Source organism: Mustela nivalis (assembly GCF_964662115.1).
Source record: "Mustela nivalis genome assembly, chromosome: 6".
NCBI classification, from domain to species: Eukaryota; Metazoa; Chordata; class Mammalia; order Carnivora; family Mustelidae; genus Mustela; species Mustela nivalis.
Genome location: NC_139025.1, coordinates 85,556,876 through 85,830,303, shown reverse-complemented (window position 1 = coordinate 85,830,303; position 273,428 = coordinate 85,556,876). Strand labels below are relative to the sequence as shown.

Genomic DNA, 273,428 nt, shown 5'->3' with positions numbered 1-273,428 from the left:
CCTTCTGAGCCTGTGAGGCTCTACCCCAGGACCCTCAGCCTAACTGAGTCACCCAGCTCTCCACTACTTCATTCCTTTTTATGGCAAAATAATACTCCATATGGGTATACCACATTTGTATATCCATCAGTTGATGGACATTTGGGTTGTTTCCACCTTTTGGCTATTGTGAGTAGTGCTGTTATGAACATTCATGTATAAGTTTGTGTTTGAATAGATGTTTTTAGTTCTTTGAGTATATACTAAGGAATGGAACTGCTAGATCATATGGTAATTCTATTTTTAATATTTTGAAGAATCACCAAACTGTTTTTCCACAGTGGCTGAGCCATTTTACATTCACAAGGATTTCAATTACTCTATCCTCACCAAGACTTGTTAATTTTCATTGTTTTGATTATAACCAGCCTAGTGGGAGTGAAGTGTTCTTGCATTGTGGTTTTGATTTTCATTTCCCTGTTTAGCATCATTGCATGTGCTTCCTGGCTATTTTTATATCTTTGGAGAAATATCTGTTCAAATCTTTTGTCCATTTTTTTTTTTTAAGATTTTATTTATTTATTTGACAGAGAGAGAGATCACAAGTAGGCAGAGAGGCAGGCAGAGAGAGGAGGAAGCAGGCTCCCCGCAGAGCAGAGAGCCCGATGCGGGGCTCGATCCCAGTACCCTGGGATCATGACCTGAGCTGAAGGCAGAGGCTTTAACCCACTAAGCCACCCAGGCACTCATGCGGTAAGAACACTTAACATGAGATCTACCCCTTAACAAATTTCTGTGTGTACAGTATTGCATAGTTAACTATAGGCACAATGTTTTATAGCAGATCTCTAGAACTTAATCATCTCACGTAACTAAAACTTTATGCCCATTTAATAACAGTTTCCTATTTCCCCCTACCCCCAACTCTCTGCTTCTATGTATTTGCCTGTTTTAGATACCTGAGAAAAAAAATTGTTTTCCTTTACTTACTATTCACAGAATACTCTGTACTTCAAACATGTGGAGAGTTTCCCCGAACCATGCAATTCTCCCAACACCAGCTGGGTGCCTACAATTTAACAATTCTGACACTATCTACCTGGAGATAACATCAGATCCCACAGGTTAAGGGCCCAGTCCCACAAGACTGCTCCACATCAGATGCCAGTTGCAGACCCAGGTTGTCACCTGTGCTTCTGACCAACCAGAAATCAGAGATTCCAACAACCCCCTCCTTGGGTTCAGTTATTTACTAGAATGGCTCACAGAACTTAGGAACAGTTTACTTACTAGATTATTGGTTTATTACAAAGAATATTAAAGGGATGGGGTGCCTGGATGGCTGAGTTGGTTAAGTGTCTGCCTTTGGCTCAGGTGGTCCTAGGATTGAGCCCCCCATCAGGCATCCACTTGGTGGGGAACCTGCCTCTCCCTCTCTCTCTGCTTCTTGCCCCACTTGTGCTCTCTCGCTCTCTCTCAAATGGATAAATAAAATCTTTTTAAAAAAGAAAAGAATATTGAGGAATATGACTGAACTGCCAGATGAGGAGACACACAAGGCAAAGTCTTAAAAGGTCCTGAGGCGGGGTGCCTGGGTGGCTCAGTGGGTTAAGCCACTGCCTTCAGCTCAGGTCATGATCTCAGGGTCCTGGAGATCGGGCTCTGTGCTTGGCGGGGAGCCTCCTTCCCTCTCTCTCTCTCTGCCTGCCTCTCTGCCTACTTGTGATCTCTGTGTCAAATAAATAAATAAAATCTTAAAAAAAAAAAAAAAGAAAAAGGGTCCTGAGGCATAGAAGCCTCTGACCCTGAAGTGTTGGGGGTTTGCAATCCCCTGGCATGTGAACACCTTCTTGTTCACCAACCCAGAAGCTCTTTGAACTTCGAAAGTCAGTTAGGATTTTTATGGGTGGTTCATTACTTAGGAAATGATTGATTAACCATCATTGGTCACTGGTTATTAAGTCAATCTTCAGTTGCCTACCCACAAGCCCCCCAAGTTGGTAAGTGGGCTAAAAGTTCCAACCCTCTTATCAATAGAGTTGGTTCCCCTGGTCAATCAACCCCCATCCTTAAGTGCTTTTCAAAAGTCACCGCATTAAACTCAACTGTGGTTGAAAGGGATGTGTTATAAGTAACAAAAAATACCTTGATCATTCCTGTCACTTAGGAAATCCCTAGGGTCTTAGGAGCTCTGCCAGGAACATGAATGAAGACCAAATACATATTATAAATCACAGTATCACGACACTACAAGTGGAATCATCCAGTATTTGTCTTTTTGTGATTGGCTCATTTCACTTAGCTTAATGTCCTCAAGGTTTGTCCATATTGTAGCTTGTGATGGGATCTCTTCCTTTTAAAAGTTGAATAATATACCACATTTTGCTTATCTATTCATCTGCTTTTGGATACTTGGACTGCTTCTACCTCTTGGCTATCATGAATAGTGCTGCTATGAACATAGGAGTACAAATATCTTTTAAGACTCTACATTCAATTCTTTTGGGTATATAGCCAGAAATAGGATTGCTGGATGATATGGTATTTCCATTTTTATTTTTTTAAAGATTTATTTAGTTAGTTATTTGAGAAAGACACATGCACATGAGCAGGGAAGGGCCAGAGGGAGAGAGAGAAGCAGGCTCTCCACTGAGCAGGGAGCCCGAGGCGGGTCTGGATTCCAGGACCCTGGGATCATGACCTGAGCCAAAGGCAGATGCCCTGCTATTTTTAATTTTTTTAAACATTTATCTACTTAGAGAAAGCAAGAGAGTGTATGAGCAGGGAGAGGGGCAGAAGGAGAGAGAAGCAGACTCCCTGCTGAGCGCAGAGCCCAACATGGGGCTCAATCCCAGACCCTGAGATCATGACCTGAGCTGAAACCAAGAGTTAGACAGACACTCAACCGACTGAGCCAATGAGGCACCGCTCTATTTTTAATTTTTTGAGGAAACACCATTTTACAATCCTGTTAATAATGTAAAAGGGTGAGGGGCGTCTGGGTGGCTCAGTCGTTAAGCATTTGCCTTCCGCTTAGGTCATGATCCCGGGGTGCTGGGATGGAGCCCCACATTAGGCTCTTTGCTCAGCAGGGAGCCCGCTTTCCCTCTCTCGCTGTGTCTCTCTCTGTCAAATAAATAAAATCTTAAAAAAGAAAATAATGCAAAAGTGTTCCAATTTCTCTACATCCTTGCTAACACTTGTAATTTTTCGTTTTTTGTTTTCTTATATTTATAAGTATGAGGAATTATTTCATTGTAGTTTTGGTTTGCATTTCCCCGATGATTAATGACAATGAACATGTTTTTCATTTTCCTTTTGGCCTTTGTATGTCATTTAGACAAATGTCTGTTCAAGTCCTTTATACATTTTTCAATCAGGTTTGATTTTTTTGTTGAATTGTAGTTCTTTACATATTCTGGATGTTAACCCCTTATCAGATAAATGATTTGCAAAGATTTTCTCCCATTCCATAGGTTGCCTTTTGTTCTATAGATTATGTCATTTGATCCACCAAAGTTTCTAAGTTTAATTTGGTCCCTTTGTCTCTTTATTTATTTTTTTTTTTTTTAATTTTTTTTTTTTATTTATTTATTTGACAGACAGAGATCACAAGTAGGCAGAGAGGCAGGCAGAGAGAGAGAGGAGGAAGCAGGCTCCCTGCCGAGCAGAGAGCCTGATGCGGGGCTCGATCCCAGGACCCTGGGATCATGACCTGAGCCGAAGGCAGAGGCTTTAACCCACTGAGCCACCCAGGCGCCCCTCTTTATTTATTTTTTTTAAAGATTTTATTTATTTATTTGACAGACAGAGATCACAAGTAGGCAGAGAGGCAGGCAGAGAGAGAGGAGGAAGCAGAGAGCCCGATGCGGGCCCAGCTGGGATCATGACCTGAGCCGAAGGCAGAGGCTTTAACCCACTGAGCCACCCAGGCACCCCCGCTTTGTCTCTTTATACTTTTGTTGCCTATGAGGCTGATAGAGATATGATAGGGATCACAGTGAATCTATAAATTATTTTTGGTATTATCATCTTAATATTATTAAGTCTTGGGGCGCCGGGGTGGCTCAGTGGGTTAAAGCCTCTGCCTTCGGCTCAGGTCATGATCCTGATGTGCTGGAATAGAGCCCCGCGTCAGACTCTCTGCTCTGCGGGGAGCCTGCTTCCTCCCCTCTCTCTCTCTGCCTGACTCTCTGCCTACTTGTGATCTCTCTCTCTCTCAAATAAATAAAATCTTTTATATATATATTAATATTATATATATATATATATATATATATATATATATATATATATATATATATATATATATATATATATAAATTAAGTCTTCCAATCCATGAAAATGGGATGTCTTTCCGTTTTGGTTTTTTTTTTTGGAACTTTAATTTCTTCCAGCAATGTCTTGTCATTTCTAGTGTACAAATCTTATACCTCTTTGGTTAAATTTATTACCATATATCTTATTCTTTTTTATACTATTTAAAATGCCCCCCAAATAATAAAATAGTTTTCTTAATTTCATATTTGGATTGTTCATTGATAGTGTATAGAATTCCTGATTTTTGTGTTGATTTTTTAATCCTGCAACTTTGCTGAATTGATCAGCTTAATTTTTGTGTGTGTGGATTCTTAAAACATATATGGGTGTGTGTATTTTTTTTTTTCATGTCATCTGAGACAAGAGATGATTTTACTTCTTTCTTTTCCAATTGGGTGCCTTTTATTTCTTTTCTGTCCAGTTGCTCTGATTCCACTACAATGTTGAGTAGAAGCAGCAGAGTGAAAGTAGGCATCTTTGTCTTGTTATGGTTTAGGGAGAAAGTTTTCAGTCTTTCACAATTGTATGATCTTAGCTGTGGGCTTTTCATAACTTCCCTTTACCATATTGAGGATGTTCTTACTGCTTGTTTCTTGCCATGCATTTCTGCCTGGTCTACCTTTTGACTTCTGCTCAGGTGGAAGCTTTCTCCTTTCAGTTCCTTTTGTTACATATCTGTCATGTATTTCCTGTTTCTTTGGAGTACCTATAAAGAGAACCCTGACTTTTTGTTTTCAGGCATCTTTAGGGTGAATGAGAGAGACTCATTAACACCTAATCTGTAGACTTTGATCAGCACACAGTAAGCAGTGGTGGTGTGGGTGGGGAAAACCAATTGAATATATATTCTTTTAGTGGTCCATAGTGGTTGTTAGCCCCCTATTACATGTCAAACATTATTTAATGCTGGGATACAAAAATAATAACTAGGCCCTGCCACATTAGAGCACACATGATGAAATGTGCAAAACAGAAAGGGAAACAGTAGAAATATGCCATAATTCTGTCTGGAAGTACTAGCACAGGTTTCCCAGAGGAAGAGGCATTTAAGAATGAGTTAGAATTGGCCCAGTAGAGGGGCACCTGGTTGGCTCAGATGTCTGTTTTCGGCTCAGGCCATGATCCTGGGGTCCTGGGATCAAATCCTGCATCAGGCTCCATCCTCAGTGGGGAGCCTGCTTCTCCCTCTGACCGACTGACTCTCTCTCCCTCTCATGAATAAATAAATAAATAAATATTTAAAGAAAAAAAAAAAAGAATTGGCCCAGTAGAGATGTAAGAGAAGAATTATAGGTAGAGGGGCAATGTGAGAGAAGGCAGGCAAATTCCAGAGGTAGAGAAATAGAACAGTAGACATTCAAGGAGAAAGCCTTTGAGGACATTTGTGTCTGGCTCCTTGTCACTGAGTACTGAAGTCTTTGCATGGTTTGTATATTAGCAAAGGACTCCAACAACAAGGGATGGGAACAACCTGGGGGAAAAAAGATTTTCATGGATCTGAGTTTCTGCTCAGCTTGTGAAAACCCTATCTCCGTTGATAAGGCCAATTCCTCTTATCATTGAGACCCTCCTTAACTCAGGAGCTCTTGTTTCCCAGAACAGGCAAGAATCAGATACCTGGTAAAGTTCATTTAGCAGACATTTCAGTACCAACTGTGTGCTGGGTTTATACTGGACTCTTTGTATATAATGGTGAATAAGTGAATAAGATAATGTGGTCCCTGCTCTTAGGGAGTATTTAGTCTGCCGTGTAGAGCCCACTGTGGGGAAGACAAGTAAACAGTTAACATACAGTGAGTAAATGTTCTCTGTGGTGGGAGGACGAAGGAGGCAGAGGCTCACTCCATACCTTCTCTCTTGCCTTCTGGGGTTCTGAAAGAAGGATTTTCCATCTCAGCTCTTTAGTTCTGTATTCTTTCTCTAGTCCTGTTTATCTTATTCTCATTTTTTAAAATCAGCCTCAAAGGTTTTTGATGTAAGGACACATGGATGGGCTTGAGAGGGTCCCTGGATCTCTTCAAATGGTATGCAAAATTTTGTTTATGTGTATATTTTTCATATATTTCAACAGATCCTTCAAGTCTTCCTTGTCTAATACTAGCCACATGTGCTATTTAAATTTACCTTATTTAAATAAAATGTAATATGCAGTTATCGCATTGAACTAGCCACAGATCCAATATTCAAAGCTATTTGGTCCAGTGGCTACCATATTGGACAGCACAAATAGAGAATGTTTCCATCATTGCCAAGGCTCTCTTAAACAGCATTGCTTCAAGGAGCCTTCATAATAAACAAGAGCTCCTGAATCCAATGATTCAACTAATCTGCAGACACTTAAGAAACAAAGGTTGTTCGTGTGTCTATGTCTGTGCACATACATGTGCTCTTCCATCTCGCACATACTAGTCAAGTAATTGGTATCTGCATCAAATGCTGGGCTAGGTGCTAGAATGTTCCAACAGGACTTTTGAAAAACATATTGCCCTAAAGAAGCTCAGGCTGAATCTAGTTGATCTTTTCTATAGCTTTTTCCCTTGTAAAATGATATCCTTTTTAGAAATTTAATTCTTTTTTTAAAACATACAATATATTATTAGCCCCAGGGGTACAGGTCTGCGAACCGTCAGGCTTACACACTTCACAGCACTCACCATACCACATACCCTCCCCAATGTCCATAACCCAACCACCCTCTCCCTAAACCCCTCCCCCCAGCAACCCTCAGTTTGTTTTGTGAGATTAAGAGTCTCTTATGGTTTATTTCCCTCCCGATCCCATCTTGTTTCATTTTTTTCCTTCCCTACCCCCCAAAGCCCCCCCAACTCTGCCTCTCAGATTCCTCATATCAGAGAGATCATATGATAATTGTCTTTCTCTGATTGACTTATTTTGCTAAGCATAAACCCTCTAGTTCCATTCACATAGTTGCAAATGGCAAGATTCATTTCTTTTGATGGCTGTATAGTATTCCATGGTGTATATATACACCACCTCTTCTTTATCCATTCATGTGTTGATGGACATCTAGGTTCTTTCCATAGTTTGGCTATTGTGGACATTGCTGCTATAAACATTCAGGTGCACGTGCCCCATCGGATCACTACATTTGTATCTTTAAGGTAAATACCCAGTAGTGCAATGGCTGGGTCATAGGGTAGCTCTATTTTCAACTTTTTGAGGAACCTCCATGCTGTTTTCCAGAGTGTCTGCACCAGCTTGCATTCCCACCAACAGTATTCCCAAAGGGGAACAGAGGATTCCCCTTTCTCTGCATCTCACCAGCATCTGTCATTTCCTGACTTGTTCATTTTAGCCATTCTGACTGGTGTGAGGTGGTATCTCATTGTGGTTTTGATTTGTATTTACCTGATTCCGAGTGATGCAGAGCACTTTTTCATGTGTCTGTTGGACATTTGGATGTCTTCTTTGCAGAAATGTCTGTTCATGTCTTCTGCCCACTTCTTGATTGGATTATTTGTTCTTTGGGTGTTGAGTTTGATAAGTTCTTTATAGATTTTGGATACTAGCTCTTTATCTGATAATGTCCTTTGCAAATATCTTCTCCCATTCTGTCAGCATCTTTCGGTTTTGTTGACTGTTTCCTTTGCTGTGCAAAAGCTTTTGATCTTGATTAAGTCCCAATAGTTCATTTTTGCCCATGCTTCCTGTGCCTTTGACGATGTTTCTAGGAAGAAGTTGCGTGGCTGAGGTCGAAGAGGTGTTCTCCTGTGTTCTCCTCAAGGATTTTGATGGATTCCTTTCTCACATTGAGGTCTTTCATACATTTTGAGTCTATTTTTGTGTGTGGTGTAAGGATATGGTCCAGTTTCATTTTCCTGCATGTGGCTGTCCAATTTTTCCAACACCATTTGTTGAAGAGACTGTCTTTTTTCCTTTGGACATTCTTTCCTGCTTTGTCAAAGATTAGTTGACCATTGAGTTGAGGGTCTATAGAAATTTAATTCTTATTATAGCCCTCCTCTCCTTACTCCTACTCAGGAGGTAAACACTATTAATAAAGTGGTTTTCTTCATGACTGTTTTCTATTCATAGATGCATAAATGTTTATGTATTTTTTTTTAAATAAAAATGGGATCGGGGGTGCCTGGGTGACTCAGTGGGTTAAAACCTCTGCCTTCAGCTCAGGTCATGATCCCAGGGTCCTGGAACCAAGACCTTCATCAGTCTCTCTGCTCAGCAGGGAGCTTGCTTCCCTCTCTCTCTCTCTCTGCCTGCCTCTCTGTCAAATAAATAAATAAAAGCTTAAAACAAAATGGGATCATGCCATAAAATTATTCTGCAACATGCTTTTCTGTACAACACTTTTTTTTTTTAAGATTTTACTTATTTGCCACAGAGAGAGCACAAGCAGGGGAAGCTTCAGGCAGATGGAGAAATAAGTCCTCACTGAGCAAGGAGCCTGATGCAGGATTCAATCCCAGGACCCTGAGTTCATGACCTGAGCCAAAGGCAGATGCTTAACTGACTGAACCACCCAGGTAGGTATTCTTGTAGGACTTTTTTTTTTTTTTAACAACTTCATTGTGTCACATTGTGTGACTGCACTATAATTTAATACATACCCTATTGGTGGAATTTTAGGTGTTTACAGTTTTTCATTACTACAAACTGTAGTGAACACCCTTAGATCTGTTTGCACCCATATCGGTGTTTCTATAGAACAAATTTTGAGTGTAATTCTGAGGTTGATAGCTTTAAACATTTGTTGATATGTAATACCACACTGCCCTCCAAAAAGATTACACCAATTTAAATTCCTTCCAGTAAGTAGTGTGAGAGGCAGAAGCAGGTGAATGCAGTGACTAAAACAGCTGGTCAGGCAGCTGCATTTTCAAGGTTGGCTTTAGTTCCAACTGTGGATTGGAACCATGGGTTTCCTAGAATGTCTGCATCTCTCAGTGGATAACCTATATTTGCCTGATTCATTCTTCTCCCAAAGAGAAAATGGGCTTATTTCACAGTCTCTTTGGTCTTGGGATCACTGGTACTCAGGACTGAGGAACCTGGCTGGTTTAGTCAGAGAAGCATGCAACGCTTGGTCTTTGGATCACTGGTACTCAGGACTGAGGATAAAGGATGACTAAAAACCAAAGATGGAAGCAGAACAGCCTAAGGAATATGACCAGGTTTTAGATGGATAAGTTTACTGCACCAGGTGCCCTGTAAAAACTGCAACTTTTTTTATCAGCCATTAACCACTTAAAACTGTTAAGGACTGGGGCGCCTGGGTGGCTCAGTGGGTTAAGCCGCTGCCTTCGGCTCGGGTCATGATCTCAGAGTCCTGGGATCGAGTCCCGCATTGGCTCATCTGCTGAGCAGAGAGCCTGCTTCCCTCTCTCTCTCTCTGCCTGCCTCTCCATCTACTTGTGATTTCTCTCTGTCAAATAAATAAATAAAATCTTTAAAAAAAAAAACTGTTAAGGACTGCCTATTAAAGTTGAACATACATGTAATCAATGATTCCACTCTATCCAATTAATGATAGCTAGAAGACAACTAGAGAAATACTTGTATACGTACCCCCGGAGACATGTAGGGGAACATCTAAAGTAGCATCTTTGTGATAGCAAAAAACAAGAAACAACCAAAATATCCATCCATAACAGAATGGATATCCAACTGTATATTCAGACAACTGTATTTTAAGCAGCAGTGAAAATGAATGAATTACATGGATAAAATAGTGTTGAATGAAAGAAATCACAGATGAATAAGTATAATATGATTCCATTTATATGAGATTCAAAAACGGATAAGACTAAACATTTTTAGGGGTATATATATATACATGCATATTCGGTTAAGAAAAGCAAGAGGACAGGAGTGCCTGCCTGGTTTGGTTGAAGGAACATGCAATGCTTGATCTTGGGGTCATGAGTTCAGGCCCCACATGGGGTGCAGAGAGTACTTAAATTAAAAAAAAAAACAACTTTAAAATAAAAAAAGAAAAGCAAGAGGATGATTAACACCAAATTCAGTAGTTACCTCTGTTGGGAGGATAGCAGCAGGGAGGGGCACATGGGAAGCTTCAAAGGTACCATCAATGTTCTATTTTTTAAGCTGGGTCATGTTTACATGGCATTGGTTTTATTAGTGTTCCTTTAAATTGTACACACTTTATATTACATATATATGTATTGTATCATTGTATAATATCTTTCAAGATAAAAAATTTAAATAAAAACTGTTAGAAGACTTCTCTCCCTTTGTCTAACCTTTGGTAATCTCTGAAATAGTAAATCTCCTCTTTTAGTCACCCACCATATAATGCCTAAGGTCTATCTGACCTCTGTGTAGCTGGTGGTACCACTCTCAAGTGCTTAGGCCACAGATCACTTTCACCAGGGATAGAGAGCACCATACCATTTGTCTGGTATTTGGGGGAATATAATGATAAGCAATATATAATAATAATTTCTGAAAGTGGCCACTTTAATATACCTTAGCAAATCTAAACACTGCTCTTCATCATAAAAAAAAAAAAAAAAACAGGGATCTAAAAGCAGTTTATGGCTTTGGTGTTCTAGATCTGGCATGCTTTCAGACATAGAGAGCTCTGTGCCTTGCATTTCCTAACACTTTATCATGGCATCCAGACATAGATTTTTTTTTTAAGATTTTATTTATTTATTTGACAGCGAGAGAGAAACAACATGAGCTGGAGAGGAAGAGAAAGAATCTCAAGAGACTCCACGCTGAGCATGGAGCTGGACACAGGGCTCAGTATGGGGCTTGACCCCAAGACTCTGAGATCATGACATGAGCCAAAACCAAGAGTTGGATGCTTAACTGACTGAGCCATCCAGGCACCCCAGACAGATTTTTAAAAATACTTAAGTAATTCAAGTAAATAATAAATTACACTTTTTTGGGGTTCTTTTTCCTGTAAACTTTATAACATTGTAAATGTTGAAGGTAATTTAAGAATTTTTAAAGAGTAGCTTTATATCCTATCCTAAATGCTCAATTTCCCAGAATTAAAATTGAGGCAAAATTGTGAGGATTAACCTACAGCAAACTACCAGAATCTCGCAAAATGTCATGGAACAGATTCACCCTGTTGACACCTTAACCTCAGACTTCTAGTCTACAGAACTGCGTGACAATTCTGTAATTTAGTCCATGATGCTAAAATAAAGGCTGCCTCTGTTACTTGCTAGGTTATACCAAATATGATTGCTGACAGTTGTCGAAAGGAGAGTTTATTGGCAGTGATCTTTTCAATGAGTATACAGAAACCATTGCCCAGGACCTATTTCAACTTTTCTTTTTTAAAAGATTTTTTTTTAAGATTTTATTTATTTATTTGACAGAGGGAGATCACAAGTAGGCAGAGAGGCAGGCAGAGAGAGAGAGGGAAGCAGGCTCCCTGCTGAGCAGAGAGCCCAATGCAGGACTCCATCCCAGGACCCTGAGATCATGACCTGAGCCAAAGGCAGTGGCTTAACCCATTGAGCCAACCAGGCGTCCTCTTTCTTAAAAGATTTTTATCTTTAAGTAATCTCTACACGCAAACTGGTGTTCAAACCCACAATCCGAAGATGAGTCACATGTTTCATTAACTGAGCCCAGGTACCCCTCAAACTTTTTTAAAGTTTTATTTATTTATTTATTTATTTGAGAGAGAGAGAGAGATTGAGAGAATGCTGGATAGGAGGGCAGAGTGAGAGCAAGAATCTCAAGCTGACTCCCTGGTGAGTGCAGAGCCAATGTGGAGCTTGATCTCATGACCCTAGATCATGACCTAAGCCAATCTAGAGTCAGATGCTCAACCAAGGCATCTAGGCCCCCTACCACTCAACTTTTTAAAAGCTAGGGAAAAAAAAATTTTTTTTCACATGTTAAGTTCTGTGTCATTCAAGAATTTAAAAATCAGAATCTAAATCCATAGCTAAATTAGTTATCAACAGAAAGTTGATAATTGAGATGACTGGGTCTCTCGTAATAGTCCATTTTAGTCACTCATATGCTGTCATAATTCAGAACAAATGCAGCCTTTGTTTGTCCATCAGTAACACTTCTAAAGTGTTCATTTACTAAAAGAATCGGTAAACATAAATCAAAACATTTAATTTAATAAGAATTTCAAGAAAATCAAGATCTTTGAGAAATCTAGAGGAGGAAAAGGTTCTCAGAGTCAATGACCCAAAGAGAAATATAAAATGCTTACTGCCCTATAGTATCACAATAAAAAAAACACAATTACTTCTGTTTCTAATTCCATGGAATCATTGGTCACATCCTCAGGTCTTGCCTTCATCCATTGATTTCACCCTTTTGGAGTTGGATTTGATCCAGTTTTATTACTTTCTGGAAGATTTCAAATGGAAATTTTAGAATTTAGAAATCTGGGGCATTGCTCCTCCTCAATGTGATGAGAAGTTAAGGTGTAACTGGTTGTTTGCTAACTATCCAGAACTACCTCAGCAGAAGACACAAGGCGAGGGGATATAGTAGGTGTTACTCTCCAGTTCCCTGAATCTATTGTCATTTATTCATGTTGTCTTTCAGTTACTATAAACTGGATTTCAGTTTTTCCTCTATTGATCTTTTTTTTTTTTTAAGATTTTTTTTATATATCAGAGAGAGAAAGAGCACAAGCAGGGGGAACAGTAGGCAGGGGAAGAAGCAGGCTCCCTGCTGAGCAAGGATCCTGATGAGGGATTTGATTCTGGGACCCTGGGATCATGACCTGAGCCAAAGGCAGACACTTGACTGAGTGAATCACCCAGGTGTCCCTGTTCTATAGTTTTTTTGTTTTGTTTTTTAAGATTTTATTTATTTGACACAGAAAGAGATAGCGAGAGAAAGGAGGAGAGGGGCGTAGAGGGAGAAGCAGCCTCCCCAGTGAGCAGGAAGCCGGATGTGGGGCTCCATCCCAGGACCCTGGGATCATGACCTGAGCTGAAGACAGACACTTAACCAACTGAGCCACCCAGGCACCCCTCTATAGATCTTTAATATGAAAACATTTCATTTTCAACTGAGTAGGCATTCCCAGAGGCTGTTACAACAAAGGGCATGCTTTCATGTGACAGAATGCAGCTCGGAATGATATGAGCAAAGAAAAATGTTTTTAGTTGGTGTCTCAATCACAAAGAATACCTTGATTCACCCTTGAACTTCTTCAGGCCTTGTCATGACTGTTTTCCCAGAAATGGTTTTCCAGTGAGACCATACTTCCTAAAGGTAGGAACAGACTGTACTCACTTCTGTCATTGCCTGCTCTCTAAAACAAGCTTTGCAGCACAAGGTCTGGGTTTTTCCTGCAGGAATTAAGAAACAAACTGGAGGTGCACCAAAACAAAACAAAAACCCCAAAAGGAAAACCAAATTCTTTGGATTTCAATTCTTCCTTCAAAGCTATGTCCTAGAAGGGCTGCTGTCCATCACTGGTCAGCAACACTCAACAGTTCTTCCCAGAGCACCTCATTCTCTGAACACAGTGGGTCTTCCTGAAGCTGGACTTGGAGAATGAAGGCCTACTCCCTGGCCCTGAAGAAGTAAAGAAGCTGGTATACCTTGGTAGCGTCTTTGATTATGTCATGATTTTTCTCTTGTGGTCTTCCAGAGGGTGAGAAACCCTGCAGTAGTTCAGGATAGGCCTTGTGAAGAAGAACCCTGGTGTTGATGGAGAATGGTTTCCCTGATCCAAGGTTTGTTGACAAATTTGGGCAAGTAATCTAGATCTTTCCAAAGGTAGCAGCCATTTCTCTAGAAGTATCTTGCCAAGTCTTGTAGTTGCAGCTGCGCCAGTAGGTGGCGCCTCTAACTTTTTTACTGCCTTACTACAAATGTATCTTTCCATTATTAATCCAAGGTCCCCCTCAGCCCTTTTTTTTTTTTTTTTAGAAAAAGCTAAAAGTAAGCACAATTCTTACAGGTGAAGAGATTATAGAAATGCAAAACACTGAACTGTCATTGCAAGTATCACTGCAATTTCATATGGAAGAAACCACAAATGATCTAAGCATGAATACAGGTGAAGAACTGAAGAACAGAAAAGTGAACTTCCACTCACAAGTTTTTTTTTTTTTCCTCTAGACACTTCCAGTGCTTCATATTTTCAGAATTTCTACAGCTGAAGATGTTCCTTTGGGAAAGCAATCCACTCACTTTTTATTTGTACAGACTGGACACATTGATAGATCTTATCAGTTTTCCATAGGAAGCCGTAGCCACAGGAAACAGACAAAACTCAGAGAAATGATGCAGTCTTGCCAGTCTTTAGAGAGGTTGCAGTCCTAATAGTCCATTTAAATATTGTCTGGCAACTGCTGGGGTAGTAACCAGGAGGTAGGAGGAGAGCAGCCCAGGAGTATCCGGGAGGACTGCAAAGACCCAGAGCAAGAGAGAGTACATGGACTAATTGCAGAGAATCTAACACGGAGCTGAGGGTTGCAGGGCAAAGGGAGACTTGTTGATGGGGATGATGTCTAAGCCAAGATTTGAAGGAGAAGCAGGAGCCAGGCAGGCAGTGGTGAATGGGAAGGAGGTGCAGGGGAGCAAAAACATGTTCCAGGGAGAGGAGTAGGAATAGCATAGGTCTTAGGTATAGAGAGCTAAGCCTAGTTCAGAACAAGTGAATATTGGTATATTCAGGACACTTTAGAAAAGTGTCAGAGGTTCTTAACTTTTTTGGTGACATAGACCTCTTGGGCAGTCTGGTGAAGTCATTTGGTTGCTTCTCAGAATGCTGTTTTTTTTTTGTCGTTTTTTTTTTAAGATTTTATTTATTTATTTGACAGAGAGATCACAGTAGGAGAGAGGAAGGGAAGAGATCACAGAGAGAGGGGAAGGGAAGCAGGCCCCCTGCTGAGCGGAGAGCCGGATGTGGGACTCGATTCCAGGACCCTGAGATCATGACCTGAGCCAAAGGCAGCGGCTTAACCCACTGAGCCACTCAGGTGCCCCCAGAATGCTGTTTTTAAATACATAAAATTAAGTTTGTTGGAATACAAAGGAAACAATTATGTTGGAATACAGTTACTGAAATATTTTTAAAATCTGTGATATAATACTGTATGTACTTAGGAATGCATAACTTTACAAGATAATGGCAGATCTAATAACTATTATTTTGAAGTAGTGATGAGCAGGTAATGGAATATAAATGTATCTGTGATTTCTCTTGGTAACAAAATTACAGGTAAGGTTAATATTACTATAGTTCATTGCTTACTTTTATTGAGGGCAGTGCTTTCAATGATAGATTAGTGAAAATAAAGATGCACTTTTTCCCTCCAACTGAATAACCAATTGAATATCCATGAACTCTTTATGAGTGTGTGGAACTGGGATAGTAACACTTCCTAATAGCAGGGTGGCAAATGGATTGGAGAGCACAGCTGAAGACAGGTGTTGGAGCAACCCAAAGCCCTCAACACAGAGCGGCATCAACATCTCTAAGGGATTTGGATTTAAGTGAGGGATGAACCACTGGCACCAGTGGAGCAGGGGCTTTTGCCTTTTCTCAGGGCTGCAAAGCTTGCAGAAACACCAGCCAGGTGCCAGGTTCTACGACACTCTGCAGTGTGCATGGCCACGTGGGAGAGAGGACATGTAAATCATTTCTGCAAGGGACAAATGAGCACTAAATGCTAATCTCCAGCACCATATTGGATGGTGGTTAAGACCCAGCAGAGCTCGACAGACTTGGATTACATACACTGCCCTTTCTTATACAGTTATAGAAACTGTATAACCTAGGACAAGTTTATCTTCCAGTGTCCTCATCTGTAAAAAGGAGTAATAAAAATGTCTATCATGATCATAGGGTTATGATGAGTTAAAGTGATGCATTTCATTGTGGTGTTGTAGATAATACTGGATAAATACTGGATAAATAAATAAATAAGTAAATACTGGATAAATACTGGTTAAATATGAGTTGAATGAATCTGCCTGATTACCTTTGAAGAGGAGAACCCCTCTATTCTATTTCTGTCCCCTGTGCCTCCCTCTCTGTTTAAATAAAAGAACAGGCTTAACACTTTTCTTCCGTGGTTAAGGTAGCCATTTTTCGGGTTCTCAGTCTCTGGCTTCTAGATACTGCTAAGTTTCTGCATGTCGTCAACATCTTTTTAATATTTCCCAGTGTATACTTTTTTTGAGCACGTGTAACCTGCTGGGGACTGGAAGGGAATCTTGAACACTGTTTTATAGTAGCTTTTGCAGTGAAAACCTGGTATGTCATAACGAGGACAGGTATTAAAAACCACGGGGTAAGGGTTTATGATAACTCAAGTTCCTCACTCAGTAGCTAGGTTAATTAACATGGAATTCTAAGCACTGTTGTTTACTTCATATAAAAAGATACTAAATCAAGCACACACATCTGGGATGTTTCTTTCTCTCGTGTTTATCTGCGACGTTAGAATGCTCCAAAAGCTACCTTCCAAACACCTCAAACCAGATATTGACCCTGCCAGAGTAAATCCACTAGTAAACAGTAACTGGAATAACCAAGTATTTTCAAATAAATTTACGTCCTTTTGAAGCAAAAATTACGTTCGACGAGGATGGGATTCGAACCCACGCGTGCAGAGCACAATGGATTAGCAGTCCATCGCCTTAACCACTCGGCCACCTCGTCCCAGATACTTACTGCTTCCTGGTAGCTATAGGGAGTAATACTGGGGGGATGTGACGCAACGTTATGGAGGCCGCCATTTTGTACGGAAACAAATATCTGATCATTTTTACAGCAAGTAATCAAAAGAAGATGGCTGCTGCCATGATGTGAGGGCTCTACAATGGGGTGGGACAAAGAAAAATTCGGTGGAAAATGAGATAGGCTTTAAGGAAATAAAATTTATATACAGAGCAGGAGGAAGGCAGTTTGCTTAAAAGAATCAGGAAGAGGATTGCTCGGGAGTCTAAGGGGCGGAGCCGCCGCGTAGAGCGGTTTTGCGCATGTGCAACAGCTAGGCGGTTAGATTTGAATGCTTCCCTGAAATAGTCTGGGCGTAGCGAGGTTTGTCGGTGGGCGGCAGCTGACTTGCTCTCTGAGGAGCGCGCGGACCCCAAACAAGTCTGAGCAGCCTTTGTAAAGAAGCTGGACTGCGGTGGGTAAAGAGAATGACCCTTTCGTTCCAGGCTCCCGGGTGGGGGGGGTGGGGGGTGATGGAGGTGGGCATTAGTTTTTTTCTGGGCGCTCTGAAGGCTCGGTGGTGGGACGTGGAGACGCTCCCTCCGCCTGGCGGCCTCCGAAAGCTCTGGGCCCAGAGTAGAAGTTTTTGCCGGGTTGTGGGGCTCTTTGCCTACCCAGGCCTGCACTTTGTGCTCCTTCCTCTTCTCTAGCACTTTTCCCTCCACACCTGAGCCCCTCCGGCCTGCTCGGATTGCGGGTCGGCTGCGCCCCGCCCCGCCATCTTCTGTCAGGGCTCCCGCACGGTGCCTCGCACCTCTTCCCTAGGGGACTCCCGGCGGTTTGTATTTCCGACTCGGTCGTTTCTTAGCTGTAAATGAAGTGACAGCGTTGAGTGGTTTTAAGCGCTCGTCAGGTCGTAGTTTGTTTACTGGCAGCACTGAACAGACATTCGGTTTCCAGCAGTTACAGTAACATTAACAAATAAAGCCAGTATTAACCACAGACGAGTTTTTGAAAATATCTCCTTGTGGCCACTATAGCTCGGAGCTTATTAAAGCCTCTTTTTCTTGCTGCTTATCTCAATATTGAGTTTAAGAAAAAAAATTCTCAAACATTGCCGATTGGAATTTTAGAGATAAATTTGTCGATATGACGGAGAAAACCAGAGCAGAGCTTACCCCAGATATTAAGATTGAAGTTTGTACTTCATTTGAATTGGATCAATCGAATTCCTCAGGTATTTATTGGGTTCCTTGTCTTGTGCTAGGGCCGGGAGCGAATGACTCAGAGACCCTAATCTGGAGGAATTTTCAGTCCAGAAGAGAAAATGATTAACATTCACAAATAGCCATGATGCAAAACAATGTAAAGGATTATAGGACATTGTAAGGTGGTATGGGAGCACATAAAAGGGAGCACTTATTTGATGCTTTTGGCCCTGGAAACTAAAGTAGGCTTTGTAGAGAAAGGGGCATTTGAGGTGGAACTTGAAGGATACATGATGGCGATGAGTCCATTTAAGATGTTGCTAAGTAAAGACTGGGTTCAATTCTTCACTATGTGAATGGCTGGAAATGTTTACAAGATGACAAATAGATACAAAAATGTATGGAGTGGTAGTATCAGTGACATGCCTGATACTGAATAAGAGAGCATAGTAGAAGATAATCTAGATATTGTTAGTGCTGTCTAATAAAACTTTCAGTGAAAATGGTAATGGTTTATATTTGCACTGTCCAGCATGGTTCCCCACTAGTCAAATGACAACGTGAAATGTGGCTAATTGTGCCTAAACAACTGAATTTTAAGTTTTATTTCATTTAAATTAAATTTGAGTTGCTACTGTATCAGATAGCACAGGTCTAGAGACTGTTATCAGTGGGCACAATGGAATACATTAACCTTAGAAATTGATAGTGTAAATGCAGGAGTAGCCAAAGAGCCAGATATAAATATTTCAGGTTTTGCAGTCTACGTGGTCACCAGCATGGTCTCTGTTGCATGTTCTTCTTTGTTTTTTTTGTTTTGTTTTCTGTAACCCATTCAAAATGTAAAACAAAACAAACGAAACAAAAAACCCTCTTAAGGACTCTGGCCCAGTATCTGTAGTTTGAAGTGTTTTGGATTATTTAGACTGTAATTCCCAAACTTTTTTGGCTCGTTGGTGCCCTTGGATCAAAAGAAATAACTAACAATTCCATTTATTAAGTCGGTACGTCCAAATAATTTAAAAAGTTATTAAGTTGAAATAAATTTATGTCCTAATGTTTAGTAACCCTTTGAAAAAAGTATGCATAATTGAAAGAAAAAAACAATATTTTTATTTTATGCTTAAATCATCACAGTTATTTACTAATTGGCTATGTGTGCCTCTTGACACTACACAACTTCTCAAATCTTGTTGTCATATAGGACATTGCCACCCTCATTTCCAGTACCACACTGATAAAAAGTACTTGCTTCATATCATAACAACTGCCAAAAATCCAGCTTTGCAATAATATATTATCAAAATGAATGTAATACAAAGAGGTACTATTTTGAGCTAGTAGTTCACACTGCATGACAGATGTCAAAAATTGCTGTTTCTCTCAAAAATTTAAAATATCCCAAGATACTTCTATGAGTATGCCATAGAACCCCTGGTGCCAGGTGCACAGTTTTAGAACCAATCAGTAATTTGTTAATGTGGCAGTGACCAAGAGTTCAACAATAAAAGCATTTTACAAATAGCTTTGCGCAGTGGCAGTATCGTAGCCAATGAGGTTTATCCGAGGCGCGATTATTGCTAATTGAAACAAATGAAGTTTAACATGGTGATCTGGGGTACCCTATTTCTTTTGATGGTGGAACTTACAGTTATATAATAAATAGAATTTTTTTAAAGATTTTATTTATTTATTTGACAGACAGAGATCACAAGTAGGCAGAGAGGCAGGCAGAGAGAGAGGAGGAAGCAGGCTCCCCGCTGAGCAGAGACCCCGATTCGGGGCACGATCCCAGGACCCTGGGATCATGACCTGAGCCGAAGGCAGCGGCTTTAACCCACTGGGCCACCCAGGCACCCCAAGATTTTTTTTTTTTAAGATTTTATTTATTTATTTGTCAGAGAGAGAGGAGCGAGAGTGAGCACAGGCAGACAGAGTGGCAGGTAGAGGCAGAGGGAGAAGCAGGCTCCCTGCCAAGCAAGGAGCCCGATGTGGGACTCGATCCCAGAACGGGACTCCATCCCAGAACGCTGGGATTATGACCCTAGCTGAAGGCAGCTGCTTAACCAGCTGAGCCACCCAGGTGTCCCAAGAATTTTTTTTTTTTAAAGGAGGATTTCAATAAGCTTTGAATCTCATCACTTAATTAAATATCAACTGGTTTACAGGTTAGACAGGAATGATGTTCAATGACTATTTCAAACAGTGAAGATGTCCAAGTGATCCTGATTTGATAGCATTTAATATTTTTATCTGTGAATTTTGAATATGTCACTGAATTTGAAAATATTCCCCAAAGGAGAAAAACTATGCATATTAGTAATTGTAAAAGTAATTTGAAATAATTGTTTCTTGTTTCTTAATTACTCATTTAGCAAATATTTATTGAACTCCTATTATTTACAAAGCATGTGCTAGTTTCTCAGAATGTAACGGTGAACATAATTCTAGCCTTATTCTAATTGAATTTACTGTTGGGGCACAGGTGGTTTGGGGAAATACCAGGAATAATTGATTTACATAACAGACTTTGAGATTGCAGTTTTGGTAATGTTACAGAAGAGACATACATAGTGCTACAAAAAGTGTTTTTCTTGGCTTTTTTTTTTTTTTTTTTTTTTTTTTTGCCAAGAGAGAATAGCAAATATAAATTCAGTGGCTCAGTAAAGAGCTTTGTGTGTACAGGAACAAGTGTGTACAGGAATATTCAGTGTGGCTAGAATAGTAAGGAAGACAGTGGCATGAGATTAATGTGAAGTCTGAAAGGCAAGTAGAGGCCAGATCTTAGAGAGCTTTATAAATCCTGGTGAAGAGTTCATTCTCATTACCATGGAAAGCCATTGGAAGCCATTAAATGGTTTTAAGTAAGGAGTCTCTTAAACGTGACTTATGTTTAAGAAGGTAACTGTCTATGTAGAGAAGGGCCTATGGAAGATAAGAGTAAAAGTAGGGAGACCATTGAGGTGAATATTGCAGTAGTTTACATGAGAGATAATGATAGCTTGAAACTATGATGAAGGCACTGAAGATAGCAGTGAATGCATTTGGGCTATATATTGGAAATAGAACACTAAGATTTGGTGATGAACAGAATTGGGAATAGGTGTCATACTTGTTTGATCTCAGAGGAAAATCATCAAAGTCACCATTAAGTTGATGTTTGCTATTGGTTTAAAAATTTTTTTTCCTAAATTTTAATTTTTTTAAATTTTATTTTATTTAAATTCAATTAACATATAGTATGTTACTAGTTTCAGAGTAGAGTTCAGTGATTCATCAGTTGTATATAATACCCAGTGCTCATTGTATCACATGCTCTCCTTAATGCCTTCACACAGTTATCCTATCCCACCTGCCCATAGCAACCCTCAGGTTTTATCCTATGGTTAAGAGTCTCTTATGGTTTTCTCCCTCTCTGATTTCATCTTCTTTTATTTTTGCCTCTGTTTGCCTATGCCCCTTTGTTTTGTTTCTTAAATTCCACATGGGTGAAATCATATGATAATGGTCTTTGTCCAGTTGACATATTTCGCTTAACATAATACCCTCTAGTTCTATCTACATCATTCCAAATGGCAAGATTTTATTTTTTTGATGGCTGAGTAGTATTTCAGTGTGTGTGTGTGTGTACCACATCTTCTTTATCCATTCATCTGTTGGTGGACGTCTGGGCTCTTTCCATAGTTTGGCTATTGTGGACACTACTGCTATAAACATCGGGATGCAGTTGCCCTTTCCGATCACTACACTTGTTATCTTTGGGGTAGATAACTACTAGTGCAATTGCTGGGTCATAGAGTAGCTCTATTTTCAACTTTTCAAGGAATCTCCATTCTGTTTTCCAGAGTGGCTGTACCAGCTTGCATTCCCACCAACAGTGTAAAGGGTTCCCCTTTCTCCACATCCTCGCCCACATTTGTTGTTTCCTGACTTGTTAATTTTAGCCATTCAGACTGGTGTGAAGTGGTATCTCATTGTGGTTTTGATTTGTATTTCCCTGATATCAAGTGATGTTGAGCATCTTTTCATGTGTCTGTTGGCCATTGTATGTCTTCCGTGGAGAAATGTCTGTTCATATCTTCTGCCCATTTCTTGAAGGCATTTTTTCTTTTTTGGTGTTGTTTTGGTGTTGAGTTTGATGAGTTCTTTATAGATTTTGGACAGTAACCCTTTATCTGATAAGACATTTGCAAATACCTTCTCCCATTCTGTTGGTTGCCTTTTGGTTTTGACAACTGTTTCCTTTGCTGTGCAAAAGCTTTTTATCTTTTTTTTTTTTTTTTTTAAAGATTTTATTTATTTATTTGACAGACAGAGATCACAAGTAGGCAGAGAGGCAGGCAGAGAGAGAAGAGGAAGCAGGCTCCCCGCTGAGCAGAGAGCCCGATGTGGGGCTCGATCCCAGGACCCTGGGATCATGACCTGAGCCGAAAGCAGAGGCTTTAACCCACTGAGCCACCCAGGCGCCCCCAAAAGCTTTTTATCTTGATGAAGTTCCAATAGTTCATTTTTGCCTTTGTTTCACTTGCCTTTGGAGATGTGTCTGTCAAGAAGTTGCTGCGGCCAAGGTCAAAGAAGTTGCTGCCTGTGTTCTCCTCTAGGATTTTGATGGATTCCTGTCTCGCATTTAGGTCTGTCATCCATTTTGAGTCTGTTTTTGTGTGTGGTGTAAGGAAATGATCCAGTTTCATTCTTCATGTGGTTGTCCAGTTTTCCCAACATCATTTGTTGAAGAGAGACTGTCTTTTTTCCTTTCGATATTCTTTCCTGCTTTGTTGAACATTAGTTGACTGTAGGGTTGAGGGTCCATTTCTGGGTTCTCTATTCTGTTCCATTGATCTGTGTGTCTGTTTTTAGGCCAGTACCATACTGTCTTGATGATTACAGATTTGTAATAGAGCTTGAAGGCTGGAGTTGTGTTGTCTCCAGCTTTGGTTTTCTTTTTCAACATCGCTTTGGCTATATGGGGGTCTTTTCTGATTCCATATAAATTTTAGGATGATTTGTTCCAGCTCTGTGAAAAATGTTGATAACAGGGGTTGCACTGAATGTATAGATTGGTCTGGGTAGCATAGACTTAATATTTTTTCTTCTAATCTAATCCATGAGCATGGAACATTTTTCCATTTCTTTGTGTGTTCCTCAATTTCTTTCATGAGTGTTCTGTAGTTTTCAGAATACAGATTCTTTGCTTCTCTGGTTAGGTTTATTCCTAGGTATTTTATGGGTTTTGGTGCCATTGTAAATGGGATCAATTCCTTAATTTCTCTTTCTTCTGTCTCATTCTTAGTGTATACAAATGCAACTGATTTCTGTGCTTTGATTTTATATTCTGCCTCTTTGCTGAATTGCTGTATAAGTTCTAGCAATTTGGGGGTGGGATATTTTGGGTTTTCCACAGAGAATCATGTCATCTACAAAGAGTAAGAGTTTGACTTCTTTTTTTTTTTTTTTTTTTTAAACATTTTATTTATTTATTTGACAGACAGAGATCACAAGTAGGCAGAGAGGCAGGCAGAGAGAGAGGAGGAAGCAGGCTCCCTGCTGAGCAGAGAGCCCGATGCGGGGCTCGATCTCAGGACCCTGAGATCATGACCTGAGCCGAAGGCAGAGGCCTTAACCCTCTGAGCCACCCAGGCGCCCCAAGAGTTTGACTTCTTTGCTGCTTCGGATGCCTTTTGTTTGTGTTGTCTGATTGCAGAGAGTAGGACTTCTAGTACCATGTTGAACAACAGTGGTGAGGGTGGACCATCCCTGTCATGTTCCTGACCTTAAGAGAAAAGTTCTCAGTTTTTCACTGTTGAGAATGATATTTGCTGTGGGTTTTTCATATATGGTTTTTATGATATTGAGGTATGTTCCTTCTATTCTTACACTGTGAAGAGTTTAATCAAGAATGGATGCTGTACTTTTTTTTTTTTTAAGATTTTATTTATTTATTTGACAGAGAGAAACAGCCAGAGAGGGAACACAAGAGGGGGAGTTGGAGAGGGAAAAGCAGGCTTCCCAATGAGCAGGGAGCCCCATGTGGGGCCCGATCCCAGCACCCTGGGACCATGACCCGAGCCAAAGGTAGATGCCCAACGGCTGAGCCACCCGGACGCCCCATGGATGCTGTACTTTGTCAAATGCTTTTTCTGCATCTATTGAGAGGATCATATGGTTCTTGTCTTTCATTAATGTGTATGTCACATTGATTAATTTGCAGATGTCGAACCAACCTTGTAGCCCAGGAATAAATCCCACTAGGTCATGGTGAATAATACTTTTAATATACTGTTGGATCCTACTGGCTAGTATCTTGGTGGGAATTTTGGCATCCATGCTCATCAGAGATATTGGTTTATAATTCTCCCTTTTGGTGGGGTCTTTGTCTGGTTTGGGGATGAAGGTAATGCTGACCTCGTAGAAAGAGTTTGGGCATTTTCCTTTCATTTCTGTTTTTTGAAGCAGCATCAGAAGAATAGGTATTAATTTTCTTTAAGTGTTTGGTAGAATTCTCCTGGGAAGCCATCTAGCCCTGAGCTCTTTGTTGAGAGATTTTTGATTACTGATTCAATTTCCTTACTGGTTTTTCTATTTCTTCCTGTTTCAGTTTTGGTAGTTTATACTTCTCTAGGAATGCATCCATTTCTTCCTAGTTTGTATTTTTTTGGTGTTGGTTGTGATCTCTCCTCTTTCATTCACGATTTTATTTATTTGGGTCCTTTCTCTTTTTAATTAGTCTGGCCAAGGGTTTATCAATCTTATTAATTCCTTTAAAGAACCAGCTCCTAATTTCATAGATCTTTTCTACTGTTCTTATAGTTTTTATTTCATTGATTTCTGCTCTAATCTTTATTATTTCTTTTCTCCTGGGTTTCAGTTTTATTGTTGTTCTTTCTCCAGCTCCTTTAAGTATAGGGTTACATTGTGTATTTGAGACTTTTCTTGTTTCTTGAGAAAAGCTTGTAGTGCTGAATACTTACCTCTTAGGACCACCTTTGCTGGATCCCAAAGATTTTGAACAGTTGTGTTTTCATTTTCATTTGTTTCCATAAATCTTTAAAAAAATTCTTATTTAATTTCTTGGTTGATCCATTCATTCTTTAGTAGGATACTCTTTAGCCTCTGTGTATGTGATGATCCCAATCTTTTGGTACTGGTTGAGACCCTGATTTGTGACTCAGGATGTGATCTATTCTGGAGAATGTTCCATGTGCACTCAAGAAGAATGTGTATTCTGTTGCTTTGGGATGGAATGTTCTGAATATATCAGTGAAGTCCATCCACTTATTTCCTTGTTGATCTTCTGTTTAGATGATCTGTCCATTTCAGTGATGGGGGTGTTAAACTCCGCTAATATTAATGTGTTTTTATTGTTGTTTCTTTGATTTTGTTATTAATTGGGTTATATAATTGGCTGCCCCCATGTTAGGGGCATAAATACTTATAATTATTAGATCTTATTGGATATACCCTTTAATTATGATATAGTATCCTTCCTCATCTCTTATCACAGACTTTGATTAAAAATCGAATTTGTCTAATGATTACCTCCCAGCTTTCTTTTAATGTCCATTAGCATGATAAACTATTTTCTACCTTCTCACTTTCTTTTTTTTTTTTTTTTTTTAAGGCCCAAAGTTTTATTGTTTTGAATACATTCTCCAGCAGCCCCCCAACTTCCTTCCCCCCCATCCCCAATACAGAATAAGGCTTGACCACAGACCCCCACCCCAGGGGCCCCAGCTAGGAGGCAGAGGGGGCTTCCAGTTTGGTTTCAGGGCACCCCCTTCCCACCCCCCACCCGCCTGCCTATGGGCTAGTCCTAGGAGCAGCTGGGGGTGAAGGGGTTGGACCAGTGCTGGGGTAGGGAGTGGGAGAGGGATAGCAGGCACTTGTAGAGATTTGTGGCCTATGGGCGACACCCCTCCCCTTCCTCTGCCCCCCACCCCCCGCCTTCTCACTTTCAATCTGGAAGAATTTTTGGGTCTAAAATGAGTCTCTTGCAGACAACATATCAGTGGGTCTTGCTTTTTTTTTTTTTTTTTTAATCTAATTTGATACCCTATGTCTTTTGATTGGGGCATTTAGCCTATTTACCTTCAGGGTAACTATTGAAAGATAGGAATTTAGTGCCATTGTATTGCCTGTAAGGTGACTGTTACTCTATACTGTCTTTGTTCCTTTCTTGTCTATGTTACTTTTGGTTCTCTCTTTGCTTAGAGGACACCTTTCAGTACTTCTTATAGGGCTGGTTTGGTGATTACAAGTTCTTTTAGTTTCTGTTTGTCCTGGAAGCTTTTTATCACTCCTTCTATTTTGAATGGTAGCTTAGCTGGATAAAGTATTCTTGGCTGCATATTTTTCTCATTTGGTACCCTCAATATATCATGCCAGTCCTTTCTGGCCTGCCATGTCTCCATGGATAGGTCTGCTGCCAATATTTTTTTTTTTAAGATTTTATTTATTTACTCGACAGAGATCACAAGTAGGCAGAGAGGCAGGCAGAGAGAGAGGAGGAAGCAGGCTCCCTGCTGAGCAGAGAGCCTGATGCGGGGCTCGATCCCAGGACCCTGGGATCATGACCTGAGCCGAGGCAGAGGCTTTAACCCACTGAGCCACCCAGGTGCCCCGGTTTGCTGCCAATTTAATGTTTCTACCGTTACAGGTTACAAACCTCTTGGTCCGAGCTGCTTTCAGGATTTTCTCTTTGTCTCTGAAGTTTGCAAGCTTCACTATTATATGTCCAGGGGTTGCTATATTTTTATTGATTTTGATTGGGGTTCATTGTGCCTCTTGGACTTGAATGCCTGTTTCCTTCCCTGATTAGGGAAGTTCTCAGCTATGATTTGCTTCAATATACCTTCTGCCCCACTCTCTCTTTCCTATTCTGGGATCCCAGTTACTCTAATACTGTTTTGCTATATGGTATCATTTATCTCTCAAATTCTCCCCTTCTATTCCAGTAGCTGTTTATCCTTTTTTCCTCAGCTTTGTTACTCTCCATTGTTTGGTCTTCTATATCACTTACTCTCTCTTCTGCCTCATTTATCCTGGCCATTAGAGCCTCCATTTTTTATTGCTTCTCAGTAATAACATTTTTTTAAATTTCAACTTGGTTAGATTTTAATTCTTTTATTTCTCCTGAAAGGGATTCTCTAGTGCTTTCAGTGCTTTTTTTCAAGCACAGCTAGTATCTTTATAATTGTTATTCTGAACTCTAGTTCTGATATCTTAACTAATGTTCATATCAGTTAGATCCCTGGCAGTCAGTACTGCCTCTTGGTCTCTTTTATTTTTTTTTTTGAGGTGAGTTTTCCATCTTCTCATTTTGTCCAGAGAACAAAATACTAATAATGGCAACAACAATCCTAGAGACGCGTACCCTAAACAAATCAGAAGAGACCTGAAACTAGGAAAAAAGGGGGGGGGCATATAATCGGACAGGTAAGCAGGATAGAGCAAAACACTGGATTCTGTGTGTACTTTGTTTTTTTTTTTTTGTTTTTGTTTTTTAGAAAATTAGATCCAAAAATTGCAAAGAAAGATAAAATTATATATGTACAAAAATAAAATACAATGAAAGGATAGAATATAACTGTAAAAATGGACATTAAAAAGAAAAAACAAAAGCGTTGAAAAACAATTACAAGAAGGAAGGGATATAAACAGGTAAACAGAACAGAGCAATACACTAGCTCCTGAGTTTATTTTGGTAGGTTTGTTAGAGGAAGCTACATCTCAAAATTGTAAAGAAAGCTTACATATATAAAAATAAAATGAAATACATTGAAAGAATAGAATGTAACTGTAAAGATGGAAATTTAAAAAGACTTTTTAACAAAAGAAGAAGAAAAAAGAGGGATATGATTAAATAGGTGATTAGAACAGAGCCATACAATAGGTTTTCAGTGTATTTTTGTCTGTTAGAAGAAATTGCATCTCAAAATTTTAAAGAAAGAAAACTAGTACACGTGTGTGTGTGTGTGTGTGTGTGTGTGTGTATGATGAAATACAGTGAAGGAATAGCATGTGACTATAAAAATGAAAATTAAAAAAGATTTTAAAAAGAAGTTGATTTAAAAATTGGTTGAAAAAAGAAGAAAAATTTGTAAAAAAGAAAAAAGATTTAAAAAATTAAAGTTGAAAAACTAAAGAATCATGGGGAAAAGGCATGACTTCTGTGTGCTGTATTCCCCTAGCACTGGTATTTTGCAGTTCTCATTGATCAGTAAACTTGGTCTTGGCTGGATGTTCTTACTGATCTTTTGGGAGAGGGGCTTGTTGCATTGATTCTCAAGTGTCTTTGCCCAGGTGGAATTGTACTGCCCTTGGCAGGGACCAGGCTAAGTAATCTGCTCCATTTTGCTCTCTCTGGCTTTTGTTCCCTAAAGGCTTTCTGTGCAGCTTTAGAGGATGGAAATGAAAAGGGCAACCTCCTAATCTCCAGCCCAAGAGCCAAAGACTTGGGCTCCACTCTTCAGTAAGCCCTCAGAGAAAACCAGTTAATCACTCCTGTCTCCTTGGTCTCTAGCCACACTCCATGCTCACCCAGCCTGTGACTGAGTGTTTCTGTCTCAGGCAGTAGGCCCCATTTGCAGTCTTTAAACCATCGGATTCTTGCAACACACTCCCACGCTGTTCCTCCCATGGGGTGGGTGGGTCTCCCCAGTTCTAATGCTTGTTGGGGCCCTACTTGAAGAACAGTGGCCTGACTGGATTCTGGTTCATGGCAACCTTGAGCTGAGAGCCCACTCCTTGACTCACTGTTTGCAGCCAGCTTCCCTGCTTTGAATCATGGGAGCTCTGCCACACTCAGGCACCTTGGGTCTTCCTGTGACCCTGAGGATCCTGAGACCACACTGCCCCAGCTAGGGTTCCATCCCCGCTTAGCAGCCTAAGTGACGTCCCTCACTGGAACAGACTTCTAAAAGTTCTGATTTTGTGCTTTGCTGCTATATCACTTGCTAGTAGCCGGCTGACTGAGGCTCACTCCTGCTCCGGCCTTGGTCTATCCTCTCATATATTGCCTTGGATTCATGTCTCTGCACCTCCTACCTTGCAGAAAGTGGTTGCCTTTCTATTCATAGAGTTGTTGCTATTCTTTTCTTCGATCTCTGGTTGAGTTTGCTGGTGTTCAGAATGATTTGATTGTTATCTAGCTGAATTCCTGGAACCAGAGGAAATTAAGGTCTCCTACTCCTTCACTATCTTGGACTCTCACATTCAGCTACAGTTTTTTTAATGTTACTTTTTAATGTCTTAAAGTTTTTTTGCTGAGTACTTATAGTTGAATTTTCATAACATAAATATGTATATTATGCACATCCAGTGTATTTTGATCACTAATTGATTTCAACTTGGGGTTAAATTATTATATAATCCATAAATTCTTATAAACTAGGCCAAATTTTCATTTGAACCATTAGAGCCATTGTCATCTGAATCAGTTAGTCACTGATTTTATCTTGAATATGAGAATTTTCCAGAAGTATTAATTATAATGGAGTATTTTAAACTCAAAATTTCTTATGTATTATAGCCCCGTAGTGTAGCTTTTTATTCCCCTTTTTCAGTCTTCCCCCAAAAAGTAATCCTGAAGTTACAACTTTGCTATTAATGTCTTCATAGTTTTTAATTTCTTTTCTTTCTCTCTCATCTTTTCTAATATTGTGTATTTGTTACAGAAAAAGGTTTTCTTCAAAAATGGATGGGATGTCTTCAGAGGCTAATGAAGAAAAGTAAGTTCATGTAGGATAGCTAAAAATGTTAAACTTTTTATCAGCGAAAGATACTTTTCCTTTTAGAAACACCTATTGATAACTTCTGAAATTTTTTCCCATTCTGTTCTATGGAAAAGAAGTAAGTGTCACAAAGTCATAGCTCTCTTTGCCATATCTTTGTGTTTATATATCTAGAGTCAGAACTAAGAAGGACTTTAGAGACCACCTCCCATCCCTTCAATTTAAGGATGGGAAAATTAAGGCCCAAGGAAATGAAATGAAAGGTCTAAAATTGGCATTACAAACTGGTGGTCTGTATATAGTCTACAGACTTCCCCCGCCACTGCCAAACAGTGTTTTTAAATTATTTAATTAGCTGCTAAAATTTTCTCTTGAAAAATTGAGTGTAGGGGCACGTAGGTGGCTCAGTTGGCTGAGCATCCAACTCTTGATTTTTGGCTCAGGGCATGATATCTGGGTCACGAGATTGAGCCCCACATGAGGCTCCATGCTAAGTGCAGAGTCTGTTGAGATTCTCTCTCTATCCCTCTGCTCCGTCCCCTGCTTGTGCAAGCTCTCTCTCTACTTCTCTCTAAAATAAATAAATAAAATCTTAAAGAAAAAGAAGAAGAAAGAAAAAGAAAAATTAAGTGTGGTGACACTGGGCTCATATTCTTGTGGCAACAGCTAACCTGATCAGAGTAATGACTATGACCATTAGACCAACCCTGAAGTGTCCATTATCATCTCAACACCACATATTTTTCTTGCATCTTCTGTTTGGCCTCCATAAGTACTTGAATTTTCAAAACCTGATTTCAAACTCACACAGTAGTAAAACCAGAGTTAGAGTCTCTTGATTTATGATCCACTTATTTTAAAATTGTACCTCTGTAAATATAGTACATTATATTATGCTGATTGTTTTACAAGAGATATTCTTAGAGTATACAATATATATTTTATATCACTGACCTTCTAAATACCAACTTTTATGTCTTATAAATTTTGCTAAGAAACAGTGATGCCATGTGTTAAGTGAAAGCGATAGCCAATTTAAAAGCATGTAAAAGAGGGACGCCTGGGTGGCTCAGTTGGTTAAGCAGCTGCCTTCCGCTCAGGTCATGATCCCAGTGTCCTGGGATCGAGTCCCACATCGGGCTCCTTGCTCAGCGGGGAGCCTGCTTCTCCCTCTGCCTCTGCCTGCCATTCTGTCTGCCTGTGCTCGCTCTCTCCCCTTCTCTCTCTCTGATAAATAAATAAAATCTTTAAAAAAAAAAAAAAAAAAAAGCATGTAAAAGATGCTGCGATGATGGCTTTTGAAAATTCAGTCTTTTACTAATGTGTCTATAAATTTGCAGTGACAATATGGACAGACTTGTTAGAAGACGACATTCTTCGGTAAGAAACACTTGAGTTCATAATTATTACTTTTTATTGAATGATGAATGTATGTAGCAGGAATTTTTACTGTAACATCACCATCCTACTCCCATTGGCTTCTGTTGATCTCTGGATACTCAAATATTTACCTGGTTACACAATTCTATAAATATACTAAAATTTGTATTTTTTGAGTTTCATGGTAACTTTATGAATTATATGCCATGTAAATGATACTTTAATAAAGTTTAAGAATATATTTAAATAGTGGAGCAAGACACAAAAAGTCCAACTCAAACTGATTTAAGCACAAAATTTACTGGATTTTGAAATTGAAAAATCCAAAGATAGGGATGACTTTTGGCACAACGTAACTGACCATGGGTTCCAATAATATCACAAGGTTAGGATTTTCTCTCACTTTTCTACTCTGACTGGTTCCTCTGGGTAATCTCCATTTTTGTACAAGCCTCTCCCCTGATTACTACAGTACCTCTAGCTCTCCCAAGTTCCAGTTTCAACTCCTAAATGAAAAAGTGTCTATTTCCTCAAGATAAAACAAAAACAAAGGACTTAGGATTGAATTATATTTCTTATTATGGGTCAAGTCCTCCTTCCTGAACCACTCACTATTGATGAGAGAATATCATGTGCACATTATTCTAGACCAGGGCTACATGTTGTGCCCTAGGGTTGGGGTGGAGCTTCACCCAGAACACATGGGATGAGAGTGATAATCAGGAAGGTGGGCAGGGAGAAGGGAATAGATGCCAGATATTTAAACCAACCACAAAGTATAACACTGAACAATATGAATTTGAGGAGTTTTAAAGGTTTTCACAGAAATTTTAACATCTTTACCTTTCTCCTATGGTGCAATTTGAATTGATTATTAATATTAATCCCATATTTTCTTGAATTCTAATTTTTCTAGATCTTGAAGCCCCCAAGGAGTCCTCTTCAGGACCTTAGAGGTGGGAATGAAACAGTTCAGGTAAGTCTCTAGTGCAAATGCTTTATGGATGACTATTTTCGATGATAGTTTTAATAGGAACTTTTTTACCTATATGAAGAGAGAACATCATAAATGATTTCTAGTTGAATGTGTACAAGTAAGTATTCAGTGGCTATCAGATTAAAATCCTAACTTTTGAGTAAGCTGGAATTCTTGATTTTTAAGCCCAGTTTACTTTTCTAGCCTTTCTTGCCACTGAGCCATCCAGGCATCCCACTTACCTTTTTTTTTTTTTTTTTAAAGAAATATATTAGTCTCTATTAGTTTCAGTATGTACTAGGATGGTATTATTATCTATATTAAGCTCAAGTCCACTTGTTTTGCCTGCTAAGGTGTTAATAGAGAGGATGAACATTCCTGATTTTTATAGTAAGACATACACAGTTATTAAGAATTTACATGGTAAAAGTCTATGTGGATTTTGTTTGTTTCTCTGTCATTTGCTTTTTGTATTTGGTATTTATGTGAGTATAAAGGTTTGCTCTTGTTAAAGAAGATGAGGGAAATAAAAACATCATTTTATACTCAAGAGATTCTCAGACTCACTAATCATTAGAAGACTGCAAGTCAAAACCACAGTGAGATATCACCTCATACCTACTACAGTGGCTATTGTAAAACAAACAAACAAACAAACAAACCAGAAAATAACAAGTGCTGGCTAAGATGTGGAATAATTGGAACTCTGGTACACTGTTATAGAAGTAAAATGTTGTAGCCACATGGAAAACAGTATGGTCGTTCCTCAAAAAATTAAAATAGAATTACCGTATGATCCAGCAATTTCACTTGTGGGTATATACCCAAAAGAATTGAAAGCAGGGTCTGGAAGAGACTTATACCCCTGTCATAGCAGCATTATTTACAGTAGGCAAAAGGTAGAAGGAAAACAATGTCCATTGACAGATGAATGGATAAACAAAATGTGGTATCAGTGGTATATTATTTGGCCTTAAAAAGAAGGAAGTTCTGACACACAGTACAGCAAAGATGAATCTTAAGGACATTATGCTAGGTGAAATAAACCAATCACAGAAAGACAAATATAGAGCTCCCCTGATTATTACAGTACCTATAACACCTGGGTGGTTCTGTTGGTTAAGTGTTTGACTCTTGGTTTCAGCTCTGGTTACACTGTCAGGGTCATGAGATTGAGCCCTGCATCAGGCTTCATGCTCAGCGTGGAATATGCTTTAGATTCTCTCTCTTCTGGGCACCTGGGTGGCTCAGCTGCTTAAGCAACTGCCTTTGGCTGAGGTTGTGATACTGGAGTACCAGGATCGAGTCCCACATCGGGCTCCCTGCTTGGCGGGGACTCTGTTTCTCCCTCTGACCTGTCCCCTCTCATGATCTCTCTCTCTCTCTCATCCTCCCCTCCCCCAAATAAATAAATAAATACAAATCTTTAAAAAAAAAAAAAAGATTCTCTCTCCCTCTCTTCCTTTGCCCTTCCCCCTGCTCTCTATCTCTCTGTCAAAAAAAAAAAAAAAGGCAAATACTTTATGATTCCATTTACAAATTACCTAATCAAATTCATAGAGGCCAAAAGCTAGGAGATTGGACTTGTTTAATGGATATGGACTTGCAGTTTTGCAGGATGAAAAGAATTCCAGAAATTGGTTTTACAACAGTGTATACCTACTTAACATTACTGAACTGTATCTTTAAAAATGGTTAAGATGTATTATAGTAAATAAATTAGCTAGTCACAGAAGGACAAATACTGCATGATACCACTTATATGAGCTTATATGAGGTATCTGAAATGGTCAAACTCATAGAAGCAGAGAGCACAACATTGATTGCTAGGGCTATAGAGAAGGGCAAAATGGGGGTTGCTAACAACAGGTATGAAGTTTCAGTTATACAAAGTAAGTTCTAGAAATCTATACAGCTTTGTGCCTATAATTAACAGTATTGTATTATACACTTAAAAATTTGTTGAGAGAATAGACCTAAAGAGTTCTGACCACTTTTAAATAAAAATTAAATTTGTTAAAGATTTATTTGTTTGAGAGCAGAGGGAAAGGGCAGAGGGAGAAGAGAGAGAATCTCAAGCAGACTCCATGCTGAGCTCTACAGAGCCCAATGCAGGGCTCAGTCTCATGACCCTGAGATCATGACCTGACCTGAAACTAAGAGTTGGATGTTGTATCAACTGAGCCACTCAAGCATCCCATAAAATTTAATTTAAAAACTGGTTAAGATGCTAAATTTTGTTATATGTGTTTTACCATCGTTAAATTTTTTTCTTAAATTGTAAAAATATAGTATAGTAAGTTTACCATAACAGTCTGCATATCACTTGCTCTGTCCCCAGTCTTTGTTCCTCTGCCCCCGCCCCAAGGTTTTATTTATTTATTTATTTGAGAGAAAGAGAAAGAGAGAATGAGCAGGGAGAGGGACAGAGGAAGAAGGACAAGCAGACTCCCTGAGCAGGGAGGCTGAAATGGGGCTCGATCCCAGGATCCTGGGAACATAACCTGAGGTGACCAAGACTCTTAACCTACTTAGCTGCCCAGGTGCCCCATTCTTATTCTTAATAGCAAAACAATCGTTCATTTATTTTTTTTTTTTTTTTTTAAGGATATATATATATTTTTAAAAGATTTTATTTATTTATCAGAGGGGGGGGGAGAGAGCAAGCACAGGCAGACAGAATGGCAGGCAGAGGGAGAAGCAGGCTCCCCGCTGAGCAAGGAGTCCCATGTGGGACTCGATCCCAGGATGCTGGGATCATGACCTGAGCCAAAGGCAGCTGCTCAACCAACTGAGCCACCCAGACGTCCCAACTGTCGTTCATTTAAAAGGAGAGAGAAAAAGTAAGGGACAGTAATCAACTTCCTTAAATATATGTTGTTTGTGTTGGTATGGAAAATCATATTCATGCTTTTTAAGTGTATTGAGATATTTCAGAGAAATAAATGATTACCAAAATTAATAATACCACATTAACTCAGAATAAGACTTGGTCTCTGTCAGTAGTACTTTGGAGACCTAATTTACAGTAGTTTCAGTAAGAATCATACCATATAAGGAAACAATAAACAAAACTGAAAAGCAACCTGTGGAATGGGAGAAGATATTTGCAAATGACATATCAGATAGAGGGCTAGTACCCCAAATCTATAAAGAACATGTCAAACTTAACACCCAAAAAAGAAAAAATCCCATCAAGAAATGGGCAAAAGATATGAATAGACATTTCTCCAAAGAAAACATACAAATGGCCAACAGAAACATGAAAAAATGCTCAGTAACACTCATCATCAGGGAAATACAAATAAAAACCACAATGGGATACCACCTCACACCAGTCAGAATGGCTAAAATTAACAACTCAGGAAACAACAGATATTGGGGAGGAGGTAGAGAAAGGGGAACCCTTTACACTGTTGGTGGGAATGCAAACTGGTGCAGCTACACTGGAAAGCAGTATGAAGGTTCCTCAAAAATTTAAAATTAGAACTACTCTGTGACCCAGAAATTACACTATGACGTATTTATCCAAAGAATACAAAGAGAGTGATTCAAAGGGGCACATGCACCCCAATGTTTATAGCAACAATGTCCACAATTATGAAGATACGGAAAGAAAATACAGATGTCTATTGACAGTTGAATGGATAAAGAAGATGTGGTGTACACACACACACTGGAATATTACTCAGCCATCGAAAAGAATGAAATCTTGCCATTTGCAATGATGTGGATAGAACTAGAGGGTATTATGCTAAGCAAAATAAGTCAGAGAAAGACAAATACCATGTGATTTCATTCATGTGGAATTTAAGAAACAAAACATGAACATAGGGGAAGGAAAAGAAAAAATAAGATAACAGTAAGAGGCAAACCATAGGAGTCTCTTAACTATAGGGAACAAACTGAGGGGAGGTATTGGGGGGAATGCAGTGATTGGGTGAGAGGCAATAAGGAGCACTTGATGTAATAAGCACTAGGTGTTATATGCTACTGATAATCACTAAACTCTACCCTGAAACTAACAATGCACTCTATGTTAACTGACTTGAATTAAAAAAGAAAATTATACCATATACTCTCTGCCCTTAGGAATCTAATGCTTTGAGAAATAAGAAAAGTTCTCGTCGAGTCAGCTTTGCAGATACTATAAAGTAAGTTGGAAGGAGGAATGATTAAAATGTTAAAGGTAATGATTTTTTGTGCATAAAACCAGGTATGTTAGTAATAACTGACTTGGGTAATCTGGGTTTTAATTACATATGCATTAGAGAATTATTATTTAAATTGTTTTTATATTATGCTTGAGAAACATTAAAAGCATCACCTCTAATAAATCAGAAACAAAACAGCTGTATCTTACCACTGTTAATTTAACTTTGTACTAAATGTGCTAATAAAAATAGAGGAAGTGGAGGGGCACCTGGGTGGCTCAGTGGGTTAAGCCTCTGCCTTCAGCTCAGGTCATGATCTCAGGATCCTGGGATTGAGCCCCTTATCGGGCTCTCTGCTCAGCAGGGAGCCTGCTTCCCCCATTCTCTCTGCCTGCCTCTCTGCCTATTTGTGATCTCTGTCTGTCAAATAAATAAGTAAAAATCTTTAAAAAAAAAAAAAAAAGGAAGTGGAGTTCTGAAAATTGGAAAGTGGGGATAAATGATAAATCTGTTACCTTTTGTAGATTAAATGCTTGTATATTAGGAAAATATAAGAATATCAATGGAAATACCTGTACAGATAAGTAGCAAGATACAAAATTATTATATGAAAATTAATATATTTCCTATTTATTTATTTATTTTTATAAAGATTTTTATTTATTTGTTAGAGAGAGAGAGAGATACAGAGCGCAAGCACAGGCAGACAGAGTGGCAGGCTAGGGGCAGAGGGAGAAGCAGGCTCCCTGCCAAGCAAGGAGCCCAATGTGGGACTCCATCCCAGGACGCTGGGATCATGACCTGAGCCGAAGGCAGCCGCTTAACCAACTGAGCCACCCAGGCGTCCCAATATATTTCCTATTTATATAAATAATAACCAGATAGAAGATAAGTGTGTGTTTTCCCCATTGTGTTATATTTTCTTGCTATGTATTTAATAATAAAAGCATAAAAGGATAAACCATTACTGAAGAGTACTAAAAAATTGTGCAAATGAAGTTTATAACAAGTTCCTGAATAAAAAGATTCAACATCACTGGGGTGCCCGGATGGCTCAGTCTCAAGCATCTGCCTTCAGCTGGGGTCATGATCTCAGGGTCATGGGGATCGAGTCCCACTTTGGGCTTCCTGCTCAGTAGGAAGCCTACTCCTCTCTCTCCCTCTGCTCCCCTGCTCCTGCTTTGTCTCATTCTCTATCTCAAATAAATGAATAAAATCTTTAAGAAGAGGGGGGAAAAAAAGAATTGTACTTTCTAGCATTATGAATTCTCATCTTGGGCTTTTGTTTATTGCTTTTTGATCCAAATTCTACCTAGACTAATAATAAGATTTTTGCCTTTTCTGTGTTTTGATTTCATTTGCCTGGTATACCTTTGTATATAGTTTCACCATGTCTGAGCAATGAATGGTATTCTGTATGTGACATCTTTTGGTTGCTGGGAAGTTCCAAACCATAGATACATAACATCTTTTTTGTTGTTGGTTGATAGTAATTTTAATTGTTTCATAACTTTTTTCTATTAATCTATTATCCATAAATTAGTCAATGTCTTCCCAGATATACATGAGTTGTCAATATTTCATATATGTTGAATTTTGAAAAAAGAAAAATCATGGTAAGATTTGGTATAATCAAAGACTAGCTGTTTCCTGCCAGTAAAATTCCCTAGGTGGTGTATTCCTTAGTAAAATTCCTTGCTACTGAGTTCTTGGGTCTTGGCCTTGGCTTTGCAGACTCCATATTTTTTGTTTTTACCAAAAATGGGTCATCTTATAGAGATGGGCTTATACTTAACAGATTCACTAGAAATTCGTGTATAAATAGAATGCTACTACTAAAAACATCATGAGAAACAAATGAATCTGAGTACTGAGTAGTTAGTACTTTCCTTAGAAACATTCTACCTAAAAAAAATAAATTATAATATAATGTAAATATGGCTTATTGATTATGAAATCTGTGCTATTACTTATTTGGAATATTCTGAATGTTTAATGGCACCAGGCCCTGAAATGTAATTTATCCATCTCCATAAGAGCTACATACACATCTATTGCAAAGCCTTGGATGCTTCTGTCTGTTTACTCTTTGAATAGGTATGGCCAAGATTTGATTTAATAAATCATTTTCTCCTGTTTCAGACTGACTTTTCTTTTACATGTTTTCTTTAGGTGTTTTCTGGTAATGTAAAATTAGCCAGATTTAATTTTCTGTTGGGCATTGATTATTCCCTGTGTTTGTTAGATTATTTTGTATAAATTACCTTTTTCTTTTCTTTTCTTTTCTTTTTTTAAAGATCGTATTTATTTGTCAGAGAGAGAGCAGGAGCACAAGCAGGAGTACAGAGGGAGAAGGAGGCTCCCTGCCGAGCAAGGAGCCTGATGAGGGCTCGATACCAGGACCCTGTGATCACAACCTGACTTGAAGGCAGATACCCAACCATCTGAGCCACCCAGGCGCCTCTGAATTAAAAATTTTTAAAGATTTATTTATTTATTTTAGAGAGAGAGAACACAGGGGCTGGTGTGGACAGAGGGAGAGGGAGAATCCCGAGCAGACTTCCCCACTGAGCACAGAGCCCTGCACTGGGCTTAATCTCAGGACCTGGAAATCATAACCCAAGCCAAAATCAAGTCTGATTGTTTACCAACTGAGCCTTGAATTAAGGGGTGCTTGGGTAGCTCAGTCAGTTGAGCATGCTACTCCTGATCTTGGGGTCTTGAGTTTCAGACCCACATTGGGTGTAGAAATTACTTAAAAAAGAAAAAAACCACAAACTTAAAAAAAAGAGAAAAAACTTTGTAACCACATACATACACATACACAAAAAGAGACAAAAATTTCACATTTCATATTTAAAACATTTTTTTTTAATTTAGTCAGTAACCATTCTTAATTAAAGTAGTTAAGCCAAATTACATTTGTTAAATTTAGTACACCCATTCTTCCTTTATTGTTGGGTAAATTTAACTGTATTGTAGATTTTTGTTTTGTTTTAATCAAAGATGGGTGTAGGGTTTTATTAAATGGTTGTAGAGCATCTATTAAAATAGCTATAGAATTTTTCACACTTTAATATGATAAAAAACTTTTTGGATGTTGGATTATCTCTGTATTCCTGGGATAAATCCCCAATGTATTATTAAATACTGTTTTAAAACATTACTAGATTCAAGGCACCTATATAAGGGAAGTGGGGGTATAAAAAGAGAGGTCATTGGAAAGTTTAACAAAAAAAGACTTCCAATTTTCCCCCCTTTTTTCTCCATTTTATGATTGAAAATCTATAACATACACAAAAGTAGGGAAAGTACTATGAAAACTCAGGCCATTTAGCAATTACAGTAGTTGTCAATTGTGGCCACTTTTGTTATACTATCCCCCCCGCCCATTTACTTCTCTTTCCACCTCCCACTGAATTATTTTCATGTGAATCCCAGATATTTCACTAGTTATATCTTTAAAAGATATAGAATATATTTTTTTTAAAGGTTTTATTTATTTGATAGAGACCACAAGTAGGCAGAGAGGCAGGCAGAGAGAGAGAGAGGAAGAAGCAGGCTCCCTGCTGAGCAGAGAGCCCGATGCGGGACTCGATCCCAGGACCCTGAGATCATGACCCGAGCCAAAGGCAGCGGCTTAACCCACTGAGCCACCCAGGCGCCCCAAGATATAGAATATTTTTAAAAAGTATGTTCACAATACTATTTTCAAATCTTTTAAATGCTTGCAGTAATTCCATGGTATCATCAAATATCTTGCCACTGTTCACATTTTTTCTGAGATATTTGGTATGATTCAGTATCCAAACAAAGTTAACATATTCCATTTAGTTCGTAAGTGTCTTAAATCTTCTAATCTCTTGGTTCCCTCTTCCTTTTTTTCTTATAATTTATTCTTTTTCTTTTTAAGATTTCATTTATTTGACAAAGCAAGAGACCACAAGTAGGGGAACAGCAGAGGGAGAGGGAGAAGCCGACTTCCCACTGAGCAGAGAGACTAACAAAGGGCTCCATATCAGGACCCTGGGATCCTGACCTGAGTTGAAGGCAGACGCTTAACTGAATGAGCCACCCATGCACCCCCTTATAATTTTTCTTTTAAAATCATTCTGGATTTTACTGATTATACCCACATGGAATAATATTGTGTAATATATTACTCAGATTGCTGCCAATTGGGTACTCTATCTGGAATGCTTGACTTGCCTTAAACCAAATGTTTTCCACAAGAATTCTTCCTGTGCTTTCATCGGACAGCACTTGATTATCAGTTATCTTTTTTTTTTTTTAAGTTTTTTTTTTTTTTTTTTTTTTAAGATTTTATTTATTTGTCGGAGAGAGAGCGCGAGCGAAAGTGAGCACAGGCAGACAGAGTGGAAGGCAGAGTCAGAGGGAGAAGCAGGCTCCCTGCGGAGCAAGGAGCCCGATGTGGGACTCCATCCCAGGACGCTGGGATCATGACCTGAGCCGAAGGCAGCTGCTTAACCAACTGAGCCACCCAGGCGTCCCTCAGTTATCTTTTTTGTGATGTTAACAGCCATTGATGATCATTGCCTAGATCCATTATTTCTTTAGAGTTTGCTAATTGATAATAATCTCATTCTGTTTCTGCATTATGGTTCATATGGGAAAGTCATGTTAAATTTTGGGGGAGGGGTGTCTTTATTTACTAGTTTCAGTATAATATGTTTGCTTCCTAGTATCCTTTAAAGTTGACTAATAAGGACTTTTTTCCAAATATCTTTACTTAAAGATATTTACTTTATCTAAATCGTGAACTTAAAACATATTTAATGTGTTTAATCTGTTATAGTTAGTATTTTGATACTCAAATTATTCTATCTTTGATGAGTGAAATCTCTTCAGATTAGTTTCTGATCTTTTGACATAACTCCAGTAATCTTTGATAGTGTCTTTGCTTTACAGTATACCAAGATATTCATGTTCATTTTACGTATTATCTGACTCAGACCTAGATGCAATAGGTTCTTTTCACTAATGAATTAATCATTGTTTCTAGGCCGTTCTGTTACCAAATCTATCAATTTACCTATTTACCACAGCTGTTAACTCAGGAGACAAATGGGTGAACCCTGGCTCACTGTGGCAGCCAACTCCTTCACCCTAGGGAAGCCAGAGAGGGCTGGACAAATTTAAAGCATAGCTCCTGGCTGGGTTTGTCAACAAACTTGGATAAATTCATCACAAGAGAAGCCAATAACTCAAGAGGCAGAGGTTTGAAAAAGAGAAAGGGAGAAATTTATTTGGAGTGCTGGCAGCTGGGGAAGGTGGCAGGCTTAAATCTTAACAATTGACCTCTCCACCTACAAGATGGACACCTAGAGTTTTTTAATGAGGAGAGATTCAGGAGTGTGTGTACAAGACAGCAGGCAACATGTCATCATAGGTGGAGGTCAGTATGTGTTCATGGTCATGGGCAGGGAAGGGGACACATGGAATGTCATCTTCTAGGTATTCTGTTGCTATCAGGGTTTTTCTGATCTGGCATCTTTGGATTTTCAGGTCATTGCAAAGCACCTTCATCAATGCCTCAAGAGAGTACAATAAAAAATAAATACAGTGGGGGCGCCTGGGTGGCTCATTGGGTTAAACATCCAGTTCTTGATTTCAGCTCAGGTTATCATCTCAAAGGTCATGAGATCCAGCAGCATGTTGGGCTCTGTGCTGAGAATTTTTTTTTTTTTTTTAAAGATTTTATTTATTTATTTGACAGACAGAGATCACAAGTAGGCAGAGAGGCAGGCAGAGAGTGAGAGAGAGGGGAAGCAGGCTCTCTGCGGAGCAGAGAGCCCTACTCGGGGCTCGATCCCAGGACCCTGGGATCATGACCTGAGCCGAAGGCAGAGGCTTTAACCCACTGAGCCACCCAGGTGCCCCTGTGCTGAGAATATTTTTAAAAATATTCTCTCCTTCCTAGAAGCAACTTCTAAGGGATTTTATTTTCCTTTTAGATTTAAAAAAAAAATTTTTTTTTAAGATTTTATTTATTTATTTGAGAGAGAGAGTACAAGAGTGAGAGAGAGAGCAGGAGCTGGGGGAGGGAGGGTTGAGCAGAGAGCCTGATATGGGACCTGGGTCCCAGGACCCCAAAATCATAATTTGAGCTAAAGGCAGATGTTTTACCAACTGAGTCACACAGGCACGCCTTCTGCTTAGATTTTGAAAACTTGGTGATCTTGAGGATCTTGAATGTGCCTTTCTTTTGAATTATTTTTCCAGTAAAATTATGTCATTTCAATAATCACATTTTTTTAGTGTATTTATTTTTAAGTAATGTCTTTACCCAATGTGGGGTTTGAACTCATGACCCTGAGATCAAGAATCACATGTTTCCAGTTGAGCCAAGGAGGTGCCCCTGAAATTATCATATTGGAATGATCATTTTACTGTAAGATCACCTGTGTCAAATCATTGAAAGTGGGTTTATATATGTCAAAATTTGATTTTTTATTAATAGCTAATATTATTGAATATTTACAGTGTTAGGTATGCTACTATATGCATTCATTGCTCATTGAATCCTAACAGTCATATCTCATTTTATGAATGAGGAAACTGAGGCTTAGTTTAAATAGTTTGTTCAAGTTCCCATACTTTTTAAGAGGTAGGGCTCAGACTTTGGACTATTTCTCATCAGACTATTCTTAATCCTTATATTCTTGTATTTTTCACATTGTTGGTATTTTTCCTCTCATTACCCTTATTATTTGTAGGATTAGACTGTATTTTCTAGGTCTGTCTGATTTTTCCTTTTTTAAGATTTTATTTATTTATTTGACAGACAGAGATCACAAGCAGGCAGAGAGGCAGGCAGAGAGAGAGGAGGAAGCAGGCTCCCTGCTGAGCAGAGAGCCCGATGTGGGGCTCAATCTCAGGACCCTAGGATCATGACCTGAGCCGAAGGCACAGGCTTTAACCCACTGAGCCACCGAGGCGCCCCTGATTGTTATTTATTTTTAAAGATTTTATTTATTTATTTGAGAGAGAGAGAGTGAGAGAGAACATGAAATGGGAGAAGGTCAGAGGGAGAAGTAGACGACCTCCGCCAAGCTGGGAGCCCAATGCGGGACTCGATCCCAGGATTCCAGGACCATGACCTGAGCTGAAGGCAGTGGCCTAACCAACTGAGCCACCCAAGTGCCCTGTCTGATTGTTATTATAATGCTTCTCTTCCTGTTTCCCTTTTTTTTTTTTTTTTTAAGATTTGCTGTTTATTCTGTTTATTTGGCTTGTTTTATAATGAGCTTGGTTAATAAATATTTCTGGAAGTCAACAGGGAACTTTGGAAACCAAAAGAGTAACTAGCATAGAATTCTTATCCTGTTTATCCATATTATATATATACATATATGAGTAAATAGCATTTTCTACTCAAATTTGTGTTTTTGATGATGGAATGTTATAATGAGAAGTACCCTGGGGTGCTTGGCTGGCTCAGTTGGTAGAGTATGCGACTTTATCTTGATCTCAGGGTCATAAGTTCAAGCTCCATGTTGGGGGTAGAGTTTACTTAAAAATAATAACAATAAATTATGGGACACCTGGGTGGCTCAATCGGTTAAGCATGTGACTTCGGCGAAGGTCATGATCTTGCAGTCCTGGGATCCAGCCCTGTGTGAGCCTGCTGTAGGCTCCATGCTCAGCTGGGAGTCTTCTTGTCCCTCTGCATCCTTCCCCCACTAACCCCCACTCATTTTCACTCTCCGATCAACAAGTAAATTCTTTAAAAATAATAATAATAAGGATAAATTTAAAAAATAAATAAGTAGGATCACCTGTGTGGCTCAATTGGTTAAGTATCTGACTCTTGATCTTGGCTCATGTCTTGATCTCAGTCTTTTATTGTGAGTTCAAGCCCCATATTGGGCTCCATGCCTGGAGCTTACTAAATAAGTAAGTATAGTCCAGACTGTATGTTTTAGTGAGAAAGTTAAAGCCAGGGACATGATATGACTTTCCCAAGGTAATGTAAGTAGTGACAGAACCACAATTGTAAAATAGGTCTCCTGACTCCTAGTCTACTGGTTTTTCCACTTCTTCTGATAAACTTTCCCAAAGACTACTAAACTTAGTCCACCCTTTTCTTTCCTTGGATATAATCTATTCATTATACTTACTTTGCTTTAAAATGGCTCCAGGGTGTTGAAAGGAATTTCAGGTTCAAAACAAAAAAAACTGGAACAATTCTAACTTAATACTAAATAGTCCCTAGTTCAAGTCATTTAACAGAGCATCAATTTCCTCCTTTTTTTAGGATGGAAATAATAGTCCTTACATATCTCATAGTGTTACTGCATGGCCAAAATAAGACAGTATATATTATCACAAATAGTGTCAATCTAACACTATTATATTTAACACTATTGTATTCTATTTAACACTATGATATTATCACAAATAGTGTCATTAAACAATGAGTAGTGTTTCAAAAGATTATCTTTGTTAAATAGATTAATTGAAAAAGAACTGTAGGATTCTAGATGTAGAAACAAGCATCATAAAACTCTCTTAATAATTCCCAGCTCACTGAATTGTTAGAATTAACCTATATTTTCCATTACCCTTGTAAAATATACTGATATCTATAGCACAAAGAATGCTCTTTCCTATCCATAAACTTCAGATCCTGAGAATCGATTGATAGGCTTACCAAGAAGTATTTGTCTTGTTTATCTAGTTGAAGTTGTTGTAATTGCATAATTTAACTTAATATTAGATAAACTGATGAAAATTAGTTCAAAGACAAAGTTATTTCTGTGAACATTGTAAGGAACAGCTAGGGAAAGCGTGATAAATGTGAGTTTATTTTTAAAAATTCTTTCAAATTTGGTATGGCTGAGACAACCACAGGGAAATCTTTCATGAAAACCTAGAAGGATTCTTTGTTCATATTACTTGAAAGTTTCTTTGTTGGGGGGGCGCCTGGGTGGCTCGGTGGGTTAAAGCCTCTGCCTTCTGCTCAGGTCAGATCCCAGGGTCCTGGGATCCAGCCCCGCGTTGAGCTCTCTGCTCCACAGGGAGCCTACTTCCTCCCCTCTCTCTCTGCCTGCCTCTCTGCCTACTTGTGATCTCTCTCTCTCTGTGTCAAATAAATAAAATCTTTAAAAAAAAGAAAAAGTTTCTTTGTTGGGACTCCTGTGTGGCTCAGTTGGTTAAGCATCTGCCTCCAGTTAAGGTCGTGATACCGGGTCCTGGTATCCAGCCCTACGTCAGGCTCCTTGCTTCCTCTGCCTGCCACTCCCCTCGCTTGTGCTCTTTCTCTTTCTCTCTCTCTCTCTCTCTGTGTCAAATAATAAAATCTTTTTAAAAAGTTTCTTTGTTTATTCCATCTTATAAATACACTAAAATTGTATCAGTAGATCCTCTCAAAAGTAAAGACTTCAGATTGACATTCAGAAATTTGCAAATTAAAAATAAATTGCAAATTAAAATCCACTATGTGTTTTAATTTTTTTAAATATTTAAATTTTGTTGGGTTCAGATAAGATTCTTCATTTTAAGTTTTTTTTTTATTAAAGGACCAACTACTGATACTGCTCATATTGAATAAAAAGCTTTCTGTTCTATTGTAAATCATTTGAAGAAAAGTTGTTTCAAGTATTGGTTTGTAGTTATAAACTCAGGTTTTGAAATCAGACAGATTTGGGTTTGCATTTTGGCTTTGCCACTTGTTGGGTATATGACCCTGGGAGTTACTTAACCTTTACGACCTTCAATATCTACACCTGCAAAATAACATGATAATTGTTATAATCATTTTTTTTTTAAAGATTTTATTTATTTGGGCCGCCTGGGTGGCTCAGTGGGTTGGGCCTCTGCCTTTGGCTCGGGTCATGGTCTCAGGGTCCTGGGATCGAGCCCCGCATCGGGTTCTCTGCTCAGCAGTGAGCCTGCTTCCCCCTCTCTGCCTGCCTCTCTGCCTACTTGTGATCTCTCTCGCTCTCTGTCAAATGGATAAATAAAAAATCTTAAAAAAAAAAAAGATTTTATTTATTTGACAGACAGAGATCACAAGCAGGCAGAGAGAGGAGGAAGCAGACTCTATGTGGAGATGGATCCCAGAACCGTGCATTATGACCTGAGCCAAAGGCAGATGCTTAACTGACTGAGCCATGCAGGCACCCTTGTAATTGAACAAAAATTTCTTTCTTATTAAGAATAGCTTCTCGGGGGCACCTGGGTGGCTCAGTGGGTTAATCCTCTGCCTTCGGCTCAGGTCATGATCTCAGAGTCCTGGGATCGAGCCCTGCATCAGGCTTTCTGCTCAGCAGGGAGCCTGCTTCCCCCTCTCTCTGCCTGCCTCTCTGCCTACTTGTGATTTCTCTCTGTGTGTGTCAAATAAATAAATAAAATTTAAAAAAAAATAGCTTCTCGGGGCACCTGGGTGGCTTAGTGGGTTAATAAAGCCTCTGCCTTCACCTTGGGTCATGGTCCCAGGGTCCTGGGATCAAGCCCCACATCAGACTCTCTGCCTGGCGGGGAGCCTGCTTTCCCCTCTCTCTCTGCCTGCCTCTCTGCCTACTTGTGATCTCTCTCTCTCTCTGTCAAATAAATAAATAAAATATTTTTTAAAAATAGCTTCTTAATAATGAATGATACTTCATATTAGAACAAAAATGAATTAGCCAGATTTTTCAAGGCAGATATCAAATGCTGCTTCCCCAAAAGCTTAATCATCCCAATCATCCCTTTCCTCTGGACTCTGTGCCACCTTATCTGAACTGTTAATAACTAAAGTCAGTGAAATAATGTTTATAATTATTATTTCAGCTCTCTACATACAGTGAAAACTCATTGAGATCAAGGATCATGTATCAGACTCTAGTATATAGCATCATGTGTGTAATGAGTGTTTAAGAAATGTTTTGTTGAACAGAGTGAATATTTTAGGTTTTTGAAAGGGATAAAATGATTTTTGTCAGAGTTCATAAAAAACAGGTTTTAATGTAAATGAATTTTGGCATTTGAAATATTAATAGTACATGATGTAGCAAAGAGGAAGCTGAAATCAGTTATCTTTATCTCAGAACACACTATAAATTAACACCATAGGGTTCTAATTAAAAATCGCAGATTTTCAGGGGCATCTGGATGGCTCAGTTGGTTAAGTGTCAGATTCTTGGTTTCGGCTCAGGTTGTGATCTCAGAGCCTGAGATTGAGCCCAGCCTCAAGCCATATTGGGCTCCATGCTCAGCAGAGAATCTGCTTGTCCCTCTCCCTCTCCTCTTCCCCCCAGCTACCAGCCCTGCCATTGCTTGTGCCCCCATCCCAAATAAATAAATAAATAAAATCTTTTTTTTTATTGCAGATTTTCAGTAATTTTTATTTTCTTTTCTAGAGTATTCCAGACAGAATCTCATATGAAAATAGCAAGAAAGTCAGAAATTGCAGGTAAATATGTTATTGCTATCCCTGCTAAATCTGTTTTCTGTTAAATTTTACTGTAACTATTTAACCAGGTAACAGGTAAAACTGTCTTATTGCATAAAAAGTATCCCTTGAGCTATGGGGGCAGGAAATAAAGTGGATAGTTAGTACTTTTCTTTTTTTTAAATGTTGTTAATTTTTTTTGTTGTTGTTAATGTTCTTATGCAATTTTTCTAATGCCTTATCAGTATATCCTTGAACAAATTTACTTTTTATTTTATTTTTAGAAACAGAAGTGGGAGAAAATGTTTTGTTTATACAGTAAGTAAAGAAAATGTGATTCGAATTATATTTTAAAAGTTCTTTATTCCTATCAAATGCAGTGTTTTTGTTGTTGTTTTTTAAAGATTTTATTTGTGGGTTTTTTTTTTAAAGATTTTATTTATTTATTTGATAGAGAGAGATTACAAGTAGACAGAGAGGCAGGCAGAGAGAGAGAGAGAGAGGGAAGCAGGCTCCCTGCTGAGCAGAGAGCCCTATGCAGGACTCAATTCCAGGACCCTGAGATCATGACCTGAGCCGAAGGCAGCGGCCTAACCCACTGAGCCACCCACCCAGGCGCCCCACATTTTTTTTATTTTTTATTTTTTTATTTTAAAAGATTTTATTTATTTGTCAGAGACAGAGGGAGAGAGAGCGAGCGAGCACAGGCAGACAGAGAGGCAGGCAGAGGCAGAGGGAGAAGCAGGCTCTCTGCCGAGCAAGGAGCCCGATGTGGGACTCGATCCCAGGACCCTGGGATCATGACCTGAGCCGAAGGCAGCTGCTTAACCAACTGAGCCACCCAGGCGTCCCAAGGCGCCCCACTTTTATTTGTTTTTTGACAGACAGAGATCACAAGTAGTCAGATAGGCAGGCAGAGAGAGAGGGGGAAGCAGGCTCCCCGCCAAGCAGAGAGCCCAATGTGGGGCTTGATCCGAGGACCCTGAGATCATGACACGAGCCGAAGGCAGAGGCCCAACCCACCGAGCCACCCAGGCGCTCCAAATGCAGTGTTTGTTTTTTTAAAATTTATTTTAAAAAAATTTTATTTATTCATTTGAGAGAGAAAGAGAGAGCATAAGCATAGGTTGCGGCGGGAGAGGAGGGGCGGGGAGTAGGCTCCCCACACTGAGCAGGGAGCCCAACACTGGGCTCAGTCCCAGGACCCTGAAATCATGACCTGAGCTGATGGCAGATGCTTAACAGACTAAGCCACCCAGGCACCCCAAATGCAATGTTTTCTAACTTAATAGTCTTTTTAAAAAATTTCTGTGACCTTTTGTGGAATACTTAGGATTAATTTAGAAAACAGATTCTTCACAGAATTTAATATGCAGCTATCTCTGATTAAGTGTGTGCATTTTATACTTATCCTTTTAACAGAATGATGAAACACTCTACTTTCACAAGAAACTCCTTAAATACAAGTTAGTATAAACAATAAAACCAAGTTTTCAGTTTTTTCATTAGTTTTTCTTATTATATTAATATATAGAAAAATAAATACCAATTGCTCTTAAACAAATGGAAAGATGCTTATTTCATTCTTCATAAGAGAAATACAAAGTTAGGTTATTATTGAGATATAGTTTTTCATCTAATCAATTAAGAATATAGGTAAGGGACACCTGGGTGGTTCAATCCATTAAGCCTCTGACTTAAGGTCAAGTCATGATCACAGGGTCCAGGGATCCAGCTCCATAGTCAGCTCTCAGCAGGGTGTCTGCTTCTCCCTCTCCTTCTGCCCCTCCCCCCATTTGTACACTCCCTCTCTTTCTCAAATAAATAACTAGAACTTAAAAAAAAAAAGAATATAGGTAAAAAGTCACTCATTGCTAGTGGATATAAATTGAAGAAGGCTGTTGGCAGTATCACTCAAAATTTCAAATACACATGCCCTTTGATCAGTAATTTCACATCCAGGAATTTATTTCAAGATACTTGTAAATGTTTAAAATGATGAACATATAAAGTTATTCACTGCAGTGTTAATTGTAATAGCAAAGGAGTGGCTCAGTTGGTTAAGGGTCTGCCTTTGACTCTCAGGTCATTGATCCCAGGGTCCTGGAATTGAGTCCCACTTAGGGCTCCCTGCTCAGGAGGGAGCCTGCTTCTCCCTATGCCTGCTGCTTTGCCTGCTTGTGCTCCTCTCTCTCTCTGTCAAATAAATAAAATCTTTTAAAAAATAGCAAATGATGTAAAAGATCCTAAGGATCTATCAATAAGGGACTGGTTAAATAAATTATAAGTTTTCCATGTAATGGACTACTGTTGAGCTGGAAAAAAATATTCTTTTTATATACTGATTCAGAAAATTCTGAATTCTTTTTATATACTGATACAGAAAATTCTATGAGGAGCTTAGGCTCCCCACAGTTAACCACTACTGAATATAGAGCCCAGCATGGGGCTTAAACTCAACAACCTTGAGATCAAGACCTGAGCTGAGATCGAGTCGGATGCTTAACCGATTAAGCCATTCAGTGGCCCTGATAATTTTAGATGTCTTTGCAGAAACTTAAATATATATCCAAGTGCATATTTATCTTTAGTTTTTGTTCTTAACAAGACAAAAATGAGAACACTTAATGTCTTATAGCACTTTCTATGTTGTTACATATAGATATACTTAAGTCTTTCGTAACTTGTTATATGTTTGCATCAACATTCAGTCAGCTCCTTGATGATGGATATTTGGGTTGTTTTCTTTTATTTGCTTTTTTTAAAGGCTAAACCTCTAGAAAATGAATTGTTTTGTAGGTTGTTCTTTAAAAAAAAAAACAACCTATTTTAATAGTACTTTGAAATTGACAAAACCTTAAGACCAGTCTGAAAAGGGTCCTTTAACTGCCTTGTAATTTTTTCTGCCAGAGTTAGAGGAGCCTTTTTACAGATGTCATATTTTTCTGCCAGTTACTGTATGAAAACCTTTCACCTTCCCTACTCTTTCAAATGTTGTGATTCTTGGTAATTCTTTGGGGTATAGATTTTTTAATTTTTAATTTTTAGGAGTAAGAATCCAGAAGATAACTACTGTGAGATTACTGGTGAGTATGACCAGAATACTTTTCTTACCACATAACTCTCTCTTCAGACAAATTTCATACAAAGTAATGTGTAAAAGAACTATGGGGAAAAATGTAAATAGCTCTGTTCCTTATCCAAAATCTTCAGTATGAAATTTCACAAACTTACTATTATTTCTGCCAAACCTTCTGTTCTACTTGTTTTATTTATTTATTTATTAAATATTTTATTTATTTATTTGACACACAGAGAGAGATAGAGATCACAAGTAGGTAGAGAGGCAGGCAGAGAGAGAGGGGGAAGCTGGCTCCCCACTGAGCAGAGAGCCCGATGGAGGGCTCGATCCCAGGAACCTGAGATCATGACCTGAGCCGAAGGCAGAAGCTTAACCCACTGAGCCACCCAGGCGCCCCTGTTTTCTTTATTTTGGATTCCCAGTCATTCATTCACTCAAGTCAGAAATAAAGTCATTTTTGAACTTTTTCCTCATTCCCCATATCCATTTGTCTTTACTCTCTATTCTTTGTCTTAAATATCTTGCAAATCTTTTACCTCCTTTCCATTCCTTCTGCCACTGTTTAAGTTCAAATCTTTATTATTCATTATTCTTTCATGGGCTATTATATTTAGTTTCTTATCCCTATAATCCATTCTACATATTTCTAAATCTGATATTACCTCCCAACTTAAAATTGTTCAATGACACTTTTTTCCTTACAGGGTAAAACCCACATTCTTTGGCATAGATTTTGAAAGCTCTTTAAAAATTTGACTTGACTTCTCCCACCTTATCTCTTGTCCTTTATCGATAACTTATTCTATCCCATGAAGAAGTATTTATAGATGCCCATGTCGACTTTTTTTGTGTATCCATTTGTAAATGCTGTTTTTTCTCTCTGAAGTGCCCTTTCTACTCCACGTTGCCTATCAATCCTCTCATTTTTCACCTAACCTAGTTTTTCATGTGCTTAACCTCAGTGCTATTCAGTGTAGCCAGTCCAAGGTGCCTGGAGCTGTCGGTGGAGCATGCAACTCTTGATCTCAGGGTTGTGAGTTTGAGCCCCACATTGGGTGTAGAAATTACTTAAAAATAGAATCTTAACAAAATAAAAAACAAAAACAAAGTAGCTAGTCCACAAACTGTTATAATCCATGACAGAAAAGGAGCTTACACAGAATATGAATCAACTATGGCAGTAAGCTACTGTTTAGTTATCTGACATTTTTTTCATAGCAAAGCTTTCTTGATGAAGGAAATAGCACATAACTTACATTGGCTATAGTCTCCTTATTTCTTCATGTATTTCTTCACAGACTGGCACCACAAATCATCAAGTTGTACTGGCTTAAATGGAGCCTTTTCTGACAAAACCAAGGAGTCACTCTGTCCTGTAATGTTATAATACCCCTTTTATTTCTTAGTCTTTTGTAGAATTTATCACATTGTGTTTACTTCTGGCTCTTTAATTGAACTAGGAACTCTGAGTCCAGAAATTTTGTCTGTTCTTTGTGGCGTAGTAGGGAGTTGAGTTTTGGGACACATAATAGGTACTGAGTAAGTATTTGTTGAATAAGTGAATGAAAGCTTATTATATAAGTAAGATTTTTAACAAAAGAACTATAATTACTTCATCATATTCAGTCAAGATTGTCATAAACTCTTTAAAATGTTCCGAAGATTTTTGTGCTAAGCACTGGGTGTTATATGGAAGTGTTGAAAAATGTTTTAGAGATTTGCCTTTAAGCTTAAGTATTATAAAATGTATTTCCTGTTTTATTGCAGCATCTTCAGTCCCTTCTTTATTTCCAAAGTCCATCCGTTACCCAAATCTTTAGATTTCAGTTCTAAAGTATCCTGAGTCTAATCCTTTATTTTCTTTCTCCTTTTCTTTTTCCCAAACAGAAATTTTCTTCCCGTTTGTATCTGCACTATTCCAGCAGTTCCTCATTGGTTCATCTTCTCTTAAATCTACTTTTTTCCTCCTTCTCTGGAGTTATTTTTATAAAATGCACATCTCATCACGGTAACGTCTGGATTCTTTAACATAGAATAAGAGATGCTTCAAAATCTTACTTTAACATTTCAGTCTCATGAATTGGTACTCTTTACCATGTACCTATACTATCCCGGAATAAAAATAAAGAAGTAAAGGGGTAAAAAAGTAGTCCAAACTTTCCACCTTTAAAATTCCCCCTTTAAAATCACCACATCCTAAAAATATTTCAGTCACATAGGGAATACAGTAATCACAGATCTCTCTGTCCCTAAAATGGGACAATTATAAGTTGTTGTTGTTGTTTAAGATTTATTTAGGGGCACCTGGGTGGCTCACTTTGTAAAATGTCTGACTTTGGCTTAGGTTATGATCTCAGGATCTGTGATCAAGCCCCATATCAGCCTCCATGCTCAGAAGGGACTGCTTCTCTTCCTCTGCCCCTCCCCTTGCTTGTGCGCGCGCTCTCTCTTTCTCTCTCTCAAATAAAGTCTTTTTTTAAAAAAATAAAATATTTAAGAGAGAGAGAGGACACGGGATAAAAGGGAGAGGGAGAGAAGCAGACTCCCCACAGTATGTGGAGTCCAGTGCAGGGCTTGATCACAAGACCCTGAGATTAGGACCTGAGCCAAAATCAAGAGTTGGTGATTTAACCATCTGAGCCACCCAGGTACCCCCAGGGTCAATCAGAAGTCTTAATGAAATTTAATACTTAAGTCCTTATGAAGGGGAGTCCTGGGATCAAGTCCCACATCGGGCTCCCTGCTTAGCAGGTAATCTGCTTCTCCCACTGAGTCTCTCCTCTCATGCTCTCTCTCTCTCTCATTCTGTCTTTCTCTCTCAAGTAAATAAAATCTTTAAAAAAAGATATTATTAAAATAAACTTCATAAATACTCATAAATGATGAACAATATAAGGAAAGAAAAATCAGGCTCTTGGTGATATATATTTTTTTGTTATTGACTGTAGTTTTTTCCTCTTTTTCAATAGGGATGAACACATTGCTTTGTGCTCCCATTCAGACCCAGATGCAACAGAGAGAGGTATGAGTTCAAGCACATGCCTTTTATTTTATTCTCCCTTATAGTTAACACACAAAAAATTAATAGCTGTGGCATGATTTAGGGATTACTTACTCAAGTAGACCAGCATAGATTGGAAAACTTCCTACCTTTTCAGTTAAACTAAGGACAGTTCAATCATTGCCAGTTTAAATAATAGGGAAATATATTAATTATATCCGAACTTGTCAAACTTTAATGAGCATATGCAGGATTTTCTTAAAATACGGTTTCTTTTTCAGTATATCTAGGGCAGGCCCTGAGATTCTGTACTTCTAACAATTTCCTGTTGATACTAGTGCACTAGGTCACAGACCATACTTTGAGTAGCAAGGAGTTAGACTGTCTCCTTACAAATAAAGCCACTGCATTAAGATTCAAAGAGAACCCAACTCCCAAGAGTAGAGTGTACTATAAATTAGCCTTCATGCTCTTAGCCCTTTCTAAGTCTATTTTACTTAGAATGAGAATGACCTATCTAATATAGTAATTAGAATTTTCATTATAGTTACATTTGATATTGTCAGTCTTTTTCATTTTTAGTCATTCTAGTTGGTGTATAATTGACCTTTTATTTGTTTTTTATTTGATCTTTTATTTGTTGAAAAAAACTGAAAGCATTTACAAACTTTGAAAAAAAATGTAATAACAAATTACATGCTACATACCACACCACTGTTTCAAACAAACCAGTGTATAATGAAGCCATCATTGAGGATTATTTATATAGTACTATATACAGTACATATTATAAAATACTTTTCTAAAAGGTTGCATTTGATCTGATCTCCTATATTTTGTTTTCATTATAGATTTCAATTACAGAACACAACCATGAAAGGAAACATGCAAATGACCAAACAGTCATCTTTTCGGAAGAAAACCAGATGGACCTAACAACAAGTCACACCGTAATGATTAACAAAGGCCTTTTAGATTGTACTAAAAGTGAAAAGTCCACTAAGATAGATACTACATCATTTCTGGCTAACTTAAAGCTCCATACTAAGGATTCAAGAATGAAAAAAGAATTAAATTTTTCCATGGATCAAAGCACTTCTTCAGAAAAGAAAATAAATTTTAATGACTTCATAAAAAGATTGAAAACAGGAAAATCTAATGCTTTTCCTACAGGACCTGATAAAGAAAATTTTGAGATATCTGTTCATCCCAAACAATCAAATAGGGCCTCTTCTGTACATCAAATGCATGTGTCTCTTAAGGTAGATGAAAATAGTAATAATATGACTAGAATCTTTAGAGAACAAGATGATGGGATGAATTTCACCCAGTGTCATACGGCCAATATTCAGACTTTAGTTCCCACATCCACGGAGGCCAGCTTAAGGGAATTTAAAGGTGATGATATTACAATTTATGGCAATGATTTTATGGACTTGACAACTAATTACACTATACAGAATTTACCCTCAGCAGATAATTTATCTAATATAGAAAACCAAACTCAAAATGTCATGATGGAAGTTATGACAGATTATGGAACTGAAGATCCAGGAAGGAAGACAGTCTTTAAGAATAAACCAAATGCTGCTTTTCAAGACCCTTCTTTAAACCCTAATGGTGAAATACATATTACCAAAAGTCATATTACAGGGACAGAAACTCACATAGCCACACAGACTTCTAACCAAGATGCCAGCACTTTGGCCATAATCCCAGGATCTATATGTTCCAGCTCAGCTACTCAAGATTATAAGACATTTTTCTGTCCTAGTAGTAATGATGCCATGGAACTGACCAAGTGTCTCTCAGGTATGAGAGAAGTGAAGAATTTGCTGAAGAATGATAGTAATTATTCTAAAACTTATCCCAATCCAGATGCTATCTCTCTTCTCACAGAGAAAACTATTTATTCAGGAATGGATAACATGGACTTTACCAGGAGTCATACAGTTGTGATAGATAATCAGATTTTTAAAGAAGATCACACAAATACACAGAGAACAGATACACCAATATCTGAAAAAGAAATGATGCTCCAAAATCTCATAAGCAGGTCAGAGGATGGGGAAATGAATATAAATTGTAGCTCAGTTCCTCATGTATCTAAGGAAAGATTACAGCAGAGCCTGGCAAATTCTTTGTCTATTTCATTGACTGACAAAAAGACTGAAATTTTCACAGGTGAAGATATGGATTTGACTAAAAATCACACAGCTAACTTGGGAAGTCAATCTCCTCTTATATCTTGCAATCTAATATCTGAGAATACTGGTAAATTTCACTCTCACAGCAAAAGCCCTTCAGATGAATGGAAAGAAATGAACAAAAGTCATACTGAACCATCCCAACAGCCAGACATAATATCTATAAACATTCCAACTGACACCTGGAGTAAAGAAAAAGATCAAGCTTTAAAGACTGCACCCTATCTTGGTAAAGATTCTCCTCAGTCAGATGATATTAATCAAGACATAGCAACAGGCCACAGAAATCTTGAGAAACAAATAGAACTGGGAAATAATAGAAATACAGTTTCATGTGAGGCATCTTTTTTTCCTACCACAGAGCCACTATTTTCATTAGAAGGACAGTCTACCATGAAAAATCATAATATTGCTGTTAACAGTTACACAGTGAAATCTGTATCAGGCCAGAATTCTAAACTGCCTGAGCCACTGAGGAAAAGAGTAGGCAATCCCACACCTGACTGTTCCCATAACAAGACAATTATTTGTTCAGAGGAGGAACAAAATATGGATCTAACCAAGAGTCACACTATTGTCATTGGATTTGGTCCTTCTGAATTACAAGAATTGGGTAAGACTAATTTAGAAAATACTAACTGCCAGCTGACAGCAGTAGACAGAAAGATAGCTGTAAATATTGAAAAATGTAATAAAAGTCCTACAGAAAAAACTGGAGTATTTGTTTCTAATGATAATATAGACATTTTAGAAGACAAAAGCATTAGAAAACTTGGATTTCAGAATGAAAATCAAGATGTCAAAATTTATGGAAGAAAAAGTGTTGGCAGGCAAAAAGTTAATAAGACTATTGTATTTTCAGAAGGTGATGAGAATGATATGGATATCACCAAGAGTTATACAGTGGAAATAAGTCATAAAGCTTTATTATATGAACAAGATTCCCATTTGACAGAAACTTCTAAAACTGTTTTGTATACATGTGGGCAAGATGACATGGAAGTCACTAAAAGTCACACAACTGCCTTGGAATGTAAAACTGTCTCACCAGATAAAATAACCACTAGGCCTATAGAAAAAACTGTAATGTTTATAGATAATTACAATGAACTGGAAATGACAAAGTCCCACACTGTTTTCATTGACTACCAAGCAAAGGAGAGGACTATGTTTACAGACAGACTTGACTTTGAAGTATCCAAAAGGAATAGCCTAGAAAAGCCAAAAGTGTCACCTGCTTCTACTGAGGAGAATGTTTCCTTTCCAGAGAATGGTAAAAGTGACCAATCAGCAGCAAAAGTCAATGAGCTAACACTAGCAAGGGGATGGTCTAACAATGGTCCTATAGAGAAAGCTGTAGGATTTATAGCTGGTGATAATATGGAAGTATCTAAATCAAGCTTTTGGGAAAATAATGAAGATGTACAGAAGCCCGAATTTCTGAATGAAACTATATCAGGCAAAAGCCAGAGAAGGACGAGCCTTAGACTAAAAAATAACAAGACTGCTGCATTTTCCAAAAATGATAAAAATGATATGGATATCACCCAGAGCTATACAGTAGAAATAAACAAAACTGCCCTGGAAGATAGAGAGGATTCCCATTTGGTGCATTTGGCAGGAGATTCTAAAACTGTTTTGTATACATGTGGGCAGGATGACATGGAGATGACTAGAAGTCACACAACTGCCTTAGAATGTAAAACTGTCCTACCAGTTAAAATAACTACCAGGCCGATAGAAAAAACTGTACTGTTTGTAGATAATCACAGTGATCTGGATGTCACCAAGTCCCATACTGTTTTCATTGATTGTCAAGACACAGAGAAAATTCTTCAAGAATACCCTAAATTTGGAATAACTAATGGAAAAATCTTGGATATTTCTTCTCATAATGATGGTAGCTCTGTTCAAGAAAACATTGAAAAACAAGCACTGGCGGTAGAAAACAAAATTGTTCTTTACACTAAGCAAAAGCATCATGTGATACCTTCTGTTCCTACTAATACATTGTCTGGGGGTCAAAGTGAGTTAGAAATTATCAAATTCAAAAGCACTGTGGATGAAGAGGTCATGGGGAGTGTTGTAGACCAGGCCTGCACACTGGAAAAAGCCAAAATTGAAAGCTGTCAGTTAAATAGTACAGATAGAAGAAATATGGATTTTACAAATAGTCATGCAACTGCTATGTGTGGATCCAGTGATAATTATTCCCATTTACAAAATGCTATTTCCTGTTTTGATAATTTGGAGGGGAATGCTATGTCCTTAGGTGATAAAGATGAGAAAACCAGTAATTGTCCAGTACAAAATGATCTTACTTATGTAAACAATTTAGCCAATGAATATTACTTGAAATCTAAGGGACTGCCTCTCTCGGCTTCTTGTTCTTTGTTAGAAAAGGAAAAAGTGACTGGAACCAATATCAAAGGACAGCCAGACTCTGTTAAAACAGTGCTCAAAGATCAAGATCTGAATAAGAAGCCCCCAAATTTAAGAGCTAATCAAACTTTACTACCTAGTCAAGATCTGGGGGAGATAACTAAACCTAATTCAAAACGAGTATCTTTTAAACTCCCAGAAGATCAAATGGAGGGCTTTGTTGATATGCCAGAACATAATTTAAAGATGACCTTTGTTGATGATGTTTGTGTTACTTCTCAGCCTCATCTCTCAAGCCGGCTACCTCCATTACCTCAACAAGGACAGATAATTGTGAATAAAGATGAAATGATATCAACTCATGCTGGAAATAAGAATTTAAATATTGTCATAGAAAATTCCTCTGTACCTACATGTGAAAATGAGTCCAAAATGCTCAATAATGACAAACAGTTTACTATAGCCTGTAAAAAAGAGCCGAGGAAGAATATTCAGACAGCTGAATGTAATACAGATTTTCACAGTAATTCAGACTTGCCTAAGCAAGTTATTCAAATTCATGCTAATTCTAGAGAAGCATTGGATCCTGCAATTGCATCTAATACTGCAAGTTTTAGTAGTGTCACATCTAATCTGAATAATTTTAATGGAAAACCTGAAGAATTTTTAAATTTCCAAGCTCCTCATGTACCACCTTCCCCAGAACAATTACTTGGATTAACAAATAAGGCACACAATCACATGAGTATTGTGCAAGCTACAGAAATACATAGTATTAACACAATGCCCAGCAATGTTGAAGATGATAGAGATGAAGAAAGTAAAATTTCTCATGACGGAGCTGAAACTAACTCTGTACCACTCACGACAGTTGTAAGAGATAAAGTGAGGCGATGTTCCCTGGGAATATTTTTGCCCAGACTGCCAAACAAGAGAAATTGTAGTGTCACTGGTATTAATGACCTGAAGCAGTTTCAAGCAGACACAACTGATTTAAGTCACTTAGAAGCTCAAGCAGTCTTAAGTAAGGAGTCAAGCATTGAATTTGGTGCAGCTAAACTGACCTTAAGTCCATCTCAATATATAAATGAGGAAAACCTTCCTATATATCCTGGTGAGATTAATTCCTCAGATTCTATTACCATAGAAACTGAGGAAAAGTCTTTGATTGAGACATATCAAAAAGAGGTCTTGCCATCTGAAAATAAAACAAGAGAAACCTGCAATAGCCAAAAAAGAACCTGGATACAAGAAGAGGATGATATGCAGAATGAGAAAAAAATCAGGAAAAGTGAGATTAGGTTTAGTGATACTGCGCAAGATCAGGAGGTAAGCTCTGTCTTGAACTAAGGAATGTGTTTTTAAGTTATGAATGTTGAATTTTAATTTTAGTCTTGAATGAGCAGGAATTGATTATTTCCAATTATAGAGCTAGGGAAATATCCCTGTTTAGAATGTTAAGGTATTTGACTAACAGCTAGACTTAAAAACAAATCACAAAAAATGAAATGGGAAGTAGTACAAAAATTAATGTAATTGTGCAATCTGTCATTGTGATTTTGCATTTGGAGAATCTCTCAGCAGGGTATATGTAGTTTGAAAAATTAAATTCAGTCTAAATATCTGAAGGGTAAAAAAAATCTTTTTGTTAGACAAACTGCATGAAGAAAAGCTCACCTGAATTTTCTTGGTTTATGAGGATATGTAAAAGCTGAGAGTTCATTTCTTTAGTGGTTGAGAGAATGCCTAGGTCAAACCCAGTATCTCAAGATGAAGAAGTGAGAATTTGAATTTATGAGAAGAGGTTATAGATTGTTTCAGAGTTTGAGGGAACATTCATTTAGATAACTTAGAATAAAACCTGTCATTCGAACTCAGTTTTATAGATGGAGAAATGAAGATTAGAAAGTATCAGAAGGCGGCACCTGGGTGGCTCAGTTAAGTGGCTGCCTTCAGCTCAGGTCATGATCCCAGGATCAAGCCCCATGTCAAGGCTCCCTGCTGAGCAGGAAGTCTGCTTCTCCCTCTCCCTCTGCCTCTCCCTACTGCTTATACCCTCTCTCTCAAAAATAAATAAATAATTTTTTTTTAAAGTGTCAGAAGTTCATAGAAAACAAAATTTAATATTTGAGTAAGCTTAGAAAAATATTTCATTAGTTCTGTTTAATGAGGTCCTGAGGAAATGGTTCCTCTGTGAAGCTTTGAGAATGTAGTATCAGTGATAGAAAATTTATAACTGAATGGATTATATGAAAATTAGTATTATTTTGTTCAGTAGATATTGAGTATCTCCTGTGTCCTAAGTACTGTTTAGGTGCTTGGACTACATCAGCAGGAATTTAGAGGAAAAAAATCTGTTTTCATGGAGATTACATTCTAACATTTAGACAAAGGTTATATTGTCCTCAAAAACATATGTAAGTAGGTAGATGAAAATGGCATTTAAGGCTGTAAAGTCAAATGGTTAAAATGATAAAAGCAGGACCACATCACTTATTTGACATCAGCCAAAAGAGTCTTAGTCACCTGGGGAAAAAGTCTAAAACCTGGAAATAAGTTTCTTTGTTGCTGTAGCCAGAGTCACTATGAATAGCCAATATTCTATGCTGGTTTATTTCAATGTGGTAGTCCTGACTCTAGTGACCAGTAGTTGAATAATGGAATAGGTCAACGTTTGGCAACTCATAGGATCTGGCTTTAACTTAGACACATCTGAGAAACAATTTGCTTATACAGTATAATGTACAAGCTGATTTCTATATATTTCTATAGATTCTTTTTTTAATTAATTAATTATTTATTTATTTTATTTTTTATTTGACAGAGAGAGATCACAAATAGGCAGAGAGGCAGGCAGAAAGAGAGAGAGAGAGGAGGAAGCAGGCTCCCCGCTGAGCAGAGAGCCCGATACTGGACTTGATCCCAGGACCCTGAGATCATGACCTGAGCCGAAGGCAGAGGCTTAACCCATTGAGCTACCCAGGCACCCTATTTCTATAGATTCTTAAATAAAATTACTTTGAACTCTAGGGGCACCTTTTAGCTCAGTCAGAGGAGTATGTGACTCTTGATCTCAGGGTTGTGAATTTGAGCCCCATGTTAGGTGTAGAGATTACTAAGAAAAATAAACTTTAAAAAAATTAAAATAAAATTACTTTGAACTCTAAAAGCCTGATAAATTGCTTATTACTTATTACAATTTGTTACTAATATATTTCATATGATTGTAGATAAATTTTATGAAGTAGTCCTTGTTAGTGTTCAACAAACAATTATTATGTATTATAAGTGTATTATAAGTCATAACTTCGGGCTGATGATGTTCCTTAACTGATAATTTCAGGTTTTTGATCACCATTCTGAAGGGGATATAGATAAAAATGCTAACAGTGTTTTGATAAAAAGCCTGAACAGGACACCATCTAGTTGCAGCAGTTCTCTTGATTCAATCAAGGCCGATGGGACCTCTCTCGACTTCAGCAGTAAGATCTTCATGAAGACTAAATAATAGAAGTCATCTGCTTACTTGACAATAATAAATGTATTTCAGTTCAGAAGATATTTGAAATTTATTTAAGCTTTTTGGGAGTTATACATAGTTGATGAGTAAAATAATTTTAGTTTATATTTAATGTTTAATTATTTTAATAAGTTGAGAAGTGATAGACCACGAAGGGTAATTGTCTTAAGAAGTTTATAATTAGGGGTGCGTGGGTGGCTCAGTTGGTGAAGCATCTGCCTTCAGCTCGGGTCATGATGCTGGGATCCTGGGATTGAGTCCTGCATTGGTCTCCCTGCTTGGCTGAGAGCCTACTTCTCCCTCTGCCTGCCACTTCTGCTTGTACTCTTTCTCTCTCACTCTCTGTCAAATAAATAAACAAAATCTTTTTTTTTTTTTTTAAGATTTTATTTATTTATTTGACAGAGAGAGATCACAAGTAGATGGAAAGGCAGGCAGAGAGAGAGAGAGAGAGAGAGAGAGAAGCAGGCCCCCTGCCAAGCAGAGAGCCCGATACGGGACTCGATCCCAGGACCCTGAGATCATGACCTGAGCCGAAGGCAGCGGCTTAACCCACTGAGCCACCCAGGCGCCCCTAAACAAAATCTTTTTAAACAAGCTTATAATTAGTGGAAAAATATTGGATGGGATCTTAAAACAATAGTATACTCGCCCTATAAATGACTCTTCCCAAAAAGATCCTAGTCGATAACTTTAAGAGCATGAACCACACATAAATCTGAATGATAATTAAAATTAAGCTTACACTTTAATTTTAATTTTGACTTATTACCTGAATTTGCTTTACTTCTAGCACAGCACAATAGTCAAATGGAATCACAGTTTCTCAGAGACACTATTTGTGAAGAGAGCTTGAAGGAGGTATGTTAAACTATTTCTCATTTCTAATGCAACTATAGTCCCTGTTTTGTTTTCCAATTTTTTGTTGTTTGTTTGTTTTCAATTTTTAAATTTTTTTTAAATTATGAAATATTTGGGGCGCCTGGGTGGCTCAGTGGGTTGAGCCTCTGCCTTTAGCTTGGGTCATGATCTCAGGGTCCTGGGATCGAGCCCTGCATCGGGCTCTCTGCTCAGTGGGGAGCCTGCTTACCCCCTCTGTCTCTGACTGCCTCTGCGAGTACTTGTGATCTCTGTCTGTCAAATAAATAAATAAAATCTTTTTTAAAAATTTAAAAAATTAAGAAATATTCAACTATACAGAAAATTAGCTTTTTTGTTAAGGACCCAGCATGGTGATTGATTATAGGGAGTAGAAATCATAATTAGAAGACCTGTGTTTTGTTGTTTGTTCCCAATTCTGTTGTCACTGAGTACCTTAAGAAATAATACTAAATAAAATCTGTTCATGTATAGCTTAGAAATATTTGGATATTTCCACTAACGTATGCAAAATACTATACACTAGAAGCAAAATGGGCTGGTTATAATCAAAATGACCTCACCTTGACTATTGTGCAAACTTTTTTTCTTTCCTCAGAAACTGAAAGATGGAAAAATTACACTAAAGGAGTTCTTTATACTTCTTCAGGTCCACATTTTGATACAGAAACCTCGACAGAGCAATCTCCCAGCCAAAGTAAGCGCAGTTTCTTGGCAAAATAGTTATCTCAGTTAAGATGTATTATACTTGTTTATTAAAGTACATCAAAACAAGTGTTTATTAAAAAAATAGAAAAATTATCTAAGGAAGCATATTTTCTTGCAGGAAGTTTTTCTATAGTAAGTGCATTGTGGTTAGCATAAAAATTGTTTTTGGGGGGAACACCTGGATGGTTCATTCAACTCTAACACCTGACTCTTGATCTCAGCTCAGGTCTTAATCTCAGGGTTATGAGTTCAAGCCTTGTGTTGGGAATCCAGCATAGAGCTTTCTTAAAAACAAAGAAATTAGAGGTTTTTTTGCTAATATAGAATTTTATAAGGTAAAATTTTATTTTTTTTCTCATTCCTTGCCATGTATTTTGTCTTTGATACTTTCTCCTGAACATATGCTTTTTCCCCACTATATAAAAATCCAAATACAGCAGAAGGTTTTAATAAACATTTTTCAAAATCAAAACTATGTGAGGCTATATAATATTTGAATTGTACAATCAACAAATTCATTTAAAAGATTAGTAGAAAAATTTGTGTCAGTTAATAGGGATTATGTTTTTCTCTTAAGTCTGTCAAACATTTACAAAAATTAATTATGCCCTTGACCACAAAGAAAACATTAACAAGTAGAAAAAAATGGAAATTTTAAGGACAACATCATCTGATCTTAATCCAATAAAATTAGAATGAATAAAAGGACTATAACATTCTTAACTTATTGGAATTTAAGAAATACACTTATAGATAACTCTGAGATCAGAGACGAAATCAAGACTGTTAAATCAAAGTAAAGGAGAATATTTAATACCAAACATATGGGACACACAGCAAAAATTATACTTAGCAGGAAATTTAAAACCTTAGATAACGTTGTTATTATAGAAGAGAATATAAAAATAAAGGAGTTTTTAATACTCACTTTAAGAAATTAGAAAAATGAATAATAAAATAAAACCCATTAAAAAAGCAAGAAGGCAGGGGGCACCTGGGTGGCTCAGTGGGTTAAGCCTCTGCCTTCAGTTTCAGGTCATGGTCTCAGGGTCCTGAGATCAAACCCCACATGGGGGAGGGGTGGTCTCTGCTCAGGAGGGAGCCTGCTTCCCCCCTTCTCTCTGCCTGCCTGTTTGCCTACTTGTGATCTCTCTCCCTCTGTTAAATAAATAAATAAAATCTTTAAAAAAAAAAAAAAAAAGAAGGCAGAATTAATACAAATAAATGGTAAAGCTAATGAAACAGGAAACAAAATTAGTAGAAAGAACAGCAAATTCCAAAAGCTGGTACTTTGAAAAGACAATAAAATAAGAAAACCCTTAAAGAGCATAATTAAGAAAACAGAGAAGGCTAAAATATAGATGGTTAGGAAAGAAGACATGTCCACAGAGTAAAAGAATTTTTTTAATTCATCAACTCTGACAACAAATTTTAAGACCTAGATGATTTTTTAGCAAAATATAAATTACCAAAGTTAACCTAAAAACTGGAAAACTTTTATTATCATTGAAAATTTTATTTTATAATTTACCTTAAAATAATCACTAGATCCAAATGAGTTCTAGCTAACTTTTATTTTTTTAATTTTTTATTTTTTTAAACTTTTATTTATTTATTTGACACAGAGAGATCACAAGTAGGCAGAGAGGCAGGCAGAGAGAGGGGAAGGGAAGCAGGCCCCCTGCTGAGCAGAGAGCCCAATGTGGGACTCGATCCCAGGACCCTGAGATCATGACCTGAGCCGAAGGCAGCGGCTTAACCCACTGAGCCACCCACGAGCCCCTCTAGCTAACTTTTAAAGAATGGACCTATACAACAGCACCTGGCTGGTTCAGTCAGTAGAGCACGTGACTCTCGGTCTCAGGGTTGTGAGTTTAAGCCCCACATGAGGCATAGAGCTTATTATAAAAAAAAAGTTAAAGGAAATAAAAAGGGGGAGGGAAGAGGGAGAAAATAAACAAGGAAGAAAGGAAGGATGGATGGACCCACACAAATATGGGCATTTGGTTTATGATAAAGATGCCACCGCAGAAAGTGGTCTTTTCTGTAAATGGTGTTGCATCAGTTGGTTATCCATAGGAAAAAATGAGCTTTGTCCCGTAGTTCACACTATACACAAAAATTAAGTCTATGTAACACCAAAAACACAAGTGACAAAAATTGGTGTTCATCAAAGAAACTTCTGTGTTACACGGGGGTACCTGAGTGGATCAGTAAGTTGGGCTTCTGACTCTTGACTTCATGATCTTTCAGGGTTATGAGATCAAGCCTCATGTCAGGCTTGCACTGGGCATGGAGGCTGCTTAAGTTTCTCTACCCATCTCCTCCATTTGCTCCTGCTGTCTCTCTCTCTCTCTAAAGAAAAATAAACAAAATACTTCTGTGGTACAAATGATACCATCAAGAGAGTGAAAAGACAACCAACAGAATGGGAAGAAGCATTGGCAAATTGTACCCAGAATATATCAAGAACCTTTCAACTCAGTAATAAAAAGACAACTCAATTTAAAAAATAGTCAAAGGATGTGAATGAACATTTCTCTGAAGAACACATACAAATGACAATAAGTGTGGAAAAAAAACGTTTTCAGCATCCTTAGTCATTAAGGAAATGCAAGTTAAAACGACAATGAGGGGTTCCTGGGAGGCTCAGTCAGTTGAGCATCTGACTCTTGGTTTTGGTTCAGGTCATAAACTCAGGATCCTGAGATTAAGCCCTAGGTGGAGCTCCAAATCAGGCTCCATGCTCAGCAGGGAGTCTGCTTGAGATTCTTTCATAGTGCCTCTCCCTTTGCCCCTCTCCTGCTCACATGCACTCTCTCTGTTTCTCTCACTCTAAAATAAATAAACAAATCTTTCAAAATAAATATATAAATAAAACTATAATGAGTTACTACTGTACACCCACTATACCCACTATAATGGCTATAATCCAAAAGAAAATAAAAAGTGTTGGCAAGTATATAGAGAAATTAGAATTTTCATACATTGCTGGTGGCAGTGGCACAGCTACTTTGGAAAACAGTTTGGCAAAAAGTTAGACATAGGGGTGCCTTGGTGGCTCAGTGGGTTAAAGCCTCTGCCTTTGACTCAGGTCATAATCCCAGGGTCCTGGGATCCAGCCCCGCATCAGGCTCTCTGCTCAGCAGGGACCCTGCTTCCCTTCCTCTCTCTGCCTGTCTCTCTGCCTACTTGTGATCTCCATCTGTCAAATAAATAAATAAAATCTTAAAAAAAAAAAAGTTAGACATAGAACTATTATAAGATTCAGCAAATTCTTCTTCTAAATATATTCCCAAGAGAACTGAATATATGCATCCACACAAAAGTTGTACATGACTACTATTCATAATAGCCCAAAAGTGAACTCTGGTTAGTGGTTACTTGGGGCCAGGATAAGGGTGGAAGAGAAGGGAGAGTGACAGTTAATGGGTACAGGCTTTTTTTTTTTTTTAAGATTTTGTTTCTTTACTTGACAGACAGAAATCACAAGTAGGCAGAGAGGCAGGCAGAGTTGAGTGGGGAGGCAGACTCCCTGCTGAGCAGAGAGCCCAATGTGGAGCTGGGCCTGGGATCATGATCTGAGGACCCTGGGATCATGATCTGAGACTAAGGCAGAGGCTTAACCCACTGAGCCACCCAGGTGCCACAGGTACAGACTTTTTTATAGGGGGATGAAAATGCTCTAAATTATATTTTGATGGTTGCATAACCCTGTGAATATAACTTTAAAAATTATCTAATTATATACTTAAGTGGATGAATTATGATGTGTGAATTAAATTTTAATAAAGCTATTAGAGCCTGGGTGACTCAGTTGTTAAGTGCCTGCCTTTGGCTCGGGTCATAATCCCAGGGTCCTGTGATCTAGCCCCGCATGGGGCTTCCTGCTCAGCAGGAATCCTGCTTCTCCCTCTCCCACTCCCCCTGCTTATATTCCCTCTCTTGCTGTTTCTCTCTGTCAAATAAATAAATAAAATCTTCAAAAAAAAATTAAAACTATTTAGAGGTGCCTGGGTGGCTCAGTCAATTAAGCACGTGATTTCGGCTCAGGTCATGATTCTGGGGTCCTGGGGTCTAGCTCTGCATTGGGCTTCCTGCTCAACAGTCTGCTTCTCCCTCTCCCACACCTCTGTTCGTGCATTCCTCTCTCTTTCTTTCTCATAAATAAATAAATAAATAAAACTTTTAAGAGACAGCTATGTAGAAATAAATCAATTCCAGTATTGTATATCTAAATGTGAAGTATAAGGTCACGTGGGTGGCTCAGTAGGTTAAAGCTTCGGCCGTCAGCTCAGGTTATGATCCCGGGGTCGTGGGATTGAGCCCCATATCAGGCTCTCTGCTCAGCGGGGAGCCTGCTTTACCCTCTCTCTCTGCCTGCCTCTCTGCCTACTTGTGATCTCTGTCAAATAAATGAATAAAATCTTAAAAAAAAAATAAATGTGAAGTATAGGGGTGCCTAGATGAGTGAGTTGGTTAAGCATCTGATTTCTGCTTAGGTCATGATCTTAGGATCTGAAGATTGAGCTCTGTGTCATGCTCCCCACTCAGCGGGGAGTCTGCTTGTCCCTCTCCATCTGCTTTTCCCCCTGCTTGTGCTTAATTTCTTCCTCTCTCTCTCAAATAAATAAAATAATTTAAATAAATACATAAATATGTAAATACATAAATAAAAACAAATAAATATGAAGTATAAATCAAAGATGGAAACGGAAAAATGAACACACATCTTTTGGGTCCCCAACCTCATTCTACCCTTCTCATTAGCATCATCTTGCTTTAGCTGTAGATAGAAAGTAGAAATCTGTCTAGGTATGGATCCAGAGGCTGCATCCTTAGAAAAGCAGAAAAACCCAGGGGACTGGGAGAAAACAGAGGGGAAAGATAAGAGCAAAGAGGATGGTGACAGGGTAAAGAGGGAGAGAATACCTCAGGAGCTAACTGAATCTTCCTGTTTCCTCTCAGGCCTTGCAGAGGTCAGGAAGGTTAAGGAAATAGATCTGGGAACAAACCCATCAAGATAGAGAATTTATGCTATCCCAGAAAAGAAATTTTAAAATCTTAAAGTAGGGAAAGGACAAAGAGATAGACTATATATGAACCATGGAAAATGAAGTTTATAACTAGGGGCATCTGATACAGGACTTAGGTAACTGTGAGTCTCTTAGGAACTGGGGAGAATGTTCTTTTTATTCTTTTTTAAAGTAAGCTCTATACCCTGTGTGGGGCTTGACCTTGTGATCCTGAGATCAAGAGTCATATGCCTATGGTGCCTGGCTGCCTAGTTGGTAGAACATCCAACCCTGAATCTTGGGGTCATGACTTCGAGCCTGATGTTGGGTGTAGAGATTACATTAAAAAAAAAAAAGTCTCGGGGCGCCTGGGTGGCTCAGTGGGTTAAGCCGCTGCCTTCGGCTCAGGTCATGATCTCAGGGTCCTGGGATCGAGTCCCACATCGGGCTCTCTGCTCAGCAGGGAGCCTGCTTCCCTCTCTCTCTCTCTGCCTGCCTCTCCATCTACTTGTGATTTCTCTCTGTCAAATAAATAAATAAATGAAATCTTTAAAAAAAAAAAAAAAAGTCTCATGCTTTACCAGCTGAGCCAACCAGGTACTCCTGGGGAGAGTATTCTTGAGGCAAATGGGGAATTATGTGCTACCCCTTATAGACACATGTACAGCACTCATATGTGTTTGCAGTTACAGAAACTCAGCAGGTATCACCAGCAAATAGTGCTATTGTAGTGCCCCACAACCCTCAGCATGCCCATGGAGTGCCTCAGGCAGAAGTACCAAAATAACACCCTTTCCCTTCTCAGTGAGGTTGAAGAACTGCAGGTAATCCTTCCAGGCCTGAAATACCAGGGGTTGATTGTGCATAAATTGGGTACATAATCAAAATAGATAAATGAAGGGAGGAGGGTGGCTTGTGTACATGATCCTGGGCTCAAGATGCAGCAAATTAACCTAGCTATTGCATACAGCATAGGTGAATACAGCCAATATGTACCCACAGTGCATTAGCCTGATATCCATTGACACTTGAATTCCTGATGAATCTCTGGGAGTGTGGTCCTGTGTTTCACTGGTGGTTATGGAGGTCCAAGAGGAAACCTACCCTTTTTCAACTCAAAAATTATCAGCTGTTGTTTTATCTCTACATATCCCTACTCCCCACCTGTTGTTTTAAAACAAATTCCAGGTATCATCAATTTAACATATTTCAGTATGTATTCCTGAAAAGATGAGGACTCATTTAAAAAATAAATACACATATAATAATCATACCTTAAAAGGACTATTCAGTCAGTATTTATATTTCCCTGATTGTTTTTTCGTTTTATTTTTAAAGAGAGAGTGTGTGAGCAGGGATGGGGGGTTGAAGGGGAAAGTGAAGCAGGCTCCAAGCAGAGCCTAATGCAGGCCCCAACTCATGACCCTGAGTTCACAATCTGAGCCGCGACCTGAGCCGAAACCAACTGTCGGATGCTTACCTGTCTGCACCACCCAGGCACCCCAAGGGAGACAGAGTATCTTAAGCAGGCTCCACGGCCAGCACAAAGTTTCACTTGGGGCTTGATCTCACAACCCCGAGATCATTACCTAAGCTGAAATTAAGAGTTGGACACTGACTGAGCCATCCAGGTACCCTCTCCCTGGTTTTCTTAAGCATTATTTTCCCGTTTACTACATTGAGTTTACTAAATGAGGTTGAAATATTATAATTAGTAGGTATCTCTAAATAATCTTCTAAATAGGGACGCCTGGGTGGCTCAGTTGGTTAAGCAGCTGCCTTCGGCTCAGGTCATGATCCCAGTGTCCTGGGATCGAGTCCCACATCGGGCTCCTTGCTTGGCAGGGAGCCTGCTTCTCCCTCTGCTTCTGCCTCTGCCTGCCTCTCTGTCTGCCTATGCTCGCTCGCTCTCTCTCCCTCTATCCCTGACAAATAAATAAATAAAATCTTAAAAAACTTTAAAAAAAAATAATAATCTTCTAAATAGTATTGTCCCCTTTCATTTCTCTCTCCTTTTTTTTCTTTTTGATGAAGAAACCAGGTTTTTTCGTGGGGTATACCAGAGTGTGTATTTTACCAATTATGCACACTCAAGTGTTTTTTTAACCTGTTCTCTGTCTCCTGTATTTGTAAGTTGGCAGAGGCTTTATCAGATTCACTTTTTTCCCCCTCCAAGTTCACCTTATAGTCGTACTTCCATCAGGAAATAATGTCTGGTTATGATGCATAGGCAGCCATTAAATCATTATCTAGATCTAGTAATTCATTAGGAGTTGTAAAGTAGTAGTTGTAAACTAATGCTACCATTTATTGTCCAGATACTTCTATAAAAAGAAATGTTTCTTTGTCAATCATCTGGCTCCTATATGAAAGCATTTAGCCATTTTCCCAAGGATGCCTGATTTCTTTGAGTAAGAAAACTGTGTTTAAAAAGCAGTCTGGGGTGCCTGGGTGGCTCAGTGGGTTAAGCCGCTGCCTTCGGCTCAGGTCATGATCTCAGCGTCCTGGGATCGAGTCCCGCATGGGGCTCGCTGCTCAGCAGGGAGCCTGCTTCCTCCTCTCTTTCTGTCTGCCTCTCTGCCTACTTGTGATCTCTCTCTATCAAATAAATAAATAAAATCTTTAAAAAAAAAAAAAATAAAAAATAAAAAGCACAGTCTGGTGCTCGCTTCGGCAGCACATATACTAAAATTGGAACGATACAGAGAAGATTAGCATGGCCCCTGCGCAAGGATGACACGCAAATTCGTAAAAAGCACAGTCTGGGTTCTAGTGTTGCCTTTTCTTTTTGAGCCAGTGCATAGAGCTTTGATTTTTATTTATAAGTCTAGCCTTAAAAATGCCTTTAAGAAAGAGAGTCAACTTCAGTTATAATTACTTTTAGCACTTTTTTATACTTTCTTAGCACATCTTCTAGAAGATGTGTTAGGAATAGAGGAAGGAGATTAAAACCTCATTCAGTTACATCCTTTTAATTTATCAAATAAAAGTAGAGAGTGAGAAAAAACTAACATTTGTTAGATTATTTTATGAGGCCCTGGCTTGAGTAACCTTTAAAAACAAACAAAACCTTTTACTATACTCTTAGGAGATGGATCAATATTGTGCCCAATTTATAAATGAAGAGACCAAATCTTAAAGTGGTAGAATTACTTATTCTGTACCATACTGCCTATGAATAATGGGCAGTTGTGGGATTTTGTTTGTTTTGGCTTTTTATATGTAATATGATGTAAAGAATTGACTTGGATTTCTAGTACTGCATAAAGGACATCAAAAAGTCATTGGATTATAACATATCAGATAAAGGGCCAATATCCAAAATCTATAAAGAACTTATCAAACTCAACACCCAAAAAAGAAAAAATACCATCAAGAAATGGGCAGGGGACACCTAGGTGACTCATTGGCTTAAAGCCTCTGCCTTTGGCTCAGGTCATGATCCCAGGGTCCTGGGATCAAGCCCCACATCATCTGGCTCTCTGCTCAGCGGGGAGCCTGCTTCCTCCTCTCTCTCTGCCTGCCTCTCTGCCTACTTGTGATCTCTGTCAAATAAATAAATAAAATCTTAAAAAAAAAAAATAAATGGGCAGAAGACATAAACAGACATTTCTGCAAAGAAGATATCCAAATGGCCAACAGACACATGAAAAAGTGCTCAACACCACTCAGCAACAGGGAAATACAAATCAAAACCACAGTGAGATACCACCTCACATCAGTCAGAATGGCTAAAATTAACAAGTCAGGAAACAACAGATGTTGGTGAGGGTGCAGAGGAAGGGGAACCCTCCTACACTATACTGAGGAAACAGTATAGACTTTCCTCAAAAAGTTGAAAATAGAGCTACCCTATGACCCAGCGACTACACTATTGGGGTACTTAACTCCAAAGATACAAATGTAGTGATCCGGGGCGCCTGGGTGGCTCAGTGGGTTAAAGCCGCTGCATTCAGCTCAGGTCATGATCCTGTGGTCCTGGGATCGAGCCCCGCATCAGGCTCTCTGCTCAGCAGGGAGCCTGCTTCCTCCTCTCTCTCTCTCTGCCTGCCTCTCTGCCTACTTGTGATCTCTGTCAAATAAATAAATAAATAAATAAAATCTTAAAAAAAAAAAAAAAAAAATGTAGTGATCCAAAGAGGCACGTGCACCCCATTGTTTATAGCAGCAATGTCCACAATAGCCAATCTATGGAAAGAGCCTAGATATCCAACGGCAGATGAATGGATGAAGAAAATGTGGTGTGCATATATATATATATATATAACGGAATATTATGTACCCATCAGAAATTGAAATCTTGCCATTTGCAATGATGTGGCTAGAACTAGAGGGTATTATGCTAAGCCAAATAAGTCAGTCAGAGAAAGATAATTATCATATGATCTTGCCGATATGTGGAATTTGAGAACAAGGCTGAGGATCATGGGAGAAGAGAGGAAAGAAGGAAATAGGATAAAGCCAGAGAGGGAGACAAACCATGTAAGACTGGTGATTCACAGACATGTACCCCTGAAACAAATAATATATTATATGTTAATTTAAAAAAATAAGTTATGTTATGTTAACATATAAAAATATGTTAATTTTAAAAAGTCATTGGATTTGGGGCACCTGGCTGGCTCATTCAGAAGAGCATGTGACTTGATCTTGGGGTTATAAGTTTGAACCCCATGTTGGGTGTAGAGATTACTTAAATTATTTTTTTAAAAATCATTGGATTAGATCTATAAAACATTTTTTAAAATAACCAAATTTTGGGCGCCTGGGTGGCTCAGTGGGTTAAAGCCTCTGCCTTCAGCTCAGGTCATGATCTCAGGGTCCTGGGATCGAGTCCCGCATCGGGCTCTCTGCTCAGCAGGGAGCCTGCTTCCTCCTCTCTCTCTCTGCCTGCATCTCTGCCTATTGCGATCTCTGTCTGTCAAATAAATAAATAAAATCTTTAAAAATATATAAAATAAAAAATAAAATAACCAAAATTTTACTACCTTATTTTACATATGCCAGAATAATTGGAATTCAATGATAGAAGATAAGATAGAAGTAAAGATCAGGACTAGAGAATGAGAGTAGAAAAGAATAATCTAGGAAACTGGTATCTTTTTTCAGTCTTTTAATGAAAGGGTTCCTGATAAGTGTGAATTTTTAGGTATTGATTTTCTTAAAACCACACAAGCCATTTTCAAATCACTATTCAAACACATGTGAGGGGAACATCCATTAAACATCTGTAGGAAATAGACTTTGATGTCAGAGACTTGTATTCACATTCCAACTAATAGGTTACTGGGTGTATCAATTTCATAGGGTAATCAAATTTTTCTTCATAGAACTTTAAAATAAGCCCACTGAAACTTGAAACAGTTCTTAAATATGGTTTTGTCTCCAAACTACCAGTTTTGAGGGACTGATTTTCTTTTTTTTTCCAGTTTACTGTAAACACACCACCTACTCCAGAAGACCTGATGTTAAGTCAGTATGTTTACCGACCCAAGATACAGATTTATAGAGAAGATTGTGAGGCTCTTCAGCAGAAGATTGAAGAGTATGAAAGTTTTTGTGTGTGTGTTTTGTTGGATGGGTGGATAATCTGTGTGGTAAGGTTTTAATTAGGCATTGATATAGGAAAAAGTTCATAGCATTAACTGGCAGTGTCATACGGAATGTGGAAAAGAATTAGGCTCGTAGGCAGACAGATTGAAGCTCAATCCTGTTTACAGTACTTGCTATGTAACTTTATGTAAGATATTTAACCCTTCATTTCAACATCCATAAATTAGGAATAATAATACCTACTCAGTAGGTAGAAATGAGCAGTAGCATTAGTGTATATAAAATATTTTCACACCATTTGTAGCAGAAAGTGTGTCCTCAGTAAATAGTTAAAAGGTTATGATATCATGAATTAGTTGCAAAAGAACATCGTCAAAAGTAGATAATAGGAATTTATAAATTTTAGATAATAGGAATTTATAAATTGTGTCTGAAATCAAGATTATCTTCGGGTTTATAGTTTTATCACAATTTGTCCTTGATTTGCAGGTCAGAAAGTACATGATATTACACAGATTATTGCTCAGTGCTTTGGTATATGTAGATCCAGCATACTAATTTACAGATTAGGTATATCTAAATTCCCTCAGGTAAATTAGACTTGCAACCCAAAATATATTTTATATCATGCTTATCTAGAACTATTCAACTAAATTTAAACCAGCCTAACAAACAGAAAAGAAATAAAATAATTTTTAAAGAACTATTTAGTTTTTAAACTAAAAACTTAAGATGCTATTAAATTATAATACTGCAGATTTGCCTGATTCTGATTCATTCAACAACTATATATTGAACACCCACTCTGTGCTAGGCACTATACTAAGTACTAGGGTTCATCACTGAATAGGACAGTAAAATTTTTTTTCTTCATGTTGTTTGAAAGAGTTAAGTGTCTAAAAATTTGTCTTAGAATGTTTCATTTTGAATAAAATAAGATCTTACACACAATGCACAGTCTGTTTAGATGTGGTCTGCTGTTTGATTTTATATTTATGTTCTTGTATATAATATATTCCAACACTGATAGAAATTTATTTCTCATTAATAAGAGACTAATATATAATTTTGCTATGTTTACAAATGCTATTGTATAAAGGTGAGATAAGACTGGGAACTGACTTGGGAACTTTTACTTAAAGTAATAGCTACAAGTTCACAATTATCCATTGATAGGCCCTAAGGATTCTTTAAAAGCAACATGTTTTCATATTGGAACAAGTTGACTGAGATTGTAAGGGAAGTTTTTCTGATTTATAACATTCATGAACTGTTCTACAAGTGTTGAAATAATCAGGCTGACCACTGTTCTTGAGTTAATTTCCCCCTTTTTTAATATAGAAAAGGACTAGGAAGGATTAAGTTAAGTATGCCTGTAAATCTGAGTTGATTCATTCAAGTTGACTTCTGATCCCTGTGCTAATTATTAACTTTTCTATATTTTAGATTAAAGCTTTCTGCATTGAACCAGGATAAACTGTTGACTGATGTAAATAGGAACCTGTGGGAAAAAATGAGACACTGCTCTGATGAGGAGGTATTTTTAACTCATTTTCTGAATAGGAATCAGTATAGACATTTTGATCCTGTTCATTGTGAAAGAAGTAACTGTTACTTGATAATTAGTGACAAGTTCTTTAACTTTTCAGGTATGATATGTTAGTGAGGTTTTTATTTAATTACATGAGTAATTTTTAAAATACATAATCTTTTTTCAAACCAAAATGTCCAATTAAATATATGAAATATGTTTAAAGTTCATTTAGAATTTCCTCCTACTTGTATCACCTAGATTTAGATGAGGAAAAGATTTACTTTAAGTGGTTAAATAGGACCTCATTTATATTGCTCTAATATATTAAGAGTTTTATTAATTTAGGGCTTGACATTTTCTAATTTGTACTATGAAAAGTGATTTAAAAACAAGAATTAAAATTAAAATCTTTGGGTTTGTTTTTAAATTACTAAATGTTATTAAGTTTGCAAATGAGATGTGCCCTGTCTTAGGAATCTGTCTAGGATAGGCAGAATAGCCCACAGCAGCTGAACCAGCCTTCCCAGACCAATTGTCTTTCTTAACTCATTTGTTTTAGTACACCTTAACCTTTGATTTTCCCTTGCAGCTGAAAGCCTTTGGAATTTACCTGAACAAAATAAAATCACGTTTTACCAAGATGACTAAAGTCTTCACTCATCAAGGAAAAGTGACTCTCTACAGCAAGCTGGTACAGTCAGTTCAGGTAACTTGAAACAGTTAACAGCATAGAAAGACAGACGTATTAAAGTTACTTTATAGTGATTGTAGAATACGAAGAATGTTTCCTAAGGAACATGGTTCATAAAGACGTAGGTTTCAATTTATCAAAAGTGGGAAATCTGGCATCTTGAGTAATTCTAGAATATATTTACTAATATGGACCTGTGTCTCGTCTCAAATTTGCTATCTATTATACATGTTGAAATAAAACAGTATAGGATTCTGCTCTTCCATTGCTAAGGACTATACTGTAGTATTATCTACCTCATAGTCCAGACCCAACTGTGCATGTTTATTTTTATTTATTTATGTTTTTAAGTAATCTTTACACACAATGTGGGGCTCAAACAACCCCAAGATCAAGAGTCACACGCTCTACCAACTAAGGCAGCCAAGTGACCCTTTGTGTGCATGTTTAAAGTCGCATTTCCCAAAATGAGTGTATTCTGCATTAAAAAAAACTCTCTTTCCATTGGCAAATAATTCTGAGAAACATTATCTGCCATATTCTCCTTTGGAGAATTGTAATAGGTAGCATAATAAAGTCTAAAGTCAGAAATTGGGCGCCTGGGTGGCTCAGTGGGTTAAAGCCTCTGCCTTCAGCTCGGGTCATGATCCCAAAGTCCTGGGATCGAGCCTCACATTGGGCTCTCTGCTCGCCGGGAGCCTACTTCCTCCTTTCTCTCCACCTGCCTCTCCGCCTACTTGAGATCACTCTCTCTGTCAAATAAATAAATAAAATCTTTAAAAAATAAATAAAGTCAGAAATACTTTTTTTAAGTCTAAAAGGAACAAAACATGCTATAATTCTATTTAGTTATTTGACCATAGAACATTTTTTTAGGAATTCTTTTTTCAGCGGCACATGGGTGGCTCATTCGGTTAAATGTCTGCTTTCAGCTCAGGTTCTAATCCCGAGGTTCTAGGTTTAAGCACCTGTCAGGCTCCCTGCTCAGCAGGGAACCTCCTTCTCCCTCTCCTTCTGCCACACTCTATCTCTCAAACAAATAAATATGATTTTTAAAAAAGAATTCTTTTGGGGGAGCACCTGGGTGGCTCAGTTGGTTAAGTGTCTGACTCTTGATTTTGGTTCATGTAGTTATCTCAGGGTTGTGAAATTAAACCACAAGTCATACTCCACACTGGGTGTGGATTAAAGTTCTGTTTCTCCCTCTCCCTCTATTACTCTCCTCCCCCATCTAAAAAATTTTTTTAAATAAAAATAAAAAATAATTCCTTTTGGGGGAGAGCATCTGGCTGGCTCAGTCAGTGGAGTGTGAGACTTTTGATCTCAGAGTTATAGATTTGAGCCCCATATTGAGTATAGAGATTACTTAAAAATAAAATCTTTGAAAACAAAAATATTGTTTTAAGTAATATGTATTTAGCATCTTATATTACATGGAAATACTGTAATAAGGGAAAGTACAAAAATAAGCTTATATTAATCTGTTATGTATGCTTTTTAAATACATTTTAAGTCCAGACTTGAAGCTTCGACCTTCATTTTAAGATTTTCCTGTTCATGATATAGCAGTATGTGGAGAGTTTAACCATTTATAATGTTTAAATATTTTGTTTAGAGGTTTAACTTGACAATATAATATTGTGTGTTTAGAATGAGAGGGAGAAACTTCACATAAGGATGGATGAGATGGAAAACGTACTTAAGAAGATTGAAAACTGTCTCACTGAGGTTGAAATAGGTAATGTGTTTTGAATACTTTTCCAAAAGAAAATTTAATTTTGTCTAAATGCTTCCCTACAGTATGGATTGCTGGTATCACTTACGTCAAGCCTTGTATTAGCAACTTGAGACATTAAATTAGAGCAAAATAAAATTCCTTTCCTGTGGTCATCTGCAACAATCAACAAGAGATGCTCAAGATAATAAATCTCTTGGGACGCCTCGGTGGCTCAGTCGGTTAAGCTGCTGCCTTCAGCTTGGGTCATGATCCCAGGATCCTGGGATCGAGTCCCATGTGGAGGGTTCCTTGCTCAGCAGGGAGCCTGCTTCTCTCTCTGCCTCTGCCTGCTTGTGCTTTCTCTCTCTCTCTCTCTCCCTGACAAATAAATAAATACATTAAAAAATCTTAAAAAAAAAAAAAGATAATAAATCTCTTTAGAAAGCTCTTCATAATCTAGACCATAATCTTATTTTTTAAAATAGATGAACTTACTATCTTTGAAAATGATCTCTCCTTTCAGTTTGATCTCTCATATTTCCGCAATGTTAGTGTTATTGTCCTGAAACTGCTTTCTCAAAGATCACAAAATTCCTCGTAATCATCAAATTTGGAAGCTCTTGGCCCTTAACCATCTTGACCTCTCAGCATTTGATACTGCTGATTATTTTCTTTCTGAACCTTTCATCTCCCTAAGCCTCTGTGATATTGTACTACCCCGACTATTTGCTTTCTTCCTGAGTATTTCTTTTAGTCCTTCTGTTTGTCTCTCTAATCTCCTGTGTAGGCATTTAGATTTTATCATCTACTTATTTCTATGGTCTCTCCCTTACTGCTTTCATCTGCTTTAACATTTGTATTTATATAAATGATTCCCAAATTCAGTTAAATTCACCTGATACTGTGCTTAGCAGCAGAAAAAAAGATATTGTAAACACAGATTTTGACTTTCAATAGCTTATAATTATTCTGAGCTAAGGCATCGTTAGCCTCTCTCGAGTTCCAAACTTAATCTTTCTAGCTTCCTGCTGAACCTCTATGCAAAAATATCTTTAGGTACCTTAAACTCTGTGTGAATAAAAGGGAATTTATTGTCTTCTCCCATTTCTAAAATAAAGTCTGAAAACTTGCTCTCATATGATGTTTCTTATCTATATTGAAGGCATTGCTATTGTTATAAACTGAACTGTAAAAAGCTAAAAACTTGCATTGTCTTTGAGTTTCTCTTATCAAGTCCTGACATACCTACTTCTTCAGCATCCCTTGTAATCTTTCCCTTTCCCATTAAGGCTGTCATTAATTCTGATGTGCTTTTTCAAGTTTTCTAACTAATCTATCTACACTCTGACTTCATTCTGTCTCTTTCCAGTCCAACCTGTGCATTGTTGCCAGATTAAATAATTATGAAGAACAGTTTTCATTATTTCATTGAAAAACTTATCTCTGGGACGCCTGGGTGGCTCAGTTGGTTAAGCAGCTGCCTTCGGCTCAGGTCATGATCCCAGCGTCCTGGGATCGAGTCCCACATCGGGCTCCTTGCTCCGCAGGGAGCCTGCTTCTCCCTCTGACTCTGCCTGCCACTCTGCCTGTGCTCGCTCTTGCTCTCTCTCTCTCTCTCTGACAAATAAATAAATAAAATCTTAAAAAAAAAAAAAGAAAAACTTATCTTTCCATTTATAACAAAGTCCAAACACCAGACCTTGACATTTAACATTCTCCATTTTTTTTCTCCAGCCCTTTATAGATCTTCCTTCTTACACGATTTACTTTTAGTTTTTATTATGCATCCCAAATTCCAACCAAATCTTGTCATCTTTATGCAGTAGTGCCACTTTGTCTTTGCTAGTACATTCTTCTGTTTTCTACCAAAGGAGGTAGTCATCATCTCCCTTGAGTTCCTATACCTATTTTGTTAGTCCTTCTTATAGTAGCCATACATCTACTTGTAATTATAGTTTCTTTTGTGTAGTTTATCTCCCTAACTAAATCGTAAGCTCCATGGAAGAATCAGCTTTATTTTTGTCCATATCCCTCAGAATTCTTAACACTATGCTTTGTTTCTAGTATAACTGCATTGCATTGATAATACGAATTCCATAATCTTGACTGCCCTATGCCTTTGTTCATTACCTTTCTCTCTACTTCACAGACAAAAAATAGAAGGTATTAGGCTACAACTTCTTTACTTCCTATTGCTAAACAAACTTTTATATATCTATATTCATTCTTTCATCCATCCTTCTTTTCCCTGAGAACAATCTCTCCACCTAAACTTTGAGTTCCATCCCCTCTTCTTAGGAATTTCATATCACTGATTTTTCCTTATCTCTTGTGTAGTCCCTGCCTCCTCTCTAAACGATATATTCACCTCTCTTTTATCTTTAAAATACCAAAAACCACACTTCCCTCTCTAACACCTACTAACAAATAGCTCTCTATTTCTTTCTCATTTCTTCATTATTCCTGTGCAAATACACTGAGTACCTACTCTGTGCCATGTATAGTGCTCAGTGCTAAGAATACTATGGTGTTAAAAAAACAAAAACTTAGGAGTGCCTGGGTGGTACAGTTGGTTAAGCAATCTACTCTTGGTTTAGGGTCAGGGCATGATCTCAGTGTTGTGAGATCAAGCACCACCCACAATGGGCTCCAGCTCAGAGTGTAGTCTGCTTAGATTTCTTTCTCTTCCCCCATCTCCTGCTTACGCACATGCTCACTCACTTGCACTCTCTCTCTAATAAATAAATAAATATTTTTTTAAAAAACACAAAAATTTTTATGGCCTTGTGGAGCTTCTCATCTAGAAAAGAATATAAGAATTAAACACATAGGGGGTGCCTGGGTGGCTCTGTTCATTAAGCATCTGCCTTCAGCTCAAGTCATGATCTGGTCCCGTCCTGGGATGGAGACCCACCTCAGGCTCCCTGCTCAGCAGGAAGTCTCCTTCTCCCTCTGCCTCTCTCCCAACCCCCACTTATGCTTTCTCTCTCTCTTGAAAATATATCTTTAAAAAAAAAAAAAAAAAAGAATTGAATAGTTTTATGGTAAGTGGTTACAAAAGAGGGGTTCCATGGTACTTATAAGGTCCTGAAATAGAAATCTAACCTAGTCAGGTCAAGACCAGCTCCCCTCTGAGGAGGTGGCAATTAAGCTAAGAGCTGAAGACTAAGGAAGAGTTAAGGTGAGGAGGGAAGAGTAGACTATTGAATATGAATACACATGCAGAAGCTCTTATGGGAAAGAATATACCAAGTACAAGGTCTGAAATAAGGCCAATGTGGCTAGAATAGAAAGAGCATGAGAGAGAACATGATCTGAGCTAAAGCTGGAGATGTTAGCTTTAAGGGTCTGGCCATGGAGGGTCTCTTAAGGAGTTTTCACTTATAAAATAAATTTATATAAAGAACTAAAGAGAAAACATAAAATATTTTTAAGAATTAAAAAGAACAGGGATGCCTGGGTGGCTCAGTTGGTTAAGCATCTGCCTTCAGTTCAGGTCGTGATCCCGAGGTCATGGGACTGAGTCCCACATCAGCCTCCTTGCTCAGTGGGGGCCTGCTTCCCCTCTACCTGCTGCTCCCCTGCTTGTGTTCTTTCTCTCTCTGTCTCTGACAAATAAAGAAATAAAATCTTTATTTTATTTTATTTTATTTTATTTTATTTTATTTTATTTTATTTTATTTCTTTGTCAGAGAGGCAGATGCACAATGACTGAGCCATCCAGGCACCCCAATAAATAAAATCTTAAAAAAAAAAGGAAGAATTAAAAAGAACAGGAGTGCCTGGGTGGCTCATTCAGTTAAGTGGCTGCCTTTAACTCAGATCATGATCCCAGGGTCCTGGGATCGAGCCCCACATTGGGTTCCTGCTTCTCCCTCTCCCTCTGCTGCTCCCCCTGCTTGTGCACACACATACACTCTCGGTCAAATAAATTTAAAAAATCTTTAAAAAGAAGTTTTGTTTTTGATATAAAAATCTAAACTCCATTTGGATCTGGGAAGGGAAAAGGATTTTAAGGATGAGGTTTTAAGGTTTCAAAAGCAACTTAAAATTTTAAAATGTGCATGCATGCATTTGTATATGTGTATCTGTTCCTGCTTCTTGTCCATGGGATTGCCTAACAATAACTTTGATGTATGCAAATTATATTTAAATGATTTCCACCTCAAAGTGGCCCCTGAGAAGTTGCTGTTGGAGATCATTGCTGTACAGCTTAAAGTTCACTTGCCTGCCACTAGAAGCAAGTCTTTGTATGAAATTATAATTATAGCTCAGTGCTTTATTGGTGAGGAAGATGAGGAATGATGAGTGCTTGTAAAATATTGTTAACTCTTCATTTTGGGACCATCTTTTTTTCTCATCTCTGGTTGTTTTTGACTGAGATATTCTAATGCACATTGCCTACTTAGAAACTAAGAATTTGGAGGATGGAGAGAAAGACAGTCCTATGGAAGAATGGGATTCTGAAATGAGAGCTGCAGAGAAAGGTAACTGACGGGGTGCCTGGGTAGCTCAGTTGTTTGAGCACCCAATTCCTGATTTTGGCTCGTCTTAATCTCGCGGTCATAAGATCAAGCCCTCCATCAGGCTCTGCACTCAGTGTGGAGTTTGCTTGACCCTCTCCCTCTGCTCCTCCTCTTTCTTTCTTTCTCTTTCTCAGATAAATACATAAAATCTTTAAAAAAGAAAAGAAAGGTAACTGAATTAATTAAGGAAGTAAAGGGGGAAAAAACAATCTCTTCTTTATTTAGGTGAGATTAAATGATACAGAATTCGCAGTAGAACAGATGATTTTTGTAGCAACATTTTAATGTGTCCATTCTGATAAATGTGTTTTGTTTTCTTTCTAAAGAACTGGAACAGCTGAAAACTGAAGAAGAAGAGCTTCAAAGGTCAGCCTTCATTTAGAATGTTAGAAAATAAGCTAAACTTTACATGACTGAATGACTTCTACCTCCAAAAAACTGAGGAGATGAGGCACATGAGTATTGACTTAAGATTGACTCAGGGCTTCTGCTTCACCTTGAACTTGATCCATCTTAGTTGACAACATTTTCTAAGCCCTTACTGTTTATAGGGTGTTAATCCAACGTAGTACTTCTCAAGCTTGAATAATATCAGGATCCTTTCAAAGAAAATTAACCTAGCATTAAGCTGTTTTTATATTTTACTTTTATAAGTATAAAATGAGGTATATTTTTCTTATTGTTATGGATCTCATTTAACTATAAGACTAAAATGAACCAAATATAAATAATGACAAACTAATAAAATTCCAACTGACAACATTAATTTGACAGTTGATAATGCTTGGCTAAAATTAATACTAGCAAAATGACTAACAAGGTATAGGTTCTATTTAGCTCTAATAAACTAAAAAAGCCAAACACGGACATCAAAATTATGGCATGTCTCAGTTTTAAGATGGGCATTCTTATGACCTACATTGTGGTTATATTTTATCATCAAAACAAAGAGTAAATTTTAATAATCTTAAAGAATATGCAAACCTTCAAGGATGCCTTCATGAATCCTAATTTTGAGAACCATTGATTTAAGCCTTTCCTAATTAGACCCACATTTCTAGATTAATGCTTATCAAAGAAAGAAAGAGGAAGGAAGGAAGGACAAAAGAAGCCTAAGAAAACAAAAATGGACGCCATTCACTTCAATGGGGAGCTGTCTAGCATGTGACTTTTTGACTTTTTGACTAAAATAAACCTTTATTTTAATGGGGTCCAAATTGTGACAATAGCCTTAACTCATTCTGAATACCTATTTTGATTTGCAGAAATCTTTTAGAACTGGAAGCACAGAAAGAACAGACCCTTGCTCAAATAGACTTTGTACAAAAACAAACAGATAGAACTGAAAAGCTACTGGATCAGTTGAGGTAAGGAAAAGTAGGTGTCATTTGTTTGTGTTTTATCCTATGCCTTTGTAGTTGTCTAAATCTATTACAGCAATTGACATGTGTTTGTGATATGTATTGCTGTTTTAACTTATAATACTATACACTCTAAAAAAGAGTCATGTACCCAACATCAAGTATAGTGACTCAGTGGGTTAAGCCTCTGCCTTCGGCTCAGGTCATGATCCCAGGGTGCTAGGATGGAGCCCCACATCAGGCTCCCTGCTCAGCAGGAAGCCTGTTTCTCCCTCTCTCACTCCCCCTGCTTGTATTCCCTCTCTCACCGTGTCTCTGACAAATACATGAATAAAATCTCCCAAGCCAGTAGAATACACGAATACATGAATACATGAATAAAATCTCCCCAGTCAGTAGAAAAACTTCAGCAACTATTTCTGCTACGGTTAGCATGGTATCAGAAGTTAACTCTCTTCTTCTACCTCAGAAAAAAATTCTTTGTCTCTCTTTCTTTCTCTCCAGCTTGTCTGAGTGGGAAGTCATTGAGTGGAGTGATGATCAAGCTGTATTCACCTTCCTTTATGACACAATAGAACTTACCATCACCTTTGGAGAGACAGTAGGTGAGCAAAAGTAAGATAATTCCTCTGCATGAAAATGTATGGCAAACTCACTAAAGAGTCCAATCTTTATTTTAATACCATAATAACTATTGACATAATGAAAGTGCTGCTGAAAATCCTAGAAAAGGTGATTACTTTGTAATTTCTGATAATAGAATTTTGTTAGATAAGGAATAAAATAAAAATTCAGCTAGTGAAAGTTGACCTTCGTTAGATTACATTAGATGATAGAAATTTTACATATCCAAATAATGGGTCAACATGCTATTTGCGTCTGTTTTTCTGAGTTCCTTTTCTCCTCTGTGCTTTGTGATAGTGGATTTACTCTAATGGCTGGTGACTCTTAACTTTTTTTTGTACTTAAGTTAACCTAAAAAGTTAATTGGAAGTTCTGTGTTTGGCAGGCTTATCAAAATAGGTAGAATCACTTTATGGTGCCTGGAGAGAGTTCTAGCTATTTTGTTGAGAGTCTCCTATCAGTGTCTTTTTGTCTTTTCTCTGAAACAGTTTCAGCACGGCCAACCAAACTTCACAGTCTCCCAGCCTGCACACATGGTGTTCCTTAAAATTTCCTTTTCTCAAAGAATACCATTGACGCACTTGGGTAGCTCAGTTGGTTGAGCATCCGACTCTTGGTTTCAGCTCCCGTCATGATCTTAGGGTCCTGGAATCAGGCTCTGTGTTCCACACAGAGTCGGCATGTCCCTCTCACTCTGCTCCTTCCCTACTCATGCTCTCTCTCTCCCAAGTATATAAATCTATAAAATCTTTCAAAATACTATATAATAAAAATTTTAAAATAATAAACTACTGCTACTACTACTACTACTACTACTAAAATCTTAATAATAATACGATCAACTTCAGTCCAGGTCCAAAATTAAAGTTAGGAATTAGAGGTATCTGACTGACTCAGTCAGTAGAGCATGCAACTTTTGATCTCAGGGTCATGAGTTCAAGCCCAACATTGTATGTGAAGCCTAATTTTAAAATAAATAAATAAATAAATAAATGATAGAATCGGAATCACTCTATATCTCTTTATCCCTTATCAGACATATCTAATCATCAGTAAGACTTAGTGATTTTAATTTCTTAATACTGACCCACATTTCTTTGTTTCCTGTCAATAGTCATCTCTAACAAAATGGCTACAATAACATTCCAGCTGGCCTTTCTGAATCCTCTCCTTGTCCTCTCCAATTCATCTTCCTTCTTGTAGCTTTGGTGATTATGGTGATTGCTGATCATGCACCTAATATTCTTAGACTAATGATCAAAATATTTGTTATGGCCTATAATGTCTTACATGAATTAAATTTTTCTTCCTTTTTCTGCCTCATTAAACAATTCTCTGCACTTTAGCACATCGATTTCTTTCATTTCCTTTTTATTTCCTTTTTTTTTTCTAAGTAGACTCTATACCCAATGTGGGGCCTTAACTTATGACCCTGAGGTTAAGAATCATGCTCGTTCTACTGAGCCAGCCAGGTGCTCCTCTTTCATTTCTTTATAAGATCCTGATCTCTTCATGCTCAGCCATGTTCCATCCTACCTCAGGACCTTCATGATGATGTTTTTTATGCCTGGATGCCCTTTCACTTACTTATCTTTGTCTACTTGAACTGCTATAACAAAAATGCCATCAATTGGGTAGTTATTGAACAACTGAAATTTATTTCTTATATTTCTGGAAGCTGGAAGTCCAAGATCAGGGTGTCAGCATGGTCAGGTGAGAGTCCTCTTCCAGGTTGCAGACTTCTCATTCTATCCTTACATACTGGAAGACCAAGCTGTTTAGAGTCTCAGTTATTACTGCATTAATCTCATTCATGAGGGCTCTGCCCTCATGACCTAATAAATGCCTTCCAAATGTCCATCTCCTAATACTATCACAGGGAGAATTAAGATTTCAATATATAAAATACAATGGGGGACACAAACATTCAGACCATAGTACTCCCTTTTCACTAAATAAATTTCTGTTAATAATCCTTAAGAGCTCAACTCAGTTACCACTTCTGCAGGAAAGTTTTCCTTGACTCTCCTTTTACCCACTCCCTCTACTATTTGCCCTCTTATTATATATATTCTCATTGCTTCCTGCTGTTTTCCTTAATAGTGCTTATCACTGATTGTAGTTTTTGGTGTTTATTAGTGTAATTATCTGTGTATCCTCCTGAGACATAAGCTTTTTGAGAATATAAATTGATTGTCTCTTTGTCTCATTATCATATCCTCAGTGCCTAACACATAGAAGATATTCAACAAAGTCAAAAGAATCCAAATTTGAGAGACAGGAGATAACTCTAGAATTTGGAGGAGGAAAGCTCTCCTGGCTCTCATTACCCTAATGCTAAAAGCATAAATCATTTTCACTGTATTTAAAAAGATAGTATGAAGAGATCATAGTCATTTTTTTATATGGTGCCTGAAAATAGTGTCTTTGCACAAAAGTTAGGAGTCAAGGAGGAGGCCTTGCTAAATTTACAATAAATGTACTACACCTTAAATTTCCTTCAAAGACTTGCCAGTAAATGTAGTTCAGCAATCTCAGGGGAGCCTTTACCATTATTCTTACCAAAGAATAATATGATTCAAGAATACACCTTTAGGAGAACCTGGGTAGCCTAGTTGGTTAGGCATCTGCCTTTGGCTCAGGTCCTGGTCTCAGGATCTTAGGATTGAGCCTTACGTCAGGCTCCCTACTCATGCACGCACACGCTCTCATTCTTAAATAAAATCTTAAAAAAAAAAAAGACACCTCTTTAATTGCCTATATAAAAATAAAAAAATAAAAAAAACCCTGCTACCCAGAAATAGTAGGATTCTAAAGTACTGAGTTGTATGTGGCTTAAAATCAGAAAATAAAAAGAAATAATGGGGTGTCTGGGTGGCTCAGTCAGTTAAGCATCCCATTCGATTTCAGCTCAGGTCATGAGATACAGCCCTGTGTGGGGCTCTGCACTCAGCATGGCCTCTACATGTCCCTCCCTCCCTCTACTCCTCCTTCTCCCCTACCCTTGCCTGGCTTGTATAGGTGTATACTCTCTCTCTCAAATAAGTAAATTAGTAAACAAACAAACAAACAGTGCTACTCTTATTCTGGTTCTTTCTAGTTGGTCTCCCTTTCCTGGACAAGGCTTATAGGAAGATTGTTGACCTGAATTTTCAATCTCTGTTGGATGGTAAGTTCAAACACTTATCCACTAAAAATGTGTTGAATATTTACAAGTATAATTTGCTCCTTGAGACCACTTTTATATACAAAGTAAATATAAACAATAATAATAATAATAATTTGTCCTTAGAAATGTGTACTAGACATAAAATTTCTTGGATAATGTTCTAAATGTTGGGTAGGATTTTAAAGAAACTATTTTTTAAAATATTACTAGATTTTAAGCAATGATTAATGATAACTATTTCCATAATTCAAAAATTACCATTCTGAGTACTTATTCTATATCAAGCAGTTGTATTACTTATATCAACACTTTGAAGTAAGTATTTCTTGTTTTATAAATGGGCAACTATAGCTCAAAAGAAGTAAGAGTGTTTAGGATCCCTCAGGTTGTAAGGGGAGTCAGGATTTAAACTCATTTGTGTTATATTAAACTTATGGTTTTAAGCAAGCTCTATTCCATATATGATAAAGGCTTGAGGTTTTTGTTTTTTTTGTTTTTTTTGTTTTTTTGTTTTTTAAGGCTTGAGTTTTTATAAGAATGTCTGTGGGGCACCTGGGTGGCTCAGCTGGTTAAGCATCTGCCTTTGGCTCAGGTCATGATCCCAGGGTTCTGGGCCTGAGTCCTGCATCAGGCTCCTTGCTCAGTGGAGAGCCTGCTTCTCCTTCTCCCAATCCCCTGCTTGTGCTCTCTCTGTCAAATAAATAAAATCTTTAAAAAAAAGTCTATGTGCACTATATACACATTGATATATGTGCTTGAAAATAAAATGGAGAGGATACTTAAATACCTAGTAGTTTGAAGTTATTTCTAGCTTATGTGTATATTTGAAAATAAGTAATACCCTGTTTTGATTTGTTTTTTCCCTTCCTCAGAGGATCAAGCTCCTCCTTCTTCCCATTTAGTTCATAAGCTTATTTTCCAGTACATTGAGGAACAAGAATCCTGGAAGAAAAAATGTACAACACAGCATCAAGTACCTAAGGTAAATCTGATTGAAATATTTTAAAGGAAAATTATGTTATCTGTCCCAAAAAACAGAACTGAAATGTTAAGTATATAACATTAGATCCTGAAACTATAAAAATATTGTTTAACTTCAAGAGATTCTTTATAAAAGAGCCACTAAAGGAAGTGGTAACGTGGCCGAGTGGTCTAAAAAAGCCATTAAAGGGGCGCCTGGGTGGCTCAGTGGGTTGGGCCTCTGCCTTCGGCTCGGGTCATGATCTCAGGGTCCTGGGATCAAGCCCCGCATCCAGCTCTCTGCTCGGCCGGGAGCCTGCTTCCCCCCCACCACCTCTGCCTGCCTATGATCGATCTCTCTCTCTCTCTTTCCGTGTCAAATAAATAAATAAATCTTTAAAAATAAAAAAATTAAAAAGCCATTAAAAATTGAAATGTTTGGGGCACCTGGGTGGCTCAGTGGGTTAAAGCCTCTCTTTTAGGCTCAGGTCATGATCCCAGGGTGCTGGGATGGAGCCCCGCACCTGGCTATCTGCTCCGCAGGGAGCCTGCTTCCTCTTCTCTCTCTCTCTCTGCCTACCTGCGATCTCCCTCTGTCAAATAAATAAATAAAATCTTTAAAAAAAAAATATTGAAATGTTTTCATAATTTTTCTCCCAATTTTTTCTAGATGCTTCAAGAAGTCTCACTGGTAGTGAGCCGTTGTAGACTCCTTGGAGAGGAAATTGAGTTTTTAAAGAGATGGGGACCAAATTATAACCTAATGAACATAGATGTGACTAATACTGAGTAAGTATATTAGTTCCCCAGGGCTGCCATAACAAAGTACTACAAACTGAGTGGCTTAAACAACCACAGTTTATTGTTCACAGTTCTGGAGGCTAGAAGTCTGAGATCAAGAATTAGCAGGGTTGCTTCTTTCCGAGGAGCTGTGCGGGAGAGTCTATTCCATGACTGTCTCCTATGTTCTAGTGATTTGCTGGCATACCTTGGCTTTAAATACATAATCCTAGTATCTGCTTTCATCTTCACATGATGTGCTTCCTGTGTGCATGTTTGTGTCCGAATGTCCCCTTTTTATAAGGACACCAATCATTTTGGGTTAGGACACCATCTCACTCCAGTAAGACCTCATCTTAACTAATTAAATCTTCAGTTACCTTATTTTCAAAATAAGGTCACATTCTGAGATACTGGAGGTGAGGGTTTCAACATGGATGGCAGGAGGGGACATAGGTCAACCTGTAACAGTAAATAATGAGTAAAAAATGTATTAAAGGGACGCCTGGGTGGCTCAGTGGGTTAAGCCTTTGCCTTCGGCTCAGGTCGTGATCTCGGTCCTGGGATCAAGCCCCACGTGGGGCTCTCTGCTCAGCGGGGAGCCTGTTTCCTCCCTCTCTCTCTGCCTGCCTCTGCCTACTTGTGATCTCTCTCTCTCTCTGTCAAATAAATAAATAAAATATATTTTTTAATGTATTAAAAATGATTTAATGAGTTTTATGGCCAACAATGAAAATGATACTAGTAATAATAATCTTTGTTCCAGATTTTTTTTTTTTAAGATTTTATTTATTTATTTGACAGAGAGAGATCACAAGTAGGCAGAGAGGCAGGCAGAGAGAGAGAGAGAGGAGGAAGCAGGCTCCCTGCTGAGCAGAGAGCCCGATGCGGGGCTCGATACCAGGACCCTGAGATCATGACCTGAGCCGAAGACAGAGGTTCCATCTCACTGAGCCACCCAGGCGCCCCAGTTCCAGATTTTTTTTTAAAGATTTTATTTATTTATTTGACAGAGATCACAAGTAGGCAGAGAAGCAGGCAGAGAGAGAGGAAAGGAAGCAGGTTACCCACTGAGCAGAAAGCCTGATGTGGGGCTCGATCCCAGGACCCTGGGATCATGACCTGAGCCGAAGGCAGAGACCTTAACCCACTGAGCCACCCAGGCGACTCTGTTCCAGATTTTTTACGCACTGTCCATTTAATAAGGACAAGTAAATAATGTACCATCTAAGTTTCACATATGAGTATAAAAGGAAAATGTATTTGTTTCACTCTGTTTTTTGTTTTGTATTTTTAATTGAGGATCTTGTCTTTTATAGATTGAGACTTTTTTTTTCTTTTTTTAGATTGAGACTTTTATTCTCCAGCTCTACAGCATTTGCAAAATTTGAGATAACTTTGCCTCTCTCGGTCCATTTTCCAACTGTCCCATTACCTTTCTCCATTCAAAATCACCTTGGAAACATTGGGTAAGTAAAGAGCCAGCAGGATAGGGCTCCTGAGTACTTTTTTACCTATGTTATATCATTTGAAGGAACTCTCAAAGTGGTCAGAAATAATATATACCATTATTGGATATACCACTAATGGATAATCCATAGTGAGTGCCAGTTGTCACTTCTGACTTCATTTTGAAAAATTTGTTCTCTTAAAGTCAGTGGCCTTCATTTCTAGTTCCAGTGGATGCTGGAGATAATTGGTCTATTCTTTTATACTTGCTCTACTTTTTGAATACTCTTAACCTAAAACAGGAATGAAGAAGGGAAAAAAATGGGCATAAGCTTATCCCAGATCATATATAAATAACTTCTATGGACTGAAAAACAGAATAATCATGTAATCACTTAATAATCACTTAAAAAGTTGTGTAATCATAATGCTTTTGTAACCAGATATAATAATATTTCATTCCGACTATATATTTTGTGAATTTTTAGACACACTGCTGACAGTTTTTAAGATAGTAGAGTTTACAATACACTCACCTCAAATCCATCGCCCAACAGTTGTTATTTTTAGCTAAGTCAAGATACCTCATAGTTCATAAAGGATTGCTCTTAGGCCTTGTTTTTGGAATCTCAGTTCCTGTTGGACAGGCTTTTTCTAGAAATACCTATCTGTGCTTTCTAAGAGACTCAGAGACCATACCCAAAAACATGAATTCCAATGAAATGGAGGTAAGTTTACAGAAAAATTAATGAAACTTTTGTTCTTTCCAGCCAAGATGAAATCACTGCAATTCTATCTAAAGTGCCATTGGATGACAACTACCTAAAGAATGTAGTCAAGCAAATTTACCAAGATCTGCTTCAGGACTGCCATTTCTACCACCAGACGCATGGACTATAGCTAGAAGACCAAGCACAGTGTACTTCATAATGATATTATGTCAGCTTATCTATCTCAGCTTAATTTTTGTCTTTAGGTCCTAGAAAGAAGCCTAGTAAAATTCCTTCTGATGATGTTACAGTTAATTTGTATGCTTGGTTTTTAAATCTCTGCAGTCAGGAATGATGGATCGCCTCAAACTGCATATTATCAAACTGCCAATCTTTTTACAAGAGGTTTAAATAGTAGAACACTTAGGGAAAATTTCTTCTAATTAAAGTTGTGCCCTCTGCTATAGAACAAGCCCTGAGAAGTAACTTAAGTATAAGAAGAGCTGTCACCAGTAACAAAATCATTAACCATTTCCTCATATACAGAACTATGATTTTTAAGTTGCCTGGCTTCTGTCTACCAGATATTTCTGGAATAGAGATATATCTGTCTACAAACTATTCATCCTTTTTTTTCTCCATTCCAGAAATGTTAAGAAAAAACAATAGCCCTCAGCTATTCAAATGGTTGCCATCTTTTCTTGAGGACGTTGCCTTCTTTTATTATATAATGTCTATCAATGTTTTCTTATGTATAGTTTTGTAGAGAAAGTTAATTCATTGTGGCTCAGTACATATATGTAAAATTTTTTTTTTGTATATTTTTGATGTGGCAAGGAGATATATATAGAAATATGTAGCACTGTATAGAGAGATACTCTTCTGTCTGGGCAGTTTCCATCTTTCTGAAGGATGCTTTACACCAAGATTCTCAGTCTCTTTCTATTAAATAATGGTAGTTCAAACAATATCACATTTGAAACTACCAGTTTTGTCAATTTCTGGCAGTAGTAATGAATTTAATGTGAATATTTGTTTCTCAAACCATACACAAATATAAGCATATTCATTGATACTGAATGATCAGTATTATCTTTGAGATAGATAAATATGAGAAAACTTCAACCCAAACTTTATTCAAATCCTAATCATGATAAATTTTGTTTCTTTTATATCTAATTCTAAAGTATATATGTATTTTTAAACTAATTCATCTTAACATTTTGCTTTATACTTTAAGATCAGGTTAAAGTCCTATAGGTCCCATGAATATTATCTTCGCTCTTGCTTTTACTCATGAGCCTTTGGTCAAGAAGATCACATGGTCCTTTAAGCTTCAAAAGTCAACATAAAATTTATTTTCTATAAAAATCAAGATGATGTTCTTTATTTCCATGAACTTCTTGAAAAACTTTTAAAGTCACCAATATTGTCTGTTTTCCATGAAATTTAAATTACTTTTCTTAATGGAGTTGTTTCATTTCTTTTCTGTAAACCTGGAAAGTAGAAGTTTTGTTTTGCATTTTGGTAACCTGGTATGGACCAACTCCAGGAATGATTTGGCTTATAATTATGGTCTCTGCTTCCTGAGTTTGCCTACATAATTGTAATATTTACTTAATTGTTTGCATTTGTATTTGTTCATAGGATTGGCTGTTTTTATATAATTTTTTGGAAATTGTTCCTTCACTGTTTAGAAGCAGGTTGGTTTTTGCACTATTAAAATAAGTTTATTATAGGAAATCTTTTAAGCAGTGTCTCTTTATGAAGTGAAGAGGTTTTTGTTCTTTGTTTTTTTACCATATATTCAATAAACATTTGAAGATAAACCAAAGAAAGCTCCTTCTAGAATCACCCACTTATTTGAAAACTGAGATAAGATTAAAATATGTCAGGACCTGAGTATAAGAACCAGATACAAACCACAGTTATTTCTTTTTTTTTTTTTTTCTTAAGATTTTATTTATTTATTTGACCGACAGAGATCACAAGTAGGCAGAAAGGCAGGCAGAGAGAGAGGGGAAGAAACAGGCTCCCTGCAGAGCAGAGAGCCCGATGCAGGCTCGATCCCAGGACCCCAGGACCATGACCTGAGCTGAAGGCAGAGGCTTTAACCCACTGAGCCACCCAGGTGCCCCTACAAACTGCAGTTATTTCTATGTCTAGGTCTCTGAAAGACAGTAAAAGAAAACTATTTGAAGTTTCTCAGGAAAACTATCATTTCTTTTTTTTTTTTTTAATTTTTTAACGTTTTAAATTTCTTTTTAGTGTATCAGAATTCATTGTTTATGCACCACACTGTGCTCTATATAATACGTGCCCTCCATAATACCCACCACCAGGCTCATCCAACCTCCCACCCCCCAACTTCAAAACCCTCAGATTGTTTTTCAGAGTCCATAGTCTCTCATGGTTCATTTCCCTGAAACTATCATTTCTATGAGCTAATGGAGTGGTTCTCAAAGCCTAGTCCCTAGGCTAGTAGTGTCCGCTTCACCCCAAACCTGCTGAATCAGAAACACTAAGGGTGGGGACCAGTATTCTGTATTGTGATTTTTTTCCTTTTCTTTTCTTTTTTTTTTTTTTTTAAGATTTCCTTCATTTGACAGAGAGATAGGGAGAGAGGACAAGTAAGCAGAGTGGCAGCAGAGGGAGAGAGAGAAGCAGGCTCTCTGCTAAGCAAGGGAGCCCAATGTGGGGCTCAATTCCAGGACCCTGAAATCATAACCTGAGCTGCTTAACCAACTGAGTCACCCAGTCTCGGGTTTTTTTCTTTATTTTTTTTAAAACAACTTCACCGAGGGGCACCTGGGTGACTCATCTATTAGGGCTCTGCCTTCGTGATCTCAGGGTCTTAGGGTCAAGTGCCATTTTGGACTCATTGCTCCATGGGGAGCCTGCTCCTCCCTCACCCTCTGCTGCCACTCTCCCCGCTTGTGCTCTCTCTCTCTCTGTGTCAAATAAATAAATAAAATCTTAAAAAAAAAAAAAAAACTTCACCTAAATATAATTGACATCATACAATTCACCTATTAAAGTACACAGCTTGGGGAATGCCTGGGTGGCTCAGTCGGTTGGGCATCTGCCTTCGGCTCAGGGCATGATCACATGCCCTGGGATTGAGTCCCACATCAGGCTCCTCACTCATTGGGAAGCCTGCTTGTCCCTCTGCCTTCTGCTACCCCTGCTTGTGCTCACTTGCTCTCTCTCTATCTGACAAAATCTTTAAAGTGCATGGTTGGGATTCCGGGGTGACTCAGTTAAGCAACTGCCTTTGGCTCAGGTCATGAGCCTGGGATCAAGCCCTAAGCTGGGCTCCTTGCTCAGTGGGGAGCCTGCTTCTCTCTCTCCTGCCAACTGCTCCCGCTGCTTATGCACGCACGCTTGTGCTCTCTCTTGTTATCTCTCTCACTGTCAAATAAAATCTTACAAAAAATAAAATATTTAAAAAGTGGTATATATACACAAAGGAATACTACTCAAAAAAAAGAAATACTACTCAAAAAAAAGAAACCTTACCATTTGCAATGACATGAATGGAACTAGAGGGTATTATGCTAAGCGAAATAATCGGAGAAAGACAATTATATGATCTCATTTGTGGAATTTAAGAAACAAAACAGGATCATAAGGGAAGAGAGGAAAAGTTAAAACAAGAAATCAGAGAGTGAGACAAACTGTGAGACTCTTAATTATAGGAAACAAAGTGGAGGGTTTCTAGGGGGAAGGGGGATAGTGGGATAGGTAACTGGGTGATAGACATTAAAGAAGGCTCATGAGGGGTGCCTGGGTTGGTCAGTGGGTTAAAGCCTGTGCCTTCAGCTCAGGTCATGATCTCAGGGTCCTGCGATCAAGCCCTGCATCGGGCTTTCTGCTCAGCAGGGAGCCTGCTTCCCTCTCTCTCTGCCTGCCTCTCTGCCTACTTGTGATCTCTGTCTGTCAAAGAAATAAAGTACTGAAAAAAAAAAAAAAGGGCACGATGTAATGAGCAATGGGTCTTAGACTGATGAATCACTAACCTCTACCTCTAAAACCAATAGTATGTTATATGTTATTTGAACTTAGATTTTTAAAAAATGAAACTGTGATAGTTGTTTGCCAAATTTCCTCCTAACTTACCGTTTTATTTGACTTCATTATAGGTTTTGCCATTTAGAGTTTTAAAGATAAGTAGTCAAATGTATCAATATTTTCTTTTATGACTTATGAGTTTGTGTTATATTTAGATTCTCCCTACTGTAAAATCGATGATTTCTCTTAGAACTTTTATGGTTTAATACTTTACATTTATGTCTTTAAGTCGATTGGGAATTTATCCTAACAAAGGTTAAGGATCCAAATTATTTTTTTTTCTAGATGGCTATGTGGCTATCCCAGCACCATTTAATAAATAGGCTATTTTCCCCACTGATTTGGAATGCTTTTTTTATCATATACTAGATTTCTCTACCTATTCATATCTGAGTGCGGTAGGCAAAGTAGTAGACACCACCCCACCCTGCCACACCCAGATGTCCACATCCCAAAACCTGTGAATGTCACTTTACATGGCGGTAGGAACTCTGCAGAGCTTTTGAAGGATCTTGCATGGGGAGACTATCTTGGATTAGCTGGGTAGGCCCAATGTAATCACAAGGTTTTTTAATAAGAGGAAGTCAGGATGTCAGAGTCGGAGAAGGAGATGTGATCATGGAAATAGATCAGAGTGTTGACTTTGATGAGGGAGGAAAGGACCTTGAGCCAAAGAATTTGGACCTCTAGAGACTGGAAAAGGCAAGGAACAGATTTTCTCCTAGGATCTCCTGAAGGGACACAATTCTGTCAACACCTTGCTTTTAACCCATTAGGAATTCTGATCTCCAGAATTATAAGATGATACATTTTTTTTAAGCCATATATTTGTGGTAATTTGTTACAGCAGCAACAGGAAACTAAGACACTGATTAAATTGTTCTGTTCTATTGACCTATGTTATTGTAAAAGTCCTTTGTAATTTTTATAGTTTTTTGTTTGTTTGTTTGTTTTTTGAGGAGAGAGTTGGGGAGGGGCGCGGGAAAGAGAGAGAGAATCTTAAGCAGGCTCCACACTTAGCACAGAGTCCAACACAGGACTCCATCTCATGGCCCTGAGATTATGACCTGAGCCAAGATCAAGAGTGAGATGCTTAACCTACTGAGCCACCCAGGTGGCCCTGTAATTATTACAGTTTCATAATATGTTTTAACATCTGGTCATTTCAGGCCCTTAGGTTTTCCTAGCTCTTCTTGTTTTTTTATTTTATCATATAAAGGTAAGAACTAGCTTGTTTTCTTCCCCAAAAACTCTTAATGTAATTTGTACTGAAATCACGTTATATTAAATTTAATGAACAGCTCATCAACAATTGATATCTTTAAGATATGAGTCTTCCACCAGTAAATTCAAACCGACAGTGCAAATAATATGCAAAAAATTACAGATGAAGGCAAAGTCATCCAAAATATCACTAGTGAACATCCTTCCACATACTAGGTTTTCTTAGCCATAAAGGGCAATGGCTATTGGGTAGGCAACTAATGATGATTGCTATGAAGTGCATTGGGATTTCTGTTGTGAATTCATTGATGTTGATGAATTTTCAACTTTATAATTTTGAGCCTTCTCTGGAAGGATGGTTTTAGAGATTTTTCCATAAAGATCCTGAACATTTTTTTTTTTAAGATTATTTATTTATTTGGGGCACCTGGGTGGCTCAGTGGGTTAAAGCCTCTGCCTTTGGCTCAGGTCATGGTCCCAGGGTCCTGGGATCGAGCCCCACATCGGGTTCTCTGCTCAGCGGGGAGCCTGCTTCCTCCTCTCTCTCTGCCTGCCTCTCTGCCTACTTGTGATATCTGTCAAATAAATAAATAAAATCTAAAAAAAAAAAAAAAAAAGATTATTTATTTATTTATTTGACAGACAAAGATCACAAGTAGGCAGGCTCCCTGGTGAGCAGAGAGCCTGATGTGGGGCTCAATCCCAAGACCCTGGGTTCATGTCAGGAGCCGAAGACAGAGGCTTTAACCAATGAGCCATCCAGGCGCCCCCTGAACATTTTTTTTTAAAAGATGATCCTGAACATTTCTAAAAGCATATTCCTAGACACTTATGGTTTTTGTTACAACTGTGAGTAGGATCATTTTGCATTATATTGTCTAATTAGTTATTAAGACTTAATAAAGTGCTGATCTTTTTATATTTTCATAATTGGTTACACTAATGTACTTTCTTATTGTCCCTTAAACTATCCAGGTATATAATCATATCTGTAAATCTTTCTGAACACTTACATCTTTTTTTATTATCTTGAATTATTACACCCTGTGACATTTCCTAAACAATAGTAAATAATAGTGGCAATAGACAATTTTGTTTCTTTTTTACATAAGTAATCTCTATACACACAACGTGGAGCTCAAACTCACAGCCTACAGCCCCGAAATTACGTCATGTGCTCCTCATACTGAGCCAACCAGGAGCCCCAGTTCTTGGTTTTAATGAAAGTATTTCTAACATTTCACAAGTAAACAAACAAAAGCAGCTTGTTTGGAGTATCTGCTTTTTTCTTGATCATGCTAAGGAAGCATCCAATTCCTTTCTCCCATTTTCCCCATTAATGAGGAATTAATGTCAAATTTTATTGCTTTTTCAAAGTGAGATTAACCATATGGGCTTCTCCTTACCTGTTAAAGTGCTCAATTATAATAGATTTCCCCATACTGGATCATCCTTGCACTACTCAATTGGATTACTTGGACAAGACAGTGGGTTTCCCTTCCGGATTTCCCTTACTATGCTCCAGGTTGACTGTGTCAGGAAATTATTATCCTTGAGACAAAAGGTTAGGTTTCTCATGATTAAGTTTTTTTTTTTTTAAAGATTTTATTTATTTGACACAGAGAGAGAGAGATCACAAGTAGGCAGAGAGGCAGGCAGAGAGAGAGGAGGAAGCAGGCTCCCTGCTGAGCAGAGCGCCCGATGCGGGGCTCGTTCCCAGGACCCTGAGATCATGACCTGAACCGAAGACAGAGGCTCCATCCCACTGAGCCACCCAGGCACCCCTAAGTTTTTTTTTTTTTTACTAGAGGTTACCTCTTTGAGATTTCAAATAGGTCACTGGACGTAATCTAGGATATATTCAAAACTTTTCCACTATGCACTTAAACATATTCATATGGATTGCTAACTTAACTGTTAGCAAGAACACTAGTTTGTCTTATTTCCAAATGTTTAGTGTGTTGTCTTGGAAGAAAAGAACGGAAAACTACTCAAACTGGTTTAAGCAGAAGAAATGGAAGGGAGATTTATTGGCCTTTAGGAATATTTCATAGATCTCCAGAATAGTAAGCACTGTTGGGCTCCTGAGAAATCGGAAAGATTTGGAAAACAGATTTTAAAATTGTTCCTTTCTGTCTCGTTCTCTCTCACTTTCTTGGTCTCTTAATTTCTTAGTCTTCCTATAAAAGGGGTTTCTCTGGTTTGACAACCAGTCACAGGAATTTGATTTTAATGAAAGGTCAAAGTCACATGTGATTTCATTCAACCAAGAGGGATTTGCAGATGCTCTTAAGGAAAGGGTGTGAAGGGGAGGTAAATGTGGGTATATTTGGGGGCGCCTGGGTGGCTCAGTGGGTTAAGCCTCTGCCTTCCGCTGAGGCCATGATCTCAGGGTTCTAGGATCGATGCCCCGCCCCCCCCAAGTGAGGCTCTCTGCTCAGCAGGGAGCCTGGTTCCCCCTTTCTCTGACTGTCTTTCTGCCTACTTCTGATTTCTCTCTGTCAAATAAAATCTTTTTTTTAAGTGGGTATATTTGGTATGGCAGTTAATATTATCCCCAGATACTATTTATATAATTACTGTTAGGTTGAGTCTGCCTCCAGAAGGCTTCCTGAATCTGTTCTGTCATTGATCAAACTCAAGGAAGCCTTCATCCCTTGTCCAAAATATTGCAAGAGCTTCCTGACAGTTTTTGCTATCTTTACTCTTTTCTGAAATCTGTCATTGTCACAAGACAACGGTGGGAGGATTGAATAAAAACTTCATGAACTTTAAAACATCTCACAAAGATAAAGTAGTGGTGGGGGAAAAAAACAGATCATAGGAGTCTTCTGCTTAAAAATTTTCAATGATTTCCCCATTACCTAAAGAATAAAGATTAAAGCTCCACACATGGTCATAACTTTCTTCATAATTTGAACTAAATATTAACTTCACAGAATCCGCGCCTCCAGGACTCTTTTCCTCCCTCATTAGACAATTCTATGGCTTGACCACGTCGTTAAATTCCATGCCCATACTGTTCTATACGGTTATGTCCTCCATCTCCTCTTCTTTGCCCAGGAAACCCCATTCACCCTTTAAAACCAGAATATAGGTCAAACTTTCCAGAAAACTATGAGAAGGTAATCATGTCTTCTTCCTCTTGCAAATCTCTAGCAAATTACCAAGACATGACTAGTATTTCAGGCATTTTCTCCCCTTCACTAGCTCTGTTTTCCAGTTTCATCTGTCTACTCGAGCATCCTCGGCTCTACCACATCCAAAGACCTGAAAAACGTCAGGCTGCAGGAATTTGACATGACGAAGTCGGAAGCTCAGAGCAGACACAGGCTTAGATACTTTGGAAGCAAATCGAGAACACCTCTGTAAAGCCAGGCTTTTCCGCAGAGCGGCTGAGGCGCTAAAAACGCCAGGCGCCCGCGGTGCATACTGGGAGTTGGAGTCTCCGGCCGACCCCACTACCTCTTGGAAGTTGTAGTCCTTGGTCAAGTGAAAGAGAAGACTTTGGCGACTTCCAAACTGTGAATTAGTTCTTAGGGGTAAACGGAAAAGAGAACTCCTTGACATCATGCAACATCAAGATCCTTGGGCCCACCTCCCGCTCGCGAGCAGCGGCAGGGCGGGCTAGACTGTGGCACCGAGGTGGGCGGGGAGACGTTACGTTGACGCTGGCGTGACCCTTCCGGTGCATTTGGCGGGATCTCCGAAAGCTGCCGGGCGGGGAGAGTTGTGCGGCCACTCTTCGTCTGAGGAGAGCTAACGCTCCCTGGGGGGCGTAGTTGGGACCTAAAACTTGCGTGGGTTGTGTGCAGGAGGCCGGCCCAAGGGAGTAGAGAAGTTAGCAGCAAGGAGGGCGTCTGGAATCCGTCCGGGGTCGGTCGCGGACCAGACCAGCGGACATAAGTCGGAGCGTGCAGCCGGCCCGAGTGAGAAGCGCTGCGGACCGAGGTGAGTGTGAGGTGTAGACCTGGTCCCTTTCTACGTCGGGGTACGTCCCCGCATTAACCCGACCGGGCCTGTGGTCTGGCCGCCGGCTTATGCGCCCCTCTGCGCCGCATGAGAAAGCGGAGTTGGCGCGGCGGAGCAGGGGCATGCCTGGGCCCAGCCCGCCGTCAGAGCTGGTTGTGGCGAAAACTGAAGCGGTCCCCAGGCTCCAGAGCTGGGAGGGAACCTAGAACCCTTCATTTCCAACACCCATTTTATGGGCGGGGCGAGAAAGCCGAGATCCAGAGGGGTGTACCAATTTAATGTCACAGCTGTTTATGTCAGAGCCAGGGTTTCCGGATTTTTGATCAGTCCACTTTCCATTACTCCGTGCTTTGCTTACCAAGTACCCGCCTCCAGTTTCCTCAAAGGTGTTTTCATTACCTAATGCGGAAGACTGTTCACGTGATCCCTAGGGACTCCTCTCCAGTGAGGTTTCGTTGTTTTTTTTTAACTTCTAAAGTGTAGTGTAATATGCATATAGAAGATGCACAGATCAGAAGTGTATAGAGCTCTGAATTATTTCAGAGAATATACCTATGTAATGACTACTCAGGTCAATAAATAGAATGTTGTCGGCATCCCAGAAACTTCCCTTGTTCCCACTCTAGTATGAACCTTTTTCTACCCAGAGGTAACCGCTCTATTGACTTCTAACATCACTGACTAAGTTTGCCTTTGTTTGAATTTTGTATGAGTGATACTGATTATATTTTTGTGTCTGGTTTTGCTCAACATTCTGTCTGTAGATTCATACATATCTTTGTATATAGTAATAGTTCTTTTTTGTTGCCATATTGGATCCCTTCTTCTTTCTGCCTATGGTGGACATATGGTTGGTTTCTAGTTTCTGACTTTTTTTTTTTTTAATATTTTATTTATTTATTTGACAGAGCGAGAGAGAGATCACAAATAGGCAGAGAGACAGGGGGAAGCAGACTCCCCGTGGAGCAGAGAGCCGGATGCAGGTCTCAATCCCAGGACCCTGAGATCATGACCCAAGTGGAAGACAGAGACTTAACCCACTGAGCCACCCAGGCGCCCCTAGTTTCTGACTTTTAAAAGGAGAAAGGCTGCTGAGAACATTCCTATATATATTTTGGTGCACATGTGTCTGCTTTTCAGTTGGTTAGTAATAGTGTTGAAATTCCTGGGTGGTAGCATTTGTTTATATTCAACTTCCACGTTTGTTTATTTACTTTTGTTAAACATTTGATTTATTTGTCAGAGAGCATAAGCAGGGGGTGCAGCAGAGTGGGGGTGAGAAGCAGGCTCTCAGCTGAGCAAGGACATTGTATCCCAGGGCCCTGGGATCACAACAAGCAGAAGGCAGGTGCTTACCCAACTGAGCCACCCAGTTTACATTTAATGCCAGTTTTCTAAAGTATAAATTTACATTCAGACCAGCAGTGTATGAATGCTTAGTTGTTACATTCAGACCATCAGTGTATGAATGTTTAGTTCAATACATTCATATTGTATGTATGAATGTACATACATTCATGCGGTGCAGAGGGGCGCATAAGCCGGCGGCCAGACCACAGGCCCGGTCGGGTTAATGCCGGGACGTACCCCGACGTAGAAAGGGACCAGGTCTACACCTCACACAAGCATGCTTGCCAACACTTGATGTTGTTGATCTTTTTAATTTTATCTATTTTGGTGACATATAGAAATACCTCATGGTTTTAATTTTCCTGATAATCATGTTGAGCTTTGTTGGTTCATATGTTTATTGTTCATGTTTGTTTGGCTTTTTTTTCTTTTTAAGATTTTATTTATTTATTTGACAGACAGAGACCACAAGTAGGCAGAGAGGCAGGCAGAGAGGGGGAAGCAGGCTCCCTGATGAGCAGAGAGCCAGATGTGGGGCTTGATCCCAGGACCCTGGGATCATGACCTGAGCCAAAGGCAGAGGCTTAATCCACTGAGCCACCTAGACACCCCTGTTGGTTCATATGTTTACTAGATATCTTCTATCCTAAAGTGCTTTCTCAGATCTGCTTTTCTATTGAGTTGTTCTTTCTTGCTGATTTGAAGTTATATATATATATATATATATATATATATATATATACACACACACACAAATTTTTTTTAAGAATTTATTTATTTAGGGGCTCCTGGATGGGTTAAGCCGCTGCCTTCGGCTCAGGTCCATGATCTCAGGGTCCTGAGATCGAGTCCCACATCGGGCTCTCTGCTCAGCAGGGAGCCTGCTTCCCTCTCTCTCTCTCTGCCTGCCTCTCTACTTGTGCTCTCTCTCTCTCTGTCAAATAAATAAATAAAATCTTTTTTAAAAAAAGATTTTTTTTTTATTTATTTGACAGAGAGAGAGAGAGCACAAGTAGACAGAGTGGCAGGCAGAGGGAAAGGGAGAAGCAGGCTCTCTGCTGAGCAAGGAGCCCGACGTGGGGCCCCATCCCAGGATCTTGGGATCCTGACCTGAGCTGAAGGCAGACACTTAACTGACTGAGCCATCCAGGTGCCCCTGAAGTTTTTTATATATTTTAATTATCAGCCTTGTTTGTATATGTGGTAAATATACTGTAGTTTGACTTTTTGTTTTCTTAGTAGTGTCTTTTGATAGAAGTTCTAAGTTTAAATGTAGTCCAATTTTTCAGTCTTTTCTTTTTTCATTATTGCTTTATGTATCCAGTTCAAAAAATCTTTGTCATAAAGTCATGAAGATACTCACTTATATTCCAAAAGTTTTGTTTTAAGTCTTACATTTAGGTCTGTAATTGAATTGGAAATGGATGGTTCTTCTGTATGTGGGGTGAGGGGGTGGTTTATTCTGTAAGGCTCTCCCATCAACCCAGCACTGTTTATTCAAAAGACAGTCCTTTCTCCATTACTCTGCAGGTCTGTCTTTTTCATAGATTATGAAGGGAGATACGGGTTTTTTTGGTAATTTTTAATTAAATATTTTATTTATTTATTTGACAGAGGGGTAGGGAGCACAACTAGGCAGAGTGGCAGACAGAGGGAGAGGAAGAAGTAGGCTCTCTACTGAGCAGGGAGCCTGATTCCGGGCTTGAACCCAGGACCCTGAGATCATGACCCGAGCCCTTCAGGTTCCCTTATGAAGGGAGATATTTAAATTTAAGTTCCATTCAGATGATCCTGATATTTAGCACTATCATAGACACACATTATGTTAAATCAGCTATCTAAGACATGTGCATCAACAACAAATGATCATTTCTTAAGAAGACACAGATGGCAAACAGACACATGAAAAGGTACTCAACATCACTAATCAGGGAACTGCAAACCAGAACCACAATGAGGTATCACCTCCCTTCTGTCACAATGGCTAAAATGAAAAAGGTAAGAAATAAGGGATCCTGACTGGTGAGAATGTGGTTATAAAGGAACCCTATGAACTGTTGGTGCACTAATTTACATTTAGTGCAGCTTCTATGGAAAACAGTATGGAGGTTCCTCAAAAAATTAAAAATAGAGGGGCACCTGGGTGGCTCAGTGGGTTAAAGCCTCTGCCTTCAGCTCAGGTCATGATCTCAGGGTCATGGGATCGAGCCCCACATCGGGCTCTCTGCTCAGCAGGGAGCCTGCTTCCTCTCTCTCTCTCTCCTGCCTCTCTGCCTACTTGTGATCTCTCTCTGTCAAATAAATAAATAAAATCTTTAAAAAAAAAAATTAAAAATAGAAATACCATGTGATCCAAAATTTCCACTACAGGGTATTTACTCAAAGAAAATGAAAATGTTAACTTGAAAAAAATAAAAGCTCCCCAATGATTACTGCAGCATTATTTACAATAGCCAAGATATGAAAGCAACCCAAGTGTTCATCCATACATGAATGGATAAAGGAGATATGGTAGGTATGTATTATGTATGTATAATACCTACAGTGGAATATTACTCAGCCTATAAAATGAATGAGATCTTCCCATTTGCAACAATATGGAGGGACCTAGAGGGTAGTATACTAAGTGAAATAAGTCATACAGAGAAAGACAAATACCATATGATTTCATTTGCATGTGGAGTGTAAAAATACAAAAATAAATGAAAGCAGGAACAGACCCATAAATACAGAGAGAACTGATAACTCCCAGAGGGGAGGAACAGGAACGGGCAAAATGGGTGAAAGTGAGTGAGAGGCACAGACTTCCAGTAACAGAACAAAGGAGTAAAAGTGAAAGTAAAAAAAAAAAAAAAAACACACCAAAAAACAAAGGAGTAAAAGGTACAGCATAGGGAATATAGTCAGTGGTCTTGTGTTGTATGGTGACAGATGGTCGCTACACTTGTGGTGAGCATAGCGTAACATACAGAGTTATCAGAGCACTATGCTGTACACCTAAAATTAATGTGACATTGTGAATCAACTATACTTTTTTAAAAGGAAAAAATGGACCTCTTTTGTCAAGTCTTGAAGAATGGAGATTTCATGTGTTATCTTTAAGTTAAATTTATCCAGATTGTTAAATTGTTCAGATTGTTTTGGTGTGATTTTAATTCATTTATTCTTGTGAACATTAAGACTTGTTCACTTTTGGGGCGCCTGGGTGGCTCAGTGGGTTGGGCCACTGCCTTCGGCTCAGGTCATGATCTCGGGGTCCTGGGATCGAGTCCCACATAGGGCTCTCTGCTGAGCAGGGAGCCTGCTTCCTCCTCTCTCTCTCTGCCTGCCTCTCTGCTTAGTTGTGATCTCTCTCTGTCAAATAAATAAATAAAATCTTTAAAAAAAAAAAAAAAAGACTTGTTCACTTTTGGGGTGCTAGGATAGTCCAGTTGGGTAAGCCTCTGACTCTTGGGTTTGGCTGAGGTTATGGTCTCAGAATCATGAGATCCAGCCCTTTTGAGCGCCACACTAGGCAAAGAGCCTGCTTAAGATTCTCCCTCTTCCTCTGCCACTACCCCTCACCCCTGCCCTGCATTCTCTCTCTCCCCATCCCCAAAAAGTTTTGCTCACTTTTACTAACATCTTTGAAGGTAATTAAAATTTTTTGTTCTCCATTACTTTCAAACTGAGCAATCTTAACTATCATAATAACCTGACTAGGTGTAGGCCTAATGCTCTATGGATTTCAGACTGAGCAGGGTTCTTGAATGTTATTCATTTGTGCATTTTTTTAAAAGATTTTATTTATTTATTTGACAGACAGAGATCACAGGTAGGCAGAGAGGCAGGTAGAGTAGGGCCCAGTGCAGTGCTTGATCCCAGGACCCTGAGATTATGACCTGAGCCAAAGGCAGAGGCTTAACCCACTGAGCCACCCAGGCACCCCTCATTTGTGTATTCAGTGGTGTCTGAAATTGATTAAAATGGTAATGTTTAAATTCCAGACATCACCCCCCCCCGCTTTTTTTTTTTTTTTTTAAGATTATTTATTTATTTGAGAGAGAGAGAGCACACATGCCTGCATGAGCCAGGGGAAGGGCAGAGAGGTAGACTCCCCATTGAGCAGGGATCCTGATGTGGGACTTGATCCTATGACTCTGGAATCATGATCTGAGCTGAAGGCAGGCGCTTAACCAGCTGAGCCACTCAGGCACCCTAAATTTCACACATTCCTATTGGAAGCAGAATATGTGACTACAAGCTATCATCCTTGGCTGAGATGAGAAGTACTTTCATCTCAGTCTACTGCCTTATCAGGAGTAGAGGCTTATGGGCAGTCATTCAGTACTTTCATTTCACTCCTCTCCCACCACCCCCAAACCCTACTTGTTTGAAGGGAACAATAAAATTGAAACAGTTTAATGAACTTTCACCAGTTTTATTTTTTGTTTTTTTGTTTTTTGTTTTTCAAATTTTAAGTAGAGTCTTGCAAAGTCCACTTTGGTTTACCAAATACTTGCCAAACACCTAACATTTCATGTATCATGGGGTGTACCCAAATTGTACACAAATAAATAACTTGGCCCCTACCCTCAAGGAATGTGAAGCAGGAATGTGAACTGGGGACATAGTTGGTCTAGTTAAGCTGTGCATCTTTAAGAAGCACACTAGTCCTGGCTCTTCCTAAACTATATCTGATAGAAGTAGCTAGGTGGAGGGACACCTGGGTGGCTCAGTTGGTTAAGCCGATACCTTTGGCTCAGGTCCTGATCCCAGAGTCCTGGGATCGAGTCCCATAGCGGGCTCCTTGCTCAACGGGGAGCCTGCTTCTCTCTCTGCCTCTGCCTGCCACTATGCCTGCTTGTGTTCTCTCTCTCTCTCTCTCTAACAAATAAATAAATAAATAAATAAATAAATAAATAAAGTCTTTAAAAACAAAACAAAACTGTCTAGTGGAAGGGAAAGCTGGTGAGATATGTTATTTTTTCCTGCCATGGGTAGGTCAGTGATTAGACCAAAAGACTAACAAGTAATTCTTCAGAGATTTATTTCAAAACGAACTTTGCAACTCTTAACTTTTTCTGGCCATCTGTATTTTTCAGTATTGAATGCTGAGTAATGGCTATGCAAATGCAGCTTGAAGCAAATGCAGATACTTCAGTGGAAGAAGAAAGCTTTGGCCCACAGCCTATTTCACGGTTAGAGGTATGTGCTTAGTTGTTAATTTTAGAATTATAATGCTAGATTACAGTCTCCTACCTGTTGGGAGAACTTAGAACCTTTTCATAACCATTGATTTATTACCTAAGGTCAAGACCTAAATTAGATTTTTCAAAAGTGTTATCAAGAATCCTGCTGCTAGGGACGCCTGGGTGGCTCAGTTGGTTGGACGACTGCCTTCGGCTCAGGTCATGATCCCGGAGTTCCAGGATCGAGTCCCGCATCAGGCTTCCAGCTCCACGGGGAGTCTGCTTCTCCCTCTGACCTTCTCCTCGCTCATGCTCTCTCTCACTGTCTCTCTCTTAAATAAATAAAATCTTAAAAAAAAAAAAAAAATTAAAAAAAAAAAAAAAAAAGAATCCTGCCGCTAAACATGTCTGGCCATATCTCTTTTGTTAAGAATTCTCCTCCTACTTTATCATTTTTCTTTCTTAGAATTGGACTGTCAAAAACTAAAAGCCCTAGGATCTCATGGTGGAGTCTTGGTGGAGTCTTTATACTGTTTATGAAAATTACAATCCAGAGAATTAGAGTGGCCTAGGACAGCTATGCAGGAAGGGAGAGGAGCATTGTCTCTCCATTGACCCATATCTGTGCTGAAGTTACTAGCAAGACAGCTGTTGTGGTCAGGGAGAAGGGCTTGTAGCTATTAAGGTGTAAGTGTCAAGCTCCAATTCAGGACTCTGCACAGGAACATCAAGCATTGGACCTGGGACCTTGCACTATTTCTTCCCATTGTACAGAGGCCCCACATTGTGAGTGCTGCAGACATAGGCTAAGAGAAGTAGGAGGGAAAGCAGAGAAAGCCTTTATTCTTCCCTTTACACATATTCCTCCCACCTCAGCTAAACTTCAAGACTCTAGCAGAAGTTAATATAAACGATGTTTGTGATAAATATTACAGAGTTCAGCATCATAACTTCTGGTATTATGAGCATCCTTATACCCACACATGCATTTTGCTTATTGCTTAAATATCAATAGGAGAGCTTATTTCTGTGGGCAGACCCTCCCCTCTCAAAAACCCTTCCTAACCCGCAAAAACATACACGTTCCACCACTAATATTGTCCCAGCAGTCATAGTTTTGATGGCTAATAAAATCAAAGCTGAATTTGTGGGATGCCTGGGTAGCTCAGTTGGTTAAGCAGCTGCCTTCGGCTCCGGTCATGATCCCAGTGTCCAGGGATCGAGTCCCACATCAGGCTCCTTGCTCGGCAGGGAGCCTGCTTCTCCCTCTGCCTCTGCCTGCCATTCTATCTGTCTGTGCTCACTCTCTCTCCCTCTCTCTGACAAATAAATAAAATCTTAAAAAAAAAAAAAAAACTGAATTTGTAATATAGGTAGGAAGAGGTGCATTTGGTTGGTTTATTTTGAGAACTGGTATATGAGTCCTTAACCAAAACTAGTTTTTCCCCATTTTCTTTTTTTTGAATTTTATTTATTTGAGAGAAAGAGAGCATGAGCACAGAGAGGGAGAAGCAGACTCTTCATTGAGCACGGAGCCTGGGATCATGACCTGAGCTGAAGGCAGATGCTTAACCAACTGAGTTACCCAGGCGCCCCAGTTTTCCCGCATTTTTAATGTCACTTGTTAGAGTGATCCAGTCATTTTGCTACCCTCAGCTCTGGGGCAGGCTTCTCTGTTTATTCCAGCTTAGAGTCAAACAAACAAACAAAAAACATTTTTTTATTTGTGCTTGATGTAGAAAAACATTAGAAACAGTGGTTTAAGGTGACTTTTTAGGGCCCAGTGTCTCACGTTTTTGACAGAGGAAGAGAGAGCACAAGTAGGGGAGAGTGCCAGAGGGAGATAGAGAAGCAGACTCCCTGCTGAGCAGGGAGCCTGAGGTGGGGCTCATTCCTGGGACCCTAGAATCATGACTTTAGCCAAAGGCAGACACCTAACCAACTGAGCCCCCCACGCACCCCTCAAAGTTCATTTGGAGTCCTAGTTGTAAAAGATTAAGAGTTACTAATTTAAACTGTTCCAAAAAATAGAAATGGAAGGAAAACTTCCAAACTCTTTTTATGAGGCCAGCATCACCTTGATCCCAAAACCAGATAAGGATCCCATCAAAAAAGAGAGCTGACCAATATCCTTGATGAACACAGATGCGAAAATTCTCACCAAAATACTAGCCAATAGGATTCAACAGTACATTAAAAGGATTATTCACCACGACCAAGTAGGATTTATTCCAGGGCTGCAAGGTTGGTTCAACATCCGCAAATTAGTTAATGTGTGTGGGGTTATGGACATTGGGGAGGGTATGTGCTTTGGTGAGTGCTGTGAAGTCTGTAAACCTGGCGATTCACAGACCTGTACCCCTGGGGATAAAAATATATGTTTATAAAAAATAAAAAATTTAAAAAAAAGAGTTACTAGTTTATTCCCAGTGCCTGTGAATTAGTGGTTTAGTCCCAACTCCTGATGAGAATACGTACATGGGACTACTAGTTTAGAAGTATTGGTTTTCAAAATGAAAGGGTTGGTAATTTGTTTTTAAACACTTCATGTGTATAGAATACTTTTCAGAGCTTTGGCATATAATATCACAGTTCTTCAAAACAGCTCTGAATTGGGTAGGGCAAATATCTACATTGGCTGAGAGAGCTGAAGCTTACTTACACTTATCCATGGTTTTCTTCACTTGCAGCAATGTGGCATAAATGCCAATGATGTGAAGAAATTGGAAGAGGCTGGATTCCATACTGTGGAGGCTGTTGCCTATGCACCAAAGAAGGAATTGATAAATATTAAAGGGATTAGTGAAGCCAAAGCTGACAAAATTCTGGTAAGTACTGCTTATGTGATATAGGGGGAGGCATTAGTGGGAATAGCATGTACAGTGAAGGTGGCAGTGTTCCTTCTTCATCTCCCATTGTGTCATTGTGTTCCCCTTTCCAGAGGTGACTACACTAGTTAATTATGTTTATATGTGCCTCCTTGCATAAATTGGGATTTTCTCTCAAGGAAATTAGTTTCATGGGGTATGAGCCAAATTGACAAGTTTGCATTTCCGCCAGCAGTGCATGCTGATGTACCTTATCTTTCTAGAAATTATGATCTCATGCCTTCGAAATATATTCATTAGTATGTAGCCACTAAAAAGAATTTCAAAGAATATTCATTGATATAGGAGAATGTTTCTGATATAAGAAACATAAGGATTCCTAATATCAGGAATGTTCCTGATATAAGAAAGCAGGGTAATAAGACACAAATACACACATACACACACACACGGTTGATTTTTTTTTGTTTTTAAAAATGTGTGTATAGCACATACACAGGATAAATACACTAAAATATTTGTGGTGTTATTTCTGAATGGTAAGAATGTGAGTGATTTTTACTTTTGCCTCAATTTTCTGAAGTTTCTTCATTTTGTATAATCAAGTTTTACTTTCATATAGAAAAGCTGTTTTTATTTCTTATTAGCTAACTAATCATAGGCAAGATTCTTTAATAATGACAAGAGAATGTGATTTCAAATCATATGCTTAGTTTTTTTAACCTTAAAAACATAAAAGTGAGGGGTGCCTGGGTGGCTCAGTGGGTTAAGCCGCTGCCTTCAGCTCAGGTCATGATCTCAGGGTCCTGGGATTGAGTCCCGCATCGGGCTCTCTGCTCAGCAAAGGCCTGCTTTCTCCTCTCGCTCTGCCTGCCTCTCTGCCTACTTGTGATCTCTCTCTGTCAAATAAATAAATAAAATCTTAAAAAAACACACACACACATAAAAGTGATTTTACTGATTTGATTTCTATAATATACATTAATATATGCACAACCTGATGAATTCTGTTTTATTGGGTATCATACTGAGAGCTTTGAATTTTTAAGCACTGGTAGGGATTTTACTTCATTTATTTAGACCACTTTGTAATAGTAACTCAGGGCTGAGAAGTCATAATTCTTTTTTTTTTTTTTTTTTTTTTAAGATTTATTTATTATTCTGAACACTGACCCTGATGCAGAGCTCAGTCTCACAACCTTGAGATTACAGCCTGAGCTTAAACCAAGATTTGGGTGCCTAACCAACTGTGCCACCCAGGCTCCTCTGAAGTTTTCATTTATTGTATTATTCAAATATGTTGTTGAAGTGATGACTTAATTGGAAATGACAGTTCTGAGCCCCTAATACCTCATCAAAAGAGTATGTATGATACTAAGCCAGTAGGTGTCCCTAAAATCTATTGGTTTTCTTTCTGGGCATTAATATTTGTGTCAGAACAAATCCTGACAGGATCCTTGCTTATGCCTTGTCAGACCTTAGTTTTAGAAATCAAATCCGTATCTTGCTTTCATGAAAACACAAATAAAAACCTTTAATAAAGCAAAATGAGATGTGCAAAATGATACGGAGCTAGGTCTATTTTTCTGTCCTCTATGCTTTCAGACATTTTTGTATTGTGACTTTCTAGTGGATAAAGGTGGATGATGGGAAGCCTGGGTGGCTCATTTGGTTAAGCAGCTGCCTTCGGCTCAGGTCATGATCCCAGCGTCCTGGGATCGAGTCCCACATCGGGCTCCTTGCTCCGCAGGGAGCCTGCTTCTCCCTCTGACTCTGCCTTCCACTCTGTCTGCCTGTGCTCGCTCTCACTCTCTCTCTCTCACAAATAAATAAATAAAATCTTTAAAAAAAAAAAAAAAAGGTGGATGATGTTATTTGCTTTTGAAGGTTAAAGAAGATTTCTTCAGTCACTGGCTATTCCTTCAATTCCCCAAAGTCTTTGAAATTGAGGGGTTTTTTTTGTTTTTTTTTTTTAAGATTTGTTTATTTTAGGGGCACCTGGGTGGCTCAGTGGGTTAAGCCTCTGCCTTCAGCTCAGGTCATAATCTCAGGGTCCTTGGATCGAGCCCCACATAGGGCTCTCTGCTCAGTGGAGAGCCTGCTTCCCCCTCTCTCTCTGCCTGCCTCTCTGCCTACTTGTGATTTCTCTCTCTGTCAAATAAGTAAATAAATAAATAAAATCTTCTTTAAAAAATTTTAAGAAAAGATTTATTTTAGAAAGCGTGAATGGGAAGGGCAAAGGGAGAGAGAGAGAGAATCTGGAACAGACTCCATGCTGAGCATGGAGCCCCACGTGGGGTTTGATCTCATGACCCTGAGATCATAACCTGAGCCCAAACCAAGAGTTGCACACTCAACCAACCACACTACCCAGATGCTACTGAAATTGAGATTTTTCAACAAGAATATCCACTGTTACAGTGGAGAAAGGAAAATAAAGAAAATCATTTGTAGTAAGTACATCAAGGTGGTAGAAAAAGAAAGATTATATGGACAAATTTGTTCAGAAGGTGACGTATTTATGTGATCTTCTCCACATTTTCAAAGTTTAATTGTAATTGGCTATTGTTGAACCGTGTTCTCTTCGTGTACTCTAAGCACTGACAGATTCAGCACAGTTATTTTTTGTAATATTTTCCATTTTTTAAGATTTATTAGAGGGCATGTGTGCATACGTGTGTGTAGTGGGGAGAGGGGCATAGGGAGAAAGAATCCTAAGCAGACTCCATGCTGAGTGCAGAGCCCCAAACAGGCTCAATCTCATGACCCTGAGATCATAACCTGAGCCAAAATCGAGAGCTGGTTGCTTAACCTACTGAGCCACCCAGGTGCCCCATGATATTTTCCTTCTATTCACCATTTTTGTCTTCTGTCCAAGGTTTGGTAGTTCTTGGCTATTGAAAACTATACATTTAAGACTTCAATTAGCAGAAATGAAAGTAACTCATTATGTAAGTGTGCAAATAGAAGTAAAGTTCTCCCAGATTAGGCAGTTGCATGGTTTTTACTTCACATTTCACTTTAGTTATAATATTTTGTTTCTGTAAGGGCTCATAGTCTAGAATTTAGGAGTTAAAATGACAAAAAGGGAAAGCAACTGCTATGTTTTTTTCTTAGCTTTTTGTTGCTAAAATTTTTTAACTTACTGTAATGTTGAATTTTACAGCGAAAACTTATATACCCATTACCTAGACTCTACCATTAAATTTTAATATATTTGACTTACCACCTGTCTGTTGATGTCTCTATCCAGCAATCAGTCCATCTTGGATTTTTTTAATACTTTTCAACGAAACTTGTAGATGTCAGTATATTCCCCCTAAATATTTTAGCACACATTAATTAAGGTTCAGTATTGGTTTATACTCTATTTTATCTTCTGGTTTTCATTAATCTTCATTTTTCCTGTAGATTAGTAGAAGTTACGGGACGAGAGATCATAGAAAAAAGAAGGGAAGAAATTCTCTAAGACATAATAACAGAAAATTTGGCAGAGCTAAGGGGAAATCTCACATAGTAAGAATTCATGGAGTATCAGAGACCCACACTTAGACACATAAGTGTGAAATTTCAGTATACCAGTCATAAAGAGAAGATTCTTAAAGAATTCAGAGGGAAAAAAGCAATTCTAAAGGAATAAAAAATCAGAAAGGGGTACCTGGGTGGCTCAGTGGGTTGGAGCCTCTGCCTTTGGCTCAGATCACGACCATGCCTTCGGCTCCATCAGGCTCTCTGCTCATCAGGGAGCCTGCTTCCCTTCCTCTCTCTCTCTGCCTGCCTCTCTGCCTACTTGTGATCTCTGCCTGTCAAATAAATAAATAAATCTTTTTTTAAAAAAGGAAAAGAAAAGTAACAAATCAGAAAGACTACTTTTTTTTTTCTTTTTTTTTTTTTTAAGTAATCTCTGCACCCACTGTTGGGCTTGAACTCACAACCCTAAGATCAAGAGTTCTTTGCTCCACCAACTAAACCAGCCAGGTGCCTGGAAAGACCACATTTCTTAACAGAAATCTGACTGGTAGAGGCTAGTAGAACAACACCTTCAAAGTTATGAGGGAAAATAATTTTATTATTTTTTTAAGATTTTATTTATTTAAGATTTTATAACACCTTCAAAGTTGTGAGGGAAAATAATTTTATTATTTAAGAGTATATGAGCAAGTGGAGGTGCAGAGGGACAAGAAGACTCCCCACCAAATGTGGAGCCCAACAGGGGCCCACTGAGCCACAAAGGTGCCCCTATATATATATATATATATTTTTTTTTTTTTTTAAGATTTTATTTATGTTTTTGACAGAGAGAGATCACAAGTAGGCAAAGAGGCATGCAGGGGGTGGGGGAAGCAGGCTCCCTGCTGAGCAGAGAGCCCGATGCAGGGCTCCATTCTGCTTAGTCTGTATAGTATGCTTTTTTCTAGTATCTTTTATTTATTTATTTAAGAGAGAGCCTGTGAGCATGAGGCGCAGAGGAAGAGGGAGAGAGAATCTCAGGCAGACTCCATCTTAGTACCCTGAGATCATGACCTGAGCTGAAACCAAGGGTTGCATGCTTAACCAACTGTGCCACCCAGGCACCCCTAAATGCATTTATTTTAAATTTTGGAATTAATTGATAGACTCATTATTGAAGACTTATCAGTGACTACAAAATAATATATAAGTGTTTTCGACCTTGACAGTGTAAAAGAAAAGGTACAGCTGACAGAGATAGGGACAGTAGATATGGAAGGACAAGAGATTGAAGGACAGATGTCTTCATTTAACAAAGGAGAAAGAAGGGGCACCTGGGTGGCTCAGTGGGTTAAGCCTCTGCCTTCAGCTCAGGTCATGATCTCAGGGTTGTGGGATCAAGCCCCATGGCTGGCTCTCTGCTCTGCAGGGAGTCTGCTTCTCCCTCTCTCTCTGCCCTTCCCAGCTCATGCTCTCTCAATCTCTCTCTCTCTCTCTCTCTCAAATAAATAAAATGTTTAAAAAACAAATAGTTTCTCAGGGTGCCTGGGTGGCTCAGTAGGTTAAAGCCTCTGCCTTCAGCTCAGGACATGATCCCAGGGTCCTGGGATCGAGCCCCACATCGGGCTCTCTGCTCTGCAGGGAGCCTGCTTTCTCCTCTCTCTCTGCCTGCTTGTGATCTCTGTCTGTCAAATAAATAAAATAAAATCTTTTAAAAAAAAGGTTTCTCTCCTTTTGCCCCTGTCGCCATTCCCCCTCCAAAAATAAAAAAAAGTAGAAAAGTTAAGAGATCTAGTCTGTGGTTGATGGAACAGGAAATGATAATTTATATATTTTGTTAGACTTCATGCTGTATGTCACATTTGTCATAAGTCGGGCAAAGTACACATGTGTGGGTCTATAATAGTTATTTTTTTTTACTATGTGGATGTATTAGTTGAATTAACAATTAAAAAATTAATTTTCATGGAATCTCTGAATTTGCTTATTTTATCCTTTAGTTGCCAGAGAGATAAAATAATCCTAGAACTATTGGTATTTTGATGACTTTTTATTTATCATTATTTTTTAAAAAAATTTTATTTGTCAGAGATTACAAGCAGGGGGAGTGGCAGGCAGAGAGAGAAGCAGGTTCCCTGCTAAGCAAGGAGCCCGGTGTGGAGCTTGATTCCAGGACCCTGGGATCATGACCTGAGTTGAAGGCAGACCCTTAACTGACTAAATTACCCAGGCATTCCTTTTGATGACTTTTTAAAGAGAAAACACTCTGGAAATTTTGTTAGAATTTATCTTTTCCCACAGTGTGCCTGATTCTTGTTTTACTAATAATCATATTTTGTTGATTTGACATTTCTTATTTTTCCGAGACTGAGGCAGCTAAATTAGTTCCAATGGGTTTCACTACTGCAACTGAGTTCCACCAAAGGCGGTCAGAGATCATACAGATTACTACTGGCTCAAAAGAACTTGACAAACTACTTCAAGGTATAGTGATCCCTTATCCTTTGCTGTGAACTGCAGTTAGTAAAGTTCCAGGTCAGAGAACAAAACTAAAGTATTTGGGTAGAATTTGTGTGTTAGATATCATTAAGAGATAAGAGAGGGAGCCTGCTTCCCCCTCTCTATCTGCCTGCCTCTCTGCCTACTTGTGATCTCTGTCTGTCAAATTAAAAAAAAGAGAGAGAGAGATAAGAGAACTATCCACATTGAAGTAAGACTGCTAGAGGGTGGGGCCTGACTTATACTAAAATTATCTGCCAATGAAATAATGGAATTTCCATTTAATACTGCATTCAGAGAGTAAGCTTCCTCTGCTTATTTTAACGCAGGGTTGAAAATCTTGTAACTAAAACACTCCATGTTTGAATACTGTGTTAGAGTATCAGTGCATGGTAGTGCACACTAAACTATTGGACTTTTATGGAAACATGTAAAGCTTTTGAACTTTTGAAAACATTGCTGTCCTAAATTACTGTGAGGTTAGATTTTTTTGTTGTTGCTTCCCCAAATATTTAATCATTCAAGTTTTCTTTTAGGGTGCAAAATAGTATGCATTCAGGAATAGTATGCAAATTACTATATATTCAGGAATATGTGCAAATTACTTAATATCGCTATACCTCAGTTTTATTATCTTTATGGTGAGGATAAAAAGAGTTCCTACATTATAGGTTATTGGAATTAAATGAAATGGTACATACATATGCATAGCACAATGCCAGGTACACAAGAAACGTTTAGTAAATTTTAGAGGATATCTCTATAATTTTTACATTTACTGCTTATTGACTTGTCGTGGTATAGTTCTTTATCTTGATTGTGGTGGTAGTTACATGAAGCTACAGATGCAGTAAAATTGCATAAAACTGTATACATATACACAAATGAAATGAATGCATTTTTTGAAGATTTTATTTCTTTGACAGATAGAACACAAGTAGGCAGAGAGACAGGTGGGGTTGGGGGGAAGCTGGCTCCCCACTGAGAATAGAGCCCCATGCGGGGCTCGCTCCCAGGACCCTGGGATCATGACCCAAGCCAAAGGCAGAGGTTTAACCCAATGAGCCACCCAGGCTCCCCTATATTTTTTCTTTTAAGATTTTATTGATTTATTTGACAGAGAGATCACGAGTAGGCAGAGAGGCAGGCAGAGAGAGAGAGGAGGAAGCAGGCTCCCTGCCAAGCAGAGCGCCCGACGCGGGGCTCAATATAAGGACCCTGAGATGATGACCTGAGCCGTAGGCAGAGGCTTAACCCACTGAGACACCCGGGTGCCCCAAAATGAATGCATTTATAACTAGAGAAATCTGAACGAACTCTGGGGGCTGTATCACTGACAGTTTTCTAATACTGATACTGTACTATGGTTATGTAAAATTGTGTTAACACTGGGGGAGCCTGAGTGATGAATTCTTGGGACCAGGGCGCCTGCGTGGCTCATTCATTAATCGTCTGCCTTTGGCTCAGGTCATGATCCTGGGGTGCTGGGATTGAGTCTTATACCAGGCTCCCTACTCCGTGGGGATTCTGCTTCCCACTCGCCCACGACGAGCTGCTTCCCTTGCTTGTGCTTGTTCTCTCTTTCTCTCTGTCAAATAAATAAAATCTTTTTTTTTTTTAAGATTTAATTTATTTATGTCCCAGACAGAGAGGGAGGAGAGCAAGCACAAGCGCGGGGAGCGGCAGGCAAAGGGAGAAGGCTCCCCACTGAGCAAGGAACCTGACTTGGGACTTGATACCAGAGTCCTGGGATCAAGCACCACATGGGGCTCCCACTTAGCGGGAAGCCTCCTTCTCCCTCTCCTACTCCCCCTGCTTGTGTTCCCTCTCTCACTGTGTCTCTCTCTGTCAAATAATTAAAATCTTAAAAAAAAATTTCATGGAACTTTCCTGTACCTTTCTTTGTGATTTTCTGTAAATCTAGAATTATTTCAAAATAAAAATATTGCTGTTGAAAATTGAATTTATAAATTATTTATACATCTTTCTGATGAGTTCCAAGGACACTTCTACAGTTATTCTTTCTAAACATTTGTATTGTGCTAAGAGGTGTTTCCTATTGCTCTTTTAGGAGGAATTGAAACCGGATCCATCACAGAGATGTTTGGAGAATTCCGAACTGGGAAGACTCAAATCTGTCATACGTTGGCTGTAACATGCCAGGTGAGATTTTGGGCTCTAACCAAATCTGCAAAAGAAATTAGTTGATTGCTATTTGCAAGCATCTTTTGGGATGGACATTAAAAGGGCACTTTAGGGCGCCTGGGTGGCTCAGTGGGTTAAGCCGCTGCCTTCGGCTCAGGTCATGATCTCAGGGTCCTGGGATCAAGTCCCACATCAGGCTCTCTGCTCAGCGGGGAGCCTGCTTCCTCCTCTCTCTCTGCCTGCCTCTCTGCCTACTTGTGATCTCTGTCTGTCAAATAAATAAATTTTTAAAAGTCTTTAAAAAAGGCGGGGGGGCACTTTATCCCTAAGACCCATAGACCCCTACTATACAATTCTTTCATGTTCTAGACACTTTCACATCATTGTTTTCAGATGATTTCATCATTGTTTCAGATGTTTTCTTATCCTCCACTATGCCTCCCCTGGCTTTACCTGCCCTCTTCACTACTCTAGATCTTATGATTCACCATTAAAGTCATTCCTCAGATATATATTCCCCACCTAAAGAGATGTCAGTCTTAGATGGACCCTTCTTAGAATCTTCTTTGAGAACTTTTTTTTTTTTTTTTAAGATTTTATTTATTTATTTGAGAGAGAGAAAAAGGAAGCAAAAGAGAGCATGTGTGGAGGGGAGAAGCAGAATCCCTTCTGAGCATGGAGGCTAATGCCAGACTGGATCCAGGGACTCCGGGATCATGACCTGAGCTGAAGGCAGACACTTAACCAATTGAGCTTCCCAGGTGCCCCATGAGAACTGTCTTCTTAGACCCTGTTCCTTAATAACTGAATCATACTGGAGAAAAATCATACTATAAAGCTGATTATCTTCACTTTAAATTCAAAATGACAGACATTAACATTCATACTGCTTAGAAGACCTACTAAATTTGTTTAGGCATTCTTTTTCCCATTCAGTAAGAATTCTCATGCTTTGTTCTTTCCTCTCAAACCTTCATGTTCCTCTTCAACCCTCACTCAGCCAGTGACCAACCTATTCACATCAGATTTATGAATCCACCTACATTTATACCCATTTTTTCATATCTTGGGCTATAACAGAAAAGTGTCTCTTTTCAAAACCCCATCCTATCAGTGTGATCTGGTTACCATCTTTGGCCACCTTCTCAGGGACTCTACTCCTCCTCTATTTTATGCTTTACCTCTGTATTAAGTATCTCTTCCAAAACTTTTTTTTATTTGTAGTCTCATTCATGGGAGGATTTGGAAATAGACACAGTGAATTAATTCCTAAAATCATGTTTTATTGAAATAATAGATATAGGGGATGCCTGGGTGGCTCAGTTGGTTAAGCTTCCAACTCTTGATTTCAGTTCAGATTATGATGTCAGGGTCATGAGATCAAGCCCCGTGCTGGACATGGAGCCTGCTTGAGACTCACTCTCTCTCCCTCTATTCCCCACCACCACCAAAAGAAAAAAGAGAAGAAGCACCTGGGTGATTCAGATGGTTAAGCGCCTGCCTTTGACTCAGGTCATGATATCCAGGTCCTGGGATTGGGTCCCAAGAGTCTCATATCAGGCTCCCAGCTCAGTGGGGAGTCTGCTCCTCCCTTTCCCTACCTCTCCCCCTGCTTATGTTTTCTCTGCCTCTCTCAGTCTCAAATGAATAAATAAAATCTTTTTAAAGAGAGAGAGGATGCTAATTCATTAATAACAGAAAGGATTACATTTCACCAGCCTAAGAGCTAGAACTAGAAGTGTAGAAAGGATGTTAGATTACTGCTTAAATCTAAACATAATCTGCTGTCATTTATTCAGATTTTCTTAATGAAGTGAAACTCTATTACATTAGATCTCTGTCTAATAAGTTACATAAAGTTGAGAGCCACAGTTAGACCACAGAAACGAACAGGCTGTGTTTCTTTAAAGTACTAGACTAATTTTAAAATTCTGAGAAGACATTTTATCATAAATTCCAGTTTTAAATGCATATACCCTTTGACAAAATGTGGCTTACACAATTGTTCACAGATAGTCAAGGATAAATGTCCAAAGAATTTACACAATGGCATTATAAAATGGTAAAGGTTCAAAACAATGTACATCATTGTAAAATAGGAAGAAGAGTTAAATTATGGTACTAAGCAGTTATTAAAAATAGTTAACTTGGGGCACCTGGGTGGCTCAGTATGTTGAACCTCTGCCTTCGGCTCGGTTCATGATCCCAGGGTCCTGGGATTGAACCCCCCATCAGGCTCTCTGCTCGGCGGGGAGCCTGCTTCCCCCACTCTCTCTGCCTGTCTCTCTGCCTACTCGTGATCTCTGTCTGCCAAACAAATAAATACAAAATCTTTTTTAAAAATAAATAAATAAATAAAAACTAACTTGGTTGTGGTGTTCCAGTCCAGTAATATGAGTTGACTGCAGTGGCACTAGAGGGCAAGATGGAGGAGACACAATGGGCAGAGTATGCAGTCCACCACCTTGAAGTTGGCTCAATAACACACTGGGACCTTGTCCACTTTTCTGTCAGTCTTCGTACCTATACCCAGTCACCTATGGTCTCCCTTCACCCATAGAGGTCTTTGTAGCTGGAAAAGAGCCTGCTTCCTTCTCTCTCTGCCTGCCTCTCTGCCTACTTGTCATCTCTGTCTGTCAAAGAAATAAATAAATCTTTAAAAAAGAAAGAAAGAAAATTTGATGTTTCTTGGCCCTTCGTATAAAATGTCCTTAAGGATTTTCCTCAGAATTTAAAGGTGAATTATGACTCCAAAGTAGATTGCTAGGGTGGAAACTACCCTTTGGCATCATTCACATAAAATTTGTAGAACTTAAAGTTGTCTGACATGGGATAGGTAGCCTAAAAACCAAGATTTCCCTAACTAGCTCATAAGATAATTTTGATGGCATTCCTCCCTTTTTCTTTTTTTTTTTTTAAACTATATTTTCCTTTTCCTCCTTTTGTTTAATTTTAACATCTGTAGGTACTATTGGAATAAACACCCTTATTTTTTCTTCTCTCTCAGCCATACTTTAAACTTACCTAGAATGTCCCTGGGGCATGGCCAAACCTCGTTAGGAACCTGCAGAAGCAAATCTGCTTAATAAAGTGAAGTGTAAATGTGGCTTGAATGTGACAAAATTAATTGAGTATTGGATCACTGTCTCTAACTTATTAAAGCTAAGATAGTAAATGAACTTTCAAATATCTATACTCTTGAAAGAATTGTTCAATCTTGTGTTGATATGCAGTCATAGAATTTTATCACTGAGTTTGGATTGTATTTCCAAGTAGTCCAACTCTGGTAAGAGTCTGGAATTGCATGCTGTGGAACACCAGGAGTTTCGTATCTACTGCTAGCTCTATTTCTATCAGAAGGGAGCGCCTCCTGGGGCACCTGGGAGGCTCAGGGTTAGGCCTCTGCCTTCAGCTCAGATCATGATCTCAGGGTTCTGGGATCGAGCCCCACATCAGGCTCTCTGCTCAGCGGGGAGCTTGCTTCCCCCGCTCCCCCTACCTGCTTCTCTCTCTTCTTGTGATCTCTCTCTCTCTCTCTCTCTCTTTGTCAGATTAAAAAAAAATCTTAATGATGAAGGGAATGCCTCCTATCTACTCCTGATTGACTCTTTAAATTTTTTTTTCCCTTTGCTTTATTGGGGGTGGGTGGTGAAGTTGATCAGTTATATTAGAAGTACAGTGTTCATTTGTACACTGTTCTTTTTGTTCTGTCCAGCTTCCCATTGACCGAGGTGGAGGAGAAGGAAAGGCCATGTACATTGACACTGAGGGTACCTTCAGGCCAGAACGGCTGCTAGCAGTGGCTGAGAGGTAGGTTACTGAATTAGATGAGAGAAATCTTTTTTTTCTTTCTTTTTTTTTTTTTTTTTTTAATTTTATTTGAGAGAGAGCATGAGCTGGGGGAAGGAAAAGCACACTCTCCACTGAGCAGGGAGCATGATGCAGGGCTTGATCCCAGGAGCCTGGGATCATGACCTGATCAAAGGCAGACACTTAACCAATTGAGCCACCCAGGCACCCCAGGTGAGAGAAATCTGGCACCACCTGTCACTGTAGTGATTGCCAGGGTTAGTGTGTCTGAAGAGTTTTTCTTTTCTTACTGGTCTATATCCCAAAGTTATATGTGTAGATCAGAAGAATGACCTTCCTTAGAAAAAAGCACTCTTCTTAAATCTCTGAGTTATTGTCAGACTGGATAAAAAACTACACCCAGCTATGTGCTGTTTTCTAGAGAAACACTATAGATTCAGAGACACAAATAGGTTGAATGAAAAAGGATGAGAAAAGATATTGCATCCAAACAATAACCATAAGAGAATTGGCTGTACAGGCAGTATCAGTATAGGCTTTAAGACAGAATAAATACTAGAAACAAAGAGGACCATTTTATAATTGAAAAGTCAGTTCACTGGGAAAATAGAACAATTATAAACATACCTTAATAACAGGCCCCAAAATATGTTATACAAAAACTGACATAATTGGAAGGCAAAATAAGCAATTTAACCATAACAATTGGGGACCATTATCTCAGTTCAAAAAATATATAGGTACTGTGCGTAATGGTGGAAGTCTGAATGCATTCTCCTTAAGATTGGAAACAAGGATGTCCACACTCACCATTTACATTCCATTGAAGGTGGAAAATACTGAATGTACTGGAGGTCCTAGTCAATGCAGTCAGCTAGGAAAATGAAATAAAAGGCATCCAGATTGGAATGGAATATGTAGAACTATCTTTATTCACTGATGAAATGATCCTTTCTGTAGAAAATTCTAAGGAATCCACATACACACAAAACTACTAGAACTATATTATTTCAGCAAGGTTTTATTCTCACTATGCAGAAATCCATTGTTTCCATAGAAGCAATGAACAATTTAAAAATTAGGAAAACAGGGCGCCTGGGTGGCTCAGTGGGTTAAAGCCTCTGCCTTCAGCTCAGGTCATGATCCCAGGGTCCTGGGATCGAGCCCCACATCAGGCTCTCTGCTCAACAGGGAGCCTGCTTCCTCCTCTCTCTCTGCCTGCCTCTCTGCCTCCTTGTGATCTCTGTCTGTCAAATAAATAAATAAAATCTTTAAAAAAAAAAATTAAGAAAACAATTTTGTCATTCACAATAGCACTGAATTCCTTCCCCAAATGATCAAAAATCAAAATAGGAGGGCGCCTGGGTGGCTCAGTGGGTTAAGCTGCTGCCTTCGGCTCAGGTCATGATCTTGGGGTCCTGGGATCGAGTCCCGCATCGGGCTCTCTCTGCTCAGCAGGGAGCCTGCTTCCTCCTCTCTCTCTCTTTGCCTCTCTGCCCACTTGTGATTTCTCTCTGTCAAATAAATAAATAAAATCTTAAAAAAAAAAAAATCAAAATAGGAATAAATTTAACAGGAGACTACAAAACATTGCTGAAAGAAATTGAAGATCTACATAATTAGAGAAACACTCCATACTCATGGATTGGAAGACTTTAATTATTATTAAAGTCATAATATTACCTCACACTGATATAGATATCCAGCACAATCCCTACTGTAATTTCAGGAAGCATTTAGGCAGAAACCAACAAGCTGATTATAAAATTTCTGTGGAAATGTCTAGAACCCAGAATAGCCAAAACATGCTGAGGTAGCAGGGAGAACAAAATTGGAGATCTTGGTCTTCTTCATCTTAAAACTCACTTAAAGCAACAATAATTAAGACACTGTGGTGCTGGAATGGGACAGACATGTGGATTAGTGGAACAGAATTGAGAATTGAGACATAAGCTCTTTCATTTATAGTCACTTGATTTTTTACAAAGATGTCAAGGCAATTTAATGGTTCCTCAGTCTTTGTCTTTCAATAAATGGTGCTAATGTAGCTGGATAGCAGCATGTAAAAAGATAAATTTAGAACCTTATGCTATACATAAAATTAACAAAAATGGATAACAGTGTGGTGAATCCTCAAAAAATTAAACCTAGATTTATAGTATAGTTCAACAATTCCACTTTTAAGTATACAAAGAATTGATATGGGGACTCAGATACTTGTACACCAGTGTTCCTGGCAGCACTAGTTACAGTAGTCAAAAGGTGGAAACACCCGGCTTATTCATCATTAGATGAATGGATAAACAAAATGTCATAAAAATATAAAATGGAAGGGCGCCTGGGTGGCTCAGTGGGTTAAAGCCTCTGCCTTCGGCTCAGGTCATGATCTCAGGGTCTTTGGATTGAGCCCTGCATCAGGCTCTCTGCTCAACGGGGAACCTGCTTCTTCCTCTCTCTCTGCCTGCTCTCTGCCTACTTGGGATCTCTGTCTGTAAAATAGATAAATAAAATCTTTTAAAAAATAAAATTAAAAAATATATATATAAAATGGAATATTACTCAGTCTTTAAAAGGAAGGAAATTCTCTCATATGCTACAACATGGATGAATCTTAAAAACAAGCTAAGCGAAATAAGCCAGTTACAAAAGGACAAAAATTGTAATGATTCTTCTTTTTTTTTTTTTTTTTTTTTTTATTTATCAGAGAGAGAGGAGGGGAGAGAGCAAGCACAGGCAGACAGAATGGCAGGCAGAGGCAGAGGGAGAAGCAGACTCCCTGCTGAGCAAGGGGCCCGATGTGGGACTCGATCCCAGGACGCTGGGACCATGACCTGAGCCGAAGGCAGCTGCTTAACCAACTGAGCCACCCAGGCGTCCCTGTAATGATTCTTCTTAAACAAGGTTCTTACAAGGTACTTAAGTGGTCAGTTCATAAAGATGGAGAGTAGAACAGTGATCCTCAGGGGCAGGGAGTGAGGAGAGTTGGGAGTTATTATTTGGGGGATATAGAGTTTCTGTTTCGGATGATAAAAAGTTGTGGACATGGATGGTGGTGATGGTTGCACAGCATGAGAATGTACTTACTGCTTCCGGACTATACTTTTTTTTTTTTTTTTTTTTTTTAAGATTTTTTATTTATTTATTTGACAGACAGAGTTCACAAGTGGGAAGAGGAGGAAGCAGTGGAGGAAGCAGTCTCCCTGCCGAGCAGAGAGCTGGATATGGGGCTCGATTCCAGGACCCTGGGATCATGACCTGAGCCAAAGGCAGAGGCTTTAACCCACTGAGCCACCCAGGCACCCCTAGGACTATACATTTTTAAAAAGGTTAAAATAGTCAATTGTATGTCGTATATATTTATTATTATTTTAAAAATCATGGTCGTAAATGTAAGAATAAAACTATAAAACTTACAGGGAAAAAAAGGGCAGGAGAAAATATTTGTTGAGCTTGAGGCGGGCAGATTTCTTAGATATAACACCAAAAAGCATCCATGAAAGAAAACATTGATAATAGTTTTCATTTCATCAAAATTTAGAAGTTTTGTGCTTCAAAGGACATTATTAAGAAAGTGAAAAGACAACCCAAAGGATGTGAAAAAATATTTGCAAATCGTATTTTTGAAGGGTTTAGTATCCAGAGTTACAAAGTCCTCTTAATCCAGCAATAGAGAGACAACCGAATTAAAAAATGAGCAAAGGATTTTTACAGCTGTTCTCCAAAGAAGATAAATGGCCTAGAAGCACATGAAAAGATGTTCAACATCATTAGTCAAGGGGAAAAACAAAACCACAGTGAGATACCACCATTAGGATGGCTGTAACAAAATAGGCAGTAACAAGTATTAGGATATAGAGAAACTGGAACCCTAATATCTTGCTAGTAAGAATGTAAAATGGTGAAGCCACTGCGGAAAACAGTGTGGTAGTTAACTATAAAATTACCACATAACAGAGCAGTTTGGCTCTGGTTATGTGCCCAAGAGGTAAGAAAACATGCCCACATAGAGACTTGTTTGTAGATGTTATAATATTGTTATAATAGCCCCAAACTGGAAGTAACCCAGTTGCACATCAACTGATGGATGAATAAACAAAATCTGACTTATGCATACAGTGGAGTACTATTAAACAGTGAAATGGAATGATGTACCCATGCATGTCATACCATAGATGAGCCTCAGAAGACATACTAAATAGAACTTAGACACACAAGATCGTATATTTTATGATTTCATTTATAAGAAATTCCCAGAAGGAGAAAATCTGTAGAGCAATGGACTAGCGGTTGCCTGGAGCAGGAAGTAGGAATAACTACAGATAGACTTGAAAGATCTTTTGGGGATGATGGAAATGTTTTAAAATTGGATTGTGAAGGGTGCCTGGGTGGCTCAGTGGGTTAAAGCCTCTGCCTTTGGCTCAGATCATGATCACAGGGTCCAGGGATCAAGCCCTACATCCTGCTCTCTGCTCAGCAGGGAGCCTGCTTCCTCCTTTCTCTCTCTGCCTGCCTCTCTGCCTACTTGTGATCTCTGTCTGTCAAATAAATAAATCTTGGGGAAAAAAATTGGATTGTGATGAAGATGGTACAACTCTGCAGATTTTATTACTAAAAAGTCATTCAGGGATGCCTGAGTGGCTCAGTCGGTTAAGCTTCTTCATTCAGCTCAGGTCATGATTGCAGCATCCTGGAACTGAGTCTCACACTGGGCTCCTTGCTCAGCATGGAGCCTGCTTCTCCCTCTGCCAGACACTACCCCTACTGTCTACTCTCTCTCTCTCTCTCTCTCTCTCTCTCTGATAAATAAATAAATAAATAAATAAACTTTAAAAAGTCATTCAGTTGTAGCCTTAAAGCAGATTGATTTGATGGTATACAGAATACCTCAGTAAAGCTGGTAAAGAATATATAATTTTCTCTGTTCCCTAATCTTTCAAATAAACCTTCAAATTTGTTTAATGTATTTTCCCTTGTCTAGGGCAAAATGTGATAATTTGGTCCTACCACACATTTTACCGAAATCTAGTGATTAAGTATCATTTAATTGCATGTTGAGATGTCAGACCCAAGTTGGAACTTGCCTAAGTTGAGAATTTTCCTTTTTAGTTTTAGAATTATGACCAAATTATCTGCCCCAGTTAACGATTTGAGGAATCTGAGCTATTGAATGTATACCATTGAGGCAAAAATATCAGTTGGAACAGTAATTGCAGCTCTTTGCGTGTGCTTACAGAATCTGTCAGGAAAAAAGAATTCCTCTCTTGCACCTGATTTTAGGTTTCTAAAGAAGAGTATACTGGGGTGCCTGGGTGGCTCAGTCAGTTAAGCCTCTGCCTTCAGTTCAGGTCATGATCCCAGGGTCCTGGGATAGAGCCCTACATCAGGTTCTCTGCTCAGCAGGGAGCCTGCTTCTCCTTTCCCTCTGCCACTCCCCTTGCTTGTATTCTCTGGCTCTCTCTCTCTCAAATAAATACATAAAATCTTTAAAAAATAAATAAAGATGAGTATACTAAACTGTATCTTCCCTCCCAAAGTTATTTTTGTTCTTGTACAGAAATCACACTTTTTGGGGCACCTGAGTGGCTCAGTCGTTAAGTGTTTGCCTTCGGCTCAGGTCATGATCCCAGGGTCTTGGGATTGAGCCCCTCATCGGGTTCCCTGCTCAGCGGGAAGCTGCTTCTCCCTCTCCTACTCCTCTTGTGTTCCCTCTCTCCCTGTGTCTCTGTCAAATAAATAAAATCTTTTTTTTAAAAAATCACCCTTTTAATTTTTAAGTACAGTTTTAATAGTGGAGGTTTTTTTTTTTTAATAAAGTCTTTAAAAGTTTTGCCCACTAACCTAAATGAGTGTTAAGATAGGATAGATGAGATAGTAGAATGTTGCCTCTGAGGACAGGGCTTTGTTTTGCTCACTGACTGTATCCCTAAGCCCTAGAAAAGGGCAAACAGCATTAATGAAGGAGTATTTATTAAGTGGAGCCATGTTTATGGCTGTTTTGTCAACTACAGGAAAAATATGGTTTTTTTTTTCTTTTTTTAAGGATTTTACTTATTTACCTGACAGAGATCACAAGTAGGCAGAGAAAGAGAGAGGAGGAAGCAGGCTCCCCACGGAGCAGAGAGCCCGAGGCAGGGGTCGATCCTGGTAAGCTGGGATCATGACCCAAGCCGAAGGCAGAGGCCCCAACCCACTGAGCCACCCAGGTCCCCCTAGCAAAAATAGATTTAAAGAGAAATGTCATTAGTTTTATCATTTTTGCCTATCAAGAACATTTCTTATAATTGAATTTATTATATTGCGTTTATAGTTTTGGGAAAGTTACCAAACTCCTTAAGGTAATAGCTAATTTCCCCTCACAACAGAACAACCCTCATTAGTTTTACCTTTTGAATAATATTGACCACCCCAACCTAATCCAGGTTATATTCTAGTTCATGGCTTCTCAGAACACAGTTCTCAATACAGCTGTATTTAGCATCACTTAGGAACTTGTTTGAAGTACAAATCCTCTGACTCCTTTCCACCTATTGAATCAGAAACTGTAGAGACTCAGGATACAGTCCAGCAATGTTTTCTCAAGCTCTCCAATGAAGCAGATGATAGCTAAAGTTAAAGAACTGTGGCCATAATTGCTAGCTACAGTGTCCCCACCTTTTCTTTTTGTAAGTTTTATTTATTATAAGGAGACCAGGATGGGAGGGGCAGAGGGAAAGGGAGAAAAAGAATCTGAAGCAGACTCCCTGCTGAGCACGGAGCCTGACATGGGGCTCGAATCCACAACCCATGAGATCATGACCTGAGCTGAAATCTAGAGCCAGATGTTCAACCAGCTGAGCCACCCAGGAGCCCAGTGTCACCATCTCTTTTGAAACTTCTTTTAAATACTATGAAAGAATGCCAGAGCCCATCTTGAGGCAGTATAGCTCTTTTTCAAACTTACATGTTAAGAATCACCTGAAGTTATTTGTTAACTACACAGATTAACACAGAATTCATTATGTGTTAATGATTAATTCATATAAATTGTTATAAAGGAATAAAACCTTTTTCTTCCCCGAAAATTATGATTTATTAAGTCTCAGGCCTGGGAATTTTTTTTACAGGTGTTCCATGTTATTCTTTAAGGAAGTTCTGGAAACATATGAGAGATGATGTTTATTTCTAGCCAGCTTTTTCCACATTGTGGGAATTGAAAATTCCATGTGCTCCTTCAGGAATGTAACCAAAGAGATCTATAGTGTTTTTTGTGAATGCTGCTGACATAAAGGCCAGGATAAGTATTTTTTTTTTTTCCTGGTAAACCATCCACATTCTTTTTTTTTTTTTTTTTAAGGTTTATTTATTTGACAGCACAAATAGGCAGAGAGGCAGGCAGTGAGACAGAGGAGGGAAGCAGGCTCCCTGCTGAGCAGAGTGCCCGATGCGGGGCTTGATCCCAGGACCCACTGAGCCACCCAGGTGCCCCAACCATCCATATTCTGATAGCTAAAGATAATCTCCTTTCCTGACAGATGGTATCAGTGTTTCTGGAACAAATCTAGACTTGTGTGCTACAGCACTTAGGCCCCTTGAATCTCTTTCTTACAGCAATGATTTAAATATCGAAGTTTTTTTCTCCTTATCCGCAATCTATGTTTGGTCAAGATTCCAAGGTAAACTTCTATCCTTATTCTCTTTATCTTTATGCCCAGACTTAATAATTCATGATCATCAATCCACTTAATGCCAAAGCTAAACTTCTGCTTGTGTTGATGGTGGCCAAAACAGCAGGTGAAGTGGCTAAGAAAAGCACAAAGACTGTGGCTGATATGAAAAATATATTTTATAATGTTGGAAAATGTACTTGGTTAGAATGGGATCTAAGTTGAAAGATCTTTTGGGGATGATGGAAATGTTTTAAAATTGGATTGTGAAGGGTGCCTGGGATCATGGACCCTGAGATCATGACCCGAGCTGAATGCAAAGCTTAACCCACTGAGCCACCCAGGTGCCCATTGAGTGGTTGTTTAGAAGCTTTTATTCCTAGGGGTGCCTGGGTGGTTCATGTGGTGAAGCATCTGACTCTTGATTTCAGCCATGTCATAATCTCAGGGTCGTGAGACTGCCACATCTGGCTCTGTGCTGGCTACAGGGCTTGCTGTAGATTCTCTCCCTCTGCCCCCCACCCCTACTCTCTCCCTCTCTTATAAAAAAAGAAGAAAAAGGTTTTATTCCTCTATAACATCAATTTATATGAATTTAATTGATCTTTGTTATTTTTGTTTCAGTTCCAGTTCTGTCATGTTGCATTGGTTTTTCCAGGAGAGTACTTGGAACATGATTTGGAAATTCGTTTTGGCTCAGGAGTCCTGAGAGACTAAATTTGATTTATCCTGAAGTCCTATTGATCTACCCCAAAGGAGTGACTCCGGTCATCTCTCTCTAGTTTGCCTGGATTTCTAATAGAAAGGGAATTAATATTCTTTAACCTTAACACTTCTTACCTAATCAAGCAATCTCTTTACTATTAATTTCCAATCTAAGTTTTCTTTGCAGTCTAAAACCGTTCTCTGTTTTCTTCTAGATATGGCCTCTCTGGCAGTGATGTCCTGGATAATGTAGCATATGCTCGAGGGTTCAACACAGACCACCAGACCCAGCTCCTTTATCAAGCATCGGCCATGATGGTAGAATCTAGGTATGTGCTCAGTAGAAGACACAGAGTATGGCCCAGACCCATTACCTTGAATCTTATATAGGCTTTTTGGCCAAATTGATAGTAACTTGAATTAGAAATGGGGAGATTTAAGTTTTAGTTCTAGTTTGACACTGTTGCATTGTGGTTCAGGTCAAATCACTGTTAAGAAGTGAAGCCATAATTCATTTGAACTTATTGGGAACTTGTCATGTAGTGCCTCAGACAAGAATGTTGTAAAAATCGTTTCTTTTTTTTTTTTTTAAATAGATATATTTTTTAAAGATTTATTTATTTGAGAGAGACAGCATGAGAAGTGGGAGGGTCAGAGGGAGAAAAAGACTCCCTGCTGAGCAGGGAGCCCGATGCGGGACTCGATCCCAAGACTCCAGGATCATGACCTGAGCCGAAGGCAGTCACTTAACCAACTGAGCCACCCAGGCATCCCTGTAAAAATTGTTTTAATAAAACATTTATAGGGGTGCCTGGGTGGCTCAGGGGGTTAAAGCCTCTGCCAGTTTCTTGGGGTCAAGCCCCAAATTGGGTTCTCTGCTCAGCAGGGAGCCTGCTTCCCCCCTCTCTCTGCCTGCCTCTCTGCCTACTTGTGATCTGTCACATAAATAAAAATCTTTTTTAAATAAATAATAAAACATTTATATACGAGTATAACTGAATATGAAAGTTTAAAGTAGTGAGGAAGGAAGCATAATCTGACACAGACTCGAAATAAGCTTCATAGAGTCCTTATTCCCTGTAGGTATGCGCTGCTCATTGTAGACAGTGCCACTGCCCTGTACAGAACGGACTATTCAGGTCGAGGGGAGCTTTCAGCCAGGCAGATGCACTTGGCCAGGTTTCTGCGAATGCTTCTGCGACTTGCTGATGAGGTAAGGTGTATCGGGACAGAGAATGTCTAATTTTCAGGGGCCTCACTGGGAGGCCAGAACATCAGGGCCTGGTTTCACAGATAGGAAGAGGTGTATTAATCATTCATTACTTTGTGGGGGAAGGGGTGGCAGCAGTAAAGTCCTTTGAATGACCACAAAAAATGACATTTATCCTTTCTCCATCAGTTTGGTGTGGCAGTGGTAATCACCAACCAGGTGGTAGCCCAAGTGGATGGAGCAGCCATGTTTGCTGCAGATCCTAAAAAACCTATTGGAGGAAATATCATTGCTCATGCTTCAACAACCAGGTAAAGTGAACAGATAGGTGACTTTGTCTTAGAATGTCATATTAACTGAGGTAGACATGAAGATCTGAATTTCCATTTAAATCCAGTCAATGCTACCACAGGAGTCATTGTTAAACGTTGTCTTGCTCTAATTAGTGCGTATGTTTGCTTTCAGTTTATAAAGGAATTAAAAGCCCACAAATACGCAAGACTGAATATGAACGATATGCCTCTCCCTCATTATTAAGAAAGTAATTGTTTCACTATGAAAAATCCACTAAAGTTGGAAGCAGGGTAGGAGTGGATTCCTCCAAGTTGGAAATGCCCCTAAGGAATACAGAAAGATTCCCCAAAGTCCTGGAAAGTATATAGGTCTGAAAAAAATTTAGAGCAAAGATTTTTAAACTGTAACTTGGTTGGTTTTTTTGATCAGACTGTATCTGAGGAAAGGAAGAGGGGAAACCAGAATCTGCAAAATCTACGACTCTCCCTGTCTTCCTGAAGCTGAAGCTATGTTTGCCATCAATGCAGATGGAGTGGGAGATGCCAAAGACTGAAACATTGAGGTTTTTCCTGTGACAAACCTTAAGTGCTATAGCCTAAAGGAGAGGACTGCTCCCTGGGGTTCTTCATAGGCCTCTTCCTGTTGTGACTGCCAGAAAAGGGCTTCTGGAAAAACAGCTATTGTATCAGCTTTTCTGATGGTGTAAACAGGAGACAAGGTCAGTAGTCACAAACTGATCTGAAATGTTTATTCCGTCTGGAGTGTATTAATTTCTTTGTGAATTATTTCAAGGACAGTAAAGGAATACTTTTGACATAGTGCCTTGGGGTTGACTTGGGAGTAATGGTTGTCTATTGGACAATCGTTAGTTTTCTTGCAGACATAAGCTGGGAAGACTGGATTCTTCTCTCACTGTTCGAATAATGTTGAAATGCCTGTGTGGCAAAGAAAGTGGTTCTTTTCTGCCGATAAAACTCTTGTCAGTCAGAAACAGGTTGTTAAGTTAGTTTGCCTGAATTATCTTATGTAAGAATTTTTTAGTTAAGGGCTACGGGGCAGGCCTACCGGAACACCAGCCATCCAACTATCTACTTGCTTGGGTTTTTAATTGCCAAGAGTAACTCAAGATAATTTTGGAATCTTAAGCATTTAGGGGCTCTTTAAGTAGATTTAGTGTGGAGCTTCTAATAAAGTAGTTATCTGTGCTGTTTACAGGAGTTGTTCTTGTATAAGCTGAATATTTCAAGATAGAACCTTCAAAATAACTTTGGGCACTGAGTGATCAGTTTCTATTGCTTTAAAATTGAAAATTTTAAAGGGAAGTCCTATATTCAGTTGATAATTATCCTTCAGGCTAATAGAGATTACTATAAGATGAATATCCCATGACTTTCCAGTGGCCTTTATGAGTCTTATGTTGTAGAGCCCTGATATTTGTCCGGATTATTCTACTTTAGGGATTTGAGATCGTCCTTCTCTTCTCTTTCAGACTTATACTCAGGATGGCTTTTAACCAGCTCTTTGAATTTCAGAGGGCCTGGCAGCTAGTACTGGGAGGAAAGGCACAGAAAATTTCTGCTGTTGCTGTGTTGATCCTACTGTATTTAGGGAGATAGGAAGACAGTCAAGTTAATGCAGCTTTGTTTAAAGAATGGAGTACCTCTCCAGTCTTTTCTTTCATTTCTATACCACATAACAAACCTGGGATGGTAGAGTAAGCCAGGGTGACAGAATCTGGAATGGAAGCTTGGTTCTTATATAAAAGCATGTCAGTCCTATAAACTTACCTCAATTATTCTTGTAGGTGAGTTAGTTTATCAGGTGAGATTACGCTTTGTGCTGTTGGCCCTAAGAGTAAAATAGTTGGAATAGGCCTTGTTAGGCTAAAAGCAGCTCTCTGTGTTGTACATAACTAAAATTTCCATTGAAAATAGCTTTAACCCAAGAGCTTAAACTTTTTGGTGCTATTTTTCTGTTTGTCTGCAGTAGTTTCGGTAGTAGAAAACAGGGAAATGTCAAGCAAGAAAGGAGCGGATGGCAAACATAAGAGAATATAGTCAAATTTGGTTTATTTCAGGTTTATACCAAAATATATTCCAGGCAACTCTTTAAGATCATTGTTTCACAGTTTCATAAGCCTTATGCACTGGTGTCCTTCCAAAAGCCGCCAGGACTCTGTAAGTGAAGTGGTCTAGCTCCTCAGCCCAGGAATACAGTTAGAATCCACATGATAGATAAGAAGAGGGCAATATCCATGGGCTGCCCTGACCTTTCCTTTTACCCTGATAGGGTATAAGAACGATATAATTTGGTTTTAAATATTAATAGAAAAGATTAGTGAGTACAAGTTCTGTGTTTTGTTCTTAGAGCTTTTTGAAGTTCACCGACCTCAGCAGTAGGCTGAAGGCAGCCGTCAGTGCTATATATATCTTGATTTTTCAAGAATTCACTTAAGACAACTATAGAAATCCAGGCCTTAAGTACTTCCCCAATTTCAGATAAAATAAGGGATTAGAATAAATTAACCAGTGGGCAGTGGGAAAGAAACTGGGGAATGGTTATGGATACCAGTCAGACCCAGGAGTCAGGACCATCACTTAAGCAGTCTTAGATTCCTGATGATCTAAGCAGGGCATTCTCCCTCAAGTCATGAAGGCCACTGAAATGCAATTATTCTCTTAAAATTATTTCCAATTCTTCCAAGTCCTTCTGGAAAGCCGAATCCTAGGGAGACAAGAAAGACTAGGCCTCAAAAATCTAAGCCAACTCCCAAACCACTGATAACTTCCCTTCTGAGCTCTGTTATCAGTCTTTACCTTCCCAGGATAGCCTGCAGCCTATGAAATCTGCCCCCTCCCCAAGGTGAGATATATACAAAGATGACTACATGCAAAAGTGTAAACTATCTTTTATAGGGAAAATAAAACCTCAAGGGAAGATTTTCTTCCCTGGAAAAGTTCAAATGATTCAATAATGGAACCCAGTATTAGGAAGCTCTTCAAAGTATTACCTCATTGGTGACATCTGGCAGCTCCAGGGCTAACTTCATCCATTGTCTAGCTTCAGAGTTTTTTCCTAGTTCTCTGTAGCACTGAGAAGAGACAACAGTGAAAACCTGGGAGAAACGCCACCAGGAGACTGAACTTTCAGGACTTCCCATTATATATCAACATGTGATTTCATCTATGTTGAAAAAAGCAGGTGAGTTTACCTTGGAAATATATACCCTCCCTGCTTTAGAAAATCCTGGCTGTAGTTCTTCAGCCTAGAAAAGGAAACAAGGCATTTCAGGGAATTTCCAAATTCAAGTCAGGCTGAAGTTTATTAAATAGAGCTTTCCAGTCCTGGCCTGGGGAACTCTATTTTTATAAGCTGTCCAGGTGGTTCTGACTTTCTCCTTTAACAGGCAAGCCTAAAATTACAATTTACCAAAAATCCCTCCCTTCTTTCCCAATACCTTCAGGAAGCTTTGGAGGGCATCCTGCACAGTGGCGCTGAGAGGGCTTTCAAACAAAGCTGCAGCAGTTTTTTTTTCTAGCCAGCTCAGGTGAGAGACCTGCCACCAAAAGATCCAAGTGTGAATAAAAAAAAAACGTGGTTTGTTTTGTTTTTGAGAGAGAGAAAACTGAGGAGGGCAGGCAGCAGAGGGAAAGAGACTCTCAAGCAGATTCCCTGCTGAGCTTGGAGCCTGACAGAGGCTCAGTCTCACGACCCTAAGATCACAACCTAAGCCAAAACCGAGAGTAGGGAGTTCAACCACCTGAGCCACCCAAGTGCCCCAGAAGGCAGCTTACCTGGTAGCACCACCTGCCGAGGAGAAAGTGAGCCATAGGGTTTTCTGGCTGGAGAGCGATGGCTTTGTCCACATGCTCCTGAGGGGAAAAATGTAAATATAAATTGACATCAGAGTTGCTAAAGGAAGACAAGTCGTAGAGACTATAGGAACATGCTTTGCAAGGAGCAAGGGAAGAGCAGGGAATCTGGACTAGAGCAGCACCAGGGAAGGAAGAAAAGCCTTTCCTCACCTTGAAGCTAAAGCCACTCTGGATGCGCCTCTGGATGCTCTCATGCTCAGCCAGCTGACCACAGAGCACCGCGTACCTAAGGGGAAAAGCCGCAGGAAGCTCGGGGACAAGGAATGGGCTTCCCATCCACTGCCCCCAACCCCTCAAGTAAAGCTGAAAACAGCATCTCTGTATGTACAAAATTCCTCTTTTCACAGATCTGTGGTCCGTCCTACTTCACATTCTTTAGCAAACAGTGGTAGGCTCACAATTCTCCAAAGTATGCTAGGTACAAAAAAGTGGGGTCCACCAGTCAACTTCTCATACTTAACATTTAGGCAGTGTCTCTGTCCAAGCCTCCACAAGTTTCCCCCTATAATGAGTATAACCATTAGGGGTCATAAAAACTTAAAAAGCAGATCTCTAATAATCAGCATCAAAATATAAGGGACCTAAGTACATGGGTTCTTATCTCCGGAGCAGACACTAAAAAGGTCTCATTGGCTTTAAAAGCATACAGGCATGTCCTTGGGAAGCTGTACTCCAGGACAAACTGGGATGGGATGGACACTCTATGAAATTCTCATATTCATTTGGGAACCAAGAGAAGCAGAGGAAGAAAGTCCACATCCTTCCTTCCATGGGGAACAAAACCCCCAGCTTCCCATCTTCTGTCTTCAAAAACAAAGGCCTCACTACTCTATCCCCCCACCATTGTTTCTAGAAGCACAGCTGACATTAAATGAATGTCTAGAGACCCAAGGTGCTTTTTCATATATTCAACAAATACTAGGGCGGCAGAGGCTCGTTTCCGGATTTCCTCCAAAAAGCCACTCCTCAAGAATAAAGTGTAGGCCAGTTTCCATCCTTGGGTGTCCAGGAGCCCCAAGGAAATCCAGAGAAGTGGCAATGACCTGGCCTCTGAGAAGAGCTCTTGCAGAGACAATCTTAGGATAGAAATATGGAAAGCAAAGGAGAGGTGAGAAGGGAATTTTCAATAAAACTGAGGTGCTGGAACCAGGCCCCAGGAATGAGTTGGCCTTAACCCATGGAAGTTGGCAGAACTTTGCCTCTCATGAGACAACAAAAGCAAGGCTGATGTTTTTGTAAGGTAATCAACTAAACTTCCTGGGGTTGAGCTCACATTCATTTTAACTCATGCAAGCCAAGCAAAGAAGCCAAAGTCTACCACCAGCCAGGGACTGCAGTCAGGGGGAAAAAGCTTGTGCAGGACACGGGAGCCACCCTCCCTGAAGAGCCAAGAACCCTCAAATTCTGTAGCAAGGATGACTCTTAAAATGGTACGCATTTCTCTAAGTCCCTCTAAGCCCCAACAACAACAAATCTTTGAATTCCCCCTTGCCTCACTCCCAGAGCACTTTCCAATGAAAACTCCCCTGGGTCCCTGGTTTGGATTAGGCCCAGCCGTATGATAATAAAAAAGGCCAGAGCTCCCTCTCCTGTTTCCTCAGGCAGAGAAATGGCTCTCTTCCACTGTAACTCATGCTAGCTCGTTACAGGACTCTGCAGGGGTTACTTACCACTGGTGACATTCAGCATTCTCATCCCCCTTCTCCAGGGCAGCCTCCGCTTCTTCTTTTCCTGTAGGGACAAAGGTGATTCAGAGTTCATAAGGGCTCCCATGCAGACTTCGACATGAGGAGCTGTGGCAAGAATGACTGCTCTAGTCCTTACCAATCCCTACCCAACCTGGACTTGTTTGGAATATTGAATTTGAGCAGAATGAAAAGCTACAAATAGCTTCCCAGGGATAACCTCTGCTTTACCTCATTCTTTTCCCTACCTCTGTCATCCACTGCCCAATTACCTTCTTTTTATAACACCCACCTGATGTGTTCAAAGTTGTTGGGGTTTGGGTGGGGGGGTTGTTTGTTTAAGCATTGGGGGCTGGGAGAGAGAATCTCAAGCAGACAACGTTCTGAGCAGAGAGCCCCATGTGGAGCTCGAACTTACAACCCTGAGGTCATGACTTGAGCCAAAACCAAGAGTCCGGGGTGCCTGGGTGGCTCAGTGGGTTAAAGCCTCTGCATTCAGCTCAGGTCATGATCCCAGGGTCCTGGGATCGAGCCCCACATCAGGCTCTCTGCTCAGCAGGGAGCAGGGAGCCTGCTTCCTCCTCTCTCTTTGCCTGCCTCTCTGCCTATTTGTGATCTCTCTCTGCCAAATAAATAAATGACATCTTAAAAAAAAAAAACAAAAGACAAAACCAAGAGTCCAACAGTCACCTGACTGAGCTACCCAGGCATCCCTCAAAGCTTTTTATTTTAAGATATTATTTTTTTTAAAGATTTTATTTACTTATTTGACAGAGAGAGAGATCACAAGGAGGCAGAGGGGCAGGCAGAGAGAGAGGGGGAAGCAGGCTCCCCGCCGAGCAGAGAGCCTGATACCGGGCTCAATCCTAGGACCCTGAGATCATGACCCAAGCCAAAGGCAGAGGCTCAACCCACAGAGCCACCCAGGCACCTCAAGATTTTATTTTTTTTGACAGAGACACAGTGAGAGAGGGAACAGAGCCCAGGGAGTGGGAGAGGGAGAAGCAGGCTTCCCACCAAGCAGGGAGCCTGATGTGGGGCTTAAACCCAGGACTCTGGGATCATGACCTAAGCCTAAGGCAGATGCTTAACAACAGCCACCCAGGTGCCCCTCAAAGTATTTTAAATATAAAAGAACCCAATGGTTGGGGCGCCTGGGTGGCTCAGTGGGTTAAAGCCTCTGCCTTCAGCTCAGGTCATGATCCCAGGGTCCTGGGATTGAGCTCTGCCTTGGGCTCTCTGCTTAGCAGGGAGCCTGCTTCCTCCTCTCTCTCTCTGCCTGCCTCTCTGCCTACTTGTTATTTCTGTCAAATAAATAAGCAAAATCTTTAAAAAGAAAAAAAAAAAAAAAAAGAAAGAAAGAACCCAATGGCAATCAAATTGTCCCAAAGAGACCTTATCCTAGGGGCGTATAGGCATGCTTTAGGGTGTCCATGAATCCCTCTGAAGTTGTATAAAAATTTAGGTGCATCTGTATTTTATTGAGGAGAGGGTCTGCCTTTCCTTTTGATCAAATTCTCATAAGACTGTGATCTAAAAATAATCACATCTCTATGCCAAAACTCCTCACCAGAGCCAAATGTCTGACCAGAAATGACATTCATTTAGTTTCCTAAGCACCAAGACTGACAAATCAAGGCCTAAACACATGAAAGCTCTTGACAAGGATCTGCTATGCGGTCATGTAGTCTGGCGCCTTCTAGCTGAGGAACATCATGCCTACAATACTGGAGAAAAGAGCATACTGCCAAATGGGACTTCTCCTTTGATTAAAATGGAGAGCACTTCAAAGGGAATGTGGAGAAGATGGGGCAAAAGTAATGGGTTGAGGTGATAGGCTGGCTGATGTGAAAGGTTTCCTCATGTTTAAATGATAGTAATGATGGTAAGATGTTGTATATCCAACAAATACATTTTTAAGTTGGCTGATGAGAAACGCTACCGCCAACCCCCTCTCCACCCCCTGCACCTTAATCTCCCCTTTTTAAACAATGACTGTGTATGGCCCCATCAGTGAGGGACATTGTCTCTCAGCAGATTTTTTCTTTGCCCACCTCAAAGCGCTATCTTACTAGAAAGTAAGAGCTCAGCATTCTTTCCTGCCAAGCTAGACAAAGGAGTAAGAAGATACCACATAATATCCCACAGAATGGCTGCCTCTTGGTGCTCCGACTTTTAGAGATAGAACAAAATGGAAAGGACCATGAAGGATGGTCCTAAAAAGCCAAATTCTGGGGCCTCCAAGGCTGCTCCACCTGTGGTTCAGCAGGAGCAGACTTGCACAGGGGGGTCCAAACTCTGCAGATCAGACCAGAGCACTGACAATGGCTGCTCTAACCATCACCCACCTTTAGGTTTCATGCTGGCCACTGTACTAATAACTGATGCTCAATGGGGGTGCTGGGGTTAAGCTCCAACTCTTGGTTTTTGGCTCATGATCTCAGGGTGGTGAGATCAAGTCCCATGCTGGACTCCACATTTCTCTCTCTCCTCCCCATCCCCCCACAACCCTGCTCATGCTCTCTAAAATAAATAAAATCTTTAGGGGGGGGAAAAAAAAGATAACAATCAAAAGGAAAGGAAAGATTCTTGTTGGTACCAAGGAGTCCAAATACCAGCCCAAAAGCTCATGAGAATCCTTACCTCAAATTTAGGAGGGAACACAGAAACTTTTGAAAAGAAAGAAGCAAAAAGTAATTAAGCACCTCTGTTAAAACCTGGAGATTTTTCTGATGATCTGCCTCAATAAACATTCAACTCTACTGACCTGTTCTTTCTATATTGACAATTCTACAAATGCTTGAAACAATGACCTTGAGGTATTGTCAGATTCTACATTAGCAAAGATTCGATGTTTCTAAGTGAGGAGGTAGACATATCCACTTTGGAAAGTTAACTTTAGGTATCTAACTGAACCACAAGACCTAGAAGCCCACTGACAGTATCCGACTTGTGTTTGGGTAGGCAGGACCCATCTTCCCCACACAACCAGTCATTTTTCAAAGTCCCAGAATTCTCAGTGACATGACAGATAGGGACAAGCCCTAAGCTTGGCATCATTCATATGCACCCTATCCGCCCAGACACAGACTTTGGCAACAGAGTTTTTAAGTAGATCCCAAGGACTCATAAGCTAGCAGAATTCTTCCAAACTGCTGCTCATAGGCTCTCACCAAACATGGTCTGCTGATACTCTCAGAGAACACCTGCCTCAAAGGCTCCATAACTCAAACCAGATTCCTAAGCAGCAGCAAAAAAAAAAAAAAAAAAAAACCTTCAGATTAAGAAAACAGGCTTTGCCCTCTCCTGCAGGTGGGGAGTGAGAACAATTATCCAAGTCTGCTACAGCTACCCCTAAAAACATTTGCACCGGTATTAATCATAATGTGCAGGGAAGCAGTGACCACTGTCTAAAAAAGGAAGCAGAAGTCCCTGGGAACCCGAGTTTGTCCCCAGTGAATAACTGAACCACCACTACCCCGACAGCCTATTATCTTGGTGGTTCCCCTGAGCCCCAAACAGATGGACCAGCTCAGCCCCAGAATCAGTGACCTTCCCATGAGGAATCTGTCAGTACTTACCATTTAGGGCATATGACTTCTTCTCGCTCACCTCTTCAGTGAGCTCACACATGTCACTATAGGCCCGGGCCAGGCGCCAGAGAAAGTCCTGCCGGCTTCCATACTGTAGACCAAACAGAGAGGGAGGGATGAGACCCCTCTTCTTCAGCTGCAGATAACTGGGCCTCTGGCCTTCTACTCAAGCCCTAGGTTTTAGTTTCCAAGCTAGTGTGTTATACACAGACATCAGGCCAGCCTTAGGCACAGCCCTCCGCCCCTACACGCCCCCACCCGCAGTTAGCTAACCGGTGATCCGTCATCTCTGCCCAGTAGCTTGCAGAAGCCTCCGAGTAAGGGCCCACTGTGAGGAGCAAAGCTCAACTCCAACACGAAATGCGACAATAAGTCTGGCTGACACAATGAAAAATGTGAATTCTCACATTTCCCAAGAAAAGGAAACATTCTAACTCTGGGACATTTATACCTGGGTGAGCATAAATCTTGGCAGTGAACCAGAGAAGGGAACTGTGGTTGAGTGACCTCCACACTTGTCCCTCGTGATGGAAACTTCAAGTAGGGCAAGCAGCTTAGGCTCTGCCACAAGGGAAATAGAAGATGAAAAAAATATTCCAGTTCTTTCCACACTTCTCTCCACTGTGAGTGGTAGAGCTCTTTTGCAACAGCTCTCCAGGAGGCAGAGGGCTGTGGGGAGGTGGCTCGGGGCAGGCGGTACAACCAGGCCCACAGGACATGCAAGCCTGGGGGGTGCGTGCAGAAGCAGCCAGCTCACCCCTCTTTTCCCTTCCTACGGCCTCTGGCAGGCTTGTGAGCAACACCAGCCTTCCCCTCCTCCCACGGCTTGTGAGGCCAGTGGGGCAGACAGGACATCAGAGCCTTACCGCCAGCTTGTTGTTGAGCAGCAGCTGGAAGCCCTCCCGCCTGTCCTGCTCGCTGCCCTGGTGCAGCTCATCCGCCTGCTGCAGGAGGGGCAGCACATCCTCCAGGCCCGGGGAGCCTGCAGCATCCAGGGCTCCAGCCACCGGGCCTGACGCCACCTCCAGCTCCAGGTCCAGAGAGTCCCTTCTCCCGATCTTCACAGTCTCACAGCTCACTTCATCTTCCCCATCATCACTTTCTCTGTCAGAGTCCCGCTCATAGTCAGACTCAGCATTGGCTGTGGTATAACTGGGGCAGAGAAACAGAAGTGACAAGGTCAAGGGAGATATTTTTTTTTAAGATTTTATTTATTTGGGGCGCCTGGGTGGCTCAGTGGTTTGGGCTGCTGCCTTTGGCTCGGGTCATGATCTCAGGGTCCTGGGATCGAGCCCCGCATCGGGCTCCCTGCTCCGCAGGAAGCCTGCTTCCCTCTCTCTCTCTCTCTGCCTGCCTCTCTGCCTACTTGTGATCTCCGTCTTTCAAATAAATAAATAAAATCTTTAAAAAAAAAAAAAAAGATTTTATTTATTTGACAGGCAGGCGGGGTGGGGGGGGGGAGCGGGCTCCCCACTGAGCAGAGAGCCTGATGCGGGGATTGATCCCAGGACCCTGAGATCATGACCTGAGCCGAAGGCAAAGGCTTAACCCACTGAGCCACACAGGAACTCCAACGGAGTTATTTAGCCTCAGAGCTCTAGGGCTGTCTCCCACCCACAAAGGGACTCCTGCTGTCCAGAGCACCAAGTAAAAACCATTTCTACCACATAGGGGCAGAGAAAGCTTCCTATGGGAACCACAGACTGGCAAAATGATCCCGGAGGGAAAGTGACCAGCTGGGGGCACTGGGGCAGTCAGGGGTCAATACAAGATGATCCCTCCCGCCCTGCAAGCTATCAAGTTGGCCAGATAATCAGAAAAAACAGAAGGCTAGAAAGAAGCCTAGAAAGGAATTTACCAAAATGTTGCTAATAGATCTCATGATAGAAGAATTAAAGGAAGTTTTTCTACTTTTTAACATTACATATAATTGTTTTACTGAGCATATATTCTTTTAAGTAAAAAAGAAAGAAACGGTTTTTAAGATAAAAACCATTATGTAAGTGGAGCTGATATCCTGAGCCGGGCGGCTCACCAGGCTAAGTGTGTGTCGGTCATTTTTGCCTTATCAGCCAAAAGCACCGCCAGAAACAACATGGGTGGGTGCCAGCCTCCAAGGCCACAGGCAGCCCAAATATCTACATCTTCTTTCTCAATTCTCCGAACAACTCTGTCCTAAGTTAGCAACCAAACCTAAACCACAATACGAGTAGCCCCTGGAAACCTTAGGAACCTGCTGCGGTGGGGAAAGGCCACGTTGCAGCTGGAATCAGGAGAGGAGGAAGATGGAAACAGAAGTGCCTGCAAAGATTTCTCTGGGGCCGCCACAAGCCAGGCAGGCGCGTCCCTGGAACCCCCTACCTTGATGCACTCACTGAAGGGGAGGCCGCGTTTCTGTTGGATCGTAGCCTTCACTGGCGGCTCATCCGGGTGTTCTCCCTAACTGCCAACTGAATCAGACAAAAACTGAGCAAAGGACAATGTCAGACTTCCAGGGTCCAGAAGCAGACACCAGAGAAGCCTCCAGACTTGAGTGAAGGAAAAGCAGCTTCTTTTAGAGCCAGAAGGTTCTGAAGCACAGGGAAGATCTTAGGGTCCCTTAGGGATATGCCTTCCTCCATCCTAGAATGATGACAGGGACAGGATACTGAGCTGGCACAAAACAGACCTGAAGAAGAGATAAGAAAGGCACCTACAAACACAGGGCAAGGCAGGTCCAAGTGGTAGGCCAGAAAGCCACACACAAGGAGATGGGCTCCACCCAGAAGGTACCAAGTAAGCAAACAGACCAAGTTCCCTGTCTGTGCCCCTGCTTCACAGAGGAGCTTCCAGACTCATCTAAAAAATGGCTCCAAAAACCTGTAGGGTATTGACCTTAGCTACACCTTACTTTTTAAGATGTTACCCAAGTTCCTTCCCCTCTAGCAACGGGCACTAGAAACATTAGAAATTAGAGGCACAGGAAAAGTGGCAGAGGTTTTACAACCAACCTGAGTAGTGATGAACAAGACCACACAGAAGCAGCCTAGACAGACTCCCAACCAATTCTGAAGCCTGGAACAATAACCTGCCCAAATAAGAAAATCAAATCAGAGTCTACCAGCACCTCTACTCAGCCCAGCCAGGCCAAAGGCATGATGGATAAATGGGTTAATATGGGGTAAGGAGACAGAGTTTTGTACCGTATTGTTAGAAAGAAAGGGAGACACCATTGCCTGAACTCCCTCCAATGAGGAGTTCAAATCAGGAGTCTCCTGGGGAGGGACCCTTGCTCTGATCACTTCTAGTGCATAGCAATCAGCAGTCTCTCTCCAGGGAGCTCATGTGGCTGAGGAATGGGAGTGATCAGGAAGACCCCACTGCCCACAGAGTAAGAGCTGGTGGAGCCAGTGAGGCAGGGAAGCCCCAGTGAGGCTGAACAGTGAGGAGGCCTTTTTGGCACCTCAGCCCCACTTCAGGGAGCTCTGCCTTGCTAACCTGCACCCCGCTGGCTGCCATGCAGTGGGCGGCCAGACACCTGGTGCCTCAGCACAGACATCAGTCCCGTGAGCTTCCAGGCCTTCCACAGCAACATGGGCTGCGACCCTATGTTCACATCATGCTCTTCCACATGTCAGACCACCAATCCAGCCCATGGAGAAACACACCAGAGCAAGGATGGTCCCTTAAAAAGGCTCTTCGGAGCTGTATCCTTGGGTGGGACACATTGTTCCCACATATGGTAGAGAACCCATGGCTCCTTCGGAGCAAGGAGGCCAGAGACGCCCAACTCTACCCCTTGAGGAGAGCCCACGAGTCAGTGATCAAGGACTCAGTTACTCACATATCCCCTTCCGATAATTAAGTTTCCTTCTTTTGACTCCTCCTAAGCCCCATTAGAGGGGCTGATCTAAAGCATTCAAAGACAACCAGGCATGGGAGACCCTCAGTGGTAGGGAAGATAAGACCAACCTAAACGAGGTAATAAATGCCCAAGAAGGAGTGGCAGTGAGGTTGCAGGCAATCTTTCTGGCTGGGATGCCTGGGAAGGCTTGCTGGAGGAGCTGGTGTTTGAGGGCAAGCTGGGTTTTGACCAGGAGAGAAGTTACGTTACGTTTGGTACAATATTCAGGGAACAAGCCTGTGGACCCACACAGTGACTCTGCCTCTGCCATATTCAGTCAGTCCCCTAGGAGCTCAAAGTTGCTATTTTATGCAGAAGAAAAGGGAATACAGCTTTCGGTGGAGTAGGCTATTCAATGTTCTTAGCTTTTCATCCCTCAAAGAAGCGCTCCCACAAGTTCAAAGCCATTCCAGTTTCATCTCCTCCCCAAATTCCCCCTTGACCTATATGGCAGTGACCATGACAAAAAGAATTATCCACCATGGGCACTGCCCCAGAGAGCACCAGCTAAACCGGAGTCTTGCACTTCATACCACACCAGCAGCTACTACATGCCTCCAGATCGGTCATGGGCTAAGTCTGCTAGTAATTAAGAAAGCCACCTTTCCTCTCATCCCATCAGGTGGCTGATAAGCCAGTCCTTCCCCTTAGGGCCTTCACAGCCCCAGTGAGCACCTCAAGCAGTGAAGCTCCCATAAGCTTCCCGGGTTAAATCCTCTGGCTCTCACTGTTGCCCAAACTTTGCACAACTTTCTTTCTTAAGATTTATTTACTGGAGAGGGAGAAAGAGCAAGTGAGCACATGTGCACAGGCAAGCAAAGGGAGAGGAAGACAATCTGAGCAGACTCCCCGCTGAGCACGGAGCCCTACCCCAGACTCAATCCCACTGCTCTGAGATCATGACCTGAGCCAAAATCAAGACTCAGTCGCTCAAACAACTGAGCCACCCAGGTGCCCCTTGTGCCACTTCTTGAAATCATCACTGAAGGCCCTGAGTTCTGTATCACTTTGGGCAGAGCTGTGACCTCTCCTGTTCTACCCTCTTACAAATGCTAAGTTTCCCACCCAAGTGACCTGCTTGAATGGGTTGCATACAAATGCTCCTTAAGTCTCAGGGTCCACTACCAATTACTTTGTCCTTCTTTTCAGTCCAGATATTCCAGATATGCCAAATACAAATCCATTTTGCCCTTGACAATGTAGGTAACAGGGATCAGAGAACTCTGACAACAGTAGTCACAAAGGAAGGACTAGAGCTCTTACGGAGACGGCTTGTTGCAAGAGGTGCCTGGGCAACCAATAATCAAACCCAGGACAGATGCCCAATAGCAGGAATATGGAAAAAGAGTGAACTGTTATTCTCCATTTTCCTAGGAAACCAAATAAGGAGAGAGAGGCAGGACAGTATATTGTCCCAAACAGAATGAGGCTGAAATTTCTTAAGATGTACAGATCATACTGCCATGGGTAGGTCTTCCCTGGGCCATGAGCTGTGGCAGCCCTCAGTCCATGGGAAGAACTCCCAAGGGCTCCATGGGCTCCATGGGCTAGTTCTTCCCGTAAAGGCCTTTCCGTGCCCCCACAACCAAGCCATGCCATAGATCACAGACCCCCCCAACCTCTGCGGATGAGCGCCGCTGAGCCTGCACTTAATAGCTGTGTAACTCTGGGCAAGGCATTGAGCCTCGCTGAGCCTCAAGTCTCTGTCAGAAAAGGAAGAAGAGCAGCACCAACTTCCTAGGATCCCTGGAAGGATTAGGTGAGGAAATGGCTCTAAAGTGCTTGGCATGGTGTCTGCCAGAGGAAAAATAAACAGTAGTTACCATCATAAAGTGTTTCAGCTAAAGAACATTGCTAGGATACCTGGGTGACTCAATCATTAAGCATCTGCCTTGGGGGGAGTGGAGTGGCGCCAGGGTGGCTCAGTGGGTTAAGCTTCTGCCTTCGGATCAGGCATGGTTTCAGAGTCCTGGGATTGAGCCCCACACTGGGCTCTCTGCTCAGCAGGAAGTCTGCTTTCCGCCACCATACCCCCCTCCCCCGCGCCCCGGCTGCCTCTCTGCCTACTTGTGCTCCCTCTGCCAAATAAATAAATAAAATCTTTAAAAAAAAAAAAAAAAAAAAGCGTCTGCCTTCAGCTCAGGTCATAATCCCAGGTTCCTGGGATCAAGCCCCACATCAGGCTCCCTGCTCAGCAGAAGGCCTGCTTCTCCCTCTCCACTCCCCCTGCTTGTGTTCCTTCTCTTGCTTTCTCTCTCTGTGTCAAATAAATAAATAAAATCTTAAAAAAAAAAAAAAAAAAAGAAGGACATTGCTGCAAAGATCACCCTGAATGGCTGTATGCATGTTTACAGCTGAACCAGTGCTTCTGTCCCAATCTTTTCCTTGGGGAGGAAAAGGTCAGCCTCCAGACCTCACAGAGGAGCTAGCAGCAGACAAGGGCAGAAGCTGCCAATGACAGTGTCCAGCTCCACAACAAAGATAATTCATTCAGACTCCATCCTTGAGACCAAAGTTTCAAAATGGCACTAGTGACTTAAAATCAAAAAGCCCTTGGCCTGAGCATGTTTAGAGGCTGTCTACCAGACTCCTGCCTGATGTCCTGGCGCACAGTAAGCCCTACAAGCAGAGCTGCTGGGCTACTACATATTCAAGACAGTCAGCTCCCACCTGTGAGGATGGCAAGCAAGCACGAGCAAGCCTCCCATGTGGGAAGAGAGGAGCTTCCAGGAGAGGGGAGCACAGTTAGAGGTTAGAGGGCTCTGGAAACCTGGCTCAGCCACTGAGTGAAGGAAATAAAGTCATGAAAAAACAGTTATAAAGTTCTTGTGATAACACAGCCAAATGCTCAACTAATATTACAGGAAACATGAAAATAAAAATTATGGCTACGTAAAAAACCAATTCCAAAGGGGCACCTGGGTGGCTCAGTGGGTTGAGCCGCTGCCTTCGGCTCAGGTCATGATCTCGGGGTCCTGGGATCGAGTCCCGCATCGGGCTCTCTGCTCAGCAGGGAGCCTGCTTCCCTCTCTCTCTCTCTCTCTTTTCCTGCCTCTCCATCTACTTGTGATTTCTGTCAAATAAATAAATAAAAAATCTTTAAAAAAAAAAAAAAAACCAATTCCAAGGAAAATGACAGATGTAAGCAAAAAGCACTGTTAATATCTCATTTGCCTAAGTGACATAAGGCGGATGGTTTTTCTTGTTTTACCTATTCCTTATTTTATTCATTTATATCCTTACCTTGTGCCCAAGATTACTGACAGCAGCTCAGTGTGAATTTTCCAGAGATAAAAAGCACTTTTACAAAAGGTCCCCTGGCCGAAGTCATAACTGCCTCCAGGAGAAAGGACTCACCCGCCTTCACTCTCAGCATCTGTGAATGTGGCTCCCGAGGTGGCTGTGAAGTAGACAGAGCTGGACCCAGTAGAGTCACTCCTCTCCCGGGCAAACGGGAACCTTCGCCGCCGAGCCACTCTCTGGCTCTCTTCCATGTGGGATCTGAAAGGCGGGTCCCTTTAGAGAGGGTGCCATTAGGTCCCAGCCAGCCCGTCGCTTCCCTCCACGAAGGAACCTCTCACTAATGCTGCTCAGTAAAGAGCCAAACACAGAGAAAATCCTGGGTTTCTACCCTCAGAAGAACAAGGACAGCTCCCCGGGCCCAGCCTGCACGGGCAGCCCAGCTAAGTCAGCATAAAGGATGTCAGCGGCTACAACAGACCAAAAGGAGGGGAGCCCCAAAGCACCATGGAACTTACAGAAGAAGGCAAAGTACGAAGCATACAGCTTCCCTGCTAGTTATGTAAGGAGCTACACAACTGTCTCTGCTTCTGAGACGGCAGCAAAGGCCAGGACACAGCTCAGCTGAGCAAGCTGCAGGGGCTGAGAGCAGCTGAGGGTCCGAGGGCAGTGGGATGGAAGGCTGCATCACTCACCGGACCTCCCCAACGATCTGGCCGGCCAGGCCCTGCAGGCTGCTCCGCAGCTCCTCTACCTCACGCCGCAGGGCCGCCAGCCCCGTCAGCACGAAGTCCAGGCGCTCCAGCACCTCCTCCTGCCCTTCCCGCGGAAGGCTGACCAGCTCCGCAGCATCTCCAGCCTCCCTGGGGCCTGCCCGCAAAGGCCTCACTGAAGGAAGGACAGCACACAGTGACGCTCAGGGGACAGGGTGAGGAAGAGATCTTTGACCTGGAATTTAAGAACACCTGCTTCTCACTGGAGCTCAGTTTACCAAAACCCTTGTGACTCAGACAGTAAATGTTCACAGCTAAGTCTTGTTAACAAGTCTTCAAGTAATTATTCAAAGAAAAAAAAAATCAAGATCCCAGTCTCTACATAAGAGCCCCCTCTGTCCGCAGAAGCTTTCACGCCGCAGTCTTTAGCAGTACCGCACCCTAATGTAAAATGCTGGCAAGAACACAGTACTGGTCGCCTGGGTGGCTCAGTGGGTTAAGCCTCTGTCTTCAGTTCAGGCCATGATCTCCGGGTCCTGGGATCGAGCCCCACATCAGGCTTTCTGCTTAGCAGGGAGCCTGCTTCCCCCTCTGTCTCTGCCTGCCTCTCCGCCCACTTGTGATCTCTGTCAAATAAAATCTTAAAAAAAACAAAAAAAAAAAACAAAAAAAACCACAGTACCTAGAAGGCAGGACACCTGCGCTGCAAAAGGAAAACAAAATCCTTTACCTGTCTAGCTAGTTCCCAAATACAAGGCAGCCAATACCAGCCACACTGCAGAACTAAAATGGAACTCAAATTCTGGGCTTTCACTCCACAGAGAAGAGCAAAAGAAACTCTGATCCTCTCAAGGACTTCATGTAGTATCATCAGAGAGGAGCAAAGAGAAAGGGACAGTTACTAAGAGAAAAGCCCACCCACACCCCATGGGAAAAACACCATTCCTGAGCCCTCATTGGAGCTCTGGGTAAATTCCAACAATAAATGCTAATAAAAGAGCAGCTCCCCAAGGCCATTGGACTGGAAAATGTAAAAATAGTAAAGAAACCAGGAAGGCAGGACCCACAGTGCAGGCAAACATCAATGTGTTCAAGGACGTCTAGTGAGAGTCTAGGCTGGATTACAGCACACACCCGATATTATTCAGGAATGTACAGCAAGAGCGAGCTCTGGGGGGCACCCGGCTGAATCAGCTGGTAGAGAATGAGATTCCTGATCTTGGGAGCATTAAGTTCGAGCCCCATGTTGGGTGAAGAAATTACTTAAATAAAACTTTAAAAAAAAAAAAAAAAAAACCTTTTAAGAAGAAAGAAAGATCTCTGGGAACATCGCCCCTTTCTCCAAACACCTACTGCTAAGAAATTACAAATAAGCCACAAGGAAAAGACAGACAAGCACTCTTTTAATACTAGGTTACCAACATGTTATAAAATGCTGACAAACAGCTGCAACCAGCACGGATAACTCTTTGAAGATTCTTCTAAAACTAACTTTTCCAATCCATCTGGCGTTTGGTAATCAGAGAACACTCATTCCCAATTAACATAGGGTGACATGATCTCCACGCCTCTCCATTACACACACCTGAGGAGAGCGGTTTGAACCAGCCTTAGATGCTTTGCTCAAACAACTTAAGGTCAAAGTTTTCAAAACAAAAGTATTACCCATTTCAGCTGTGGCTGGCTTCCAGCAACATTCAGCCTCAATTGCAGAACATGCACTCCCACGTCTAAGCTGTGCAAGTTCTGGACCAGGTGACTAGGCTCAATCCTACCACTTAACTGCTCTAGGACACCCTGAGTGAAGTTACATAATCTTTTTGAATCTCAATTTTCAACTAAGGATTAAAAAACAAACAAGAAACAAACTTGGATAGTCTCCACATTCCCTTCAAAGTCTAATACATAATTTAATACATAAGCCTCAAGACTTAATTCCCCTAAGATTAGTTTTCCCTTTTGCCTTATTTTGGACTCTTTTTTCTCTACTAACTAAATCTTTTACCCAACACTAAGCAAGTGCCTTTACAACATATGTAGCACTATTGCGGCCTGAACTAAGAGTAAAGGCTAAACAGCCTTTTCACAATAGACTTTTCCGGGATTACAAGAAAATGTACAGAAAAAGAAGACTGCTTTCCTTTTCAGTTAACTTTACAGAAAAGTGAAACTCTCAGGCACCCCCTCCGTTGTCCCGTCCCACCGGCTCTACTAAAGGCAGCCCGGACCCTAGGCCCATCCATCAGCCACGACTGTGGCCTCAGGGGACCGGCTAGGACGTACCCTGGCGTCCTGGCTCTGAGGTCTGCGTGTAGCCCAGGGAGTTAGGTAGGCTTTGACTGTGGCCATGGCGCCGGGTCCGCTTCCACCGCTGGCTGTAAAGCGCACACAGGAATCCAAGGCCCGCGGCGGTGCCCAGCAACAGTCCCAACCCGGCTTGGGCGCCGCCCAAGACCCCCAGCCTAGACATGCTGCACCTGCAGCCCACGTGAACCACCGGAGCGGGCGGGCGGGGACAAGGGGAGAGAAACTCGTGAGCGTGGTCCTCCCAGACTATCCTCACCCCAATCCGGATCCTAAGGTTTCCGCCAGACCCCTGTGCCCGACTACGTGCCTCTCATCCAGCCTGGGCGCAGGCGCCCCTCCAGCACACCCGCAGCCCTGATCTCAGAGTCAGAGGTTTCTTGGCCTCCGACCCCCGCCCCCAACCCCACGACACTGCAGACAACGAACCCCCCGCCCCGGCTGCAAACTCCAGGCCACCCCCCCCCCCCCCCGCCAGCGCCCTCGGAAGGCGACCTGGCCCGGCAGCAGACCAGCTCAGAGCCTTACCGACCGCTCACAACCAAGCTAGCAGCCTTCACGGCCGCTGCTCACGCTGTCAATGAGCGTGACATCATCAAGCCGCGCCAGCAGACCCGCGCGCTGTTGGGAAGGCGCTCGAGGCTCGGTGTCCGCCCACGCTTTGCCCAGGGGGCGGCGCCAGCAGGGAGCGGGAGAGGGGAACCGGGAGCGAGAAGGGAGGGAGGGAGGAGGAGCGCTGGGAGACTTCTGGGTCTGATGCTTCAGTAGTACCTCTGCTGGCCAGATGAGGTTCCATTTCCCTTCAGTCCCACCAGGTTTCCTGCTGTTCCCGAACGTCTTTTCTCCCTTTGCGTCTGCTGTCGCTTCTGCCTAGAATAATAACCCGTTGTCCTTCTGGACAACATCACCCCCTCCCCATCTTTCCTTGACACTATTTGATTTCGACTTGATTTGCTTCAGTTTTACTAGAACCATTTACTGAGCACAAGACAGTAGCACCCTTAGCAGTTCAAATTAGACCAGATAAATGGCTGGTTACCTTCAAGAGGTCCCAGGGTCACCAGGGCCAGTTTTCACCTAACATAGACAAATCCCAGCACTAAAAAAAATCTTAAACCTTATATGATCTGCAATACCTCGATCAAGAACAGAATTATAAACTGCTTTTTCATTTCCAGAATGTAAATGAAATTCATTCCTCCAATAATATTTTTTAAGCACTTGGGTGAGGCTAAAACTTGAGTTCGTCTCTAATGGCTTAAATTGGTTTAGATACCATTTCGTTCTTTAAAAAATCAATATTCTTCAGGATTTCTGTGCCCGTTGTGAAAATTAATAAAGGGAAACCAAGGGACAACCATACTACTCAATGTCAGTTACAGAAGAATTATCAATTACAGACCCCTAACAGAAGAATCTCAACTGAAGAGAATCATAAATTACAGGCTCCCACAGAAAAAGATGTACATTGCATCCCCTGAAATAAATCGGCCCCCTGCAACTCAGCCTATGAAAAACCATCGTCACCTTTAACTCTTGCTACTCTCCAGTGGATTGATCTTCAAAACAACTCCTCCCAACTTCCTCCTTCTTTTCCGTAAAATAACACTTCTCTTCTTTGTTTGTTGAACTTGCCTCTGGTTTTGCTGTAGCTTTCTTGTCCTGGATTACAAACCTCTGCTATCCCTAAATAAACCTATGTTTTTTGTTGGTAAAACAATTGGCAGTTGTTTTTTTGTTTTTTTGTTTTTTTAAGATTTTATTTATGGGGCGCCTGGGGGGCTCAGTGGGTTAAACCTTCTGCTTGGGCTCAGGTCATGATCCCAGGGTCCTGCGAGCCCTGCTTCCCCCGCCCCCTTTCTTCCTGCCTCTGCTTACATGTGATCTCTGTCTGTCAAATAAATAAATAAATTCTTTTTTTTTTCTTTTTCTAAGATTTTCTTTATTTCTTTCACAGAGACAGATCACAAGTAGGCAGAGAGGCGGCAAGGTGGGGGTAGGGGGAAGCAGGCTCCCCACCAAGAGAGAGCCCGACGCGGGTCTCGATCCCAGGACCCCGAGATCATGACCTGAGCCGAAGGCAGAGGCTTTAATCCACTGAGCCACCCAGGCGCCCCATAAAATCTTTTTAAAAAATAAAGATTTTATTTATTTATTTGACAGAGAGAGACGAAGTGAGAGAGGGAACACAAGCAGAGGGAGTGGGAGAGGGAGAAGCAGGCTTCCCATGCAACAGGAAGCCTGATGCAGGGATGGGTCTCAGGATCCTGGGGTCATGACCTGAGCCCAAGGCAGATGCTTAATGATTGAGCCACCCAGGCGCCCCTGGCAGTTTTCTTTTTAAGGTTAATACCACCATGGCCCATTGATTTTTATAATTCCACTTTAAACTTTTGAGATTTTATGCAACTTCTTATAATTTTAAAACCTGAAAATACAGGACTACAATTCCAGTTTTACCACCAACATTTCTCGCAAGTTAAAATTTCGTTTAGTGACAGGTGAATTATCTAAATGAGTCCTCCTTAAATCCTTGTCTATATATTATATTTATTTACCTTTTAAAGATTTTATTTGTTTATTTGACAGAAAGAGAGATCACAAGCAGGCAGAGAGGCAGGCAGGGAGAGAGAGAGAGAGAGAGAGAGAGAAGCAGGCTCAGGCTCCCTGCTGAGCAGAGAGCACAATGCAGGGCTGGATCCCAGGATCCTGAGATCATGATCTGAGCCAAAGGCAGAGGCTTAACCCACTGAGCCACCCAGGCGCCCCTATTTACCTTTTCATTGTGAGATATTTTACAAATAAGAGAGTACATTTAACGTATTATGCATTGTAAGGAATAATTTAAAGGCAACAAGGTTCCTACCCCACAGTTTAAGGAATAGAAATTTACCAATACCTCTCCTGTTCATTTCTAATGATTCAGTTCAACTGGTATCTTCTGAAAAACATGAATTATAATTGTCTTGGTGGTAAGAAAAGAGTGCTTTTAATATACTTGTCCCCTAATTTTTTCTCATTTTTCTGAGATAAGCATGTGTATCTTCAGTAGTAAGACAATATTAATTTTTGGAGAGAATAAAAAGTCATTTCTTTTGGGGAACCTTTCCAGACTACAACCTTGGTGGGCTTAATCTTTTAATTTTTCTTTGTTTCCGAGGCTTGGTTACCTCCACTACACTTGGTTACATGAATATCTGCTTTCTAGTCTGGCTACCCCACCAGTGTGTTCACTCTTCCAGGTTGGGGTTCATGCTCAATTCATCTCCATAGTCCCTGAACTCCAGTGCAGAAGCGACCCACAGAAGCTGAATGTGGAGGGAGGAAGGGAAGAAGAAATAACCAGTACCTAGGCCCCACCACCCAGACAATGTCTTCATGATGAAAAACTGACTTGTGGAAGAACAATTTCTTCTCTTCCTGCAGGGGAGGAAGATCTGCCAGATAAATGGATTGTGGCACGAGGCGAGGCCAGATGGGCAGACCAAGCAGGGGAATTCATTTCCCTCTGGATATTAAAGATGTTATCTGGTGGGCACGTGGCTGCCAGAGCACTCAGCAGCGGGGTGGGGGATTCTGGATGGATCTTTCTATCTTCTGCGGCATCTGCAGACCAGTTTTGCAAATGTAATAAAGCCCTGGCCATCTAAGACAGCACCACCTTCCCATCTCCTCTTCGCTCCGGCCCAGCCTGAGAGAGGGGAGCAGCAGCCCCCAGATTCCTGCTCTCATCTCTGCTCTGAATAGGCCAACTTCATCTACCCACCTGGCTCTTCCAAGACAGGCAATATTGTCAAATGCCTTGGGATGGTGGCATTACCCTCTGTGTCTGACCACCAAGGTAGTTGACACTTAAAAAAATTTGTTCTTATTGGGGCACCTGGGTGGCTCAGTGGGTTAAAGCTTCCGCCTTCGGCTCAGGCCATGATCTCAGGGTCCTGGGATCGAGCCCCAAATCGGGCTCTCTGCTCAGCAGGGAGCCTGCTTCCCCCTCTCTCTCTGCCTGCTTGTGATTTCTGTCAAATAAATAAAATATTTTTTAAAAAAATTTTATTATTAAATATTTAATAGCTAAAAAGGGTATTTATAATACAATAAGGATTGAAGACATGTATAACCCTGAGCATCCAGGTACTAGTGTGAGAAAAAGAACATCACTTTTGCCTTCTAAGACTCCAGCACGGCTGTCCCTGCCTAGTAAGTCCCTTTCACTTCTCTCAGAGGTGAACACTGCCCTAAATATTACATTTATCATTCCCTTACTCTTCGTTATAATTTCACCACATATTTTTTATTGATGTGTAATTTAACCTTATGTTTTTATCCCCAAACAATGTATTATTTAGTTTGGCAAGTTGTGAGCTGTAAGTAGAATTATTCTCTCTTTTCCACAATTTACTTATGTATTTCGTATTTTTTATGGCTCTGCAATTTCTGTTGTATCAATCAACCAAAAACTCACTCCACTCTTTTTTTTAAAGATTTTATTTATTCATTTGACAGACAGAGATCACAAGTAGGCAGAATGGCAGGCTGAGGGAGAAGGAGAAGCAGGCTCTTCACTGAGCAGAGAGCCTGATGTGGGACTCGATCCTAGGACCCTGGGATCATGACCTTAGATGAAGGCAGACCCTTCACCGACCGAGCCACCCAGGTTGCTTATGATATGATAATCTTATACATGCATCCTGATGAGTGAGTTTTCCTGAGGTTTATCTAGGTTGGGTTTAGCTAGGTCATACCCATGCACAATTTCAGCTTTGTTAGAGGAAGCTACGTTGTTTTCCAAGGTGTATCAATCGTAACACTTTCCAGTCCCAACAGTAATGTTCCCTATTGTTAGACCTTTCCACCAACATTCAGTGTTTACAGATTTATCTATTAATTTAGCAAATCATTATAGTAGTATCTCATTGTGGCTTAAAATGTAGTTTGAGGGGCACGTGGGTGGCTGGGTTGGTTAAGGGTCTGCCTTTGGCTCAGGTCATGATTCCAGAGCCCTGGGATCAAGCCCCACATCAGGCTCCCTGCGGCAGAGAGTCTGCTTCTCCCTCTCCCTCTGCTCCTCCCTGCACTCATGCTCTGTCTCTCCCTCACTCTCCCTCTCAAATAAATAAATAAAATCTTTAAAAATATATGTATAGTTTGAGGGGCACCCGGGCAGCTCAGTTGGTTAAGCCTCAGATTCTTGGTTTCCACTCAGGTCATGGTCTGTCAAATAAATAAAATCTTCAAAAAAATAAAAATAAATGACTCTTTAAAATAGAAAATAAAATACAGTGTGATTTGCATTTCTGGAATTTCTAGTGATATTGGACATCATGTTATCGGTTTACCGGCCATTTCCATTCCCTCTTTTGAAAGTGCCTATTCAAGTCATTTGCCTATGTTTTTTCTATTGATTTATCTTTTTGTTGTTGTTGTTGTTGATTTGTAGCAGTTCTTTATATGGCCTGAGTAGTAATCTTTTAATGACTCCTTCGTTAGACATGCGGATCTTCTCTCTCCAGCTAAAGTATTAGTTTTGGAGGTGGAGAATAGGCCGAGGGAGTGCAGAATAGTCAAACAGACCTCAAAGAGTCCTTTAGGATTACAACTGCCTCTTTCCCTTCCAGTGCTCTCCACATCTGTCAAGCTGCTGGAGGCACAGAGCAGGCCTGTAAGGGCCCTTCAGGGACGAGAAGATTGTTCAAGGGCCAGAGAAGGTTACAGGCTATTTTTTGTTTTGTTCTATTTTGTTTTGTTTTTGCTTTGTTTTTTAGAGAACCAATCACAAGGCGGGTAGAGAATCTTTTGAGTTTTCAGATTTTGAAACACCGAGATGAGGGCGTGGACACACCAAGTGCACTTGCTGCCCTCTGATCGGGGGCTGGTGTCCGGGAATGTAGTTTCTTTTTGCCTCAGTTGTTGCCTTGTGATTTCGCGCGCGTGCGCTGCATCTCTCCAGCTTCGCGGGAAGCTCTCCAAAGTGGGGGCCAGATTCCATTGGTTTAAATCGCTCGGGGACTGACACACAGCCAAACGCTCATGAGGTTCCTCTATAGATTTACCTATGGGAACACAGAAATGCAAGGTTCGGCCGTTGCACTAGGAATTACATTCAGGGAGGAGGAAAGGCGCGGTGCACACGAAACAGTTATTCTAGCTGTAGCCACAAGCGTCCCACCCCTGTCTCCCGTGCGCTGACGGAGTCCCCGGAGAATGTGTCCTGGGGACCAGAAGTGGGGATCCACTAAGAGCTTTAGAGGCGTCCCTGGGTGGGGAGGGCTTGAGCTTGGGAGGGACCTTTCCGGAGAGACCCGGATTCTTTCCTGCTCTGCTTCAACGGGGACGGGCACCAGCAGGACTTTGGAACCTAGTGCCCAAGATGTTGCAGAAAGCGGGCGCACGGTCAACACGCACGCTTTACAGCACGCCCCGCCGCAGCCCGCCTAGCCCGCTAGACCACCCCCCACTCCAGGCAGAGGGTGCGCGCCAACGTCCCAAGGCAATGTCCCAGAGCACGGCCCTGAGGGCAGGAGGCGGACCAAATCGTCAAGTGCGGGGGCGCGTCACGGGTGCCCGCTCCCGATTGGCCGGCCGCGGCAGTCACGGGCCGGGCGCACTGGGATTGGCACCGCCCGAGGCCAGAGCTGGAGTAACTGGACTCTGGGCGGCGGGCGCAGTCCCGGAGCTCGAGGGCTGGCGTCGGCGCAGAGCCCAAAGCCCTGGGTGGGAGCCCGGCCGGGACGCGCGCACCATGCCCTACGTGCTCATCAGCACCCAGATCCGCATGGTGAGTACCCGCGCCCTGCGAGTTGGGATGGAGTTGTTTGGGGCCGGACGGGGGCAGAGGGAGCTTCCACAGCACCTTGGCGCCTCCCTCTCGGGCAGCGCCGGCCAGAGACTGGACCCGGAAGCCGGCCGGGACACGCCCCCTCGGGCTGCAGGTTGGGGGCTGGGGAAGCGGACTCGGCTGGGATCGCGGGGTTCGGGAAGTTCTGGTCCGCGCGCGCTTCCAGGGCCGCGAAGCGGGTAGGGTGCGTGCGTCCCCGCCGGCAGAGTGAGCTCAGGGCCCTTGAGGTTCCTGTCCTACCTGCCCATCCAAGGAAGCCAGGAAAGCCTGGCCTCCTGCGTACAGCACCCATTGCCCTACAGAGAGCGACTCCGCAGGGGGTGGGGTGGGGTGGGGGTGGGTGGGAGTGGAAATACTTTGGGGAAAAGAGATTTGGAAAAGAAAACAACGTGCTAAGACACTAAAACACCTATGCCAAGGGACTGGCCCATCCACAGCTACTAACAGCACCCTCGGTACTTCCAGAAAACCTTTAGGAGAGAAAGAAGGGAGACAGGACCTGTGGTTAGAGGTGGGGAGGCCATTCCGGAGTCAGAAGTGATGCCCCTTTCTCTGGGTACAATTTCCTCATCCAAGACAGTCCTGGTCGCCCCAGGAATCCCCTTTTAAATTCAGAATGGTTCAACTGGGCAGCCCAGCCGGCACCTCCGTTCTTTCCCACCCCGTCAGCGCATGCACAGGTCCCCTGAGATGGAGACAGTGGGTGCAGGTGGTGGGGTTGCCGTGGGACAGGTGAGGTCCTGGCAGTGCCCTAGAGAACCAGTTACTTGGGCAGTTAAAATGTGCACTCCTGGGCCCCTTCCCAGACCTCCCAAAATACTCTCTACTCCTGGGGCTGGGGAATTCAGTGCTCTTCGGCAATTAAAAATAAAATAAAATAAAATAAAATAAAATATATATATATACACATACACACATATGTGTATATATTATTAAATATTATATATAATTATATAATATATATGACAGCTTTACTGATATATAGCATACATCTCAAAGAACACACCAATTTAAAGTGTACAATTCCTTATTTTTTTTTTAAAGATTTTATTTATTAACTTGACAGAGACAGAGAAATCACAAGGAGTCAGAGAGGCAGGCAGAGAGAGGAGGAAGCAGGTTCCCTGCTGAGCAGAGAGCCCAATACGGGGCTTGATCCCAGGACCCTGAGATCATGACCTGAGCCGAAGGCAGAGGCTTTAACCCACTGAGCCACCCAGGTGCCCCTACAATTCCTTATTTTTTAAAGCATACTCGAGTCGTGCAGCCATCACTACAACCAACTTTAAAACATTTCCATTCCCTTGAAAAGACACCCTGTAGCCATGCCCTGTATCTTAGCAGTCACTCCTCACTGCACCTGAGCCCCCTAGCCCTAGGTAACCACTAATTACTTCCATGTCTGGCTTCTTTCACTTGTGCATTTTCGAAGTTCATCTGTATTGTAGGGAGCACAGGTACTTACCCATTCCTCTGTTTTGCTGGGTACGATCCCGCTGTGTGGCTCCATCAGTTCATCCGATTGTCAGATGACAAACACTTAGGCTGTCTCCCCCTTTTTGGGTCTTGTGAATAACGCTGTGATGAACACTCCCGTACCAGTTTTTGTGTGGACCGGTTTTCATTTGTTTTCCAGGTGATTCTGAGACACACAAACATGGGTAGTGATGCCCGGCAGGAAGATGCCAGGAGGCAGGCAATGACCAGCTCGGCCTGGAAGGGCTAGGGACGCCTCACACCGCCTGGCCTGATCACTGAGGGCTCCACCCTTTCCCAGCTCATGCTCAGCCCCCCGTTTTCCTCAGCACCCTGTCCAGCCCTGAACTGGCTCAGGGCCAACAGGCAGGGGAGGAAGGGCAGAGAGCCCTTCTCCCTCTCCCTGGCAGCCAGCCAAGCAGCCCTTGTGGCTTGTCTTGCAGGAGGTGGGCCCTACCATGGTGGGCGATGAACACTCAGATCCAGAGCTGATGCAGTATCTGGGGGCCTCCAAGAGAAGCGCCTTGGGAAACAACTTGTAAGTAGCGGCATTCTTAAGGATCTTCCCCTGCAGCCCCCCAAGCAGTGTCCCTGTTTCCTTTACACAGCCAAGCCCAGGGACGATGCCAGTGCCCAGCCTCAGAGGCCCTGCCTGCATCATGGGGCTCTGTCCTCTGTGGGGTCAGTCCTGTCTGTGGCTTTACCGCAGCCCCCCAGCTTGCTCCGAAATTTTTCTCACTGGCCCTCCGTTCACAAGGAAACCTGAGGACAGAGTCCAGCTGTGTGGAGGACTCCATAAGTGGTCTGCTCCTTGCCCTGCCCTCTCATCTCAGAGCTGGACCCCATTGAGACAAAGACCAGCACAGAGAGAAAGGTTTCCCTCCGGCTGGCTAAGTAAGATAGCTAAACTCTACAAATAGGCGAGGCAGCGTGGGTCCTACTTTCAGCTCGGCTGCTGCCTGGAGACTTGGCCACTTCCCCTGGCGTTCTTCACACCAGCTCCACAGGCTTGGAGCTCGAGAGAAGTGCTGTAAGAATGAGCCCCAGTTCAAAGAGGGGAGAAAGGAGGCAAGCTAGCTCCAGCCCCTTGGGTCAGAGTTGGAGGGCTGAACCCAACCCCATTCCTTTACCAGGAGGCATTTGCCTCCAGATGCCCAGCTTGGGGCTTGAGCCCTTTATCTCTCTGACAACCCTTCACAGTCAATCAGCCCTGAAAGAGACAGCCAGCATTCCCTATGCCAGAGAGCAGCACCCAGAGCCAGGAGCTATTAGGAGTCAACCTGCTGCTCCAGGACCATGGGACAGGCAGGGCAGCGAGAGGGGGCAGAGCCCTGGGGGGCACCCTGGAGAGAACAGGTCATTCCTCCTGAAAAGCACAGTGGCCCCATGCATATGGGGCTATCGTCAGACTAACGTGGGTTCTGCGATCCCAATGACATTTGGAAAGCTACCCAACTCCTCCAAGATTTCTTGTTTATAAAATGGGAGCAATCATGGTACCTTCCTTAGGTTGTTGGGAGGAAGGAACAAGATATGCAAGCCCAGTGCTTGGCGGGGGAGGCAGCAGGGAGTGTGCACTTAGCCTGGCACTAGAAGGCACCCAGCAAGTATCCGTCAGGACAAGGATTCCTGACCCAGCCTTGTCATGAGCAGACATCTGTGCGGGGAGTTGGTGCTGCGTGCCCTCTGACGCTGTCCCCTCTCCCCCTTCTCTTCACAGTTATGAGTACTTTGTCAGCGATCCTCCTCGCATAGTGCTGGACAAACTGGAACGCAGGGGCTTCCGTGTGCTGAGCATGACGGGGGTGGGCCAGACCCTGGTGTGGTGCCTGCACAAGGAGTGACCCTCTCACACTGAGGAGCACACAGAGCACCCCTTTTATGAGTGGATGCCACGGGCCCTGATCCTGAGTCCCCATTCACTCACTGCCTGGCCCCTCTCTTCCCAAATTGTCATTTTCCTTAGCCGGGCACCACTGGGCTGTGAATGGCCTTTTCTGAAACCTGCCTCAGCCCCAGAGGATGGGGTGAGAGGGCAGGGCCCTTGCCCTGGTGCTCCCAGCTGCCCCTCCAGCTTTTTGGCCTGGCTGAGAGCCCTGGAGGAGGCCGTGTTTTGTGCGCAGGTTGAGGGGCCGGAAAGAGCCAGGCTGTCCCTGGCCGGGAACTGGGAGCCCCCAAGGAGCACAGCCCAGGACTGGGCGGGAGGGTCCTGCATACCTGGTCCAAGCCAATAAAGGCCTGTGTCAAGTGCTTGCTCCTCTGTTCTGCTGGCCCACTGACTTTCACTGCGCAGAGCCCCTCCCTGGGGGTCGGCTCACTCCCGGGGAGGGAGAGCCAGCCCTGGGTGGAACCCTCTCGGGCAGAGTCCAGGAATCAGGGACGCACTTGGTTGGGCCAGCACCCTACACCTACATATGCATTAGAGGTAGATTCTTGTAAAAAAAAAAAAAAAAACAAGAAAAAGAAAAAAGAAAGGTTTATTGGTGACGTTCAAGAAGGGGGCTGTGGGTGAGTGGGCTGGAGTTAGAAGACTACGTGGGCTGCCCCACCTCGTCCTCCCGCTGCATCTGGGCGATCAGCTGTTGCCGCTCTGCTGCCTGGCGCATGCGCATCATGACGAGGCTCTCGTAGTCCCTCTCTGACAGCACTGAGCCCTGGGGGGCAGGGGGCAACCAGGGGAAGTCGGTCAGGGCAGCAGGTTGCAGCCCCACATTCCAGACTTGGAGAGCTGGCCTAGGCAGAACTAGTCCTGAGTCAGGGAGTGAGGAGGCCCCATACTTCTCAGCGGGCCCTCCTCTCCTCCATCCGGAGCAGCTATCAGCCCCCGCCCCCCAGGCCTTCCACCCACAGTCAGCCCTGCTCCATCTTGGGCTGAATCACTCCATGCGCCCGCCAGGGCCAGGCCGTCACCCTTCATTGCCTCCCCGCCCTTTATTTGACACTCCTTTCCGCCTCCTGTGGCTCCTGCTTCTCACAGGTTTCCAGTGATGACACTGTCAGAGGGACAGAAATGCCCTGGGCTCTGCGAGACCACCACCCCCTCCCGGCTGCCCACCTTCCCGCGGTGCACACTTGGCTCCTGCCTGGACACCAGAGCGGGGAGCCCTGCCCTAAAACCAGCCTCTGTCAGCCCCCGCACTGGAAGGAGAGAGAAACACGCATGAGGCCACTCCCCTCCTAAAAATACACACCAGGCCTGCTGGAGGGCAGGGCCCGTGCCTTTTTCTTTTATGATCTTGCCAGCACAGTGCGGGGGAGTAAGCAGTGCTATATGTCAATAATCAAAAGACTAATAAACAACCAACCCAACATGCCAGTGTTGTGGGCCCAAGAGGCAGCCCTGCGATGGAGCTCCGATCCTCCCACCCCCTCCAACCCCACACTGCCATAGGGTCGACCGCAGGGACCAAAGCACTTCTTCCATCAGTATAGCTAAAGCTGTGTGAAGCGTGAGGCCCACCTGAGCTGGCACACAGTAAGCCAGGCCAGGGGGTGCGGACACAGCCAACTGCAGAGCCTGTCCTGCGGCAGACCCAGCGAGTGCTCGCTCACTAATAAGCTGGGGGAGGTTCAGTGGTCAGTGACCTGGGGAATATGAAGGGAGTGACCCGGGTTAAGATGCCAGACCATGGCCAACTGGTTTGAGGTTAGGGCTGTACAGAACCAGGAAGTGTGACTCAGCCCAGGACCAGCACCCCCCCACCGCCCGCCACTTCTCTAACCATTCCAGCCTCCTTCTCTGTCCCAGAACAAGAGCCCTCCCAGCCAGGCCCACCTACCTAACCTGGCCCAGGGCACAGCTGACACTTTAAGGCAGCCCTGTGTGGCTCAGCCCTTTCCACAGCGGGGGGACCCCAAAGAAGGCGCAGGTGACCCAAGGGGAAGGACTGGAGCAAGGCAGGAGGAGGCAGCAGGACCTCGGCCCTCAACTGCTCCCTCCTGCCCTGAGGCTATGGGAGTAAATCCAGGAAGATGAGAAACTGCCAGACTGGGTGTCAGGCCATGGGGAGAGCAGCTCCCCCATTTCCAAGGTAAGGCTGCCCTGCAGAGCAAACCTCAGAGGCACCCTGGCATGCCCTGAGCCCAGCCGAGGGAGGGGCCAGCCCTTTATAGGCATGGGGCTGCTTCCCGTTAACACACCCTCTGCCTCTTCCCCCTCGTACCTGCAGGTTTGGCTAATGAGGGCCTGTCACCAGGCCCCAGGACTGAGTCACCCACACTAGTGACAGGTCTCTCTTCCTTCCCCAACAACTGTTCCACATGCCTGCCTTTCAATTAATACCCACCCTCCTGGGGCCCCTCCCTCACAGACACTTGGGGGCTGAAGGGGGTTAGGGCCCCAGGCAGAGAGGCTGCAGGGGGAAAAGGAAGCAACAGTGGTGACGCACAAAGCAGGGCTGCCCCCAGAGAGTCCTCAGGGGAATCCGAAGCTCCCCAGTGCCCGGGGGTGTTGGCCACAGCTGGCCCAATCCCAGCCCTCGGATGCTGCAATTACCTAAGAGCATGAAACCTGGCTTCCCACCTGACTGAGTCACCTGAAAACAACAATCCCCACTGCCACACACCGGCACAAACAGCCAAGCCACTCATCAGAGTCCGGGCGCTGCGGCGGAGAGGCCAAGTTCCGGGGACGGGAAGGCAAGGTGAGCTCAGGCCCACCCAGAGCGGCGGCCCCCAGGGAAGCAGCCCAGGCCGCTCCAGCACCGCGACATCCATCATTGGCACCTCAGATGGGGCTGCCCGCACTGCGACTCCAGTAAGTGCTGCTTTCTTCCTCCTGGGGTTTTTCCCCACTGTCGGATCAAGTAACCAGGCCAAGCCTATCCCTCTGGGAAACTCCTGTTGCCAGGAACTCCCACCCCTCAGCTCTCCCAGACAAAAGCACCCTCGTCCCAGGACCTCTTGCTGCCGCCCAAGATGCTGGCCAAAAGTCTGTGCTTCTAGCCAGGGCTGTCCCCACGCTCTAGCCAGTCACTGCTCCAGCAGGGACCCCATGGTGACTAGCTACTCTTGAACTGGGCTGCTTGTCTGCTGGCTCCCCTGCATGCCATGGAGACCTGGCGGAAAGGCTCCTTCCGCAATGCCTCCTTCTTCAAGCGACTGAGCCTGGGGCGGCCACGGCGACTCCGGCGACAGGGCAGCGTGCTCAGCCAGGCGAGTACGGCTGGCGGGGACCATGAGGAGTACAGCAACCGAGAAGTCATCCGGGAGTTGCGAGGGCGGCCAGATGGCCGGCGCCTGCCTCTGTGGGGGGACGAGCAGCCCCGGGCCACCCTGCTGGCCCCGCCCAAGCCTCCCCGCCTCTACCGAGAGAGCTCCAGCTGCCCCAACATCCTGGAGCCCCCGCCCGCCTACCACACGGCCTACTCGGCCACCCTGCCTTCTGCGCTCTCACTGGCAGGCGCCCTCCACCACTACTCTGACAATGACCTTCTGGACACTCCCCCCTTCCAGGGGACACCTGCTCCAGACCTCAGTGATCCCTTCTTCTCCTTCAAAGTGGACCTGGGGATTTCACTTCTTGAGGAAGTTCTACAGATGCTGAGGGAGCAATTTCCGAGTGAACCTAGCTTCTGAATGGGGTGCGGGTGGGCAGAGGTGGGGTCACTGGAAGAGCCGGAAGCCTGGAAGGAGGGTACAGCTGCAGATTCAGGAGAATTAGGAAGAGAAATCCAGGGTCATGCCTGCCCTCCAGGTCCTGAAGTCCTCCACATCACCTGGGAGCGGAGGCACAGAGGCAAGCTGGAAGTGCTGTGAGGGGGCACTTGGTGGCAGAAGCCCTGAAGGCAGTTGGCTGGGCTGGGCAAGGGAGGCCACGCCTGTAACCACAGGGACGGGGCAGAGGCCAGCAGGGGGGGAGGACAGCACAAAGGGTGAGTCCAGGGGAATGGAGGACATGCAGACTGCGCGGGTCAGACAGGTGTCCTGCACCGGCCCCTTAGAACCCACTGTTAACAGAGAGGCATCACAGGATAGGGCAAGGCAAAATGGGTCCCACCCACTAACTGTGTGTGGCTGTTCAAATTGAAATTAAGTAAAATTAAGAATTTAGTTCCATGGCTGCACTAGTCACATTTCAAATGTTCAGCAGCCACACGTGATGAATGACTACCACTTTTGACAGTGCTGGCTGAACATGAACATCACTGGAGAAAGCCCTAGCAGGCAGATTGGGTCTAGGCCATAGCCTGGAGCCATGAGTGCACAGTGGGGTAAGGGGATAAACAGGACCTGCAGGGAAGGGGAGGGACTGGCAGAGTAAAAAAAGAGAGGCAGGTAGAGGTGCACAGTACAACTCAGGGGGAAGGGCAAACAAATCACTTGCCAAAAATGGACAAGACAAGCCGCCCAGGCAGCTGTCCAGAGCATGCCTGGTGCCCAAGGAAGGAGGCTATAGGGAATGGCAGCCAAAGGCACAGGCACAGCCTGCAAAGGGGTGCTTGGGGCAGTTCCCAGAATTTTAGTGATGGGAACCCTTGGGAAATGTAGCGGGAACAGTGGCAAATTTCCCTTTCTGCCCCAAGAGCATAGGAGAACTGGATCGGGAATGGACACGAAGCTGTTACTGTGAAGCAGCTCAGGAGGTCTCCAGAATCCTCCACCAGGATTGAGGAGCTCTGCCTTGCCCAACCCCCCTGACGATGGGGGCCTGCTACCCAGGGCCGGCCCACTGGTCAAGGCCAAGGGCTGTGCTACTGCCCCCGTCTCATGGCCTGGCCATAAGACTTGCAACCAGAACTCAGACTGGCTGGCCACGTGGTTCTGACACCACAGGCCTCTCCAAGCCTGGCAGAGAGGGAGAGGAAGCTTCGACGCACACGGCTTCCATACCTATACCGACAGCCTCCCTCTTCCCTCCTCTGTGCAGACTTGCGGAGTTCAAAGGCTCCCCTCTGGATGCAGGAGAAAATGAATAAAGTCCTTTGTAACATGGCCTATGGACTGTCCTCTGGGGCTGTGAAATGCTGGAACTTAATAGTGGGGAATGAGGTCTCTAAGGAAGGGCTCCTGCCTGTTCATCCTTCTCCTCTGTCCCGGTCCTGGGCCACACTCCCAGCCAGCTGAGAGCACACAGGCGAGCAGGCACAGCTGAGGCAATGAGAGCAAAGTCCTGCAGACCCTGGGGACCCTCTCCCCCACGGAGTGGGCTGTGAGCATGGCAGCCTGAGGCGCCCAACAGATCCATGGGCCATTTCAGGGAAGGGACAGCTCTGGGCCCAAAGGCTCTCTGTCCTGCCAAAGTGGGCCAGTGTAACCAGGGCCAGGTGTGTGCAGGTGGTGAACAGAAACCCTCACAAAGCTGGAAGGCTGAGAGCCAGCGCCAGATCTGTGCCACACCACAAGGCATCTGTGCAGGCAGCGCCCTGGGACCGGCAGAGGCGCCAGTGCTGGTACTGAGGAGGCTTCCTCTTGCCTGCTGGCCCCTGCCCCAGGCAGCTCCAGACACCCTGGGAACAGGAGCCGGTGGGAATGGCGGGGGACAAGAGGGCGCTCAAGCAGCCTGCAGCACCAGGTAGCCAAAGCACCCAGGGCTTCACACAACAACCAAGCAGCCTGGGGGCCAGAAAAGCCCCTCAGGGTGAGGGTAGGAGCCCCAGCCAGACACGGGGTTGTGGCGGGAAAGTAAGATCTAAGTATTCTGTGTGGGCTGGGGTCCTAGCACTCAGAGACCGAAAGAGTCAGGACAGAATCCCAGTCCTGTTTAGGCTGGCAAACCTGCCAGTCTCACTCTGCTCCTGACAACCTGGATTTGGGAGGAAAGGGCCCCGAGCAGAGCCCAGACAGGAAAAGGTCCCACAAATCCTGAGCAGACCCGGCTGACAGAGGTATGGTTCCTTACCTGTGACAGTCCTGAGTGTCTGGGGCCCCTCCCACCCTGCGGTCGTCCCTCCAACCAGGAAATCTTCAGAGGGTTATCAACCAGGCCCACTTCATTCTGGACAGCCAGCTCCTGCCAAACACAGTACCCAGTCCTGGTCCTGTGGCTCCAATCAGCCATAAAATGGCTCTTTCTACACCAGCAGAAAGAACCAGAACCAGCACTGTCATCCTCCAGACAAAACCAAGCAACCCTCACACAATGATGGGCTGAAGCTTTAACCCTCCTCATGGGTGAGTGGGGGGTATAAGCCTTCTAACTGGGGAGTGGGGAGAGAGGCAAAACATTCCTGGAGGGATGCCAGCTCCCAAAGGAGGGTAGAGGGTAGAGGGTGTGAAGCAGGAAACAGAGTTGGCCTCTGCTCTCCCTTATCTTCACTTGCTGTGCCTCTACTCCCAGGAATTGGTGGGGGGGTGGGGGAGCCTCTGGGAGTATGGATACCTAAGCTCAGAAGGCCCACAGTACTGGCTCCTACTCTGAAATAGTGGGGCCACCATGGCCCCCCAAAGCCTCCCCCAGCACTCACCGCAGCCTTGATGGTTGCGAACTCTACCACAGCAGTGCCAGCCTTCTTACTAGAAAGCACCAGGTTAAGCACCTCTCCATACTGTAAGGACAAGGGGGTCCTAGTAAGCATGGCTCAGCCTTTGGGAGCAAGACAAGTCTGGGTTGGCCTGAGGCCTGCCGGGGCATTTTTGGCTGGCCGATAATGCTTTGTTGCTAAATTCCCAGAGACGGATCAGAGATGGGAAAGAAAGAAGGTTTTTGCTGCGATGTGGTAGCAAAGGAAAGGAGACCTGGGCAAAGGACTGAAGATTGAGACTGTCACCAAAGGTGGGAAAGGGGATGGGGCTTCTGTGCCACCTTCCCACCCCGTCTCTCCCCACACACTCCAGATGGCAAGGTCCAGAGCTGGGCAGGGAGGGCGACACGAGACTGAGGGGACATGGCAACACAAGAACCAGATGGCCGCTGGCGGAGAAAGCCTCTGGGCTGCCCTGTGGTCTGTGAGACAGCAAAAAAGGCTGGCAGAGATGTTAAGGGAAGTTTAGGCGTGGAGATTCAGGGTTTTGGCTGAGGTACGGGCAGAAGTGATGGGAAAGAGGGAAGGTGGCAGGGCAGACCTTCTGGAAAAGCTGTAAGAGGACATCTCTGGAGTAGCCGCCTTTTGACTCATCTTCCTTCTTGCACTTCCATTTTAGCTGCAAGGACAGCAATGGGCACCACCATTAAACTCTGACCTCGGCTCGAACAGTGCCAGCACCTGAGCTTAATGGGCAGAGCAACACCTTGATGGTCTTCTAGGCACTTGTCATCTAGGGAGTGACCCCGTAAAAATGTGTTTCTCTTGAAAACGGACAGGCAGAGTGGCCTGCTCACCTGAGACCACACTTCCACCCCCATGAGATGTTCCCCTTCCAGGGTTTCTGGGGAGCGCTGCCCGGCAACTGCCAGGGCTAAGAGGGCTTTTCAGGGTGAGCTCCGAGAGGCTGATCTGATCCTTAGGCAGCAGGAGGATGGAAGGACCTGGCGGGTGGTGCTGGCTCCCAGAGACCTAGCATCCCTGCCAGAACCCCTAGAACCCCCAGAAGAATCTGTTCTTTTTGATAAGGGGTACTGTGCAGTGGTTCATGGGTCCCACAAGGCTCACCTTTAGCTTAGGGGTTCCTCTGCCTTCAGGACTTTCTGCCTTTCCTAAAAAATTTGGGAAAATTAGCAAGGTAGAATAGGAGGGAGGCAGCAGGTTCTCTAAAGGAGACACAACCCAGAGCCTGAAGGACCTATAAAAAGTCACTCCTTACCAAGGGCAGTATCTGCCCTGCTGATGAGCTTCAGGGGGGAAGTAGAGGCAATCCCACCCGCACCCAGAGGAGCTGCTCCCTCAGGGGCGGTCTGCCCAGCTGAAGGCCACGGTTAGCACTTTACCAACAAAAGCACAGTTATACTGAAACAAAGTATCCCAGAACCTTCCCCCCTACCGAACTGCTCTAAAATAGAGTCAGCTCTGCTTAGGACTCAAACAGGGCCAGCAGATTTCAGGCAGAGTGAAAAACAAATAGGCCCCAGAGAAGTGGTGGGAAGAAGGGACAGGTGGCGTATGTCTGAGTCAGGTGCCCCCAGGGCTCCAAGCAGGTGGAAACCTCCAGAGCAACTGCACCGAACAGCCCATGCGGCTGCTCTGGGTATCTGCCTCAGAGGGGATGTCGGGGGATGTGAGGGATGCGTACCTCTCAACCTCTGCTCCCGCTCCTGGCGTATCTGCTCCTGGATCAGCTTCTGCTGCTCCTCCAGCTGCCGGGAGCCCTCTTCTCGAAGGCGTTCGATCTGCAGAGCGGGGTTGGGGGGAGTGACAATTCTGTGCAGATCCAATTCCAGGCTGGCTGCCCTTGTGAAGGTCCCTGGGAGGCTCCACCTGCAAGCTAGGGCTCAGCAACCTGCGGGTCGGACAGATTACCCAGACCCCACGGAGGAACACGGAAGGGCATGCCGTCCGCAGCCACAAAAGCCACCCAGGCCCACCCTCCTCCTTTTCCTGCAGATGGATTTGGGCTAACACCCAGACGCACCTCCTGCTCCAGTGTCCTGGTGCTCCTGCTTGCCTCCTCCTCCTCACTGCCGTGGGCCTGGGCCTGCTGCTCTCGGGCCTCCAGGTCTGGGCATGAGAGTTGAGTGACCCAGTGTCTGGTCTAAGCAGTTTCTACATGGCCGCAGCCCACCCAGAAACCACAGAGTAGCTCTCCCCCCTCCCTCCAGCCCCATGTGCTCCCAAGTTAGTCTTCATCGAGAAAAGTCAAAGCACAGATGAAGTATAGGCTTCAGCCGAGTGGCCGGGGTCTGCAAGAGTTAAATCAGCTCCCGCTGACCAAGCTGGTTCTCCGATCAGTGAACAGGGTGTGGGCGGCTGCTTAGGTCAGCAGCCCAGGGCCATGTGGCAGGGATGCCGAGGGTGGAGTTGCTGGCCTGCTCCTGTGGTTTGGCACCACAGCCTGACGCTTCTCCCACAGCAGAGATCGAGGCCCCACCATCTTCTCTACCTCCCTCTCAGCCCACATTTACCAAGCCTCACTTGGGACTAGAGTCTGGTGGCTCCTACAGCAATGGCAGAGTCCGTGTGAAGACATCACCCCATGTCCTGGAGCCCTTCCCACCTTCCAAGAGAAACCTGCCTGTGGCCCTAGGCCAGGCCAGCTGCTGTGACAAACCCTCCTCTCCAGCCTGGCACTCACAGCTTTCTTCTCAGGGCACTTTACTTATCTAGAATCACCAGGTTTTTTTGTTTGTTCTTGATAGCAAGATGGAAGAACCGGGATGGTATATGTACATATTAAATATATGGATGTCAAATAGGCAAGAAGAAGGGGAGGAAAATTGGGTAAAGACCATCTGGAACAATCTTACTGCAATGATAAAAATGTTCTAAAGCTGATTTACAGTCACAGTTGCACCATTTGGGAAATTTCCTCAAAATCATTAAATCGTACACTTGAGGGGCGCCTGGGTGGCTCAGTGGGTTAAGCCTCTGCCTTCGGCTCGGGTCATGATCTCAGGGTCCTGGGATTGAGCCCCACATCGGGCTCTCTGGGCTCTCTGCTCAGCAGGGAGCCTGCTTCCCTTCCTCTCTCTCTGCCTGCCTCTCTCTGCCTACTTGTGATCTCTCTCTGTCAAATAAATAAATAAAATCTTAAAGAAAAAAATCGTACACTTGAAATGGGTAGATGATATTCAAAATACACCATAATAAAACTGTTTATTTAAAAAAAAAAAAAAAAAGAATGCCTATTTGGATCCTTCTGAGGGGACTCCACAGAGTGAAAGCTCCAGGCAGAAGTGAGGCTGGGACGCACGGAAAAATCCAAGATGGCACGGTGATCAGGAAAACAGGCTTCACTCATACCGTGCTGGATTAAATCCCAGCTTCAGTGATTCTTACCCTTTTGGTACCTTAGCTTCTTTATCTATAAAAAATGGGTTTGGTAATACCCACCTCCTTGGATAGTTGTTGTAATTACAGGAGGCTGGAAAGCATCTGTCACAACGCTAGCCAGTAGTAAATCTAGTCACTGCTCTTATTCCTAAGAGTGTCCTTCAGGACCCACCCCTGACAGCAGGGCTGTGCCCAGAGCTGGAGCCGAAAAGTTCGGAGGTGCTAGAATCATGGTTCCAGGAAGAAAGGTGAAGGGCTGTGTGAAAATAGCCCAGGGAAACCAAAGGCCACCCAGCACCACAATGTCACCTACCAAGCTTCACTTTCTTCCTTCTCTCATCAAGTTTCTGGGTCCTCTCCGCTGCCTGCTTCTTGGCTTTCCTGACCTTGTCATATGCAGCCTGGCAGGAGAAAGGAACATCAAGGAGCACTCAGCTGGCGGACTAGCCCAGAGCACAGCCTTGCAGTCCCAGGGCCATTGGGAGGCAGCCTGGTGATCAGGCCTCAGGCTAGGGCCACAAGGACTGGGCTACTGGGCAGAGTACAGGGGACTGAGGCCGAGGTGCTACAGTGGGCTCATACCACAGGGACAAGGCAATTGGAGGAGGATGAGCTTACCCTGGCTGCAGCATCGGTCAGTACCTCCAAGGCCTGAGAAAGCTGGTGGAAGAGCTCAGCTAAAAATACATATCAAAAAAGAGAGAGGAGAAAATGAAGTTGGGCTTGATGACGGTGTGCTCCTTCAGAAAAGCACCTCAGAGAAGCCACAGGCTGGCAAGAAGGCAGATATCAGCAGATGATGGACCAGCAAAGGAAGGGGGTTGCACAGGCAACTGACCAGATGCCCCCCAAATGCAAAGTGCAGGCTTGGGGCTGACTGCACATGCAAGCACTCCCCAGCATGCCCACGGGGGCGGAGATGGGGGAGACACCATGTCCTGGTGAGCAGGTCTCACCTTCCCACACCTGGGAGAGTCTCACCTGCTCTGGGATTATCCGGGTTTTTGTCTGGGTGGCAGGAGAGGGCCTTCTGCCTATAGGCCTTCTTCACCTGGAAGAGCCAGACAAAGTGGTTATTCACTCTCTCACCCCAGGACAGACAGGAAAATCTCACTAGAGCAATAAAGGGACTCCAGGGAGTGCTCCCCCGCGCTATAAGAAAGGCTGGAGGCTCCCACACGGGAACACTCACCTCACAACCTCTGGGGAGATTTGCAGTGGGGAAGGCAAAAGCCATGGAGGGAGCTGACTGCTGTCCTACAGCAGGGAAGCTGGGCCTACTTCCTGCTAGGTACCAGTGTCCCCACAGAGAAGGGCTCCTGGTGCAGTGGGTTTCTTTACAGCCAGCCATACAAGCTTTAAAATGTATTTGCCTTCTGATCACCCGTAGGAATTTGGAGTTGTACAAGTATCTCAAAGCAAGCATACAAAAATGTCCACTGTACTAGTATTTATTTATTTTTTAAAAGTTGGGGTTTTTGGGGGGGTGCCTGGGTGGCTCAGTCGATTAAGCAGCTTCCTTCAGCTCAGGTCACAATCCCAGAGTCCTGGGATCATGCCCTGCATTGTGGAGGGGGTGTCCCTGCTCAGTGGGGAGCCTGCTTCTCCCTCTGTCTCTGCCTGCTGCTCTGCCTACTTGTGCTCCCTCTCTGTCAAATAAATAAATACATCTTTGCAGGGAATAACAAAGTTGTGGGTTTTTGTTTGTTTTTTGTTTTTTAAAAGATTTTTATTTATTTGACAGACATACCACAAGTAGGCTGAAAGGCAGGCAGAGAGAGAAGGGGTGGGAAGTAGGCTCCCCACTAAGCAGAGAGCCCCATGTGGGGCTTAGTCCCAGGACCCTGAGATCATGACCTGAGCCGAAGGCAGAGGTTTAACACACTGAGCCACCCAGGTGCCCCTGTGTTTTAGTTTATTTGTTTGTTTGTTTGTTTGTTTAAGTAGGCTCCTGCCCAGCCCAGCATGGACCCCAGTTCAGGGTCTTGATCTCATAAGGGCTGAAGAGTCAGACACTTAATCAAGTGAGCCACCCAGGCACCCCAAGAGATTTTATTTTTAAGTAATCTCTACATCCAACATGGTGCTCAAACCTACAACTGTGAGATCAAGAGTTACACACACCACTGACTAAGTCACCGAGGCACCACCATTTACATCTTATTTTATATTTTTCTGTAGTTCAAATTTTCAAACCTTAAACAGGTCTTATTTTAAAATCATTTTTTATAGTCAAAAGGGGTTATCTTAGTTATGGTCCATCTTTGGTTTTTATCTTGTACCTCTGAATTAAAAGGAAAAAAGGTATTATTTCTTAGCTTAGTAAAAATAAAGAAACAGAGCCGCCAAAATTCTCTCTCATTTATAGCCAGCTCCACTGTTTTAAAGGCAAGGCAGAGCACAAAATCCCAGAATCTGCCTCCAGTTCCTGAGACCTTGCTCTCACTTCTCCCTGAACACCTTACCTGCCACTCAAACCTCCTGCGAGGAGGAGCTTCTGCACAGAACTTCCTCAAGTAGCTAAGCCAACTGGCTTTCTAGGTTTCTCAGAGGAAACCAATACATACTTCTACCCAAAGTTGCTAAGTAAGGACGTTCAGAGGCAAGCAGCCAGCACCAGCAAGGGAGGGCGGTGGCCGGGTGCCTCACTCCACTACCACCTCGGACCTCAGGAATGTGCTGCCACCTACTGGGCTATGGCGGGCACTACATCTTCACGGCCAGGGCGACCACGCCCATCAGGCGCTCAGGGCGCACCTGGCTCAGCCCAGGAGACAGATTCCACTCGAGGACAGGATCAGCCAGGGTGAATGTGTGCTTTCCAATACTCTTTCCCAATCGTCTACCTGTGCTCACCTGGTCCACGTGCTGTCCTCCCCAACCCAATCTACCTTTTCACCATTAAAAAATAACATCCGGCTCTGATTTCACTATTAAAAAATTAATTAGAGGGGGGCGCCTGGGTGGCTCAGTGGGTTAAGCCGCTGCCTTCGGCTCAGGTCATGATCTCAGGGTCCTGGGATCGAGTCCCGCATCGGGCTCTCTGCTCAGCAGGGAGCCTGCTTCCTCCTCTCTCTCTCTCTCTGCCTGCGTCTCTGCCTACTTGTGATCTCTCTCTGTCAAATAAATAAATAAAATCTTAAAAAAAAAAAAATTAATTAGAGAAGAGGTGATAGTTTTATATACAGTTTACATTTGAAATGTCATCTTTACTCTTTCAGCCCCTTATCATTCATCTTTTCTCCCTCTTTCTTTTGCCTCCTCCACTGTACCCCTTGCTTCATTTCTTTTTCACTTAAAACTAAGCCTTTATTATATATTCTTTATATATTAGGGTCCTGTATTTGTTGGGTTTCTTTTTCTTCTTCAATAAGTAAAACAATACTAATGTCCCCAGTCCACCAACCCTCGCTTCAAGTTCCAGCATTAACTGGATGGTGGGTATCCTTTTAAACCTTCATCCTTAAAAATAAATAAATAAATAAAATAAACCTTCATCCTTGACTATGCCAGCAAATAGGGCTCTTTGGGGTTTTGTTTCTGCCTCTCTCCCACTCCTCTCTCTCAGAGATGGGTGAAAGGAAGAGGCAGGGAGAAGAAGGTGTGTGTCACCTCAACGTGAAAGCTTCCTGCCCTCGGACTGGACTTCCTCAGTACCAGGATGAGGGCTGTGGCTACCGATATTGGGCATTTTGTGGAAGACAGTGGAGGATGGTCATGAAAACAATGAATGACATTATTTTGTGTGATGCCATAAGAGTGGTCCATGAGAGGCACCTGAGTGGCTCAGCTGTTAAGCATCTGCCTTCAGCTTGGGTAGTGATCCCAGGATTCTGGGATTGAGCCTGCTTCTCCCTCTCCCACTCCCTCTGCTTCTGTTCCCTCTCTCACTGTGTCTCTCTCTGTCAAAAAAAAAATAAAATCTTATACTCTGGTTTCTCGTCAGATCGTATAAATCTTTCGCCTTTTACTAAAGATTTCCGTGGAGAGGAACAATTAAAAAAATAATAATAAAAAAAAAATCTTACCAAAAAAAAAAAAAAAAGACTGGTCCATGAGAATGAAAACCTAGAAATAAATCCAGTTACCTGGTCAATTAATCTTTGACAAAGAAGGGATAAATACACAATGGGAAAAAGACAGTCTTTTCAACAAATGGCCACATGTGTGAAACTGGAGCACTTTCATTCACCATACCTAAAACACTCAAAATGGACTGAAGACCTAAATGTGAGACCTGAAACCATAAAAATCCTTCAAGAGCACAGGCAATAATCTCTCTGACATCAGCTGCAGCAGCATTTTTCAAGATATGTCTCCTGAGGCAAGGGAAATAAAAGCAAAAATAAACTATTGTGACTATAAAAATAAAAAGCGTCTTCACAGTAAAAGAAACAACAAAACTAAAAGACAATCTACTGAATAGGAGAAGATATTTGCAAATGACTTATCTGGTAAAAGATTAGTATCCAAAATACTAAAGAACTTACATGACTCAACACCCAAAAAACAAATAATCCAATTAAAAATGGGCAGAACACATGAATGGACATATCTCCAAAGAAGACACATTTCACATTTTCTTATTCTTTGGAGATATGTCCAACATCACTCATCAGGGAAATGCAAATCAAAATTATAATGAGACATCACCTCACACCTGTCAGAATCACTAAAATAAAAAACACAAGAAACAGGGGTCCCGGGCGCCTGGGTGGCTCAGTGGGTTAAGCCGCTGCCTTCGGCTCAGGTCATGATCTCAGGGTCCATGGATCGAGTCCCACATCGGGCTCTCTGCTCAGCAGGGAGCCTGCTCCCCTCCCTCTCTCTCTCTGCCAGCCTCTCTACCTACCTGTGATCTCTCTCTGTCAAATAAATAAAATCTTAAAAAAAAAAAAAAAAAAAAGGAAAAGAAACAGGGGTACCTGGCCGGCTCAGTCCATAGAGCGTGCAACTCCATTTTGTTTGTTTGTTTTTTAAAGTTTCTATTTATTTATTTATTTATTTATTTGAGAGAGAGAGAGGGAGAGCACATGAGAGAGAGAGAGCATGAGCAGAGGGTAGGGGTAGAGGCAGAAGCAGACTCCATGCAGAGCGGGGAGCCTAATCTGATCCGGCACTCAATCCCAGGACCCTAGAATCATGACCTGAGCCTAAAGCAGACTGAGTCACCCACTTGCTCAAGCATGCAACTCTTGATCTCAGGGTCATGAGTTCAATCCCACACTGGGTATAGAGGTCACTTAAGAAAACAAAACAAGGGGCACCTGGGTGGCTCAGTGGGTTAAGCCGCTGCCTTCGGCTCAGGTCATGATCTCAGGGTCCTGGGATCGAGTCCCGCATAGGGCTCTCTGCTCAGCAGGGAGCCGGCTTCCTCCTCTCTCTCTCTGCATGCCTCTCCATCTACTTATGATTTCTGTCAAATAAGTAAATAAAATCTTTAAAAAAAAAAAAAAACTTCAAGAAACAAGCATTGGGCAAGGAGGCAGTTAAAAAGGACCCTTCAGGAGCGCCTGCCTTCGGCTCAGGTCATGATATCAGGGTCCTGGGATCGAGCCCTGCAGCGGGCTCTCTCTAGAGCCTGCTTCCATCTCTCTCTCTGCCTGCCTCTCTGCCTACTTGTGATCTCTGTCTGTCAAATAAATAAATAAAATCTTAAAAAAAACAAAAAGGAACCCTCATATACTGTTGGTAAGAATACAAATTGGTGTAGCCAATGGAAGTTCCTCCAAAATTTAAAAATAGAATTACCCTAGATCTAGAAATCTCACTACTGTGTATTTACCCCCCCAATACAAAAATACTAATTCAAAGGGATACATGCACCCCAATGTTTACTGAAGCATTATTTACAATAGCCAAACTATGGAAGCAGCCCAAGTGCCCACTGACTGATGAATGGATAAAGTAGATGTGCAATAGATACATAATTTTTTAGCTATATTTTGCCATTTGGAACAATGTGGACAGAACCAGAGAGTATAATGATGAGCAAAATAAGTCAGTCAGAGAAGACAAATACCATCTGATCTCACTCATATGTGGTACTTAAGAAATAAAACAAGCAAAGAAAAAAACAAGGGGAGAAAAAAAAGAGAGAGACAAACCAAGAAACAGACTCTTACCTATAAAGAAAAAACCGATGGTTACCAGGGGGAGGTGAGTGGGGGAAAGGGAAAATAGGGGATGGGGATTAAAGCGTACACTTATCATGATGAAATAAAATATAATAAATAAAATAAAATAATAATAATTTAAAAAGAATGAAAACACAGAGAAGGAAGTGCCTAACTTTAGCCCTACAGGCTCCCAGATGGGTAAGAGCGAGCTGGTTCTGAAAGGTGAGTAGTTCTCCCACCAGAGAGCTGGAAAGGACATTCAAGACAGAAGGTGTAAAAGAGCCTGACTTCTCTTAGAGCGCCAGACCAGCTTAGGAGAAATATAAGAGTTTTGCTTTTGAGGCACCTGGCTGGCTCAGTCAATAGAGTTGAGACTCTTGATCTTTGGGTTGTGAGTCTGAGCTCCATGTTAGGTGTGGAGATGAGTTAAAAATAAAATCTTAGGGGCGCCTGGGTGGCTCACTGGGTTAAGCCGCTGCCTTCAGCTCGGGTCATGATCTCGGGGTCCTGGAATCGAGTCCCTCATCGGGCTCTCTGCTCAGCAGGGAGCCTGCTTCCTCCTCTTTCTCTCTCTGCCTGTGTCTCTGCCTACTTGTGATCTCTCTCTGTCAAATAAATAAAATCTTTTAAAATAAATAAATAAATAAATAAATACAATCTTAAAAAAACAAAACAAAAAAAGGCAGTTGGGGCACCCGGGTGGCTCAGCTGGTTAAACAACTGCCCTTGGCTCAGGTCATGATCCTGGAGTCCCAGTGTAAGTGCAGGGAGTCTGCTTCTCCCTCTAACCCTCCACTTATGCTCTCTCTCTCTCTCATTCTCTCTCTCTAAATAAATAAAATCTTAAAAAAAAAAAGAAGAAAGGAAATCTTTAAAAAAAAAAAAAAGCTTTGCTTTAATGAGGGAAAGGTACTGAGAATAAGAAAGGACATGAAAAAAGAGGGACATGGTTGCAATAAAGCATGGAAATAAAAGTGTTTTTATCAAAGGCTATATTGGGCAATAGAAAACTTCAACCAGGGAACCTGGCTGGGTCAGTCAGTGAAGCATGCAGGTCTTGATCTCTGAGTTGTAGGTTCAAGACCCATGTTGGGTCTTGAATTGCTTAAAAATAAAATCTTTTTTTTTTTTATTTTATTTATTTATTCATGAGATACAGAGAGTGAGACAGAGGCAGAGAGAGAAGCAGACTCCCCGCAGAGCAGGGAGCCCAATGTGGGACTGGATCCCAGGACCAAAAGGCAGACACTTAACTGACTAAGCCACCCAGGTGCCTCTTAAAGAAAAAAAAAAAAAAACTTAAACAAAGAAACCACAACCAAAAAAGAGTAATGGAAGAAGAATAGGAAAAGAATAAATTCATACAAACAGGGTTGGTTTTTTTTTCAATTTTTGTTTTTTAAAGTAGGCTCCACACCCAACATGGGACTTGAACTCATGACTCGAAATCTAGAGTCACATGCTCTACTGACTAAGCCAGCCAGACACCCCTCACACAAACAAGTTTTAATGCACAGACCTGGGATGAAGAAATGCTGGGGAGTGAGAACATACATACAGGTAAAAAATGCACACTGGGCCAAGAACAGGAGAAAACAAAGGTTAAAGAATGATAAAGTTACTCAGGAATGATAATGAAAACATAGGAATATTAATGTGATTCATAAGTTATGTGTGATTTGGGGCACCTGGGTGGCTCAGTCAGTTAGGTGTCTGCCTTTGGCTCAGGTCATAATCCCAGGGTCCTGGGATCAAGCCCCATATCAAATTGAGCTCCCTGCTCAGCTGGGAGCCTGCTTCTCCCTCTCCCTCTGCCTCTCCGCCTGCCACCATCCTGCTTGTATGCTGTGTCTCTCTCTCAAATGAATAAATAAAATCTTTTAAAAAGGGGGGGGATGGAAAAAGATATTCCACACAACCAAAAAACAAAGCTGAGATAGCTAAACAAAGCTGAGATAGCTATACTTAGACAATATAAACTTTAAGACAAAGACTATAATAAGAGGCAACAGTCATTATATAATAATCCATCAAGAAGATATATATATATATATATATATATTTTTTTAAAGATTTTATTTATTTATTTGTCAGGCATAGAGGGAGAGCGAGCAAGTGAGCACAGGCAGACAGAGAGGCAGGCAGAGGCAGAGGGAGAAGCAGGCTCCCTGCCGAGCAAGGAGCCCGATGCGGGACTCGATCCCAAGACGCTGGGATCATGACCTGAGCCGAAGGCAGCCTCTCAACCAACTGAGCCAACCAGGCGTCCCAAGAAGATATATTTTTAAATATTACATATCTAACATAGGAGCATGTGAATATGTAAAACAAATAAAATAATAACAGGGGCCTTTTTTTTTTTAAAAAGATTTTATTTATTTATTTGACAGAGAGAGAGAGAGAGAGCACAAGTAGGCAGAGAGGCAGGCAGAGAGGGGGCGGGGGGAAGCAGGCTCCCCCGCCGAGCAGAGAGCCCGATGCGGGGCTTGATCCCAGGACCCTGGGATCATGACCTGAGCTGAAGGCACAGGCTTAACCCACTGAGCCACCCAGACGCCCCAGCAGGGGACTTTAATACCCCACTTTCATCAATTGATAGATCACCCAGACAGAAAAACAATAAGGAAGCATCAACCTTGGAGTGCCTGGGTGGCTCAGTTGTTAAGTGTCTGCCTTTGGCTCAGGTCATGATTCCAGGGTACTGGGATTGAGCCCCACATACAGCTCCCTGCTCAGCGTGGGGCCTGCTTCTCCATCTCCCACTCCTGCTTGTATTCTCTCTCTCAGACAAATAAATACATAAAAATCTTTTAAAAAGGTGGGGGGTGCCTGGGTGGCTTAGTGAGTTAAAGCCTCTGCCTTCCGTTCAGGTCATGATCTCAGGGTCCTGGGATTGAGCCCCACATCGGGCTCTCTGCTCAGCAGGGGGCCTGCTTCCCTCTCTCTCTGCCTGCCTCTCTGCCTACTTGTGATCTCTCTCTGTCTGTCAAATAAATAAATAAAATCTTCAAAAAAATTTAAAAAAAAAAGGAAGTATCAACCTTAAATGACACATTAGACCAGATGGATTTTTTAAAAAAATGTATTTATCTATTTGAAAGAGAGAGAGAGAGAGAGCACAAGCAGGGGGAGAGGCAGGGGAAGAGGGAGAAAAAAACCTCCCTGAGGGAGGCAGAGGGAGAGGGAGAAAAAACCTCCCTGCATATGGGACTCCATCTCAGGACTCCAGGATCATGACCTGAGCCGAAGGCAGTGGCTTAACCAACTGAGCCACCCAGGCACCCTAGACCAGACAGATTTAACAGATACATAGAATATTCCATCCAAAGCAATAGAATATACATTTTCTCAAGCACACATAGAACATTCTCCAGGATAGATTATATGTTAGACCCCAAAACAAGTCTTAATAAATTTTAAAAAAGATTGAGGTGGCTCAGGTGGTAGAGTCTGACTTGATTTCAACTCAGGTCATGATCTCGGGTTGTGGGATCAAGCCCTGTGTGGGGCTCCGGATTCAAAAAAGGAGTCTGCTTCCCTCATCCCTTTTCATCTGCCCCTCCCCTCACTCACACACTCTCTCTCAAATTAAAAAAAAATTTTTTTTAAAGACTGAAATCACATCAAGTATCTTTTCTGACCATAGTGGTATAAAACTGGAAATCAACTAGAGGAAGAAAACTGGAAAATCCATAAATATGTGGAGATTAAATGACACGCCACTGAGGAGCCTGGTTGACCAGCCAGTTAAGCAGCTGCCCTTGGCTCAGGTCATGATCCCAGGGTCCTAGGATGGAGCCCTGCATTGGGCTCCCTGCTTGGCAGAGAGCCTGTTTCCCCCTTCCTCTGCTTGCCGCTCTGGCCACTTGTGCTCTCTTTCTAGCTCTCTGTTAAATAAATAAATAAAAATCTTAAAAAAAAAAAAAAAATAAGACATGCCACTGAACAACAAATGGGTCAAAGTAGAAATCAAAATAGAAATAGCGGTTCCTGGGGCTCCTGGGTGGCTCAGTGGGTTAAAGCCTCTGCCTTCGGCTCAAGTCATGATCTCAGGGTCCTGGGATTGAGCCCCACATCGGGCTCTCTGGTCAGCAGGGCTCTCTGCCTGCCTCTCTGCCTACTTGTGATCTCTCTGTCAAATAAATAAATAAAATTTAAAAAAAAAAAAAAGAAAGAAATAGGGGCGCCTGGGTAGCTCAATGGATTAAGCCTCCGCCTTCGGCTCAGGTCATGATCTCAGGGTCTTGGGATCAAGTCCCACATCAGGCTCTCTGCTCAGTGGGGAGCCTGCTTCTTCCTCTCCCTCTGCCGGCCTCTGCCTACTTGTGATCTCTCTCTCTCTGTCAAATAAATAAATAAAATCTTTTAAAGAAATAGAAATAAAAAATACCTTCAGACAAATGACAATGGAAATACAATATACCGAAACTAATGGGATACAGAAAAAGCAATTATAAGAGGGAAGCTCACATCTAGATGTCCATCAACAGATGAATGGCTAAAGAAAATGTAGTGTACACACACACACACACACACACACACACACACACACACACACAATGGAATATTAAGGAGCCATCAAAAAATCCTGTCATTTACAACAATGTGAATGGAACTAGAGGATATTATGCTTAGCAAAATAAGTCAATCAGAGAAAGACAATTATCATATGATCTCACTGATGTGAGGAATTTGAGAAACAAGACAGAGGATCATAGGAGAAGGGGGGGATGAAACAAGATGAAACCAGAGAGAGAGACAAACCATAAGAGACTCTTAATGTCAGAAAACAAACTCAGACCTGTACCTCTGAAACAAATAACACATTCTATGTTAACAAAAAAAAATCATTGCAGATAATTAAAAAAAATAAGAAAACAGAGATTATGCAATGCTAAGAACAGAGAGAAAAAAGAATGACATAAAATGAACAGCGTCCAAAAAATATGAGATACCTTTAAAGACACCAACCTACAAGTAATAATATGACTCATAGATGAGGCCAAAAAAGGGAGTAGAAAATATACTCAAAGAAATCATGACTAAAAATTTCTAAAAATGTTAATCTATACATCCAGGAAGATCAAAGAATTCCAAGTACTATACATAGGAAGAGATCCATATCCTGACACATCATAGTAAAAATGCTGAGGGCCTACATCAGAAAGAAAATCTTGAGAGCAGCAAATCATCACTTACAAGGTAAACCCATTAAGATTAACAGCAGATGTCTTATTAGGAAAAAAAATTAAAAAGGAGTCCAGAAACAGTGGGATGATATATTCAAAGTGCTGAACAGAAAACACAAAAAGTCAACTAAAAATCTTCTCTCCTGCAAAACTACCTTTCAAAAACAAAAGCAAAATAAAACTCCCAGATGAAGAAGAAGAAGAAAAAGAAGAAGGAGGAGGAGGAGGATCATAGTGATAAGTACCTACTTTAAGAAACAGGAAACCCAGGGCTCCTGGGTGGCTTAGTCAGTTAAGCATCTGCCTTTGGCTCAGGTCATGATTCCGGGGTCCTGGGATCGAGCTCCAAATCAGGCTGCTCTGTGGGGAACCTGCTTCTCCCTCTCCCAGTCCCCCTGCTTGCTTCCCTCTCTGGCTGTCTCTCTCTCAGTCAAATAAATAAAATCTTGGAAAAAAAAAAAAAAGAGGGGTGCCTGGGTGCTCAGTGAGTTAAAGCCTCTGCCTTTGGCTCGGGTCCCAGGATCCTGGGATCGAGCCCCACATCAGGCTCTCTGCTTGATGGGGAGCCTGCTTCCTCCTCTCTCTCTGCCTGCCTCTCTGCCTACTTATGATCTCTGTCAAATAAATTTTAAAAACCTTAAAAAAAAAAAAAAGAAAAGAAGCAAGAAAGAAACAAGAAACCCTAAAGATCCACCAAAAACCTGTTGGAATAAATGAACTCAGTAAAGTTGCAGGACACAAAATCAATATAAAAAATGTATGCACTTCTATACACTAAAAGTGAACTCTCAGAAGGAGAAATTAAGGGGGTGCCTGGGTGACTCAGTCGATTATGCATCTGCCTTCCGCTCAGGTCATTATCCCAGAGTCCTGGGATCAAGTCCCACACTGGGCTCCTGCTCAACAAGAAGTCTGTTTGTCCCTCTCCCCCGCCCTCTGCCTGTGCACTCTCTCTCAAATAAATAAATAAAATCTTTTTTTTTTTTTTTTTTTTAAGAAAGAACAATTAAAAAACCAGTTCCACTTACAACTGCATCAAAAGGAATAAAATGCCCAGGAATACATTTAACCAAGGAGGTGAAAGAATTATATGCTAAAAACTATAAGACACTGATGAAAGAAAGTGAAGATAACACAAATAAATTGAAAGATATTCTGTGTTTATGAACTGGAAGAATTAATATTGTTAAAATGTCCTTAGCACCCAAAGCAATCTGCAGATTCAGTGCAATCCCTATCATAATTCCAATGACATTTTTCATAGAAATAGATTTTTTTTTAAATCCTAAAATTTGTAGGAACCACAAAAGACCCCAAATAGTCAAAATAATCTTGGAAAAGAAGAACAATGGTGGAAGAATCACACTTCCTGATTTCAAACTATATTACGAAGTTATAGTAATCAAGACAGTATGGTATTAGCATAAAAACAGACATGTAGATCAATGGAACAGAAGAGTAGAGAGCCCACAAATAAAACCCATGGTCAATTAGTTTATGACAGAGGAGCCTAGAATATATAATTGGGAAAAGATAGTCTCTTCAATAAATGGTAACACTGGATAGCCACATACAGAAGAATGAAACTGGATCCCTACCTTACACCATACACAAAAATCAACTCAAAATGGATTAAAGACCTGAATGTAAGACTTGAAACCATAAAACTCCTAGAAGAAAACATAGGTGGTAAGTGCCTTGACATCAGTGTTGGCAATGATTGGATTTGACACCAAAAGCAAAAGCACTAGAAGCAAAAATAAACAATGGGACTACATCAGACTAAAAAGCTTCTGCAAAGGAAACCATCCACAAAATGAAAAGGCAACCTATCAAATGGGAGAAAATACTGGCAAATCATATATCTGACAAGGGGTTAATATTCAAGATATAAAAAGAACTCATACAATTCAATAGCAAAAAGACAAAAACAATCTATTTTAAAAATGGGCAGAGGACCTAAATAACATTTTCCCAAAAAAGACATACTGATGGCCAAGGGCTGCTCAACATCACTTATCATCAAGGAAATGCAAATCAAAATCACAATAAGATATCACCTCACACCTGTTAGAATGGCTGTTCTCAAAAAGACTAAAAATAACAAGTGTTGCTCAGGTCATGATCTCAGGGTCCTGGGATCGAGTCCCGCATCGGGCTCTCTGCTCAGCAGGGAGCCTGCTTCCCTCTCTCTCTCTGCCTGCCTCTCTGACTACTTGTGATTTCTCTCTGTCAAATAAATAAATAAAATCTTTAAAAAAAAAAAACAAACAAGTGTTGGCGTGGATGTGGAGAAAGGGAACCCTCATGCTCTGTCAGTGTGAATGCAAATTGGTGTAGTCCCTGTGGAAAACAGTATGGAAGTTACTCAAAAAATTGAAAATACAACTACCATATGATATAGCAATCCTGCTTTTGGGTATTTCTCCAAAGGACATAAAAACACTGCAGCATTACTTACAATAACCAAGACATAGAAACAACCTGATGGACAGAAAAAGAAGATGTGGTGTGTACACACACACACACACACACACACAGGACTATTATTCAACCATAAATAAGGGAAGTTTGCCAATATGACAACATGGATGGACTTTGAGGACATCATGCTGAGTGAAATGAGTCTTACAGACAAATACTGTGTGATCTCCCTTAAGTGTGGATCTAAAAACAAACAAAAAACACAAACTCATAAATTCAGAGAACAGATCTGTGGTTGCCAGAGGTGGGAGGTGGGTAAAATGGATAAAGGGGCTCAAAAGGTGCAAATTTCCAGTTATAAAATAAATAAGTCATGGGGATATAAAGTATAGTGTGCTGACAGTATTTAATAATACTGTATTGTATACCTGAAATTTGCTAAAGAGATCTTAAAAGTTCTTACATAAGAAAAAAAAATGTGTAACTATGTGTGGTGATGGTTGTTAACTAGATTTGTGTTGTACATCTTACAATGTACACATGTATCAAGACATTATGTTAATGTAATATTATATGTCAATTACATCTCAATTAAAAAAGAGCGGGGGGGGGGGCGCCTGCCTGGCTCAGTGGGTTAAAGCCTCTGCCTTCGGCTCAGGTCGTGGTCCCAGGGTCTGGGATGGAGCCCCACATCGGGCTCTCTGCTCAGCAGGGAGCCTGCTTTCTCCTGTCTCTCTCTGCCTGCCTCTCTCCTTACTTGTGATCTCTGTCTGTCAAATAAATAAATAAAATCTTTAAAAATAAAAAAAATTTTTAAAAAAAGAGCAGGGATGTTCTGCTTCTTTCTACTATTCTAAGCTAGAAAGCAGCATAGTTCACTGAGAGAAAGTTCTGGAATCCAATAGATGTATTCTTAAATTTTGAATCTTCTGTATACTACTAGCATGACTTTGGACAAATTGCTGAACCTCACTCAGCCTTAGCTTCTTCATCAACAGTGTGAGGAAAGTATCCCTATACAAAGGATAGTTGTGAGGATTAAAAAAAAAACCCAAAACAAAAAATAGTCCACATGAAGTACCTGCCAAAAACTCAGCACTCGATATAAGTCCCAAACCTCTTGCCTATCCAATTCTGGGAGGGAGGTAAACTGTGACACCAGCCCATAATAATGCCAAGCTGACAGCAATTCCAGGGACGGATGTGAGTCCATGGTGGGCTAGGTCAGCCCAATTTGAATTCTCAAGATGGAGAGGGCTGGCTTCAAGTTTGCTGGGGGTGTGGTTCTAAAGTACAATCCTTGGTTAGCCCCTGGAGGCTCTGAAATAGTCTTATTCAAAGAGTAGAGGGCAGAGTAGGTAGCCTGAGATCTTCTAAGAGTAGCTATGAACCAAAACCCAGCTGGCCTAGGAATGCTGGTCAAGTGTGTCTGTCCTGATTAACTAGTTATTACTATTTTTAGTTGTTAAGCCTACTCTGGGCAGGGCCCATTCCTGGGTTTTAGCCTGGAAGGCCAGTTTTGACTTTGAACCAGCTGGCCTGAAGTTCGGTGTTTTGTGTTACAAACTGGATTCCCAGCTTTGCCCAGCGTTCCAAAGTGACTGCTGCCTAAAGAATTTCTCATCATATAAACACAACTATCCTGAAGCAGGACTTTGAAAAAGCTTCCGGTGTCAATATTGTTTATGAAATAATCCTGCCTTGTTAGCAGCTCAGGAGGCTGGATTCAGGGCAGAAAGATGCAAATATGTTCCTTAACTATGTTAAAGTTGGGAAGGAAGAAGGGCTTTCAGAAGAAACAGAGAGACCCTATTTGCAATGGTATGGGGTAAAGCTAGGACTCTAATCCCACCCAACCTCCACGAAACTGAGTCTGCAAGTCCCGGATCACTCAGGCAGAGATGAAGCCACCTCAGGATGTTGTCAAAGGCTGGGGCACCTGGCTGGCTCAGCCTGTGGAGAGAGTGACTATTCATTTCAGGGTTGTGGGTTTGAGCCCCATGCTGGGTGTAGAGAGTACTTAAAAATAAATCTTTAGGGGCGCCTGGGTGGCTCAGACAGTTAAGCTTCTGACTCTTGATTTCAGCTCAGGTGATGATCTCAGGGTGGTGAGATGGAGCCCCCAGGTGGGCACAGTGCTGGGCATGGAGCCTGCTTAGGATTTTCTCTCTCCCTCTCTTCTGCCCCACACTCGCTCTAAGAAAATAAAATAAAATATTTTTTTAAAAAAAGAAGAAGAAGATATTGCCAAAGGCTACTGGAGATTGACTTAACACTTGTGGTTTTCTTTCTTTACCTGTGGGTCGCCCCTAAGTCCCAGGCCTCCCTAGCACTTGGAAACATTCATTTGCATTTCTTGAGACTTCACAGAGGGGAGGAGCCAGGTGACTGTTGACTGGCTTCCTACCCAACGTCCCCTGCACAGACCATGGTTTTTCAGAAGACCAGGTTGTCTCCAAGGCCCAATTCCAGAAAGACAAAGATCTCAGATGAACAGAAGCTCCAGGAGGACTTTAAATTCCAATTTGCACAAGTGTAGTCTTTCTCCTGACATCTTTCTAAGAAGCTATTGCCTCGTCACTCCCTTTCTCCATCCTAGTACACTACTTGAGTTTAGTCTGACTTCCATGTCCCTAGATTATCATCCAGAACATAAACTACTGAATAATGCAACACATTCAGGCACCACTGAAGGCAAAGAGTCAGGCTTGTCCTATGCTTCCCTAAGAGGCAATAATTAAGATCACTCCACTCTTTGTATAGTTTTCCCATCTCTTCCCTAGTCAGTCTCTACTAGTCGGTGCCAAATGCCAGCACTTCCCTCAAAGTGCCTCTTCTAATCCACTGTTTCTTTTCTGGTTTGGTCTGGAAAAACAGATAAACTGTTTTGGTGCTTTTGTTTTTTTCTTTTTTTTTTTTAATATTTTATTTATTTATTTGACAGAGGTCACAAGTAGGCAGTGGCAGGCAGAGAGAGAGGAGGAAGCAGGCTCCCTGTCAAGCAGAGAGTCTGATGTGGGGCTCGATCCCAGGACCCTGAGATCATGACCTGAGCCAAAGGCAGAGGCTTTAACCCACTGAGCCACCCAGGCGCCCCTGTTTTTTTCTTTTTTTTAAAGATTTTTAATTTTTAAGTAATCTCTATACCCCATGAGGAACTTGAACTCACAACCCTAAGATCGAGAGTTGCGTGCTATACCGAATTAACCAGGCAGGTGCCCCAACTGTTTTGGTCCTTTTAAAATAATTTTATAATTTTTTAAATTAAAAAAATTAATTAAAAGCACTTATTTTTTCAGGGGTGCCTGGGCGGCTCGGTTGGTTAAATGTCTGATTTTGGCTCAGGTCATGATCTCAGGGTCCTGGGATCCAGCCCTGCGTTGGACTCCATGATCAGCAGGGTATCTGCTTGTCCCTCTCCCTCTGCCTCTCCCCCTGCTCATGCATGCTTTCTTTTAAATAAATTAATAAAATCTTAAAAAATTCTTTTCATTTTACAATTGTTATATTTATCCACAAATGAGAGCCCACAGGAATAGGAAAGGGTGAGGGTTTCCCTTACAGAAAAGGGAACGTGCTTTATGGGCCAGGGAGTTTTGTTTATCCCCAGGGCCTAGAACAGTGCACTGAACAGGACCTGGCACTCAGTAGGCACACAATAAATACCTATTGAATGAAAGGGCCAAACATCCATTTGCTCTCAACCAATACACGAAGAGAACTCAACTCTCTCAGTTACTTCAGGGCCATGAAGGAGTAGAAGTGAGTGCTGTCCTGACCCTGGGACACTGTACTACTATTTCACAATTTTCCCTTCCACCTGCGAACCCCGACTCTTGAGAAACGAAGTCTGAAAAAGGGGGAAAAAATCACTAGAGTAGACTGTCAGAACCACAATGGGAACTGAATGTTATCCCCCAGAACTCACATCACAGAGGGGAATATTGAATCATGAATTACCCTCCACCCAGCCTTTCCCAGAGGCTCCATAACTGGTTCTGCCACTTGTAGCAACCTGAGCCCAGAGCAGGGGAGTGGGTTGGGAAGTGGGTCTCCCACCATCTCCACTGGGCTTTGTGCCAGGGACACAGCAGGGCCTCTGACAATCCACCGGACTCCAGTTTCGCCTCTTGAGGGTAATGAAAGCCTGACTCACTCAAAAAAAGCAAGGCACTAAGGGGTCCCATAAATGTAAAATAGTCATCATTAACTTAAAAGAAAGGTGCCCTACAAAGAAGAGATCATTATTTTCTTTTAAAGGCTGCTGTCCCTTCTTATAATAAAACCTGGAACCAGGTAAGTAAGTGGTACAGGTAATTAAGCCCAGTTCTCAAAAGCCAGACTCAGAGGCCAGACTCAGATCCAGAAGACAGATAAGAGAACCACTCTGTATGACAACAGGTACTAAAAGAACAAACCATACAGGTGAATCAGCTAGAAGACCATTATCAGGTCTGGGTGCAGGAAGGAGAACAGTCACGGCCCAGGCAGTGATTTAATTTCTCCCCAAGACTCAGCGAGGCAGACATCATCTCCTCATCCCTGCCCCAGCTGGAATACCAGAGGTTAAGCGACTGCCTTGTGTCACAAGCAGGAAGTAATCCATAGAGCCCTGGGCTCTTATGCAGAAGTCTCCTCTGCCTGACATACTGGGCATTTTCCTTCCTGACAGCCTGTGGCCCACCCTGCGACAGTACTGCTGAGGAATCCCCAAGTTCCTGCTCACTACAGAAACTGCCCTGCTCCTAAGGCTCGTTACCAGCAGGGTGCCAGCTGCCCCCAACACCAGCCCTCTCAGGTCTATGCTCCCAAATGTGAGCCAGCTAGTGGTACTGAGATGATTCCGGGGGAACTCAGACCTCATGCCAATATCTTTCTCAGGTTGCTAACCATGGCCCATCACCCAGACTCAGTGACCTATACAGCCTAGAACAACTGGGACTGGGCACAGGGCCTGACCTGCTTCTCTCCCAAAATGGTGCCCTTATGCCACCTTTGGATCTAGGTTCTTGAACCATCCCTGTGGTCACTCTTCAGCTCCTTACATCCCTCAGGCTCTTGTCTATGGGTTCCTCCGTTTCTTTAGCCCTCCCAGCACTCCCTCCTGGGCCTCAACCCCTGCCTTGCCATTCTTCTCAGCCCACTTCCCCAAACCAGCCACCCACCTGGAGCCCCATCTACAGCCCCACCAACTCCCTCCCATTCTTACCCTAAGCATCCCTGTGTCAGGCTCAGACTCCAAAATCTTTGCGCACCTGCTTCCCTCATGCTGTAGACTCTTACCCCCTCACATCTGCCAGGTATCTTGGATCTGGCTGCTCTAAACTTTTCCCCACTGCCTGTGGTCACCCTCAACCCCTGGAGACTTGGGTCCCCAGCCCCAAAGCTGTTCTCCCTAGCCCATCTCTGCCCCATCTCTGCCATTTTTCAGGGTGAGAACTTCTCTCTAGGCCTTGGTATTTCCAACATCTCATTCATTTCTTTTTTCCCCATAAAAACAAGTTTATCTTACTAGAAATAAGTGAGTCAATTTAAAGAAAATAATAATAACTAGATAACAGTACTCAGGAATAGCAAAAATTGGGAAAGCAACTATAGAGATGGAGACTATTTTGTTTTTGTTTTTTAAGATTTATTTATCAGGGTGCCTGGGTAAGCTCAGCATCTGACTCTTGGTTGCGGTTCAGATCATGATCTCAGAGTCCCAGGATCAAGCCCAAGTCAGGCTCCACACTTGGCAGAGAGCCTGCTTGAGATTCTCTCCCCTTCCTCTGCCCTTCTCCCAGCTTGCCCTCTCTCTCTCTTTCTCTTTCTCTCAGGAGGAGCAGAGACAGAGAATTTGAAGCAGACTCTCCACTGGGCCACCCAGATACCTCTTTTTGTTTAAGATTTACTTTTAAATAATCTCTGTACCCAAAATGGGGCTCGAACTTATGACCCCAAGATCAAGAGTCCCATGCTCTACGAACTGAGCCAGCCAGCCATCCCTGGATACAGCATATTTTGAATGCTGCCTTAGCTTAAATGAAAACTGCACTGTGGTAGTTTGAACACACATTTTAAAGTACTCCCTCAGGCTGTCTAGATCAGCTTAATACTTGCCAGTATTTACTGACAAGTTTACCCGGGCTGGGCAGCTTTACTCAGAGGCAAACCTCCTTGTGTCACAGACGAAGTCATGAGGTTCTCTGAGGCTCATAGACCCATCTCTTATTGCCCTAACCACTCCTGAAGTGTGGGTCATGAGGAAAGTTCTGAAAGAGAAGTGGTAAATTGGGGTTTGGGCAAGCACTCTGCATTTATTAGCTACCTTATGCTGGGCAAATCAATTAAACTTTTGAGTCTTAGTTTTCTCATCTATAAATTGGACCTAATAGTCCTTGCCTATCTCACAGGCCTGTCTTGAAGATCACATCAAATGAGGTAATTTATGTGAAAGCACTCTGGTGTCATATAAATGTGAGGTATTATCTTGAATGCTAATGAGTAACTCGCAGCTTATAAACACGTATGAATCATTCCTTTTGACTTAACAGGCAGCCAAGTAACTTCAAAAATCGAGAGCTCCAGCCAGACAACAAAACCCAGGAGTCAGTTAACCATCAGAGAGATGCTGGGAAGACTTGGGATCTACTCCTGGGATGGCCCAGTGCTAGTCATTAGTGAACGAGTGACTGCCATCAAGAGAAACCAGGCTCAGTGCCCAGCCTCAAGGCCTCAAAGCCTTGGTCTGGAAGTAAGAAGCTTTGGGAAAGCCTCCTGTTGAAGACAGCAGACTGAGTCAGGAGCACCTCAAATCCAGCAATGGTTCCCAGATGCCCACAGAATCAATCCAACCACTGTGACGCCTAGAGGTCCAAGGATACCACATTTTTCAGATTGATCTCCTGCCATATCTCCATATCTTCAACACTCCCTAGGCAACTGCCCCATTTCTTGTCATGCCAGGCATTTTGACTTCTATACCTACATGCTCTTGTTCCCTGAAGCCCTTCTCTATCCTCTGTTCTCAAAGACTCCTCTCAAAGTCTCAAAGACTTAATTCTGGAAGAAAGAATGTTGGTGTACCCCCTTCTAGAGTATAACAGAAATATGGAGTTTAAATAAAGGTATTAGCTAGCATACAAGAAAAATAGCCTTTTCCTTAAAATAACTTACATGCTATAATTTAACATCTTTTCCTGAAAATGTCGATATTAAGTGTCCTTGGTAGTTTTCCTGGTAAACAGACTTAAAATCTGAGTCTTGAAAGAGTTCATCAAAATGCATTTTCAAGCACCTGGCTTCATCAAGTACAACTTGCCAAGATACAGTGAGTTACATACCCTTCAAAGGGCATCAAATGAAAGGTAAGGCTATAACAGACAACAAAGACATATGTCAGCTGTACGGAAGTGGGAAGAATATTAAACTGGGGCACCAGCCTGGGTCTGATGCTTACTCTCTGGGTGATGTCAAGCAAGTTCCATAACCTCCCTGGACCTGAATCCTCCCATCTATAAAACAAAGAGAGTCAACACTGTGAAGATCCCTGCTGTGATATATTCTTTTCTCTCCTCAAGGTCTTGCACAAAAACACCTCCTCAGGGAAGTCTTCCCTGATCCTGCCATTGTATGACTCATACCTTCTTGATTCCCACAGCATTTTCCTTAAATACTTTAATGGAACCTCTTTCATTCTACCTCAACATCCATTTTTCACTATGCTAAGTGAGCTGGCAGAAAGCAAACTGATGTGTTATTTAGCTTTAAACCCCAGGATGCCCACATGATAACTTGTCTTGGTGGTATATTCTCCTCTCCTGTAGCTATGAACTGAACAGGGGACTCTGCTGATCCTTAGTTTTGTTTTACCTGATTCCCCACGTCCTTTCTACCCGGACTGCTGCAAGAATCACTGAGCCAGACTGGCCTGTCAGGACTGGAATAAGCAGAGGGCTGAGGGGTGGAGGGCACCCTTAGACATGAGTTGTGGTAAATGTGTATTTGACTTTAGTGCTTCCAGTGTAAGGAAGGTGGAAGGGCAATGCTAACAGCAAGAGCTAACATACAGTGAGTATTCACTCTGGCCAGGTGCCACGTTAAATGCTTGACCTGGATCAAGCCTCATAATAACGCTGGCAGGGAGGGATTGCCATCATTCCCATTTTGGAGACAGGGAAGCCAAGGCACCCAGAGGTAAAATATTTGATCAACGTAACAACTAGGTAAGTCATGGAGTCAATGACTTATAAGGACTTTGGAGTCAAAGTCCACTTTCCTAACTATCACTGCCAGTAAGTACAAAGGTGGTGATTAAAGCACATTTACAATTCTCAACATTGCTTGATGCTCTGTATTATAATTTCCATCCACCTTCCACACAAGGTAGATGTAACGAACAACAATTCTTGACCTTCCTTGTTAAGATTGGTTAGAAAAATTGTTACTTTCTATATCAAGTTACACTCTCTAAGGAATCATCATCTGATTAGAAAGCATCAACTTCTAGAATCATCAACTTTAACCTCTGAGTTCCAAAATGATGGGCCATTGGAACAAGGGATGGAGAAGGTGGAAACAGGCAAGATGGGGCAATGCTACAGGGACTGTTCTCTTCCCATCTGCATCCCTAGCACCAGACTCAGGCTGACACATGGTAGGCACTTCATCAAAGTGTGTGGAATCAGATGTTTGTGGGGAATGTTTCCACGCTCCTCTGAAACACACGTGGAGAATAAGAAAGGAAATAAAAAAGAAACAGGGAGAACACTGTAAAGTTTGATTTGATAAAGGTCCAATGTTCTGGGCAGGGCATGGAGCACATAGCACAGAAGAGTGGGGCAAGGGCTGCAAGCAGAGAGACGGGCAATTCTCCCAAGTGGTGAGAGTGTAAGTTGGTACTACCTCCCTGAAAGACAACCTCGGAAAAGATTTTAGGGATGCCTAGCTGGCCAGTCGGTAGAACATACATCTCTTGATCTCAGGGTTGTTGAGTTCCAGCCCCATGCTGGGTGTAGAGATTACTTAAAAAAATAATATCTTGGGATGTCCGACATCAGGCTCCTTGCTCAGCAGAGAACCTGCTTCTCTCCTTCTGCCTGCCGTTCCCCTATTTGTGCTCTCTCTCTCTCTGACAAATAATATATAAATAAAATCTTAAAAATAAATAAATAAAATTTTTAAAATATATACATATTTAGATAAAAAAATAAAAAGGAAGGAAATACTGATAAATGCAACAACATGGTTGAAACTTGAGAAAACTGTCAAGCAAAAAAAGGCAGACACAAAAGAACAAAGATATGATATTTGTACATTCACTTACATGAGGTACATAGAATAGTCAAGTTCACAGAGAAAAGTAGAATAGTAGGGAAGGAAATAGGGAGTTAATGTTTAATGCTATGGAATTTCAGTGTGGGATGATGGAAAAGTTCTGGAGATGGACAGTGGTGACTGTTGTACAATAATGGGTATGTACTAAATGCCACTGGAATTGTGCACTCAAAAAGGGTTAAGATTGTAAATTTTATGTTATGCATAACATAACAAAAGTCATAGGAGGACTGAGATGGCAAGAGCTTAGTGAGCGAGGGAAGGATGACAGGGAACATGAAGGAAAGCTAACATGGGCCCTACAGGCCAGGGAAGGCCTTCAGGTTTTCTTTCTTTCTTTCTTTTTTTAAGATTTATTTGAGAGAAAGGGAGACAGAGAAGGAGCCCAAGTACGGTGTAGGCAGGAGGGAAAGAGAGAAGTACGCTCCCTGCTGGGGCTCGATCCCAGGACCCCAGGATCATGACCTGAATGGAAGGCAGACGCTAACTGACTGAGCCACCCAGACACCCCTGATTCACATTTTTAAAGGCTCACTCTGGCTGCTATATGAAGAGGCTTAAGGTGGCAAGACAGAACTGGAAAAAGGGCCAGAAGGCCACTGCAGTCACCCAGGTAATTCCGGAGATTAATTCAGAATCTCTTGAAGGTTTCTAAATGGCATTAATCATGATGTACTCTTCATCTTGGCAGAGAAGATGGGGGCCTTTCCCAGGACAGAGCCCTGCTCCAACAGAGACTGAGTGAGTGCGTGAGTGGGTAGGGGAGCACACATGCACACAGGCACACACACAGGCACGTGCCCATGCACAGGTAAGAATAAGGGGTTCACTGCTTCAGGTTCTAGCAAGGAACTGAATTCCCAGGGCATGATCCTCTCCCTAGGAGCACTTCCACACCAAATCTTGGTCTTTAATTCAAGGCTTTTCTATATAGGAGATAATACCTGCATATTTCCTCTGAGGCTGGAATGGGAACAAAAATCTCTACCTAGGAAATGCTGAGCCTCTAAATTTCCACCAATGGTGGTGTTTAGCCCACTTCTGGGCCTCCTAGGTTTGTTACACCAGGACGATGGCAGAGGGGGAAGTTTCATGTGCAGAAAGGTGGAGCTGACCTTGCCCCTAACTCTAACAGGGGTAGGCAAACTTTTTCCATAAAAGGCCAAAAATTTTAGGAGGCCAAATATGGTCTTTGTCAAACAATCTTTGTGCTGGTTTTGGTTTGGTTTGATTAGTTGGTTGTTTTCATCATAAATTATATATAACAGGGGTGCCTGGGTGGTTCAGTCAATTGAGCCTCTGACTCTTGACTTTGGCTCAGGTCATGATCTCAGGGTCATGACACTGAGCCCTGTATCAGGCAAGCATAGAGCATGCTTGGGATTCTCTCTCTCCTTCTCTCTGCCCCTCCCCCCCACAACTCATCCTCTCCTTCTCTCTCTCTCTAAAAAAAAAAAAAAAGTGTGTGTGTGTACACACACACACATATATAAATGTTTTAATTTAAAAATAAAATATTTTAATTTTTAATTTAAAAATAAAATATTTTAATTTTTTAATAAAAAACAAAAAAATTAATTAAAAAATAAAATACGGGGCGCCTGGGTGGCTCAGTGAGTTAAAGCCTCTGCCTTCAGCTCAGGTCATGATCCCAGGGTCCTGGGAACGAGCCCCACATCAGGCTCTCTGCTCAGCAGGGAGCCTGCTTCCCTTCCTCTCTCTCTCTGCCTGCTTCTCTGCCTACTTGTGATCTCTGTCTGTCAAATAAATAAATAAAATCTAAAAAATATATATATATATGTAACATAAAAGTTACCGTTTTAGCCATTTTTAAATTTTCTTTCTTTTTTTTTGTAGTGAGAGAGGACTCAAGAGCAGAAGGGTAAGAGGTTGGAGGGAGAGGGGGAGAGAGAATCTTAAGCAAGCTCCATGACCAGCACAAAGCCCCCATGTGGGGCTCCATCTCACAACCCTGAGATCATAATCTGAGTGGAAATCAAGAGTCACATGCTTAACCAACTGAGTCACCCAGGCCCTCCACCATTTTAAACACTTTTAAGTGTACAGTTCTGTGGCATTAAGCACATTCACATTAGCATGTAACCAACACTGCAATTAGTCTCCAGAACTTTTTACATCCTGTAAAACCAAAACTCTGTAGCAGTTAAACATTAATTCCTCATTCCACCTCCACCTTCCAGCCCGTGGCAACCACCATTCTACTTTCTATCTCAGGAATCTGACTACTCAAAGAACCTCATATAAAAGGAAACTCACATAAGAAATGGTGGACAGTTGGGTTGCTTCCACCTTTTAGCTATTATGAATAATGCCACTATGAACATGGGTGTACAAATATCTATTTAAGTCTCTTTCAATTCTTTTGGACATATACACAGACGCAAAACTGCTGAATCGTATGATAATTCTGTGTTTAAATTTTTTGAGGACTCAACACACTGTTTTCCACAGCAGATGCATCCACCACTAACAGTGCACAAGCTTTCCAATTTCTCCACATCTTTGTCCACACCTGTAACTTTCTGTGTTTGGTTGGTTGTTTTTTTTTTTTTTTTTTTTTTTTTTTTTTCAGTAATAGCCATTGTAATGGGTATAAAGTGGTATCTTATTGTGGTTTTGCCTTGTATTTACCTAATGATTAGCGGTACTGAACATCTTTTCAAGTACTTACTGGCCATTTATATATCCTCTTAAGGAATTTACTATGTTCTCCATTATTTTACAGTTGTGCCTCGCCTACTGACAAGTAGGAACACCACCTTTTACCCTTTATAAACCTCCTTCTCACATATCCTTATCTCACCTGAGTGAAAACTGGATACTGGCCTGCTTAGACCTTGGTCTCTTGTCTAGACAATGGCCTCACCCAACTCCCTTAGTAGCAGCTCATCTACCCACCCCCACCTCTGAGTGATAGACACATCAACAGCTCCCAACCTCCTTCCTCCATTCCTCCTTCTCGATTTCAGGGTTCCAACACACAGGCAGGATTTGATGCAAAATGTCCAAAATAATTTCTCACTATTAATGAAGTACATATTAAAAAGTTTACAAATGGGCGCCTGGGTGGCTCAGTGGGTTAAGCTGCTGCCTTCGGCTCAGGTCATGATCTCAGGGTCCTGGGATCGAGTCCCGCGTCAGGCTCTCTGCTCAGCGGGGAGCCTGCTTCCCTCTCTCTCTCTCTCTCTCTCTCTGCCTGCCTCTCCGACTACTTGTGATTTCTCTCTGTCAAATAAATAAATAAAATCTTAAAAAAAAAAAAAAAGTTTACAAATGTAGAGCATTCAGAATAGTGCCCAGCCGCCTGGGTGGCTCAGTGGGTTAAGCCGCTGCCTTCGGCTCAGGTCATGATCTCAGGGTCCTGGGATCAAGTCCCACATAGGAAGCACTATATAGGTGTTAGGCATTATTAATATTAAATTTTAAGAGTTATGAGACAGGTCTAGCAGATGCTTTTGGTGCTTTGTACACATCAATGGCCAACTTCTGATTTCAGCTGCAGCTACAGGAAACAGTGATGTGCAGGCTGACAGCATCTCTTCCCCCAGGACCCTACTGATCTTGCCCAGAGCTTCCTCTTCTCATAAGCTCACACAGCTCATGAAGTACAGGGACATTCGAAGGCATTAACTTTCATCTGATGAATTATTCGCTTCCCTTTCCTACACTGCTACAACCTCCACCGTTATCCAGGGGATGATAACATAAATCCTAATTACAGCTTGATCAGTTAGAATCCCACTCCCTGGCACCTTTATCAACACCTTCCCATGGAATTTCAGGCCCCTTCGCTTCTGATCCTCCGGCTTTGAGCTCACTAGCACATTTTCAGAAGGCAACAATGGGCTGTGCTGGAAAACAGATGGCAGAATCACAGGTCACACTGCCAAGAAAGGGATGGCAAGGGAGGGCAGGAGCCTTGAGACAGGGCTTTTTTCCGCCCTGACTTAAGCGGAGTTAAGTCAGCCTTCAAGGGGTGACCGTAAGAAGTAGCTCAAGGGAGAAAAGGCAAAAGCCGACTCATAGGCTGCCACTGCGCAGGCGCAGGGAGGGGACTGGGGTTCCCTCTCAGGCTCACCCAGCTACCTCTTCTAGGCAAAAGCCTGAGGGAGAGCACCGTACCTAGCGCTAGAAGCCTCCCTTCTGGGTACCCCAACTCCTCATAAGGCTCTCAAACCATCCAGGAAACGTCTGGGAAACCACCTTCTGAGGCTGTCGGGCCGTCCCTCATTCCCCACTTAGGGACCGCGGGAACCTGTAAAGCGGCTGCCAGCGCTGGCGAGGCGCCAGAAGAGAAAGGGCCACCAGGCCGGTCGGATTCGGCCCTTCTCGCCACGGTTCTCACCTCTTTGTCCGCCGCTTTCTCCTCGATACCTAGCAGCGCATACAGGTCCATCTGTAAGAGCTCCTTGGCCACCGCCATGGTTCCAATCCTGAGGGGATTCGTACTACAACTCCCAAGAGCCTAAGCGTGCGTAGGGATTCTCCTGGACCGTCGCCGGAAACGGGCCGAGTGGCGCGTAGCCCCCTGGGAAATGTGTTCTGGCTCAGGCTTGACTGTCTCTGAAGGAAGGGAGCAGCCGCGAATGAACTACGCTTCCCAGCGGCCACCGCGCCTGCCGCGGCCACTCTCCGGCTAGAGTGGCCGAACGCGATTTTGCTGCGGGAGGCCGCAGCAAGCCCGCGCGAGGGGGCGTGGGACGGGGGCGGAGCTTAGTGAAACTCGGAGGGTCCCGGGACCTCGCGGGAGCGATCTCTGAGCTCCGTGGAACCTGTGGTGCCTCGCCGGCCACTGGAATGGAGAGTAGGTGCTACGGATGCGCTGTCAAGTTTACCCTCTTCAAGAAGGAGGCGAGTCTTCTCCCCGCGGGCTAGAGGGCCAGGGAGGATGTGGAGTGGAGGGAAAGCACAGGACTTGAAGTCCGTAGACTTGGTTTTATGGCCCTTTTCCAGCTGTGTGGTTTTGATGAAGTCACTGAACCTCAGTTTCCATTTCTATAAAATGGGCTTAACGCTCCCTCGCTTTCGGGGTTGACATGAAGGTCCAGAGAGGTGCTGGAGGTGAAAGTGCCCTATAAACTGTAGAGCAAGCTCCAGTCCTTTCTAGAAAGGTAGGCTTTTCTGTCCACCGAGTGTAATATGCAGCTGTTTCCTTCCCTCCATCCTGCTCCTCCGCAGCCCAGTCTTAGTTACTATCCTGTGACCACCCATCACACTATGCCCGTTACTTCCTTTGCTCTGAAACCTTCACCGTCATGCAGCCTGCCCTTCCCAGGTTTCTTGAGTTATATTACTGCCCTTCTTCTGCTCCCGGAGCACCATGGCAAAGTCTCGTTCTCTGCACCGGCCCCTAAGTTCTCCAGGTAAACTATAGGCTTCCTCTGCTCACTTGTGACCAGGAGATAGAAACCAGATTGGATGAATGAATAGCAGTAGGAATGCAGATCTGTGTAGCACTTAGAAATCTGGGTTTTGGAATCAGGGTGGTCAGGGTTCAGATTTGAGCTCTGCTGTCTCATTCATGGAATGACCTTGGTTTGGACAAGTCATGTAACCCCTCTGACCCCATCTAAGATAGGAATAATAATGGTGGTCATCAGGATTAAGTAAAGTAGTGTGTATAAATTATATGGATTATATCAGATGATGAATATTAAGTACTGAACTTAGTGCCTGGCACACAGTAAGTGCTTAATAAATAGAGGCTATTGTTATCCCATACTGAAGCCAAGCCACCCTTCATCTCTGCTGAGGCAGAAAAGGCAGGGACTCTATACTCTCTGATACTCCTTTGTTGGAGAGTTAGTGACTTGCAGCATGTAGTTTTTCCTGTTTGTTTTCTACACCCCAGCATCAGGGAATTGAAGACAAGAGATGAAAGCATGGGAATTTTGCATAAAGCTTTATTTGATTGAATAAATCCACTCCTCTCTCTCCCCAGGCCTTAGGGGCCCCACTGCTCATCCTCCTCCCAGCAGTTGTCACAATTTCAGTGCCTTCCCTCTCTGTGTGCTTGCAGAGTCACAGGGAGGAGCCTGCAGGGGAGGGTGAGAGATGGAACCTCCTACTTCATGTTTCTTGTAGTATGGCTGTAAGAACTGTGGCCGGGCCTTCTGTTCTGGCTGCCTTAGCTTCAGTGCAGTGGTGCCTCGGACTGGGAATACCCAACAGAAAGTCTGCAAACAGTGCCACGAGGTCTTGACCAGGTGAGAAGTTGACATGGGCAAGGGTTTAGTCAAGCATGGTACCAGTTGGCTGGCCAGCCCACACAGCTTTGTGCTCTGTGGCTAGAGATCAGCTCAGGAAGTATTTGGGGTAGGAGGCATTGACTGGCTGATGGCGGGACTTCTGATACCAGATTTCTTCCCTATAGAGGGTCATCTCCTGCCAATGCTTCCAAGTGGTCACCACCTCAGAACTACAAGAAGTAAGTGCTGAACGGACAGAGACAAATAGGTTTGGGAAAAAGACAAAGGAGCCATAGGGCAGGACTCTCCTACCACCCTCTAGATCAAATGAGCACAGGGTCAAGAGAATGTCATATTTCAGCCTCCTGATGCCCTTTTGGTGCATCAGACAGTAGCTTCTCAGCCCTCGCCCCAAAAACATTTCTTGGTAAACCTTGTCCTCTCAGTCAGACCCTCCGATTGGTCAGCTGGATTGGGCTGCAGGGTGTCATGAATGAGGCCCACAGAATATTATCCACTGGAGTCCTCCCTGGATGCCTAGAAGTGATTTGAATGGGAAATGGTGAGTGGGTGCCTTCACCCCTCCCTTCTGCATTTTTCAATCTCATTCTTCAATCTTCAATTCTCATATCTCATACACTACCAGACGTGTGGCTGCCTTGGAAGCCAAGCAGAAGCCCAGCACTCCCCAGAGCCAGGGACCGATCCATCAAGACCAAGTTATCGCTGAGCGCCTAGCACGGCTCCGCCAACAGAACAAGCCCAGTGAGTGGGGGCAGACCGGGTGACCTAAAAGAACCATCCAGACCTCCTGGGACTAGGATTCCTTGGGATCTTACAGGGCTTCTCCCTACCACTTTCAGAGTCAGTGGCCTCGCAGGCGGAGATAGAAGCCAGGCTAGCTGCGCTGAGGGATGAACCCCGGGGTTCCATCCCTTCCACCCAAGAAATGGAGGCACGGCTTGCTGCACTGCAGGGCAGAGTTCCACCTTCTCAGACCCCCCAGCTTGTGAGTTCTTGGGGGGTACAGGGGTCCTAGAATAAGGACCTTGCAGAAGCCCAGATACATGTATGCTTATGTACTTTGTAGAAGTTGGCAAAACCTACCCACCCCAACCTCATGATCCTCAGGCCTGCTTCGAGGCCAAAGAACCAGGGACAAGCAGCATGATGGGATGAGACAGGAAAAAATGGCCAAATCTATTCAATTACGTGGGCCCTGGATTAGTCCCCTTTTCCTGAGCTTTGGAAACGTGAGCATCCACCCCAACCTAGACTGTTCTGTGCCTTACGGCGTTGCTTTTCCCCTTGCCCTGCTCCCCACTGAAGTTCCTTCCTCTGAGCAGGCACATCAGCCACCAGACACCAGGACCCAAGCCCAGCAGGCACAGGATCTGCTGACAGAGCTGGCAGCACAAGTGGCTATTGATGAGAGCTGTCAACGAGGAGGCCCAGGTAATTTCTCCACCTGGGTCCCCCAGGGACCTGCCCCCCACTCTTTCCCCAAGTAGGATGGGCTCTGCTGCCCACCCTCTGGGACACACATATAAATCAGAGAACAATCAACATTGTAAATTATGGTTTACTCGAATAGGAGCCAGTGTAAGCCTCGCAGATGAGTGTGTGGGCTTTCGAATCAGAGAGTGATTTCTTATTCTACCACTTAAACTAGCTCTGTGACCCTGGGAAAGTTATATGACCTAAGTCTCACTAGCCACGTCTATAAAATGGAAGTATATGTAGTAAAACCCACCTCATGGGGAAATCACAAGAATTAAGTGAGCTAATCTAATAAGCACTTAACACCCCGCCTGGTTCATAGTAGGTGGTCAGCAAATGTTCTCTGCAATGAAGATGATGATGATGATATGGATGACAAATAGTCTACTTAAATTTAATTAAAATTCAGTGAAATTTGGGGCAACTGGGTGGCTCAGTCAGGTAAGCGTCTGACTCTTGATCTCAGTTTAGATCTTGATCTCAGGGTTGTGAGTTTGAACCCTGCATCACATCAAGCTCCACACTGCACATGAAGCCTACTTAAAAAAAAAAAAAACAAAAAAAAAACCCCTAATAATAATTAAATGAAATTTAAAACTCAGTTCCTCCATGGTACCAGCCGCATTTCAGATGCTATTGAATGACAATCTTGGGCAGCACAAATACAATGATATAGAACATTTCTGTTATTATAAAAAATCCTATTGGAAAAAATTCCAAATGCTTCAGAGCAGGAGTTCTTAACCAGGGATGATTTCCCAGGGATGATTATCTGAAGACCCTCTGGTCACAGCTTAGAGGGTGCCACTGGCACCTAGCAAGCAAAGGCTAGGGATACTGTCCAACATCTACAAAGTGCCTGGGACAGTCCCCACATCAGAATTGTCCTGTCCAAAAGAGCAGTGAACCAAGATTGAGAAGCTCTGCTTTAGAGACATAATCTCATTGAATAGCCTCCATAATCTTATACATACTCTTATTATCCATATTTTATAAACAAAACGAAGGCCTGGTGAGCTTAAGGAACTTGACCGAGGTCACAGGTATTATGTGGCAGTGCTGGGAGTTGAGCTCAAAGCTGTCTGATTTTGAACCTCTTCCTCTGAAACGCTAAGCTCAAGGGGACAGTGTCAGGGCCACACCCATTCGGTTAGAATTCTTCCTGTCTCCTACCACAGAAAAGCGCATCCTCTCTCATGTCCTCTCTGCTGCCCTCTGGAAATACTCATGCCAGCCTGTAAGGCAGGAAACTGGCTGAGTAGCTTAGCATTTCCATATCCTCATCTTTTTGGCCAACATGTAAAAATACCAGGAGTGGGGATGGATATAGTTGGGAAAAAAACATTTTGAGGATTACTAGTATTTTACATTGGGAAAAATGGAGGAAAGATTGATTTTATTGGTAATATAAACCACAGGAGCTAATACTGAGCAAAAAGCTGGTAATCTATGGTTTTTAAAAAAGAAGTTGAGAAACAGGCTCATTGGCTTCTGATGAGAGATCTTGGAATGACTCTGCCTCCCTGACTGCTTCTCTCCTCCCAGCTGCCTCTGTCCAGAATGACCTCAACCAACCTGGCCCAGGGGGCCAGAGCGCTAATTCCAAGGGGCAGACCACCTGGTCCCTGGAAGAGGAGAAGAGCAGGCTGCTGGCCGAGGCAGCAGTCGAGCTGCGGGAAGAGAACACGAGGCAGGAGAGGATCCTGGCCCTCGCCAAGCGCCTGGCTGTGTTGCGGGGCAAGGACCCTGATAAAGGTAGAGGCTGGGAAGGAGCAGCTCATTCATGTCCATCAAGCAGCCCCCCCCGACACACACACCCCCACGCCACCCTCTACAAAATGGTGACTACTGGCCATGCTGGGTCAGATGCTGGGAATTCCTGTGCCCAGGGGTCTACTGAGCTCTGCCCAGAGCCTCAAGGAACATACTGGGGAGAAAGAGTAGAAAAGGAGTACATAGGAGCCATCAGGGGCCCGGGACCCCCAGTGCCTTCAGATGCAAAGTCTTCTGTTCCCGTCTGCCAGCTGCAGGGTGGGGCATGGAAGGGCAGGATGTGATCAGTGGCAACAGAGGCTGCCTAGCTCTGGAACAAGTGCCACTGGAAAGCAAACCAGCTCCTGGGGGGCAAAAGTACAGCTGCTCAGGCAAACTCTCTCCATGTTACTCGTCCTCTCCTGCTCCTGTCATTCCTTCTTCAAGTGACCCTCCAGGACTATCGCCTCCCAGACAGTGACGATGAGGAGGACGAGGAGAAGGCCATCCAGAGAGTCCTGCAGCAGGTGGGCCCTGCCTGATCCACCTGACCAGCCCTTGTCCTGTTCCTGTCTCACTGCACCAGCACCCCACCTGGCCCCATTCACCCTGCCTCTGCTCTCTGCTGAGTGGCCAGTCTGCAGCTCCGGTTTCCCCTGGGGCCCCCTCTGTCTCTGTGACCCAGACCTGCCTACTGGCCTCTGGATATAGGGTATCAACCGCCACTGGCAAAAGATAAAGGGAGATGGGTTGAGAAACTAAGGCCACAGAGCACAGAAATCCTCTTGTGGAAGAGAGTCAGGGTCTAGTCCTGAAAGAGGGAGTTGTACCTATTCGTTTTGCCCACAGCTCACCGAAGAAGCTGCCCTGGATGAGGCAAGTGGCTTTAACATCCCTGTGGAGCCCACTCTTCGAGCCCAGGCCCAGTCCTGCAGGGTAGAGCCTGAGGTGAGAAAAGCACCCACCCCGGCCGCCACCACAGCCTCCCTACCTGACTGGCCAGCCGCTTCTGCAGCAGTCCCCCACACACCTTCCTTCTTTCCCCCATCCCTCTTCGGTCCTGGCAGGCCCAGGCCATGGCCGCCCAGCCGGAGGCTGAGGATGAGGAGCTCCCCTGGTGCTGCATCTGCAATGAGGACGCCACCTTGCGCTGTGCTGGCTGTGATGGGGACCTCTACTGTGCTCGCTGCTTCCGGTGAGTATGGCTGGAATGTTCTGTTGCACTGGGAGATGTCGAGGACCACCCGTGATCCCTAACCTGTCTCTGCTCCGCAGGGAAGGCCATGATGCCTTTGAAATTAAAGAGCACCAGACATCTCCCTACTGCCCACCTCGCACAGGCCGAGAGCACTGAGGAAACCAGGCAGGCAAGCCCACCGGCAGTGGTGCAGGCTGGTGTGCCCACCCCTGGGCCCAGCCTCGGGGCGCCCCATGGGAGAGTGAGTCAGGCTAGCCTGCTCCTGGATACGCCCCTTCCCGAGCCTCATTGTCCCCGGAAGAATGAAGCATTTTCCATTCAAGATGGTAACTGGGGGAAGCCAGAAGGAAGGCAGAAGTCAGGAGCCCACCACCAGCCGGGCCTGGACTGGGAGTGAGGCGTGGTAGGGAAAAGACGAGACTGAATCTAAAGGCGATGAACCTTGAAACTTGCTCAAGGGCTCAGGACCCTTCCCTGGCACTTAGCGGATCTAATAAAAAATGTTGATGTCTTAGGCCCAGCACCTCTTCTCTCCAGAACCCTGTGAGTTCTGAGCCTCAGCCCCTGGAGAGGTGGCAAGAGCAGGATTTCCACTCAAAGTGCAGTCCTGGGGGCGCTTGGGTGGCTCAGCGGGTTAAGCCTCTACCTTTGGCTCAGGTGATGATCTGATGATCTCAGGGTCCTGGGATCGAGCCCCGCATCAGGCTCTCTGCTCAGCGGGGAGCCTGCTTCCCCCTCTCTCTCTGCCTACTGTTCTGCCTACTTGTGATTTCTCTCTCTGTCAAATAAATAAATAAAATCTTAAAAAAAAAAAAAAAGTGCAGTCCTGTGGAGTATGGAAAAAGGTAGGACGACCCTGCAGGCTTCTCTAGGCAGGAACAGTCCCATCCACCCTGGAGGCCGCATATGAAGTAGGCAATGGATACTCGTTCAACTGATCTGAACTGTGCATCTTGCTCTGGGCACCCCAGAGTAGCCCCCAGGCTCCACCATCTTGGTTTCCTCAGCCTCCCTCGTACTTAGGTGGTGCAGGCACAGACATTGAAAGCCTACCTTGCTTTCTGCCTTACTTCCAAATGATGCCACCTCCCCGGGCTCCTGTCCCAACCTTCCAGCCATTCAGACCCAGTAGCTTTCCAGCAACATGCTCTTGAGCTGACTCCTGGCCTCTCAGCCTGTAACTCTTTATACCTGTCTGCTTAATTCCTGCTTTTTCTCTTTCTGCTGCTGGCTGGAGCCTGCTCAAGATAGTCCTCAACCTGATGCCTCCTGACTCATTTAGGGGGACAGGAAGGTTAAGCCTTCCCTGATGTCCCCAGGCCCCCCACTAGGTTTTACCTGTTACCTCTCCTCTGGGATTCAGAACTAGTCTTTGCCACTTGGGCTCCTGTTGTCAGTGATGCAGGATGTGTGTGTGTCCTAGTCTTGTGCCCTCTTTGGCCTCCAGGCTTTGCTAGATCACGGGCTCTAAAGCAGAACTGTGATCTTCTCTGAATGCTCAAGGCCAACTTGGGTAGATGGACGGAGGAGGTGTGGATAGAGCCTGGTGGCTCAGGATGCTGGCCCCCTGGTATGTCACTTTACCCTCCCCTCCCCGCCCCTCAGGAAAGATATGCTGCACACTTCATTCAGCTGAGACTCCCAAAGGTTTTATCCACTTGGCTGCCATGAACGGCTTCCAGAAAGCCCAGCTATGACTGCAAATACACTAGGAATATCCAAATGTCTCTCCTCATCTTCCACGTTCCTTGTCTGTGTTCCATGGAGCTATCACCTGTGTCCTATCAGCCCAGGATTCAAAGGTTCAGGGACAGCCTGGCATGCTGAGGCTGCTGAAGGTAGTCTCACAAGGCTTATTTCTGAGGCCGACTGAGTCTCCGGAGTTTCTTGAGTTCACTGAGCAGCTCAGAGATAAAAGGCTGAGAGAGAAACAGGGTTAAGATCAAAGCATGGGGTCACACACCACCCAACACACTGCCCTCCATAATCTCCCCTGACCCCAGAGGGGGTCTCCAGAGCTGGGGAAGAAGAAAAGGACATAGGGCTCTCAAACAGTCCTCTTCATTAGCTGCCTCCCCTCTGGGTCCCTCTTACCCCAGACCTGCAGAACATCCCTTACCTCTGTGGGGCGGGGGCAGTTTCGGAGAATAGCCTGGGTGGAAGAGAACAAAGAGTGGGTCCCCAACCATAGCACTTTCCCACAGGCCTCCACTCAGCCCTCCCAGGAATCCTCCCCTCTGAACTGGTTCTCCCCACGCCACTCAAGAATGCAAAACCTGGCTTCCTGGGTTCCTCCCACTCTAAGCACAGCCCCACTTTCTACCTCCAAGTGAGTCTTCTGTTCCTCTGTGGATAGTTCCAAGAGAGCCTCCAGGTCAATCTCGGGCTCAGAAGGAGTGGGTTGATCCTGTTTGGGAATCACATGGAGTTCAGAGGGGCCTGGCCAGCTGGTGCTGGAGTGAAAGTCACTGTCAGGGGTTCCTCCATCTCCTATCCTGCTTCCCACTTTCAGTCCATTTCCTCACCTTTCTCAAACCACCCATTCATTCTTCCATTCAGCACTTACTGTGGTCCTACTATCTTCCATCTGAAACAGAGCTAGGGTTCTTTATTTTTTTTTTTTTTTTTTTTATTATTATTTTTTTTTTTTTTTTTTTTTTTTACAGAGAGAAATCACAAGTAGACGGAGAGGCAGGCAGAGAGAGAGAGAGAGGGAAGCAGGCTCCCTGCTGAGCAGAGAGCCCGATGCGGGACTCGATCCCAGGACCCTGAGATCATGACCTGAGCCGAAGGCAGTGGCTTAACCCACTGAGCCACCCAGGCGCCCGAGCTAGGGTTCTTTAAAAAGAGTGCCTTTTGGGCACCTGGGTGGCTCAGTAAGTTAAGCATCCGCCTTTAGCTCAGGTCATGATCTCAGGGTCCTGGGATCGAGTCCCACATTGGGCTCTGCTCGACAGGGAGTCTGCTTCTGGCTATCACTCTCCCTCTGTGCATTTTTTTTCTCTCTCTCTCTCTCAAATAAATAAAATATTTTAAAAATGCCTGTTGAGGGGCGCCTGGGTGGCTCAGTGGGTTAAGCCTCTGCCTTCGGCTTAGGTCATGATCGCAGGTCCTGGGATGGAGCCCCACATCGGGCTCTCTGCTCAGCAGGGAGCCTGCTTCCTCCTCTCTGCCTGCCTCTCTGCCTGCTTGTGATCTCTCTCTCTCTGTCAAATAAATAAATAAAATCTTTTTTAAAAATTAAAAATTTTAAAAATTAAAAAAAAAAAAAACGCCTGTTTAATTTCAAAAGTTAGCATATCATTGGTAAGGATATAAAATAGTACAACGGCCTTGGAAAACAGTTTGGCAGCTCTTTAAAATGTTAAATATAGAGTTATCATCTGACCCGGCAATCCCATTCCTAGATCTACCCCTGAGAGAAATGACTTGTCCACACAAATGTCTGCACATGAATATTCATAGCACTGTTACTCATAATAGCCAAAAAGTGAAAACAACACATATCTCCATCAACCAATGAATGGATAAATAAAATATCATGTAGCCATACAAAGTTACTCAGCAATAAAAGGAACAAAGCATGGATTCATGCTACAACATAGATGAATCTTGAAAACATTTTGTTAGTGAAAGTAGCCAGTTACAAAAGTCCATATGTTATATGGACATAATTTGTATGAAATGTCAAGAATAGGTAAATCCATGGAGACACAAAGTAGATTAGTGGTTGCCCTGGGCTGGGAGTGGTGATGGTAAGGAAGGAAGTGTGACTGCTAATTGGTACAGGGTTTCTTTCTGGGGTGATAAAATGTCCCAAAATTCAATTGTGGTTGCATAACCCTGAAGATAACTTAAAACTATTGGAAGTACACACTTTCAGTGGGTGAACTGTATGGCCTGTGAATCCTATCTCAATAAAGCGATCTTTAAAAGTTATTACAGTCAGTGAAATAATTGAATCAATACAGAGTTTATAAAATTAAAAATGAAAGAAGCTCGGGCGCCTGGGTGGCTCAGTGGGTTAAGCCGCTGCCTTCGGCTCGGGTCATGATCTCAGGGTCCTGGGATCGAGTCCCGCATCGGGCTCTCTGCTCGGCAGGGAGCCTGCTTCCTCCTCCTCCTCTCTCTCTCTCTGCCTGCCTCTCTGCCTACTTGTGATCTCTCTCTGTCAAATAAATAAATAAAATCTTTAAAAAAAAAAATGAAAGAAGCTTAAGAAAATGAGATGACAGGGGTGCCTGGGTGGCTCAGTGGGTTAAGCCTCTGCCTGCAGGTCAGGTCGTGATCTCAGGGTCCTGGTATCAAGCCCCGCATTGCATCGGGCTCTCTGCTCAGTGGGGAGCCTGCTTCCCCACCCTCCACCTGCCCCACTCTGCCTGCCTCTCTGCCTACTTGTGATCTCTCTCTCAGTCAAATAAATAAATAAAACCTTAAAAATAAAAAAATTTAAAAAAAAGAAAATGAGATGACAAACCATAGACTGGGAGAAAATATTCGCAGAGGATGTATCTGATAAAGGACTATTGTTCAAGAGACAAAGAGGGGCATGTGGTGGCTCAGTGGGTTAAGTCTCTGCCTTTTACTCAGGTCATGATCTCAGGGTCCTGAGATCAAGCCCCGCATCAGGCTCTCTGTGCAGTGGGGAGTCTGCTTTCCCCTCTCTCTCTCTGTCTGCCTCTCTGCCTACTTGCAATCTCTGTCTCTGTGTCAAATAAATAAAATCTTTGGGAAAAAAAAAAAGACAAAGAATTCTTGAAACTCAACAATAAGAAAGAAACCACTCAGCTGAAAAGTGGGCCAAAGATCTGAACAGATAATTCACCAAAGAAGATATGTGGATGGATGGCAAATCGCATAAGAATTGTTCAACATCCTATCTGATTAGGAACTTGCAAATTAAGACAAAAATGAGAGATACTACATACCTACCAAATAGGCAAAAAATCCAAATCCGAATGCTGGTGAAGATATGGAATGACAGGAACCTTCATTTGTTACTGGTGGTAATGCCAAATAGTACAGCCACTTTGGAAGACATTTGGCAGTTTCTAACAAAACTAAATACACTCTTACTATTTAATCTAGTGATCAAACTCCTTAATATCTACCCAAGTGAGCTGGAAACATATCTGCACAAAAAGGTGCTTACTTATAATTGCCAAAACTTGGAAGAAACCAATCTGTCCCTCAGTCGGTAAATGGATAAATCAACTGTGCACATCCCAGACAATGGAGTATTGTCCAGCACTAAAAGAAATGAGCTGTCAAGCCATGAAAAGACCTAAATGAACCATAAACATACATAATAAGTGAAAGAAGCCAATCTGAAATTGGCCAGTCATACATACTATATGATTCTAACTACACAACATCCTGGAAAATGCAAAACTGTCAAGACAGTAAAAAGATCAGTGGGATTAAGGGGGAAAGTGGGATGAACAGGCGGAGCACAGAGGATTTTTAGGGCAGAGAAAACACTCTTTATGATACTATCAATGGTAGATACATGCCCTTACATATTTGTCCAAACCCTTGAATGTACAACACCAAAAGTGAACCCTAATATAAGCTATGGACTTTGGGTGATTTTGATGTGTCAATGTAGCTTCACTGATTTTATCAGTGTACTGCTCTAGTGGGGATGTTGATAGTGGGGGAGGCTGTGCATATGCGGGGGCCCAGGGAATAGGGGAACTCTGTACTTTCTGCTCAGCTTCCCTGTGAATCTAAAACTGCACTAAAAATTAAGTCTATTTTAAAAAAAAAAGATGTGAATTCAATGGCCAAGTTCTAATAAACTTAGTGATTTACTGATTTGTCAAGGATTTTCTTTTTTTTTTTTTTTTTTTTTTTTTTTTTTTAAAGATTTTATTTATTTATTTGTGAGAGAGAGAGAGTGAGAGCGAGCACAGGCAGACAGAGTGGAAGGCAGAGTCAGAGGGAGAAGCAGGCTCCCTGCGGAGCAAGGAGCCCGATGTGGGACTCGATCCCAGGACGCTGGGATCATGACCTGAGCCGAAGGCAGCTGCTTAACCAACTGAGCCACCCAGGTGTCCCTGTCAAGGATTTTCTTAAGTGAAAGTGACACAGTAGTAAAGAATGTGACACTAGTGTTAGGGGTTAGTTGGACAATTAGGGTGCCCGGACAGCTAAGACAGAACTGCACTAGTCTCCCGTTTTACCACTTAGACAAGACCACAATAGCATGCTGTCTAGCAGCCTCTGCAGAAGTGACATTTGCAAAACATCCTGAAGCCAAACAACCATAAAACATTTGTCACTGTCACGATTGAGGTAATTAGTTTCCAAAAATCAGCCCAAAAAGACCATCAACACGTGAACAATAACCCAATAGGTAGACGGGAGCATGATCAAAGCCCTCACTGGCACACCTCAGCTGTCAGTCCACAGAGGCCCCACACTCAGGAGGTTCCAGAAAGTTCTGCAAAGAGCTTATAAAAACTCCCAGGTTTGAATGCCAAAACAGCAACCCTCTTGGGTCCCCTCCCTGTTTGGGAGCTTTGTACAATTATTGCTCAATAAACTTTGCCATATTGCCCACTACTCTTCGATCTTTGTCTTCATTCTTCGAATTACCATGACCAAGAACTGTGGGCACTAAGGGAATAAAAATTCCTGTAACATTAGTACAGGTGGGTGCCACTTTCCTTCTTATTTTGAAGTGTATTTATTTAATACAATTTAATACACCCAATGTGGGGCTCAAACGCACAACCCCAAGATCAAAAGTCGCGTGCTCCTCCAATAGAACCAGCCAGTTGCCCCACTGCCACTTTCTGGATTCATGCTAAGGGCCACCACTGTTTTTGCAGTATCAGTGCAAATGTCAATACAGTGAAAAAGGCAACTGACACCTCAGCGCTATTACAAAAATAACCATGAACCATCTGAAAGGGTCACCAGAATATGCTTCAAGAACTGCTGCCTTATTCATTTTCTAATGGGTTATTCATTTTTTCTCACTAAGGAGTCTGTTTTAATTCTTCTTATTATTTTTTTAAGATTTCTTTTGTTTATTTGACAGACAGAGACCACAAGTAGGCAGAGAGGTGGGGTGAAGCAGACTCCCCGATGAACAGAGAGCCCGATGTGGGGCTCGATGCCAGGACCCTGGGATCATGACCTGAGTCGAAGGCAGAGGCCTTAACCCACTGAGCCATGCAAGTGCTCCTTTAATTATTATTTTTAATTATTTTTAAAAGATTTTATTTATATAATTGATGGACAGTGAGAGAGGGAACACAAGTGGGGGCTGGGAGAGGGAGAAGCAGGCTTCCCATGGAGCAGGGAGCCCAAAGCATAGGACACCAGGACTATGACAAGAGCTTAAGGCAGATGCCCAATAACTGACTGAGCCACCCATGTGCCCCAAGAAGTCTTTTTTTAAAAATTCAGATTAGCGGGGCACCTGGGTGGCTCAGTGGGTTAAAGCTCTGCCTTCGGCTCAGGTCATGATACTAGGGTCCTGGGATCGAGGTCCGCATCGAGCCCCGCATGGAGTCCCACATCGGGCTCTCTGCTCAGCGGGGAGCCTGCTTCCCCCTTCTCTCTCTCTGCCTGCCTGTGATCTGTCTCTCTGTCAAATAAATAAATAAAATTAAAAAAAAAAAAAAAGAATCTAAGGCTTAACTGCCTGAGCTACCCAGGTGCCCCTGGAAATACAATTTATGTGTGGAGAAGGAGTTGGGGAAATACATGTTTCTATAGCTGAATGTAACTAATGGTCTTTTCCAGTGAAAAGAAATTTTGAGGCGCCTTTTCCACCTCCTCCCCAGCTTCTTCTCTTAATGCTTAGCGAGTTCTTCTCACACTGATTTGAATAAATATTTGATATTCACCTTTACGTTTTCTAAAGGTTTGATAATTTCACCTTTTCCTCTTGATTACTTAATCATTTAAAATCTTTTTTGACTACTATTAACATGGTACCATGAACTGGGGAACTTCAGTGAACAAAACAAAGATCCTATCCTCCAAAGGTCCACATGTTAGAGGCAGTTGTAGAGATACAACAGAAATAGATACAAAAAGTAACTAATGTGTATAATTTGTTTAAAGGTTATTTGGGAGAGCAGCAACCTGGGTAGCTTAGTCAGTTTTGCCTTTGGCTCAGGCCATGATCCCGGGGTCCTAGGATCGAGTCCCATGTAGGGCTGGCTCCCTACTCAGTGGGGAGTCTGCTTCTCCCTCTGCCTCTCTCCCTGCTTGTGATCTCTTTCACTATCTCTCTCAAATAAATAAATAAAATCCTTAAAAAAAAAAAAACAGTTATTAGGGGTAACTCTTTGGATGATGTAAATTTCCCTATCTTGATTGGGGTAGTGTTATGTATGGCAAAGTGCATCCCAATGTACACTTCAGATTTTATTCTCTGTCAGTTACAACTCAAGAAAGTGGATTTTTTTAAAAAGGAAAGAAAAAAGAAAAAGAAGCCTCACCTGTCCTCTCATTCCTCCAACTGCCAACAAGTAACCGTGGTGAACAGTTTCAGTCCTTCCATGCCTTTTTAAAATAAATAGTTCTAGGGTTCTAAGTTAGCTCTTTCACCCTAAGCTCTCAACTTTCCTTTTTGCTTTCTTAGTTTCTAGCTCATCTGGTTCAGCCTTCATTCATTTAATGCATATTTACTGAGTGCATGCTATCCTCCATGTATTGTAATAAGTACTAAGGCCATAATGCAAGACAAACACAAGCCCTTGAAAAGCTTACAGTCAGGGCGCCTGGGTGGCTCAGTGGGTTAAGCTGCTGCCTTTGGCTCGGGTCATGATCTCAGGGTCCTGGGATCGAGTCCCGCATCGGGCTCTCTGCTCAGCGGGGAGCCTGCTTCCTTCTCTCTCTCTGCCTGCCTCTCAGTGTACTTGTAATTTCTCTCTGTCAAATAAATAAATAAAATCTTAAAAAAAAAGAAAAAGAAAAAGAAAAGCTTACAGTCTCCTGAAGGATACAGACAAATGAAATGGCAGTTATAATACAGAGTGATAGGGGTGCCTGAGTGGCTCAGTAGGCTAAGCCTCTGCCTTTGGCTCAGGTCATGATCTCATGGTCTTGGGATTGAGCCCCACATCAGTTCTCTGCTCGGCAGGGAGCCTGCTTCCCTGCTCTCTCTCTCTCTCTCTCTCTCTCTCTCTCTCTCTGCCTGCCTCTCCTGCTACTTGTGATCTCTGTCTGTCAAATAAATAAAATCTTTCAGGGCACCAGGGTGGCTCAGTGGGTTAAAGCCTCTGCCTTCGGCTCAGGTCTTGATCTCAGGGTACTGGGATCGAGCCCCACATCAGGCTCTCTGCTCAGTAGGGAGCCTGCTTCCTCCTCTCTCTCTGCCTGCCTCTCTGCCTATGTGTGATCTCTGTCTGTCAAATAAATAAATAAACTCTTTTAAAAAATAAATAAATAAATAAACAAACAAAATCTTTCATAAATAATAAAAATACAGAGTGATAGGCACTCTGATGAGATACTTCAAGAACACATGGAAGGGGAACATAACCAAGCCTAGGGTTCAGGAAGACTTCCTGAAGGAAGTAACTTCTAATCCGAGACCTAAAAGTTGAATAAGAGTTAACCAGATTATTTATATTTCTGGAAATGATGGAGTAACAGAGGCTGTATTTATTATCCCAACATAAGTAACCACTAAACTAGGCAAAAATATATGAACAGTGTTCAGTCATTAGACAACAGGTTCTTCACGGCTACCTGAGAGAGAAAGGAAACAGAAAAGGCAAACTCTGTAACTGCCCTGTACTTATTCCTAGAGGCAATTTCCTGACCACAGAGCAGAGAGGGAGGCCTCGAGCAGAGCACAGTGGTCTTGCTATATTAATGTGACAGAGATCAGAGCTCAGGGTTGAGGTGGCTGGAGGTTGCTAGACACAGCTGTGGAGAGGAGGGAGTTACGAAGAAAGAGACCTCCAGAGATCTGCATAAAGGTCCTCTTGAGTCTTTCCTGAACACAAGACGCACATTCATAAGGTAAACCCTCAAGAGGCCAAGCAGTGTGAGGCACCGAAGGTTCAGAGACGAACAGATCTCACACAGGACTGAGAGGCAAATCAAGGTCCACCCAGCCAGAGTGGATGGTCATCACTGATTATGCAGGAATTCAGTAGAGCCCTTACTGGGGGTTAAATTATTCTCTAGGTTAAAGGCTACTCTAGACTCAACATAACTTAAAAACAAGCTTCAGAAGGATCAAACTGAGCCACAAGTAACTAAACCACCTATTAGAACAAGGTCCAATGCTTTAAAGGAAGAAAAAAAAATCCAGTTACCCAGTAACATAAAACTCATAAAATGTCCAGTATACAAACAAAAATCACTAGTCATACCAGAAGCAGGAAATGTGGCCTATAAAGGGGAGAAAAATCAGTTAGTAGAAACTGATCCAGAAATGACAGATGGTGGAATTAGCAGATGAGGAAAACACAAACACAGTAATGAGAAAAATGAAATATATGAGAAAAAAGCCAAATGGAATATCCAGGGATGAAAAATACAATATTTTTGTAAAGATTTTATTTTTAAGTAATCTCTATATGCAGCGTGGGCCTTGAACTCACAACCTGGAGATCAGGAGTCACATGCTCTACCGACTGAGCCAACCAGGTGCCCTGAAAGATGAAATATTTTCAATGAAAAATTTACTGGATGGAGTTAACAGCATATTTGGACCTTGCCAAAAAAAGAATCAGTTCAACATAAAGATACAGTGATAGAAACTAGCCAAGATGAAACACAGAAAGATGGGGTGCCTGGGTGGCTCAGTTGGTTAAGTGGCTGCCTTTGGCTCAGGTCATGATCTCAGGGTCCTGGGACTGAGCCCCACATCTGGCTCTCTGCTCAGTGGGAAGGCTACCTCTCTCTCCCTCTGCCTGCTGCTCTGCCTACTTGTGCTCTCTCTTTAGCAAAACAAACAAACAAATAAAATCTTAAAAAAAAAAAAAAAAGAAACACAGGGACGCCTGGGTGGCTCAGTTGGTTAAGCGGCTGCCTTCGGCTCAGGTCATGATCCTAGCGTCCTGGGATCGAGTCCCACATCGGGCTCCTTGCTCGGCAGGGAGCCTGCTTCTCCCTCTGCCTCTAGCCTGCCACTCTGTCTGCCTGTGCTTGCGCTCTGTATCTCTCTCTCTCTCTAACAAATAAATAAATTTAAAAAAAAAAAGAAAGAAACACAGAAAGAAAAAAACCTTGAGAGGTTGGGGAGGAAGAAGAGAACAGAGCCTTGATGACCTGTGGTGTGATACTGAGTGGTTTCACATATGTGCAGTTGGAATCCCAGAATGTGGAGGGGGAGGGGGAGGCTGAATAGTAAAGATGCCTTCGAATTACTAGAATTCTACTTCTAAAAAAGTACAAGTCTGACCCCCCCAAAAAACATTTTCGTACCACCTGTGATATTATCCACATGTATTTTGGATATAAGGTAGTATATTACTGAGAGTCTCTGGAGTTGAGAATATGGGCTGATATCATGATCCAAATATTCAGTCCCTAAATGTCAAACAACACTTGCTGGGCTGAACAAGTGTGTTAAACCTGTGACTTGATGTTTCATGAAGGGGTTTCCTGCCAGATGCTGCCGGACTTGACTCCATTCACACCTTCACTCCATCCTCAGTGCCCTTCCTCCTGACCTCTCTGCCATGGGAACCAGCAGTGGAATAAGGCCCAGGAAGGAGCTCACAAGTGTCAATTCACATATTCGTTAAGAATACTTTTTTAAGATTGGAAGTCTAATAGATGGTTTCTTAAGATGTCACCGCATCAGAAGGGCTACATCAAAATGCCAGCTGCCACCAGAAAAAGATAGTGTCATAGAAGCTATAGGAATGTTTTCAAAACTCTGGGGTGGTCAATAGTGTACTATGCTGATGTGTACATTACATTTGGTCCCAAGACAGTGATCGGTGACCTTGGCAAGAGCTCCCAATAGAATGGTGGGAACAGAAGTCAGGTTCCGGTGGTTTGAATAGTGATAGGAAAAGGAAAGGTAAGTGGGAGTGTAGACAAATCCTTTAAGAAGTCTTGTCCTAAAGGAGACATGAAATTAGGGGTAGGAACTGAGGAGGGGCTGCATTGTTGAGCAAAATTCTCCTTAAAATAGGGGTGCCTGGATGGCTCAGTGGGTTAAGCCTCTGCCTTCAGCTCAGCTCATGATCTCAGGGTCCTGGGATAGAGCCCTGCATCGGGCTCTCTTCTCAGCGGGGAGCCTGCTTTCCCCTCTCTCTCTGCCTGCCTCTCTGCCTACTTGTGATCTCTGTCAAATGAATAAACAAAAAAATACTTTAAAATAAAATTTAGAAATAATAAAAAAAAAAGAGTCTCCTTAAAATTGGAGAAACTTATGAGTGTTTATAGCCTTGCTTAGAAGCCAAATCCACACTCCACCTCTGGACAATAGAAGCACTAGGGCCCCAAGTCTGTTTTGTTGAACCCAGACTTGGTTCCTCTGAAGACTCCAAAGCAGCTTTTAAACTCAGTGAGAAGGGGGGGGGGGGCTCCATCAAAGTAAAGCTGGATCTCTTTAAACCAAAGTGAACAAGTAGTAATGCAAGCCTGGAACCCACAGTGCTCTCCAAGGTGAATGTGTTGGAGAGAGTCCGCTGCACGGAGACAGGCTCTATGATGGTCACTCTGTGATGGACACACTGTTGCCTCAATCTGTCCCAAGATGACCAGCCACCTGGGGCTTCCACAGCCACTTGGCTGCTTCCTGCTGAAAACAGCAGGGATTGGGAGAGGAACTGCCACCTAGCACCTTTGGACAATTGCCATGGCAACCACAGGCCAGGTATTTTATTTCGGTCATTGCCTGGGAGTGGTCCTCCCACATATCCTGTTTTCCAGTGTTATGAGCTCATTATTGTGCAGCCCTCCCCCTGCCCATTGATCTTACAAAACGAAATTCTTTGTCTAGTATCTTTCTCTGATGCCTAGAAAAATTTGCTCTGAGGTGTCTGAAATATGAGCCTTTTTATGCAAGTGCATAACAATCTGAAACTGAAACTGATCCAGGGAGGGAGGGAGCTTGCAGGCTAAAAGGGCAGTGGAGGCTGAGCAGAAGCAGGTGGAGAAAGTGTGCCTTTCCTGCTCCCAGCTCAAAAGCATCTCCCTCCCCTGCACAAGGGAGCCCAGGATGCTGCAGGGGACATGGCGGACACCTGGACCACACCAACACATGACCCAGTGAGCTTCCCAAGACAGTCTGGGCTATATGGATCATTCTTCTCCACCCCAACCTCAGTACAGCCCTTACCTGGAAGAATGACGAGCCCCTGCCCCAAAAGGAAAAGAAAGAAACAGAGTCAAGAAGGAAGAGAAAGAAAGACCAGGGTATGTAGAGGAGGACTCCTGGGCTGGTTTGGTGCAGTGGTTCTCAGCAAGCCACATACTAGAATTAACTGGAGCCAAAAAAAAAAAAAAAAAAGGGACGCCTGGGTGGCTCAGTTGGTTGAGCGGCTGCCTTCGGCTCAGGTCATGATCCCAGCGTCCTGGGATCGAGTCCCACATCAGGCTCCTTGCTCGGCAGAGAGCCTGCTTCTCCCTCTGCCTCTGCCTGCCACTCTGTCTGCCTGTGCTCACTCTCTCTGACAAATAAATAAATAAAATCTTAAAAAAAAAACAATGACAAGTGTCTGGGCCCCACCCTAATAGATATAGTCAGTTGGGGTGCAGTCAGGTCATCGGGTTTTTTCTGAAGTACTTCATGGGTGGAGAACCACTAAGCTGTTCCCCTAAGTGTCCGGGCTTTGTAGGCAGAGCCCCAGCTGCAGCTCCTGGTCTCTTGGTTTCCTAGTCCTGTGACCTTGGGCTCCTTTGTTACTCAACATCTCTAAGCTTCCATTTCCTTCATGGTAAAGCCTGTCTACCTGAGGGAGGAGTGGGGAGGACCTACACAAGGCACTGTGCCTAACAGAGTTCAGTGTTAAGAAGGTTACTGTCGTTGTTGAAACAGCAGTGGTGACTACTCTAGGGTCCTGAGTTTTAGTTACCTGAGGAAGAAAGTGCCACTGTCTCGTGGCAAGGGGCAGCGACCTGACCTTTCCTCAAGGGGAGTTAGGGTAGTCAGTCAGAGCCAGTGCTGTTCACTTTGAGAGGATGGAAATGTTTCTCTATCTGTGCTGACAAGATGGCAGCCACTAGCCACGTGGGACTATGGGGCACTTGAAATGTGGCCAGTGTGAATGAGAGACTGAACTTGGCATTTTATTTAATTTTATTAATTTGAAAGCCAATAGCCACACATGGCTGATAGCTAGAGTGCTAGATAATGCAGCTCTAGACCTGTAGATATTTTGAGGATGAGAGGAAGACAGAAAATAAAAAATGGCTCTTCTGTTTCACTGGAGCTTCAAAACGTCCCACAAAGAAGATACAACAGGCATTGACAGGTTCATTTTATAGATTAGGAAACTTAGTCTCAGGGATATTAAAACAACCTGGCACAGACTTTTTGAAGAGCATTAGAGGCAGGGCAGAGCCCAGACCAGAGGGAGGCGGATTTCGGGACTGCGAATCTATCGTCAGCAGTTGGGAGACGCTTTCTCTCTATGGGAGCATCTCACATGGGCCCTCCAGCTCCTCCTGCGGTCTCCCGGCAGGCTCTCTCCCGGGCACCCAGTGTCCTCCCCCCACCCCCGGCATCGTGTCTCTCACCTGGAAGAGCTCCTGAACTTTCGCGTCCACCCACTGCTCCATCTCCAGCCAGCGCTGGAGCTGCCCCCGGTCGTACTTCACCGTCAGCCGGCTGGGTCTCCGGGACCTGGACACTTTGGAGGGGTCGGCGTGGGACTTTGATTCTGAGTCTGTGGATGACGTCCTCCTCCTCCCAGAAGTCCAGTGGACTTTCTTACTTGAGTTCTCCCCATCGGGGTTGGGAGATGTGCAGGAAGCAGGGCTTGAGGACAGCATGAAAGGACTGGCGCGAGCCAGGACCTGGGAAAAACTGCCAGTCAGAGCAGGGGTGCCAAGGAAGTGAGGAGCTGAACAGAGGGAGAGGCCAGCAGGGAAGAAAGGAAGGGGGAAAGAGGGAGGGCCAAGGCTCCAGGAAGGGCGGAGGGTCAAAGATCAATAGGGCTTTCTCTGGTGCTGGGAATGCCCATCTCCTAGCTCCTTGCTGCCACTGAGTGGCATGCCCGAGCTGTGCCCCAGGCTTTTTGCAGCTGCTGGAGCCCAAAGTGATTTCAACCTCAGATAAGCAATGGTCAAGAACATGCCATGCCTTGGGAGGAAGAAGAGATGCTCTGGTCCTGCGGGGTGCAGGGCTCTGATCTGTGCTCTATGGCCAGTTGTGAAACAGGACCGGAGTCACAGTCACCTGAGAGCCCTCAGCATCCCATCTTCCTGGGACTAGATCCACCTGGGCCCTGAGGAGCTGCAGTCAGATGGATCCTGCAGGAGCAGGGTCCCCAACTGGTAGGTGCTCTTGCTCAGAATGGAGCACTAGCAGGGGCAAAGTCTCACCAGGGGTAGTTAGATGAATGGTTCTCTCTGGGCCTCGTCAGGTCAGGACCCTCTTGTGTCTGGGCATGTCTGATTGTGAGCTGCCTTATGGATATGGAAGGAAAGAGGTGCTCCTCTGTCAGCCTGGCCCTGTGCTTGCAAAGATAAATTAATCAAGCTCATCCCCCATGCAAGTTCCCCAGAGGCAACTGCTTGGGAAGCCATGTTTATCATCACATGACCCTCCCCCCCTGACTCAGGTCCTTCTTGACACAAAGGAAACCTGCAGACCTAACTTTTACCCTGGTAATGAGACTAATAGCTCTAAACATACAGTACTTGCATTCTAAAGGAAGCGTATGTTTGTTCAGTCTTTTTTAACAAAATTTTTTTTTTTTTTTAAGAGAGAGAGAATGAGAGTCTGAGCAGGAGGGGCAGAGGGAAAGGAAGACAGAATCGACAGAATCCCCGTTGACTGTGGAGCCTGATGCGGGGCTCCATCCCAGGACCTTGAGATCACCACCCAGTCAAAATCAAGAGTCAGACACTCAACTGACTGCACTAGCCAGGTTCCCTGTAACAAAAAATTTCTAAAAGCTTTTTACAAAAGTTACAGAAGAAACACTGTCATTTTTTAAAAAGATAAACAGGTCAGAAGGACAAATGAAAAATGGAAGTTTCGGGGCACCTGGGTGGCTCAGTTGGTTAAGCAGCTGCCTTCGGCTCAGGTCATGATCCTAGCGTCCTGGGATCGAGTCCCAAATCGGGCTCCTTGCCCTGCAGGGAGCCTGCCTCTCCCTCTGACTCTGCCTGCCACTCTGCCTGTGCTCTCTCTCTCTCTGACAAATAAATAAATAAAATCTTAAAAAAAAAAAAAAAAAAAAAAAAGAAAAATGGAAGTTTCTCTGCTCTCCCCAGCCCCACTCCCCAGATGCAACCCCACCAACAGCTTCTGTTTTTAATTCTCCAGTAATCACCACTTATCCCTTTGTATAATATATTTGTCCATTCTAGACAGTATCTCTTGTCTTCTCCCTATGAAGAATGGGAAATTAACTTTGTCATCCCCCTTTACTTTCTACATTCCAGTATTTGTTTATAAATTTCTTTTTAGGTCTTGCAGTAGTTGCCTTTAAAATGCTGAGTTTCAGGGTACCTGGTAGCTCAGTCAGTTAAGTGTTTGCCTTTGGCTCAGGTCATGGTCCTGGGGTCCTGGGAGTGAGCCCCATGTGGGGCCCCCAGCTCAGTGGGGAGCCTGCTTCTCCCTCCCCCCCAACCGCTTGTGCTCTCTCTTGCGCTATTTCTCTCTCTCTCTCAAATAAATAAATAAAATATTTAAAAATCAAATAAAATAGGGACGCCTGGGTGGCTCAGTTGGTTGGGCAGCTGCCTTCGGCTCAGGTCATGATCCCAGCGTCCTGGGATCAAGTCCCACATGGGGCTCCTTGCTCAGCAGGGAGCCTGCTTCTCCCTCTGCTTCTGCCTACCATTCTGTCTGCCTGTGCTCGCTCTCTCTCCCTCTCTCTGACAAATAAATAAAATCTTTTAAAAAAATAAATAATAATAATAATAAATAAAAATAAAATAAAATATTGAGTTTCTGTTTCCAATGTATCAACTAAAACCATCATACACTGACTCCTGAAAAAGAGCTTTAGATAATAGCCAACAGATGAGCCTTTTTCTTTTTAAGATTTATTTACTTGGAAAGGGAGGGTGAACACTCTATGAGATCATGACATGAGCTGAAACCAAGAGTCAGACGCTTAACTGACTGAGCCACTCAGGCGCCTCTAATAGAAGAGTCTTTAATAATGAAAAACTTTGGGGCTCTAAGTTAACAGAGGCGGAGAGATGTTTGAGGGCTGCACCCCAAGAAAGCAGCCTGGAAAAGCCCAGACTTTGGAGGAAGGCTGACAGATCTGAGCTCAAACTCAGCTTTTTACCCTGTTTTATAAAGTTTTATAACCTTCACATTCCACAACCTCTTTGAGTCCATTTTCTCATCTGCCACATAGGGTTTGGGGGGAAGATTAAATGAGTTAATATATGTAAATATGATGTCCAAAACAGAGTTCCTTCTCAAGAGACATCCATTCCCTTCCTTTAAAAAAAAAAAAATTATTTATTTATTTGACACAGAGGATGAGAGATCACAAGCAGGCAGAGAGGCAGGCAGAGAGAGAGGGGGAAGCAGTCTCCCCCCCTTTTTTTTTAATTTGTTTAAGATTTTATTTATTTATTTGACAGAGAGAGCACAAGGAGGGGGAGCAGCAGGGCAGAGGGAGTGGGAGAAGCAGGCTCCCCACAGAGTAGGGAGCCTGATGCCAGGCTCCATCCCAGGACCCTGAGATGATGACCTGAGCCGAAGGCAGACACTTAACTGAGTGAGCCACCCAGGCGCCCCTATTCCCTTCCTTTCTTTGCCTTCTCATTCTCTGCCTTCCTAGTGAGGCTCTGTCTGCCAAAGGCTTGCTGAGGGTTTTCTCTGCAGCGGTTTCATTTCTGGGCCTCTGTGGGAGAGAGTGGAAATGAGCAGCAGTGGGGAGGCCTCTAAAATGTAGCCTCAGTCATTAAGTGTCTGCCTTCTGCTCAGGTCAATGTCCCACGGTCCTAGGATCAAGCCCCACATGGGGCTTCCCTGCTCCACTGGGAAGCCCGCTTCTCCTTCTCCCACTCCCTCTGCTTGTGTTCCCTTTCTTGTCATGTCTCTGTCAAATAAATAAATAAAATCTTTGGGGCCCCTGGGTGGCTCAATGGGTTAAGGCTCTGCCTTTGGCTCGGGTCATGATCTCAGGGTCCTAGGATAGAGCACCCCATTGCTCTCTGCTGAGCAGGGAGCCTGCTTCTCTCTCTCTCTCTCTGCCTGCCTCTCTGCCTACTTGTGATCTCTCTGTCAATTGAATAAATAAAATCTTTTTAAAATAAATAAATAAATAAATAAATAAACTGACAGGCTCTTTAATAAATAAATAAATAAATGATCAAATGTAGCCTGTAGACTCAGGTGTTACTTTGATGACCATTACACTCTGTGCGGGGCAGGTATTATTATTCTCATTCCCTCCGTCTTCCGTTTCCTGTCTTGTGAAAAGTTCAGGAGCACTTTCAGGAAAAGGAACCAGATCGGAAGACTCAATGGATTTTGTTCATTCATTAACTCATTCACTTAATAACAAAGATTTTAGGAGGTCCTATAGTAGGCCAAACATTATGCTCAGGCCTGGGGATTGGCAATCCAAAAGAAACTCTGTCCCCACCTTCATGGAACTTACAGTGGAGTGTAAAAATAAACCAATGTTAATCAACTAAGCAAAGAAATGTAAAGCTGCAACTGTATTTAGTAATCTGAAAAAAAAAAAGGTAAAAGGTGCTCTAAGAATGTCTACTGAGAATGTGACCTAGCAAGTAGTAACAGTTTGAACTGAGTTCTGAAGGATGCATAGGAGTTAACTAGGCACAGGGACCAGCAGGAGTGGATCTGGCAGAAGTCAGAGCAAATGCAAAAGCCCTATGGCAGGAGGGAAATGTTGAATACAAGGATTAAAAGGTCAATGGGACTGTAACAGAGAGAAGGGAGGGAAACACAGTCATGAGGCAGAAAGGGTGGAGGTAATCTACACAGGGCCCTGTGATCCACATTAAGGAATTTTGTCTCTCTCCTAAGCACATTGGGAGTCACAGCAAAATCTTGAGCAACAGTGGTGGGATAGGCTGACACGTTCAGATTTAAATTTTCAAAATCTCACCCTGCCGGTTAAATAGAGAATCAGAGGGTACAGAAAGTCTGAAGGAGATCAGTTAGGAGACCACTGCTGTAGGGCTTGACTGGGGGAGGTAGTATTGTCAGTAGTGAGAAGGGGACAGTGCAGAACTACTTAGGGGGTACTATTTAATAGAACTTGGTAATGGAATGGGGACACAACATAGGCAAACTTCATAGATGCCCATACAGGGACACAGACAGGTTCACGCATGGAGATTTGTGAGCCTGTATCCTCATCTTTAAACTGAAGGCTGGGGAGATTTTGCAAGAGCATGAAGAATGGCCCCTGTGAACCTCAATGGCACACAAATGAGTTACGCCCATTGTGTATGTGTAAGGCTCTTTATTAACATTCTTCCATTTCTGCACTCACACACATCTCACTGGCCTATGCATGTCACCATTAATCAATTAGTTTGCCCAAGATAAGGGAATCATGCCCTGAGATAACATGGAAAGAAAAAAGCACCAAGACCTCAGGGCCACATCAGGATGGGCAAACAAAGAGGGTGCCGGCCTGGGCAGAGGTAAGGGTGTCTGTCTGCCCTGCTCCCTGGCTTGACCTAGGTCCAGTGGTGGGATAAAATAGGCCACGGGCAGACACCATCAGAACAACACTGCTCTTAAATGCGTCTTCTTTGGGGCGCCTGGGTGGCTCAGTCGGTTAAACATCTGGATCGAGCCCTGGCATTGGGCTCCCTGCTCCGCAAGGAGCTTCCTTGGGCCTCCTTCTCCCTTTGCCTCTGCTGCTCCCCCTGCTTGTGTGCTCTCTCTCAAATAAATAAAATCTTTTTTAAAAATGTCTCTTCTAGGGGCACCTGGGTGGCTCAGTGGATTAAAGCCTCTGCTTTCAGCTCAGGTCATGATCCCAGGGTCCTGGGATCGAGCCCCGCATTGGGCTCTCTGCTGAGCAGGGAGCCTACTTCCCCCCTCTCTCTGCCTGTCTCTCTGCCTACTTGTGATCTCTGTCAAATAAATAAATAAAATCTTAAAAAAAGAAAAAAGAAAAACATGTTTATTTCTAAGTTTTCTAAAACATTAAAAATTCCCCACAATCCCACCACATAAAAACCACCACTGCTAACTGATATTCTGGCAAACTTCCTTTCAGTCTTTTTTCTATGCGTATATAACATAGTTGAGAAAATGCTAATACATAATATATAGTTATTAGGGAAACTTTAAAAGCCATTATTGTGGGCGCCTGGGTGGCTCAGTGGGTTAAGCCGCTGCCTTCGGCTCAGGTCATGATCGCAGGGTCCTGCGATCGAGTCCCTCATCAGGCTCTCTGCTCAGCAGGGAGCCTGTTTCCTCCTCTCTCTCTCTCTGCCTGCCTCTCTGCCTACTTGTGATGTCTCTCTGTCAAATAAATAAATAAATAATCTTAAAAAAAACCCATTATTGTTATTATTCAGGAAATAAGTTTAAAAAAGACATGTTTGTTGTAGAAAATTTTTAAATATAGATTTAAAAAGAAAAATATAAATGATATGTCTGGTGTATTTATTTTCCATTTTTCATAGAGCTTTGCTTGTTTTAAATTTTAATGAAGTTAGATTATTTTGTAACATAAGCATGCTGTTTGATAATTTAATATCTTTTGCATACCTTTTGTATCACTAAGTAGTTTTGTACATTGCTTTTTCTTTTCAAGATTTATTCATTTGAGAGAGAAAGAGTGTAAATGTGTGCATGCGAGCAGGGGGTGGGGGTAGGCAAAGGGAGAGGGAGAGAATCTCAGGCAGACTCCCCACTGAGCATGGAGCCTGATGTGGGACTCAATCCTACCACATGAGATCACGACCTGAGCCAAAATCAAGAGTCCTATGCTTAAGGGACTCAGCCGCTCAGGTGCCCCTATATATATCTTTTTTTGACACTACAGAGTTTAAAAGTTTGGACCATGACTCAGAGTAACGAATTCATTTACTATCACAATGTACACATATACAAACATGAAATGGAAATTTCTTATAATACAAAACTTACCTTTCCTCTGATATTTTCTTTTTTGTTGTCTGTTTTGTTTTTTGTTTTTTCCCCCTCTGATACTTTCAAACTGATTTCATTTTATTTTTTCAAATGCTGACAGCAAGTCAGTTTGTTTTTAAGATTCACTAATGGATTTCAACCCGTTCTCTTAGCAGCAATTCCATGATATAGTTACTCAATCCCCTGTTATTAGATATACGAACTGCTACCAATTTCTTGCCATTATAAATAACTCTGTTCTAAACATCCTTGTAACTATGCCTTTGTTAGAATTCCATGATTTTTCTTTTCCTTAAGAGAAATTTCTAGAGGTGAAACGACAAGGACAAAGGATGTATAAAATTTTAGGGGAGGTTAATATTTATGGTCATAGTAGCTCCTTGGAAAGTTGTACCAAACAAACTGTTTATAGTTTGATATCCTAATTTTTTCAGTTAATGAATGTTAGTTATATATTGCTGCGTAACAAATTACCCCCAAATTTTGCAGCTTACAACAGTAAGTATTTATTCTATCACCGTTGTAACAGGTGGCTTAACTGGCTCGCCTGGGTCAGGGATTCTCAGAAGGCTGCAAGTCAGCTGCTGGTCGGGGCTGTTGGTCAGAGACATTAGTTCTTTGCCACAAGGACCTCTCTAGAGAACGACTCGCCACATGACAGCTAGCTTCCACTAGAGCCAGGGCACTGAGAGGAGAATGGTGGCAAGCAAGACAGAAGTCACAGTCTTTTTGCAGTCTAAACCAGGAAGTGACATCCCGAGACTTTTGCTGTATTCTACTCACCAGAAGCCAGTCACTAGGCCCAGCCACACTCAAGGAGAGGGGGTTACATAAAGGCATGAATACTGTAGGTCTGGACCACTGCTGGCCATTTAGAGGCCCCCTATCACACTGGAATATTGTAGGAGCTGACAGTAGTAGAATTCTTTTAAAATGCCCCTTTTAGGCATCATCCGAGAGAACCTGTCTCCTTTAAATAAAGACTGAACCAATGACAGCGGCCTCACCTTGAAAAGAATTACATTACTGGGGCTCCTGGGTTGCTCAGTGAGTTAAAGCCTCTGCCTTCGGCTCAGGTCATGATCTCGGGGTCCTGGGATCAAGCCCCACATTGGGCTCTTTGCTCAGCAGGAAGCCTGCTTCCTCCTCTCTCTCTCTCTCTCTCTCTGCCTACTTGTGATCTCTGTCAAATAAATAAATAAAATCTTTTTTTTTTTAAAGAAAAACATTACTTTCCCCAAAATTCCTGATGAAAATTTGTTGGTTCTGCATTATCAAGAAAAGTCATGGGCTTTGACTTAGATCATTAAAACTGGAATTTTATTTAGGGGCACATTAGTGGCTCAGGCGGTTAAGCATCTGACTCTTGGTTTCAGCTCACGTCATGATCTTAGGGTCCTGGGATCCTGCCACACATCAGGCTCTGAGCTCCGCAGGGAGTCAGTCAGCTTAAAGAGTCTCTCCCTCAGCACCTCCTCACTGCCCCACTCACAAACATCCTCTCTGTCTCTCTCAAATAAGTAAGTCTTTACAAAAAAACGAACTGAAATTTATAAAATGTATTGCTTATGGATCATTAATTAGAACTAAATTTACTCTATAAATGTATTAACCCTCTATTTCAATTATTATTGTCACACAATGAACCACCCCAAAATGTAAAGGTGTAAAACAAAACAGCCTGTAAATTTACTTACCATTCTGCATCTTGGGCGGGGCTTGGCAGGTGCAGTCAGTCTCTGCCAGCCAGCTCAACTGGAGATGAGGAGGGAAGATAGCTTCACACAGCTACTCAGCAGGGGTGGGGAGCTGGGATATGGCTGCACTCCTAGTAGTGGGAAAGTGCAGTTTTTGATGTCAGAGAGACTTGGAATAAAATTCTGGCTCTGTTACTTTTTGCAGGTAACATTTACTGGGCATTCATGGTAGCAAATATTTAATCTGTGTTAACTCATTTAAGCCTCCTAATAACCTATGAAGTCCCACATTGTATGCAAGGAAACCAAAGCACAGAGAGGCTAACTAATTTACCAAAGGCCACACAGAGAATAAATGGCAGATGATAAATAAACCCAGGGACCTGAGTCTAAAGCCCACCAACTCAACCCCTATCCAGCCTTGCTTCCCACTCTTTGCTCTGTGATCTCAGTGGAGCTAGTGAACTTCTCTACAAAGTGGAAACTGTTCTGAGTTCCTGTGAGCATTAGTAATCATCTCTGTCAAGTGTGCTGGTTAGTGTCTTACCTCAAGGTGATTTGCTCACCACTTGAAAATGAGTTTTTTTGCTCAGGCAAGTTAAATTCTGTGGTGAGGGCAGAAGGGCCAGCTGAAGTCAAAGCTGCAAGTGCGGTAAAGTCCAGGGTTTAGGCACTAAAGCAATGGAATTGGCTTACCTAGATGTCAATCCTCACTCTGCAACCTGCCACATTACCTGTCACAACCTGCCTGTTCATCTGTATATTGGGGATAAAAATAATACCTGCTTTCTTGGTCTGAGTATATGGGGTAATGTTGGGAAGTGCTCAGGAACCTAAGGGTTTGGGCACTGTCAGTGCTTGATGAATATAGGTTTTCATAATGGTGTGGATGGATGTAATGATCAATCTATGGTTATGTAATGTTAACATAGGTAATAGTCTCCTGTGTTAGGATTCTTGTGTGTATAGTGTACTGGGAAGGCAAAAATCGACTCACAACAAAATCCTTTCTTCCCAGTAACTGCACAATCATTTGCTTCACTCCCAGCATAACATCCTTGCCCTACATCCACTGTGCTGGGGGCAGTGGGAGAAAAGCAGAAAATTCAAAGAAGGGGGACAGACCCCAGATTCCCACCCCAACACCCAGAAGGTAGACAGCTGGGGGATGTTGCAGTTCAGCCAGAAAAATGATCAACAGGTTGGCTACAGGACTTAGTAGGTAAAGCTGCTCTACATGAGAAATTAGGAAGAATGTTCCACTGGGTGGGGTTTATTAAGTCATTGTGAAAAGGTGTGGAATCTCTTTTTTGGGAGAGCATTAAGAGGACCCGTCTTGCTCTGCAGGAATAGTCTTTAAGAGGAGTTCTTCACTCTCGGCTTCAAGGAGCTCACGGTTCTGTGAACGTCATTATCTAAACTACTTTGGTGAGCTGGAATCTCTAGCTTTCGAGGATGGCATTCTGCAGGAAGAGAATGGCCAGCTCTTGACCAGGAACAGATTCTTCGTGGGAGAGAAGAGGGAACCTGTGCTCCAGGGGACGAGGCAGCAGACCACTGAGCTAAGAGGGACTCAGCTCCGACCGCGACCTGAACGTAAGCCTTGATACACGGTATGGAAGGGCCTCGAACGCAAGGAAGCCATGGCAGGTCCCGCAGGGAAGCGTGGAAGACGGAATTGCCTCAGTTGCTCACTCTGGCAGAAAGGAGGGCTTCCCGGAGCTGACTAGGGCGGTGACGCTGGAACAGGCATCCCGGATTCCAGTTATCTAAGGTGCAACCCCACAGCTTCGGGGGATCTCTTCCCGCCACGAGATGGAAATGATTTCCCGAGGGCTGACGACGCCCGCCAAATCGTCTGCATCGGGCTTTCCCCGGTTTCTCCTCCCCCAGTCCCTTCACCAGCGCCTCAGGCCTGACTGGGAATGACGGCCCCGACCGGAAAGGGAAGCCGGAGGCAGCCGCCCCGGAGCGCCCGACCCCCGAATGGGCGACCTCGCTGCAGCTTCCCGCCGGCGTTCGGGCCCCGGGGGATCTGGCTGTACTTCTGGGGCGCAGGACCCCGCCGCGAGCCTGGACTCGGCGGAGCGGACGTAGAGCAGGCGGGAGGGGCGCCGCTCAGAGCCCCCGCGGGGAGCAGTCCGCGCGGGAGAGTCGGGGGCCGCGGGGCGGCGGTTCCTCGAGGCTCCGCGGGGCTGGGCTGGCGGAGCGCACCGGGCGTGGGCGGGGCCGGCAGAGCCGGGGTTAATGTCCGCCCCGCCCCGGCCGCACTGACTCAGTTTCACCAGAAACCTGAAGAGGAGGAGGCCGAGCCCCAGCGCACCCGGCACCGGGGCGGAAGCGGCGGCCGGAGCCGCGCAGGAAGCCGGGACCGGAACCTCTGCAGGCCGGGCCCCACCCCACTTACCTGCGCAGGTAACCCGGGCCCCGGAGCGCGAGGCGGGGACGGAGCGGGCTCGGAGCATGTTCGGTCCTTTGTTCGGCGCTGCTGCGTGTGTCCGGGTACGTGGGCTCCTTAGCCGTCCATCTGACCGTCCGTCGGGCTGCGGGCTCACCCGGAGTGTGCTTGACGTGGCCCGCGTCCCCTTCCTCACTCCCCGGGCGCGGGGTGCTCCCCATCCCTCCGCCTGACTTAACTCCCGGCCGGCTCGCCTCCCTTGAAGCGTCGGGCTGATCCCGTGTGTCTCCTTCCCCGTCTCCTACCCTCTTTCAGATCGCTAGCACCCTCGGAGCCCACAAGCCCGCGCAGTGAAGGTGACCCCCGTGGGGAGGATGGCGACGGCCCAGGGGAGGATGATGGCCTGCCCCCGCCTCTCCCAGGCCCGCGTCCCAGCATTCGCCGTGTGGCTCCTGTGCGCGCTCGATCTCCTGGGCACCGAGGCTGGGCCGCCGCCCGCGCCCCCCGGGCTGCCCACGGGAGCCCCCTGCCTGGAGCGCTTTACCGCCGGGGTGCCTGCCTTCGTGCTCGATACCGAGGCCTCGGTCAGCAACGGGGCCACCTTCCTGGGCTCCCCCACCGTGCGCCGCGGCTGGGACTGCGTGCGCGCCTGCTGCACCACCCAGAACTGCAACCTGGCGCTGGTGGAGCTGCAGCCCGACGGCGGGGAGGACGCCATTGCAGCCTGCTTTCTAATGAACTGCCTCTACGAGCAGAACTTCGTGTGCAAGTTCGCTCCCAGGGAGGGCTTCATCAACTACCTCACGCGGGAGGTTTACCAGTCCTACCGCGAGCTGCGGACCCAGGGTTTTGGCGGTAAGGACGAGGGAAACGGGTGGGATGGATTTGGGGGAAATTTAGAAAGGGGGTAGGTCATGGAGTCCTGGGGAAGGCGAGGCATCAGAAAGCAGTAAGGAAGACGGTCTCTTTCTGCCCCGACTGCTCCTTAGAAGTAGGCAGTACAAGCAGTAAACAAAGGGCAGGCTTTGAGTGGGGAGGGGAAACATTCTAGAGCCCAGACTCTGGGTCCGGAATTCAGGATGTTGAATGGGCTGGTGCTCCTGGATGTGTGTTTGGGAGAGAGGAGGCAGCTCCTTGCCAGTCCTGGTTCCTGACCGTGATATGCGCAGTCAGGAAGTGAGTTGCCTGGAGGCCGCAGGGTGACTAGGTAAGCACCCCCTGCGGAGCACTCTTCTAGGCACCTTGAGGCCCTGTTGAGTGAGCCTGGGGGAGAATTTCGGCTCTGCTGCCAGGCAGGGACAGGTTGGCTTCTGTCTGCACCCCTGTCCCCATCTGTTGGCCTTTTGGTGGTCTGGAAGAAAGGGCCAGACCCCAGATGCTAAAAAGACAAGCCTGGTGGGGGGGGGGGGTGTTGTGGGCACAGGACCCAGAGGCTCTGGGGTGGGGATGAAGAGGGTTGCCCTGTGAGTCAGCCCACTGGTATGTGTACCTGGTAGGGGAGGGATGTCAGCTGTCCAGGCAGGTGTGTGTGGACGCGGTGAGCCAGTCGGGGCTCTCCCAGCTGAGGATGTGGTAGCCTTGTTTACTTCCAGGGATAAGGGCAAGGTGGGGGCTCTTCCTTCCTCCTGGGACTGAGCAGTGCACTGGGATTAGGGCCCCTCCAGAGACTCTCGTTCCCCATTTTTTCTCCCGCTGCTCTGGCCAGGTGGGGCTCCAGGGCAGGGATGGGTCACAGCTGATAACCTCTGTTAGCACTTGATAGTTGACCGATGGCTGTACCACTCAGCCTCCGACTTCGGCCTCATGACAGCCACTTCTGGAAAGGGTGCTATTAGTCGTCAGCCCACTTTTTAGATTAGGAAACTGACTCCCGTGTTAAATAATTAGCCCAGGATAGCACTGCTTATATATGGGAGACATGGGACTCAACCCAGGCAGGATCTTCAAAAGGCCCGTGCTGTTTTTCCTGCATAAGACCACCTTTTCTGGTAGAAACCCAGCACTCTGACCCAAAATAGCTCAGGAGATAACAGTCCTAGGGGCTAGGACTGGGCTGGTGCTCAGTCTGGGGGTGGTCTCAGTTCTGGAAAGTGGAAAAGAGACTGTCTAGCTTTTTCCTGGGCCAGTGTCTCTCTCTCAGGTTAAGGACCTGCTCTTCTCCCTGTCCTTCCAGTAGCTCTCCTGGCTCTCTGAGAAACGGTGGGATGAGAATTCCGGGTGGGGGAGGTGGAGAGTACCATCTCTGGGCCAGGCTGGGCCACCTGAATCCCACTGGCCCAGGGCCTGAGCCTGTTCCACGAGGAAGTGGCACAGAGTGTAGGTGGTGATGACACTAATTGACCTGAGCTGCTTGTGCCTTCCTGCTCTGACAGAGGGTCCATGGGAGCCCCACTCCAGAACCCAAACCTAAAACTCTGGGTTCTGGTCAGGGAGATGAGTTGGTTGGGGCTCCCTGGTCTTGAGACCAACCTTCCTCATTTGGAAACCCCGATCTCCGTGCCCCCTTCCAGACTGGCCTATTTGCACAACACAGGGTGGAGTGGGGATTTCCTGGGTCACTGAGGAAGCTGGGTAGGGTGTGAACGGAGTGTGAGCTCCAGGCCATTTTTAAGGGTGCTGCAGTGCTCTGGGGGTGGAGGGGAGCTAGTTGGTATCAAGGAGTCCATTCTCAGATGAGCCTCGCTAGAGGTTGGAGGTGGGAAAAAGCTGGACAAAGCCATCCTGGAGGCTCAGATGGATTAAGACAGGCAAGGTGGACAGAGGCTCGGGGCATCTAAACCTTTGATTCTTGCACAGGGTAGAGAAATCCTCGACAGAGTGGGTTAGCTTGTTCCCTTTCCCTGTCTGTGGCCAGGCCAGTCCAGTCCAGATTCCTTTGGCCTCCTGAGCACCCTGGTCCTTCCTGCACTCCCCTCACTTGCCCTCCCCCTCTTTCTGTTGGAGGAGTGGCTTAGGAGGAGGAGTCTGTTTCCTGGAGACCTGAGGCCTGGCAGCAGTGGGAGGGGCTGGCTTTATGGCCACTCTGGCCCTTTGTCCTCTTGAGGGGGTAGGAAGTAGGGAGTGGAAGGGTGGAGCATCTGCCCCTTGCTCCCAGGGCCTGGGGCTGGGTGGATGTGGCTGGTTTGGCCCAAGGCCTGGAGCATCACTCCACTGTCCACTGGGGCTAGCCTGTTTGTCTGCTAGGGAGACTGGCGGGTGTCTTGGCTTCAGCTTTCTGAAAAATGTAACGAGGGAGGCACCCCCGTGGCCTTGTCTCTGAGGTCACCCCAGAACCTGTCCCTCTTGGACCCTTTACTGATTGCCAGCCAGGCCCCCAGAGTGTGGGTTCCGTCCGGACAGGGGCTTTTCTTTCCTACTCTTCTGGTTCTGTTTCCCCACATTCCCGGGAAGCCAGGGCCTCCTTTTCTCATTCTTCTAGGCCTCCATACCTGTGTGTGATATGCTTTTCTGTGGAAACTCTCTCCTCCCATCCCTTCACTGGCCCTGTGTGTCCTGGTCTTCCCCCTTGGGTCCACCCTGTGTGAGTCTGCCTCATCAAAGAGGAATCTCTGTGACTCAGCCTCCCACTAGCGTTCTTATCTCTTACCTTCTCTTCTCCTTTCAATTCACTCTCAACGCTTGACATAACTCCCTGTAGAGCCTTACTAGAGGGCAGTTCAACAATATCCATCCAAACTGTAAAAGGGGGTGCCTGGCTAACTCCGTCGGAACAGTGTGCAACTCTTGATCTCAGGATGGTGAGTTCAGGCCCCACACTGGGTATAAAGATTACTTAAATGAATAAATAAATAAAAACTTTTGAAAAACCCGGTAAATGTGGGCACCTGGGTTGCTCAGTGGGTTAAGCCTCTGCTTTTAGCTCAGGTCATGATCTCAGGGTCCTGGAATAGAGCCCCACATCCGGCTCTCTGCTTAGCAGGGAGCCTGCCCCCTCCACCCCCACTCTCTCTGCCTGCCTCTCTGCCTCCTTGTGATCTGTCAAAAAATAAAATACTAAAAAAAAAAAAAACCAACCCCAGTAAATGCACATAGCCCCCAGCACAGTTCCACTTGCAGGAATTCATCTTGTGGCCATACTTACATGTGTGTAAACCAACTTACCAGCCAGTTACTCACTGTTTGTAACAGTGAAGAATTGGAAGCCATCTAAATGTCCATCAACACAGCCTATAATTGCATATGGTAATGCTGTTTTAATAATAATAATAAACCTGAGGCAGTATGGTTTAGTTCTTAGTAGGGAAGGGAGAGGAAAGAAAAAAAGAATCTAAATCAAGAGGAGACCGGTGTACTTGTTAATTAAGTTGTAAGTTATGGTGCATTCATATACTGAGTACTGTGCAGCCAGAAATAAAAGGAGATTGTTTCCATGTTGCTATGGAATGATTTCCAAAACATACTGTGGGAAAACCATGAAAGAGATCTCGCATGCTTCTGAATTCAGTACTATCTCTCTTGATACTCACAAACACACACAAAATAGTATGAATGGGTCTCCCACTCCCCCTGCTTGTGTTCCCTCTTGGGCTGTCTCTCTCTGTCAAATAAATAAAATCTTTTAAAAAAAAATAAGATTTTATTTATCTCAGAGAGTAGGAGCAGGAGGGGAGGGGCAGAGTGATAAGCCGACTCCGCTTTGAGCAGGGAGCTGGGTGCGGGGCTCCATCCCAGGACCCTGAGATCATGACCTGAGCCAAAGGCAGATGCTTAACCCACTGAGCCACCCAGGTGCCCGTCTTTTGTACTTTTTGAATTTTTTATCCTACATATGTACTGCCTAAGTTAAAACAACCCTGAGATTATAAAAAGTAGTCACAATCACACTTATAAGTAGATGGGTGACTTACAGCATGGTGTCTTAGAAAGAGCTATGGAGTCGGATAGACCAGGGTCCAGATCCCAGCTCTTCTGTTCAAAAACTGAGTGGCCCCGGGCAATTCATTGAACCTCTCTGGTGTCAGTTTTCTGATCTGGAAAGGGGCAAGAATGCAGTTGTGGATGATGGTTAGGAACGCAGGTGACTTAGATCAAGGGTCAGCAAACTTCCTGTTAAGGTTCAAATAGGAATTATGTTACGCTTTGTGGCCCATATAATCTTTGTTCCAGCCACTTCAGTCTCTTGTAACACGAAAGCAGCCGTTGACGATATATAACCAAACAGGTGAAGCTGTATTCCAATTCATGGATGCACATTTGAAATTTAGGTGCTTTCCCGAGTCACAAAATAATCTGAGACGCCTGGGTGGCTTAGTGGGTTAAAGCCTCTGCCTTCGGCTCAGGTCATGGTCTCCGGGTCCTGGGATCAAGTCCCGCATCAGGCTTCCTGCTCCATGGGGAGCCTGCTTCCCCCTCTCTCTCTCTGCCTGCCTCCCTGCCTACTTGTGATCTCTCTCTCTCTCTCTCTATGTCAAATAAATAAATAAATTCTTAAAAAAAAATACTAATCTTCTGATTTTTTTCAACCATCTAAAAGTATAACGGGTAGTGGGCCAGATTTGGCCTGCAGGCCAAAGTTTGTCAGTTCCTACTGTAGATGATGATACGGTCACCAGGAGACGTTAAACTCTTGGAAGCTTTGTCAGTAAACCCAGCTCCATATCTTTCTCTATCTCTGGCCTCTCCGGAGCTCGCATGCACACTTCTGCTGTCCGCTGGTTACTCCTCTCAGTGGTCTTCCCTTCCTCAAGTTCAGCTTCTCTGATTGAACCCCACAGGTTCCCTCTCGATTGGGTTTCCTTTCTATCTGCGTCCTGGCTTCTTTTCCACCTGCCAGTGCCTGTCAGATAGTGGAAGCGTCTGTCCGACATTCTTACCACATCCTCCTTTCCATTCCCTCTAATTCCAAGTATTCCCTTCGCACATGCCCTGAACTGCTGTGCTGGTCCCCTCACTGGCCTCCTCGCTTCAGAGAAGTAATTCAAGGTGGGGAGCCTGGGTGACTCAGTCAGCTGGGCATCTGCCTTCAGCCCAGGGTCCTAGGATCAATTCCTGCATTGGGCTCCCTGCTCAGTGGGGGGCCTGCTTCTCCCTCTACCGCTCCCCCTGGGTGTGCTCCTTCTCTCTGACAAATAAATAAAATCTTAAAGGAGGGGGGAAGCACCTGCATGGCTCAGTCGTTTAAGTTGTTTAAGTGTCTGCTGCCTTCGGCTCAGGTCATGATCCCAGGGTCCTGGGATCGAACCCCATATCGGGCTCCCAGCTTAGTGGGGATCCTGCTTCTCCCTCTCCCTCTATCTCCCTGCTTGTACTCTCACTCTCAGTCAAATAATGAATAAATTTTTTCTTTTAAAAGGGGGGGAAGTAATTCAGGACAGCGGGATCACTTGCTATATCCTGGAGCTCAGGAGGGCCCCTTCCTCCAGACTCCTGGACCTCGATCATGCATCTAGGAAGTCCATGTCTGGTGCAGCCCTGGCCTCCAGAACTCTGCCCCTGCTCATGGCCATGGTTGTTCCCTTCCTGTAGCGCCAGTTCTTAAATGTTTGAATGTCATTTCTGCTGTGTCCCCGTGCTCTGGCTCCGCATTGAGAGTGCTTTGAGGTATGTCTCACCACGCTGGGCTCTTTCTTGACCTCCAGACCTATCTTGCGAAACCCCAGCTCCTTTTTTTGGCTCACATTTTCTGCTGTTATCAGTAGCCCAGCACATTTTTCCCCACAACCAAACCAAAAAAAAAGACAAAAATTAAAGAATTAGAAACTCATTACTCCGCTGTCGACTGGGGCTCTGACTTCCTGTGGCCTCTCCCCACTTGGCGTGTCCGCTTCCTTGTCTGGGACACACACCACGCATTGCTGCATCTTGACTGGTCTTTTCTCCCATGTTGCTTCCTGGTGCTCAGTGTCATCTGCCCAGCAGGACTGGAGTCCCTCAAAGGCAGTGTCTCCCTTCCTGTAGCTGCTGAAACAAAGTACTACAAACTGGGTGACTTCAAATCACAGAATTTTTTTAAGATTTTATTTATTTATTTGAGAGAGAGAGAAAGATAGTGAGAGAGAGCATGAGCGAGGAGAAGGTCAGAGAGAGAAGCAGACTCCCCGTGGAGCTGGGAGCCCGATGCGGGACTCAATCCCAGTACTCCGGGATCATGACCTGAGCCAAAGGCAGTCCTCCAACCAACTGAGCCACTCAGGTGTCCCCAAACCCCAGAATTTTATTGTCGCACAGTTTGAGAGGCCAGCAGTCCAGAATCCAGGTGTTGGCAGGGCCCACGTCTCCCTGAAGAGTTGGGGAGGAGGCTTCCTGGCCTCTTCCAGCTCCCAGCGGCTCCAGATGTACCTTGGCTGTGGCTGCATCACTCTCATCTCTAACTCCGTCTTCACACGGCTTCCCTTCACTCTGTTTTCTCCTCTTCTGTCTTCTGTAAAGACACGTGTCATTGCCTAGCCCGCTTCACGGCCTAACCGCGAATGATCTCATATGGAGATGCTTAACTTTGTTGCTTCTGCCAAGACCCTTTTTCCAGAGAAGGTCACATTGACAAGTTCTGGAGTTAGACATAGGTATGTAGTCTGGGTCCCAGCATTCATCCTAGTACAGGCAGGAATCCTGCTTTGATCTTGTTTCTCCCAAGCCCCTAACTTCAGACTGGGGGAAGCCGCAGGAACAGGCATTGTCAGACTGAGGGAGGGTGTGACTCCCTGAAGAACCCTCGTAAGGGGGAGGCAGAGTCCGTCTACAGTGCCAGAGGCAGGCACTCTCCCATGGCTGCGAGCTCTGGGACACCAAGGCTTGCCATGTTGCTGCCCAAGGACTCTGTGCTTCAGACCTCTACCAGGCTGGCCTTCCCAGCCAGCAATCCAGACCAGCAGAATGAGGGGTAATACTGTTACTTGGCTTTTCAAAAAATATTGTTACTTTAACTTTTTTTTTTTTTTTTTAAGATTTTTATTTATTTATTTGACAGACAGAGATCACAAGGGGGCAGAAAGGCAGGCAGAGAGAGAGGAGGAAGCAGGCACCCTGCTGAGCAGAGAGCTGGATGCAGGGCTCGAGCCCAGGATTCTGGGATCATGACCCGAGCAGAAGGCAGAGGCTTTAACCCACTGAGCCACCCAGGCGCCCCTTACTTTAACTTTTTAAAGCAGTTAGCACAAGTACCTGGTTGTTACAGAAAATGGGAATAAGCTCCTCTGTCATGTATATTTTTTCCTTATTTGTGATCAAATGGCACATGCTGTTCCGTATTTTGCTTCCAGAAGCTGTTTTACACTAAAAATGCCTTCAGGGGGTGCCTGGGTGGCTCAGTCGCTTAAGCATCTGCCTTGAGCTCAGGTCATGATCCCGGGGTCGGGATTGAGCCCCGTGTTGGGTTCTTTGCTCAGCAGGGAGCCTGCTTCTCCTCTCCCTCTGCCCCTTCTCCCCTGCTCATGATCTCTCTCTCACTCTCTCAAATAAATAAATAAAATCCTTAAAAAAAAGATGCCTTCAGTATATCAAAGACACATCTAAAAAGAGGTCAGGATGCTGATTTAGTTGTGAGCCCCTGCCTGGGCCATGCGCATGCTGCTGAGCCCCTGTGTGGCTCCGTATTGTTCCCCACTTCAGGAGAGCTCTGGTCCATTCTGGGAGAGTTGACCTGACCTTACCTTCCTCTTCAGCGTCCCGGATCCCCAAGGTCCGGGCAGGCATAGACTTGAAGGTGCAGCCCCAGGAACCCTTGGTGCTGAAGGACATGGAGAACACAGATTGGTATCTACTACAGGGTGACACAGATGTCAGAATAGAGGTGAGACACTGGACTGGCTCTCTGACTCCCACTTCAGCTCTCCAGGGCCCCCTTTCCAGGGCCACAGGCCAGTCTGAGCTTCCAGATGGGTGGGGTGGATAGAAACCAAGGATCCCCTTAATACCAAGCCCCTGTGCCCTCCCTTTGGGGGTGGCTGTGTGGCAGGGAGGACCTGGGGCAGCCCAACGGCATCCGGGGTCCCAGCCTCACGGCTCTTCCTGTGTGTAGAAGAATGAGCCGGACCAGGTGAAGCTGTGGGGACTCAAGGAAGGCACCTACGTGTTCCAGCTGACAGCGACCCATTCCAACCAGCCAGAGAGCATGACCAATGTCACAGTTACTGTGCTATCCCCCAAGCAGACAGAAGGTGAGGGAGGGGGTAGGGAGGCCGTTCGTGGAGCCAGCCCTCTCTGTTGATGGGGCCCCTCACAAGCTTTCCCTTCCCCCCAGAATATTGCCTCGCGTCCAGCAAGGTGGGCCGCTGCCGCGGTTCCTTCCCCCGCTGGTACTACGACCCCAAAGAACAGATTTGCAAGAGTTTCGTTTACGGAGGTTGCTTGGGCAATAAGAACAACTATCTTCGGGAAGAGGAGTGCAAGCTAGCCTGCAGGGATGTGCAAGGTGGGCCTTTAGGGGGTAGCTTTGGGGCTCAGGTGACTTTCCCCGTGGGTGGTCTCTCCGAAGGTCAGGGCAGTGGGTGGGGGAGTCCTCCATTTCCAGGCGCCCCTGTCAGCTCATTCCTGCCGGGACCTGGCACTGACTCCTCACTCATCTGTTTTCTTTCTTCTAGGCCCCTCACTGGAAAGGCACGGTCCGGGTGAGCTTTGCTCCTTTCCCCATTCCCCTCAACTCGGCTTTCACCTCACCTCACCTTGGCTTTGTCGCCACCCCAGCTCCCTTTGCCCAGTCCATTCCTGCCCTCATAAGATGTGGAAGGACCACAAGTGTCCCACCCCTTGCTGCCCAGCACCCTGTCAAGATCTGCCCAGTGTGTGCGGGAGGGCTTGTGGGGGGCGGGGGTGCCAGTCGTGGAGCAGGGGACATGTCATAATGCCATGTTGGGGTAGAGGAGGCCAAGTCGATGATGGACTCTTGGTACCTGGTCACCTGTGCTTGAGCCTGACCTCACCCTTACTGCCGTCCTGCCCCACCCAGTGTGCTCTGGCACCTGTCACCCCGCCGAGTTCCGCTGCCGCAACGGCTGTTGCATTGACAGCTTCCTGGAGTGTGACGACACTCCCGACTGCCCTGACGCCTCCGACGAGGCCACCTGTGAGAAATGTGAGGCCTAGGAGAGGGAGGGGTGGTGGGCCAGGGTGGGGGAGGCCTGCACTGTGCACCCTGCACCCCGGGGGAGACCCCTGTGGGGCCTGGGCCTCTGAACTTTCATCTTTGCAGACACCAATGGCTTCGAGGAGCTCCAGAACATCCACTTCCGCAGTGACAAAGGTGAGATTCTCCCCTGTGCCCAGGGTCAGGACAGAGGCCCGCACTGCTGTCTTCCCTCACTGCTCCAGGGTGCCTGAGGGGCCTGCTGGGTGTGTCCCCTGCAGGTAGAAAGCTGGTGGGCAACTAAGCTCTCTTCATTTCCATGTTTCCCAAGCATGGGTCCTCCTCGTAACACCTTCAGAGATTGAACCATGCCTGCATATAACCGAGACGTGATTTACTTAGCATTTTTCCTATAAATCAAGTACTTTGTTTTTTTAAGAGTTAATTTACTTGAGGGGCGCCTGGGTGGCTCAGTGGGTTGGGCCTCTGCCTTTGGCTCAGGTCATGATCTCAGCGTCCTGGGATGGAGCCCAGCATTGGGCTCTCTGCTCAGTGGGGAGCCTGCTTCCCTCTCTCTCTGCCTGCCTCTCTGCCTACTTGTGATCTCTCTGTCAAATAAATAATAAAATCTTTAAAAAAAAAAAGAGTTATTTTACTTGAGAGAAAGAGAGAGAGAATGAGCAGGAAGGAGGGGCAGAGACAGCGAGAGAGAGAAAAGCAGATTTCCTACCGAGCAAGCAGGAATCCTAGTATCCTGGGCTCAATCCCAGGACCCCAAGATCATGACTTCAGCCGAAGGCAGACGCTTAACCAACTGAGCCACCAGGTGCCCAAAGTCAAGTACTTTTTAAACTTAATGTATTATAAATAAACAAACAATGTATTAAAGGAAATGTCATCTCACTAGCATATATGGAAAGCTACTATTACATGCTGCAAATCGAGATGAACTATTAAAATAGCCATAATAGGGATGCCTGGGTGGGTCAGTTGGTTGGACAACTGCCTTCGGCTCAGGTCATGATCCTGGGACGAGTCCCACATGGGGCTCCCAGTTCCGTGGGGAGTCTGCTTCTCTCTTTGACCTTCTCCTCGCTCATGCTCTCTCTCACTGTCTCTCTCAAATGAATAAATAAAATCTTTAAAATAAATAAAAAATAAAATAAAATAGCCATAATAAAACAATGTTAATAGGGGTGCTAGGTCACTCAATGAGTTAAAGCCTTTGCCTTCAACTCAGGTCATGATCCCAGGGTCCTGGGATCGAGCCCCGAATTCGGCTCTCTGCTTGGCAGGGAGCCTGCTTCCAATCCTCTCTCTCTGCCTGCCTCTCTGCCTACTTGTGATCTCTGTCTTTCAAATAAATAAAATCTTAAAAAAAAAATGTTAATAAATTTTAGCCCTACCCCCTATAGGGCTCAGATCCTGAACCTTCTTTGTTAAAAGATAGACCATCCAAAAAAATAATAATAATAATAAGATAGACCATCCAGTGTTAAAGAAAATGAAAATAAATAAATAATTAAATAACAATAAAAAAACAGTTACACAAGTCAGTGGAGGGTATTTCTAGACCTAAAATTGTCCCGGATCTGTCTTCCTTGCTTCTGGCAAAACTGCCAGAAGGGCCAGCTGTTTCTGGGGCCCCCTGAAGCCCTCCCTGTGTCTCAGCATGAGGCAGGAAGCAGTGACCCTGTGGAGCCTGGTGAATGGCAGCAGGGAGGCCCCCCATGGACCCGCTCACCCCTTGGCCTGCTCTGTACCCCCCAGGGCACTGTGTGGACCTGCCAGACACTGGCCTTTGCCAGGAGAACATTCCACGCTGGTACTACAACCCCTTCAGTGAACGCTGTGCCCGCTTTACCTATGGTGGCTGCTACGGCAACAAGAACAACTTTGAGGAGGAGCAGCAGTGTCTTGCGTCCTGTCGTGGTGTCTCCAGTGAGCTGGGCAGTGGGGCTCAGGAGGCGGGCGGGAAAGGGCTCAGCTAGAACACTGTGCTCTGTCTCCAGGCCTGGGCCAATCCTGGCTCATCATCAGAGTACCCGGAATGGGGGTGGCGGAGGGTGGCAGTGGGTGGTCTGGGGTGCTGAGGAGCAGCTGAGTCTCAGAGCCTTGAGTATTGACTTGTTTCTCTCCTCATCCTTTTGTAGAGAAGGATGTTTTTGGGCTCCGGCGGGAAACCCCCATTCCTAACATAGGTGAGCCCTGGTCTGCCCTCTCACGGACGGGTGGGTGTCCTCCCCAGGATTAGCTCCGTGTGATCAATGCTGACTGCTGAAACCTGTGTCGAGAAGGATCCTGAGGTTGGCTAAAGGGACAGAGTGCCCATAGCCACAAGCAGAGGAAGGAAGCATGGGAAAGTGCATGTCATATGTTTGCCATCAGAGTTCCAGGCCTTTCCTTGAGCTCCTGATGGAACCCAGCTGCTCATTCGCTGGAGGCCATTCCACACCTGGCATCCATCTGACTCGGTCCATCTGCACAGAGTGGGGGTGGGCATCAGAGCTGAGCAGGCCTTGGGAGCTTGCCTCCATTATGCCCCTTCTTCTCCCAGGCTCCGTGGAGGTGGCCATTGCGGTCCTCCTGGTCACCTGCATTGTGGTGGTGACAGCCCTGTTGGGTTACTACTTCTTCAAGGACCAGAGGAAGGGCCTCCACAGATACCGCCACCGCCGCCAACACCACCACCCTCAGCCCCCTACCCCTGCCAACTCTACCGTCTCCACCACAGAGGACACGGAGCACCTGGTCTATAACCATACCACCCGGCCCCTCTGAGCCTGGGGCTCTCGCAGTCTCTTTCCAGCTCTTGCCTGTCCCTGCTTCCTCCTCACCAAGATGGAAGCCTGGGCCAGGGAAAACTGCGGGACCAGACTCCTACAGCCTGGTTCCCAGGCCCACTCTGCTTCTGAGGCAGGGCTCTAGCCCCTCTGGGAGACATCTCAACGAAGCTTAGGCCTCCCATTCCTGACAAAGCTCCAGGGTCTAGGAGGAGCCGAAAACCTTTGAGCCAAGTCCCACACACAGATGGACCTGTTTGCCTAGGATTTCAGAAGAAGTTGGAGTTTTGTTTCTTGGTCACAGTGGCCTGTCCCCACCCTGTGGCATTGGGAAGGGGCCTGTGGTAATGTCAGAAACTGGAGACCCCCCAAGCCCTCCTCTTCCCACTCTGCACAGACCAGGGCTAGGGTCAAGGACGTCCCTGTATATTTTGTGCTGTAAAGTTGCTTTTTTGTTTATTTAATGTCATGGGGATGGGTAAGAGGAGTGGAAAGAGGCTGCCTCTTCCCTTCCTCTAAGAATGAGGCCTGGCCCCACCAGCCAGCAGCTGCTGTGTCCTCCCCACATGCCCCAGGGCTCTCAGGCATCACACCCCCACCCGCTCCCCTGCCTTCCACAGGCCCCAGTCCACCCACAGGGTAATAAAATGGTTGGTTCTGTGAGGTTGCTGCCTCTGCTCTGTGGGGCAGGAGAGGGACAGGGTTGCTGGGGAAGGGGGGAGGCGGTGGAGTAGGACCGCCCTGTACAACCGGTTTGGTGGTTCCCGCTTTGGCCACCTTGCTTAGCAGGTTTTCCCACCCTTCCCGAAACTGCCCTCAGCCCCTGAGGGTGGAAAGAATTGCCGTGTTTGACCACCAGAGGGGAGGGTTGAGGGCCATGGAAGAAGGGGGCCCAGGGAGGCTCCTGTACTGCCTGGTAGCATTATGTCTTCCTGGTTTGAGCCATGTCAAGCCTGCTTGGTTGCTGGGGCAGATCCTGAGTGCTGTGTGTAGTGGGGAACTCAGGGGCAGGGAGGAGCATGGCGTTGAGCTCTGGGTCTTCACTCCTATTGGTGTGGGGGCCTAGGTCACCGCTGTCTCCCCTGTACCCCCCCCCCAAAGAAGTTTTGGCCTCTTTACAGGAGTGTTACTGCTCCCCAGGCTTTGAGCTCCTGCCCAAGGGCCTTTAACTGAGGTACTCCACCCCATACCCCGCTGTGTTTCAGCCAGTTTTTGTTTGGTTTCAAAAACAAAAACAAAAAAAAAACCCATCCTTTCATTAATTTCTTAAACAAATAATATATTGAGCTTCTATGTGCCCTACACCTCCAATCGGATATTGTCAAGCATGCAGGAAGCATTGCGTAAGTGCTTTATGTATCTTAAGTTCTTTCCTGGCACCCAGCCCTGTGATGAGGGAAGGTACTATTATTATCCCCCATTTTCCAGGACGCTGACTCAGCAGAGTTCCCAGGGTCTTATAGGTACTGAGGACCGGGTTCAAATCCTAACATGGCTCCTAGTCTTACCTAAGAGATACTTTTGGACTATAATAATTGCTGTACAGAAAAATAACATGGAGGAGCACCTGGGGGGCACAGTCATTTGGGCATCCAGCTCTTGGTTTCAGCTCAGGTCATGACCTCAGGGTCATGGGATTGAGCTCAGCTTCAGGCTCCAAGCTTGGAATGGAGTCTACTTGGGTTTCTCTCTTACTCTCCCTCTGCCCCTCCTGCCCATGCTCTCTCTAAATCTTAAAACAAAACATGAAGATGCGAAAGGTTGGGGGCTACAAATGATTGCAGGTAAGGGTACATATTTGACTCCCGGAAGTGTACAGCTCCATGAATTTCCATAACCACATGCATCCAGGAGGCAAGCACCCGGATCAGGAAGCAGAACCTTGGGCGCCTGGCGGGCTCGGTTGGTTAAGTGACTGCCTTCAGCTCAGGTCATGATCCTGGAGTCCCAGGATGGAGTCCTGCATCGAGCTTCCTGCTCAGCCGGGAGTCGGCTTCTCCCTTTGACCTCCCCCTCATGCTTGCTTGCTCGCTCTCTCAAATAAATTCTTTTTAAAAAGCAGAACTTTTCTAGCACCCCAGGATGAGCCTCCTTTTGACTGTTAACACACTACTATGTTCTTGTAACTGTTGCGCACTCAACCTGGACCACATCCTACTTCTCAACTTTTGGCCGAATTGTTCTTCCCCAAAGGCTCCCACGCTCGCTCAGGTGGGAGACACCTCCTGAGCAGAGAGTGCTCCCTTCTCTCTGTCTCCTTATCTGTCTTCCCTCTAGGTTGTGAACTCCTGGAGACAACAGACGATATCTTTGTAGTCTCGGGTCTCCATCACCCCACATCCCCTCCATGACCTTAGTAAATGGTAGTAGATAGACGGCAGGGGCAAGTCTCATTACTCTGGTGCCCCCCCATTTCAGAGGATATTGAATTTTGGCTTCCAATTCTGCCAGCCATTCATCTATCCTTCAAGACTCCAAATGGTTTCGGTTTCTCTAGTGCCCCTAGCCCTGGGGACAACCCCCATTATCCCTTGGATCTCTGCAGCACCTCCAAGGCTGAGGTGATGAATGACTCATGAAATTCTGTAGCCCAATGCCTCCAACAGTGATCAACGAAAAATAAATGCTTAATTGTTTGTTGGACAGAAAGGAACATCCCCCTCTTAGGGAGGGGTGGAGATGAAGTGAGACGATGCCAGACAAAGTGCCATCTCCGGTAAGATCAGGGGTGCAGGGAGGATTCTGCCCGGTCAGCTCGGACAACGGGAAGAAGGAGCGCACAGGGGCCGCTAGGGGGCACTCTCACCACTACCAGGCGCTGTGTTTTCGCAGAAAGCGTTTGAGCAAAGGTACCCAGTCCCAGGCAGGCAGCAGGTGTGGAACCACAAAAGCTGAGACACAGCCTCCACTCTTCTAGAACTTACACTAGAGCGCAAGCAAAAGGAATGCAAATACTGTTAGAAACAGATTGGTTCCCAAATCGCTTGTTTCGGTGACTTTCCCAGCCATCCTCTTTTCCATGACCACCCTTTCTCAGAACTTGCACATCTCCATTCCTTTGCACAGGCTGTTGCCCCTACTTCAAATGCCTTTCTCCCAGAAAGCCTCTACTCCTCATGATGAAGCTCAAAAAGTGTTTGCTGTTTCTCTAGCCAAAGCCTATTGCTGCCCTCTCCACTCTCCTGCATTGTACAGCTATTGTACAGCTCTGGGGCATGCGTGGCCCGTGGTAGTGTAGGTCTGCCCTCATCTGGAGGAGGCTCCTCTGGCAGGCCTGGGGATGGGCTTCTTCTTCTTCTTCTTCTTTTTTTTTTTTTTTTATAGTAAGTTCATTTATTTACGTGATCTCTATACACAATACTGGGCTTGAGCTCACGACCATAAGATCAAGGGTCACATGCTCCTCTGAGCCAGTCAAGTGCCACAGGGATGGAGTCTTATTTACTTCAGTGTCCCCCATGCCAGGCCATGCTTGGCAATACAAAGTGTCTAACAAAAGGCTGTTGAATACAATGGAGGCTAGTCGAGCCATGGAAATTAAGAGGGATGTTGAGAAATGGCTTCATGGGGGAGTTATAAAAAGAGATGAGCAGGCGGGTGTGGGTGTTTCAGGCACAACAAAGCATAGTGAGCAAAAGCCAGGCAGTGAAGACCATGGGTCTCATTTTGACCAATGAGCTGCTCAATTTGACTCAAACCCTGAGAGGGAAAGCCAGGAGCCTGGTGGAGAGAGGCAATATTGGTGAATATGTTAGTGAAGACAGATTTGAGCTGGGGAAGGAACGATTCAAACTCAGCTTTAAGGAGTGGTTAGGTAAGCTGGTCATATCACTAGAGGTCACACGATGGGAGAGGAAAAGAGGGAGAAAAGCCACACCAAGTAAATGAGGGTAACCTGTGTAAAGTACATTAGATGTGAAGGAAAGCTAATCGAAAAGTTCCATGCTGGCAGCCAATCATGCTTTGATGCAAACAGCGGTTTAGCTTCTTTGATTAGTTACTAACATTTAAAGATTCAGGAAAATTCTTTTTTTTTAAATCTGCTTTTCTAGCTTTTTGTGAAAACTTGGGAGATTGGCAATCTGGGGCTCACATTCCTACAGCAAACCAGGCACTGAGTTTGGGTTCTCCTGAGCTGGGCAGACACTGAGCCATCCATAGCCTCTACCCAGCCCACCACTCCTGGCATTCATTCAACTTTGGGGCCCACATCATCTTATCCCCTCTAACCCAACATATCTTCCAATATTGGGGAGTTTTCTCTAAAATTTATTGATCCCAACAGTTCCAATAAACACTGACAAAACTGAATTGTTTCTCCTGAAATCATCCCTGCCCACTTAAAAAAACAACCCTGAATCAGGAGTGGTTTGCCCTATTGTACAAGACCCCTCCCTTCCCCACCCATCTGCTATACTACAGCCTGGGAAGGCACTTTCCAGTTCCCCTTGGAGCGGGTGCTGTCAGTAGCCCTATCTGATAGTCCCAACCCCAGAAGTCCAGGCTGGGGGGAAGAAGGGGAGGCCGGTAGGGTCCAGAGTCTCCCACAGGGTCCCCCAGAACATCTGCCTTTTCTAACCCCCAACTACAGGGTCATCTGGGGTTCCATCAGTGGATCCCAGAACCAAGATGACCAAGAAAATAAAGCAAGAAAGAAATCAAGAGGCTCCTTGTGGCAGAGTTTAAAAAGGGGTGCTATATGTTTAGAACAAAACTAAAAAAGGGTATTTAACCAAATGTTCCCTCTCATGGATAAAATTACAGGTGTTTTTTGTTTCCCTTTGGTCAGCCTGCATTTTCTACATTTTCTATAAGAAATGTCTATTGCTTTTGTAATAAAAAGTTACTGGTTTGAAAAAGTATCCACGTATATTCCAGTAAGAAACAAACCTTCAGACCATGCCCCAAAACCATGATGCTGGCTCTGTGATGGGATGGAGACAGTGGGGAAGGAAAAGAGGAGAGAGCTTCTGAGATCTAGGGAAGGGAGAGACTGCAAGTCTTGGAGTCTGGAGTATGAAAAGGGAGAAACTGAGTCAGTAGAGTCTGCAGGTTTTCTGTCCTGGGAGCCTGGGCGGGTGACACTGCTGCCCACAGAAACGGGGCTGTGTGGGCAGGGCAGTCTCGAGAGAATCATAAAGATGAGGGGCCCCCAGGTATCAGAATGAGACTGGTTTTATTGATTTTATCGTTGGTTACTTAGTTTTTGTTTGCTTATGCCTTGCCTTCCTGAGGAAGGATTTAAAAGCAGCTTAAAAGTCTCTATAAAGTATGAAATAACATGAGTATAAAGTAGGTGGAAGACAAAAAAGAGCATGAAGGAACATTTAAAAAGACCAGGAATAGGGGGCCTGGGTGGCCCAGTCGGTTACACGTGTGCCTTCAGCTTAGGTCATGATCTCAGGGTCCTGGGATCCAGCCCCACATAAGGCTCCCTGCTCAGTGGGGAGCCTGCTTCTCCCTCTCCCTCTGTCTACCTCTCTGCCTACTTGTGCTCTCTCTCTGTCAAATGAATAACAAGGCCAGGAACAAGGCAAAAACATACAAGTTTTGTAGTCTCTGGGCCACAGGCTCAGCTCTGCAAGTTTCCAGCTGTAGATGTGTCGGGGTAAGGGCCAAGCACTCCAGTTGGGAGGGTCTGGGCTCAGAGGAGAAGGCAGAGCTCCTGGATTTGGGAGTAGGCTGGGGAGGGGAACATGGAAGGGTGGGAGACTTTTGGGGGAGAAAAAACACTCTGAACCCTGAGACAGAGCCTTTGCTTAGAAGGAGAGGACCCAGAGGAGTAGTGGTTAGAGAGGTGGTTGGAGTTGGGGGGCGGGAGACCCGGAAGAGAGCAGTTCAAAGGTGAAGAGTTTCAAAGCCCACCAGGGTCGGGAAAGAGCCAAATGAGGAGAGGAGCCAGGTGGAAACCTGAGGAAGGTGGGGAGTGGAGGTGAGGGTGGGAGGGTGGGGGCGGGGACAGTTGCAGGTGTAGTAAGGACTGGGGGCAAGAGCCACTTTCCATAGGCAGCTGTGGGAGGAAGAGAGGACTGTGCCAGGTTTTAAACATGGAGAGAGAGGCCCAAGGTACAGGGCGAATCAAACACTGCAGGCGTGCAACCGATTCTTTTTTTTTTTTTTTTAAGATTTTTATTTATTTATTTGACAGAGAAAGATCACAAGTAGGCAGAGAGCGAGAGAGGGAAGCAGGCTCCCCGCTGAGCAGAGAGCCTGATGTAGGACTGATCCCAGGACCCCGAAGGCAGCGGCTTAACCCACTGAGCCACCCAGGTGCCCCAGTGCAACAGATTCTACTACTGACTCCCTAACTCACTTGCGGTTGTCTTCCTAGCGGATTTTCTCTGACCCCCTTCCCTTCTCCCATGTGATCCCTTTTGCAACCAGTGTAGGACTTGAGTTCATCAGACTGACCAGGATCTGTCTGTGACCCTCAAAGAGAAGTCCATCATAGTCTATGGAAAGTAAAGGACTAGACGACAAGATCCTTTCTATCCCCTAAACCATGATGCTGGCCTCTGATTATAGACTTGGGATCCCTGAGTGCAGAGTGGAGGGGGGTTGTCAGAGTCAAGTTATTGAGGCCCAGAGAGGGGCAGGGACTGGTGCAAGGTCACGCAGCCAGTGGTGGAGTACAGAGCGAAGCCAGTATTCCTGAGCCCCAAACTTTTTGCTCTAACATCATTTTCTCCAGATGATGAGACTCCTGGCTTCAGTTTTTGTCCTTTCTCTGGAAGTGGGACAAAGGAGCCAGGAGCCAGGCCAAGAAGTTGTCAGGGCTGGTCCCAGGCCCCAGAATGCTGGGAACCCAAGGTCCACACCCATGTAAACATGGGCCAGCACTGATACCTCTTGCTTGGTTCTCAATAGCTTCCTCCAAATCAGCTCCCCACTATTATCTTGATTATCCCCACAGGTCCCCTGGGAGCCAGGGAGGGGCAGAAAGTATTAACCCCACTTCACAACAAAGAGAAACTCAGACAAGGAGGAAGGCAGTAATTTGCCCAAAGTTGCCCAGCAAGTCAGGATGGGGCTGAAACAGGAGCGCACATGGGAGATGGGGTCGTCAGCAGAGCATATGGTCCATTGGGCAGGGGTGGGGTGGTGCCCCAGGATCCAAGGGTCCCCTGTCTCACTAGGACAGAGGTCTCTCTGCTTGCTCCCCAGCTGCCTCAGAGTACTGGAGAGGGGAAGCAGATGGGCAGAAGCCGCAGAGCATGGCCACAGGTCAGAGGGAGGAAGCCGTCGTGGGTCAGGTGTCCTTGGGTGGGGTCTGTGCTGGCTGATTTTCCACCAGCTTCAAGGGGCCCAGGGAACTTCTATGCCCCCACTGGGCCCAAGGGCCCCCCTGACATCCCTCATTGCCAAGGGGCCAGGGAGTCATCTGCACACCTGGGGAGAGAGGCAGACTGATGCAGGTGAGGGTCAAGGAGGCCCTCTTTGCTGATGACAACCTCGGGCTCTGCCTTCCAAAGGGATCACAAGTCGGATGACCATAAGGACAGGTGACTAATAGAGCTCCCTTCAATCTCAAAAATATCCTGAACCGGGACGCCTGGGTGGCTCAGTTGGTTGGACGACTGCCTTCGGCTCAGGTCATGATCCTGGAGTCCCGGGATCAAGTCCCGCATCGGACTCCCAGCTCCATGGGGAGTCTGCTTCTCTCTCTGACCTTCTCCTCATTCATGCTCTCTCTCACTGTCTCTCTCTCTCAAGTAAATAAATAAAATCTTTAAAAAAAAAACAAAAATATCCTGAACCTGACAATGAATTTCATGGTCATTCCAATTATGGGACAAATCCTCTATTCAATGGAGAAAGCCTTGAAAATATTACACAAGGAGAACAGGCCTGGTTCAGTGCTGACTTCTTTCCCCCACATCCTACCTCCAGCCCTGTCTCCCTCTGCCCCACTCCCCAGCCCTGGACAACTGAGTCTGTCCCAGAAACCACAACTCCCAGCCCCGCCCTCTAAGAGAATCATTTCTAGAGCTAACGGGGCAGAAACCTAGAGCCCTAGGTGGCTCCCTAGAAAGAGGCCTGGACCCAGGGTTAAGAAACCCAGGTCCAAGGCCCAGCTCAGGCTTCACCTTAATCAGGGGGCTCTGTGCTTCGGTCTTTTCATCTGAAAATTGGAGCTAAGGAGAAGTTCAGTTGTAAGAACAGCAGGTGATCCCGGAGGAGATAAGGCCACCCGGGCATTGCAGCAATGTGAGGCAGAAAGCTGTGATTCCCGGGGACAGCCAGCGCTGCCCAGGAAGTCACTCCCTGCTGTTGCCACAGGGTGACTCATGGGGCCCCTCGGCGGGCTGAGTCGTGCTCCCTATGGTGGATCTGGCCCAGGTCCAAGGAGGGCGCTGACAGTGCGGCCCTGCTGGGAGCCTGGTCTCCTGGCAGCCACATACGGTGGGCAGGTCTGACCTGGGAGAGCCGCGGTTACCGACTGCCTGGGGCCTGGGCTGGTTGCAAAAGGGGCTGGTGTTCCTGACGCAGTCTGCTTTCGGTCTCACTCACTCTCCCAAGCCGGTTCCCAGGAGAACGGGGGAACTCGGGGAGGGTGCGTCACCCCCGCCCTGGGCACCTCTGTGCTCCCAGGGGGAAAGCAAGCCAGGCACACCTCCTTTCGCGTGCACACACACTCACACGACAGCCCAGGCCCAGTATGCTCGCCAGGCACAAGGAAGCACACAGAGAGAGACCCCCTCACAGATCCACACAGCGCGCACAGACGTGTAGACACACAGCCCCCCAGGAACTTGGCCTAACCTACACGTGCACACCCAGACACACACGCAGATTTGTGTACAATACACACTCGTAAGGCCAGATACCATGTGGGTGCATGGACATGCACATCCAGAGCTGTACACATCTTGCATAAAGAGAGACGCCTACATGGACAGACACAGACACACAGACTTGCACATATATGGAATTATTCAGAGCTTTGCCCAAAGACAATACCCACTTTCAATATGCAAGAGCAAAAACAGGGACTAACGCAGGGAAATGCGCGTGACCACAGATACACAACATACATACACCTTGTCATCACTTAGTATTTATTGTGCACCCGCAATCTGCTGGTCATCCTCCCACAGAAAGATATCCCCCCCACACACACACACGAGTCAGACAGACACAGAAACCCAAGCTCTTTCTGAAGAGCCACTTGGAATTCTACGGGGTCCAATCTCCAAACCAAAGAGAAACTGTTTTTCTGTAGAGGGCCAACCCATAATGGGAAAAAAAAAAAAATCAAATGTCAACGTAGTATCATTTATAATAGAAGGGAAAAAAAAGTTAGAGGAAAACAACCTCAATGCTCCCAATTTGGGGTCTGGTTGAGAAATTATGGTCAGGGTGAAATAGTAGAAATAGTAAGCAAATATTCACATACGGTTACATGCCCTCTATGCCCTATGTAGGGCCCACAATCCAGAGATCAAGGGCTGCATGCTCTACCAAGTGAGGCAGCCAGGCACCCCTGTTAAAATTTTAAATGGAGGGAAAAAAACCCAAAATACAAATTTCATATACAGCATGATCACAAAAACAATTTCAAATATGTGCATAGAAGGACAGGCTGGAAGGAAGTACATCAAAATGCTACTATTGGGGCACCCTGGTGGCTCAGTTGTTAAGCGTCTGCCTTTGGCTCAGGTCATAATCCTGGGGTCCTGGGATTGAGATCACACTGGGCTCCTTCCTCAGTGGGGAGCCTGCTTCTCCCTCACTCATTCCCTCTGTTTGTGTTCACTCTCTTGCTGTGTCTCTCTCTCTATCAAATAAATAAATGAAAAATCTTCTAATTTTCCTATGAGTATCTATTATGGGAAAAAAGAAACATTTTAAAAGTCAGCTAAGGTTTGGTTATACAGACATTAAAAACAATTTACATCCATCAGGCCATGTAAGAATGTAGATGTAAGAAACATACAATTTTATCTGATAAACATAATCAATATCCTTTTAAACTTAGAATCAAGAATGGAGAGGTGGCAGGGCACCTGGGTGGCTCAGTGGGTTAAGCTTCTGCCTTTGGCTCAGGTCATGATCTCAGGGTCCTGGGATCAAGCCCTGCATGGGGCTCTCTGCTCAGAGGGGAGCCTGTTCCCCTCTCTCCCTCTGCCTGCTTCTCTGCCTACTTGTGATCTCTGTCAAATAAATAAATAAAATCTTAAAAAAAAAGAGAGAGAGAGAGAGAATGGAGAGGTGGGAAAAAAGGCAAAGGCAAGAAAGAGGTAGGTTATTCTAGACAGAAACAGAAGCAGAGCAAATCAGTGGGTTTGGAACCAGAAGAAAATCCCACCTGTCCAGCATGGGCTTAGGCTTGGTCTCTCCAAGGGCCTTTCCAGCAAGCCATTGCTCTCAGGCTTATCTCCAGGCTTCAGTGACACATATCTGGAGCTGAACTTGAGCCTCAGGATCCCCTCCAGGGCTCACTGGTTGGTTTTTTATCTTAAGCCCTTAAGGGCCAACAGCAGACATTGCCGGAGCCCAAGTCCCTTTGGGAGCACAAGGGCATGAAGAGGACTTTCTACTTCACTGGGGAGATGCGATCTGAGTAAGTGACCAAATTCAGAGTGTCCTCCAAGTACCAAGAGAGCAATGTGGACACTAATACAAGTAAGAGACCCTTTCTGGAAAAGGGGAGTATGGAAAAATGCTTAGAAGAGAAACAGGGCATGGGTGGTATTTTGCAAACTAGAGGACTTGGCAAAACGAAGACTTGAGAGTCAGAAGTCAAAAAATAATCGGAGATCAGGGAGTGGAATCACTGGAACCAGCTGGCCTGGTCCGGGTTGGTGTGGGATTTCAGAAGTCCTGGAATTCTAAAATGAGGGCCTGGGAGTTCACTGCTGGCCCCTGAGAGCTGGGAATAGTCCTGAGTCAGAGAGGCACCAGAGGGAAAGCAGCAGGGTCAGGGATGAGGAGGGCAAGGCAGACAAAGGCGCGGGCCAGGCTTGGTGACCTAGCAAAGCCTGGTCATCCATAGTGGTATGGATGTGTTGAGACCATCAGAGAATCAGGGAAGAAGCTGGGCGGCGGGGGGAGCCTTAGAGATGGCCTTTAGACTTCCGTACCCTACTCGCAGCACCTCTAAGACCCCCCAGAAGAAGTCTGACAACTTCTCATCCAGAATCCTGAGTCTTATTTTGCAAATGAGGAAACTGAGGCACACAGAAGGGAAATTATTTGCCTAAGGCTACGGTTGATGGCAGAGTTTGAAGGTGGGGGGGGTGGTGTGATGGGCTGGGTTGGGGTAAAAAAAGCTGTGGAGCTGGGGTGTGAGACACATCCCCATCCCCCACCCCTTCTACTCCCCCTCATCCCCGCCTGCCCTGGAGCAGCTCCAGCACCCCCCTGAGGGGCAAGGGGACAAAGGGAAAGACAAGATAGCAGGAGCTCTGGGGGATGGGTACTGGTGGGACCTGTGCTGGACAGTCTTGGCTAAAATCTAAATTTGGAGATTATCTCGGGTTTCACTTGGCTAGGATTTCTGTCCCTCAGCCCTGCTCTTTCTCATACTCCGGCAGCTGTTACTTCCTGCAGAGGCTGCTGGGCTGGGATAGGGCTCGCACTCACCCAGCCTGCCAGTTGCCTAGCAGGTGTCCCAGGTGTGCCTTAGAAATAGCTCTCCAAAAGAATAACATTTACCCATGGACATACAGAACTCGAGTTCCCAGAGTACTCTTATAGCTGCTTGGTAGTAATATCTCACTTGAGATTTTACCTTTTTTCTCTGGGACTCCCTTTCCTTATGGTTAAAATAAAGTGTATTTTTTCCTCCAAGCTGCCCTTTAAAGTTCCTTCCAGCTCCAATTCCAAGGAATGTTCACTGGATCCCTGCTCCTCTCCAAGTTGTCACCCAACAAACCCTCACTCCACAGGATTTCTGGGACCAAACTTGTATTTCAATTATTTTTTTAAAAAAAGATTTTATTTATTTGACAGAGAGAGAGAGATCACAAGTAGGCAGAGAAGCAGGCAGAGAAAGAGAGGGAAGCAGGCTCCCCACTGAGAGCCCAATGCGGGGGGGGGGGGGGGGGGGGGGGGGGGCTCGATCCCAGGACCCTGAGATCATGACCCCTGCCCCTGCCGAAAGCAGAGGCTTAACCCACTGAACCCCTCTATTTAAATGATTGACAACTGGCACCTTGGTCCTTCTGCGGACTGAATGCGAAGATCAAAGACTAAGTCTTTGGGTCACCTTGACCCAGAGTTTGACCAGTGGTTGAGCTTTAGACTGTAAAGAGTCCCTTCATGCTCAGGCTCTGAAGCAGGTGGTCCCCCACCCCAAGACCTTGTGGACAGTTGGAAGGATCAGAGCAAGGAGGTTTAGAGGGCCCAGCATTGCTGGAGAGCCCGAGCGCTGAGGGAGGTGCTCTAGAAAGGAGGGGCAGAGGGGCGGGGCAACACCCGCTTGGTGAGGTCATGGGAAAGCAGCTCTGGCGCTGACACCTGGGGAAACCCGTTCCTAGGCTGCTTCCCACGCTAGCTCTCCTGGGAACCGGCTAAGCCCCAAGCGGGGAGCCCCAGACCTGCCCCCCCCAGTCCAGTTCCCATCACACTGTCTCATCTAGTCCAGCCCCCACCTATCAGTTTGGCCTCAGACCTTCAGTGCCCAACCTATCTATCCTGGCTGCTGGGCCTTGAAGAGGGCTCTGAGAGGGCAATGGGCAGACAGCTTCAGGAAATGACACAGAGACAGCAGCTTCAGAAACCTAAGACTTTATTTGTAGACTCTGTACCGTCCTACCTTCTAGGCTGTGGCCTTAGAGAAAAGTGACCCCAGCCCCTTCCTCCTCTAGGCTCTAGGTCGCAGCTCCTCCCCCTCCTCTTGCTGGGCCTTGCCTCTCACTTCCTGCCCAGCTCCTGGCCCAGCCAGTTTGGGCAGTGCCTAGGGAGCCCTGAGTCCCAGTTCTTCCCAGGGACCAGCCCTGCCCTCCCGGGCCCTGGGGGCAGAGGGCAGCCCAGGTGTCAGCCTTACTCTTCAGCTGCCCCACTTTTCTGCTCTCCTTGCTCTTTCCTCTTCCAAACTTAGCCCTCTGACCTGCCTCCTCACCGTACTGCCTCCTGTCCCAAGGCTCCAAGACCTCACTTTCAGCTCCCCTCTCTGTCTCTCCTTGACTTCTTACCCAGTCCATCCCGAACTTCTCTCCAAATCAGGGCTGGACACCCTCCTGCCCTCCAAAATGCCTGTCTCTTCCTCTCCCGCTGTGCCAAGGTGGGGACCACCATAGGGGGTCCTAATTCAGCCAGGCTGACCTGGGGGCTCATGATAAGAAACTGGGAATCGGATCCCAAAATGCTTGGAGGTGACGTGGCTGGCACTGTTAGGACCAGCCCACGAAAATGAAAGTGCTGGGATTTGATTTCTCTGTGACCCTGACCACAGAAATCCAAATCAGAGCCCCTCACCTATTAGAGCAGGCAGTTGGAGGCCTGTGTCCTCACAGTGTTCAGATGGAACTGAGTCCCATGGGGTGGCCTGGCCCTGCCAGCATCCCCCTCAAAGGCCCCAGTTTCCAGAAGTCTGTGGGCTTATGCCTACTACTCCCTAGCCACCGAGGCTCTTCAAACAAAGCAAAAGAACTTCTTCCAGCGGCAGCGGGAGAGAGTACGCACACCTTTGGCATTCAGTTTCTTCTCCAACCGGGCTTTATGTTCAATGGCGCTGAGAATAGCCGAGTCAAACACCTCTTTCAAGTTCTTCTGCGTCAAAGCGGAGCACTCAAGGTAGCAGGAGGCTCGGATTTTCTCCGCTAGACCCTGAGCCTGGGGTTGGGGCACGGGGCCCTCCCGGCCCCCCTGGTCCAACTGAATCAGTACATTGACATCGTCCCTCAGGTCGGCCTGCGTACCCACCAGCAGCACGGGTGCCTGGGGGTTGTGAGTGCGGATCTCCGGCAGCCATTTCTCTGTGATGTTCTGGAAAGAGCTGGGCTGCACCACGCTGAAGCAGGCCAAGAAGACATCGGTATCCGGGTAGCAGAGAGAGCGAAGGCGGTCAAAGTCTTCCTAGGATGGGAAGGCCTGATCATTAGCAGCATTATTCCCTGCCACAGGTATTAGGAATCTGATTGTCACCGGGGTTGCAGACCTGAGAGTCAGAAGGGCCCAAGACCTTCTCCATTCCTTATCCATCTAGGGTCCTCCCAGGCTCCAGCCCACCTTCTCCCAGTCTATTAGGGGTCGCCCCCAGCTCCTCACCTGTCCCGCTGTGTCCCAGAGCTCAATGCGCACCGGCGCTCCATCCACCAGGACTTGCACTATAGGGTCAGGGAGGGGTGCGGTGGCGGGGGGGGGGGGGCGGCGAGTTAGGAAGAGCGTCCAGGACCCCACCAGACCTCACCAGCGCCACCTCTGGGCTTTCTCCCGCCTCCCTCCCGGGGGGCTCCCTTGCCCTCCCGGCCCCGAGCTGGCCCCGGCCGACGAGTGCACAACCCTATCCCCAACCACGCGGCCGCCGGGGCCGTTGAACGTACCGGAGAAGGTGTCCAGCGCTGTGGGCCGGTAGCGCGCGGGGTATCCATTGCAGGTGTAGCTGACGATGAGGCTGCTCTTGCCCACGGCGCCGTCGCCCACCAGCACACACTTGATACCCAGCTCCGGGGGCGCGCTGCCCCGCCGCGGGGGAGGGGTCGGGGCCCGGAGCGGGGACGACTCGGCCTCGCTCAGCTCCCGCGGGGGCATGGCCCGCTCCGGGGACAGCCCGGGACCAGGCTCCGCTGCGCTCCGGAAAGCAGGTGCCGCAGGCCACCTCCGACTGAGTCCGCCAAGGCCCGGCGCGCTGGCCCGCCGCTAACCCGGGGTATATGAGGGGCCCCGCCCATCTCATCTGCATGTCCCGAGCGGCCTCGAACCCCGCCCACCCGCCAGGCCTCCAGCCGCGCCTTGCGCCGCAGTGCACCCCATGAAGCCAGGCAATCACAAACGCCGGGTGGAAGGGAGGCAGGACGAAAACTGGAGCTCAGGGAATCGCAGGTGCAAAGACAAAGAATCGCCAAAATGAGGCAGATCGAGGTATCTTGGCGGAGAACGCTATCCAGGATTTATCGTTAAGAGGAAGAAGCAAGTTGTAGCACACACAATACAGCCTGTTCAAATTAAACCTTTGTTGAAAATAAAAAAACCTAGATATATGTTTGCACGAGTATGAAAGTCTGGATAATAATTTTCTTAATTAACGAATGATTTTTTAAAAATGTATACACCATGGCGGCCCCTGGCTGGTTCAGTCCTTAAAGCATTCAATTCTTGATCTCAGGAATGTAAGTTCAAGCCCCATTCTGGGTTACTTACAGATTATTTCAAAATAAAATCTTAAAAAAAAAATACAGATCATAAAGAGAAGATAAACTCAAGCATGAATACATCAAGCAGGAATTTACTGTAGTCCCAGGGAATAGCTCCCTCTAGATTAGGCCTGGAGGCAGGTCTTAAACACCTTCACTATATTCTGCTAAAGGAATTCGGGGTGCTGGAGAATCTAGCTGAAGAGGATCTCCAAGGACAGTTCTCCATTTGAGTATTTTCTAAATCCCCAAAGTCCCTAATACTATCTTCATCATCATCATCATCACAAACACATAGTAATTTACCTCTTTGTTGACGCTGTTCTGGGCCACCCACTGTCCTTTACAGAAGGGGTTAGTGAGACCATATATGCCAGGTAGCTCTAGGAAGGTCACCCAAGAGAGCTAATTTCATTTCTATTTTGCAGCCGTACCAAGTGACATCAGGCCCAGAATCCTTTCTCTGAATTCCAAGATAGTCTTTCATCTCAGCCTGTATGAAGATCATTAAAAACACCTCGTTCTTGAGTTGTTGCAGGGAGAATGTTGGGAGGGGAGGAGGCAATGAACATTAAAGAAAAGAGATAATCCCCCCAAAAAAGAAAAGCAAAGAGATAATCTTATTTCTTATTACTACCAATAGTATAAAAATCCACAAATCCAAATCTCGAAATCTCGTTGAAAAAGTGTCAGGATCCCTGATTTTTATTTTTTCTTCCTTCCTTCCTTGTCAAGAATTGAGGACAACACCTAGAAAGTTGCTGATTTAACCATTAAAATCTTGACTATGGGAAATGGTAGGATCCTGTCCAATATCCACTTCTATATCCCAATGTCTCCCTCCTACATTCCCTACATCCAAATATCAGGGGATCCTAATAATCCCTGATTATAGGCCCAAAGACTTCTCAGACATATCCACCTATATTTATTCATCTAGCAGATGAAAGAGGCCCCAAAGTGTTGTCTTACCACTGTATCCCCCAGGAGGTCCAAAAGCTGTTCTTTTTGCTCTCCAGGAAAAGGAGACAAGAATGGGGATTTGAAAAGAGAGGTAAACCAGGAGACCCGTCCTAGTATTCCTAGTTCTTCCACTCATTAGCTTTGTGACTTCTCAGAAATTCCTTGATCCGGCTTAGCATTATAAAATGACAAGTGAAAAAAAAAATTAAAATAAAATAAATGACAGGTGAAGCCTGTTTATTTTTGAAAACCTTTCTAGTGCTAGCAATCTGTGATTCAGTGAACCAGGTGTCGGGGACAAAACTACTACACACACACGTGGGGGCTCTTCTTCACAGAACTCTTGTCCTTTTGCCCAAGTTTTTAGTTTAATTGTAGCTATAAATTTGAGGGTAATCTTGTTTAATCCTTTCTGCAGGAATGAAGGGTATATAAAAATAATACACAAATGGGGGAAGGTGTCTGCCGGCGTGAAAGCCCTGACTGGGCCTGTGACAGGTCCCATGGGTGGGGACACTTTCTGACCTAGGTCTCTCTGTCTGAGCTGGTTTAAGGACAGTCTTGCCAGCAAGAAGGGGAGGGTGGAGACAACCCTGGGAGCTGGTGAGTCACCTGTTTCTCAGCTAAGGACTTGCCATTGTAGCAGCTACAGCTGGGAAAGTCCCCTCCTAATGGTGGGTTGAGTCTTACTCCTGCTCCCCCCACAACCCGGACAGATGGTCCATCCTAACCTCCAGTCAGACATTTGCTAAGATTTAAACTTGACCCTAACATTCTCTCTAGAGAAATGTTTGATTCAAGGGCTGGGGCAGGAAATATACAAGATGAGCCAGGAACATTCTGTGGTACAGAGAGTAAGGACGCCCTAAACGCAAGAAAGGGAAGATGGAGGCACATCAAACAGACACCAAACCAACTAACTGAAAGAGTTTCCAAAGGCCAAATCTGGAACAAGTTGAGCAACAAAATTAAGACATATTGGATTATGACCTAAAGAATAACATAAATATCCACAAGGCTATTCTGATATAAATAAACTATTGAGTACCTAAATCAATAGGCCATCAGAGACAAATTTCCCATGGAGAATTCCAAATAATATGTGTAGAACCAGGAAGAGGAACATAACCCCCAACTCCTTAAGAGTGGGGCTGTGCGTAGTGACTTTCTTCCAAGGAGGACGGTATGAAAAAAGTGGAGGGGGAATGAATAACTTCACAGTGGAGAATCCTGATGAACTCTCCCTCAACCCGGTGATCAAGATGAAGATCAACATTGATAAGTCAAGTTGATAGTTATGTACGCTTGATATGATGTAATGAGAATGGCATTTTTCCTCTGTAGTCTTCCCTACTAGAACCGAGGTCTAATCATGAGAACAACGTCAGGAAAGTTCCATCTGAGGGGCACCTGGGTGGTTTAGTTGGTTAGGCGTCTACCTTCAGCTCAGGTCATGATCCCAGGGTCCTGGGATTGAGTCCCGAAACAGGTTCCATGCTCAGCAAAGAGCCTGCTTCTCCCTCTTCCTCTCCCTGACACTCTGCCTACTTGTGCTCTCTCTCTCTGTCAAGTAAAAAAAAAAAAAAAAAAAAATCTTAAAAAAAAAAAAGAAAGAAAAGTTTCATCTGATAGACATTTTATGAATTGCCTGCCCAGTCCTCCTCCAAACTGTCAACGTCATAAGAAACAAGGAAAGTCTGAAAAACTGCTGAGAGTTGAGGGGCGCCTGAGGAGAATGGCTACTGAATGTAAGTAATATGGTGTGTGGACCGATTCTGGAGCTGAAGGAGGATCTTAGGGGAAAACTGAGGAATTCCGAACCCAACTTGAATTTAGTTAACAATAATGTATCCATGCTGGTTCGTTAATCATGACAAATATAACCACATAATGTAAGATGTTCATCAGAGGGGAACCTGGGTTGGAGGTATATGGAAATGATCTTCTCAACTTTTCCTGTAAATGTAAACAGTTTATTTAGAAAGAAAGAAAGAAAAGAAAACACTCAAAAAACCAAAACATGGCCCTGACATTGAATCATGGCAGTAATAACCTTTAGTTTCCAAAATGTCTGACACAGGTGTATGGGGCTTAGAAATTAGTGCTTTAATTTCTCTGTCTTATGGGAAGCAAAGCGAGACGGCTGGGGGAGAGGGTGAGTATACTGGGGCCCAGAGGAGCTAGGGGACTTGCCCAATATTAAAGAGGCTATTAAGTGCTGGACACTTCACAGGTTCACCCTCAGGTGTGGCCAAGTTCATGAGCATTTCTCTTGTTCTCTTATCTTATTTAAAATTATTGTTTATTGAGGCACCTGGGTGGCTCAGTCATTAAGTGTCTGGCTTGGCTCAGGTCATGATCCCACAGTCCTGGGATCGAGCCCCGCATTGGGCTCCCTGCTTGGCAGGGAAACCTGCTTCTCCCTCTCCCTATCCCCCTGCTAGTGTTCCCTCTCTCACGTGTGACTCTCTGTCAAATAAATAAATAAAATCTTTTTTTTTTTTTTATAAAGACAAAGTCTTTTTTTTTTTTTAAAGATTTTATTTATTTATTTGACAGAGAGAGATCACAAGCAGGCAGAGAGGCAGGCAGAGAGAGAGGAGGAAGCAGGCTCCCGACTGAGCAGAGAGCCCGATGCGGGGCTCGATCCCAGGACCCTGGGATCATGACCTGAGCCGAAGGCAGCGGCTTAACCCACGGAGCCACCCAGGCGCCCCTAAATAAATAAAATCTTAAAAAATAAAATAAAATAAAATTACTGCCTACTTTAGGATTCCTAGGTAAAACCTCAATGAGAGTAAACCAAACCAATCTCAAATAAACAAACAAACCGATCTATCCCTACCCTACCATTGTGCTTTTCCTACAGCTGAAACGGTGTTAACAACAACAAAAAGCTGGTAGTAGGGTAGCTTGGACTTAGCAAGGTCAATGTGCCGACTCTTTGTAAGAGAAACACGCCAAGAGCAGTCTTTCTCCAGTTCCCGGGGAACACTCTGCTCCAAGCCTCCTAAGTCAGGCCCACTGCTCAGGAGGGGCCCCAAGAAAGAACTGCACATTTAGCACTTCATTTGGCAGTCATACCTCAGTAAAACTGGGAAAAAACACCCCTTACTCACCATACTACTGCTACTACTGCCATACAATAGACTGCACAGTTAATAGGTTCCTTTTTTTTTTAAGATTATTTATTTATTGGGGCGCCTAGGTGGCTCAGTGGGTTAAGCCTCTGCCTTCAGCTCATGTCATGATCTCAGGGTTCTGGGATCGAGCCCCGCATCGGGTTCTCTGCTCGGCGGGGAGCCTGCTTCCTCCTCTCTCTCTGCCTCCCTCTCTGCCTACTTGTGATCTCTGTCAAATAAATAAATAAAATCTTAAAAAAAAAAAAAAGATTATTTATTTATTTATTTTATTAATATCTAATGTATTATTTGTTTCAGGGGTACAGGTCTGGGATTCATCAGTCTTATACAATTCACAGTGCTCACCATAGCACATACCCACCCCAGTGTCCATCACCCAGCCACCCCATCCCTCTCTACTTGGTGTGCTTGTGTCCTGGGAGGGAGTTGGTGGCAAACTCAGCTGTCTGGGCTGAGCTGGCCTCATGGTGTCCCCTCCCCAGCTCCCCCAACGGGATCCTGCTAGCCAACCCTTCAGCCCAACCCCATCTGAGCTGTCCATGTCCTCTGGCTCCCATGGCTCAGTCTTCTGCCCTGCCCTGCATCTTCCCTCTAATTCCGCTTTAGCCTCTGCTTTTACCTCTTTCTCACCACCTCCTCTACATCTAGCTAATCCCAACTGCTACTGCCCGACACGCCCCCAGTCTCTTTTTCCTGCCCAGACCTCACACTCAAGCCCTGGCCAATATTTTTTAAAGGCCTGCGGGAGTTGAAACCTGAAAAAATTCATCTATAAAGGACTCCCGGAACCTCTGGGTGGCTATCAATTGAGCATCTGCTTTTCTTTGAAATACGAGACTTTCCTCTTCCTTTTCACGTCCTTTGCCACAGTAATCACCTCCTACTTGCCTCCCATCTTTGCTTTGTACATTTCTGGTGCACCCAAGCTTCCTAAGTTAAAACACTTATTCTGTCACTCTCTCACTCAAAGCCTATAACGAATTCCTGTTTAGCCATTGGATAGTGTCTGAGTCTCTACCTGACATCCCACATCCTTCAGTTAGAGTACAACTCCAGCCCCGCAAACAATCCTTACGAGAATTTTCAATGAGGAAATGTGAAAAGATAACATTAAATGGTACAGAATTATAAAGACAGTTTGAGCCCAAGTATTTTTAAAAAGTGTACAGTTAGAATAAAAGAGAATCCTATACGAAGAGTGTATATTAAAATGTGGAATCAGTGGCACCTAGTTGGCCCAGTCGGTTAAGCACCTGCCTTCAGCTCAGGTCATGATCCCAGGCTCCTGGGACAGAGTCCCGCATTGGGCTCCCTGCTCAGTGGGAAGTTTGCTTCTCCCTCTGCCTGCCACTCACCCCACTTGTGCGTGCATGCTCTTTCTCTCTCTCTTTGACAAATAAATAAAATCCTAAAAAAAAAAAAAAAAATACTGGTTGGTAGCCCATGACCCTTCCCTGAAGCTGCAGCACCTGCCCAAATGGCTGGGTCTCAGGTCCAGCCAAATCCTTAGTTGCTTCGCCCCAAAGACTGACTCCACTGCCCAAAGCTTCTTCTGGAACAGGAGCTGAGGCCTGATACCACTGAGGTCCATTCACTTTGCTGTGAGTAACCTAGAGCACATATTATCCTTTGATGCTGATGAGGATAATGATGAACAGCAGCAGCTTTGCAAAAAGAGAGCTCAGTAAACAAACATTCAATGAATAATGCTATGGCTCCAAACTCTCTTCTCGGCACTGTCTATATAAACTAGCATTTTACACACTTGTGAATAGGGCTATCTAAATTCTTTAGCAACTGGTATAGCCTCAGAAAGAGATAGTCCCCGTGCTGTAGCAGCTTTTTAGAAGACTGGGTTATGCCCAACATTAACCTCTTAGTGGCTGGATCCTGGGCAGGAGTGACAGGGTGGGGCACACTCAGGGAAGTGGGTACTTTAACAACTGGTGTGGTCATACTGGTGTGGTCATACTGGTGTGTGCCTGTCGAACTTCATCAGTCTGTTTGGATTTGGAAGGAGTATAAACCAAGCAAAAAGGGCTTGGAAACAGGGCATCTGGGTGTTCAGTTGGTTAAGCCTCTGCCTTTGGCACAGGTCATGATATCTGGGTCCTAGGAGAAAGAGCCCTAGGGCTCCTTGCTCAGTGGGGAGTTGACTTCTCCCTCTGCCCGTTCCCACCCCCCTCAACTTGTGTTTTCTCTCTTTTCTCTTTCTCTCTCTCTTTTTTTAAAAAGATTTTATTTATTTATTTATTTGTTTGTTTGTCAGAGAGAGAGAGAGAGAGAGAGTGAGAGCGTGCACAAGCAGGCAGAGTGGCAGGCAGAGGAGAAGAGACAAGCAGGCTCCCTGGCCAGCAAGGAACCCGATGCAGGCAGGACTCCATTCCAGGACCCTGGGATCATGACCAGAGCCGAAGGCAGAGGCTTAACCGACTGAGCCACCCAGGAGTGGCTATTCATTTGACAGACAGAGATCACAAGTAGGCAGAGAGGGAGGCAGAGAGAGAAGGGGAAGCAGGCTCCCTGCTGAGCAGAGAGTCCGAAGCGGGGCTCAGGATTATGGGCTATAAAGCAAGTTATCTATTGTTTTGTTATCTTTTGCCGTATAAGTACTGATTACACTCTAACATTTGGGCAGAGATCTTTTTAAAATTTTGTATTGTGATCAACTTCATTTAGATATTACAGAGAAGATGTACACATTGTGAGGCGCCTGGGTGGCTCAGTCAGTTGAGCATCTGCCTCCTGCTCAGGTCATGATCCCAGGGTCCTGGGATTGAGCCCCACATCGGGCTCCCTTTCTCCCTCTCCCCCTGCCTCTCCCTGCAGTTTGTGCTCTCTCTTGGTTACTCTCTCTCTCTCAAATAAATAAAATTTTTTTTTAAAGATGCACCCTTTTTAAGTATAGGGTTCCACGAGTTTTGACCAATGTGTCCACCACCAGCACAATCAAGATATGAAACATCTGGGGCGCCTGGGTGGCTCAGTGGTTTGGGCTGCTGCCTTTGGCTCGGGTCATGATCTCAGGGTCCTGGGATCGAGCCCCGCATCGGGCTCCCTGCTCCGCAGGAAGCCTGCTTCCCTCTCTCTCTCTCTCTGCCTGCCTCTCTGCCTACTTGTGATCTCCGTCTTTCAAATAAATAAATAAAATCTTTAAAAAAAAAAAAAAAAAGATATGAAACATCTGCATCTCCCCTTAAAAGTTCCTTCTTATTCCTTTCTAGTCAATCCTCCACCCCCTAGAATAGGTCCCGGGAAAACACGGATCAGGTTTTCTGTTGCTAAAGCTTAACTTTTGCCTGTTTTAGAATTTCAAATATATATCCCTGCTTGGTGGTGGGAAGCCTGCTTCTCCCTCTCCCACTCCCCCTGCTTGTGTTCTCTCTCTCACTGTGCCTCTCTCTGAAATAGAATTTCTGTGTACTCTTTTACGTCTGGCTTCCTTTGCTCAACCTGTTTTCGAGATTCATTGCGTGTCAGGGTAATTTGTTCTTTTTTATTGCTGAATAGTATTCTATTGCACAGATATACCACTATTTGTTTATTCTTTTGTCAGTAGACACTGAGCTGTGTTCAGTTTGGGGCTATTATGAATAAAGCTTCTATAAATACTTTTGTGTAAATCTTTGCCCAGACAGATGTTTTTTTTTTCCTCTTAAGTAAATACCCAGGCCCGGAACTGCTGGTTCATAGAGGAAGTGCCTGGTTCATAGAGGAAATGGCTGCACCATTTTGGGGCACCTGGCTGGCTCAGTCATTAAGTACTTGTCTTCAGCTCAGGTCATGAACCCAGGGTCCTGGGATCGAGGCCCATATCGGGCTCTCTGCTCAGCCAGGATCTGCTTCTCCCTCAACCTCTTCCTGCTCTCTCTCTCTCTCACTTGCTCACTCTCTCTCTCGCTCAAATAAATAAATAAATAAAATCTTAAAAAAAAAACAGAAATCATTTGATGCACAAAGGATTTGCTACCTGTTCTTTGTAGGAATACCAACAATAATTCCAGAGGTCTCTTGGCTGGGCTCCCTGCATATTTTTATGCCCTGAAGGAACACCATAGTGTGGAGGGGGCTTGGTTTTACCATCCCAGAAGGTGAGTGGTGTGTTTTTCTTTGGAAAGTAGGAGCAGGGGAGGTGGAAGAGATCCTGCCTCTTCCTCCCAGGTACCTTCTGCTTGTCACTTTCAGGAAATAGATGGGGGAAGCTGAAGACTGATTTTCTTGGTGCCCTGGTCCTCTTGGGGAAAGCCTCTCATCCCCCTAAGGACATGCGGACTCCAGTTTGAGAACCAATGACCCGAGGATGCTTTCTTTTCATTTTTAAAGATTTATTTGTTTATTTTTGGGAGGAAGGGCAGAGGGAGAGTCTTTCATAAGTTTTTTTTTTTTTTTAAGATTTTATTTAATTGAGAGAGAGAGAGAACAAGCAGGGAATGCCACAGGCAGAGGGAGAAGCAGGCTCCCCACTGAGCAAGAAGCCTGATGTGGGACTTGATCCCAGGACCCTAGGATTATGACCTCTACCAAAGGCAGGCACCGACTGAGCCACCCAGGCACGCTTTGAAGGATGCTTTCATTTCCTACATAGACAAGTGAAAAAAGTGTCTCTATTCCCTCACCTCCAGTGTTTTCTCTGGGTCCACTGGAGCAATAATCCTAGAAGGTGGCAGGAAGAGAGAAAGAAGGTAGGCTGGATCCATGCATGCCTTGGGTGAGGTTTTGACATGCACTCAGTGAAATAAGGGATGACAGTTAACAAGGAGGGGAGAAGGCTTTCTGAAAACTGGGGCCATTCAGATAGGTTTGGAAACATCAGAAAGGATACCAAATGGGAAAAGAAGAGATTTATAATTTCTTGTAAAGGGTTGTGAAGAGGTATTCTTCATTGCTTAGGGCTTTTTTCTCCCTTCAGTATAGTTTAACAATGTGCCAGGCCCTGTCCTAGGAGTGGGTGTGCCCGTATACCTGTCCCTGCCCTCAGGGGGCTTATACAGAGTCACCTCTGGGAGAAGGAGGGAAAGCGGGGGAGGGGAGGGACAGGAGGAAGGACAGAGAGAGTGAGGGTAGGGAGGAAGAAGGGAAGGGGAAGGGAGGTGAAGGGGTGAAAAAGTAGAAAGAGGGAGAGAGGGGAGAGAGAGAGAGAGAGAGAGAGAGACTACCAGGTAATTGTACTGCAGGCTGATCATAACATGGTGATCAGTCCAGGAGCTGGAGGAGCCCCTAGGAGGGTCCTGATCCTGGCAAGGGGAGGAATATCAGCAAAATCTTTCCAGAGGGATCAGACACCTAAGACAAATACTCAAATATCTGCAGAGGTGTGGTACATTCTGGAAACATCCCTAGATCAGGATAACTGGAGCACTGAGAGATGAATACAGACTGGTCAGAAGGAGTTTAACTGGAGGTGAGGAAAAGGACTGATGGGTTTCCTTAGTAAGTCTTATGGCCCTGTTTTAAAATTTATACATATGTTACAATGATTAAAATAAAAATGAAATTTAAAAATGAATTCCTAGGGCACCTGGGTGGCTCAGTCCTTAAGCGTCTGCCTTTGGCTCAGGTCATGATCCCAGGGTCCTAGGATCAAGCCCTGCATCAGGCTCCCGGCTCAGCAGGAAGCCTGCTTCTCTCTCTCTCTCTCTCTCTCTCTCTCTCTCTCTCTCCTGCTCCCGCTGCTTTTGTTCCCTCTCTGTCTCTGTTGAATAAATAAATAAGTTCTTCAAAAAACAAAAACAACAAAGAAACCCCACAAATTCCTAAATCTCCCATGCAGAAGAATTCCAAATGATTTAGACATCATCCTCAAAGAAGGGTAAATCCCCATTCTTAACTGTGGGCTGTGTAGAGGCTTCCCTCCAAAAGAAGATAGTATTGAAAGGTGGGGAGGAGGGGATGCTTGGGTGGCTCAGTTAGCTAAGCGGCTGCCTTGGGCTCAGGTCATGCTCCCTGGAGTCACATGACTGTGATCCAGTTCCGCTTGGGGGCATGGGGCTCCCTGCTCAGTGGGGAATCTGCTTCTCCCTCTCCCTTTGCCGCCAACCACCCCCACCCCGCCCCCATGCTCTCTCTCGTTGGCTCACTCTCTCAAATAAATAAACAGAATCTTTAAAAGAAAAAAAAAAAAAAAGGTTGGGAGGAAGAGTAACCTTACAGTGGAGAATCTGACAAGCGCTACCAAGGTCAACATCAACAGTGATGAGTCATGTTGATGGTACATAGCCTTGATATGATGTGATGATAATGGTACTTCACCTCCCCCAAACCCATAACCCAAATCTAATTATGAAAAAGAGATACCAGACAAATTCCAATAGAGAGCATCCTGCAAAATATTTGCTCAATACTCCTCAAAATTGCCAAGGTCATCAAAAACAAGGAAAGTCTGAAAAACTGCCAGAGTCAGGAGAAGTCCAAGGAGACATGACAGCTAAATATATGGTGATATCCTGGATGGAATCCTGGAGCAGCCAGAGGACGTAGGTAAAACCTGAGGAAATCTGAGTAAAGCATGGACTTTAGTTAACAATAAGGTATCAATATTGATTTACTAATTTTAACAAATGTGCCATATGAATATAAGATGTTCATAGTAAGAGAAACTGGATGTGAGGTACATGGAAATCCTCCACTATCTTCTTCCATTTCTTCCATAAATCTAAAACTTCTTAGAAAGAATGCATATTAAAAAAAAAAAACAAAAACCATCTAATTTGGAGTCCCTGGCTGGCTCAGTTAGGAGAGTATGTGACACTTGATCTCAGGGTTGTGAGTTCAAGCCCCATGTTGGGTGTAGAGATCACTAAATAAAGAAATACACTGTGGAAAACATAGTATACTTTAATATATTGAAATTAAAGTTCTTTGTTGAGAAAAAAAAAAGAAAAAGAAAACAACAAATTACTTAAGTCAATTAAATCACTCCTTTTGGTCTGGATCTTCATTCAGTTGACAATTACTGTTAATAGTTAACTGATTTTTTTTTTTTAAGATTTTATTTATTTGAGAGAGAGAGAGAGAGACAGGTAGTATGAGAGCAGGGAGAGGGAGAAGCAGGCTCTCTGCTGGGCAGGGAGCCCAACACAGGACTCCATCCCAGGACCCCAGGATCACGACCTGAAATGAAGGCAGAAGCTTAACCAACTGAGCCACCCAGGCACCTCTATTTAACCTGTACTGAGCATCTTCTAGGTATAGGCATTGTGCTGAGTGATTTGCATAATATTCTTTAATATTCACAAAGCTACAGTTATACTTTTCTCATTTTACAAATGCAGAAACTGAAGCATGAGAAAGGTCATTCATGCAATTGTTTAATAAACTTTTATTAGTAAGTTATGACTGTCCCATGATCCTGGATCTCTCAGAGTAAATGCCCGGCAGGAGCCTCAGGAGCCACCATCTAGAGTGTGCTCAATCATATGACCTCTGCCCCACCCCCATCCAGCTCTTCCTTCTCCTGGACAGTGGTGACACTGCCCCATCTGCCACATCTCCCCAGGAGTCGTCCTGAACCCTTCCTTCATCCCCACATCTAAGCTGTCGCTAAGTCCAGTGGGCTCTTCCTTGGAAATGTCTCCCTAGAGCTTTCCCACTCTATTCTCCAGGCTTGGGCCCTTTACCACTTCTCTGCTTCTGTCTCAGGTCTCCTACTCTCTGATGTAGACTCCACCCAAGCCACCACCCATTTTTTCTAGAACCCACATCAGATGATCTCATCCCCAGCCAAAGCCTTCTGATGGCCCATTGAATTGATTTCATAATCTGGCCACAACTGGTCCCATTTCCTACACTGCCCTCCTGCCTGATGCTCCAGCTCCCCAGCCCCTCAACTGGCACCGCTTGCAGGCCTATTCTCTTGGTTTTCTTGATGCTTGCCTAATGCCTTCTCTTTATTTTTCTTGGCCTTGGAAATCATGCATGCACTTCAAGTCTTAGGTCAAGTTCACCTCCTTTCATACACTATTCCTCTTTCTCCCCGGCCCAGCAGTCAGCCCTTGCCTATCTTGTGGCAACAACCACATTGACTGTGAGAGGTAGGAGCTGGTAGATCTGTAGATCTGTATCCCCAGCTGTGAGTTCCCTGAGACACTTCAGTATTCCTGTGCTCACTCAGGTTTGTCTGGGATGTTCTCCACAATCAGCCTCTGTTATATCAATGAAAAACACCCATGCCTCTTAATTAAGGGTCAGCAAATGGCTGGGATAAGAAAAGCCGTTGCAGCTCTGATGGGGAAGTTGTGGTCTAGGGAGGCTGCATGGAGGAGGTGGACTTGGGAGTGACAGTCAGATTAAAGCTACATTTTGAGTTTCCTGAGCTTATGCTCTGTGTTGGACATTATACTATAGCAATGAAACTTCACCTAGATCACCTCATTTACTTTTCTATGAAAACCTACTACGTAAGTATTACTGTATCTACAGTATTTCTGTAGATGAGGAAACCGAAGTTAACAGCATCACGTGTGCACAGTGTCCAACTAGAGAGTGATTGGGCAGGGATGAGAATGCTGGTCTTCTTCCTACTCCCAAGTCCAACATATGGATGGGAGAATGAGTATGCCAAGGAATCCTGCAGCGATCAGCTCAGCAGGGAGTGTGTATGGAGTCAGTGGTAAGCAAGGCCCAGGTAGGCCCCACCCTCTACATCCCAGAGAGCAGTGAAGCCCAGGACTGAGGGTTTGGGGACAGGGAGGAGGTAGCTGGAAGGACTCTGTGTCCCTGAGACACCCCTCCTATGCTGTCTGGCCCCCCACAGCGGGGGGGCATTTCTCTGCATGGTCCAGACTTGTGGAATCAGCTGTACCCTCTTCTCTTCGTCTTGCATTGAGAAATGGGGTGTGGTGTTTAACTCTTGGCATCTGCTTGTATTTTGAATGCTGCTTCCTGGTTTCCCCATTTCCTGGCCATGGGACCCTGTGGACAAACTCCTTCTCCCTTCGGAATGTCAGTTTCCGATTTCCTAGCATAGGGAAAAGAGCAGTATCTGCTCCAAAGCATTAGGGTAAGGGTAAAACGAAATAACAATGACTATTATGAACTTGGTGTGGTGCTTGGCACATTGTTGATACTCAGTAAATGTACCTTTTATTATTATCTGACCTTAGCCTGGGCCTATTTGTATTTCCCTGATGCACCCAGCAGGGGATCTGGGGTGGAGCCTCCTGCTCTGAGCCCGACAGCTCCCAAGCTGGGATCACTTTTCCCAGGGCGGAAACCTCTTGTCTTGCGGCTCACCCCTGGCAACTTCCCCTCTGGGATCTAGCCTGCCAAGCCCCACCCTTCGCCGGGAGAGAGGCTTTGCTTCTGCAGGTTCTGGACGGGAGAAGTGGGACCCGGGAACTACAGAAAGTTACTGTGTTCGGCCTAACTTGTGTCCCCGTCCCAGGCCAGGGCCAGTCCAGAAAGCCCTCGGTGTAGGCTGGTGAGGGTTCAGTCCTCTGTGCCTGGCAGGTTAGTTCAGCAAGAGTAGCGGGACCACACAATATGTGGCACAAACCGGGACGCTTCTGAGAGTAAAGGGGGCGCTTTTAGTCATTACGCCCAGGCTACATGTTAAAATCAGGATGGCAGTGACCCTGGCCCATAGCCCTATTTCAACAAGGTAGAGTCTGCAGGTCCCCGAAGGGAACAGGCTCTGTCTGGGTAGCCTAGGTGGGTGTAAGAGGGAAACCAAAACGGAGTGGCACTTTGTGAGCTTTGGACTCTCCACCAGTCTTCAAGGTAGGTCACTTGTCCTTCGTTCCTGCCAGGCTCTGCAGGTATTTGCCCCTCTGTGCTCCCACAGCGCTAAGACCATGTCCCTGGGTTAGCCTCACGAGGGCTGAGACTTTCCTCCGTTTTGTTCTCTATTGAGCCGCCCCCAGAGCCTGGAATCGTGCCTGGCAGAGAGTGTATGCTCACTTTGGAACGAGTGAGGTTCTGAACAAATCCAACCATCGCTTTTCTAGCATTAATGATCTGTTTACTGGTCCATTGTCCCTGCTGGTTTATGACCTTCAAGGATGATATTGTACTTATCTCTGTGACTCCAGCACCCAGCCTAAGGCTAGGCAGGCAAAGAGTAAGGACGCTATTTTGAACGAGTGAATCGAAGCAGTCCTGCAGCCCTTAGCTGTGCTGGGTCTTTTCTGCCACCCATTCTCTCTCTCCTCACACCGAGGAGGCATTACGCAGCCGGTTCGAGGCAGTTTAGGTAGCTCTTGGCTTCCGTTGGCCAGGTGACCAGCTCTGTCACTTCCTGAAAGCTGGTGGGTTCCTAAATGTGGGAGAAGAGAGGCCAGAACTGGTTGCCTTGGCCTTGTGAAAATAGGATCAAGACTGCGACTAGACCGAGGAACGGGAGGTTCTCCTGAGGACCTAGGGCAGCGGCCTGTTTGGAGAGGTTGGAGCGGGAACTGGACACGGAGGCTGAGCGGTCGTCTGAGGGAGGGAAGCCTGGGCACAAAAGGAGTCGGGAACTGGCTTCGAGGCTGGGGCTGAACTCCGCGGCCCGGTGGGGAAGGGCCTAAAAGAGCCAGGATTGCCCCCTGGCGTCAGAGCTCGGAACTGCACCCTGGAAGGAAAGGCCTGTATTCGGAGGAAGCCGCGGAGCATCCAGCGGGACCGCACCTCTGCCTTGTCCAGCGCTCCGCCTCCAGCCGAAAACTCCCACAGAACTTCCGGCTCCCTCCCTCAAGAACCGCCCGGCCCAGGCCCTGGCCCGCCCCCGCCCTCGCCCCGCCTCCGCCCCGCCCCCTCCTCCGGAGCCCTTGCCGCGCCCCGGAGTGGCAGGCCAGGGTACGTTCCTGCGCGAGTAAACGCTGGGCTCCAAGAA

The 273,428-nt window shown here is 43.7% G+C and overlaps 11 protein-coding genes and 2 long non-coding RNA genes across 23 annotated transcripts in view; 9 read left to right on the top strand and 4 right to left on the bottom strand.

Annotated features, from left to right (window-relative positions):
* The first annotated feature begins 17,027 nt into the window (after window positions 1-17,027).
* KNL1 (kinetochore scaffold 1) lies at window positions 17,028-93,464 on the top strand. Its single transcript, XM_082735533.1, has 26 exons — window positions 17,028-17,391; window positions 29,797-29,850; window positions 31,194-31,233; window positions 32,150-32,209; window positions 36,302-36,363; window positions 47,727-47,779; window positions 48,043-48,076; window positions 50,807-50,844; window positions 53,810-53,862; window positions 54,693-59,759; window positions 61,774-61,912; window positions 62,744-62,811; window positions 63,428-63,526; window positions 73,982-74,097; window positions 75,552-75,642; window positions 76,229-76,345; window positions 77,981-78,068; window positions 82,457-82,534; window positions 82,900-82,939; window positions 83,839-83,940; window positions 84,439-84,539; window positions 87,659-87,727; window positions 88,600-88,709; window positions 89,358-89,476; window positions 90,814-90,936; window positions 91,687-93,464. The coding sequence occupies exons 2-26, from the start codon at window positions 29,816-29,818 to the stop codon at window positions 91,814-91,816; spliced, it is 7,032 nt and encodes a 2,343-aa protein (XP_082591659.1). The 5' UTR covers window positions 17,028-17,391; window positions 29,797-29,815; the 3' UTR covers window positions 91,817-93,464.
* A 6,938-nt stretch (window positions 93,465-100,402) lies between these two features.
* RAD51 (RAD51 recombinase) lies at window positions 100,403-133,210 on the top strand. The gene is made up of 10 exons (XM_082735584.1): window positions 100,403-100,872; window positions 107,328-107,430; window positions 110,105-110,242; window positions 116,059-116,176; window positions 118,263-118,354; window positions 122,052-122,146; window positions 130,710-130,823; window positions 131,578-131,707; window positions 131,894-132,015; window positions 132,428-133,210. Exons 2-10 carry the CDS (start codon window positions 107,344-107,346, stop codon window positions 132,549-132,551), a joined length of 1,020 nt encoding a protein of 339 aa, XP_082591710.1. The 5' UTR covers window positions 100,403-100,872; window positions 107,328-107,343; the 3' UTR covers window positions 132,552-133,210.
* LOC309867158 lies at window positions 110,268-114,333 on the top strand. The gene is made up of 3 exons (XR_014313004.1): window positions 110,268-110,341; window positions 110,588-111,881; window positions 112,104-114,333. It is a non-coding gene; the product is annotated as an uncharacterized lncRNA (long non-coding RNA).
* An 840-nt stretch (window positions 133,211-134,050) lies between the features above and the next one.
* On the bottom strand, window positions 134,051-151,928 carry RMDN3 (regulator of microtubule dynamics 3). Of its 4 annotated transcripts, XM_082735574.1 has the most exons (14): window positions 151,820-151,928; window positions 151,271-151,464; window positions 148,970-149,162; window positions 148,392-148,535; window positions 142,018-142,303; window positions 141,140-141,242; window positions 137,544-137,604; window positions 136,335-136,375; window positions 136,024-136,100; window positions 135,793-135,870; window positions 135,456-135,554; window positions 135,210-135,263; window positions 135,009-135,089; window positions 134,051-134,722 (listed from the first exon to the last, which is right to left on the bottom strand). In XM_082735574.1, exons 2-14 carry the CDS (start codon window positions 151,455-151,457, stop codon window positions 134,669-134,671), a joined length of 1,458 nt encoding a protein of 485 aa, XP_082591700.1. In that variant the 5' UTR covers window positions 151,458-151,464; window positions 151,820-151,928; the 3' UTR covers window positions 134,051-134,668. The 4 variants fall into 4 exon arrangements, with proteins under 4 accessions (XP_082591700.1, XP_082591701.1, XP_082591702.1 ...); XM_082735575.1 differs by lacking the exon at window positions 136,335-136,375 and having other exon boundaries at window positions 136,024-136,099; XM_082735576.1 differs by lacking the exon at window positions 136,335-136,375 and having other exon boundaries at window positions 136,024-136,099; window positions 151,787-151,858.
* Window positions 151,929-157,873: 5,945 nt separating this feature from the next.
* On the top strand, window positions 157,874-161,852 carry GCHFR (GTP cyclohydrolase I feedback regulator). Its single transcript, XM_082735590.1, has 3 exons — window positions 157,874-158,066; window positions 160,046-160,140; window positions 161,323-161,852. Exons 1-3 carry the CDS (start codon window positions 158,031-158,033, stop codon window positions 161,444-161,446), a joined length of 255 nt encoding a protein of 84 aa, XP_082591716.1. The 5' UTR covers window positions 157,874-158,030; the 3' UTR covers window positions 161,447-161,852.
* A 208-nt stretch (window positions 161,853-162,060) lies between these two features.
* On the bottom strand, window positions 162,061-199,036 carry DNAJC17 (DnaJ heat shock protein family (Hsp40) member C17). Of its 2 annotated transcripts, XR_014312995.1 has the most exons (12): window positions 198,823-198,937; window positions 172,388-172,457; window positions 172,025-172,083; window positions 171,720-171,807; window positions 170,049-170,134; window positions 169,710-169,806; window positions 169,133-169,176; window positions 168,606-168,683; window positions 168,008-168,088; window positions 167,443-167,553; window positions 163,063-163,187; window positions 162,061-162,256 (listed from the first exon to the last, which is right to left on the bottom strand). XR_014312995.1 is itself a non-coding variant. In XM_082735587.1 (11 exons), the coding sequence occupies exons 1-11, from the start codon at window positions 198,898-198,900 to the stop codon at window positions 162,134-162,136; spliced, it is 915 nt and encodes a 304-aa protein (XP_082591713.1). In that variant the 5' UTR covers window positions 198,901-199,036; the 3' UTR covers window positions 162,061-162,133. The 2 variants fall into 2 exon arrangements, 1 of the variants encoding a protein (XP_082591713.1); XM_082735587.1 differs by lacking the exon at window positions 163,063-163,187 and having other exon boundaries at window positions 198,823-199,036.
* On the top strand, window positions 164,652-166,535 carry LOC309867150 (uncharacterized protein C15orf62, mitochondrial; the record flags this gene model as incomplete). Its single annotated transcript, XM_082735597.1, has 1 exon — window positions 164,652-166,535. The coding sequence occupies one exon, from the start codon at window positions 164,652-164,654 to the stop codon at window positions 165,177-165,179; it is 528 nt and encodes a 175-aa protein (XP_082591723.1). The 3' UTR covers window positions 165,180-166,535.
* Window positions 199,037-199,200: 164 nt separating the features above from the next.
* ZFYVE19 (zinc finger FYVE-type containing 19) lies at window positions 199,201-205,933 on the top strand. Its single transcript, XM_082735581.1, has 11 exons — window positions 199,201-199,328; window positions 200,562-200,683; window positions 200,851-200,904; window positions 201,312-201,430; window positions 201,529-201,674; window positions 202,012-202,120; window positions 203,711-203,920; window positions 204,365-204,444; window positions 204,767-204,865; window positions 204,985-205,112; window positions 205,193-205,933. The coding sequence occupies exons 1-11, from the start codon at window positions 199,275-199,277 to the stop codon at window positions 205,269-205,271; spliced, it is 1,200 nt and encodes a 399-aa protein (XP_082591707.1). The 5' UTR covers window positions 199,201-199,274; the 3' UTR covers window positions 205,272-205,933.
* An 809-nt stretch (window positions 205,934-206,742) lies between these two features.
* Window positions 206,743-229,816, bottom strand: PPP1R14D (protein phosphatase 1 regulatory inhibitor subunit 14D). 6 transcript variants are annotated; one of them, XM_082735603.1, is made up of 8 exons: window positions 228,580-228,703; window positions 228,033-228,163; window positions 220,921-220,998; window positions 220,599-220,727; window positions 219,792-220,070; window positions 207,439-207,522; window positions 207,235-207,267; window positions 206,743-207,034 (listed from the first exon to the last, which is right to left on the bottom strand). In XM_082735603.1, exons 5-8 carry the CDS (start codon window positions 220,044-220,046, stop codon window positions 206,969-206,971), a joined length of 438 nt encoding a protein of 145 aa, XP_082591729.1. In that variant the 5' UTR covers window positions 220,047-220,070; window positions 220,599-220,727; window positions 220,921-220,998; window positions 228,033-228,163; window positions 228,580-228,703; the 3' UTR covers window positions 206,743-206,968. The 6 variants fall into 6 exon arrangements, with proteins under 6 accessions (XP_082591729.1, XP_082591728.1, XP_082591727.1 ...); XM_082735602.1 differs by lacking the exon at window positions 220,921-220,998 and having other exon boundaries at window positions 220,599-220,732; XM_082735601.1 differs by lacking the exon at window positions 220,921-220,998.
* LOC309867154 lies at window positions 217,536-222,167 on the top strand. The gene is made up of 3 exons (XR_014312998.1): window positions 217,536-218,468; window positions 220,982-221,253; window positions 221,478-222,167. It is a non-coding gene; the product is annotated as an uncharacterized lncRNA (long non-coding RNA).
* A 134-nt stretch (window positions 229,817-229,950) lies between the features above and the next one.
* On the top strand, window positions 229,951-243,876 carry SPINT1 (serine peptidase inhibitor, Kunitz type 1). Of its 2 annotated transcripts, none has more exons than XM_082735572.1 (11): window positions 229,951-230,534; window positions 230,746-231,285; window positions 239,031-239,158; window positions 239,387-239,525; window positions 239,609-239,779; window positions 239,949-239,975; window positions 240,314-240,439; window positions 240,557-240,607; window positions 242,201-242,371; window positions 242,584-242,631; window positions 242,988-243,876. In XM_082735572.1, the coding sequence occupies exons 2-11, from the start codon at window positions 230,805-230,807 to the stop codon at window positions 243,209-243,211; spliced, it is 1,566 nt and encodes a 521-aa protein (XP_082591698.1). In that variant the 5' UTR covers window positions 229,951-230,534; window positions 230,746-230,804; the 3' UTR covers window positions 243,212-243,876. The 2 variants fall into 2 exon arrangements, with proteins under 2 accessions (XP_082591698.1, XP_082591699.1); XM_082735573.1 differs by having other exon boundaries at window positions 230,325-230,447.
* A 12,053-nt stretch (window positions 243,877-255,929) lies between these two features.
* On the bottom strand, window positions 255,930-258,038 carry RHOV (ras homolog family member V). The gene is made up of 3 exons (XM_082733691.1): window positions 257,703-258,038; window positions 257,428-257,486; window positions 255,930-257,235 (listed from the first exon to the last, which is right to left on the bottom strand). Exons 1-3 carry the CDS (start codon window positions 257,908-257,910, stop codon window positions 256,792-256,794), a joined length of 711 nt encoding a protein of 236 aa, XP_082589817.1. The 5' UTR covers window positions 257,911-258,038; the 3' UTR covers window positions 255,930-256,791.
* A 15,328-nt stretch (window positions 258,039-273,366) lies between these two features.
* Window positions 273,367-273,428, top strand: part of VPS18 (VPS18 core subunit of CORVET and HOPS complexes) — an 8,896-nt gene continuing 8,834 nt past the window's right edge. The window contains exon 1 of the mRNA XM_082735561.1: window positions 273,367-273,428. This exon is cut by the window's right edge and continues 455 nt beyond it. The gene's annotated coding sequence lies outside the window, so the exon portion shown is untranslated.

Coding starts and splice junctions, on each gene's coding strand:
- KNL1 (XM_082735533.1), top strand. CDS start 29,816: ATGGATGGGATGTCTTCAGAGGCTAATGAAGAAAA. Junction 31,234..32,149: donor TTAGAAGACGACATTCTTCG/GTAAGAAACACT, acceptor TAATTTTTCTAG/ATCTTGAAGCCCCCAAGGAG. Junction 74,098..75,551: donor CTTCAGCAGAAGATTGAAGA/GTATGAAAGTTT, acceptor TCTATATTTTAG/ATTAAAGCTTTCTGCATTGA.
- RAD51 (XM_082735584.1), top strand. CDS start 107,344: ATGGCTATGCAAATGCAGCTTGAAGCAAATGCAGATACTTCAGTGGAA. Junction 118,355..122,051: donor CGTTGGCTGTAACATGCCAG/GTGAGATTTTGG, acceptor TGTTCTGTCCAG/CTTCCCATTGACCGAGGTGG. Junction 130,824..131,577: donor GCCATGATGGTAGAATCTAG/GTATGTGCTCAG, acceptor TATTCCCTGTAG/GTATGCGCTGCTCATTGTAG.
- RMDN3 (XM_082735574.1), bottom strand. CDS start 151,457: ATGTCTAGGCTGGGGGTCTTGGGCGGCGCCCAAGCCGGGTTGGGACTG. Junction 148,536..148,969: donor CAGATCGTTGGGGAGGTCCG/GTGAGTGATGCA, acceptor CCCGCCTTTCAG/ATCCCACATGGAAGAGAGCC. Junction 137,605..141,139: donor GAAGTCATATGCCCTAAATG/GTAAGTACTGAC, acceptor TTGTCCCTACAG/GAAAAGAAGAAGCGGAGGCT.
- GCHFR (XM_082735590.1), top strand. CDS start 158,031: ATGCCCTACGTGCTCATCAGCACCCAGATCCGCATG. Junction 158,067..160,045: donor TCAGCACCCAGATCCGCATG/GTGAGTACCCGC, acceptor CTTGTCTTGCAG/GAGGTGGGCCCTACCATGGT. Junction 160,141..161,322: donor AGCGCCTTGGGAAACAACTT/GTAAGTAGCGGC, acceptor TTCTCTTCACAG/TTATGAGTACTTTGTCAGCG.
- DNAJC17 (XM_082735587.1), bottom strand. CDS start 198,900: ATGGCGGTGGCCAAGGAGCTCTTACAGATGGACCTGTATGCGCTGCTA. Junction 172,458..198,822: donor AGAAAGCGGCGGACAAAGAG/GTGAGAACCGTG, acceptor TGGCTCTTCCAG/GTGAAGAAGGCCTATAGGCA. Junction 168,089..168,605: donor TCTTACAGCTTTTCCAGAAG/GTCTGCCCTGCC, acceptor TTGTCCTTACAG/TATGGAGAGGTGCTTAACCT.
- ZFYVE19 (XM_082735581.1), top strand. CDS start 199,275: ATGGAGAGTAGGTGCTACGGATGCGCTGTCAAGTTTACCCTCTTCAAG. Junction 203,921..204,364: donor GGGCAAGGACCCTGATAAAG/GTAGAGGCTGGG, acceptor TCCTTCTTCAAG/TGACCCTCCAGGACTATCGC. Junction 204,445..204,766: donor TCCAGAGAGTCCTGCAGCAG/GTGGGCCCTGCC, acceptor TTTTGCCCACAG/CTCACCGAAGAAGCTGCCCT.
- PPP1R14D (XM_082735600.1), bottom strand. Junction 207,523..219,791: donor AAGTTCAGGAGCTCTTCCAG/GTGAGAGACACG, acceptor ATTCCCAAACAG/GATCAACCCACTCCTTCTGA. Junction 207,268..207,438: donor AACAGAAGACTCACTTGGAG/GTAGAAAGTGGG, acceptor TCTTCCACCCAG/GCTATTCTCCGAAACTGCCC.
- SPINT1 (XM_082735572.1), top strand. CDS start 230,805: ATGGCGACGGCCCAGGGGAGGATGATGGCCTGCCCCCGCCTCTCCCAG. Junction 239,780..239,948: donor AGCCTGCAGGGATGTGCAAG/GTGGGCCTTTAG, acceptor TCTTTCTTCTAG/GCCCCTCACTGGAAAGGCAC. Junction 242,372..242,583: donor GTCCTGTCGTGGTGTCTCCA/GTGAGCTGGGCA, acceptor ATCCTTTTGTAG/AGAAGGATGTTTTTGGGCTC.
- RHOV (XM_082733691.1), bottom strand. CDS start 257,910: ATGCCCCCGCGGGAGCTGAGCGAGGCCGAGTCGTCCCCGCTCCGGGCC. Junction 257,487..257,702: donor AGCGCTGGACACCTTCTCCG/GTACGTTCAACG, acceptor CTGACCCTATAG/TGCAAGTCCTGGTGGATGGA. Junction 257,236..257,427: donor TCTGGGACACAGCGGGACAG/GTGAGGAGCTGG, acceptor TTCCCATCCTAG/GAAGACTTTGACCGCCTTCG.